This window comes from Taudactylus pleione, unplaced genomic scaffold (genome assembly GCF_031769625.1).
Source record: "Taudactylus pleione unplaced genomic scaffold, aTauple2 ptg000218l, whole genome shotgun sequence".
Lineage (NCBI taxonomy): Eukaryota > Metazoa > Chordata > Amphibia > Anura > Myobatrachidae > Taudactylus > Taudactylus pleione.
In genome coordinates this window covers 6,757,676-7,001,468 of record NW_028284620.1, presented here as the reverse complement: position 1 = coordinate 7,001,468, position 243,793 = coordinate 6,757,676, and the positions used below count along the sequence as shown (strand labels likewise).

The 243,793-nt window shown below is 44.4% G+C and overlaps 1 protein-coding gene across 5 annotated transcripts; it reads right to left on the bottom strand.

The window, feature by feature from the left end:
• Positions 1-702: 702 nt before the first annotated feature.
• On the bottom strand, positions 703-130,475 carry SLC7A2 (solute carrier family 7 member 2). Of its 5 annotated transcripts, none has more exons than XM_088478753.1 (13): positions 130,326-130,475; positions 103,397-103,506; positions 57,907-58,302; positions 54,256-54,411; positions 34,557-34,722; positions 28,935-29,071; positions 25,830-26,052; positions 17,139-17,278; positions 10,824-10,926; positions 6,000-6,205; positions 4,795-4,961; positions 4,093-4,201; positions 703-2,669 (listed from the first exon to the last, which is right to left on the bottom strand). In XM_088478753.1, exons 3-13 carry the CDS (start codon positions 58,280-58,282, stop codon positions 2,470-2,472), a joined length of 1,983 nt encoding a protein of 660 aa, XP_088334879.1. In that variant the 5' UTR covers positions 58,283-58,302; positions 103,397-103,506; positions 130,326-130,475; the 3' UTR covers positions 703-2,469. The 5 variants fall into 5 exon arrangements, with proteins under 5 accessions (XP_088334879.1, XP_088334880.1, XP_088334878.1 ...); XM_088478754.1 differs by lacking the exon at positions 103,397-103,506 and adding an exon at positions 77,405-77,575; XM_088478752.1 differs by lacking the exon at positions 103,397-103,506.
• Between the last annotated feature and the right edge of the window lie 113,318 nt (positions 130,476-243,793).

Genomic DNA, 243,793 nt, shown 5'->3' with positions numbered 1-243,793 from the left:
GGTCCTCAAGACCCCCTACCAGTTCAGGTTTTAGAGATATCCATGGTTGAGCACAGGTGGTTAAATCAGATTGACTGAGGTACTAATTAAGTCACCTGTGGTCAACATGGATATCCTTAAAATCTGGACTGTTAGGGTGCCTTGAGGACCGTGTTTGGGAACCTCTGGTCTATAAATGCACTGGCTGTGTAACTTTACTATTTAAATTTTAAAAGAGGAGAAACACAACTGTGTCATTAGTTATTTGGTTTGGTTATAATGGTTGTTATAATTTGGTTGTAGTGGTTGTTTACCATTACCAGTCTCAGATGCACTCAGACTGTATGGCTCATAGGGCAATTCTATCATTCATATAGTAATTATGACCAATTAGTTATCTCCATTTGCTGTAGGTCAATATTAAACATTGAATTTTATATTTTTAATATATCCTACTTATAAAGTAACATAGATGTACTAAGCCTCGGAGAGTGATAAAGTGAGTGGAGATAAAGTACCAACCAATCAGCTCCTAACTATCATTTTTCAAACAGTCTAAAGTGAGTTAGGAGCTGATTGGTTGGTACTTTATCTCTCACCACGGCTTAGTACATCTCCCTCTGAGTCTTTACTACTTTTCTTTAAGGTTCAATACTCCCTGTAAATAAACCAAAAGTAAAAATAAGAAAAGTGAAATAAAGGTGACACTTTCAGAACACCAAATATAACAAAAAAATTTAAATTTATACAAAGATAAAATTTGGCTTTACCAGCACAGAAAGTCACAGCTCTTACAGATTGAGCACATGGTATAAAATACACAATATATTGAAGAGTTATTAACATGACTGAAATATGATAACTATTGCTATAGGCTATTAGTGTAACAGTGTTAGACTATGTATAGATATATAGGTCACTAAATAAAGGTCAGTTACCTCCTCAGCACTGCAGAATGTTATTGGCCAATGTGTGTATATATATATATATATATATATATATATATACACACATATACACATATACACACACACATATATCTTACTTTACTCAAAACAACTATGTTATCGTTACTTTACAAATGCAGTCTAAATAATACTACCTACTGTACAAGGTCATATTAAGAATACTATAGTAGCACAACACAGTATGACAGTGTGAATAAAATGTTACCCTTTGCTACAAAACACTAAAATCAGAGGAATCAATTGCAGTCTATTGCCAAGGGATAGTTACACAACTTCCTGGAAGGTTTATAATAGTTTAAAGGTTCTAAAAGTGTGCTGTTTGCCTTCACATAGTGGAGGTAGCCATATTGTGGGCTGGACTATATCCATAAAACTGTAGTCTATGAATACACTTCCTGCATCCCTAGTGCCTGTTAGCACTGTAGGAACAGAACTGCACACACAGGCCGATAGTGGGCTTCATTTAACCGCATTTACTAACATGTCCGCTGATGACCCTTTGTGATAGGTTCATTATGACAACTGCAATGTTTTGAGGCCATATACATAGTAATATCTGGTAAACTGCATATGTGGTCAGTATAATGTTCATTTAATAATAACATGCAACACATGGCACAAATGTACGGTAAGCCATAACAACCAATAAAATAATAGCTTTGATAAGTCTATGTCAGGTCAGACTTATGAGAAGAGTATTGGTTCTATAGGATATAACACATTGTTCTATTTTCAGTAAGATACTACATATTACTATCTGTTAACATCTCACAGCACTTTCATATAGATAATGAATTCCACAACCATCCACTATAGACAAATACTGCTAAATCCCTCTAAGCAGCTAATTATGTGGGCCGATACAGGACAGTCTTATATCGCTCGTAGATTTGCCCACAGGGTACTTAAAAGGCACAATAGAAATATTTAAATAATATGTATAAAAGCTTCTTATATGTACTGTGTCCAGACAGATGTACTTAGTAATTCAGCTCAAAGAACAAAATACAAAAGGTTTCCTAACACAATGTTAAATTGCACTTTGACAGTTCTGGGCCTATGGGAAACTCTCCTGAGAAATGTCTGCTGACTTTACCATCGCAGACTAGTTATCAAGATAATTAAAAAAAATATAAGCTACATTTCAAAAATATAAGCTAAATTCTATATTTCAGGGGCTTCAGGAATGTGGCCTACTGCCCATTAACAAAAAAAAGCTAACAAAATATTTTCTTTCCTATTTGAGGCTCTGGTCGGCCATACATTTTACCCTATATTTAATCACAGACAAGCAGTTGCAGAGTAAGACATTATAGATACAAAATAAAGCAGTTTAGCAGCAAAACCTCAAAACAACTCTCACTTTTGTTTAGGAGACATGGAAAATCTAGTTAAAAGTAGGTTGTTTTTAGGAGAACACATAGATCCAAAGAACAGAGCTCTGTCCTAGTATGATCTGTGGAAATCCCGGCACTTCTCGCAGCACTGATCAGCTAACATCTTCTCAGGGAGTTGCCTATCACTAGCATTCACTTGTCCTTTCACGCAAAATAAAGTGATCGCTTTCTTTAGCATTTTCCTCCTCATTTTGTTTTCCTGATGTTTTCTCATCAACCCCACTGTTGTCAGAGTCCTCCTCCTCATCTTCCTCTTCTTCTTTAGGTGTTTTAGGTTTCCCTTCAAGGCTATTTCTTATGCCATAAGCAAAGTAAATCAGCATACCTAGAAAACAAGAGTGACATATAAAAAAAAGTTATATTAAAAAAGACAAAGCTCTAAAATATCAGAGTACATACACTAAGGGCCTATTTCACAGACGGACGCGGAGTTGATGTTCCCGCAGTTAAGCTATTTTTTACTACTGCGCATGCGCAAAAAGTCCGGGAATCCCTTACTGCACATGCGCGATCCCAATTGCCATATGCCGTCCACACTTGCGTACAGCATGGCTAACACTTGAGAAGTGGTTTGTGATCCCTGGATGTATCCGGGTGGAGACTGGGATTGCAGAAAGGGGCCATTTCATGACGTGATAGGGGAGTGTCACAGGCGTGTCAGAGAATGCTGCTGTGTTCCCAAACGCACATCCAATGCTTCAGAGGCCATGTTTAGTTGGATTAGAGGAGAGTAGCTAGAGTAGATCTAAGGCTACCACAAATGTCGATGGTGTGACCAATGTTGCTTCAATGTTGGAGTGTTTATAATTTCTACAGCAATTGCAACTGAAAGTGAGTGTCTCAACGTTGGTACACTCCGACAGAGCGTCTGTATTACCAACTACCTCTGAATCAGGCCCTAAGTACTGTATTTATTAGTGCAAAATTATATATACATGGACTGATTTGCTCGCAAGTTATCCGCAGATGAGACTGCATTGCCTGCTCGTAAATAAATGCAGATCATAGCTTGTGTCCAGCGTCACCAGCACCTCTGTGGCCACGCCATTTCTATTCATCTCCGTCATTATTGTCAGCGCATATTTGCATAAGCCCTATACCTGGTGCGGGAGATCCGTCTGAAATCAGACACGTCTGCCTACACTCAACTGTGACCAGTCCGCAATTGTGCCCACGGCAAGTACTCAGAAAACGTAGTCTACGAGGAAATGCCCAGTTGCTATCCAGTTACACCCACTCAGTCGCAACAGGAAATGCAGCCGAGATACAAGTGACCCTGAATCGCCCTGTAGTTGCTCAAAGTTGCGTATGCTCAGTTACTAAATCTGTCAACTTAATGGACGTGCCTACAACTCTGAATGCACCCCGTAGTCAGGAAAATTGCTATGACAAACATTAATAAGTGTTAGTTTTTTTAAGATAAAAAATGTCTACAATTCCATATATATTATGATGCAGTCTTAGTGGATGGAAGACTGGATCAGCTTTATATTGCTGTCCACTAAATGCTGCCATATCACAGATGTCGCTCATCTCTTTCAAGTCATGGACTTTGTTTTACTATGCAAAGTGCCCTATTACAATAGCAACGTCCATATATGTTAATGTGTTTTCCACTCCCTAATGAATACTGCAATTTTGGAAATAGATTCATTTTTCTGGAAAAAAATTATTGAATCTAGTTAGTATCATCAAATGGAAATAATTCTAATGATTACAGCAAGATTCTGAATCCTCCTCTGACTTACCGAGAGCCATCCAAACACTAAATCTTATCCAGGTGTCACCGCTTAGCTGCACCATTAAGTAAACATTTACCAGGACACTAAAAACTGGCAGAAACGGTAGGAATGGAACCTATAGAAAAGGAATAAAACAGGATTACACTCTTTATATAATTGTGCAAAGGAACGGAAATAACAAAATGCATCTAAACATGTCAGTGTACAATGTATATCCTTCCACTGTGTAACTACATGTATCCAGTTCACAGAATTAATGTTTTCTGCATCCCCCATTCCCGAGAGTTATACTGGCTCCAGTCCATTTGGGCACCAGATCATTTGTGCTCTAAGCTAGTATGCCCGTACACCTGATCTTCAGATAACTTGGGATCCCTTTGATTTGGCAACATGTTATTGTTTGGGTTCCAAATCAATTGGTCATCAGGCCATTTTAGCACTAGGTCACATGGTCATTAAATCATTTTAAAGTAAGAATCAGACATTAGAGTCCAGTTTATATTAGTGAGTTGGTTCAGGGACAGGGCCAGTACTGAGATTTAGGCTTGGAAACAAAATTAATTTGGTCCACCTACTGTATTAGTGGGCCAAAATCAATTCTAGATCTCTCCCCACCTAAGTGCCATGGCAAAAACAATAAACGCCCTAACCTAGTGCCGGAGATGGCTGACACATGCACAATCTTAGCTGAACCCAAGTGATGCTTACCATAAAGGCAACTTTATGCTGGTTCTGAGGCTGTCTCCAGATAATTGACACAATGAAGATGATGAGCACGATGAACACTGTGAGAAGGGCAATACTCCAGGCTTCCAGATTATTTATTGCTGGGATAGCATATGTTGTTAGAATGCTTAGGGCACAAATAACTATTGCTGTAAAACAGGGGAGAAATATTATTATCATATTTTTTTTGTAAACAAATTTTCTTTATTGAAGCATGGCTACACAATACGATAAAACCAAATTTGATGTATATAACAAAAGTAGCATATAAGACACAAAAAGTATCAATATGATATAAAAACAAATGACAACATGAAATCAACAATATTCACGTATTGCTAAATACAAAAAATAACTAGTAGACTCGGACTTGCGTATCACAGCCAACCTGGGCTGAAGTTGTATCAATAGCTATTGGGGGGTCCTGGGAGTAGAGGCGCGTTTCGTGCCACATTGTACCTTGGAAACATTTCCAAAGTTGTTCCCTAAGTAATGGGGAGAGAGTGTCAATATAGCTCTCCCATGTGTCAGAGAAGCGTTCCGTTAACTTTTCTTTTTTCAGCGAATCTTCCAGCCAATCCATCCTAAGAACGTAGAATAATTTATCTAAAAAAAGTGGGAATGGTGGGATGCTGGACTGTATCCACACCAGAAGGATACATTTCTTGGCCACCGCAGATATCACTAACAATTTCCGTACCGTACCCCCTGAGCTACTCTTACCCTCCCAAGGCAACATACCAAATATGGCCCATTCAGGTGGTGGATAATTAAACGAAATTCGAGTAACATAACTCCATATTTGAATCCAGAATCGGCGTATCACCAGGCATGTCCAAAGACATTGCAACAGGACCACCACCAAAGACTCACACTTGGGACAGGAGTGATCCTCTGCTAGTCTTATCAAATATATCTTCGATAAGATGAAAGGTACGTCCTTTGGAAGACATTGAGGAAGAGTTCGACATATGACGCTGCATTTGCAGGAATCATTCTTATTGAATTAGCTAACATTCGCAACATAGTCTGAGCAGTCAAGGATGGGAATTGGTCTCTCTACTGAGCAAGTCCAGTAGTTATGTCATAATGTAGCAGGGTGTGTAAGAAATAGTAATTAATAGATATGTCTTTATAAGTAGGGTTTATTAATTATTATTAATATTATTAGAAAGAAGGCTTCTTACCCAGCAGTCCTACTAAGCGGCTGACGGCAGAGGCAGACTGTTCTGTAGGCAGGCTGGCAGGATGCAGGAGAGAATGGAAACGAAATCTCTGTTCCTGTAGGATAATGATTTGTGACTCATTCATCATCGATTCTCTCTCTGATGCAGACAGCATTTCCTTAGCAGGAGCACATTTAGGTTGCTCATAACCTAAGCCAGGCTGGTACCTATATAGAAATTCATATATTTTAACTGAACGTAATAATGGTTGTTCTAAAACTATGTATATGTTTACAGTTTTAAGAAATAAAACAAGAAGATTTATTATTATAGAAACTAATGAAGTACGGTCTGCCAAACATTTTTTTTTATCAGCCTCCAACAAAATATTTTAACTACTGTATAACCTGGCAACAATAGCTATATCTTATGCAACCTTCTAGAATCTACACTTACGGCTGAAGGGGAATAACTGTGTGGTAATGGGGTGTTCGTACATAGGCAAAGTTTGATGAGGGCTTGTGGATGGAATTGCTATGCAGGAGTTGTGTATAGGCATAATTACAACTGTTTTCAGATGGATCTTTTACATCTAGCATGACAGCTATGAAGCCAAGAGTATGTATAGGGGCGGTCTGGACATATAGATGTGTACACATATGGGTGAATATTTGCCTTTAAATTCTTTACGGCAGACTTGCGGCTAACTGCGTCTCCTTAAGATCTGAGATGCATTTTATACATTGTAATATTTTCCAAGAATCTTAGTAGTTCTAATTCATCTAGCGACTGTGTGCCAGAAGTCCAAATCCTGACTTACACACCCAGTGCAGTTAATGTAAGACACGGACAGATGTTGTTTACTCTAAGAACTAGGCAACTAGTTTAGCAAACTTTTTTTTATAGGATATACAGTAGTTACAATTTATTAACTACTGCAGTCTAACTGATGAAAATAAAATATAATACAGTTAAAGAATAAATAAATAATTATGACATTTGATAATAATGAAATATAAAGAAGTATTGGTGCCCAATTAAAGGCAAATGTCAAAATATTATTTATTACATTTTTAAATTAAATGAAATATTCAATATAGCTTAAGAGTTAGTATTTTATTATTCAGGTATTACCTATAGATAAAATCAGGCAATGATGTACTTATTTAGCTGCTGCTGTTATTATGGGAGGCAATCTACTCAGCTCTAGGTAGCCATTATATCAAAACCAGGGATTCCCAAATGCAAAGGTAGGGAGAGACTTAATAGAATTACTTATCTTACAACTTGTATACATGCTCACTGAAAAACAACGCTAATTAAAGCATAGACAAAACCTTCTACAATTCATACTTAAAGAAAAAAAAAATAGCTAGAAGCATATTCCCAAAGCTTCCCATTGTAATGTAGATGTTGATATAGGTGTCAGTGGTGTGTGGTGAAGGTTAGTCCACATAATGAACAACTTAACCAGGTTTTGGTTTTATTAGGCAGACAGAAGAGGTTGCAGAATAACACAGGGTTAATACTGGTATGCAGTAGGTACACAACACAGGCTTACAACAGGTACAACACACCTAAACAGGAACATATTGCTATAGACCAATGGGGTCTGGTACTGTCTCCTGCATACATCAGTGCACTGAGTCACTGAGAGGTCCAGAGCACCACTGTGTAGAGTGTCACAGTAGTGTGTGGACACACAGTACTTAGCTCCCAGATGTAAGGCCCTGATTACCTGCAATTACCGCTGTTGTGACCACTGCTGTGTTACCACTGTGTACCACCGCTGCATTGCCGCAGTTGCTGTTACCTATAAACCCAGTATCCTGGTTAAGGACATCTGTGTGGTTTAACATCCACTTTCACATCCACTGTCAACCTAATGGGGCCACCACAAGGTTCCACCAACAGGTCATATCAATACATATGTGGTTAATGTAGGCAGTGTAACGTAGGCCACACCTATACACATCCTCTTCTATGGAAGACGGAGAAGAGAAGACGCGTGAACAAGGTAAGCATGCGCAGTATCTCATTTCAGCTGGCTGGGTCGGAGGTCGAGTTGTGACATCAGCGTACCTCCATGCATACTCTACATGGAGTTCTGGAGGCTCAGAGGAGACAGCAAGGAGTTCTCTCCTCCAACACATAGTAACGAGTGTTCTATTAGAACTCTATTGTATTTTACAGAGCGTTAATGTGCCAGAACTCCACTCATTCAGAGCCGTTCGCTATTTGCGGTCGTTCGTTTAAAAACAAGGGGTGGCTATTCAAATGATCCGTACGCACATTGTAGTCTGTTCACACCTCTAAGTCTGAACAAGCGAGCAAAACATACGCTCGTTTATTTGTTAAAAACGCCCCCTGGCCGCTCGCATCCTACGTCATGTCCGCTATTTATTAGATTAATCGAGTACATCGACCAGCGTATGAACTGCTCGCTATTCTTGTGGTTGGTGTTTGCTACCACAAATTTGCGAGCAGTTCTGGCTATAAAATAACCCAGTGACGTGAACAATGACGCTGCTGTTTTAAATATACACACCCATAAAACGCCCGTTTTGACCTTTAAGCATGCCTGCGTTCGGATCTCCACTCCCCATTTTCAAGCACCTTCCCCTGTTACCACCCACATACGCCTCATTCTGTCATTCAAAATAGCAGGCACTCGCTATATTGCGTACCAACGATTTTTGGCCGCAATGACTGGTTCGCGCATGCGTACTAAAAACCGTACGCATGCGCAGATGTGCAAACATCGCTCGGAACGAGCGTACTGCCGCTAACGAGCGGCTCTGAATGAGGGCCTTAGTTATTCTGGACTATTAGGGGGCAATTAGATTCAGATCGATTTGCTGCTAAACATCACTGCAATGTCTGGCTGTCTACATTACCCTTTAATACAGTATAACATTTCCACTAATATCCTGCGCACCTCTATGGGGTGTGAGGAAAATAAATGTAAATATTAGTTGCAGAGTGCTTTCTGGCAGCTGCACACCTGAATTAAATTGACTGTATGAAAGTGCAAATCTCAGTTTCTAACTGACTTCTCTTTGTTATATGCAGAATATACCAAATCAGAAAGATAAACATCGATATCAGAGCAGACACTTATTTGTTATATTGCCATGGAAAGAATTGGCCTAAATTAAATCACCTGCAATGTATAAAAGCACTGGGGTCACTGATCTCATTATTTCCACTGTGATCAGCCAAGTGAGTTCTACCTTTAATATAAACATTATGATTTTTAGATCCAGGCCCCCAGTGCCTGATCAACCAATAGGCTAATCAGGCTGCAGTCTAAGGTGTAGGGATATGGGGGGAGCTTTTGGGAGATTGGCTAGTATGATTTCTAAATTATACAAAACAATGATGTAGGGTAGTCACTTGAATGCTCTTTATACTGTATGGCAGTCCCTGGGATGCTCACTGTATTGCATATGTGCCTAAAATGCCTGACATCGGTGTGACTCTGAATGTACTCAATAGCGGTGGCAGGAGAAAGGGTATGGGATGCTTAGAGCAGCTGGCATCCTTAACTAGGCCCTGCAGGCACATCAGTAATAAACTGGTCCAAATCCCCAACCAAAATACGGTAGAGTTCATAAAACGTATATTTTTTTCATCAGGACAAAAAAAATGCTGCTTATTTCTAAATGCAGAAACAAATTAAAGATGGATACATTTATTTAATAAAAGTGAAATTCATAAACCGCCCCTCTTCAGTGTCTGAAGCCCTGATAGTTATGATTCCCAAGGCTGGTGAGGCTCGCCTTTATCAGAAATCCTGTTACCCAATCTGTTTGCAGGCTACAGATGATAAAGCCATGGCAATTAGACACAACCAGGTTAAAAGTCCACAAAGCAGCAAAATTACTGTGAAATCATACTCTAAATAAAATTTAGCAAAAGAAAATAATCACTGAGCTCTGTCAAATCAGATTGATACGTTCCATCTTAGAGATCACTATGAAGGTTCCCAGAGAAGGTCCCCACTAGATACATTAGTTTGCGGATATCCCTTTAAAATGTCAACAATTGCCAGGTGCTGTAATTCAGTTTATGACAAATCATTATACCTGAATCAAACAACCAAAATGCAGCTGCCAGGCTATTAACCAACCAGCCCCGTTCCAGCCACATAACACCCATTCTCTAGTCCCCTTCACGCCTGTAAGATGAAGAATCTATTTCAAGATTGACTTAATGACTGTCGAAGACCTACAGAACCAGGACCCAAGGTACCTGAAGCAGCTTCTGATTCCTTACTGTGATCTATAGATGAAGGACTATTAGCAGTACCTAGAATCTCCCTGAATTCATCTGGGGGTCAAGCTTTTAACTTTGTGGCTCCTACTCTATGGAACTCACTTCCCCGTACAGTTTGAGAGGCTTCCATTCTAGAATTTTTCAAAAACAGACTCAAGACTCGCCACTAATTTCCCTTCACTAATGTCTTTCTTTGCTGTTAATTTTATTTTCTATTTTGTGTTTTAAATGCAAATGTAAAGCACTTTGAGTCCTACTAAGTGAAAAGTGCTATATAAATAAAATTATGATGATGATGATTATTATTATTATTATATAGCAGCTCCAATTCCTGACACTGAATATAACGTGTGTACCTGTTCTACTGAAAACGTACAGAAGTAAAATCCAAAACATCATTTCGTTTCCCTAAAAGGCGTGCATATGCATTTCATATAGAGTTAGAGAAGATGCTGTATGGACAAGTTGAAATATCCATCTGAAAAGAAAGGATGCTGGAATAACGCACTTTGCTGTACAGGAGATAGGAGCATTGGCAAGCTGCAGTTAGAATAGTATGCACTGTACCGGAGGATGAGAACACATGCTGCCACCAGGGAATAGGCCAGGAGCGTTCCAATGGACATCATGTCTACCAGAGCTTTCAGGTCAAACAGAAACGCCATTATAGCTACAAGGAAAACAAATGAAAATTCATTAATATGATCAAATTAAAAACTAAAAACGGACTCCAATCATTAAAATATATTTCGTGTAGCATTTATGAAGTTGCAACAAAATATACAACCAGAACAAAAAAAAGTATTGTTTCCCTTTTGTGATGCCATAACCTGGCTTAGCGCAGCAGCATCGCACCTATATGTATGAAGAATATGAATTAGCAAATCATGATGGCGGCTACTGTAAGGGGGGAAAACGTAGCGGTTATGAATGAATTTGGGCAGTCCTTGCTTAAGGCTTCACTAATCTAGTATAAGGCAATAGCCATAACGGGATGTAGTTATGAGACCGGCGGCCGTGAAGCTGCCAGTCTCAATACCGACAGGGAAATCCTGACGCTGGAACGCCAACACGAATGAGGTAAGTCTGGGGTGCCATTAGCATTAGCCGTGGTGGATGGGAGGGTTAGGTTTAGGGAGCGTAGCGGAGTTAGGTTTTGGTGGTGGAGGATAGGGTTAGGCACCCCTAGGAGGGAGGGTTAGACACCACTGGGGGTGGGGGGATAGGCACTAAGCGGGGAGGGTTAGGTTTAGGCACGAGGGGGTGGAGGGTTAGATTTAGGCACTAAAGGGGAGGGCAGGGTGCGGGTTGGGGAGGGTTGAGCTACAAGAAGGGAGGGTTAGGGGAGGGAAGGGGGGAGAGGAAGTATACTTACCCAACCCCTGTCGGGGAACCAACCATCGGGATGCCACTGTCAGTATTCTGCCAGGAGGCATCATGACAGCCGGAATTACATACCCATTCCGCCAGAGCCACAGGGGTCTCTCCTTGCAGCCATTTTTTATGGATTGCAGCCCCGCTAAAAACCTTAGTGGCTGTGACCGGTAGGACCAATTTTGAAGTACCCTGTGAATGGTTCTCAAGTCCTGTGAACATGCCAACCGCCCTCACTCCAATTCTGCAGATATAGCCGCTGTCGCACACATACTATAGGCATGCCACATATCATTTAATCAGAATAAACTGCCTGCGCGTCCTATTCACATCACTTTGTGAATAAGAGGCATTTTAAGAGAAAAGGTAACACGAAAAGATGCTCAGCGATGTATTGCAATAAGAATAATATTGGAGGAGTGGTAGGAGAATGTACGCCCAGATTCTTAATTTTTATGATATTTTTCACAGAAAGGTGTATTGTTAGTTTTGGATATCATTATAGCTAGAAAGGGAGTAGCTGTGTATGTTGGTTGGGACAGCCACTGAGAAGGCCATTTCCGTTCTGGCCTATTATCTGCTTTCAGCTATCAGGCCTTATACACTTTGGGTTCAATTTACTAAGATGTGTTTATGGTCGATTTGGAGTTTTTCTGTGACATCCCTGTGATTTTGCAAATTGGAGATTTAGCCCATATTGGCGCAGGTTAAACATGACTTAACGCACCAAGTCGGCCCAGAGCACCATTGGACCAAACATCATATCATTAATACTGACTTGCATACAAATCACAGATTTACTAAGAATAGGGTTGTCAACACTAAAATCTCAGCACAAAATAAATAGACCTGCCTGTGAGCTGGGTGTTTGAATGAAAGACTGCCCACAGATGGGTGTGATCCCATATGATTTAATAGCATATAATTTCATTATATTTAATATTTGTTTGTGGTTATTTTAGCTGCTATTCAAAATAGTTTTTGAATATAGGATGCCCTCTAGTGTGCTATTATTTCTATGTGTGCGACAATACTTATTTACCAGGGATTTAGAAATATTAATTCCACATAAGCAAAATCTATTGAATAGGGAATGACAAGTGTTTTTCATAGACACATTGGGGCTGATTCTAATGGTGCTTACGCACGGGTACGATCAGTCAGCGATAACGATATCGCTGACTGATCGTCCTGCACCTTCCCGGTGTGCTGGATGATCGTTATCGTTCATCCAACATACCACCAACCCAACAACGATGGGCCAGCGACCAGTGATCAACGATAGCGGGTCCCTATGTAACCTGGTCGATATCGACCAGGTTGGCCTGCATGCACGGGCGATGGTCGATATCGTTATCGTCTATACGTGCCCTCGCATCGCTGGTCATTGGGCAGCAAAAAATGAACTATCTAAATGATAATGATATGGTCGATATCGTTATCGTTCATATCGTGCACTTTTATCGTACAGTGTGTACACACCATTAGTTGGATGGTTCTCAGTGCACAGATGCAAATATACTGAAGAAATATACTTGTGCGTTTATAGAAATAAAAACCCCTACAATCATGGTGAAACGCTCTTTGCTGTTACCAGAATATCTATTCCCAGTCTCAGATTATTATGCAGGGTGCTGTGAGCTAATTGTGACTGACAATATCAAAATTTAAGATGATCGGCATTTTAGAGCAATCATTTATCATCACCAAAATTCAAACTTGCAGCTCCTGACACCCATTTCCTATATTCTCTTTCCTCTCCAGGGTGCCAACAACTGCTTGTCCTCCAATTATTGACACCATGCAAAATAACTGGCTATGATCCCTGCTGATAGGTAGAGATAGGCACCAGGTACTGGGCACTTTTGTCATTTGCTGGATATTTCATTATGCAGTGGTGAGATCTCAAATTAATTTGCAAAATAAAAGGTGGAATTTTGGCTCATAGCGATAGTCAGTTATAATAACCTTATAACATGGTGGATGTCACGTGTGGCCGTCATGCACCTAGCATAGTTGAAATTCTGTAAACATCATGGAGGAGATGTACTAAGCCTTGGAGAGAGATAAAGTACCAACCAATTGTTATGAATTAAGGTAGTGTCCAAGCGTATAGTTCCACAACCGCCTTGAGGGCAGGTATACCATTGCTTCATGCGGCCGTGTAGCAGCTTAAACAGCTGAAAAGTTTTAGTGACTGAAGCCTGTGAGCTTGTAGGATGTGGTGTGGCATTTGAGCCGTACAGCAGCCTTGAGGGCTTGAAGTGCCTTGGCTGACTGTGGCCTGTAGGCCAGTAAAATGAGATTCAGCCTTTGGGCCGGTAGCAGCCTTGAGGGCTGGAAATGCCTTGGCTGGCTGTGGCCTGTGGTCCAGTAAGATGAGATGTGGCCTTTGGGCCAGTAGCAGCCTCTGGGCTGAGTAGCAGCCTTGAGGGCTGGAAACCTTGGTTTGATGTGGCCTTTGGGCTGAATTACGTCTCTGGGCTGAGTAGCAGCCTTTGGGCTGTTTAGTTGCCTATGGGCAGTATAGCAGCCTTGAGGGCTGATAAACTTGGCCAGATGACGCTGAGATGCACTGAATGCCACCGTGATGACACCAGCGGCAGTACACAAGATTGCGTACACAGGACACCGAGGTGCGCTAAGTGTCGCCGTGATGACACTAGCAGCAGTACACAAGATTGCGTACACAGGACACTGAGGTGCGCGCTAAGTGCCGCCGGGATGACACCAGTGGCAGTACACTAGATTACGTACACAGGACGCTGAGGTGCACTAAGTACCGCCGAGATGACACTAGCGGCAGTACACACAATCCCTTACACTGATGTGAGACCTGTGCTGCCAGGTTGACACAAGCCGCAGGACGCTGAGTAGCGCACTCTGGACTCTGACCATGCCGCCAAGATGACACGAACGGTGGTAATATAAATGCGGACCCGTGCCGCATAGAGGACACAAACGGCAGGAACAACAAAGCAGACAGGTTACTGGGAACTCAACTGGATGCAGGAGAAGACGCCAGAACCGGAAACACAAGAAACGCTATCACCAGCATCGGAGCAGCGTTCACACAAGGAAGAAATAGATGCAGGAGCCAATCCAGATCAATCCCGGCATGATGGACAGGAGGTAGGAGTTTCAGTGAATACTTGCACAGTGTTTGTCTCGCCCTGCATACGCAGTGTGGCGGCTTGTGACACCAATCAGCTCCTGTCAGTTTATACTGGCTGTGTTTGAAAAATGACAGTTGGAAGCTGATTGGTACTTTGAAGTCTATGTACTAAGCCTTGGAGAGAGATAAAGTGAACGGATATAAAGTACCAACCAATCAGCTCCTAACTGGTTTGTTTGTTTTTTAAACAAAGCCTGTAAAGTGACAGTTAGGCGCTAATTGCTTGGTACTGTATCTCCGTCCACTTTATCTCTCTCTAAGACTTAGTACATGGATCCCTGAATCTCTCTCCAAGACTTAGTACATGACCCCCAGGTTTCCTATGCCCTATTTCTGTTTTCTTCTCGAAACCACTATGCTAACTTTATTTAAAGTTAAACATGTTCATAATGTAGAACTACAAAAACTGTTCCTCATTAGATTTATCGTACAATTGCTCTGCATTCCTGACACTCCTCTATTGTCATACTTGTGGAAAGGGTGCGGAAGTTCAGCTGAGCACTTTCGGGAGTGTCTATATAAATTCCATGTTCTTGGCTTCATGAGTTTGAATAAAACCAAAGCTAACACAAACAGAAATGTAAAAAAATGGATTCAATGGAAATTAAAATATTATGCCAGTAGCTTGAACTAACTGTAGGAAGAAAATTTGTTTTTCTTAGTTCACAGGAGATACTCAGTTGAACGCTAAAAAAAAAATCAATTGTGGCATAGGAGAGGAAGTAGTGACAACAAATGTGTTACAGTATACAAGTTTGCGGATAAATGTTAAAGTGTATCTGATGCCTACACACAGGGATTGCAAACATTTTGTGAACAAGTGGCATCATGAAATGTCTTAGAATTTTCAGTCAATTTTAAGTAGGTGACAGGTACACTTTAGTAGTTACCAAGGTGATATTACCTAAAAATTAATTTCAATTATTCATGCACATGTACCAGTTTATTTACAAAAGTAAAACACTAAAGGGGGGTATCCACTAGACGATAAAGTTGAACGATTGAACGATAATGATAAAATCGTTCGATAATCGTTCAAACATCGTTTGCAAATCGTGCAGTTATTGTTTCTACCGATGTACGATGCGCGCTCCCGCTGGTCGTTTGATCGTCTCCTCCATCGACTGAACATGCAGGTCAATTTCACTTGATTGCTTACAAATCGTTTACACATCGTTTACACATTGTTCACGCTGAACAATCAAATGATGAACCACTATCTGCCCACTATAGCTGAAAGCTCTCAATCACAGATTAAAACATAGTTTACTGTTAGATCTTTTGCAAATCGTTTGCAAATCTTTTGCAAATTGTTCAGAGTGGAAGATCATATTTCAAGGGAAACTTCAAGGGAAAATCGTTAAGAGGTTGGACAGGGATAAAATCGTCTAGTGGATGCCCCCCATAAGGGGGAGATGTACCAAAACTTGGAGAGTGATAAAGTACCAACCAATCAGCTCCTGTCATTTTTGAAACACATCCTGCAAAATGGTAGTTAGAAGCTGATTGCTTGGTACTTTCTCTCTCTCCAAGGTTTGATACATATGCCCCTAACTCATAAAGAGTATTTTCAAATTTAAGATTATTATTGATTTTGTATACTTAACAAAACTCAAAAATAAAATTGCAATCATTGATTGTTCTACCTCTATAAAAGGAACATCCCTGGCGTACATGCAGGGAAAGCTACATAGCCGACCCTGTATATAAAACTGCATGCAAGCGTCATGAACCATTTTCAATAAAGCCTCTTTTCTTCACATCTTACCAGAGGTCACACCAGCTGTCAGCGTGGCAGCAACTGGCGACTGCCGTTGACTCACGTTGGAAAGAAATCTAAAGAGTAAACCGTCTCTTGCCATGGCAAACAGAATTCGGGGAAGAGGGAACATAGAGCCCAGCAGGCTAGAATAGAAAAATGATGGATGTTGAAAAGTTGCTTTTAGTGCTAAAGAGCTACATAGGCGTAAAGTCAGCAAAGCAAAGTGAGGAGTCTTGGAAATAAGGTTATAAAACTCATTTACCCTTGAGTCTTAAAATAGGTCATGTCAGTAACTTAGATCTGTTATATGAAAATTGTCAACATTTCAAGTAATTGTGGTTGTCAAGGGTACATGGTTTAAAAATGATTCAATGATAAAAGGATAAAGAAAGTTTTAAAAGTGGATTCAGGATATGAAAGGATTTTAAGTACATGATGTAAAGAAACAGATTTGGGGAACTGAAATAAACATACAAATAAAATGTGATTTCAGCCTAATTTACACAATGTACATGACAATGCTTCTATTTCTTTGTGCCGTCATTACAAGTTTACTCCTGAGTGATCTCACCTGCCACTGCACCAGACGAGAGGGTGGCAATTACAGGCGTCTTCGTCCGCGGACTGATCTGAGCTAGAGATTTGAAAAGCAACCCATCCTCCGCCATAGCATAGATTACACGAGGCATTGGGAAAATGGATCCGAGCAGACTGAATAAGAGTCAAACACATGCAACAAAGCGAAACACCGGTCATGCAGGATTGTGACACAGAAATGAATTGGTAATTACAGTCAATAAGCCACCACCATAGTAAACTAAGCCTCAATATTATAGAGAATTAAAGAAAGTTCTAGTTCTGCACCCAATTAACATTTAGCCAAATGTCTCAAATATATAATTCTCTGTTAACAGTTTAAAGTCAAAGTCATATTGTTAAGTTACAAATTTAACAAAGCATGCAGGGGGCAGTTTGCACCATTGTGCTTGGCTAAGGCAGAATATATCAACTCTGGTCCTCAACTATCCCCAAATATCAGAGATCATTTATAAAGAGCAAAATGTCTGCTGCACAGCACAAAACCAGCTTTGGAACTGGCATATGGTTTCCAGTGGAAGAAGGGTATTCGCACCTGCTTTGTGCTGGCAGTCTTGAGATATTGTGCTATATTTTTTATGCAACCTGTTTCGATTTCCATGTTGTACTTGGTAGAGATTAGCTTTTCCAAGCAATGTAATAAAAAGCCTCGCACACAAAAAATTGCTACATGTAATAAAAATAATATTGATGTCATCTCTCTCTCATGATTAATTCAAGATCTGAATGAAGCTAAACCGAGTAGTATATTAGGAGAAATAAGGGTCAACCATGTCCAGCAATGCAAGACCAAAGCACATTGTGGTCAGCTTCATATATGGCCTCCATCATGTTTTCACTGTTGTATAAGTTAACGTTATACAATAATACTAGTAACAATAATGTTTCCACCTGATAGAACAGAAGAGATAATTACTGGCATAATCAGAGTAAAGGGGTTAGCCAGAAATACTTTTTGTAACCACTCCCAAGAGTAAATTATTTTATTAGAAAATAGTAACCATTGCACCTGGGTTCTTAGCTGAAAAATATTTTACTGACAGCATTTGATAGAATTACTGAAGTCCAGCTTTAAGATTCTATCATGTTATGATAGCACATTGTTGTACAACATACAATACAGATTAAAAGCTTTAGGACACCCCCATTTTCCAGTTTTTAATATTGAAATTTAATTGAAGTAGTTGAAGCCTTGTTCCTTTCCTCGATGGTAGTTCTGACATAACCTGTAGGTATGTTTTGGGTCATTATCTTGCCGTAGGATGTACCCTTGACAAACCTGGCATAGACCAGACGTTACTGCATGGTGCTGCAAAATGCTGTGGTATCCCTTTTGTTTTAGGGTGCCAGTCACTCTGTGCAAGTCGCCAACTCTGGACCGAGCAAAAGAGCCACAGATCATCACGCTTCCTCCTACATATTTGACAGTAGGTGTCACAGGTGTTTATTTACTAAGCAGACTAAGGAACCATCCTTTCGCCTTATTGACGAAGTACAAAAACCTTGCTTGTTGAACCAGATATTGAAAATTTTAAATCATCGGACCATAATACCTTCTTCTAGTCATCAGTAGTCCACTGGCGGTACTTCATGGCCCAGGCAAGACTCTTTTTCATGACTGCAGAACTGCTGTAAATTCTTAACCCATTACTTTTTAATAACTATTTTTATAATTCTGAAATGGACATTATTATTCAGTTTTTGATAACTTTTTTTTAACCTCTAGTTTACCTTTTACCTTTGTAGATGGTTATATATGGAAAAGGTGATTACTTTGAGGAGTCAAAATTTAGATAAGATTTTATTAAACAAAATAATTCTCTGATTTATTTTTTTATCTTCAGTTGTTTATTTGTTTGACGCTTTCATCAGAGTATACTAAGGCATTAAACTGCAAACTTTTCAATAAAAACTAAAACTAGAAAAATGGGGGTGTTCTAAAACTTTGACCAGTAGTGTACTATAGTTTTATATCATAGTATAAACCCGTTATTATAACATTAAAAAATATATATAATTAGTTAAAGCTTGCAGGAGTGCGGATGAAGGGAGACCCCAGACATTCAGTGCAATGCCTAAATATAACAGTCTACAGCCAGGAATATGAGAGCTGTTCTGTATAATAGGAGAGCTGTTCTGTATAATAGGAGAGCTGTTCTGTAGTATAAGAGAGCTGTTCTGTAGTATAAGAGAGCTGTTCTGTAGTATAAGAGAGCTGTTCTGTAGTATAAGAGAGCTGTTCTGTAGTATAGCAGAGCTGTTCTGTAGTATAGCAGAGCTGTTCTGTAGTATAGCAGAGCTGTTCTGTAGTATAGCAGAGCTGTTCTGTAGTATAGCAGAGCTGTTCTGTAGTATAGCAGAGCTGTTCTGTAGTATAGCAGAGCTGTTCTGTAGTATAGGAGAGCTGTTCTGTAGTATAGGAGAGCTGTTCTGTAGAATAGGAGAGCTGTTCTGTAGAATAGGAGAGCTGTTCTGTAGAATAGGAGAGCTGTTCTGTAGTATAAACAGAGCTGTTCTGTAGTATAAACAGAGCTGTTCTGTAGTATAAACAGAGCTGTTCTGTAGTATAAACAGAGCTGTTCTGTAGTATAAACAGAGCTGTTCTGTAGTATAGCAGAGCTGTTCTGTACTATAGCAGAGCTGTTCTGTACTATAGCAGAGCTGTTCTGTACTATAGCAGAGCTGTTCTGTACTATAGCAGAGCTGTTCTGTAGTATAGCAGAGCTGTTCTGTAGTATAGCAGAGCTGTTCTGTAGTATAGCAGAGCTGTTCTGTAGTATAGCAGAGCTGTTCTGTAGTATAGCAGAGCTGTTCTGTAGTATAGCAGAGCTGTTCTGTAGTATAGGAGAGCTGTTCTGTAGAATAGGAGAGCTGTTCTGTAGTATAAACAGAGTTGTTCTGTAGTATAAACAGAGTTGTTCTGTAGTATAGGAGAGCTGTTCTGTAGAATAGGAGAGCTGTTCTGTAGAATAGGAGAGCTGTTCTGTAGAATAGGAGAGCTGTTCTGTAGTATAGGAGAGCTGTTCTGTAGTATAGGAGAGCTGTTCTGTATTATAGGAGAGCTGTTCTGTAGTATAGGAGAGCTGTTCTGTAGTATAAACAGAGTTGTTCTGTAGAATAGGAGAGCTGTTCTGTAGTATAGGAGAGCTGTTCTGTAGTATAGGAGAGCTGTTCTGTAGTATAGGAGAGCTGTTCTGTAGTATAGGAGAGCTGTTCTGTAGTATAGGAGAGCTGTTCTGTAGTATAGGAGAGCTGTTCTGTAGTATAGGAGAGCTGTTCTGTAGTATAGGAGAGCTGTTCTGTAGTATAGGAGAGCTGTTCTGTAGAATAGGAGAGCTGTTCTGTAGTATAGGAGAGCTGTTCTGTAGTATAGGAGAGCTGCTCTGTAGTATAAACAGAGCTGCTCTGTAGTATAGGAGAGCTGTTCTGTAGTATAGGAGAGCTGTTCTGTAGTATAGGAGAGCTGTTCTGTAGTATAGGAGAGCTGTTCTGTAGTATAGGAGAGCTGTTCTGTAGTATAGGAGAGCTGTTCTGTAGTATAGGAGAGCTGTTCTGTAGTATAAGAGAGCTGTTCTGTAGTATAAGAGAGCTGTTCTGTAGTATAGCAGAGCTGTTCTGTAGTATAGCAGAGCTGTTCTGTAGTATAGCAGAGCTGTTCTGTAGTATAAACAGAGCTGTTCTGTAGTATAAACAGAGCTGTTCTGTAGTATAGCAGAGCTGTTCTGTAGTATAGCAGAGCTGTTCTGTAGTATAGCAGAGCTGTTCTGTAGTATAGCAGAGCTGTTCTGTAGTATAGCAGAGCTGTTCTGTAGTATAGGAGAGCTGTTCTGTAGTATAGCAGAGCTGTTCTGTAGTATAGGAGAGCTGTTCTGTAGTATAGGAGAGCTGTTCTGTAGTATAAACAGAGCTGTTCTGTAGTATAAACAGAGCTGTTCTGTAGTATAAACAGAGCTGTTCTGTAGTATAAACAGAGCTGTTCTGTAGTATAAACAGAGTTGTTCTGTAGTATAGGAGAGCTGTTCTGTAATATAGCAGAGCTGTTCTGTAGTATAGCAGAGCTGTTCTGTAGTATAGCAGAGCTGTTCTGTAGTATAGCAGAGCTGTTCTATAGTATAGCAGAGCTGTTCTATAGTATAGCAGAGCTGTTCTGTAGTATAGCAGAGCTGTTCTGTAGTATAGCAGAGCTGTTCTGTAGTATAGGAGAGCTGTTCTGTAGAATAGGAGAGCTGTTCTGTAGTATAAACAGAGTTGTTCTGTAGTATAAACAGAGTTGTTCTGTAGTATAGGAGAGCTGTTCTGTAGAATAGGAGAGCTGTTCTGTAGAATAGGAGAGCTGTTCTGTAGAATAGGAGAGCTGTTCTGTAGAATAGGAGAGCTGTTCTGTAGTATAGGAGAGCTGTTCTGTAGTATAGGAGAGCTGTTCTGTAGTATAGGAGAGCTGTTCTGTAGTATAAACAGAGCTGTTCTGTAGTATAAACAGAGTTGTTCTGTAGAATAGGAGAGCTGTTCTGTAGTATAGGAGAGCTGTTCTGTAGTATAGGAGAGCTGTTCTGTAGTATAGGAGAGCTGTTCTGTAGTATAAACAGAGTTGTTCTGTAGTATAGGAGAGCTGTTCTGTAGTATAGGAGAGCTGTTCTGTAGTATAGGAGAGCTGTTCTGTAGTATAGGAGAGCTGTTCTGTAGTATAGGAGAGCTGTTCTGTAGTATAAGAGAGCTGTTCTGTAGTATAAGAGAGCTGTTCTGTAGTATAGCAGAGCTGTTCTGTAGTATAGCAGAGCTGTTCTGTAGTATAGCAGAGCTGTTCTGTAGTATAAACAGAGCTGTTCTGTAGTATAGGAGAGCTGTTCTGTAGTATAGGAGAGCTGTTCTGTAGAATAGGAGAGCTGTTCTGTAGTATAGGAGAGCTGTTCTGTAGTATAGGAGAGCTGTTCTGTAGTATAGGAGAGCTGTTCTGTAGTATAGGAGAGCTGTTCTGTAGTATAAACAGAGCTGTTCTGTAGTATAAACAGAGCTGCTCTGTAGAATAGGAGAGCTGTTCTGTAGTATAGGAGAGCTGTTCTGTAGTATAGGAGAGCTGTTCTGTAGTATAGGAGAGCTGTTCTGTAGTATAAGAGAGCTGTTCTGTAGTATAGCAGAGCTGTTCTGTAGTATAGCAGAGCTGTTCTGTAGTATAGCAGAGCTGTTCTGTAGTATAGCAGAGCTGTTCTGTAGTATAAACAGAGCTGTTCTGTAGTATAAACAGAGTTGTTCTGTAGTATAGGAGAGCTGTTCTGTAGTATAGGAGAGCTGTTCTGTAGTATAGGAGAGCTGTTCTGTAGAATAGGAGAGCTGTTCTGTAGTATAGGAGAGCTGTTCTGTAGTATAGGAGAGCTGTCCTGTAGTATAGGAGAGCTGTTCTGTAGTATAGGAGAGCTGTTCTGTAGTATAAACAGAGCTGTTCTGTAGTATAAACAGAGCTGCTCTGTAGAATAGGAGAGCTGTTCTGTAGTATAGGAGAGCTGTTCTGTAGTATAGGAGAGCTGTTCTGTAGTATAGCAGAGCTGTTCTGTAGTATAGCAGAGCTGTTCTGTAGTATAGCAGAGCTGTTCTGTAGTATAGCAGAGCTGTTCTGTAGTATAGCAGAGCTGTTCTGTAGTATAGCAGAGCTGTTCTGTAGTATAAACAGAGCTGTTCTGTAGTATAAACAGAGCTGTTCTGTAGTATAAACAGAGTTGTTCTGTAGTATAGGAGAGCTGTTCTGTAGTATAGGAGAGCTGTTCTGTAGTATAGGAGAGCTGTTCTGTAGTATAGGAGAGCTGTTCTGTAGTATAAACAGAGCTGTTCTGTAGTATAAACAGAGCTGCTCTGTAGAATAGGAGAGCTGTTCTGTAGTATAGCAGAGCTGTTCTGTAGTATAGCAGAGCTGTTCTGTAGTATAGCAGAGCTGTTCTGTAGTATAAACAGAGCTGTTCTGTAGTATAAACAGAGTTGTTCTGTAGTATAGGAGAGCTGTTCTGTAGTATAGGAGAGCTGTTCTGTAGTATAGGAGAGCTGTTCTGTAGTATAAACAGAGCTGTTCTGTAGTATAAACAGAGCTGCTCTGTAGAATAGGAGAGCTGTTCTGTAGTATAGGAGAGCTGTTCTGTAGTATAGCAGAGCTGTTCTGTAGTATAGCAGAGCTGTTCTGTAGTATAGCAGAGCTGTTCTGTAGTATAGCAGAGCTGTTCTGTAGTATAGCAGAGCTGTTCGGTAGTATAGCAGAGCTATTCGGTAGTATAGCAGAGCTGTTCGGTAGTATAGCAGAGCTGTTCGGTAGTATAGCAGAGCTGTTCTGTAGTATAGCAGAGCTGTTCTGTAGTATAGGAGAGCTGTTCTGTAGTATAGGAGAGCTGTTCTGTAGTATAGGAGAGCTGTTCTGTAGAATAGGAGAGCTGTTCTGTAGTATAGGAGAGCTGTTCTGTAGTATAAACAGAGCTGTTCTCTAGTATAAGGAGAGCTGTTCTGTAGTATAGGAGAGCTGTTCTGTAGTATAGGAGAGCTGTTCTGTAGTATAGGAGAGCTGTTCTGTAGTATAGGAGAGCTGTTCTGTAGTATAGGAGAGCTGTTCTGTAGTATAAACAGAGCTGCTCTGTAGAATAGGAGAGCTGTTCTGTAGTATAGGAGAGCTGTTCTGTAGAATAGGAGAGCTGTTCTGTAGAATAGGAGAGCTGTTCTGTAGTATAGGAGAGCTGTTCTGTAGTATAAAGAGAGCTGTTCTGTAGTATAAAGAGAGCTGTTCTGTAGTATAATACATTACTTTGTGAATGATTACGGACAGCCTCCCTCAAAAAAAAGAGAGTGGGGTATAGTTGAGGACAAAAGTTGAGAAACTCTGATATAGAGAGCACATGGTAAGAGCAATAACTGGAATGATCTCACAGGTGGCAGAAGCATATTTGGTGAAAAACATCATCAGTCATTGGAATAAATGCAGAACATTGTTTCTCCATTTACTGCTCTTGTTACGGCAGAAGCACATTCAGTGAAGAGCATTATTAGAATTCAAACTGTGTGCAGTATGCAGTGTACAGCAGGCATACAAATGCAGAGAACTTAGGCCTGGGCCTAATGCAGAGTTGAACATGAGTAGGTCGTATGTTGCCCCAGCATTGCACACAACTATATTCTCCCATATGCGGAAATTGTACGCATCATTGCGAGCGGACCGCCCCATACCCGTACGCTTGGTTTACTAGTCATCATCACCAGGGCGCACTTGCACCAGCTGGTACTTGGAGCAAATGGAAACAGACATATTTACTCTGCCATCCAAATCAACATAACACACAGTACCATGGACATGCCCTAATCGAACTTTACCTACATGAGAACGGCCCAGTTACAACAAAGAATTGCTCCCCTACAGTCACAAGGGGAGATGCGCTTGACATGCATATAGCTCTGCATCGCCCATATTTGCATTGGTTTTGGAGCATGTGCAGTGTGAAAACATCCAAGATATGTTCCGCAAACAGGCGCACATTCAACTCTGCATCAGGCCTTTGTTTACAAATAAAATCATTATGTACTATAGTCAAAGGAAGGCACAACCGTATCCTGACTTTGGCGGGAAAAGTGCCACTTTCAGGCACTGTCCCGATTCCCACCATCCCACCCGTGGTCATGTGCACGGCATCTAATCATCAGTGAGAGCCCCCAGAATGACGGAAGCGGGGGGCGTGACTCCCGGGTACGGCACTTCCTGTGAGGCCACGCCCCCTAGTTCCTATTCTCATAGTAGTATTGGTATTAGAGGGCTGCTCCAACTCACATGGTAATTAATTAATCTAAAAATAGTAGTAAGCCTAATACAAAAATGTTCTTGTAAAAAATGTGTTGTAAATAACATAGCAAATTATAATTATCCCATATGTATATAAAAGCTATTCAAGAGGTTACATTTGTGATTATGGGTAGATCTACTTTGGGGGAGATTATTCCTATACACCGCAGATTTCCTGCCAGTAGACCTAAGGAAAGACACTGACGTCAACCCCTTTCGGCCAGTAAATAGCTGAATAAAGAGAACAAAAGCTTGGACTCCACTGCAATGTGACTGTAAATAAACTGCTAGATACAGGATTATTGTGTGTAGGCCCCCAGACAAGAAGTGATATAGTGGCCGATCCGACGGATTTGAACGATATCGCAGTCATATCGTTCCATGTTATTGTCCGCTGAGAGCTCCCGTGGGGTCGTCCGTCGCTCCTCCAGATCTTTCTGCATGCGCAAGAGATCTAGAGAACCGACAAACGATCCCATGCTGGTCTATGTGGGAGGGGGGGGGGAATGGGGGCCAGCATACCGGGCGGACCGGTACCGGATCACTCTGTTTGTGGGGACCGCCCGATATGTCGGCCGTCGGATCCTTGATCACATCACTGGGTACACAATTGTACCTAGCTTTAGACTCAGCCAGTTTGTCATGAAAAACAAAACTACAGTATGCATCATCACCAAATTAAACAGCTGGAAAGGTGGCTGCTTGGTATACAGGACTTTCTCAATTAATAGTGGTTTTCCAGGAAAGTAAAACAGGTCATGGTCTACAGAATGGCCTCACTCAATGGGGTGTAAGCTGTATTTGCACAACACAATTTCTTGATCTGTGTCATAGGCTAAGCACAGTCAGATGTTGGATATTTACCTGGTTGAGAGAGCGCAGAGAGACCCAACAGCTACAACGTATTTAGCGGGTCCCCAGCCAACATACTCAAATGCAACAGGTAGAGGACTTTTCTCATCTAACAAGTAATATGGCATCATTAATGTCAGGGCTGCCGACACACCGAAGTACGCCATAAAGCACACCAACAAGGAGGTCACAATCCCAATGGGTATTGCTCTCTGTGGATTCCGGACTTCCTCTCCTGCAATTAGACAGGTGGGGAGAGAGAAGCAGTGATCAGTCATTAATGTATAATACATTCCAAGGGTAAAACTCTAAAGTGTTTGTTATATAAATAGGCCTATGTTAACTAACTGACATAGAAACAAACAACATCATTTGCTGGAGTAATGCTGTTGGTAAGTATCACTAGAGCACTTCAAGCCATATAGAAAGAGCAGCAGGGAATGGCAGAATATTCTGCAACCACTCAGGGAGGCTGCTGGAAGATGACTGCCTGTATGTCCCATAAGGAGAGGTATGTCTAGTAAAACCTATTACTCTAAATTGGGTGTGCGGGATGGAAAACTTATATCCCATGAAAATAACATTTTCAGGAATATTAGCACAATTCTAACTTAGCAGAAATCCAACATTTGTAGCCGTATATTTTGTTGTGCTGAGATCACATTCTCAGAGGGCCAGATACAGGGATGCCTACATGGAACTAAGAGGATCTTTCCCACTGGATTAAGTGAGTAATATACGGGCAAACAAGGGGTGTGGGGGAGGGTTTATTTAATAAAATGCTTTTTTCTACGGTGTGTGTCTATATATATATATATTTTTTTTACAGATGGCCTACAGGTGCCAGTGGGCCCTTGATGCCTCGACGCTGACACTTGTAGTGCCCTGGCAGCCTTGCTGGGGCCAGTAGTCCACCTGTAAAAAAAAATAGGGGTGTACGGAGAAGAGTCCTAGTGCTACTGGCATTAGGTCTGGGCATAAACAGGAGGAAGACCCCAACACTTAGCAGGCCTAACTCGCCTGGGAAAACGAGCCCTGGTGCCAACTGGCCTAGGGCTGGTGAAATCATAACGGGGGGACTCCCATACCACAAGTCTCCCCTCTATGGTATCATGAGCCATGGATGGTCGTGTCTATTGTTGTAATGGAAATATTGTCCCCCCAATTTTACCAATACTAGTCTAAGTAGAAGCGCCAGTGCTGGTTATGTTTAGAGAGGGGGACACCATACTTTTTCCCATTTAATAATTAGTGTTTCCAGCAAATATTTTGGAATGGCAGCAAGTGTGGCTTCATAACCAGACATTGCCAATGGTTGCAAAGTCATCCTCAAACTCATAACCTAGTACTGTACATCCGACGAGTTTACGCTACAACTTTACAGAAACTCGCATCAGGTTCCAGTGAGTTTAATCTTATCAAAATTTTGCAACCTGTTACATTCCCACCACCGAGATGAACACCAAACAGCTGTAACTGCTCCTGTATTGTGTGCATGGAATTAAGGGCCTGATTCAGACCCACTCGCGAGCGGCTGTCCGCTCGCAAGTGGGTCGATGGTGCACATGCGCCAGACGCGACGAGCGAAGGACATTCCTTCGCTCATTGTGTCTGATCAAAGGGGGCGTGCTGTCGATGTTGATTGACTGCACGCCCCCTTTGGTGGGCGTGCCAGGGGCGTGCCTCCCAGACGGGGGCGTTCCCAAGGGAACGCCTACCGTCAGAAGCCGGCCCACTGACATCACTAGTGATGTCAGTGGGAGTGATTTTGGCTCTGATAGAGCCAAAATCACTCCGGGCCTTGCGGTTGAGAAACCGCAGGCTCCGGCTCGCAGTGGCGATGGTCGCGATGGTCAAGACCATCGCGACCATCAACCTGCATGCTCGTATAGGCTGTGGGTGGTGACCCACAGCTATACGAGCGTCCAGGAGGACGCTCCATTTTTATGGAGGACGGCCCTCATTCAGAGCGTGCGGCTCTGAATGAGGGCCTAAATACGTAATGTAACCTGTATGCAGTGTATTACACATCTCTGAAATGCACCTGTTCTCTTTACATACACTTACACAGGGAAGTGACTGTGCAATACTGTACAACTAATAAGCTAATGCCTGCAGGAGGCACATGCCCCGCCTCCTGCCGGCATCGCAGATCTGAGTGCTGCGTCCTAAGACACAGAATTGGATCACCTGAGTGACCATCAGCAATCTGAGTGACCCTGAGGTTACTCAGATTGGCCCTCGCAGCTCTGTAGCCAAGGCCAGGAATTTTGCGTTGGAAGATGCAGACCCTGGCCTCAGTATTCCCAGAAAACGGGGACGACACGCCCCTGTTTTTGGGAACCCAGGCCAGCCCTGCCCACTCACCACCCCCAAACGGCCGCAGCCTTATTGACAGGGGGCACTACGTGCGAGGACACAGGACTCGATCTGCACATGCGCAGAACAGGTCCTGAGTAAGCGTCCCACCATCGGAGATGTACACAGATCATTAGGTTTGCGTACATCTCTGAAATAGGTCCTTAGTTTGATAGCTGTCATCATGCACTAAGGTACATTTGGTGCAAATGACACACCAGGATACAGGCATATTTACATCCACCTCTGACAAGCCTGCAATTCCGTTGCTCTGCCCTGTCTGAACTTAGCCTAGTTACAGACCAGGTACATTCCTCCAGTCGTGGAGATGCTCTTGAAAATGCGTAGGACTCTGCATCACCAGTACTGGGATACGGTTGGTTCTAGAATTTATGCATTTCAAAAATACACAAATTACGTTCCACAAACAGGAGGACATTTAACTTGGTCTAAGGCCTAAAATCACTACTTATTCCACATAATTTATAATAGTACCTACACAATTAAAAGTCTCGCTCAATTAAAATGAACAAATAACAAACAACTAGCATTATGGAAAAGGCAAACATACATAAATAAAACCTACTACATTACTAGTACATATCCATACACAGATTTATTTTGCTAGCACGCCAGCTTTTCCTTCTAACTCGTGAGAAGTGACTTTGTAGCCTGTGCTTTATTCCAGCAGGCTTCATGCAATAGGCCTATCAAGTCCTCATTTGTCTATTTAAAGGTAGTGTGCACACTAGTTCTTACCGGTTGTTGCAATGCAGTCAAATCCAACGAAGGCATAGAAACAAGTGGCAGCACCAGCCAGCATCCCAGTCATCCCATATGGCATGAAGCCTCCAGCCCCGTGTTTACTTGTCACATTTTCATATGACACAAAGTTACTAAGAGGAAAAAATATGAAAGCATTTATTATACGGCCCTAGATTAGCATACACAATGATTCAAAGCCAAATTCAAATTGTTGACATGCAAATTACTTGCATGTGCTTATATATTTATTTTGATTATATTATTTTAAAATATCTAAATTGCATGAAAATCTGTATCAATACCATATCCCTAATTTATGTGCCTAGTGATGGTATTACTTAAGACGATGTGCTGTATGACCGATATTGTGAAAGATATTGGGTGTACAATGATATCATTAACGATATCGTTCAGTGACGTCATCCTGCCACATCCCTGAACCTACACTTTCTGACGGTATCATCAGATTGGCCTGCGTGTTTGTACAACGGCAAACATCGTTGGTCGTTTGATGCATACACACTGGACGATATGAACGTTATATTGTTGAACGATATCGTTATCGTTCACTTTTATCTTCTAGTGCAGGGGTGGCCAACCAGTCGGCAAAGAGCCAAAAAAGATATGTAGTCAATTGTAAGAGCCAATAGCATGCGCGCGCCGTAGCCACGCGTGCGCAAAAGGGGAAGTGGCCTATTTGTCACAAGGCCACGCCCCATGTCTGTGCGCACGCCTTTGCTATGACATTTGCAGGAGCATGACCTAGTTTTTAGTCACGCTGGGGGCGAGCCCAGGACATTGAAAATAAACATTTTACATAATATTCCCAATATACATGTTTCACTGTTGAAGTGAAAGAAAAAGCCAGAGCAACATAGAAAATATTGAAATAGCCACGTTCACATAAAATACATATTGAAATCCAGAACCACATAAAATACATTGGGAATGCCAGTGCCCATTATGCTGTGCCCTCTGCAGTTGTGCCCCATATGCAGTGCCCTCCTGTAATTGTGCCCATTAAGCAATGCCCCCAGTAGTTGCAGCCCTTATGCAATGTCCCCTGTAGCTGTGTGCATTATGCAATGCCCCCAGTAATTGTGCCCCTTCTGCAATGCCCCTTTAGCTGTGCCCATTATGCAATGCCCCCCAGTAGTTGCCCCTTCTGCAATGCCCCCTGTAGCTGTGCACATTATGCAATGCCCTCTGTAGTTGTGCCCTTTCTGCAATGCCCACTGTAGTTGTGCCCCTTCTGCAATGCCCTCTGTAGTTGTACCCCATATGCAGTGCCCTCCTGTAGTTGTGCCCATTAATTAATGCCCCCAGTAGTTGTGGCCCTTATGCAATGCCCCCTGTAGCTGTGTGCATTATGCAATGCCCCCAGTAATTGTGCCCCTTCTGCAATGCCTCTGTAGCTGTGCCCATTATGCAATGCCCCCCAGTAGTTGCCCCTTCTGCAATGCCCCCTGTAGCTGTGTCCATTAAGCCATGCCGTCCATTAGTTGTGGCCTTTATGCAATGCCTCCTGTAGCTGTGCCCCTTCTGCAATGCCCCTGTAGCTGTACCCATTATGCAATGCCCCCCAGTAGTTGCCCCTTCTGCAATGCCCCCTGTAGTTGTGCCCATTAAGCTATGCCCCCTGTAGCTGTTCCCCTCCTGCAATTTTCCCTGCAGTCGTGCCCCCAGCACTAGCTCCCCTCCCCCCCCCATGAAGAAACTTACCTTCGAGCTGGCACCGCTCGACGACATCAGGGCTCCAGAGTTCTGCCGCGCCGTCGCTGCTTCCGCCGCCTGCTGGATCTAACTGGATCCAGCAGATGCGCGGGCTCCTCACATCGCGGGTGACGTCATGACCCGCACTGCAGTACTGGGAACGCTGGCCTCTGAAGCGATCAGAGGCTTCTTTAGCCTCTGATGGCTTTAGAGACCAGCGTTCTCAGTAACAATGGGGGTCTGCCGAGCCGTGAGCCGGAAGCCGCTTTAGAAGCTTTGAAGAGCCTCATGCGGCTTGAGAGCCGCGGGTTGGCCACCCCTGTTCTAGTGTGTATGCCCCATTATAGTTTGTGCTTAGTACTTTTGTTACTTACATTTTGCGGTTAGTGTTGTTGTTACTTATATTTCCTACTTAACCACCTAGCTGGCGTGGTCGCGTGGGATGTGACTGCAGCTGGCTGAGTTTTGGCTGACATGTTCGTGTCCCATGCGTCCGTGCTGACCTGCTGCATCTCCCAGCTCTTAATAAATGTGCAGAACAGATTTCCTCTGACTCCCTGCCCCCCCCCCAAGCAGTGATGTAGTGGTCAGTGACTGCTGACATCATTGCCGGAATCGCATCCCAAAATGCCGCTTGCACGCTCGCGCTGGGACAAAAGTGCGAGAAGTCCCCCAAGCACTATTTGGCCGATCTCTGCAAGTGCAGGGTGGCTGATGGGCCTCCTCTGTGCTCTGCATGTGGGGGAGGGGATGGGGTAATGCCCCATAGGTTTAGGGAGTAATATTCCCAGTGGGGCATCTGCTTTCACTGGAGAGGGGTGACAATGCCCCATTAAGTAATTTGACATTGGAGGGCCATTCTTAAAAATCTGTTTGTAACTTACTTAAATAAAAAAAATGTCAGTTAAGTGGTTAAAGTTGCTGTTACTTTATTTGGTGCTTAGTATTGTTGTTATTTAGTTATATTTGATGCTCAGTCAGTGTTATTTACAATGATTCGTCGTACTGTTATTATTGATGCTTATTATTGTTGTTACATATTAATGTTGCTTGTTACTAATATTTGGTGCTCTTTATTTTTTTTTGTTCTACTGACATGTACAGTAAGCTTGTGTATTCTAAAAAATAACTCCTACTGTCAATAAAAAGGATATTAGAAGTGACCAGAGAGTTCCTTGAACTGTATTACAGCAATTAGAATGTAGCTTTGTACATTTACATGGTCAATAACACACCGATAACTTTTATTATTGTTTCATAGGGTTGAGTTCGGGATGCTGGTGCTCGAGCTCCCGGTGGCCAGAATCCCGATGCCGGCATCACGACAGGATTAGGATACCGACAGCTGTCAGTCAGTATCCTAACCCTACCCCTAACCCTATCCCTCAGTCCCCGGTAACCCCCCACGCACACCAAAACCTAACCCTCGCCCTTAGTGCCTATCCCTAACCCTCCCCCTAGTGCCTAACCCTCGCCCTAAGCCCAGTACTTACCGTCGGGATGCCGGCACCAGGATTCTAACAGGTGTCGGGATTCCAGTGCCAGCATTCTAAGCGCCGGCATCCCGCACGTTGGGATTTTGACTGGATCCTGTTTCATAATACACAGGTGATGTCAATACATAGATAACCCCTGTATATAATATCTATATAAATAGTGATGTCTGGGGTCATTGCTTATAAATTGGTAAGTTCTGATGTCATCGCTTCAGTTTTCATTGGCAAAACTTGTGTATTACAAGGGATATGCATCCCCTACCCGAGGTGTCTTTTATTTCAGCACAGACTTGTGATTTCATATAGCCATAGAACTCTTTGGCAATATTTAATACTCATATAATTTGCATTAAAGATTGATTTAGTCCATAAATATTATAGTAGTTGAGACTTTACCCATTTGTATATTGTTATTTGTTATGCTGTGATACTATATTTAAAAATTATTAAATCAATAATGTCTAATTACTTTTACTATCAATAGTAGCAAAGGTTACACAACCTTCCAGCTTGAATTGGGTCACAATACAGTGCATGTTTATTTTATTATTTAAACATTCTGTTTTTGAGTGCCTATATGCACAAAGAATTACACTTTATGCTTTTTATTTTTTCCTTTTCTATTTACAAAACTATACACGTGTCAGAGAAAATATAGTATGCTGAACAACTCATGGAACAATAACATTATTATTTTGTATTATCATTGGTACATAGTTATACAAAGTGCCATCCTTCAGACTTTCCAGTTATTGGAAATACACAATCTTTTCTCTACAAAAATCTCCAACTTACTAAGAATTTCAGTTGGTTTCTTCTCAACTTTTTGAGGTAATGGGCCTTAAGGTCACTGAGAACCTTACTGCCTTTGTATAGTAAAACCATCAATGATGAGTACACCAAATGTGGACATTTGGAAACTTGACTTCTGTAAAGCAAGGAGCCATCTGTTCTAGCAAATGGATACAGACATCTTTTCTCTCACAGAAGCAGTGGCTTGTGTTCTGGATTCAGAGCCGGCCCTAGGCATAGACAAACGAAGCAAATGCCTAGGGGCACCCAAGCCCACCTAGGGCCGGCGGAGGTTTGGGACAGGCACAACCGAGGTACCTGCTGCTGGCTGGGCAAAGACTGCTACTGTCACTGTGCAGCATCCATGATCAGATCTCAGCTGACAGCTCCAATTGGGCCTGGCAGCAGCAAACAGTGAGCGGGCAGTGGCGGTTTGTGGTGACAGGGCACCTGGACGACAGCTAGTGGTTAGCGCTGGTGCTGTGCTGGGAGCGGGGTGAAGGTTGCTGTGCTGGGAGAGGGGTGCTGTGCTGGGGCGGGTGCTGGGTGAGGGGTACTGTGCTGTTATCTGTGCTGGGATAAGGGTGCTGTGATGTGTGCTATGCTGTGATCTGTGAGGGGTGCTGGGATCACAGCACAATGGGGAAATGGGCCACAGCACACTGAGACCACACCCCTTTCTGTGAAGCCACACGCTTTTTCTGGATCCCATTGGTGGGGCACCACCCAAAATCTTGCCTAGGGCACTAATTTGGCTAGGGCCGGCTCTGTCTGGATTCATCTGTTTATTTTGTACAGTATACATGTGTCTAATTTCACACTAATTGGGACGCCACTCAGTGGCAAACGCAGGATTTCTAGTGGGGGGTTTCCAAATGCTTGATTTTAGAGTGAGTGTGACCAGTCCATGAAGAGGGTAGAATTAGCACTTCACCAGCTGTAATATGCGTTATACAAAGTGTATTGTGTGTCATAATTCCAGCATGTACAGGACCAGTGATCACAGTAAGCCATTAGATGCGGCAGTAGGGCTATCCTGCCTGAGCTGAATGTTTTTATTTTAGATGTGGGCTCCATTCCAGAGTATTAGAGCAAGTCCAGGAGTCTGGGAGCAGCAGAAGAACCTAGCACTGCCCTGGACATATATGTACATATTGGGCTCTATAGCAGCACATCCCTAATAGTGCATGTTTTCCAGATATCCTAGTTGATGCACAGGTTATTTATTAGAGGCTGCTACATGTTAAAAGATCCACAGGTGGTGCTAATTATTTCATTTGTGATACTGAGAAGAACATGCAGTACTAGTAAAACTATTATACTATTATTTCTATTGTGGTCATGGTGTGGGCTGGGGAGGGGGGTTTCAGGCAGATGGAAACCCCCCCTGAGTTTGCCTATGCCACTGTGACATGAAAGCTGGTTTGTGAACAGACTCACACAGGATCTAGTTGTGAGAGCTCCTATCCAACAGGGAATTGCACAGACTACTCCATTCTCCATTAGCAATGGGAGTTTATGAGGCTGGGGAGGAAGGTTGAGATCATGTATAGGAACTGTGGTTGTCAGCACCAATTATACAGCAGTACATTACAGTGATGGAGGCATGTCTTACCCTGGTGGAGCAGAGATATTCTGGAGAAATGACTCTGTTATCTTCCAGTTTTGAGGATCTCCTTTCACAAATCCAGCAATCATCACAAACAAAAGGACAAGCACATTTACCGCTGTGAACACCTTATTCACCCAGGCAGACTCCTTCACTCCGAATGACAACAAGCCTAGAAAGGGAAAATATACACACGCTCTATTAGACAGCTTGCAGCACAAACCATCACTGTCATTTGTTCTGTGCGATATCCAGGTCCAAATTAGGTGCTTTCTCTGAAAAAGTTATATCTACTAGTACTGCCTAAAAATACTTATATGCTAATTTTTTGTGTTCCATCTAAAGCAAATATAAAAAAAATTATAAATGTTTAAAAATATTTTTACTATACAAGTTTACCAAATTTTTTCTCAGATATTGCTAGTAAACCTCTAGCAAAGGTCACTATTCAGTACAGTTACCATTATTTCCCTTCTATTCCCCATTAGTAGGCACAGATACAACACCTGATTATAGTCTGCACAGAGGGAGACCACAAAACAAAGTGTAGCACATACTATACGTTCCACACAACTAAATAAAGGAAACTGAGGTCACTGCTTTTTTTTCTGTGTCCATTCCGCGTCCTCCCAGCTGCCACCTTATCTTAATGCTTATTCCATTTTTGGCACTGATTAGATTCCAGTGTTTCACTCATACTTTAAGCTATGTGCTCAGTTGCACCTATCCTGTGCAAACATTACTAACCCCCCTCCTTCTCCCAATACGGGATAACACTTCAACCATTACCTATTTTTGGCACACGGCGGCTCTACTTAGCTTGTTTCTAAAATGTCAAAAAAAAGGAGCCAGTAAGACCTGCAGGGTCATTATTACAAACTGAACATTTGCCTTTCAGCATGTTCTGTTTTACACATTTATTTTATGCTTTTATTTTTATTTATTTGACTTTTTTTTTATATGTCTCTACTGTCCTTGCAAATGCTTGTGACATTATAAGTAATAGAGAGATGTAAGCGATAGATTCAACTAGCATTATAATAATTAAAGAGAGATGTAATTACGGTCTCTAAACACGCACAGCACAATGGAGGGGATGCCATGTCTGGGCCCCCCACACTTTCTGAGATGCTTACCTATCCCCCCTGTGATTTTTTTCAATGGCTATTTCTCCTGTCACATCCAGCAAATGTTGAAATTCAGCCGAATATAAATCACTAATCAAATTACAGATCTATTAAAAGTTCTCCCAAAGCTTGCAACATAATTTAAGCTCACAGGAGAATAAGGCCAATCATAGTGTGGGCAACATAAAGCAACAGGGTTCAGGTTGTTTTTTTTTTTCATTGTACAAATTGCCCATATCGCCTCCATATGCCCCTTATTTCACTACTGTAGTAGCAAATCCAAAATCTTCCTGCTCCTGTCATTATTCGTACAGGTGTTCATATACTACTCAGACAATACATGGGGCCAGATGTAATAGGGTCAGAGTTTGTAAAATGTCTGAGTATAGAGCTAAAATCACACATTTTTTACAACTACCCTATGTAATAGATTGCGAGAACATGCTAACTCGCATATTTCACACATCCCCGCAACTCGCAATGGCAAAACACGCATCCAGATGTTTTGCCATTGTGAGCATACAAGTTAGGCAATGTAATAGAGTGCGAGTGTTTAACTGCCTGAAAACTCAGGAAAAAAAGACCAGCTTCAGGCTAGCGAGCCTAGTCTGAGCAGGTCTGAGTTACACAGAAAGATTTACAGATATGTGAGATCCATGCATGTTTGTGTGTAAAAAAAAAGTAAACAGTAAAAAAAAGCGTAGGATTCTCCTGTATTCTATGAACCAGCATAAGACTCTGCTGAGCTAGTCCTCGTTGTGGAAATATAGGGGACAAAATGAGTAGGGGTCCCCTGTAGTTTCCATAACTAGCACCAGACTCTTTCTAGCGGGGGTGTAATGCCACAGCCAGGGAACCCTTTCCCTTGGTCCCCTGACTAAAGCATTACACCAGACCGCTAGTCAGCCCAGGCAGCGGATCCCTGGGGAGGTGGGGAACCACCAATAAAGTGGGGTCCCCCTCTTCAGGTCACCCTAAGCCTGGGCTGACAGCCTGGCACTATCCCCGGCTGGTTGGTGCCGGGTTGCTTTTGACATACCCCTTTTACACTGACATGAAAATCCTGGGTTGTTGCACGTGAACGCGCATCAACCTGGGATTTTTGTCAGTGTAAATGGATCCGCCCAGGTCCAGTGACCCGGGGATCAAACTCGGGTAGCTTGCAGTGTTTGGCATGGGTCGATCCCGTGTCACCCTGCAGTGTAAAAGTCGAAATCCAAGTCACAATGACCCGGGACGTGCCGCATGCTACCCGATTGGCCAGCTTTAGTGGCGCTTAGAGATTACATCATCTCCAAGCGTCCACTGAAATGCTGGAAGACCTGAGTCACTACAGACCCGGCTCCGGTGTGAGCTGTGCTGACCCGGGCATACCCCGGGTTGGTGCCGCAGTGTAAAAAGGTCTGTCCTGGGTCTGATCCGTGTTGGAAACGTGTCCAAATTCCGAGTGAGACCGGGACTTTGTTGTAAAAGGGGTATTAAAGTGTTGTGTAAGAAATAGATTTAATAATATTGTCTTTTGCTGGAGAACTACAGGTCCCAGCAAGCCTCCCCCACATGCTGGTGCTTGGAGAACCACAAGTACCACAATTCGTGGGCATTAAGGGGCCGCTGGTACCTGTAGTTCACCTGCCAAAGATGTATTAAAATAACCACAAGACACAAAGAAAGTAAAGTTTTATTAAAGCATACATGCACACTCACATTCATGCATACTCCCCTATAATCCCTGTAGCTGTTCACATGCCCTTGTCCAGTAGAATCCACGACACCTGTAAAAAAAAATTCCATACTCACCTATTCCTAGCGTAGATCACGTCCTCTTCATTCTATATAGGCATCCACAGAGTTAAAAAAAAAACGGCACGCAAAACCACCCGGACAGGAGAAAGGGTATGTGTTAACATAATGACCGGGACGTGAGCCCTCTCATTGCAGGAGCTGCCAGCCAATCAGCAGGCGCCTCCGTGTGAGCTGCCCGCTGATTCGCTCTAAGCAGTCAGGCTACCTGTCATACTTTTCTTAAAATTAAGTGCAAAACACGCAGATGCTTTATATTTTAGCTCAAACCCATTGTGAAGCGGTGACTTGCAAAAGCTGCTGTATATTTCAATATATCAGATCCCAGTTGTTGTGAAAACGGCATTCAAATTAAGCACAAAACATGCCAGATGCTTTAAATTTTTAGCTCAAACCCATGACTCGCAAAAGCAGCTGCTTCAAAAATACAAGAGAGCCGAGCTATGGTGAAAACCAAGTACATCTAATATTACTGTATTAACTGTCAGCAAGTATTTATTTTGAGGAATATGATAATACAGTGGATGTGGCAATGTGATGATAATCATTAGAAGGATACTGAAGGCAGTGGCGTAACTAGGGCAAGGCCGCCGGCCATGGTACCGACCCGTCCTAGTTAGCCAGTGTAGTGCCGACCGCAGTGAGTGTGGTCAGCACTACATATTTACACAGGATTGGCGCTAGGCTTCCCTGCGTCCAGCGCCGTCCTGTGCTGCACAGCCGCACCCCTTCCCTCCCCCTGAGCGCTTATCCAATAGCACCAGGCGGAGGGTGGGAGGCGGGCTCAGGCTGGTGCATTTTTTACACACAGATCACCGCCAGCGCTGCGGCAATGTGTGAGTTTCAGCAGCCAATGCTGCTGCTGCGCCCACTGCAAGAGCCGAGCTGGAGCTCACTTACGAGCTCCGCCTTCCGGTTCCTGCAGTGGGTAATGGGAGAGACGTCATGATGTCTCTCCCATAAAGCAGAGCGCGCCAGCCTGGGAGGACTGACGTGTGGATGGTGGCGGGAGCAGTAGCCGGAGCGGGGATTCAGGTTAGTTTTTTTTTTCTTTCTTTTTTTACTTGTATGTGTCTGCACTGCAATGGGAGGGGCGGGGGGAGAAACCTCTACTGGAGGCACTAATTGCACTAATTGGGAGGGGGGGAGGGGACTACTACTGGGGGTTACCTCTTCTGGGGGGGGCTACTACTGGGGGCACTACTGGGGGGGAACTACTACTGGAGGCACTGCATCAGGAAGGGGGGACCTCTACTGGGGGCACTATATAAGGGGCTTACTACTGGGGGCACAAGGGTCTCTGCACTACTGGGGGCACTAAATAGGGAGGACCACTACTGGGGGCACTGTATAAGGGGCACTGGGTAGGGTGGATCACTACTGGGGGCACTGCATAGGGGAGGACTACTACTAGGGCCACTATATAAAGGGCACTGCATATGGGGTACCACTACTGGGGGCACTACATAGGGGTGGAGTACTACTGGGGGCACTATATACAGGGCACTGCATAGGGGTACCACTACTGGGGGCACTGCATGGGGGGACTGCTACTGGGGTACTATATAAGGGGCACTGCATAAGGGGGACCACTACTGGGGGCACTGTATAAGGGGCCCTGCATGGGGCACTGCATAGGGGGGACCACTACAATGGGCACTGCATAAGGGGGACCACTACTGGGGTACTGTATAAGGGGCATAACTAGGGTCCAGCATAAGAGGGAGTACTACTGGGGACATTGCATATTGGGGGTACTGTATAAGGGGCACTACTGGGGTTAAGGTGCATATGGAATGGAAAGGAATGTTCAGAGTGACGAGAAAGGTGTGTGTGTCATGTTGACACGCCCCATTTTTAAGTGACCACGTTCCTTGTGACCACATCCATTTTTCACCAAGCGCACACATATGGGGGGGGGGCCCTTCATTTTTAAATTTGCCCTGGGCTCCAAATACCCATTACACCACTGACAGAAGGGTAACATTTACAATACACCATATGCTCAGTGATGTCCAGGTAAGGATGGCAAGTATTGAACATGATCTAGTATGGAAGAAAAAAAGAGACCAAATGTGCTCAATCCAGATAACCATGTACACGGTACAGGTAAAGGGTCAGTGTCAGTAAATGAAGCACAGACAATTAGTGTTGATCCATGCTCATCCAACTTATTTAGAAACAAAAACATGTGGCAAAAGACCAGTTCCATTGCAAAGCAACAAAATGTATGCAGGTCCGACGGCCGATACAGTTGCATCCGAATGCTGTCGCTCCCAGCATGCACTAAGTGTATGCATTTGTCGATGCCGGCACCCCACCGGTTCCGCCGCACTTACTGTAACATCACTAAAATAGAATCTTTCCAGTAATGTGAAGTTGGCTACAAGATCCCAACAAGCAGCAAAGTATGCTGCAATCCGGCAATTCCAGAAGAAATGGGAAAAAAAGTTATTAAAGTATATCAGTCTGGAAAGGGTTAAAAAAAAAAGAGCCATTTCTAATCTCTGGGACTCCAGATAACCACAGTGAGAGCGATTATATCCAAATGGAGAAAACTTGGAACAGTGGTGAATCTTCCCAGGAGTAGCCGACTTACCGACATTGCTCCAAGAAGGCATCACCGGAAGTCATGAAAGAATCTAGACAAACATTTAAGAAGAAATACAGATACAGGTGCCCTGTGATGGGGACAGGGATGGACTAAGTGCATCATTAGGCACCACTCCCTCACGGGCACAATGCAGTGAATGGTATGTATTATGAATAGGGGGTGATGCCAAAATGACACAATTATATTAGTGTAGAATAGTATCACTAGGCCCCGCCCCCTCATCACGGTCCGCAATTCCATGTATTGTTCTCTCCATCCTATCCAATTCACTAGGAAGTGGGTGGGATTCGGGAGGAGCACCCACTCTTCTGGGTGCCCGGGGGACAACCCGAAAAATTGGGAGCCTCCTGCAGGTTCCGAGAGAGTAAATATGCCTCTTACCAACAGTCAAACATGGCGGAGGTAGTGTGATGGTGTGGGGATGCTTTGCTATTTCAGGACCTGGGCAACTTGTCGTAATTGATGAAATCTTGAATTCTGCTCTGTACCAGATTTTTAAAGAAGAATGTCTAGTCATCAGTACACCCTGCACCCATATTATCTAATACTTACCTCTCTGAGGTCCCACATCGGGTGCCTCAGCCCTGCACAAAACACCCGAAAATGGCCGCCGCGGCAATTTTTCCAGCGTTTTGCGCATGCGCAGTAAGGAAATCGCTGGGAAAATGGCGGCCGCACCATTTTCCCAGCGACCTGCACATGAGCAGTAGACTCTGGGCACAGACTAGTGCCCAGAGTCTTCTGATGCTGCGGCCTTTGGCGGTCAGCCTTCAGTCGGCGGGCAGGCGTCGGGGAGAGAGGAGGGGGCCACGGACGGGGAATGCACACGGGCCCACTCCTCTCTTAATACTCCCCTGAGCTCATGCACAATTGGGTTATGTAGCAAGGCAACAATCCAAAGAAGATGAGCAAGTCCACCTCTGAATGGTTCAAAACAAACAAAATTAGGGTTTTGGAGTGGCCTAGTCAAAGTCCAGACATGAATACAATTGAGATACTGTGGCAGGGCCTTAAATAGGCAGTTCATTGCCAAAAACCCTCCAATGTGGCTGAATTAAAGCAATTCTGCAGAGAAGAATGGGCTAAAATTCCTCCACAACGATGTGAAAGACTGATCTCCATTTAAGTGTTTGGTTGCAGTTGTTGATACTTAAGGTGCCACAACCAGTTAAGTCTAGAGGGGCAATACATATTTACATTGGTGGCATAGACATCTTTATTTTTTTTTGAAGATCACAACAATAGATGAAATCAGGAAGGAGCAAAAACGTGTTCACACCACTGTACATAGGGCCTGATTTACCTTTGGGAATAGACTAAGGTATAGCAGAACTGTGAACCTAGACAAACCATGATGCAAGGGTGCAAATACACAAATAAATAGTTATTGGATACTAATTACTTAGTATCCAATATCCTTGCGCTCCGCTATAAGAAATGTTAATTTAAAAAATTTATATTGAATTCTTCCCTAAATGCAGCTAGTCCATCTACCAGTACCAACTGGTCCACTTTAAACATATACTATAACAACATTATTGGACTGCGCTATTCTGGTTGGTAATAGATATATGATGTATAAATAATTGTAACTTTAGTAGCACCTGTCTGAATGAACAAGACAAAATCAAGGCTTCTCTTAAAATGAACAATTTGAAATATAACACAGTAAGATACACATAACCTACTAACATGACATACATTGTTTAAAAATATGCAAAAATTTATAAATTGTATCCAAGTAATAAATCGCTGGTCGATGAATATTAATAACTGTATAATGTATTACTGCTAGGATGCACATCAGAGATATCCAATATCCATAGTCCTTTAATTATGCTTGGTGGGTGTGTTACTTCACTTCAAACTTGTGCAGCAAATGTAATATACAGCCCATATACACAGGCAAGTTCTCTTACCTGTCTGCAAAGCGGTGAGCCCAAATAGATACAAGTAATTATAGTAACTGTAACTCGCCTGGTTAGGTAGCTTCGGAGCTTTACAGCAATCAGATGAAAATAACAGTGTACTGCTAGATATGTCCAATCCGTATTCGGGAAGACCAGGGTGCAGATGATGCAGGGGCCGCCTGCTAGCACCCAGTCAATCCCTCCGTGGCTGCTTGGTCTCCGGCCCGATCACGGGACTCGCTCGATTGCCGAATGTTCGAGTAATAGTAACGGGTTGAGACGAGTTGAATGTCTTTCTTTTCCTAGTGGTATTAACCCTCTCGGTGCAAATACATACACTTTATTTTTGCATGTGGGGTAAATACTGGCCGCTTTTGCATATAGCTCACAAATACTGCACAACTTTAATTTTACACATCAATTTAGATGTCAGTTTAGACACACCCCTCCCAAATCTAAATCTATCTGCACATTTTACATCTGCGCCACCTGCAGCGCAGCATGGTTGTACCAAGATGCACAGTTACTTGCCATTTCTTTTCCCAAAGCTGAATCGCTTTGTGCCAGCTGAGCATTGGGGATATTAGTATATGAATGTCATGCAGTGCCGTGATCCAGGTGTGTGGCCTTTGGCGTCCTCTCGCTTGCTTAATCTTTATAGACTCAACATTTCAAAGACAATCATTCTCCTCATTATCAGGAGATTAAACCAACTGCATTTCCATGGCCAGGCACCTTAATAAGATCATGTGCTACAAACTTTCCTTGAATTTCAATATCATACAGAATGCATAGTTCTGCAAGAGAACATGTCTATCAAACTCTCTGTAATCTTTTTTTTTCAAGTCTTAATGAAGCAAAAAGATACGTTTCTCAGCTACTACAGCTTGAATTTGATAATAAATGTAAACAGAATTATGAGTCTACAATTAAATTGCTAGCACTTCAAAAAAACTAAATATTATTCAGTAATTATAGGGACTGGTGCAGACAACCATAATAATTCCTCCATTATCACACGCACAGAAACAAATGCGTTTACTTGCATGAAGAATCGTACGCATCTCTGCGACCTGAATGCACCTATCTGTACGTTTGGTTTCATCGCAGTCATAAGTATCAGTTCACACTTGCACCAGCCCTATCCCTGGTGCAAAAAATACTTCTGAAAATAGATCATATACACAACTCTGCATAGGCTGCAATTTTATTGTCACTGCTCTCATCTCAGCCTACATACAAACACTCCGTTAGCACCCAGTTATCACTCTTCAGCTGCAAGTGGAGATGTAACCGAATCAGGGGCGGAACTAGCGGCGGCGCAGCCGGTGCCTCGCACCGCGGCCCGCTGTGGTGCAGGGGCCATGGCCACCTGCATCTGACAGCGCCGCTGCCCACCGACCCGATCCCCATTAAGACAAAATGGTTGGAGTTGGAGTGGGCATGCTTTGGCCACTCCGGCTCTAACATGACCTGACCTAAACCCGCCGCGGCCCAGCCCCATGTTATGACACGGCGCGCGTGACGTCATGCGCGCCGTGTCATAACAAGGAGCCTGGATGCTGGAGAGAGAGATCGACTCGAGCCGCGGACCGAGAGGAGCAGCGAGGAAGAAGCAGCCAAGGAAACTAGGTAAGCAAGTGGCGGCGACTGCGGTGGTATTTTTTTTTTAGGGGGCGCAAAGCTGAGACACACGCTGGGGGGGGAGAATGAGGCTGACACGCCGGGGCTGGGGAGGGGATAAGGCTGACATGCTGGACCTGGGCGGGGGGGGGGGGGGGTGAGAATGAGCCTGACATACTGGGGCTGGGGAATGAAGCTGACATGCTGGGGCTGAGGGAGAATGAGGTTGACATGCTGGGGCTGGGGGGGGAGAATGAGGCTGACATGCTGGGGCTGGGGGGGAGGGAGAATGGGGCTGACATGCTGGGGCTGAGGGGGAATGAGGTTGACATGCTGGGGCTGGGGGGGGAGAATGAGGCTGACATGCTGGGGCTGGGGGGGAGTGAGAATGAGGCTGACACACTGGGGCTGGGGGGGAGAATGAGGCTGTGAGGCTGACACACTGGGGCTTGGGGAGAATGAGGCTGACACGCTGGGGCTGGGGGGGGAATGAGGCTGACACCCTGGGGCTGGGTGGGAGAATGAGGCTGACACATTGGGGCTAGAGGGGAGAATGAGACTGGGGCTGGGGGGGAATGAGGCTGACACGCTGGGGCTGGGGGGGTAATGAGGCTGACACGTTGGGGCTGGGTGGGAGAATGAGGCTGACACATTGGGGCTAGAGGGGAGAATGAGACTGGGGCTGGGGGGGGAATGAGGCTGACATGCTGGGGCTGAGGGGGAATGAGGTTGAAATGCTGGGGCTGAGGGGGAATGAGGTTGACATGCTGGGGCTGGGGGGGGAGAATGAGGCTGACATGCTGGGGCTGGGGGGGAGGGAGAATGAGGCTGACACACTGGGGCTGGGGGGGGGAATGAGGCTGTGAGGCTGACACACTGGGGCTTGGGGAGAATGAGGCTGACACACTGGGGCTTGGGGAGAATGAGGCTGACACGCTGGGGCTTGGGGGGAATGAGGCTGACACGTTGGGGCTGGGTGGGAGAATGAGGCTGACACATTGGGGCTAGAGAGGAGAATGAGACTGGGGCTGGGGGGGAATGAGGCTGACACGCTGGAGCTGGGGGTGAGAATGAGGGTGACACGCTGGGGCTGGGGGGGAGAATGAGGCTGACACACTGGGGCTGGGGGGGGAGAATGAGGCTGTGAGGCTGACACACTGGGGCTTGGGGGGAATGAGGCTGACACGCTGGGGCTGGGGCATACTTGCCTACTTTGGAAAACTAGTTTCAGGGAGATTAAAGTCAATGCTGTCGTGGAAGTGTACCATGCTCCGCCCAAATGGCGTGCCTAGCTACACCCATGGGTACGCCCTACAGTGGCAGTCCACTGGCACTAGCCCTATGCGCGCGGTTCTGCGTCTGAGTCCGAAACTACCCCTGCGAGACTCCCACTACACTCCAATAACATGTGAGCCAAGCGTTCACCTATGGTAACTAAATATTGGTGGTGGCTGGAGAATGTATGTTGAGGTACAGAAATAAAGATGATAAAAGGTACCATATACATAACTATAAGACAAGAGTATGAGACAGCACATACATGACTATATAGGACATGACTATGAAACAGCATATACATGACTATAGAAAATACTAACATGACTACAGGAAAGTACATACACGAGTATAGAATAGTCCATTCATGACTATAGAACACTACATACATGACTGAGGACATGACTATACCACAGTACATGCATGCCTATAGGACAGTACAGACATGACTAGAGCACAGCATATAAATGACTAAAGGACAATACATATTTAGTCCTCTATATAATAGAACACACACATAGGACATTTCCCCACACCACTGACCATACCCTCACCAACTTGTGCTGTCCATTCCTGGCTAGCAGCCGACCCCGCCCATATACTGAATGACAGCCAAGAAAGCCAATGAGAGAAGGACCAGCTGTCACATCAACCATCACGCACCCTGCTCTCATGGACCCCGGGAACTGCGGAGCGCTGGGAGCTGGCTCACCCACCTGCTGTAAGTGCAGCCACCTTAACACGAATGGAGGGTCATCTGCCATGTCCGCCCCCGCCGCGGGTGGGGGAAGAGGCGGGTGTGACCGGAGCTGCAGAACTTGCAGGGAGTCCCCGACTGCCTGCCCCAATCCCTGGCTCCTGCTGCTTTGTGACTGGAGGATCCGCCCGGGCAGAACTGCTGCCTGCAGTGCAGTGTGGGGCATTATCAGACGCAGCCCGTGTAATCCCGAGGCCCTTTTTAAGGACCCTAACCCTCTACCTGCGGCACTGCTGTTTATTGAAGTGGCCATCTCCTCTCATCCAGACCCGCCCCCATCACATCCGGATTCGCGCATGCGCAGTCAGGTTTCCCGATAGAGAAATGAGGAATCCGGGGGATTTATTTCATTTTCCGGGGTAGCGGGAGACTCTACAATGAACCAGGAGTGCCCCGCGGAAAGCAGGAGGGTAGGCAACTATGGGCTGGGGGGGAGAATGAGGCTGACACGCTGGGGCTGGGGGGGGGGAATGAGGCTGACACGTTGGGGCTGGGGGGGGGGGGAATGAGGCTGACACGTTGGGGCTGGAGGGGAGAATGAGACTGGGGCGGGAATGAGGCTGACATGCTGGGGGTAAGAATGAGGGTGACACGCTGGGGCTGGGGGTGAGAATGAGGTTGACACACTGGGGGGGAGGATGAGGCTGACACACTGGGGCTGGACAGACTGGATTTAGGGGTCTATTTACTAAGCAGTGTTAGGAGACAGAGTGAAAAGTGATAAGAAAGTGATAAGGTGCCAGCCAATCAGCTCCCAACTGTCATTTTCAAACACAGCCTGTGAGATGACAGTTGGTAGCTGATTGGCTGGCACTTTATCACTTTTTTATCACTTTTCACTCTGTCTCCTAACACTGCTTAGTAAATAGACCCCTAAATGACTGGGTGGGGCAGTGAGGGGTGGTGTAAAAACAAGTCTGGACAGGTGGACAGACACTGGATTTAATTACTGGGGGGCAGTGAGGGGTAGTGGAAATGGGCAGGGGGGGCCCAAGCATATTCTTGCACCTGGGCCCACCACTCTCTAGTTCCGCCACTGAACCGAATTGTATGACTGTGTTGCACAAATGTGCGTATAGATAGCTCCAAAGCGTGCTCAGGGCCTGATTCAGAGCCGGACGCTCTGACCAGAGCGCTCGCTCTGAATCAGTGCCCATCTACCTAAAAATGGAGCGGCCTCCTGGCCACTCGCATAGCTGTGGGTGACCACCCACAGCATACGCGAGCGGCCAAAAAGATGGTCGCGATGGTCAAGACCATCGCGACCATAGGGCTTGCGACGAGACCCTGCGGTAGGGTCTCGGTGACCGCAAGCCCTGGAGTGATTTTGGCTTTATCAGAGCCAAAATCACTCCCACTGACATCACTAGTGATGTCAGTGGGGCCGGACCCAGACGGTAGGCGTTCCCATGGGAACGCCTCCGTCTGGCAGCCATGCCCCGGCACGCCCACCAAAGGCGGCGTGCTGTCAGTCACCATAGACAGCATGCCCCCTTTGGTGCGAGACTCGGGTCGCTGTCGCTGTCCGGGTCTCGCACATGCGCACGACGGAGCTCCCTCCGTCGTGCGCATGCGCAATGGGGTAACATCGACCCGCTTGCGAGCGTCCTGCGCTCGTGAGCGGGTCTGAATGACCCCCTCAGTGCAAAACATGCTATACAGATGTGTCCTGCGATGTTATTGCTGCAGTCGCGTTAAACAGCCCTTCTAGTCGCGCCTAGTCCCATGCATGTTTACTTATGCCGAGCGTATTTACATGAGTGTTTTTCACAGCAAATGTGTCTTATTTGCAATACGATGGTTATAAGACACACAAGCAGATTTTACTGATTAAAATGATATGTGGCATGTGTATCTTCTTTGTGTGACTGCAGCTGTATACATAATGCTACGTTACAGGGTCAGCGACTGTTTTCCACACCACGTTCCATTGTGATGATTTTACAAACTCGATTGCACAGAGGCCTTGATTCAGAGCCGCTCGCAAAAAGTGAGCGCTCGCTCTGAATCAGGGCAGCCGCTTTTCAAAAAATAAAAAAAAACGACCTCCTGGCTGCTCACTAAGCTGTGGGTGACCACCCACAGCTTTTGCGAGTGGCCAGGTGATGGTCGCGATGGTCGCGACCATTGGGCTTGCGACGAGACCCTTGTGGTTAGGTTTCGTCTGCCGCAAGCCCCAGTGAGCTCCCTGCTCTAATAGAGCCGGAAGCTCACTACTGACATCACAGGAACGCCTCCGTTTGTCCAGCCACCCAACCTACAAAACGGGGCGAGCTGTCGATCAACATCGACAGCTGCCCCGTTTGTAGCGAGCCCTGGAGCGAGTGAATTTCTCACTCGCTACGGGGCTTGCGCACGCGCATTGTGCATGCACAACCATCGATCTGCTGCGAGCGCATAACGCTTGCGAGCGGGTCTGAATCAGGCCCAGAGAACATTCGCATGTCGCATATCAGTTTAATCAGCAAAGTCTGCTTGTGCGTCTTATTCACATCGCATTTCGAATAGGACGCCCTGTGTAACGCAACTTATAACGCAGGGAGGATAAACGAGGAAGGACATATCTGCATCCGCAAAACTGCCTCCTGTTCATCCATACAGTGGTCCCATACTGTTTTTCTAATACGTCATTCAGAGATTGATACCTATGACAATTTCATTGACAGTATTGTTGAGTGGAAAATAAGCACAAAGTATAATACATTACAAAGACACAGTGAAGAGTGGGCCTGATTCAGACCCGCTTGCAAAAAGCACTCGCTCCGGGACTCACTACGAAAGGGGCGGGCCGATGTTCTCTGAGGTATTACGGATGTGAGAAGGCAGCAGTGGGCGTCTCTATGCTGGCTGAGAGGTGGCAGACATTAGCATATTTTCTCAGATTCATTGCGTGCGTTTACGCAGCTGCGATCCGTGCTGAATCATGCCCTATGGTTGTAATATACTGTATTATGCGCATGAACAGTTGTATGTATATGGCATATTTAGTAGTTTTCTGAGATCCTTTATTTAAAATAGGATTTTTGGGTACTTACAGTTGAATCCTTTTCTCTGAGTCAGGCTGGGGGACCCTGGACCATGGGTTGTAGGTGGGAAGGCATGGATTTGGCACTAACACTGAAATCTATAACTCCTCCCCTCTGCAACCCCTGACTTCAGTACAACTTCAAAAAGTGCCTGGTAAGGAGAAGCAATACTCAGTGACACTGTCACTCCGAAAAATAAAAATGAAATTGACGGTCATTACGACCCAAAGTCATAACTCATACTCAATACCGCTGTGCGTGAGGGAGGGAACGCAGTGTCCCCCAGCCTGACTCAGAGAAAAGGATTCAACGGTAAGTACCCAAAAATCCTATTTTCTCTTTCATCTGGGCTGGGGGACATTGGACCATGGGATATTCAAAAGCCGCCCCCTTGGGAGGTAACGCTCGGACTGCCCGACCGGAGAACTATACGCCCAAAATGGGCGTTCCTCGGGGACAAAAACATGAAACCTGTAGAACCGCAGAAATGTGTGGACAGAGGACCAGGTAGCTGCGCGACAAACCTGTTCAGCTGAGGCCCCATGACGTGCCGCCCAGGAGGCCGCCACGGCCCTAGTGGAATGAACCAACACCCTAGCTGGTGCCGGGCGCCCCGCCTCTGAGTAAGCCCTTGAAATCACTGAGCTGAGCCATTTTGCAATGGTCTGCTTTGTGGCTGGCAAGCCCAGTTTGTGGGCATCGTAGAGAACCAATAGAGAGTCCGTCTTACGTAAGATCGAAGTTCTGTCTAAATAAATGCGTAGGGCCCAGACAACATCCAACAGTGATAGATCGTCCTGGTCCCCTGAGGACTCTGAAGATGAGAAAACAGGAAAAACAATCTCCTGGTTTAAGTGGAAAGATGAAACCAGTTTCGGTTGAAAAGAAGGAAACGTCCTGAGCACAGTCATATCGTCATGGAAAACAAGAAATGGTGGGCAGGACAAGGCCCCCAACTCAGAGACCCGCCGAGCCGAGGCAATGGCCATCAGAAAAACTAGTTTCCACGTTATGAACTGAAGGTCCATGGATTCCAAAGATTGAAGCCGTAAGCCGACCTCCAGACCGCCCTGCAGAAATGCTAAAAACCTTGGCAGGCGGAACTGGACAGCATGTACTCCCCACTGCTCAATATAGGTTTTCCAAACACTACAGTAGTTCTGCGCGGAAACCTGTTTTTGCGCCCGGAGCACGGTCCTGATGACTGAAGGGGAAAAACCCCTGGCCTTCAAGAGCCCGGTCTCAACAACCAGGCCATTAAAGCCAACTGAGGTAGGCCCTCGTGACAGAATGGCCCCTGTAGCAGAAAATCTGGACGCAGTGGCAGACTCCAACCTGGCCCTGTCGCTAGCCTGAGAACCGTGGTGAACCACAACCGGCGCGGACAGTTTGGAGCCACTAGGATGACTGAATTCTGCTGCTCCCTGACTCAATGGAGTACTCTTGGTAACATGGGAATTGGAGGAAAAATGTAGGCCAGATGGAAGTTCCAGGAAACTGTCATGGCATCCACTGCAAATGCCAAAGGATCTCTGGACCTTGCACAAAATCGGAGGGACCTTGAAATTGTGGTGAGGTGCCAACAGGTCCACCTCTGGCAGCCCCCATCTCTGGACCAGCTGCTGGAAAACCTCCGGGTGGAGAGACCACTCCCATGGCAGGAACGTAGTCATGATGATGTAGTCTGCCACCCAATTCTCCACCCCGGTATGAAGACTGCTGAAATTGCCAGGAGGAATGTCTCCGCCCAAGAGAGAATGAGACTTGCTTCTGCCATGGCAAGTGCGCTTTTGGTTCCGCCCTGTTGGTTTACATATGCCACTGCTGTGGAGTTGTCTAATTGGATCCTCACTGGTCGGCCCGCCAGGAGGGCCTGAGCCCCGCACAGTGCTCGATAAATGGCCCGAGGTCTCTCTCATGACGACCGCTCCCCAACCTCTGAGACTTGCGTCTGTGGTGACAATAATCCAGTTGAGAGTCACCAGGGACCGACCCTGGAGAAGGTGATCAGTAATCAGCCACCAGCGAAGTGACTGACGTGTGCGGTCTGACAGAACTAGCAACTGAGAAGAAAGGTCGTCTGAGCGGCCCGCCCAATTCCGGAGGGAGAATCCATGAATGGAAGCGGCCGTAATGGATGTTCTCGAAGGTAGAGACCATTGTGCCTAGTAACCTCATGCCCAGCCAAACGGATGGTCGAGGGGCAGACGGCACTTTCCTGAATAAGTCCTGAAGGGCCCGGGCTTTGGGCTCGGGAAAGAAACTCCTTTCCAATGCTGTATCGAAGATCACCCCCAAAAACATCAGATGTTGGCATGGCCTGAGGTGACTCTTCTCGAGATTCAGCATCCACCCATGATGCTGTAACACCTGCACTGTGTGATCCAGGTGGAGCTGAAGTTGGCCAGCGGAATCTGCCTTTACTAGCAAATCATCCAAATAGGGAATCACCGTTATCCCCTCGGAATGCAGTAAGCTTGCCATTGCTGCCATGATCTTTGTGAAGACCTGCAGAGCTGTAGCCAAACCGAACGGCAGAGCCTGGAACTGGTAATAGGGCTCTTCCGACTGCGAACCTGAGTAGAGACTGATGCCCCATCCAAATCAGTATGTAGAGATATGCGTCTCTGATGTCGATAGACATCAAAAACTCATTTGCCGACATACCCTGGATCACTGATCAGAGCGACTCCATGCGAAACCGATCCACCCACAGGCTGGCATTCAAAACTCTTAGATTCAAAATCGCACGATAAGTGCCGTTGGGTTTCTGGACTAGGAACAAGTGGAGTAAAACCCCTGTTCCTGTTGAGACTGTGGAACAGGAACTATAACCCCTTCTGAACAGAGGGAACTGATAGCCAGGTTAAGGCCCGTCTCTTCTCCGGCTCCCTGGGTAATGCTGTAGCGAAGAAATGTTGTGGCGGCTGTCCCCTTAGGTCGATCACATAACCTCGGGAGACAATGCCCCTTACCCAGGCATCTACTCCCGAAGCTACCCACCTGTCACGGAAAAGGAGATGGCCCCCTACCTTCCCTGAGACTGGATGGGCTGTGATCCTGTCAGGTACTCGGCTTCTCAGATGCTCTAGCACACGGGCGCCTGAATGTGCCGGAGAATCTACCCCGGGGGGCAGAACCCCTACTGAAAAAAGACTGTCCTTGGGCCCCCTGACCTCTAATCGTTCCCCCTCCTCAAAAGGAGGAATGGAAGACTCGGAAATGTGAGCCCTTTAGCTTCTGGGGCACCACAGGCAGAAAAGTGCTCTTTCCACCTCTCATCTTGGATATAATAGTATCAAGCTCAGAGCTGAACAGGATGCCTCCACAAAAAGGCAGAGACTCTAGAGCGCGTTTAAATTCAGTGCCGTGACTGCCATGGCTGAGACTCTAGAGGAAATCTGCGCTCCATCTTGTGCGGCCTCACACACATAGTCTGCAGCCGCACGTATCCATTCCGCCAGTACCAGTAAGTCCTCTCTGGATGAGTCACCGTCAAGGCCTGCCACTAATTTGTGACCCCATCTCTCCATGGCTCGAAAGACCAATGCAGATGCCAATAATGGGCGAATAACCACTCTGGCGCCCATAAAAATACTCCTAAGGCATCCCTGAAAATATTTTTGGTCCAGCGGATCCTTAAAGGAGGCCGCCCGTTGGACCGGCAGAGCCGTGTGCTTTGCTAAACGAACCACAGCCGCATCCACTCTTGGAGGCAGCTCCCACTTAGCGACCTGCTTCTGTGGAAAGGGATAAAGGGCTGCAAAGTTACGAGGAGTAGCATTCTTTTTATCTGGGATCTTCCAGGCTTCCTCTACCAGATCTGAAAGATCCTGAGACATTGAAAAACAAATGACCCTCTTACGCCTCTGCTTAAATGGCCCTTCCGCCCTAGCTGAGGTGTCGAGGTCCAGACAGTCCAAAGACTGTCGTACTGCCATAATAAGGTCCCCTATGCCCTGACTTGACACAGAGTCTGAATCTTCCTCGTCGGGCAGAACCTCCTCTTGGAGTTCCCCCTCCTCTTCTTCCTCCCCCTCGGGATCTGACTCCAACAAGACACTGGATGGAGGTGGACGCTTATGCGTAGTGCGTAGTTTAGACTCCTCAAAGAAGCTTTCCATAAAGGCCGATACTTTCTCAACCCCTATCGCAGAGCCTTGCATGGTATGGACCCAAGGAGGATCAGAACCCTGGTAACCACCCCTTGCAACAGCTGGCGGTGAGGGCAAAACAGGCGCTGGCGCTGCTTGGGGTAATTCCTCTCTACAGCGGAGCAACGTCACGAGGTCACGAGTGAACAGCTCATAGCCTGAGCCCATGCCAGCTCCTCCGTAAGCAGAGTGGCTCCCCCAGCTGGCTGCGCACACGTGGGCCCCAGCTGACAGTCCATACACAAAGCCCCTGCATCCAGTTGCCTACACGGCAATTTAGCCTGACACTGGGCACATGTAAAAAATATAGCCATAGTAGGGTCCTGGCCCTTTGTGGACTTTTTGTCCGTCAATAGAGCACCCCCCTTCCTGCGCTGCCCTGCCGCAGCTGTCTGCCCGGAAAAGAAAAAAAAATATAACAAGTGGCAATGAATATGCAAACACTCCAAACAAGCACAAAAACAGATTACAGTAATACTGAAAATTACTTAGCTGTACGCTGCAGAGGGAAAGGAGCTTGCTCTGTCCTGCCTCCATGCTGTTCAGGCTTGTGTCCTTTAAAAAGCTGTGATCAAACTTCCTGGGAGCCTGCATTTTGCCACTGGAGAGCGGGGGGAACCAGCAGCCATGGCTCCTCCTCCCTGTCATACTGAAGCGAGCCTCTCTGCTCCTTCCTTCAAGTGTTACTCCCCTCAGTGGGGAAGCACTCGGACTGACCCGCAATTATTTACAGCACCTGGTATTCCCAGGTGGTCTCCCATCCAAGAACTAACCAGGCCCAACACTGTATAGGTTCCAAGAACAGCACGTCCAGTGTGGTGTTGCTGTAGGTCTCACCTGAGGTCACTCTGTAGTCAGCGCTCTCCCCACAGGAGCCGTCGACAAGAAACCCGGCAAGATGGCGCCCGCCATCCAGGACCACGCTGACTGACTGCACCTTTACCAGGTAACAGCAGCGCGCTATCCCCGGGCCCAGACGGCCTCTTCAGAGACCGGAGTGTGTGGAATGGGGGAACACTCCAGCTGTGTGCTGCTATAAGCAGCGCACAGTACCTATAGTAAAAAATAAACATAACATTACAAATAAAGGAAAAAATCTCTAAACTGGGGCTGCAGAGCATCCCTGAAAAAACGTGCCTCTCTCCACAGGAGTTATAGATCTCAGTGTTAGTGCCAAATCCACGTCTTCCCACCTACAACCCATGGTCCAGTGTCCCCCAGCCCAGACAAAAGAGAAATTAGTATTTGTGCTTCTATATAAAAAAAAAAAATGGATGGTCTCTTTACAGGAGCTGAAATAATTTAGTTTAAATATTTTTGTCATTATTAAGTATAAAAATCTTGCTAACAGTACACTATGAGGTGTCATTTGTAATTATTTTATGCACATAGTTAATTTCACATTTTGTATATTCTTACCTGACAAAAGCAGTATAAGACAAACTGCAAAAAAATCAGGGTATTCTGCCAATCCAGTAGAATTCATCCTAAAATATGTTCTAAAAAAGTGACCAATCTGCTTCCCCAGCAGTTCATCAAATGTACCACTCCATGCTCGCGCCACACTGGAAGTGCCTGCAAAGAGACCACATTGGAGTTTTATGGGACGGTTATCATTTTTTATATTTCCAACCAGGGGCGTAACTAGAACTTTTTGGGCCCCATAGCAACATTTTTAAGGGGCCCCCCTAACTTAGGTCTTACACAATAACCATAGTAGTTCCCCTAAAACATTAAATGCCCGCTGTAATGGTGCCCCTTACGCAGTGCCCCCAGTAGTGAGCCCCCTGTAATGAGCCCCCTGTAATGCCCCCAGTAGTGAGCCCCCTGTAGCTGCCATCAGTAGTGAGCCCCCTGTAGCTGCCCCCTGTAATGCCCCCAGTAGTGAGCCCCCTGTAATGCCCCCAGTAGTGAGCCCCCTATAGCTGCCCCCTGTAGTGAGATCCCAGTAGCTGAAACCCCCAACCCCCCTGTCCCCGAGCGCACGCACTAACACACAAAAAAAACACCTTATCTTTATCCCTGCTCCTGTGAAGCGAAGCGACGTCCGCCCCAGCGCCCGCTCCTCGGCACTATGGGAGTGACGTCATGACCACTCCCATAGTGCACTGCGGGACCCGGAAGACGGAGTGAGCTCCGTCCTCCGGCTGCCACCGGAGGTTTGATTAGGAGCCGGGCGTCCGCTGGTAACACAATCTCAGCGAGCGCCCGGCATATGGAGGGTGCAGGGGGTGCGATCGCTGGGCTGGCGGGCCCCTTAAGCCGCCGGGCCCCGTAGCAACCGCACCCCCTGCACCCTCCATAGTTACGCCACTGTTTCCAACCAGTTCTGGTGTTCTCTTTGTGCTAAATAACTGAGGAGGAGATGTATCAAACTTATAGCTAGCAGCTGATTGATTGCTATGGATAATTTATCATTTTGTCCTCTATGGAAGGGTTGATATATCTCCCCCTAAATGTGGATTTGCTTGTGTATCTCATGATGAGGTTGTGTATCTCATAAGTAGGTTTTACACGAGGGAAACACCAAACGAATGAACATGGATATAAAACCTCTGATCACTGCAAAATTGACCTAATGAAATAAACATTCTTTATAAGCCAACCTGCAGCCTGTTTAAAGCTGTATTACCGCTTAAACAAAACATATACTAATGTACTCCTCTCACAAGCCAGAGCTCTGGGGCCTAGCACATGCACCTGATTTTCCTTGGGCTCCTTATTTCCTCTCACAGTAATGGTCGAAAACCATGCGTACATGAGCACAGCCAATAACAAAGGTTTTTCAGCGCACATGGCCAAAGCTTCAGCCTACCTCACATCTTTGTGTGTGACCCTTACAGATAATGGGCCTGATTCATGACGGATCGCTATTGCGATAGCAGCTGCGATTACACACGCAGGTCTGCTGTGAAAATATGCTAATGTCTGCAATCGCAAAGCCATCGCACAGCCAGCATAGAGATGCCCACTACCACTATCTCACATAAGTAATATCTTGCAGCCCTGCATATATATAAGTAACATTGAGTAACATCGGCTGCTCATGCACAATTACAGCAGGTCTGACCTTACTCAGAAATTGGTAACCTCGCTGCACGCAGTGAATACTTAAGCTGCGTATGCTGTCGCAATGGCTGATTTTATGCACGCCCAAGTAACGGAGTTCGTACGGACAGGCATATCTGCGTTACTCCGACCACTCCCCCATCACCACCTCCAAACGCTGATGTCCCGTCACTCACTCTGCGATGGCTTTATATCTGCGTGCGAGATCGCGGTGCTATCACAATGCTAACTCACACACACGCACTCCGGTGCATACGCATGCGCAGTACACACCATCAGCCGATCTGCATACATGTTGCAATTGCGATCAGTGATGAATCAGGCCCAATGTGTCTCTTTATTAACCTCATACTTGTTACTGTAACTTTTAAAAAAAAAATGCTATTTCAATGTTAGCAATACACAGGAATTGTAGTTTCTTCAAAATAATAATAATAAAAAATATACTCAGTGTAGAACTAGTGTCTCTGGGATAGAAGGGGTGAAGGCGTGGCTACCAACATAAATTGTGAGACAAAATAAGCATGACGTCACGTACGCTGACTGAAAAGTTAAAAAAAAACTTTATTGAACGGCCCAGCAAGCGGGCAGGTGGCAGGAGTGGTCGGCGCATTTGATCCCGTCAATCACTGTTTTTGCACAGGCCGCGGGGGTTGTCGTCGCAGCACACTGGTAGAAGCGGGACCCCTTTCACTTTTCATACAAAGGGGTAATAGCGAGCGGTAGGAGTGGACGGCCCCCCCACACACTTTCTGTCGAGTGTCCGGGCCCGGGTCCAGTCTCGGCAGTCCCCCCCTGATGGTGGCCCTCGGTGCAGGAGACAGCTTCACAAGGTCTGTATGGCTCACGCTCACTGAATTATGTGAGAAAGCCCTGTCACACCCCATTTCTGCTACTTTGGTTGTAAGGGTCACTGCCCTGTTTGGTAATAATAGCTAAGCATTGTGCAATAGACACTCAGGGGTATACAGATGTGTCCACACACAGCTATCCACCGTGCGCTACAAGTCACGCTACACATAACGCGGGAGCTCTGTTTGATTCGGTAGCGCTGATTGTCTTTTCGGGCGTCTTTTAACCTTCAAATGTGTCTTATTCGCACAGTGATGTGAATAGATAGCACAAGCAGCTTCTGCTGATTAAAATGATATGCAGCATGCTTATATTCTGTGTGCGACTGTGAGTGTATCTGCATACGAAACGCTACGTTACAGTGTTACAGCTGCTGACACTGTAACGTAGCATTTCACATGCAGATACACCCACAGGCGCTCACAGAACATAGGCATGCTGCATATCATTTTAATCAGCAGAAGCTGCTTGTGCTATCTATTCACATCACTGTGCGAATAAGATGCATTTGAAGGTAAAAATTTGCACGAAAAGAGGCTAGATGTATGAGGACACATCTGTATTTACTAAAGTGCGGGTTTATAGAAGTGGAGTTGTTGCCCATAGCAACCTATTATATTTTACTTATCATTTATCTAGCACCTTCTAGGAAAAAAATAACTGGAATCTGATTGGTTGCTATGGGCAACAACTCCACTTCTAAAAACCTATACTTTAGTAAATATACCCCTTAGTATGTCTACATACAGCTGCTGCTCACCAAAGCAATATTTTAAAGAAAATGGAAAATAAACTCAATATTCTAAAAGGAAAGATTTTTGAGATTTCTAACTAGGCTCCCTATATGTTATTCTCAACATATGTTGCACTAGGCAGCCTCAGCGGCTCCCCCAGATGTCAGAGCCCTAGACTAAGGGTAGCACCGGTCCTGCAGAGAACTGCTCAGTGAATTTTACTATATATATATAATTTAGGGAGTGAATTATAAGCAAACTATGTTAATGTTAAGCAATAATGTACAAGCTAATGAAAAAAATATATACTTTTCAATATATCAGTATCACAAATGACCAGTTAGAAAAATACCTCTAAGGTAACGCAGCAGATAAATGTAAAAATAACCCATTTTACTGTGTGCAAAGTGCTTACCTATGACATATGATAAAATAAGATTCCAGCCGGTGATAAAAGCCCAGAGTTCCCCAACAGTGACATATGTGTACAGGTACGCTGAGCCAGTCTTTGGCACACGGGCTCCAAATTCCGCGTAGCAGAGGCCTGCCATTACAGACGCCAATGCCGCAATAAGGAAAGATATCACAATGCTAGGTCCAGAGTTTGACTTTGCCACTTCTCCAGCAAGAACATAGACCCCAGCTCCAAGGGTACTCCCAACTCCCAGAGCGATCAGGTCCACAGTGGAAAGGCAGCGACATAGCTTGGAATCTTCTAGACTGTCCAATGTTACAATCTTCCTGCGAAGTAAACATCGCGCAAAGGTCAATGCTGGTCCGCAGGGCACCATGATGACACTTGTCTTCTTGTCTGTAAGCAGGACGAAAAGATAAAGCTGCTAAGTGAGGTGTAGTCACTATATATACATACTCTACCTAAGACATTTACCTAGATATAGCGCAATAACCCAAGCTTGCACCGCATGCAATAAAAGGGAGGGCATCACAACAGAACTAAACACTAAACATTTATTCAATGAAAATGTATTGCAACATTTAACTATATTGCAATTAGCAAAAAGCTAAAATGTGTATTTTAATTTTACCTACCACATAAGTATTGTATGGATATGTTGACATGAAGTCAGAATAGTTCTTGATTTCAGAAGAGTTAATTATTATTTTACTTATTTTGCCACTATAAATCAAGCAATCTTTGTGTCAAATGTTGGTTCATTAGTAGCAGGAAATCTATATATGTTTGAATCTCCAAAGCAGTCTGTTGCAGATTAATAAAATAAAATCTACTACTTGTTTTAAGCTGGATACACACTGGGCGATATATCGGCCGTTCAATCGAATGGTCGATATATATCACAAGCACATCGGTGAGTGTGTACCCCCGATATGTCTGTTCACAGACATATCACCAGGGGTGTATCTACAATGGGTGCAGGGTGTGCGGGGAACACGGGCCCCTGGGTCCAGGGGGGCCCCGCACCGCACACTCTGCACCCATAGCACACTTACCTCTCCGGAGTCCCAGGTCCGGCGCTGTAAAACGACTGGAAAATGGCCGCGGCTGGCATTTTACCATCGTCTGCGCATGCGCAGTACAGGGAAAATGGCCGTGGCGGCCATTTTCCCGGTGCCCTGTGCATACACTATAGATTCTGGGCACACTCTAGTGCCCAGAGTCTATAACTCCGGCGCTGGCCGCACACAGCTCAGTGTGCTGCCAGCCGCCGGGCAAAGAGGAGGGGGCCCGTGTCGGAGACTGCACATATCACATTGGCTGTGCAGCACAGCAGATGGCCGATATATCTGCAGATCTATAGGTGCATCTGCTGGTGTGTACGGGTGACCTGTTGATCACCCGTACACATGCTGCAGGGACCTGGCGGTGAATGACAGCTAAACCGGACGGACAAGTTTCAATGCCCACCAAGTTGTGATGTCAGGCCCGACACATCGGACAGACGATTGGTAAATGTACATGCACTTACCAATCGTCAGATAGGTCGGCGGTTTGGCTGACCTGTCGACCTAGTGTGTACCCAGTTTAAGAATCAAATCTCTGTTCTCCACACTAACTTGTTTCAACGTTGACTTGCTGACAGAACTCATGGCCCTGTTAGCATTAGAACTACACTAAATTACACAGCATGTATTGTCTTTGCAAGGGTTTGTCCCTTGAGGAAAAGTACTGATATAAAGCATTTATACAGTCTATCTGTACTGTTTATTACAATTTACAGAAAACAAAAGCATAATCTGCTGAGAACATTTTTACAAATCCTGGAGAGGGCTGAATTGATTATATTCTCAATCTGTTGTGTTAAATGTGCCCATCGTCTAAATACTATACAGTAGATGTAATTTATTGGAGAATACAACCTTCTTGTTGACTAGGAACCAATGATATTACTGCAGATATGATTAACAAGCTCAAGAGTTTTGGATCTGCCTACCAAATGTCTCCTGCCACTGTACGCAAAGCTATAAGATGTGAAAGATCACAATAATGCAGCCTCATTTCTAGTACTAGCCTTAGGTGTATGAGATGACATAAGCACTATAGTGCAAGTAAATAATAACAATTATGTAACAACATGAGCGTAAGTACCATAGGTGCAAGTGGTGCAGCTGCTATGGGCTCAGAGCTGAGGGGGGTGGGGGGGGGGGGCATCTTCCTTGTCAAAGTTACATGTTTTATATACAGTGGTGGCTTCATGGGTGGGGCTTCAACACAGTCCACAATCCAAACAGGGGAGCCACACCAAATGCCACCCCAAACGCTGCCAATCATCACCAGGCTGGACTCACTGGCAGTTGATGTAGCTCCCCTATTTGGACTGTGGACTGCCCTAGAGCCCCACCTCTGGAGCCACCACTGGTTATATACTTTTTCCACCCTTGGAGACCTTACAAACTCTTGCTATGGGCCTTCAAATATCTAGTTACGCCTCTGTGTAACAACATCTGTATAAATCATCAGACTCATGCATTTTAAATGGAATCGGTATGGAATACCGACAGACGGGATCCAGGCGGTCAGAATCCGAACACCTGGATCCCGACAGGGTTAACATACCAGCACTTGGTGGTCGGTATGCTAACCTGCCCCCTCTCCCTACCCTAATCCTAATCCTCCCTCCCTGGCGCCTGAACCTAACCTCCCCCCTAGTGCCTAAACCTACCCTTCCCCTCACGCACCCTAAACACAACCCTCCCCCCTTAGTGTCTAACCCTAATACTCCCCCTAGTTTCTAACTCCTAAACCTGACCCCTTCCCCCCACCCAGCTACATATCTTCGGCATCACGGCGGTCGGGATCCCGACGTCGAGATTCTGACCAGCGTTGGTATTCTGGCGCCAGTAAGGTAAGCATCGGCATCCAGACCGCTGGGATGTTGAATGCATACCATTTTATATAGTGAATGGGAGAAATAGTTGTAGACATGATAGATAATTGTAAACAGTTCCCAGACCATGCAATATATATGCATGCCAGCAACCACAATATACTCATGTCATTATAACAAAAAGGAAGAGTCATACACCACAGAGGTGTAACAGCCTGCAAGGCAGAGGAAACCACCACACCAGGGTCCACTGGACCTTGGTGATGTAGACCATGTGTTGTCTGTGCTTAAATGTGGCCAAATAAGGTATGTGTGGCCCTAAAACACCACTATATATATGTACCTCCCAACAGTCTCTATTGTAAAAGAGGGATAGACCCCACCCCTGAACTACACAAACCAATCTGGCAAGACCACAATATTTCTAGAGAGGTGTCAAAACTGTCCAGCGAAAATCAGGACAGATGGCAGGCATGCATTACTATAAACTATGCTGTATAACCATATACATTAATGAGTAAACAGCGCATCTGTCTTGGAATGATTTAAAGTTAAGTTAAAAATAGGAAAATACTGTGGTGCAGTTCCCCATATAGCCTCCTACAGTAAAGTGGACCATAATAATTTGGGAAGATGCATGTAAGCACAATAGGGCAATGTCATGGGGTGTGGTATGAAAAATTGACATTTAGAATGTCGACACAGTTTTTTTGCTTATTTTAGCCAAACCCTAACCCTAAAAAAAAGCAAATAAACTGTATGTCGACATTATTAACATGTCCTCAATTTTAAACATGTTGACATTTTTGATATATGGACATATTGGTTGTCGATCTGAATCCATATCGACAGTCTGACCGGATCCCATATCATGAGCCCCTTCATTTTCAATGGCACGATCTTTATAAATTATTTCCATGTTCCACAATATGCACGGGTACACCCTGCCTCCGCCTCCTTACTGTGATGTCAGGCCTTTTCTGGTTGGCCAGGGCACCTGTAGACCATGCACTGTTCTAGCAACCCTTTTTTATTCAATTTCTAATGTATTTATGAAATTGTTTTACTAATTAACTATATAGCAGTATTCGTACCCCTCTCACTTTCTGCTAATTTCTCTTCCTTTGCAACCTCCTGTACAACATAACTGACCCATTTGCTTTACTATATTGTCTGACAACCTTTAAGCCACTTGAAATAGTCACTCAGTGATCCCCTTCCACCTCAATATTATTATTGTGTCATTAATACTATATTCAGCGCTTGGAATTTTGAGACGCATTGATGGCCATTTCTCAAATCTACCTAGAACATCAGTCATACAACTCAGGCGTGCCAATCCTGGTACATAATCTGCAACAACAAACCACAACACAATTCCTTCAATGACATTAGAAATGTCACCAGTAAATACGCTAAATAGGGCTGATTACGTACAGATCCAAGGGATACTCTACTAGTAACATTTTTTTACTCTGAATTTATTCCATTTACTACAACTTTCTGGTACATTTCAACTGACATCAAACCCAGTCAGCTGCCATTGAATCCAATTCCAAGTAGTCTAATTTATTTATGTCTTCAATGTGGGGCAAGTGTCATCTCTGCTTTGAGAAGGCATTACTGTAAGTAAGAACATAAGGTTTTTACATTACCATAGACACATCGTACCACACAATCATGCTTTAAGACTGGTTCTCGATGTATAGAGATTACATTGTATAAAGACCTGCACACACCACAAATCAGGTACAGGTAAGGTCACCTATGGACAAAAAAGGAAACTGAACATTGTAAATCTTGTTTTATTGTGCCAAACCCTCTCTGCATACACACAGAACGATATTGTGAACGATAACAATATAGTTATCGTTCACACCGTTCAATATCATTCCGTGTGTATGCAAGACATCGTTAACAATGTGCGCTCCTGTGCATCGTTAACGATTTCATTGGCCGTACTTGCAGGCCAATCTGACGATATCGTCAGATCCTGCAAGTTCGGGGATGCAGCCGGTGACGTCACTGAACGATATCGTTCAGTGTGTATGCTCAATAAAAGTGGTAGTAGCGGATATCTCGGATAGAATGCTATGGGACTGCGATGTGCCAGTATACATCAGTTTCATATTCCAGAGCTTGTTCCCTATTTTGCCTATAGAAGCCTATGGGCTTCTTAATGCAGAGTTTCCCTGAGAGAGGTCCCAAGACCCCCCGACCTGCGCCTTTCAAATGTGCAGGCCAACAGATGTGCAAGCGCAGAAGGACTCCTGGGTCATAAACCAGGAAGTCCTCAAAACACAAGGGGCAGCAGAAGAGCTGTCCTTAGGTTTTTCATTATTCATGCAAACGGTGTTAATAAACATTGCTACTGTATGCATGCAATAAGTGGTGGGATGTATAGCATACGGGGCAGATGTATGAAGCTCTGGGATGATAAATTGGAGAGTGATATAAACGACCAACCAATCAGCTCTCAATTGTAATTTTTCAAATACAGCCTGTAACATGACAGTTGGGAGCTGATTAGCTGGTGGTGTATCACTCTCCACTGTATCACCAGAGATTCAGAGCTTCATTCATCTGCCCCAATTGTATGTGATGCATGAATCATCCCGCCCTAAATGTGAGGTAACTCTGATTCAAGACAATATTTATATAGTATAATACACACATATATAGCATTCCCGCTAGGCTGTTTTAGCGGGGCGTGGCGCCCTGCCCTCCTTCTGGAGGGCAAAAAGCACCCTGCCCTCCAGGAGGAGGGCAAAGAGCGCCCTGCCCTCACAGCCTGCGGGTGCCGTTCTCACCCGCGGGACGCAGTGTCCCGCGGGTGGAGAAACATGCGGTGTCCCGGTCATCTATTCTCCCTTTCTGCAGCGCTTGGGGGCTGCCCGGCATGTCTGTAAGTGCCGGGCACGCCCCAAAGTATGCCGAAAAGGGGACGCGTCTTATAGACACGCCCCCTTTTCATGACCACGCCCCCTTTTTGGGCGCGCGCATAAGGTTGCCCTCTCTAGCTCCGGCGCCCTGCCTGCCGCCGGAGCTAGAGTGAACACTACACATATATATATATCAACTGTGAAGAATTTAGATTTGCTGTGTATAATATAGTAGTTCTCGGTTTAATGATATATCACAAGTAAGTAGTTTTTGTGCCAGAAATGAACGGTGCACTCTTTGCAAACAAGAGCAGTTTCCAAGCGTTACAAAACCTCTTTGACACAATTTGTTTGCTTGTGGACTTCTGGGGGTGGGAGCAGAGAGAGACAGGTGATTGGATGAACCGCGCACTGTAAATAGCTATGACTTTACTGCTCATAAATCATGTATTTGTCTATTAAGTAAATCAAGGCAAATCCAGCTGACACTGCTAGCAACACAAACATCTACTTCTACAGTATTTCAAATCAAAATGTCACCTCTATAAGCCTTACACCAAATAAGTTATGTAAGGTAGGGAGAGTTGTACTATCCTGTAATATCCTGCCTTATCAGAGTATGGGAACAACTCCATTTAAAAACTATTTCAGAAATTGCAGCTACATTTGGCTATTCCTGTAAAAGTTAAACCCATAGCCAGTTTGGATCAATAAATAAACAGCATTAGTAAAAGCAATTCATATATTGTTTCGCTCCACTACAAATCAGATTGCGGGGCTGATAGTCAGTTTAACACAAGCCAGTTTTGTGGATCTTGTATGTTTTCGCAGTGTGCACATCCTGGACTCAAGCATATGCATTTAGGGCACTTGCGGATGAAAGGGCACTACAGGATGTAATATGCCTGGCTTCAGAACCGGGGATGGACTGGCCATCTGGCACTTCTGGGCCGGATCCAGTCTCAGGGGAGGAACTACCAGAGACAAAAGGAGGCGGCCAGCATTGAAGGGGCACCTCCTCCATTGCCCCCATGTCCTCAAAATATTGCCATTCTAGGGGGGAGGGCGGTCCTCCCATCAGTGGTGGACAATGACACCTCAAGGCCCCTGCTCTCCAGCAGCACCGGTGACCCTGCTGTATCTACTCTGCTCCTGGCAGCAGAAGTATTGCAGATGAAATGGGTAATGATGTTGCGACACCACAGTTGCTGTAACAGCAGAGAGAGAAACCAGCCAACTGGAGAGATTCAGAAAAGGAACACATTTAAGAATGGGCAGAGGGTTGAGGGAAGGAAGGGGGGGTGTTGAGGAGCACACGTTCAATAACAGAGTAGGTGGTGGGGGGGAGGGGGATGTGTGCAGCTCATTCAAGAACTTGCAGACAGTGGACTTATTCAGACCCGGTCGCAAAGTTGTGCTCGCTCTGAGCGATTTTCGACCATCTGCGCATGCGTATAATTTGCAGTGCGCGTGCGCAAGCCAGTCTTTGCGATCTGATTTTGGTTGCTCGTAAGCCACAATCAGGTTGCTGCTCTGAGTGACAGATATTGCCGTTTGTGGGTGGTAACAGGGGAAGGTGCTTGTGAACGGAGGAGTCAATGTGCGAACGCAGGCGTGTCAGGCCGCCTAAACGCTGTTTAAAGGGCATGCATAATTAGCAAAGTAGAGTCATTGTACACGTCACCTGCATGTATTTCAGCCAGCACTGATCGCTGTGCTTTCGGCAGGTTAAGGCAACCTCAAGGGCTGCGAGCAGCTCCGATGGCTCACAATGTTACGACTAATCCTACAATTCCCGGAGATGACGTGTGTTGCGAGTGGAAAGGGGGAGTCTTTAAACACTAGCGAGTGTTCATTGCTGTAGATCACTAAGACATAGAGGGCGTCCTTACGCGACGCAGTACGAGTGCTTAATTTAAATATCCGGCCCCTTTTTGCCTGCGAGCGAGCGAACGCAGGTCTGAATGAGCTCCAGTGTGCGGTATACACTTAAGAATTATGCAAAATAAAGAAAACAGACAGGAGAACAATACAGAACTTATTGGGAAGGTGGAAACGATAAAAAAATACATTACATCATTACTTACAGATGGGATTGGATTGGGAGTGTATAAAGCCCAATTAGTATCACCAGGGGTGATAATGAACACAATACAAAAATACAGACAGGGGGGGAACAATAGAGGACATCACGGAGGGCTCAATAAAATATATAAGATGGGTGGAGCATATATATATGGGGCACATATAGACATAGGGAGGTACAGACATACTTTATGTGGGATGCAGTCAGGAAGCTGACAGTCGCAATGCGGTCAATAGCAAATCCACATGCTGATAAATCTGATTGGATCTACTCGCTTTGTTGGGGCATTTGCCCATCATTCCCAAACCCATGAATTTTTGGACCTAACTCATAATCTTTGGGATCCCCCCATTCATGATTTTTTATGTTAAATATTTCATGTTTTCATACGTCTTCACGTGTTTTTTATTATCACATGTTTTCTATTATGATGAATAAATGTCATATTTGTTGCATTTAAAACTGAATACCTCTCATTTGTTCTCATATGGTTTAGAACTGATTAGCGCCTACAGTAGGTAAGACTCATTTTTTTTGCTATTGACTTCAGTTTTCCTACTAAAAAAACTCATTACCTACCAGGCCTGCTTACAATCAGGGAGCGCCCAGGGTCACATACACCCAGGGCCGGATTAACAGGGGGCGACAGGGGCGATCGGGGCGATCGTCCCTGGGCCCCCACACGTTAAGGGCCCCCACACCCATCGGGGTTAAAGTGGTCCGGAGGAGGCGGAACTAGTTCCGCCTCCTCCGGCCAACCTAACCCCGGCGCCGCAGGGAGGCTCCTTTTACCAGGCGCCCGCTGTAAACAACGGGCGCCCCGGCTCCCTCCCCGCAGCGGCAGTCGGAGGCTTGAGCTCACATGAGCTCCAGCTTCCGGCTCACGCAGAGCACTATGGCAGAGATGTCATGACGTCTCTGCCATAGTGTGGAGGAGCAGCCGAGCGGACTGCAGCAGACGTGGGGCTAAGGTTCAGGTAAGTATGAGCTTTATTTTTATTTTTTTTAGTGCAAGCGGCCTACTGGGGGCATTACTGGCGGGGGGGCATTAATAAAGGGGACATTACTCGGGGGGGGGGAGCATTATACCTGGGGCATTACTCGGGGAGAGGGGAGGCATTACTACTGGGGGCATTATTCAGGGGGGAGCATTACTACTAGGGCATTACTCGGGGAGGGGGGAGGCATTACTACTGGGGGCATTATTCAGGGGGGAGCATTACTACTGGGGCATTACTCGGGGAGGGGGGAGGCATTACTACTGGGGGCATTATTCAGGGGGGAGCATTACTACTGGGGCATTACTCGGGGAGGGGGGAGGCATTACTACTGGGGGCATTACTACTGGGGGCATTACTGGGGGGGAATTACTACTGGGAACATTACTCGGGGGGGAAGCATTACTGCTGGGGGCATTAATCAGGGGGCATCTCTATTGGGGGCTCTACTAGAGAGGGAGCATTAGTATTGGGGCACTAATAGAGGGGCATTACTACTGGGGGCATTTCTACAGAGGGCTCTACTAAAGGGGGAATGACTACTGGGGCATTACTATTGGGGGCACAACTACATGGGTATTTCTACTTGGGGATTTATACAGGGGCATTACTACTAGGGCATTACTATTGGGCACACGCCCAATTACTACTGGGGGGCATTACTATTTGGGGCACAACTACAGGGGTATTACTACTGGGGGCATTTATACAGAGGCCATTACTACAGGGGGCACTACTAATGGGAGTATTGCATAGGGGGCACTGCATAAGGGGCACTACTACTGGGTGCACTGCATACGGGGAACTACCACTGTGGGCACTGACACTACTGGGGGCTCTGCATAAGGTCCCCATTGCGCAAACCCCCCGTTTGTCACATTTAATAGGGGCTCCCACATGTTTGTTGCCCAGGGGCCCCCACAGACCTTAATCCGGCCCTGCATACACCCACACTACTATTAGGTCCAGCGGCCATTCATACCAATCCCCTGTATGTAATGTATGTAAGCTAAAGCATCCCTCTCTGGTCCCTGTAAACTGTGTATGCACTGGCCGATGGTCACACATGCGCATTAGGACTCCCGGGTCATAAGCTCTAGATCGGAAGAATTATCCGGGAAGATAAGTATTCATGCATACAGGCATATAAAAATTTAAATATGCTAAAAGGGACTGAAAGTATTGTAAAATATTTGTGACACTTGATAAATACTACCCCTAGGGAGTTAATTAGTGTCTTAATGTACATAGAAATAATATATATATATATATATATATATATATATATATGATTCTGTTGGCGCAAATTAATAATGTGGATTATGTACAGTATGTAATTCTTGTAAATGGGTTAATTATATTAATTGCATGGTGTTGTTACGATGATGCTGAAGTAGCTAATACTGTACTTTTTGAGGATAGGGTTAATTATTGATGAGGGAATATTATTATAAGCTAATCAAAAATACTCTCTGTATTGTATGGCAGTTACACTTCTCCATATTATATGGCATTCGCTAATGCTTTATATATTGTATGGCAGCTGAAGGCACTGATGCTCTCTGTATTTTATAGCGGGCAGTCATGTTTTCTGTATTCTGTGCTTGTCATCGTGATGATCTCTGCATTATATTGCGGTCACCGACATGCTCTATGTATTGTATTGTGGTAACTGTAATGTTTCTTACATTATTTGGCGGTCATAATGGTAGAGGGTCACTACTATCCACTGGGAGGGAAGGGGAGCAAGTGCAGAGATGAGTCTTTGACCCGGGTGGCAGAAAACCTAACTTGATCCCTACTCCTTAATCTTGGTTGGCTCTCCTGGACATTTGGAAAAGTAGGCAAGTAGGGTAGCCACCTGCCGCTGCCACCGCCTACTCCTGGCTGAAATGGGAGGTCCCAGGATGCTTGATGAAAACATTTGTGCTGAATTGCGTCTCCATAGCCCCACCCCCGATTTCTCAGTGCCAGGAATCACTGCTTTGTATAGGTAGTTGGGGAGAGGGGTCATGGTGGTGCCATGCCCCCCACACTGCCCACTTAGCTGCACACCGTTGACCTGGATATCGGCAAAAATGGAGTGTAGGTAAATATGCTCATCCCCATTGGTGACAATTTCTCAGATATGAATAATAATTGGTGATTCCATGCTCAAATGATTTCCCCTCCATCCTGTCTTGTTTGTGCCAAACTGGTTTTTTCTTCTAGATGTGTTTGATGCATAGAAAGCAGTTACAGTAGTTCATCACTAACTGACAATGTAACACAAGTCCACACAGCTAATAGAAGTACGGTCCAGAGTGTACATAAAAGGGCAGCTCTTGTAGGATGTGTACTCAGCGGGAATCGTCAGAGACAGGGGCGGCAGGAAGTAAGGTACTACAAAAAGAATCTGTTTTACTATGAAGAACAAAACAAATGGTTATTTTAATCCTTGCACAGGTAACAGGTTTCTATCATGTGCTATTTACAGAAAATGTATTCAGCTTTTATTTACATTTCTCAAGTACAAGAAAAGAAGAATTATACTGCCGGGAGCAAGACACCCGCTGCAATGTAAACCAGTACTATGTGTAAATGACTACACACTATCTATAGTAGATTAAAAAAAAAAAAAAGCCAGGGTGAAATAATTGCTAAGTTACCTGCATCATCACTTAATTTTCACAAAAGCAGTTATCGGGCCATTCATCAAGAAGATAGAGCAGGAGATATCTTCTACTTACCTTCCTTTTGCGGAATGGCCCGCTGTCCCCATACATTAGTATGGGGACAGAATTCATCAAGCTCCGAATATATATTATTTTCGAAGCTTGACTGCGGGAGCTTTCGCCATCTTCAGATGGCGATTGCTCCAGCTCCAGGCACGCAACCCACTCCTCCTTTATGGGAAGGAGTTCCGGGTTGCGAAGAGGGATCATTTCGGATCCCTCCACCAATGTCCGGCTCCTTCCGCCGGACGTCAGGGATCTTGTGCGCATGTATGACCTGTAGATAACGTATACGCAGTCCCGTCACTGCTCCGAAAGGAGCAGTGAAAAGATACACTGCTCCAAAGAAGAGCAGTGAAGCGGCTCACGGAGACAGCTGATTTTGCATCAGCTGTTACCGCGCTGGAGCTATGATTAATGGCTCCGGCAGCCGCGGTGAGTTAGAATGAATGTTAATTATCGGGGTCCGTTCGAACCCTGATAATTAACCTCATGAATAGGCCCCTTAGTCAGGTGGTAAAACAAATACTTAGTTGGACTAGAAATGAGTTGTCATATGAAAGAAATACAAAAAACACACACATTTTATATTCAGTAATTAAAATAGTATTTACTTCTGAACAATATATTCAAACATCTTTTTTTGTGAAGTCCTTAGTTTTATAATTTTCAATTCACTGGGAGTCCTTTCGTTGTTGTTGTTTTTAATTATGCTGTGCTTTTAACTCCCCCAACCAAAAAATAAAACCTCCCGCATAATAGGATGTTATTAAATTTAGATCACCAATAACAGTGTATGCCAGTACGACACTGCAAAGTCGTACTCATTTCTATTGCATCTACACTTATGACAAAAGAGGCGTAACTGGGCTCAATGGGGCATACTCACGTAAGCAAGGTCCAGTGAGGGCATGCTTATGCAACTGTGGGCTATGCAGAGTTGGACATAAGCCTAAATATGCGTACTATCAGGCGTATCTTTTGTACCTAGTAAAGTGTAAGGTGCAAGTGCTCACTGAGGACGGACGAGTAGCAAACCAGGTGCACACATAGGAGGTGGGTGCATCACAAGATGCGTAAAGCTCTGCGTATGGGCAAATATACACATCTTTTCTGTGCACACAGTTTGGGAGCATTATATGCCCGATTTACAGTACTTCCAACTCTAGGTAAGGTCCAAAATTTGGGTTGTAGTCGATTCAGCGGTTACATCTGTATTCATTTTCATTGAAATTGGGATGCTAATCAAATGTTATAAATGTGATTTCTTGAATGACCCATCTATATGCCTACAATTTACTTTTACTTGTTTTTGCCATTGTTAATTTTATATTAATCCAGAATTTGTCTAGGTGCAGTGGAATGTAAAAGGGAGATGAAACAAACCTACTATCTTATATATAAAATTAATTGGTCTGTTTGTTGTCTATCCGGTTATGCATTTGAACACCCCCTGCACAGATTGGGATGAAACCAACACGTCCAGTTGGATCGTGGTCAGGTTTTAGGGAGGTTAGGGTCCCGGTCGGACCTTCTATTGGTGTACGCTGGGCAGAACTTTGACCTGGGGAGCCTGTTCTGGGCCTTCCACTGGATGAATTTGGGTGAAAACTTCACAGAGAGGTGACAATGGATTCCAGAAGACATACTAAGGGGTTAGGTTCGCGGTCAGACCTCCCGGTAGTGTACGCTGGGCAGAACTTTGAGCCAGGGAGCCTGTACTGGGCCTTCCATTGGATGGATTTGGATGAAAAACTTCACAGAAGGGTGGCAATTAGTCTGGGATGCCTAACTTAATAACTTGAAGATTTAAACCTGGGCAATGCCACGCACTTCAGCTAGTAGAGCGTAAATCGTAGCATCCAATCAGCTTCTAGCTATCATTTTTTAGAATGTAGATAAATGATAGCAAGAAGCTGATTGTTTGATAGAGATACAGATTTCAACAACACATATTCATAGTTAGAAGTGGTAATCCATGAAATGACGAGAATGCTGGCGTCAGTGCTCCTATCACCTACTATTATTTTAAAAACAATTCTAAAAAATCAAATAAAAAGAAAGTATACTGCAAATCGATGATCAGTTAAATATTCCACAATTATATGTAAAATATATACACATGAGCACGCATCACTTTTCTTCATTTGTCCATGTCACATAATACCTATTTCATCTAGTTCTGAAAGGATGTCCTTTCTGTGTTGTACCAGCACACTGCATTGCATTGCTTTAGACCTAGTCACCTTTATAATATGTGCAAAACACCAGAAGTGTGCCAAAAGAAAAAGTGCGCTCTGTTCCCTCTAATTCGTAAAACTGTGGCTGGGAACTGACGACACATGGGTGACACCAGGACAAATTTAAAACAGGACATCTGCCAAAATGTAACCTATAGCAGCTCCTGGAACTCTCCCAAGCTTAGGATGGATTTCAGGCACTCAGCACAAGGTTTTATTTTTGTCCAATACGTTCAAATGATGTGAAAACCATTCATTCGAATCTCAGTCACGTTCCATGAGGTTACAACGTGGAATAACTTCCCAGTAGGTTTTACAATTTATTTTACTCTCCTATGTACTATTATTAAAGCCATGTAATTTTAAAGCACTGCGTGATACAATGATACTATTTAAATAAGATGACAATCATCCATTGCCTATGGAAACATTTAAAATACTGGAGCTAATGTACGGCTTCTTTTGCCGGTCTGGCATATGAACTTCATGCTAACACTATTGTAAGTCCTCCTCTGGTGTACAGCCAAGCCTCTGAATGTGCACTGACTGAAACGCCCACTTTGAGAATCTTTAGATCAGGGCTTGACAGATTTTTCTAAAATCTAGGAGCCAGGATGAAATCGTAGGAGCCAGACCACAGCCCCCCCCAAAAAACATTACAGGAGTGAGTAAGGAGCACAGCTCTGTGTGTTATACACACTATACTAGTCCACAAAATGGTCACAGTTGAATGGATACAGTAAAATGGAAGCCCCCTCACTGCTCCACCCTCCAGTAATAACGGACCACATTTCACATAAAACAATGGTGCCAGAAAGTACAACATAAACCCCCACCCCTCATGTATCCCTCTGAAGCTGCTCCGCAATCCCTGGCCATGCATAGACCCTACTACCGTAGAGCTCAATGCAGCCGGAGATAGGAGACAGTAGACAGTTGGGACATACAGGAGGATCAGCGTAGACTGGGACAGACAGCAGGGATCAGAGAAGGCCAGAATGGAGAGGAGTCATCAGTGCAGGCCGGGACGGACACAGGCACAGCAGTCACCACAAGTGACACTCAGCACATGCACTCCAGTGCATGATATGAACACCGCAATACTATAGGCGTGAAACTCTGCCAGAGCTGATGAGGATCTGCTTCCTCCCTCTCTGCAAAATCTGGTAGCCAAGCAGCAAAATCTGGTAGCCATGGCGACCTGGTCCCCGGGATTTTTCGAGCCCTGCTTTAGATGCTCCAATCCCGTTGGTGAATCTTTAGATGCAACCATTGGTTGCACCATCAAAACCAGTCCCAATCAAAGTAAAGCCATGTGAGCGATTAATCGTCTGAGTTCGCAACCAGTTCAGCAACACGTCTGCTTCACTGTTCATGCATCTAAATAGCCACTGTCATGGTTTTAGTATTCTGTAGATCCAGAGACCTTTGAGTAGGACTGAAGTGCATACAGATGCGCCCATATGCTACGGTACGCTATGGCACGCACTGAGATCGCACCATGCATTCCTATGGAGGCGCATATGCAGTGCGCGTATCTGCTTGCAAGCATGCATCTCGTGCTATGCGTGGTGCAATTTGCCGTGCCAGCGGCAAGGATATAGCTGGGCATATCTGTAGGAAACGTAAAAGATTGATAATATAATTGAGTCTTATGTAATCAGGGTAGAGCTTGAGGAAGCTAAAACCCTGATAGTGCTCTGATGCAAGACCTGGAACTGGAACCCAGTGAGGAACTGAGGTACTGAGAGTCAGGATAGATAATACAGCTTACTGGACACCTCAGTGTACAGACCATATACTGCACACTGAACTCTAGCTCTGGAACCCGCACCCGACTCAGAACCAGCCCAAAACAAAAGCACACAGCACAGGGAAACCAATACAAGGTCAGGACAATAGTATAGCCATTTAACCTGAAGTGAACCACAGAGCGTGGAGTTATCAGAATACAGGTAACTTGCATGCACTGTCCCAATGGACAGTAAAGCGGGATCCACAGAGATGATTCAAGCGGTGATACACAGCAGCAGATGGGATGAGCCGCAGATACATACGCCGGCTCAGTAAAGGAGCAGCAAGAGGCGTGGGAGCTGCAGCATTGGTAGGTGATGGTGATACACAGCAGCAGATGAAATGCAGGTAACGGCTCACAAAGAGCGGCTCTGAATAGCTGAGGATGGTAAACAGCGAGTAGCCCACAATGTAACAAATAGTCATTGGAGTTACAATAAAAGGACACAGAGAGTGAGACCTGGAGCCTAGAACTATCCTGGGAAGGAACACGTTGTTCAGGCAATGGGTTGAATCCAGAGGCTGGATTAGATTGGGAGTAGTGAAATGTCATTGGCCTGGCTGATCAGGTGAGTACACAGGTGCAACAGGCAATTACAGGTTCGCCTTTGCGGTGTTCTACTAACCCTCCCTTAGAGGTGCCTAACCCTAACTTCCCCCAGGGGTGCCTAAACCTAACTCCCCCTCCCCGCACCCTAAACCTAACCCTCCCAGGGGGCGCCTGAACCTAGCCTCCCCCCGGGGGTGCCTGACCCTAACCCACCCTTCCCCTAGCCTAACCCTAACCCCATTGGGGGTGGGGGTGCCTAACCTAACCCTCCCCGCAGATATCCGCTCCCCATGCCTGGCTTACCTACGATTGGTATGCAATGTGTTGGGGCTAATGATAGGCGTCGGTATTTAGACACCTATCATTAGTCCCATGCCGGGATTTTACTGTCGGGAAGCCGGCGGTCAAAATGCCATTTCTGACTACATACCATTTTGAACACAGAAATGAATGAGTGTTTCAATCTGTATGGGATGCTAATACCCCGATTTGTTACAGCCACCTCCAAGGGGCCGCCGAATGGGGAAAAAATATATATATTTTTTTTTTACGTGATTCAAAGGGTGGAAAAGAAACATTTAAGAAAGTTATCCCTGTTTAGTAAGGGCCCATTGAGCATTTCTGTTCCTGTAAAAGGTTGAAAATTTTAAACATTTTCCAGAAATCACACAATGTAGAAATATGATTACATACATACATAATATATATCTGGTTAAAGACTCTATACTGTATATAGCAAAATGCAAATCAATAACTACAACTTGTACTTAAAGTAGTACATTGTAATTTATTACCTGCAGCAGCTTTGTGGGAAATTACATAAGAAAAATTTTAATATTTTCCATTAGACAATATTTTCCAATAGTAGAAATGGTGCTTTACTATTCAATAACCAGTATACGTTTTAAACTATTTTACTACAGAACAGGCAAAACTGATGGTGCCTGTATAAAGTTATTGCAAATCCCTAATTAATTAAGCACAATTTAGAATACTGTATAAGTTACTAGCGCTATCCTCAGAATATTAGAGGGCCCATAGTGTCACATGAAAACTGTCACATGAAAGAGAACTGGGAAGCTGTCATTCTGGTTAAAAATTCACCTTTCTTATCATTAAAGGAAAGTAGATGTACCGAAAAAAATTCTAAACAAACTAAACTTGACCCTCAACTCTGTGTAGGATGAGCAGAATATATCAGAGATGACTAAACTCTTTAACTCTTTACAAAAACTGATTTAATTGAGTGGCAGGTGGATTTAAATTTCAACGTCAATGGGTGTGATGCAACAATAATATTAATATTCCTACCAAGCATTCAATTGGCTATGGGGAAGAGATATCTGGAAGGAGAGAGGCATTTTGTGGAAGAAACATGAGGTTGATGCATACAGTAGCTGTTTGCAAAATGGCTGTAAAGAAGACAACAAAAAAAGCGCTCACACAGTTAGTGTATTTCCACCCATATGCAGTGCCATACACATTGCAAGATGTATTCAGCTCAGCATTGGCAGCATGTGATGCCAAGTCGCCATCATCTACTTATCGTTGCACCTGCCCTCTAGCAGGTGTTTCTGCAGGTCTGTAAAAGCCCTATTCTATGTAGTGCCCTTAGCATGCTCAGTCTACATAATCTTGCCTCTTCCGTGTTCCCCATCTCCCGGCATAAGTATTCGTAAGTGCTATATGCGCACAGGACTGCAATCATGTAACTGTGCATATATACGATTTTACAGTTTGCACAGGGAGATTTAATCATTTTGCATCACTCTCACTCTTTGTCAACCCCAAACTATTCAGCTATGATAAATGTAAAGGGGCCTATCCATTAGCAGATAAATTGAACGATATATTGTCAGTCATTCAATTTATCTGCTAATGGATAGGCCCTGAACGATGACAGATGCGCACTCCCACGGCCGATAAATTTTATCTTTCATCTCTCCAACATGTTGGTCAATTATCGCATATTGCTGCCAGATATTAGAAATATCTGGCAGTTTATATGCGGTAAACGACGAACGATATTAACAGCAGCTAAAAAGCACTGGAGAGAAAAAAAATCCACTCCCTGAATGATGTCATGCGATATCGTTCATCTTTTGCAAAAAATCTGTCATGTACATGACGGATATTGTACAGCACAGCCACCGGAATTTTCAATAGATATATTTTGTCTTTCATCGTTCAGAAAAACATCTGCTAATGGATAGGCCCCTTAACACTTGCTTTCAAGCTGTTATAAGTAGTAGTAAGTAGTGATAAGATCAAATGTATAATTTTCTATAACATCTTGCTTTATAAAACTTACATATTTTATTTATTTTACTATTGATGTCAATATAGTTATCAACTATATTACTCTTAAGTCTGAATTCTTATTCTGCTAGGATATGCTGGTAGTGACACATACATTGGATATGGGATAGTTCTGTAGCTACCACAGGTATATACAGTATGCCAATTGTCTCCTGGCTCCAAACAAATGGAACTGAAATGAGAACAATTATGAACTATACATTGAAACAACTTTAAATACAACATTATTTTGTCATAAATAGCACATGATTGAATTGGATGTGGGTGGTGTCACATGGTCATTTTTTATGCCAGCATTATCTTAAATTAAAAAGTTCTCATGACTAATTTTTATAGCCTTATGTTTACCACAGTTGGAAAAATGCGGCAATGTGCCTGGGTCTGCCCACAACTAAGGGGCTCCAACTGCAAAATGTTTTCTTTTATCAAACACTTTGGACAGTTATGAAAAAAGCCGCTACTGGTATTTTAAGTTACCACCCCGGCAATTAAAGCTATATAATGCCTATAAATTAATTATTTTAATTTGAAGTAATTTGAAACTTAAACATGGTCTTTAAAGTGTCATCACACCACCACAAAAGTTATCTTTCTAGAAAAAAAAATTGTACTTTTTATTCTACTTGGATCTAATCACACACATTAAACTTTAGAAATATGGTTATTGCTAATATATATATATATATATATATATATATATATATATATATACATATACTGTATATATAAATTACAGCTCAGTACAGTTATAGCATTTTCCTATTAAAAAAATAAAGGTATTTTATAAACCACTTGCACATTCATCTCACGCTGTACTGTCCAGTTCATCATACTCATCTCTCATATTTACAGTAACAATTATTTAGGCAAACTTCACATTTAAAAAGAGTTAAATCAATGTCAATTGAGTAATAATTAGGAATATAGCAGAAACAAGGTATTACAAATTAAATGCTATTTTGCACTTAAATGCAAATCTACTGCTAAAAAAAAAGGTAAATAGATCTGTAAAAAGTGCTACTCACCTAGAGAGATTATTGTTCCTTTTCGAAACTCAACTGATGATAATTTTAAATGTCTAGATGTGCAATGAGAGGTAGAGAAAGAGCAATGGGAGTTGTATCCCGCTCAGTGAGGTCCTTAGCTCTGTCCCTCTGCAGGATAAATCATGGAGAGTGCGATGTCTCTCTTTGAAACTGTGATTGAAAAAAAAAAATCAGCTCTACTGCACTTCAATGGGAGGTCTCAAGGGAATGATCTGCTGGCCAATACTATGCTGTAGTGTGAGCTATGTAAGGTATTCTAGCTGGGAGACAGTGGAGAGACAGGCTTGCCTGTCATTTTCATTACAGTTTTTTATTTTATCATTTATCCTTATCTTTCTTTGTATACATTTTCATTCACAACCCTATCTAAGTTGGTTAAGTCTGGTAATCAATATGATCCCATTTAGCATGGAATTTGGTTATGCAAAGGAAGGGGTCTGTGTATTCATAGTTAGATAGACAAACGAGTGCCTGAAGTGACGTTACCTAATGCTGGGTACACACTGGCCGATCAATTGATCGGCCAATATATCGTGCCCCCGTCGGCCAGTGTGTACAGACGATATGTCTGTGAATGACGTCGTTCACAGACATATCACATTGACTGTGCTGCACAGCCGATGACCAGATATGTCTGCAGACATATCTGTCCATCGGCAAGTGTGTACGGGCGATCAGCCGATCGCCCGTGTACACACAGCGGCAGCCGCGGGGAGGGGGAGGGGCAGTGGCGTCACAAGGTGGGTGCGGGGGGTGCGGCCCGCACCCGGGTGTCACCCGCCGAGGGGTGACACCAAGGTGCAGGCTCCCCCTCAGTGACGGGAGCCGGGTGCTGCACTATAGCATTAAGTGCAGCGCTCGGCTCCTGTCAGTGAGGGAGCCGGCACTGTCCATGCCCGCACCTCCTGCACCCCCCACGCCATTGATACATAATGTATCATACATTTTTTTTTACCGCGGCCACGGCAGGGTAAGCGCCGTGAGGCCACGCCCCTCCCGAAGGTCCAATATGTGAGGCCACGCCCCGACACACCCCTCCTGAAGACCACGCCCCCATTTCGGCGATTGTGACGTGCAAGGTGCCCCGCACCGGGTGTCACCGCGGGGAGGGACGCCACTGGGGAGGGGACATGCCCCATACCCGCCCCAGGCCAGCCCGACCCGCTGCAGCATGCAGATGATGGTCGTTCAGTGTCTATAAACGACGATCACTCTATCTGCAGATATATTGCTATAGTGTGTACCCACCATTACACAGGCAAAAATCAGACATTTTCAAAGATTTAGGGGTCCATTTATCAAGCGGTGAAAAGTGTAGAGAAGTGGACCAGTGGAGAAGTAGCCCATAGCAACCAATCAGCTCCTACCTATTATTTTATAGACTGTACTTGATAAATGCTACTTGAAAGCTGATTGGTTGCTATGGGCAACTTCTTCACTGGTTCACTTCTCCACACTTTTCACAGCTTGATAAACAGTCCCCTGAGTCCAGTGGTTCCCACACTGTGCGCCGTGGCACCCTGGGGTGTCTCAGGACACCTCTGGTTGGTGGTCCTGCACCAAGTCACATTATTTATGATCAATGTAATGTAAATATGTGGACAAACAGAAGCACAAACCTGTCCACCACCACATAACTGAGCCTAAGGATGACAGGTAACCACAATATACTTCACTTTACTACTTCACTACATTGTTTTCTGAATTTCTCAATCATAAACTTTTGGCTTAGGGGTGCCGTGAAAAAAATTCTGATACACTAGGGCGCCTTGGTTCAAAAAAGTTTGGGAACCACTGCCTTAGTCTAATGCTGGGTACACACTTGGTGATATAACAACGTAGTTCACAGACATATCAGGTCAGCCCTGTTTTGAAGAGTATCGGATAATTTAGTAAATGTCTATCAATTTATAGCCACATTAGATTTAACGAAATTTGCAGCCATTGTTAATGGACAGATTGTAAATATTGATTTTTCCTGGACCAGGAAAACAATAAACGAGGTATCATACAGATAAACCTAACCTCAATACACCAAGTGGCGCGAGAGGCCTGGTGCGAGCGAGCCGCTAGGACCCGTGCAACTCTGCTGGCTCCAAACATCTTTTTTGCATCTTGTTTGCCCGAAAATGCTACACAAAAACACACAATACCCGCACAGACTTAAAAATGTTGACATTTTTAATTTCTTAAGGGGCACATCCACTAGACGATCTACTCCCTGTCCAACCTCTAAACGATTTTCCCTTGATTTTTTCCCTTGAAATTTTATCTTTCAGTCTGAACGATTTGCAAACTATTTGCAAACTATTTTTAATAGATCAAGTGAATTGACCTGCATGTTCAGTCGACTGACGAGACGATCAAACGACCAGCGTTAACGACCAAACACTGCACAATTTATACATACAGATACATTTAGAGATCCACAAGACAGTCATTGAAAATGTGGCATCGATTCGCCGCTACATATACAGTGTGGAATAAACATCACTGGGAAATTAGGCAAACATGTAACACGCTGGCATAGTTTGCCGCGTGTCTCCCTAGGCAAACATGTAACACGCTGGCATAATATACCACGTGTCTCCCTGACGTGCGTTTCGCTTAGTCAGCTTAGTCCAAGCTGACTAATTTTCAATGACTGTCATGTGGATCTCTAAATGTATCTGTTGCGAATGTGAATGAATGAATGAATGTGTCTGGGATTAGACACTGTGATAGTTACAGTCACAGCGCTGCCCATAACGGAATAGATGAATGGGAACTGATGTTCTACAATAAGTGCATCCTGTTTTAATTCAGCATTACTGCTATCACATCAATAAGTATTAGACTGTGGCTCCCCTATATCAAACAAAGGGGACATAGTCCTAATAGCGGTAACAGTGTATCACAATTTATATAACATGATAGCATCATATCACTCCTGGACGACATGATTCATAATCATTACTATAAATATTAATTTGCTGTACCACTGTAAGGGAGATATATGAGCGGAGATAAGTGACTGTGAATATAAGATTCTTATGATAAGAATCAGCTCGATATATGATATTATACTAGTACTCTAAACTTCTAGATGTGTATAATATTCTGAGGACCTAACGATAAGGAAAGATAACCTCAGGGTTAGGTTCAATACAGTGGGACACATGCTATAAGGTAGCAACAGAACCTTTAGATTGAGCCCAATCAGTTCAGTGTCTCAGAATATTGTGCTGTTACAATCATACATGATAATGACACTCTAGGAACAGAAATACTTCAAATAGTTAACCATCTAGTGGAATTATTGAATGTAATGACACACATGAACTTTTTGGAAAGCTATATTGGTCACAATAATTAATGATCATTGTGGATCTATTATCCTAATAAGAGAACCCTCTATAGGAAATATTTCACGTATGACCATAACAGTGTGGCACATTGAACCTAATGACAATTTGTGTCTAGTATATATGGGAATGATTTATACCATAACTATTGGCAATACATTTTCTTTTAAATCATTTTCTTTATTACTGTTTGTGTATGTTAACTGTTTATATTTCGCTTGTAACTTTTAATTGTATTAATAAAAGCTACATTTGAGAAAATTGTTGAATCCCCAAATGATAAATAAACATCATTATTAGATATCAATCTGTGGCTCATGAGCGCCCTGTGTAGGAATACTTTTTTTCTCTTCTTTTCTCAGTTTGCCCGAAAATGCGTCGTAGTTGCAATCACATGCATCAAACTGTATCTTGATATGTGACACTTGTATTTTTGTGTGCATCTTAGTCAGTATACGAAGCACAATGTAATTCGGTGTGAAAAAAAATGGATGGCCGCTGCATCGTAACATTTCGTATACAGATTCAGACTCAGCCGCACACAGATATACAAGGGTAGCATATCAAATTAATCAGTGCAGTCTCTTGAAGCAGTTTGTTACACCTCATTGCGACTAAGACGCATGTTCGGGTAAAAAATACAGGGGCGTATTATATTAAGAGAGGAGGAGGCCCGTGTGCATTCCCCGTTCGGGGCCCCTTCCTCTCTCCCCGGCGGCTGGTAGCAGACTGACGGCTGACCACAGCAGTAGTAGACTCTGGGCACTAGTCTGTACCCAGAGTCTACTGCACATGCGCAGATCGCCGGGAAAATGGCGCAGCCGGCATTTTCCCAGCAATTTCCTCATTGTTCATGCGCAAAACGCAGAGAAAATGGCCGCTGCTCCCATTATAAATATGCGATTGAAAAAAGATGTGAAAAGACCTTCATATGCATCAAACGCACAAGCAGCTTTTTCGTGCGGCTGCATCTGCATGCGAAATGCTGTTACGGTGTCATCGGCTGTGACACTGTAACGTAGCATTTTGCATGAAGATACACCCGCAGTTACACACAGAATATAGACATGTCGCATATAATTTTAATCAGCAGAACCTATTTATGCATCATATTGGCATTGTGAATAAGGTGCGTTTGAAGGTAAAAGGTTGCATGAAAAGACGCTTGGCGCTATCTAGCCATGCTACGGCATGGCGCGACTAGCAGGTCTGTTTAAAGCGCAAGGAACTAAGATGTATGTGGACACATCTGTACAACATACATTAAAAAACTGATTACTGAGTATCTGCCAATGGATTAGTTGGAACAGAGCAAAGTTCTGCAGATCTAAAGAGAGCTTGCTACAATAAATTAATACAATTATTGTTATATAGGGGTCTATTCACTCGGCAGTGCTAATTTAGTATCCAACTCGCTTCACCGTTGCTCTGGTGTGGAGACAGCTGATCCGAACATCAGTTGTCCCCACGATACCTATCACCGTTACTTTTGTAACAGTGGAACTTAGAACTACCAAGCATGCGTGAACTAGTATTTTTGGCGCTTGATGAATTTCGGTCCCTATAGTATTGTATAGGGACGCCAGGCCAGATTGGTACTGAAATGTAAGCAGGATATATCCGTGCTATCTCACAAATTACTTTTATAATGAATAGTCCCAATACTTAAAGGTAAATTTCAAGGTCATTTTAACCTGCTTTTGTAGAAATTAAGGGATAATGACTAGACCCCAAAAAGTTAAACTAGAGAATCAAATAGTTTATGGAAGTTTAAAATTTATAGGATGATAAGTTCTATTGTCTTTTGAAAAATGATTAGTTGACGGAATTCTTGCCATTATTTTACTTTGTTATTTCCCATACCTTCTAGGTGTCAAAATGAACTACTAAACCACTTTCTTTCTACATTTAGCACTGACTCCTGCATAATTATTATTGCAGCTCTTGAGTCTCTGCAGGGATTTTCGGCTCACATTCTCACCCAAGTCTCTTCAATGGTCTAAAAACCATGTTTAAATTTAAGGGTCTAATAAATATTTACAAGCGTTTGAAAGACATCTGTAGACCTGGCCAATGACTCTTGCTGACGCGTATCCAAAGAAATTGCAACACTAATGAAATCTGGGCAAGAAATCAGACTATATAAACAAGATAAAATTTACAAAACTTTTTCGCCATCTTACGTGCAAACCAATCTGACAAACAATGAAGAAAAAATAAAGCATTACGCAATGAAAGGATCATATGAAAAGTAGGGGTGTGCACCGGCCACTTTTCGTGTTTTGTGTTTTGGTTTTGGATCTGGATCTTTCTTCGTGTTTTGGATCTGGATTGGTTTTGCCAAAACCACCCTTCCGTGTTTTGGGTTCTGGGTTTTGTGTTTTGGATCTGTATTTTTTTTTAAAAAAGCATAAAAACAGCTAAAATCACAGAATTTGTAGGTTTTTCTGCTCCTATGCTATTATTAACCTCAATAACCTTAATTTCCACTCATTTCCAGTCTATTCTGAACACCTCACACCTCACAATAGTGTTTTTATGTCCAAAACGTTGCACCGAGGTAGCTGGATGACTATGCTAAGCGACACGAGTGGGCGGCACAAACACGTGACCCATCTAGGCGTGAAACTGCAGTGGCAGACAGGATGGCAGTTTGAAAAACTAGGCCCCAAACTGTACATAATGCAAAGAAAAAAAAGAGGTGCAAGATGGAATTGTCCTTGGGCCCTCCCACCCACCCTTATGTTGTATAAACAGGACATGCACACTTTAACAAACCAATCATTTCAGCGCCAGGGTCTGCCACACAACTGTGGCTGAAATGATTGGTTCGTTTGGGCCCCCACAAAACAAGCTGGCAATTAATGTGTCCCTGCACAAACTGGCTCTATGGAGGCAAGATGTCATCCTCATCCTCCTCATCCACCGATTCCTCACCCTCTTCAGTGTGTACATCCTCATCCTCACAAAGTATTAACTCGTCCCCACTTGAATCCACCACCACAGGTCCCTCTGTACCTTCTGGAGGCTGGTCTCCCTGGAAGAGCTGATAATTCATTTTGATGAACATCATCTTCTCCACATTCTGTGGAAGCAACCTCCTACGCCTTTCGCTGACAAGGTTCCCGGCTGCACTAAACACTCTTTCGGAGTACACACTGGAGGGGGGGCAACTCAGGTAAAATAGAGCCAGTTTGTACAGGGGCCTCCAAATTGCCTCTTTTTCCTGCCAGTACAGGTATGGACTGTCTGCCATGCCTACTTGGATGCTGTCACCGATGTAATCCTCCACCATTCTGTCAATGGTGACAGTATCATATGCAGTGACAGTAGACATGTCAGAAATTGTTGCCAGGTCCTTCAGTCCGGACCAGATGTCCAAACTTGGTCCTGCCTGCCCTGCATCACCGCCAGCGGGTTGCTTAGGATACCTAAGTTTTTTCCTGGCAGCCCCAGTTGCAGGAGAAAATGAAGAAGGAGCCGTTGACGTGTCACGTTCCGCTTCAGCTGACAGTGTGTTCACCAGCAGGTCTTTGCACCTCTGCAGGCTTGTGTCGGCCGGAAAGAGAGACACCACATAGGCTTTAAACCTAGGATCGAGCACGGTGGCCAAAACGTAGTGGTCTGATTTCAACAGATTGACCACCCTGGAATCCTGGCAAAGCGAATGAAGGGCTTCATCCACAAGTCCCACATGCCGAGCGGAATCGCTCCGTCTTAGCTCCTCCTTCACTTTCTCCAGCTGCTTCTGCAAAAGCCTGATGAGGGGAATGACCTGACTCAAGCTGGCAGTGTCTGAACTGACTTCACGTGTGGCAAGTTCGAAGGGCTGGAGAACCTTGCACAACACGGAAATCATTCTCCACTGCGCTTGAGTCAGGTGCATACCCCCTCCTTTGCCTATGTCATAGGTGGATGTATAGGCTTGTATGGCCTTTTGCTGCTCCTCCATCCTCTGAAGCATATAGAGGGTTGAGTTCCACCGCGTCACAACCTCTTGCTTCAGGTGATGGCGGGGCAGGTTCAAGAGTGTTTGCTGGCGCTCCAGTCTTCGGCACGCAGTCGCTGAATGGCGAAAGTGGCCAGAAATTTTTCGGGCCACCCAAAGCGTCTCCTGCACGCCCCTGTCGCTTTTCAGAAAATTCTGCACCACCAAGTTTATTGTGTGAGCAAAACATGGGACGTGCTGGAATTTGCCCAGATGTAATGCCCGCACAATATTGGTGGCGTTGTCAGATATCACAAATCCCCAGGAGAGTCTAAGTGGGGTAAGCCACTGGGCGATGATTTCCCTCAGTTTCTCTAAGAGGTTGTCGGCGGTGTGCCTCTTACTGAAACCGGTGATACACAGCGTAGCCTGCCTTGTAACGAGCTGGCATTTCTGAGATGCTGCTACTGGTGACGCTGCTGCTGTTGCTGCGTAAGGTGATACATCTACCCAGTGGGCTGTCACAGTCATATAGTCCTTAGTCTGCCCTGTTCCACTTGTCCACATGTCCGTGGTTAAGTGGACATTGTGTACAACGGCATTTTTCAGGACACTGAGGACACTTTTTCTGACGTTTCTGTACAGTCTCGGTATCGCCTGCCTAGTGAAGTGGAATCTAGACGGGATTTGGAACCGGGGACACACTACCTCCATCAATTGTCTAAATCCCACTGCACTAATGGCGGATACCGGACGCACGTCTAACACCAACATAGCGGTCAAGGCCTCAGTTATACGTTTTGCTTCAGGATGACTGCTGTCGTACTTCATCCTCCTCGCTAAGGACTGTTGGAGGGTCAATTGTTTAGTAAAAGTAGTGGTGTTCCTACTTCCTCTCTGGGATGATGAACGACTCCCAGCAGCAGCAACAGCAGCAGCGGCAGCAGTAGGCGTAGCAATGCAGGATCCTCCAGAGGAATCCCGGATAGGAGAGTCAGTCATGCCAGTGACATGGCCTGCAGGACTACTTCCGATCCTGACTAAGGAGGAAATTGACGAGGAGGGAGTTGACGGTGTGGTTTGCAGGCGCTTGGATACAACAGGACAACGGGATTTAGGTGTCCCTGGACTGCTTACGGTCTTAGCCAAAGTTTCTGAACTTGACAGTAACTTTTTATGAACGCGCTGCAGGTGCCGTATAAGGGAGGATGTTCCTAGGTGGTTGACGTCCCTACCCCTACTTATTTCACCTTTACATATGGTACATATGGCAAGACAGTTGTTGTCCGGATTTGGATAGAAATATTGCCAGACCAAAGAGGTGGAATGTTTGGTCTTCTGCCCAGGCATGACCGTGATGGGCTTTTTCATCCCACGGACAACAACTGTCTCCCCCGGAGCCTGATTTAAACAAACCACATCACCATCAGAATCCTCCTCGCCAACTTCCTCCTCAGCGCCAGCTACACCAGTATCCTCATCCTGTTGTACTTCAACAGTGACATCTTCAATTTGCATATCAGCAAGTGGACTGTGGGTGCTCCTTTCAGCACTTGCAGGGGGCGTGCAAATGGTGGAAAGAGCCACCTCTTCCCGTCCAGTGCTGGGAAGGTCAGGCATCGCAACCACCACCACACTTGGACTCTCCTTGGGGATTTGTGATATCTTCTTAGAAAGCACAGTTCTTCGCTGTGCTTTTGCCAGCTTAACTCTTTTGATTTTTTTAGTGGGAGGAGGGCTTCCATCGTCATGTGAAGCTGAACCACTAGTCATGAACATACTAGGGATCGACCTTAGCCGTTCCTTGCCACTCCGTGTCGTAAATGGCATATTGGCAAGTTTACGTTTCTCTTCAGCTGATTTAAATGTCTTTTTCAAGGTCATTTTCCTGAACTTTGCCATTTGGGATTGTATGTGCCCTCTACTATGACATTGAGCATCGGCCTTGGCAGACGACGTTGATGGCATGTTATCGTCTATGTCATGACTAGTGGCAGCAGCTTCAGCACTAGGAGGAAGTGGTTCTTGATCTTTCTCTATTTTATTTTTATCGGAGAAAGTTTGGTCCTCCATTTATGTTATATCGATTTGATATATACGTGCGGCTAAACACAGAAAATAATTTTTTTTTTGGTTTGGACTGGAGTGTACTTTGTGGGTTACAGCACCCTTTAACGGTCAAGCCAGCCGGCCCTTTACTTATGACACAGGCGCACGCTTGGCACTACTTTGTTGATGCACGTGCGGCTACTGCGCACACAATTCACAAACACAGAAAATAATTATTTTTTTGGTTTGGACTGGAGTGTACTTTCGGGGGTTACAGCACCCTTAACGGTCAAGCCAGCCGGCCCTTTACTTATGACACAGGCGCACGCTTGGCACTACTTTGTTGATGCACGTGCGGCTACTGCGCACACAATTCACAAACACAGAAAATAATTTTTTTTTTGGTTTGGACTGGAGTGTACTTTCGGGGGTTACAGCACCCTTAACGGTCAAGCCAGCCGGCCCTTTACTTATGACACAGGCGCACGCTTGGCACTACTTTGTTGATGCACGTGCGGCTACTGCGCACACAATTCACAAATACAGAAAATAATTTTTTTTTTGGTTTGGACTGGAGTGTACTTTCGGGGGTTACAGCACCCTTAACGGTCAAGCCAGCCGGCCCTTTACTTATGACACAGGCGCACGCTTGGCACTACTTTGTTGATGCACGTGCGGCTACTGCGCACACAATTCACAAACACAGAAAATAATTTTTTTTTTGGTTTAGACTGGAGTGTACTTTCGGGGGTTACAGCACCCTTAACGGTCAAGCCAGCCGGCCCTTTACTTATGACACAGGCGCACGCTTGGCACTACTTTGTTGATGCACGTGCGGCTACTGCGCACACAATTCACAAACACAGAAAATAATTTTTTTTTTGGTTTGGACTGGAGTGTACTTTCGGGGGTTACAGCACCCTTAACGGTCAAGCCAGCCGGCCCTTTACTTATGACACAGGCGCACGCTTGGCACTACTTTGTTGATGCACGTGCGGCTACTGCGCACACAATTCACAAACACAGGAAATAATTTTTTTGGGGGTTTGGACTGGAGTGTACTTTCGGGGGTTACAGCACCCTTAACGGTCAAGCCAGCCGGCCCTTTACTTATGACACAGGCGCATGCTTGGCACTACTTTGTTGATGCACGTGCGGCTACTGCGCACACAATTCACAAACACAGAAAATAATTTTTTTTTTGGTTTGGACTGGAGTGTACTTTCGGGGGTTACAGCACCCTTAACGGTCAAGCCAGCCGGCCCTTTACTTATGACACAGGCGCACGCTTGGCACTACTTTGTTGATGCACGTGCGGCTACTGCGCACACAATTCACAAACACAGAAAATATATTATTTTTTTAGCACTTGGGGGGAGCACCCCTGATGGACAGAGCACCCCCTGGACAACACTGCAGCACTCCTTTAGGACTGGGACACTGCACAGGACTTTGGAGTGGACACAGCCCCTATGGAGAACTGACTGCACAACACAGTCCAGCCAGCCCCTATGGACTTTGAAGTAGTGGACACAGCCCCTATTAACAACAGCAGCACAGCACAACACAGCCAGCCCCTATGGACTTTGAAGTAGTGGACAACAGCAGCACTACACTACACTACACAGCCCTAACTCCCACCCTCCCTCTTCACTGTCCACAGCCGAGTGAGAAAATGGCGCCGACGTGGGTACCTTATATAGGATCCAAAACCCGCGAGACTCGGAAGGCGGGATGATGACGTTTTGCCTCGATTTCAGATCCGAGTCAGGCGGGAAAAGTCGAGCCTGATTCGGATCGGACTCGGATCGGGGGGGCTCGGGGGGGTTCGGATTTCAGAAATCCGAACCCGCTCACCCCTAATGAAAAGTGAATTTAAACTTTAAAAAAAAAAATATAAATGTTATCAAGATTAGTAAATGTGGAAAATCTGCCTTTTTGGAGGCCTATCTTTTGCAACTAAAATATGGAATCCAATGGACAAAATCTGAAGGGCAAAAAGCTCTACTTTATACATTTGTATCTCCTGCCATACACACATATAATTCTTACATTATAGCTTATATAAGAAAATCCAGCAATCCAAAAGAAGCAAAGCACACTGGACAAGCCTTAGGCATCTGAAAAAATAAAAACCAGCCAGGGAACAAAATAAAGCCCAAATATGCATAGAAGTACTATAAATAGAAAAAATGTCCATTGAGGCAGAAGAAATGAGTGTGTACATACAATATTGTGCCCTCACTTCAACTTTAAAATAACACAGAATATTCCAAACACATCTGATGGCCTGAAGCGGAGGTCACTGGGAGATTAGGCGGTGTATTAAACTGGAAGCGAGTTGGCTACTGCGATTATTTGGATAAATCTTTAGAATGGTTTGGCTCATGAACATGGAACTAATTTGTCTGGATGTCAGCTTTCTATCAGCTTTAGTAGGCCCATATTAGTCTAGACATGTGTAGTGTGGGAAAGGTACAGTATGCCTGTCACTAGTACATAACCTTGCATGTGGACGCAGACCATGTGACCTGATGCCGCCACAGTTTATTCTGCTTGTAGTGACATGGTAGATAAGAACTAGTATACATTTTTTTGCAAAATAAATACATGGAAATCCTATTCTGAAAATCCCTATTCCTCTTGTTTTTAACTTTTATGATATAGCCACATCTTCTCCTAAAAGGAGTACAATAAATGAAATAAAATCTACTGTAGCGATGAGCAAGATGGAATAAGGGAACAACATCAAATAATAGGGATTTCATAGTCTCCATTGTCAATATTGTATTTGCAAGGATGACTAGCAAGTACCAACTGCTGCTGATACAAAGTACTACACTGCTATTGCCTGTTAAAGGGACTACACCTAATCAAATAAATTGTGCTGCCCCATTGTATAAATCAGATATCAGATAGAGGAGACCTGTAACATCTAGTTTCCAGAACAAAACCCAAAAGATTTAAAGTAAATTTTAACACTAAAGATACTAGCATAGAAGATGAATAATTGAACAAATGAAAAAGGGTATAATTGGAATTTGTAATATCCTTTTAGCAATGTCTGGTATTCTAAAATAAAAAGGGAAGTTGGATGATTGGTTGTCCCCAAGATGACCATAGAATTTAAGATGTAACTGCAAATTCTTTAAATAAGAGTGGGAAGCCTCAATTTGGTCCGATACTGGCTTATATCTGAATATATAAGAATTGGAGGGACAGAGTTAGATTATGTCCGCCCTGAAAGTGTAGATATTACCATGCAGCAATGTCACCCATTATATGATGAAAATTATTATTATTATTATTAATGTCATGCACTATTTTGTAGGGAGCACAGCTCCACTACAGTTTATGAATTATAGTTAATTTCAGCTTAGCTAAAATAGAAATATGGCAGCTCATATTCATGCAGAGCAGGAAATAGAACCAGACACTGCAGACCTACAGACGTGCTGAAAGTTTTGCTCAATATTCAATGAAAAATAATGTGAACAGAGTTTATATTTAGGAACAGGACAGATTTTCCATTTAGACTAAGTGGAACTCATTTTCACTTTACAACTTTACATTTATCCCATTTGGCCTGCAAATCCCTAGTTGACCAGAAGATATGTTCCATTAGAGGGCAGTGACATCTTTAAGAAACACAGACCTAAAAAACATGGATAACATTAATTGCAGGGTGTCGAACCAAGTGCCAAGAATATTAAACAGAACAATGGTCTATATCTGCTATTTCCTTCACAACTCTGACATACCAGGTTCATTCTTTAAACAAATTCTTGCACTGGCCGCCTCTGCTGGGAGGCTGGTTAATTAGGACTGCGGCAAAAGAAACAGCGACAAAATGACAGCATGAGTCTTGTGTCTACTATACAGGGAAGCCAAACAGATCCTTTTCCATAGGAAGAAAACATCAAATATTTGGGTAATTCTTTGTGCAGCCGATAAGATCTGGGTCAAAAGGATAACCGGACCTAAAAGTATAAATTTAACCCTCACTGCAGGGGGGGTACAGATGAACCATTTTCCACTTACTGCTATTTATTTATACAGAGATTTTATGTTTGCGTTATGACCTTAGTACAATAGAACAGAGTTTAGAGATTTGGGAATTCTCCAATGTTTATTAGTTTTCATGTAAAAAAAAAAATTAATAATTATGTAACCCCCCTTTTACCTGTCTAAAGGGACACCGGGTTACTAACACCTATCTAGTGTACTGTACCCACCCTTAAACTCTCTCTAAGGGCTCTATTTATTAACATTATTTTTACTAAAATAAAGTGAAAAAGGGTGTTTTCACACCCTTTTCACATTATTTTAGTTTCACCTGTAGTTACTATAGGGCAATTGGAGTAGAATTAATAAAATTCTACTTCAACCCCTAGTATCACTTATTTTAGTAAAACAGATCGCATTTCCCATAATTGTAATGGAAAATGTGATCCGACCATAGTTACTAAAAATAAATTGTAAAAAAATACCGGGGGAAGCCCTGTGATAATAACGCCACCTGGAGGTGGCGTTATCCAGGGTCTCCCCCGGTTACCGGGCTCCCACTCTGCTCTAACGGGGAGAGCAGAGCCGGGAGCCGGTACCAGTAATCAGCTGTGTGGTCTAAATAGACCTCAAGCTGATTGCTGTAAGAAAAAGAAAAAAAAAAATGAAACATTTTTTTTTTACTTATCTGAATCCAGGGACCGGTGATCGGGCCTCCGGTGATGGCTCCTCTCCGGTCAGCTGGTCTCCCACAGTGCACTGCTGCCCGGTCATCAGGTGATCGGGCCCCAGTGCAGTATGGGAGATCACTTGATCGGGAAGCCCAGAGAAGATCACCGGAGGCCAGGAGGATGCAGGTAAGTGTAATGAAGGGAGGGGGGGTCTCGGGGGGGGGGGGGGAGGGGGGTCGCGGGGGTCCGCGATCGTGGGGGGTGGGACTTAGCACCGAGGGCGGGGCTTAGCGCCGGTGGGGGGGCAGCAGCGACGGTGGGTCTGCGCATGCGCGGGCTCTTAGTCACGGTATTTTTTCCGAAAATACAGCGACTAGAGTGCGGATGGGATCCGCAGGGACAGAGCTTTATCGCAAGCTCTGTCCCTGCAAGTGATTTATAGTAAATCCCTGTGATATTACCTGAATTCGCAATTCGAATTCACTCGGTAATATCACACTACAATCCGCATTCAATATGCGGATTGTAGTAAATAGAGCCCTAAGTGGTGTACCTTTTTCCTATCAGTGCTTCCATCCAAGTATTTGTAGTAGGTAGGGGCCTACTAGGGAAAACCCAAATGCTAATAGTGATTAAGTAATGTGGTGTAAATAACACAATATATACTGTATACCCATATTCCTGATCACATACTTTCCTTCTTGGATTTGAGTGTTCTCCAATGACTCTTACCAGTAAGTTGACACCATTCTGTAGTTTAGTTTTGACGCAATTTATACAGATAAGATATTCATGTATATAAAAACATGAACTTCTCTTTTTTACATTACATAACTTATAACATACAGTTTGATACCTAGCAATACATACTGTAGAATATAACTGAATAATACTATAATACTACATCAGAGTAATATATATGTATATATGGATCCATATAATAAAATGATGTAGTCTACAGCGTATCCTTTAATATGAGGGTGCTTGTTTGTAATTATGAGTCCAGATCCCTTATAACTCTTATAGGGGTATTCAATATGGAGCAAAAACTCAGTTTCTGCGATGTTTTCGCTCGGATTACGTCATTTTCGCTGCTTTTACTTTTACACCGTATTCAGGGCCTGATTTAGACCCGCTCGCGAGCACTGAGCGCTCGCAAGCAGGTCGATGTTGCCCAAGTGCGCATTCGCACGACGGAGGCAGCTCCGTTGTGCGCATGCGCGAGACCCGAATAACGACAGCCAAGCCATTGTTATGGGTCTCGCACCAAAGGGGGCGTGCTGTCGATGGTGATTGACAGCATGCCCCCTTTGGTGGGCGTGCCGGGGGCGTGGCTGCCCAGACGGAGGCGTTCCCATGGGAACGCCTACCGTCTGGGGCCGGCCCCACTGACATCACTAGTGATGTCAGTGGGAGTGCTTTTGGCTCTGATAGAGCCAAAAGCACTCCAGGGCTTGCGGCAGCGAGACCCTACCGCAGGGTCTCGTCGCAAGCCCGATGGTCGCGATGGTCTTGACCATCGCGACCATCATTTTGGCCGCTCGCTATAGCTGTGGGTGGTCACCCACAGCTATGCGAGCGCAAAAAGGAGAAGGGACGGCCCCGATTCAGAGCGAGCGCTCTGTCAGAGCGTCCAGCTCTGAATCAGGGCCTCAATTTGAAAACTTTTCGCCGGTGCGAAAAGTATATTGCATTCGACCCTGCGAAAAAGTATCACCAAGAAATGGGTGGCGAAAAAAAGTGCAAAATTGGGGTTTTGGGGTGTAACATTTCAGAAACCACCCAGAAACCTTCAGACAGTCCCCCAAAGGTAAACTCTGTCAAAAATTAAAAAAAAAAAACCTCAGAAGACCCCAAAAAAAGCACTTTCATTTTGGGGGCGAAAAATAACAATGTACAAAGTTAAAAACTAGCGAACTACAATCTAGGGGGTCCCCAAGTATGCCCCAGGTGTTTTTTTCATTGCAGGTGTTTGCAGCAGGTGGATTTTTCAAGTTTTTTAAAACTTCACTTTAGCAACTTTAACATATGCTCACCCCCATTTTCAAGTACCCCAAATTTGTTGGGACTACTTATTTACTGCAAAAAAAACTTATAAATACTATTGTTCACCACCTTCCCAAATCCCCAAAATAGCAGCTATCGAGCTCGTTGAAAGACCCCAAAAACCTTCAGCAGGGCTAATCGGGGGTATCCAGAGTGATCCCCCATGTCAGAGCATCTTTTTGGTGGTGTTAGGGTGATTTCTCCAAAAATCAGCGAGGTCACTTTCGCCGGGTGCCGTTTTCGACGATTTCAAATTGAATACGGGTATAACCGGGGGCGCGCGCAAGACTTTTTCGCCGGCAAAAACTCTGATGTGTGGCGAAAACTTCGACACGCATAGATGGCAAAGTTTACGTTTCATATTGAATACCCCTCTTAGTTATTTGCACTCTGAGCCAACAGCACCAGGTTTCTGTTATAACTAGGGTATTAGGCCAGTATCCTCCTTGGTATAATAAAAGTTGGAGTCTGTATCTGCAGCAGCCGGCTAGTGTATGACTCCAGCTGTCATTAGATACTTTATAGTCTATCACCACTGAAAAAGGATGTTAAACAATTTTGGATACATATGTTCATCTTAATGTCTATAGAGTAGAATCCTTCTCCTGAGTGGTAGATTATATTTTACTTTACCAGTTGCATTAAACATTGATGGCTTATTGTCTGGAAGACAGTACTATGACTTGCTGCTTGAGGATGAATACAGCCCCCAGATCATATAGTCTCTGACTATAATTAAGTAGTGCCCACTTATTCTCTGTAAGTGAGCATGTAAATACTCCCCAGCTCTCTCCTTAGTAGAGTAACTATAACAGCATATTTGTAACTGATGTAAAAAAGGGGGTTTATTTTATAATCCCCTGTATTTGGATGAATTAGTTTGGTAGGGAGCAGGGCCGGATTAAGGTCTGTGGGGGCCCCTGGGCAACAAACTTGTGGGGGCCCCTATATACCACCGTTTCTCGTCACCCTAGGATTTTTTTTCTTTCTATTCACCTTAATGCCCCTCTTGCAATGCCCACAGTAGAAGTGCCCCTTATGCAATGTCCCCAGTAATGGTCCCCCCGTATACAGTGCTCTTTATGCAGTGCCCCTTGTAGTAGCCCCCCTATGCAGTGCCCCCTGTAGCAGTGCCCCCAGGATTGGTCTTCCCTATGCAGTGCCCCTTATATAATGCCCACAGTAGTGGTCCCCTCTATACAGTGACCCCAGTAGTTGTCCCCCCTATGCATTGCCCACAGTAGTAGTCCACCCCTATACAGTGCCCCCAGTAGTAAACCCCCCTATGCAGTGTCCTTTATATAGTGCCCCCAGTAGTATTCCCCCAAAAGCATTGCCCCAGTAGTAGTCCCCCCATGCTCTGCCCCCAGTAGTAGTCCCCCCCATGCTCTGCCCCCAGTAGTAGCCCCCCCTATACAGTGCCCCCAATAGTAGTCCCCCCCATACAGTGCCCCAGTAGTAGTCCCCCATGCTCTGCCCCCAGTAATAGTCCCCACCTATACAGTGCCCCAGTAGTAGCCCCCCCCTATGCATTGCCCTCAGTAGCAAACACCCCCCCCTATACAGTGTCCCCATGAAGTGGCCCCCCTATACAGTGACCCTTGTAGCTCCCCCCCTATGCACACAAAAAAGCTTACCTGAATCCCCGCTCCTGACGCAAGTCCCGGCTCTTCTGTTACACAGATGGGAGAGACGTCAGCGTTATGACCTCTCTCCCATCATCACCAGCTGCGGGGGGGGGGGGGGGGGCGGCCGGCTCCCTTCCTTTGTGCAGCAGCCAATGAGAGTCTGTGTGACTCTCATCGGCTGCTGTTACATATACAGAACTGCCGCCGGCGGCTGTGTGTATGTCACTGTGTAATGTGACCACACTCAATGCGCGGTCTACACTACACTAGCGGAGGGGACACTAGCGGCAGGCGCAGACAGCGCACCGCTGCTAGTGGGGGCCCCTCCATGTGTGGGGGCCCAGGAACGACCGCCCCTGTTGCGCCCCCCACCCCCCTTAATCCGGCCCTGGTAGGGAGTGCTGGTAATCTATGTCTGTTCCCCGCAGCGGTATGTACCTGAGATGCAGCTCCACTTCTGATAGCTACTGCTGTGCTTTTCCTCTGAGCAGCGCTGACCACCTCCATCACTCTGCTGTGTCTCTGTGACCTCTCCCTGCTGCCTGGCCACTACTGTGATGTTAGGTGCTGGTGTGATACAGCTTACCCAACACTTCTGTCCATTGGACAGGGAGACTAGCGTCCGGCTATCACACCACCTCCTTTAGCCTGTATGGCCCTTCAGCTGGTTGCTTCGCCTACCACCTGCTGTCAGTCACTGCCGCTGTGTAATCTGCCACTGACAGCTTCCTGGCAACCAGGCTGTCCATTGCTGCCAGGCACAACCGCTGGCTGCCTTTCCAGCAGGGTGGGTGCTGGCTCCCATTATCTGCACAGCTCCAACTGTGACAGGCTCCCTCACCGGCACCACCCCCCTGTGCCTGGCAGGACACAGGAGGGTGAGCATGAGCAACCAAGGAAGGGAACTCCTGACTCCCTGTCAGCTACTCCTGACAGCTGTTATATACCTCTCTCTAACCGGACCTCTTTTTCTGACAGGAACCAAATCACTTCCAGCCTTATCACTCCACCCCTTTTCTTCCCGTACAGCCAACATACTGTAGCACACCCTCACCACAGAGATAAAAAAGTACCACATAAACGGATATGTTGACACATTAAATACATATATCATGAATTGTAACTACATACATATATATATTTTACCTCATAAACTGTACATTTATAAATATTACATAGATTTATAAGTACAGCTCTTATTTTAACCCTTAACCAGGGTTACAATTATAACTTATTTATTTAAGAACACTATGTGGGTTAAAACGGTTAGATAACTGCTGACATAATACACCTAAACTTATCCCTAATAACTAGACTGTGTAAGTTCAATGGGGGGCAACAGCAATTCAGGATTGGGGAATACAGGTCTTATTTAGCTGTTACAGTAATTTGGCTCATGGGTGTAATTACCATAGGTGCAAGGGGTGTAGCTGCTATGGGGCTCAGAGCTGAGGGGCGCCCATCTTCCTGGTCAAAGTTACATGTGTTATATACATTTTCCACATTAGGTGTAACATAGGGGCCTTTGCAAATGTTTGCTATGAGGCCTTCAAATACGTAGTTACGTCCCTGATCCTGATGTATTCCCTGTTTAGGATGGGAATCTCAGATCAAGCAATAAAAGGTTGTGGATGATAATAGACAGAAGTTGTCAAGGATATATTATAGGTAAGTATAGATCTTTACCCACAAATGTCTTTCCAAATTGAAATATCATAAAGACTGTATAGATAATAGGGTTATTCTCATCTGAAGATGAGACAGATACATTAGCCCTACACTGAAGCGCCCAAAAATGGGTGAAACATCAGCCTGCAGATGAGACTAATATTATACTCTTTTCCACCAAAAACCTTTTCAACCCAGGACACTGAGCATGGACTAAGCCAAGTTTTACCCATTTCACACCGGCGGCTGGACCCGGGTTATTTTCCAGGTCCAGCCATTCACACACACATGGATTTTCCGTGACCTGGGTCTTCCAGTGTTACACTGGACACTTAGAGATTATGTCATCTTCAACCGCACTGTAGCCAGCTAATCCTCTGGTTTGAGACATGGTCTGGGCCATTGTGACCCGGGTTGCGCCGTTTACAATACTCCATTACCCGGGTCCTTCACAGATTCATCCCGGGTCTCGGCCAGGGTAGGATTCCTGGGTCACTCAACCCGGGTTTTTTTCCAAGGACTCTTTTGCACCGAGCCGTGACCCAGGCAGACCCGGCAATAACCCAGGTTATTGCAGCAACGGAAAAGGGGTATTACTCTCAGCACTTACATATGTTAATTAAATATATTGGTTATTTCCATTATGAGTTTCTAAATTGCATATTATCACTTGAGAGTAGCCTAAAATTCTCCCTAACCATTTTCCTTGTTCCAGACATGGATATTAGTATAGGCTTTACAGAAAATAATAGCAACATGGCTTCAAATATAAAGCGTTAAGGTTCATTAGAGCCAAATATGTGTACTATACATAATGACGGTTGAAGGTATAGGTCAAATGTAAATAGTTCATTTATTTTTAAAAGTGGTCTATAATTCTTGTTTAACACAAATATTTTGGGCCAAATGTAATAGGGTGAGAGGTTAGAAAATGAGAGAGTTTACTGCTAAACTCTCACCTATTACTGATAGGTCCTCTTGCATCTTTGCCACTTGTGCACCCGCTAACGGTTACGTGCGCTGTTTTCGCACCCTCCACTCCATAAGATTGCATGGTGCAAATGCAGCGTGCGGCATGGAGTATCGTGGCGCACGCAACTAATCGCTTGGCGCAATGCATGTGTATGATTGCAGTGCAAGCAACAAAGATGCAAGGGGACACATCTGTACATCTGGCCCTTTGTGATTACACGCAGGTAGATTAGCCAAATAAACAAGGCTTATGGTGATACAAATATGCATGTTCTCTGCATAGCATTAGCTAAACATGTGTAGCATTAAATAATGCTTCAATATGACATATTCTCTGGCTGATATGACGGGGCAGTTACGTAGCTTGTTTAGCTACTATTTTAGAAGTAGATGGTGTCACCGGTGTTGAGATGACCCTGGTAGCCAATGTTTTCTAATAATTCTAAAGAACATTGTATACTTCTCAATTAGAGAAGCATTTCCCAGACTCCATCAGGCGTTAGTTCATTTGTCGGAGGCTCCCTTTACTGATGAGGGGCTAGAGTTTTCAATTTATGAGTTCCCGAATACTAAAGTGCCATGGATGGATGGGATGCCCCTCAAAGTTTATAAAATGTTTAGATTTATATTAATAATACAATGATCTGATGGAGACGGGTTGCCTGTCATTATCAGTTTTGGAGGCATTAATTATTTGTTACATAGACCAGGCAAGGACCCCATGCATGCGTCGTTCTACCATTATACAATATCACTATTAACCGCAGATGTGAATATACTTGCCAAGGTCCTTGCTATAAGGCTTAACCCTTATATCACTGAAATAGATCTTTCTGCTCAAACAGCATTTATATCAGACAAGTGGACTGCAATTAATCAATGTTTATTTGCATACAGTACTGTACCTCCAGATGTCCCACAAAGCTGAGAAGGGGCAGTGGTAATGTCCTTGAATACTGCCAAAGCCAATGACTCGGTGGAGTCGGGCTAACTTATGAAGATTTGGCATGGGTCCTAACTGTATCAGCTGGATTCAGTTACTAAACTCCGCACCAGTGGCCAAGGGATCAAGATCAATTCTGTTTGTAGAGGCTTTGGAATGGGATTGAAATACCGGCGGCTGTTCACATCCCAACTGCAGAGGCCCGACAGGAGGAGAACCCGACTGGGGGTGATAAGTATCCTAACCATCCCCTCTCCCTCCCCTAACCCTCCCTTGGTGGTGCCTAAACCTAAAACTCCCCGGGTGGTGCATAACCCCAAGTCCCCCAAGGGGTTTCTATACCTAACCCCCCCTTCCCACACCCTAAACCTAACCCTCCTGGTCTAATAAGTACATCCCGAGGCGCTAGGCAAGGGTGTACATTGCCATCTGTGCTTTTTGCGCTAGCCATATAACCCTGAGCATGCTCACTTCATGATCAACCAAATGTTCATGGCCTTCTGGCGGGAAATATGGTGTCATCAGCACATACTGTACATGTGGATGACATGTTTTTGTTGCTGCTTGATGATGAAGTTCCCTTTGCCACCCTGAATACTGCCGATGCTATTAGTGTTTGTTGGAGCTTAAAATAAACTAGAACAAATCCAGCATATTCCCATGACACAATCCAGCTGGTGAATCAAGTAATCATCCACTGAAGTGGACCTTAAAGTTTAAATACAGTATCTGGTGAGCTGGAAGACTCAAAATGCGTTGGAATATGCCAAGCGTAATGTAGATCCTGTTCCTTTAGACTAAAATCTAAGTGGAAGTAACTATTTTAAAATGATTATTCAGGGGGTCTATTTACTAAGCTGTGTTAGGAGTAGGGGTGAGCGGGTTCGGATTTCTGAAATCCGAACCCCCCCGATCCGAGTCCGATCCGAGTCAGGCTCGACTTTTCCCGCCTGACTCGGATTCTGAAATCGAGGCAAAACGTCATCATCCCGCCTTCGGAGTCTCGCGGGTTTTGGATCCTATATAAGGTACCCGCGTCGGCGCCATTTTCTCACTCGGCTGTGGACAGTGACGAGGGAGGATGGGAGTTAGGGCTGGCTGGGCTGTGTAGTGTAGTGTAGTGTAGTGCAGAGTAGTGTTGTGCTGTGCTGTGCTGCGCTGTGCTGCTGTTGTCCATAGGGGCTGTGTCCACTACTTCAAAGTCCATAGGGGCTGGCTGTGTTGTGCTGTGCTGCTGTTGTTAATAGGGGCTGTGTCCACTACTTCAAAGTCCATAGGGGCTGGCTGGACTGTGTTGTGCAGTCAGTTGTCCATAGGGGCTGTGTCCACTCCAAAGTCCTGTGCAGTGTCCCAGTCCTAAAGGGGTGCTGTAGTGTTGTCCAGGGGGTGCTCTGTCCATCAGGGGTGCTCCCCCCAAGTGCTAAAAAAAAAATATTTTTTCTGTGTTTGTGAATTGTGTGCGCAGTAGCCGCATGTGCATCAACAAAGTAGTGCCAAGCGTGCGCCTGTGTCATAAGTAACGGGCCGGCTGGCTCATTTCTTAAAGGGTGGTGTAACCCACAAAGTGCACTAGTCTCCAACAAAAATAAAAAATAATTTTCTGTGTTTGTGTGCGCCTTAGCCGCACGTATATATCAATATAACATAAATGGAGGACCAAACTTTCTCCGATAAAAATAAAATAGGGAAAGATCAAGAACCACTTCCTCCTAGTGCTGAAGCTGCTGCCACTAGTCATGACATAGACGATAACATGCCATCAACGTCGTCTGCCAAGGCCGATGCCCAATGTCATAGTAGAGGGCACATACAATCCCAAATGACAAAGTTCAGGAAAATGACCTTGAAAAAAACATTTAAATCATCTGAAGAGAAACGTAAACTTGCCAATAAGCCATTTACGACAGGGAGTGGCAAGGAATGGCTAAGGTCTTTCCCTATGTTCATGACTAGTGGTTCAGCTTCACATGACGATGGAAGCCCTCCTCCCGCTAAAAAAATCAAACGAGTTAAGCTGGCAAAAGCACAGCGAAGAACTGTGCGTTCTAAGAAGATATCACAAATCCCCAAGGAGAGTCCAAGTGTGGTGGCGGTTGTGATGCCTGACCTTCCCAGCACTGGACGGGAAGAGGTGGCTCTTTCTACCATTTGCACGCCCCCTGCAAGTGCTGAAAGGAGCACCCACAGTCCACTTGCTGATATGCAAATTGAAGATGTCACTGTTGAAGTACAACAGGATGAGGATACTGGTGTAGCTGGCACTGAGGAGGAAGTTGGCGAGGAGGATTCTGATGGTGATGTGGTTTGTTTAAATCAGGCTCCGGGGGAGACAGTTGTTGTCCGTGGGATGAAAAAGCCCATCACGGTCATGCCTGGGCAGAAGACCAAACATTCCACCTCTTTGGTCTGGCAATATTTCTATCCAAATCCGGACAACAACTGTCTTGCCATATGTACCATATGTAAAGGTGAAATAAGTAGGGGTAGGGACATTAACCACCTAGGAACATCCTCCCTTATACGGCACCTGCAGCACGTTCATAAAAAGTTACTGTCAAGTTCAGAAACTTTGGCTCAGAGCGTAAGCAGTCCAGGGTCACCTAAATCCCTTTTTCCTGTTTTATCCAAGGAATCGGTGGATGAGGAGGATGAGGACGACATCTTGCCTCCGTAGAACCAGTTTGTGCATTTCAGCCACAGTCATGTGGCAGACCCTGGCGCTGAAATGATTGGTTTGTTAAGTGTGCATGTCCTATTTATACAACATAAGGGTGGGTGGGAGGGCCCAAGGACAATTCCATCTTGCACCTCTTTTTTTTCTTTGCAGTATGTACTGTTTGGGGCCTAGTTTTTCAAACTGCCATCCTGTCTGCCACTGCAGTGTCACTCCTAGATGGGCCACGTGTTTGTGCCGCCCACTCGTGTCGCTTAGCATAGTCATCCAGCTACCTCGGTGCAACCTTTTGGCCATAAAAACAATATTGTGAGGTGTGAGGTGTTCAGAATAGACTGGAAATGAGTGGAAATGAAGGTTATTGAGGTTAATAACAGCATAGGAGCAGAAAAACCCACAAATTCTGTGATTTTAGCTGTTTTTATGCTTTTTTAAAAAAAAATACAGATCCAAAACACAAAACCCAGAACCCAAAACACGGAAGGGTGGTTTGGGCAAAATCAATCCAGATCCAAAACACGAAGAAAGATCCAGATCCAAAACCAAAACACAAAACACGAAAAGTGGCCGGTGCACACCCCTAGTTAGGAGACAAAGTGAACGGTGATAAGGTACCAGCCAATCAGCTCCTAACACAGCTTAGCAAATAGACCCCCAAATTTTTATCTATTTTGCAGCACCCCTGTTATACTGTCTGTTGTTACACTCATAAATAGCTCAGGCTCCTCTTTTATTTGGGGAGATAGAATAAAACTTAATAAGTATGCTGGTGCAGGTCAAAGGGTGAGGGAGGCCTGACTCTCCCCACCCATAGACTATATTACCTGGCATCACAACTGGTACATCTTGCGGGATTACTGGGCCTCATAGGTGAGCAGGAAAGGTCTTTTTTTTTTTTTTTAAATGTGACCCAAGCTTTATGGAAGAAAAAAAAAATGAGTCCCCTTGTCCCCAAAATGGTTTGGATATCTTATACTGCACACAATGTAAAAGCAACAACAGAATGGCTTTCATTCACCCTGACATCTTTTAGATCGTCTGCAATGAACACAGACTGTCTTTTCTTATTGCTGGTGTCTTCAGGCCATTCCCTGTGTCTCTATCTCATTGCAGAACAGTTATTTCCTACATTAATGCCAGCTGGTTGCATAATGTACTATGCTATATAGGAATGTGTACAATGGATGTTCGGACTACAAATGTCAATGTGACCCATTTCATCTGGGAGATATTTATCTATTTCTAGAGTTAGCCCCAACCATCTCACTGACTTAACTTAGGTTTAATGTATTATTGATGCAAAAAAAAAAAGTTTATTTAAATTAATAAATTCCTGGTAAAATCTGTCAGAAAGACTAAAGTGCTGAACTAAACAAACATGTCCTAGATTAAATAAGTCTAGTTGACGTCTATGTAACCAAAGGGATCAATGAAGCACGGTACCACTGCCAATCTTACGTAGCTTAGTTGCATAATATCTAATAACTTGAACTTTTGCCGAAATTCAGGTCATAATGAAAACAAAGATATAGATTAAATGAGTTTTGTGTTCTAAAAATCAAGACGACTCTAGAATGATTGCATTCATGGAGCAATATGGCAGTGTGCGTAGAGAGCATATCTGTGTACTGTGTCTGGATGTTGGTGAAGTGTAGAAGCAGGCTGTAAGGTGACCAAGCAAGCTAATCCAGGACTTTCAAAACCTTAATGTGTAAGGACAGGTCAAGTCTCAAGGCACCAATCTTGTTTAAATTAAATTTACAAAATCCTAATAAATTAAAACAGAGATTGAGCTGGGCCGTGAGTGACATGTGGAAAACAGAGCTCCCTGATCAATAGATTTAAAGCAAGTGAGTGAAGAGTAGGGGAATTACTAGGGTACTATTGGGCAAAATAGTAGAACTTCTGCGTGAGCCTTAGTATAGCAATTTCCTCAACTGCAGTAGGCTACATACATGAATCTGGTTTAGTTGGTGAGGTTTAAGCCCTGAATAATGTGGGGATTTAACAATAAGAAGAGTTTCCTGTGGGAATAGAACATACTTGCCAACTCTCGCTGATAGTCAGGGAGTCTCGCTGAAATAGTAGCAATCTCCCAGTCTCCCTGAAGAGTCTAGCAATCTCCCTGATTGCACCTTACCCCCATTATGAAGCTGTAAAAACAGAGATATGTACATTCAAATGGTTAGTATAATTTTATAAGGCACAATGATCCCTATGGCTACATGCATTTTCTGAAAAGTATCAGTGTGTTTTCATCAACAAATAGATCTTACTAACTGTGTCTCATTTACATATAGATGTAAATCAATGTTATGACACACATCTCAGATGTAGCTGTACATGCCCACTTTAGCGCCACGCACATTGGTGCTGCTTTCACAATCTCCCTGAAATGCTTTTTCAAAAGTAGGCAAGTATGGTATAGAAGCTGTAACAAAATTAAGTCAGAGCTCCAACGGGAAAAAGTAGAGGTGAGAAGGAGAAGAAACAGATTTACATAACTGAATTTTACAAACATGTAAATAGACTTGGATAAAGTGGAGGGCATTGTGCAGTTGTAGGGCGTCCATGGGTTGGTCAGAGAGTGGTGGCTACAAGTAGTGCCGCAGTAGGCCCTAGATAGAGCCACCACAGAGAGGCCAGAAGAGTTAGGGAGAAATCCTTAAAAGCATCATGACCTTCTAATTCAGGGATGGGGAACCTCAGGCCCGGGGGCCGTATAAGGCCCCCAGAATCATTTCCTCTGGCCCTCTGAGTTTTTTTTCTGCTAGCCTCATATGGCTAGCAGGGTGCCTAGAATGGCACCCTGCGGCCAGGATCTATGCAGCAGTACCGCCTGGAGCGTCCTTAGGACGCTTCATACGGTCACATCGCTGCCCTTACAGCTCGGGCAGTGCGGTTATCACCGTTGACTGTGGCCCCGCCCCGTGTGACATAACGTGGAGGGGGCGTGGCCTGCACTGGGCCCGCAAATGATGTTATATATATCAAAATGGCCCTCAGCAGAAAAAAGGTTTCCCACCCCTGTTCTAATTCATTAATGAGGATTATAAAGTCTCCAAGAATAATAGCAACTCGGCCAGGCAGGGGTTTTACAAGGAGAAATGACATCCAAATACATATTTAGGCAAATGTTATACTTTCAGTGTGTGATAGGAATGTAGGACAACAGCCATGAATGTACAGCTGTGATGATTAGATCACTGTAATATGCGCTTTCAGCATGAAATCTACAGCAGGAAAGGGAGATAAATTAAAACATATTAATAGAAGTAACATCATTCCATCTGGTGCACTGCAAAAATAAATCCCAATACAGGATTTAAACACATGCAAATTACATGGTTTGTGTCATAAGATTTGCCAGCAGAAGATAAATGTACACTGCATTAATGCTCATAGTACAAACACAATTGTAACAGAATGTTCCTCAAGATTTTACCATGCCAACCAAGTGAAAGCTGGACAATGCTTTTTAATTGAAGGAACAAGAGTGTGAGCTATGGTGAATGGAAAGTGGAAATGCGGCAATCTATTTCCATACTACATAGAACCCTGACAAGACAAAGAACAGCTTAACAGAAAGTCGGGTCACATAGGGGCTGATTCAGAGATGGATGCTGGAGGGAGTCGGTCGTAGCTGTCCTATGTTTTTTTTTTTTTCCAATGCGCCGGATCCGCAGTGCGCATGTGCCATGATACTGCTGCATGAGGGTGAAGCCGCAGCCTGATTAACATGCTGGGGCCATTTGGGGGAGGAGACAGGGAATGTTGCCTCCATCTTGTTCAGGTGCAGAGAGATGTGGCGGACATTCTGAGTGACCTTATGTCTGGCTAATGGTCACGATGGTGATCCGATGCTGTGTCTGCGGCACAGCAGTGGATCACAGAAGCCTGCAGCGGGCATCTTTTTATACAAGATGCCTCCTGAGACTTTTGCATATTTCCGCACAGCCACTTTGTACAAAGATGCAGTAGCGGTCCCAATAGCGTACATCTCTGAATAAGGCCCATAGAACAATATAACCCATGCTCTCTTATGGAACTTTACTGGCTGTCTACCCACTCTCACTCTTTCCCTGTACTGACATCTTCTCACGGTACCGTCTTGTCTTAACTTCCAATCTGTCTCCCATTTTGTGTTTCAAATGTGTTCCAAAATCAGTGACAATAAGATGTGAAGGACACCTCAAATCCGTGGACCCACAGTTAAAACTGTTACATTTACATTTTCAGATAAGAAAAACAAAGGGGTTAGTGATATTAGGCCGACAGTGACCATGTCGACATGAGAATGTCAACATGGTCATAACTTCGACAGAAAGTTTGTTCACCATGTCGACACTGATTAAATATAGACATTGTCACAATTTCTACAAACTAGTTTTGAGGTATCCCTAACCCAAACATCAACAATTTCACTATGTTGACATGTGATATGGGGAAGCAGTTGGGAAGCCGATGGACGAAATCCCGACCGCCTGTCTTATCCCGGCAAGGTACTGACAGGCGTTGAAATCCCGACGCCTGTTATTAGACCTACGCCGGGAGCCTGACACCCGGCATACTTTATTTGAAGGTAAGCAGGGTGCCGGGCGTGGACACCTGCGGGGAGGATGGTTAGGTTTGGGGCTCCGGGGGGTACTTAGGGTTAGAAACCCCCCAGGGAGGGTTTGGGTTAGCATAGGAGAAGGGGGGGTTAGGGTTAGGCACCCCCGGGGGGAGGTTAGGGCTAGCTACTCCCACCCCCCCGGGAGACTTAGGGTTAGGCACTTAGAGGGTGGTTAGGGTTAGGCACTTGGGGGGGAGGTTAGGCTTAGGAGGTAGAATAGGGTTAGTTAATACTTACCTTTACGTTCGGGATCTTCACCCCTGCGGCCGGCGGTAAATCATACCAATTCCATCATATAATGACATTTTGTCCATGACGATATTTTCCAGATGTTGGCATGTTAGATGTGTATATCATAATTGTCAACATTCTGGTGTCAACATAGTAAATATCAACATTATTACTGCATCCCAGAAAAAAAACACAATACAAAAATAACTTAATAGGTTAACAGATACATCCATCATGATTTGGTTCCTTGCTAAATGTGTTAGTAAATAATGTCTAGATGTGCTTCCTGTGACTCTAGAACCTGTTTGTTACAAAATGGACTCTTTATATTAAGTACCAATACAAGCAGTACAATGGATCAGGCAATAGGTGACCACACGTATACGGGATAACACATCAAAGTCTAGTTCCATCTAACTCAAATCTTTTTTTACCTATTTTAAAAAAAAAAAGTTTTTTCTTGGAGTTAACAAAAGCAAAACAGACAGGTATGAATAACATTTTGCAAAGTATGTTATAGCAAATACATAACTCTAATGCTTATTTATATTTTACCTGAAAATTCTTAATACCTATAATAGGATCTGGTCAATATCCCGCCACAGGGGATGCTGGCGCTTAGTATACCGGCGCCGGAATTCCGACACCTGTCAGAATCCCGGCGCTGGCATCCCGAAGGTAAGTAGCGGGGTTAGGGGGAGGGTTAGGCACTAGGGGGAGGGTAATGATTAGGCACTAAGGGGGGAGGGTTAGGTTTAGGGTGCGGGGAGGTGGAGGTTAGGTTTAGGCACTAGGAGGGAGGTTAGGTTTAGGCACCAGGGAGGGTTAAGAAGAGGGGGAGGGTTAGGATACCTACCAACAGGTGTCAGTATCCTAACCCTGTTGGGATGCCATCGTCAGGATTTTGACCGCCGGGATCACAAGCGCCAGAATCCCGTAGCCATCCCCCTATAAACATCTTAGTGATAAGTCATGGCCTGAATTCCTCCAAATGACATGTACCCTCACCTTTCTAGCTTCCCTTCTCGTTTTTACTCACCTTTCTATTTCTCTATTCTTCTTTCTCTATTCCTTTTTGTTGTTTTCCCTCTCTTTTCTCTTTCATCTCTTTTCCTTTTCTTTTTTTAGGCAAAAAAAAGAAATATAAAAAAACTTTTGGGGATAATGGGGGGAATTAAATTAAATGTGATGTTGAATAGCACTGGGAAGGAGTTCCCATAGCTATTTCATTTGCCGGGCTGTTAACCTCAACTAGTGGTTTTCTGTTCGCACCCCCCTGAGGTGCAAGCAGAAATCTGACTAAACTAGTGCCGCGATGCTTGTTTCAGGCTTAGCGCTAACAGCATCATGGCTGGCACTCAAGACGGAGAATGCAGGTTACCGCGACTAAACACTCGGCAATAGGCGCCGTACCCTGCATCTCCTGACTTAAGTGTAGGGCAGGATGGGGACAATTGAATAGCACCTTGAACTAATTTCTGCCACTATTCAACATTTATTGAATCGCCCACTTAGTCTAGTCCAGCCTTGTTAATTTTTCACTAACGTCTTTGATGCTAGACATGTAATGATATGTCTGTTTACTTTGCAAAACTAGTTACATACTCTTTTGTCTAAGTAGAGACCATGTAGTAGTCTCAAATACCTTCATTATCTTTTTATAGCTGGGTTTTTTATTTTCCTATTTCACCACCAACAGTGACACTTAAATCACTTTGTTAGAAAGTAACTTGTACAATCTTTCTCACCTATTGCTCCACTACACCAGCTAACCAATGGCATCAGCTTGCTGTAATGAGAAGTAAAATAGTTGCAGATGACTAGCTTGCTGCTAAGTAGAGTCCATCGGTTATTATTCTCGAGCTCTGCCAGATCACTAAATGAACTTCCAAAATATTCTTCAGTCCTCTGGCACTCACTGTTATCAGTCCATGTGGTGATACTCCCAGCCTCCATCCCTTTCCGTTTTTTTTTTAATTATTTATTTTTTAAATTCCAATCACAGATATTTACTATTCCACACATTACCAAACTGCAGAAGTCATTTCTCTGTGGTTTACTTGTTGGTAAAACATGAGAAACAGAGACAACCTGGACAAATAGACTATGCATGCACCCCAAGAAGCAATCAGAGATTGCTCCATGCATACGCACCTTCACAGAAGATACAGGAGCGGACAATTAGCTCTCTGCATGGCTGGATCACTCTGTCTGTGAAATTAGTGTTTCTGAATGGCAACTGGGCGGTTACATGCGGACACCCAGAACAAATGCATCTCATGGGAGTGTCATGGGACTATAGGGACTAAAGCATGTGGACGGAGATGGGACTCCTGTTTCAGACAGATATTTTACACCCAGTATGTGGTAGGTGCACATGCCGACACTAATGACGGTGACTGCGAGCCAAAATACAGAGGGCCGAACAAATGTGAGTATCCGCCATGAAGATGGCTGGATACTCACATAGATTGATGGAAACTTGCGTTAGCATAAGGTAGTACGAGATTTATCAAAGCTTGGAGAGAGATAAAGTGGAGAGAGAGTAAAGTACCAACCAATCAGCACCTAACATGTTACAGGCTGTGATAAAAAAAAGCCAGTGAGCTGATTGGTTGGTACTTTGGGGTCTATACACAGTCTGTAAAGTGACAGTAATGGTGCGCACACACGGTCAGATTTTCCTTCAGATCTGTACAATAACGATTTTAAAAATCGTTCAGTCGTTCATATCTGAAGGTAAATCTGACATATCTGAAATGTTTGTCAGGTGAATGATGAATGATGCGCGTTCCCGCTTGTCAGATAACGATATCTGACATCTGATGTGTTTGCAGTTAGATTTGGTTGATTTTCATTCATTTTAATACAGTCAAAAATCGTTCGTAGTTCATGAAATCGTTGGTAAAATCGTTCAAATCATTCGTAGTTCATCGTTTATCTGACAGATCTGACCGTGTGTATGCACCATTAGGACTTGATTGGTTGGTACTTTGGGCCAAATGTAATAGGGTGAGAGTTTAGAATATGTGAGAGTTTAGCAGTAATCTCTCACACTGTTAAGAGTTGTATTTTCAAAATGGGAAAACATCTGGTTGAGAGTTTAAATTGTGAGAGTCTTTTGAGTATGAAAAACATGACAGTTAACACATGAAAGTTAGCTTGTTGTTGGACTCTATTACATTGTCGATTTTAAAAGTGTGAGAGTTTACGCTCACATTTTCTAAACTCTCACCCTATTACATTTGGCCCATTATCTCCATCCACTTTATCGCTCTCCAAGGCTTAGTACATAGACCTCCAATGTTTGCAAATCTCCCCCTAAATCTGACAGATGCATCCGACTCAGAATCAAACCCGTAGTCTCAAATTCATGTGCATTAATATTATATCCTAAAATACAGTAGTATATGAAATGGATGTGGCCCGGAGACTTCACTTACATAATGTAGCTCCTGACTGACTTGTGTGCAGCGTCACAGGCTTCTTAACTTTTGTTAGTCAGATTTGTGACCCATTGTTAAGTATAATAATAATAATAATAATAATAATAGTTTTCATTTGTGTTAGTACTATCTACAAACCTGTATGTATACATTATATATTAGTAGTATAGAAACATTTTATACCATAGGCCAGGGACCAACCCTAGAAGCCTTGGTGGTTCAGACAGATAGGTTACAGAGGAACTCCAACCAGTTGTCTGTCTCCCAAGTCTTCACCTGGAACAGATGCAGTCATAGGCAGTTTCAGACTGGAGAGGCCCTTGTGCAGATGTCTGTGGGCCTTCTGTGAATGCGCATATTAGCTTTCTTAAATATGGCGCTGGCGATTACTACAGGAATATGTCCGTACATGTCCACTATAAAGCGCACTCATAGGTGTTGCTTTCACAATCTCCCGGAAATGCTTTTTCAAAAGTAGGCAAGTATGCTCCATGCATGTGTGTGACCCTATGCATGTGAGAGCCTTCTGTCAGTGTGACTCTGCATGTGTGAGTGTGACCAGAGTTGCCTACCCTCCCGAATTTCGCGGGAGTCTCCCGAATAGAGGTGGGAGCTCCCGCTACCCCGTAAAGTAGGTTGAATCCCTCGCATTCCCTCTGCCCTGTCTAAAAATCCAAACTGCGCATGCGCGAGTCCGGAGGAAAAGGGGGCGGGGCCTGAGCTTAAGATGCAGGGGCATACTCACCGGGTGCAGGGAGGCAGGAGTGTGGCTGCTGCTGGCCCGGAGGTCTCCTGGGCATGCCTTCCCCTGCTCACACACTGCTGCTCCCAGTAATCCCTGGCCAGCCTGTGATGACAGAGGACCGCATGGGGGAGGAGCCGACGCCGGAGGACAGTGAAGACAGAGGAGCTGCCTGAGCCTGTGAGTGTTAGAGCTCACTGCAGCTCCTGCCAAATGTATAACTCATGTCAGTGCCGTGGGGGAGGGAGGGGAGATCTATTACTGTGTGTTTGTATGTGTGTGTGTGTGTAGTATTGTGATGTATGTGTGTGTGTGTAGTAATGTGATGTATGTGTGTGTAGTAATGTGATGTATGTGTGTGTGACTGTGTGTGTGTGGGGGTGAAATCTTCATATGATGTGTGTGACTGACTGGGTGTCTGTGTGTGAGAGACTGTGGCCCTCATTCAGAGGCGGTCGTAAGAAGCGATCGCTCTCTCTGAATGAGGGCGGCCACTTCATTTTTGAAGTGCGGCCTCCTGGTCGTTAGTTAAGCTGTGGGTTACCACCCACAGCTTAACGACCGACCAGGTTGATGGTCCCGATGGTGATCACCATCGCGACCATCGGGGCTTACGACCAGACCCTAAGGTTGGGTCTGGGCACTCGTAAGCCCCAGGGAGCTTTCTACTCTGATGGAGCAGGAATCTCCCCACTGACATCACTGATGATGTCAGTGCGGCCGCCCACAAAACGGTAGGCGTTCGTTAAGGAACGCCTCCGTTTTGGAAACCACCCCCCAGGCCCGCCTACCAAACGGGGCTAGCTGTCGATCAACATCGACAGCCGCCCCTTTGGTAACGAGCTCCGGAGCGACAGAGTTGTCTGTCGCTACGGGGCTTGCGCACGCGCAGTGCGGCCGCTGCGAGTGCGCAGGACTAACCATCGAGTCGGCTACTAGCGCATCGGCGCTTGCGACCGACTCTGAAAGAGGTCCTGTGTGTGTGTGAACCTATTCATGGAATGTGTGTGTGAGACTGTCTGTGTGATTGTGTGTATGAATCTATTTATGGGATGTGTGTGAGACCGTGTGTGTGAGACTGTGTGTGTGTGTTTGACTGTGTGTATGAATCTATTCATGGGATGTGTGTGTGAGACTGTGTGTGTGTGACTGTGTGTATGAGTCTATTCACGGGATGTGTGTGTGCGACTATGTGTGTGTGTATGAATCTATTCATGTGATGTGTGTGTGTGAAACTGTCTGTGTGTGTGTGTGTGAATCTGTACATATAAATGAATGTGTGTCTGGGGGGCAATCTATTAATGTCAATATGGCAGGGTAGAGATGTATTAATGTCAGTGGGGGAGCTAGGGCGTCAGCTTATAGGAATATATACGCCCATAGGTGGAGTTAGACACGCCCTTTGGGTGGAGCAGACCACGCCCCCACAATGGCGCGTCGCATTCTGCAGCCATCTACAATCTCCCTCAAAGTCATTTTCAAAAGTAGGCAAGTATGAAGTTTGACCCTATGCATGTGAGAGCCTGCTGTCAGTGTGACTCTGCATGTGTGAGTGTGACCCTATGCATGTGAGAGCCTGCTGTCAGTGTGACTATGCATGTGTGAGTGTGACCCTATGCATGTGAGAGACTGCTGTCAGTGTGACTCTGCATGTGTGAGTGTGACCCTATGCATCTGAGAGCCTGCTGTCAGTGTGACTATGCATGTGTGAGTGTGACCCTATGCATGTGAGAGACTGCTGTCAGTGTGAATCTGCATGTGTGAGTGTGACCCTATGCATGTGAGAGCCTGCTGTCAGTGTGACTCTGCATATGTGAAAGTATGACTCTGCCTGTAAAGTGCCTCCACTGCATTTGGCAATGAAATGGCTCAGTTGGGCATGTCCACAACCACTATGATGCTGTCACACTCCATGGCATGATGTAGACATGCCCCCTGTGGCGCCTAATTTTCCCTTTACTTCTCCTCACTTCAAAACCTGGCTATGCCACTGAGAAGTGAGCTATTTTATGGGCTTTACTAGCAGTGGCGTAGCTAGGGCAGGGCGAGCGGGGTGCGTGCCCTGGGCGCCGTGGGACCGGCGGCGCGGGGGGGCCCCGCCGGCCACGGTACCAGCCCGCCCTAGTTAGCCAGTGTAGTGCCGACCGCAGTGTGTGCGGTCAGCGCTACACATTTACACAGGACCGGCGCTAGGCTTCCAGCGCCGGTCCTGTGCTGCACAGCTGAGCCCCTTCCCTCCCCCTGAGCGCTTGCCCAATAGCGCCAGGAGGAGGGTGGCAGGCGGGCTCAGACTGTGCATAACACACACATCACTGCCAGCACTGGCGGTGATGTGTGTGTTAATCAGCAGCCAATGAGAGTCAGACAGACTCTCATTGGCTGCTGCTACTGCACACACATCAATGCCGAGCGGCAGCGATGTGTGTGTGAATCAGCAACGAATGAGAGTCAGATAGGCTCTCATTGACTGCTGCGCGCCCACTGCAAGAGCCAGCTCCTGCAGTGGTAATGGGAGAAAGAGCCGGCTCCTGCAAGAGCCGGCTCCTGCAGTGGTAATGGGAGAAACGTCATGATGTCATGACGTCTCTCCCATAATGCAGAGCGGCCCGGCCCGTGAGGATGGACGTGCGGACGGCAGCGGGAGCAGGAGCATGGATACAGGTAAGTATTTATTTTGTTTCATTTTAGTGTGTATTTCGGGGGGGCGCTCTATAACTAAGAAGGGGACTACTACTGGGGGCACTACTGGGTGGGGGATACTACTGGGGGCACTGCTTCAGGGGGGGTACTACTGGGTACAACTACTGTGGGCACTGCCTCAGGGGGGGACCACTACTCAGGGGGGATACTACTGTGGGCACTGCATCATGGGGGACCACTACTGGGGACTACCACTGGGGGGGTTACTACTGTGGGCACTGCATTGTGGGGGACCACTGCTGGGGACTACTACAGGGGGCACTGCATCAAGGGGGACTCCTACTGGGGGAACTATATAAAGGGCACTGTATAGGAGGGACTACTACTGGGGGCACTACTGGGGGCACTATATAAGGGGCTCACTACTGGAGGCACTGCACAGGGGGGTCCACTACAGGGGGCACTGAAAAGGGAGAACCACTACAGGAGGCACTGCATAAGGGGAACAACTACTGGGGGCACTGTATATGGGGGATTACTACTGGGGGCCTGCATATGAGGGATCACTACTGGGGGCACTGTATAAGGAGAACTAATGGGGGGCTGCATAAGAGGGACCACTACAGGAGGCACTGTGTAAGGGGCACTGCATATGGGGTACCACTACTGGGGGCCTGTATAAGGGGAACTAATCGGGGCCTGCATAAGGGGGACCATTACTAGGGGCACTGCATAGGGGGGGGACTGTATAAGGGGCACTGCATTAAGGTGGAAAGAAATGTTCCCAGTGACAAGAAAGGGGTGTGTGTCATGTTGACACGCCCCATTTTTCAGTGGCCACACCCATTTCTCGCTGCGCGCGCCTGAGGCGTGCACACATAAGGGGGGGGGGGATTTTCAAATTTGCCCTGGGCTCCAAATACCCTAGTTACGCCACTCTTTACTAGTATCTACAAACATGACACAATGCCCCAATGGCTGTCTTCTCTGTCCAGTCCATGGAAACAATACAGTTAAATATAGACTCCTAGAAAGAGCAATTAAACATGAAGTGAATGTGAATTATAAGCAATTTAGCTGGTATATGAAATGGATGTGGCCGGAGACATCACTTACATAATGTAGCTCCTGATTGACTTGTGTGCAGCGTTGCTAAGTCACATCGCATCTGCCTGGTACATTAAGAGATTTCACTTCACCTATACTGCTGTGGAAAATTGTGCAACATCGACTGTTATTAAGTGCAGATATTGCTCTTTTCTTGTTTGGTTCACTTAACTAAGTGCAAACCATCTGGTATTGTGCAGAAAAATCAACAAAGATAACTTGTCATGTTTAAATAACCCTAAACTGGATGCATCCTACCATATGGACCAATACAAACAGTTTTATCTAACAGGTTTACAACTCAGCCCACATAAACTGTGACAATGAGACAATTAGCTCTGTATTTACACTCTTGACTATAAGTATATATATTTTGGATTATTATGCATTGTAAAAATTAGACTAATAAACAAAACTACATCCAATGCAAGAATAATGAGATAAATTAAGGCTGTTCTGTGAAGCATTGTCACCATTTCCTTAAAGTTATATTTACAGATGTGTCCTCAAACATCTAGCCTCATTACATCACACAGCATGACTTGCCTGGCATGGGTGAGCCGCCAGGTTCTGTGCACCTCTGAAAGTAAATATATAGAAACTTTTAGAGTGGCGCTAAAGCCATGGGTGGATCCACAGAGAAACGTATCAGGTGCATGCCGCTATCATTTCTCTGCTAACCTGTGCCTTTATTGACTGTGGTTCAGCGCCTTGATTGAGGTCCAGCACCCACAGAGTACCATCGACCATCTACAAGCTGTGAGCCAGTGCTGTGAGCTGATGAAGGTAATGGGAATCCTGTTGACCCAGACCTTCCATTTTAGCACTGTGACCGACGCTGATAGTAGAGGAGACTTACGGAGGTACTAGGGGCCTGATTCAGAGCCGAACGCTCTGACCAGATGCTCGCTCTGAATCAGTGCCCTCCTCCCTGAAAATGGAGCGGCCTCCAGGCCGCTCGCATAGCTATGGGTGACCACCCACAGCATATGCGAGCGGCCAAAAAGATGGTCGCGATGGTCAAGACCATCGCGACCATCGGGCTTGCGACGAGACCCTGCGGTAGGGTCTCGCTGCCGCAAGCCCAGGAGTGATTTTGGCTCTATCAGAGCCAAAATCACTCCCACTGACATCATTACTGATGTCAGTGGGGCCGGCTTGAGACGGTAGGCGTTCCCATGGGAACGCCTTCGTCTGGCAGTCACGCACCCGGCACGCCCACCAAAGGGGGCGTGCTGTCAATCAACATCGACAGCACGCCCCCTTTGGTGCGAGACCCGGAGCGACGGAGAGCCCGTCGCTATCCGGGTCTCGCGGATGCGCACGATGGAGCTCCCTCCATCGTGCGCATGCGCAGTGGGGCAACATCGACCCGCTTGCGAGCGTCCTGTACTCGTGAGCGGGTCAGAATGACCCCCTAGGTGTTTTCTATCTACAGCACAGATTGTATGATTCCTATTCTGAAGGGGTTGGGTACAGGATGCTAGCGCTCGGGATCTCGGCGGTCAGAATATCTTAAATAAACTAACCCTACCCCTAACCCTCCCAGCCCGCACCCTAAACCTAACCTGCCCCCAGTGACTAAACCTAACCCTTCCCCCTAGTGCCTAACTCTGACCCTCCCCCTAACCCCACTACTTACCGTCGGGATGCTGGCGGTCGGGATGCCGGCAACAGGATTCTGACTGGTGTCGGTATTCCAGTATCGGCATTCTGAGTGCTGGCATCCCGACAGCCAGGATGTCAACTTCATCATTCTGAAGTACCTCACCACGGATACCAACAATTACTGCTATATAGAACTTCAGCACACAGGCCAGTCATCAAGCATTTACTGGTTCACATTAACACTGCTACTATAATCAAGTACTTCAGCAAAATACTAACACGTTTATTGGATTGGAGACTCTTTCAAAGCAGAGGTCCCTTTGCTAATTCGGACTCCCGCTTGCACTTAACATGGACTTGCTGGTAATGGTGCACCATTCCATACCATGTAATATAGATTGTAAGCTCCACTGGGGCAGGGACTGATGTGAATAGCCAAATATTCTCTCTGTAAAGCGCTGCGGAATATGTGTGCGCTATATAAATAAACTGGTAAAAAATAATAATAAATAAAATGTGTAGTGCAGTGGTTCCCAAACTGTGTGCTGTGCCACCCTTGGGGTGTATAAGGACTCTTGCAGTAATGCCTCAGGTTGGTGGTCCAGCTCCAAATCAAACTATTTATGGTCAATGTAATGTAAATATTTGGACAGAAGCACAAACCTGTCCAATACCACATAACTTACCCTAAGGAGGACAGGTAAGCAAAATTTACTTCACTTTACCACTTTTCTACATTTTCTTCTGCATTTCTCTAAAAAAAAAAAAAAAAAAAAACGGCTTTTGGCTTAGTGCCATGAAAACAATGCTGATACGGGAACCTCTGGTGTAGTGTGTGGATACTTTTATAAAATTTTAATGTTACATTTTTATAGTAAATTGTATCAATACATTGCATTCTCTTGCATAGTTGTTTTTATAATTCATTCAATATTGCTTCCAGGACTGTGTCCTTTTTATATTGCCTGTGCAACTCTGCTAGCGTCGGGCGTCCAGCCCCCGATGATTAAGTTTCCAACTCGCTGCATGGGATACTTATCTCCAGAGCAATTCAGCATTGCTCTGGTGTGGGGACAGCTGCTCCGATAAGCAGCTTTCCCCGTTATTAGTAACACTGCTACTTCAGTAGCTGCATTACTTACCACCCCCATGGCTGGCTTCTGCGCATGTGTGATTTGAGGTCATGCGTGTGCAAAGTTGCTGGGTACGCAGTAAAGAGATGAGCTTGGATCCCTCGTTGTAACCCCGTTTCTGCATGTGTAACGGGACATTTAATTAATAATGTATAGGCCCATAATAGAGAAGACACTTGCTTCATTATTTAGATTATTAACCAAGGTAACCAATTAAATAGGGGGATCTAGTCAAAATCCAGTCAGGATGGTGGCGCTTAGAATTCTGGCGCCGGAATCCCGATACCTGTCCAAAACGCGGCGCTGGGAGGTTAGGTTTAGGCACCAGGGAGGGAACGTTAGGGGTAGGGGTGGGGAGGGTATCCTAACCCTTTAGGATGCTGGCATCGAGATTCTGGCCACCGTGATCCCGAGTAGCGGCATCCCGTACCCAACCCTGAAATAGGCCATATATTCCGAATGGTGAAAGTGGTATAACTAGCAGAAAAAAAAATTCATTGCAAACCAGTATAAACTGTCAGAAACTCACACATCTAGCAACATCTTCCAACAGCGGAGGCAGCCCTTTTGTAGGCAGTACCTACATTTATTAGAATGCAGCAGATAACTTCTCTGGGAACTAGTGACATCACTGAGGCATGACATTTATTGTGGTACCATAATCCAGGTATGTGAACGCTAATCTTGCCTCTTTAAGCATACTGTAGAAAAACAGACATTACCAAAGATATCACATAATATTTGTACCAGGCATATAAGAGCATGATGGTATAAAATGAAAACGACCCAGCAGTGATTATTAAAAAAAAGTTTAAGGGCCTCATATATAAAGTGTAAAAGGGTTAAACTGCAGCACAAAACTTTCTTGTGCATAGATGTTGCAGCAGAGCAAAAGCTTTGCACCAGCCTATAAGAGGATTCAGGAGAGCGAGGGATTTCCTTATGAAGAACGGGGTAGGCGCACAGGTGCAGTTATTTTTGCGGAACACTATAAAAATTAATTTTACATTTGTGCAGAAAGATTACTGAAATGAGATATAGGTTTGGAGACTGTGCTTCTCAAGGCACAGTCCTTAATTTCCTTTTAAATTCTGCAAAATGACTTGATACTGTCAGCAATCAGACATGGAGGAGATCGGGTCTTACGCTATCATTTTATTGGAACTCATTTTGCACCACTTTAGCCAATCTACAGCAAAGCATGAAAAACTGAAATGTTACTTGGAATAAAGGTTGACCAGATGTCTCGCTGTAATGATCAATGTGAACCATAACTGTGGCTAAATATTTAAATAAAAAATAAAAAAGAAGTTTAAAGCACCCTACAAGGGGTCAGCATGCGACCTGGCCCTAACATGCAGCCTGCCATAGGATTGCTCTTGGGCATGGGAAGTCTCACAGGCCTGGGACCTGCAAGACAATCTCTATGGTTAGAAAGTAAATCTTGTGGGACTTTGCTGAGTTTAGGCAAGTAGCATGGGCATAACCACCATAGATGCAAGGAATGCAGCTGCCTAGACAGAAGGAGGGCAATTCTTCTTTGTCAAAGTTAAATTGTTATATACATTTTTCACCTTTGGGGAGGTACATAGGGGCCCTAACAAACTTTTGTTATGGCACCTTCAAATACCTAGTTATGCTCATGGCAAGTAGAGCTATGGGGCAAAAAAAAAAGGGATGCAGAAGAGTAACGTCATGTCCTGTCCTGTCCTGGGAAGGAAGTATAGAGACCTGCGCTTATGTCTCTCTTTCCAGGCAGACCTTTTGTAGGTAAATGTTTTCATTTGGTAAGTGTGTCTTATGTCACCATCTGTGTTGCGGTTAAGGTGAGGAAGCTTTCTACTTGTCCCAGGCTAAGGGAGAATGGTGTCTTGTTTAATCTGAAGGGCATCTCGGAGACCTCGCTTGGACAGCAGTCCTGAAGTTTCCTCAAGTGTCTTAACCCTCCTGTGTGGTTGCCAATGGGAGATGGTATTTGGGCATGGTATCCATGGCAGAATGGAGCATTTAATTGCCATTGAAATACTCATCCCCATAAGTTTGCAGAGTTTGTTAAATTCTTAAATGAAGGCTTCAGCCAAAATTCTTTCCACTGCAAAGTGAGAGTGTGAATCGTGGGGTCTTTTGTTATCAGATTGGACGGGGTTCAATTGGGACACTGGGGAAGGACGCTTCCTCTACTCAGTCATGAAGGAGTTGAAGTGGTAGGATATCATGCTTTAATGTGCCATTTACACTTTTGTACAATGAGCCTTTTCAGCCTTACAAAGGCTTGCTTCCAAGTTATAGAGGCGTCTCCCAAGAATGGGCATGAATTGTGATGTGCATAACATGATCCATCCATTCACACGCTGTCATTCACGTCTGCCCATCCTGTATGTCTTGTGCTGAAATCTGTCTGCCAGAAATTGCATCCATTCATTTTCATTCTGCCTAAGTGTAATTTCCATGTTTGTCATTATTATGCAGACTTTGTATATAAGCTTTACAATTTAGTACTTACTTGCATGCACTCTTTATACTGCTCAAACTGTTTCCCTACCGGTCATATTTGTATTACTCGGTGCTGTGAAGATGATTAATCTGATAGTCAGGTTGAGCACAAAATAAATGTGTTTATCAGGGGCGTTTCTAGAGAGGAGGGGGCCCTTGTGCAGTCTGCAACACAGGCCCCCTCCTCTCTGCCCGGTGGCCGGCAGCAGTGCAGAGTTATAGACTCTGGGCACTAGAGTGCGCCCAGTGTCTATAGACTATGCGCCGGTCCCCGGGAAAATGGTCGCTGCGGCCAATTACCCTGTACTGCGCATACGACTGGAAAATGGCCGCAGCGGCCATTTTCAAGTCATTTTTACAGCACTGGACCCCCGCGTCCACATGGGACTCCGGAGAGGTAAGTAATACTATGGGTGCAGGGTGTGCGGTGCGGTGTGGACCCAGGGGCCCTTGTGCCCCGCACACCCTGCACCCATAATAGATACGCCCCTGGTGTTTATACAGGGGCAACCTTTGCCATGCAATAGTACACTTGTTTATAGATTTTTTAGTAAAATCAGGATTGGACATGAATTAGGAGATTAGTAACCTATATGTTTTATTTTACTTATAATATGCATACAGTAGTTAAGCATTATGGGCCCTATTACCAAAGGAAATTTGCAGGATATCCCCCTTAAACACCTGTTTTCGGGTGATATCTGCAAATTTACAGTATCCTCTGAATGTATCTGGGGGGACCACAGCAAATATCGGATATATCTGCTACAATCCCCCATTTTTTATCACAATAGGACCCCCATAGGTCTTTATGGAGGCTGCTATTTATGGGATTTACCAAGTTCCGCAATACAAAGTGGCAATAAGAAATTATAATTATCGGGTCTACAACCCAATAATTAATAAATATGCTCCTCTGAGACACGCAGGGATTCAGAGGATTAAAGGCCGGACAGATGAGTTATGGCTGATACTGTTTGTGGGTATAACATATTCTGACTTATAGTTAAGAAAACAAAAATCCTTTTCTTGTATATTTGGCAGTCCTATTTTGGTTGTGGCTAAGGGTGATACTTTACCGCAGCAAGGCGTGTATAAAATCTCCTCTTATTTACTGTAAAAGAGGCAAACATTTTAAAAACAGTAAATTACCAATATAGAACAAGTAATCTTTTGCTTTGCATTTTTATTTCTAATGCAAGTAACAACTTGTACATCAGAATTACATTCACATATTTCATCTTTATCAATCAGGAGTGTTATTTGTTATTTGTTATTTGTTATTTATTATTATTATTATTATTATTATTATTATCATTATTATTATTATTTTGGAGGAAGGCAGAGAAGGTGACTTGACTGGACAACAAGTTTCCATGTGTCTGTTCCCTTCATATTCCTCTGTTTGTGACCTATGTATAGGCACAGCTGCACAACATAAATCAATAATGAACTTCATATTACTCCTGGTAGCTGACAACCTCTGCTGAACACCAGTGACTGGTTACTGTGGAACTGTAGTAATGACAAGTGAAAAGACTTCCTGGTAACCCTCCACATCACCTGGTACAAAATGCTCTGTTCCCGATTGGTGGCGCTATTCTAATCAGCAGGGGCTTGCACAGTGGTTGTTGTTATTAGTCACATTAATAATAATAAAATACAGGGGATTAAGAGTCAGAGGGGTATATTTACGGAATTGGTATGAAATACCGTCGGCCGCATGGCCGGCGGTTCGATTCCCATCAGCGGCAGCCCGACAGAAGCAGAGTGCGACGCAGCGGAAGCCCGACAGCGCTGGAAATCCCGATCGTGGATAGGTAAGTATCCACTAACCTAACCTAACCCCCCTAACCCTAACCCTCCTTAGGGGTGCCTAACCCTAACTTCCCCCCCAAGTGCCTAACCCTAATCCCCCCTCTAAGTGCCTAACCCTAACCACCCCCTTCCCCGCTGCCTAAACCTAAGTCCCCCGGGGGGGTGCCTAACCCTGTCCCCCCCGGGGGTGCCTAACCCTAACCCTCCCTCCCCCTAGCCTAACCCTCCCAGGGGGGGTGCCTAACCCTAACTCCCCCCCGGGAGACCTAAACCTAACCCTCCCCCCCGCGGCTGTCCGCTCGCAGCGCCCGGCATCACTACGATCGTGATGCCGGGCGCCGGTCTCCCGGCGTCGGGGAAATGCGGGCGTCTATATCTAGACGCCCGGCATTTCACCCATGCCGGGATAAGGCAGTCGGGAAGCCGGCTGCCGGAATTTAGGCAGTCGGCTTCCAGATTGCCTCCCATATTTACTAAAGTGAGAGTTTTTAGAAGTAGAGATGTTGCCCATAGCAACCAATCAGATTCTACTTAACATTTAACCTTCTAGAAGAGAATAGCTAGAATTTGATTGGTTGCTATGGGCAACATCTCCACTTCTAAAAACGCTCACTTTAGTAAATATATCCCAGAATGTCAGCTTTTGTAACAGTTTTACTTTATCTGTGAGTGTATGCTGGGGCCTCCCACAACATCTCCAAACTATCCGGTTGACAAGAAAACACATGCAAAAACCTTGAGTAAGGAATATGTACCTTGGTAAAATGGGTCACACTGGACGTTTAGTACATTGGAGCACCCCTCAATAACAGACAAGTACTGGAAGGGTGCAAGAACTTCTTGATTTGTCTTACCCACACAAAAGCACTGAGAAGCCATCACCAGCAACAGCCAGGAAAAATCATTTGGTGAAAGGATTTGGAAAAACATTTAAATAACGGTCAAGTTTAATGATCCAAAAGGCAGAATTGCAGGGGGGGGGGGGGGGGAGTAATTCCCCCAAATAAACCTACAAATCTGCTTTTTTGGAGAGATCTGTCAAATTCTGAAAATCAAACTTTTTTTTATTTTAACCTGAAGACATTTCATGACAAAACCTGGAGAATACTATGTGCATAAAAATATGGGCTTGATTCAGACTTGGAAATAGAGAGAGAGATAGCACTTAACTGTACACTTGGACACACCATGTTGCAATGCAAGGGGTGTAAAAAAATACATATTTTTTTTTGCATGTAGGGTAAATACTGGCTGCTTTTGCATGTAGCCAACAAATACTACACAGTTTTATTATTATTACACTGCACTTTAGATGTCAGTTTTGACACCTCCCTCCCAAATTTAAATCTCTCTGCACATTTTAAATCTGCCCCACCTGCAGTGCAGCATGGTTTCACCAAGATGATCAGTTGAGAGAGATATCTCCCAACTCTGAATCAGGCCCAATATCTGGAGTATGGATAAAATATCTGTCCCAGTAACCTAAGAAACATCCAGAACTCGGTATTCATCTACGGAGTACATTCCATAAGGGATTGTGTTCCATTTAAGCTGCTTTACAGTTCTCTAAATGATTAGACGCATTCTTTCTCAGAATAAACTTACAATATATCTTTTACAGCTTGTAGTGCTCTAAAACAAATGAATGAATACATAGTATGGCAAGAGAATGGGTTTAATTAGGCTTTTATTCTTTTAATTACCACAATTTAAGCTGAGGTTAGGTAACCACCAAACATGTACAAAACATGATCATGACTTTCACAGAAAATAAATGTAATTATACATAAGGAGCAAGTGCTTTTGGACATGTACCCCATTTAGGAGAAAACTGTCCATACATTGTACCAAAATGTTCTGGTTCCAAATTCCAGAATAATAAGAATTCTTGTTCATGTAATCTCTCTGAGGATTTCATAAAACCATGATATAGTATTATATTTAACAAACCAGACACATTCTCAATAAGCATTGCAATTATTTAGGTATCAAAACTGGGAGTCTGAACTGTTGTCTGCTGGGGATGGGACGAGGTTTGACAGTTATTAATAATATTATAAGATAATGAGGCCTCTGAAAGTGGTTGTCCACTTTTAGCACACTACCTGCCAGCACCACCCCACTTAAAATTAGCCTGCCCTCCTATCTTTATAGCAAACACCTCTTGTGATCTGAAATGGGTGAAATAGGAGCCATATCATCCTGTGGCCTGCTCATTCATTTACATTGTCTGTAGCTCAAAGTGGAGACCTCCAACCCATCCAGTTCTCTATAGAAGAAATTTATGGAGTTCTACTGAAGAGTACTGAACAGTCTGATAACGTTGGCTTTGTAATCAATCACAACGTGACTTCTCAGCTTGTGGGAGAAGGTAGTGAGAGGGGGAGATGAAGGAGAAGGTAGGTAGAAAGGAGTATGTAATAGAGAAGGTAGTGAAAAAGGGTTATGTAAGGGAGAAGGTAGTGAGAAGGTAGGTATTTAAAGGGCAGGGTCGGATTAAGGCTTTGCGGGGCTGTGACACTTAAGACAGGGGGGCCTGTCTCCATTCCTCCGACCATCCCTCTCTTGTCAGAACCGCCCCCATGTATTATCCAGGCCACTCCCACTCATCATCCACCCAGCCTACACTCATAGTCTAGCCTGCCTCGAGTAGTCATCCAGTCCGTCCCCACTTGTCGTTCGGCCCTTCCAAAATACTTGGGACTGTAGAGTGCAGCAGTGTGCTCCAGCCAGGGGGCCTGAGAGGGAAGACTGTGTCCCTCCTTTTTCTGGCTTAGTATGAGGTAGAACAGGGGTAAATTCGTGAGAAGAGAGGTATGTGAGGGAGAAGAGAGGTATGTGAGAAGAAACTAGTGAGAAAGGTGTGAAGGAGAAGCTAGTGAGTAGAGGTAAGAGAGGAAAAAGCCAATTTGAAGGAGGTTATGTGAGGCAGATGGTACTGAGAAAAAAGGTGTGAGAAGCAAGTAAGAAGAGGGGTAAGCAAGGGAAACGGTAGTAAGAAAGAGGGTATGTGAGGGAGAAGCTAATAAGAAGGAGGTATGTGAGAAAGAATCTAATGAAAAGGGGGTATGTGAGGGAGAAGCTAGCGAGAATAGGGGTGATAAAAAAGCTAGTGTGAAGAGGGTAAAGAGGTATGCAAGGGAGAATTAGGTATTTGAGGGGGAAGCTAGTGATAAGTGAGCTATATGAGAGAGAAGTTAGTGAGAATAGGGGCGAGGAAGAAACTAGTGTGAAGAAGAGTGTACATGAGGGAAAAGCTAGTGAGAAAGGAGTGATTTAGAAGAGAGGTATGTGAGGAAGAAGGAGGGTATGTGATGGGGAAGCTACTGATAAGGGAGCTATATGAGAGAGAAGGTGATATGTGAGGGAGAAGCTGGTGAAAAGAGGGTATGTGAGGGAGAAGTTAGTGAGAAGAGGGTATGTGAGAGAGAAGCTAGTGAGGAGGGTATATGAGGATGATGGTAATGAGAAGCAGGATATGTGTGGGAGAACATATTGAGAAAGAGAGTGTGTGTGGGAGAAGCTAGTGAGAAAGGAGAGCATGTGTGGGAGAAGCTAGTGAGGTGAGGGAGAAGGTAGTGAGAAGGGGGTATGTGGGGGAGAAGCTAAGATATTGCTTTCTGAGGATTTCAACATGGTGTCTAACTACCTATTGACATGTTGAACAGTGTCAACATTATGTCAACAATGTGGTGATGACATTATGAATGTGAACATGGTTACTGTCGACCATCTGACCGAATACCAAAGAAGAAGCAAGTGAGAAGAGGGGTATGTGAGGAAGAAGGTAGTGAGAAGGATGGTATGTGAGGGAGAGGGTAGTGAGAAGGATGGTATGTGAAGGAGAAGCTAGGGAGAAAGAGGGTATGTGAGCGAAAAGCTTGAAGGATTGGCAGCATGTTGGAAGAGCTGGATGGTGGGGGACATCTGAGGTAGAAGCTGGTATTCAGGGAACATGTCTCAGCAAAATTAATAGGCAGGGGGACATTATTATTATTATAATTTATTTATATGGCGCCACAAGTGTTCCGCAGCGCCTTACAAAGTACATAAACAAATAAGTAACCAGCGACTTACAATACAATACAATACACGGACATGGATAATAAACATTGCTATATTAGTGACCTTTACACCCACATAAGCAGCCAAGTGTTAGTTGCCCTAGTGGGGAGTAAGAGATAAATGAAAATACAGTAGGGAGAAGCACAAGAGGGTAGAGGAGGGTAGAGGGCCCTGCTCAAAAGAGTTTACATTCTAAAATGGAGGGGCAGACAAACAGCAAGTTAGGATGAGAGCTGGAAGGCTTTAATGAAGTAGTGGCTCTTAAGAGCTTGTTTGAATGATTGTAGAGAGGTGCAGAGTCTGATGGGGAGAGGGAGACATGCGACAGAGAAGCTAAAGAATTTACAAAATGAATGATGTCAATAGGCTCTTAACTGTATAGGTTGGCAATATGATCAAGTAGTCTCTAGTCTTCAATGCCCAGCCTGCCAAAGCCTTAGTACAAGTGTGCATGTAGTATTGCTACTGTATTACTATGTGTTGCTGTTTTGTACAAAATATTTGCCTGTCAATATATGTGTGTCTTCCTTTGTACCTTTGTTATGCAACTCAAAGCAATGCAGAGAGTACTGTGTCCTATCCATAGTGGTGTGTGACATTGCTGTGGAGTTTGGGGGTGGGGTAGAGGGCAATTGGAGGACGGATTAATTCTTAAGTAGCTGTTGCCACTAGGCACACCTCCTCCATAGACTCACTGTCCATGCCATATCTGATTTCATATTATTTCGCTGTCCACTCAAAAAGTTCCTGCGGATACCCATACTTACACTGTTGTATTTAACTTAAAGGGGCTAAGTCAATTAGGAGCAAGTTTATGAAAGAGTTTGTATCGTGAAATTCACATACATCGAGTGAATACATGCACCTGAGAAATACAAGATTCAATTAGAAATGCCAATTTGCAGTAGTCGCAGCAAGGTTGCGCCACTTTTCTACAAAAAGCGATGTGAGAAAAGTTGGGAAACCATCCCGAATCCCATAAAAGTGGCAACTGAGATAGCAGGACCATATGGAATGTTGTTAGTAGTCATAAGGAAACCACTGGACGTTACAAGGTGTCAAATAACTGATTTTTGCACTTTTTATGGTTGAAAAATGATAGCAAGCAAGTGTTTTTCAGCAAATTAAAGTATTTCCAGTATGTTGTGGTACAGTAAAATCTCTGTATAGTAATTTATCAGTGTTTTATACAAGTTTGTAAAAGGTTGGAATAAAACACTTACCTTTCATCTGCAAGTTCAAAACCCCTCTCCCAACAATACACCACCTCCACCTGTCCCACATCATTTGCACCTCCACATACCTGTCCCACATCATTTACACCTCCATGTACCTGTCCCACATCATTTCCACCTCAACATACCTGCTCCACATCATTTACACCTCCATGTACCTGTCCCACATCATTTACACCACCCGTCCCAAATTACACCTCCATGTACCTGTCCCACATCATTTACACCTCCACCTGTCCCAAATCATTTACACCTCCACACACCTGTCCCACATCATTTACACCTCCATGTACCTGTCCCACATCATTTACACCTCCATGTACCTGTCCCACATCATTTACACCTCCACCTGTCCCAAATCATTTACACCTCCACATACCTGTCCCACATAATTTACACCTCAACATACCTGCCCCACATAATTTACACCTCCATATACCTGTCCCACATCATTTACACCTCCATGTACCCGTCCCACATCATTTACACCTCAACATACCTGTTCCACATCATTTACACCTCCACATACCTGTCCCACATCATTTACACCTCCACGTACCTGTCCCACATCATTTACACCTCCAAGTACCTGTCCCACATCATTTACACCTCAACATACCTGCCCCACATAATTTACACCTCCATGTACCTGTCCCACATCATTTACACCTCCACATACCTGTACCACATCATTTACACCTCCATCTGTCCCAAATAATTTCCAACTCCTCATACCTGTCCCACATAATTTACACCTCAACATACCTGTTCCACATCATTTCCACCTCCACATACCTGTCCCAAATCATTTACACCTCCACATACTTGTCCCACATCATTTACACCTCAACATACCTGTTCCACAGAATTTCCACCTCCACATATCTGTCCCACATCATGTAACCCATTATTGAGCTTTTTAGAGAAATTCACCTGAAAACTAACAAGTCTTTATTGATCAAATTATGCTGTTGAAACCCTTCCAAGTGAATGATTATTCATTGGGAGGGGTGTACTAGAGGTTCTGTACTGTGCACCGACATTTTTACCTAAAATTAAATATTTTCCCTGACTTTTCGCCTACTCAGGAGGGTGCACACAAGAAAATTAATTTCCTCAGAGAAAAAATGTGTGTGTGGAATTGAATTGTAAATGCTTTTTGCAGTGTGAGTATGCGATGAGAATGTATCGCAGGACCCAACTCAAGCACAAATAAATTAAACCTAAACAGTTGGAGTGGAGCTAACTATTGGTACAAGTGATGTCAACAGGTGAGAGCCGACTTCTGCACTAGATTTTTCTAGCCACAAAGTGAACAGGCTGCAATGAGCTGCACTTAGAAGTCCTTGCTGCAGGCTGCGTGACTGGTCTGGATAGCCCTATTAAGCTGCCATCATATAAAACTTGGTTCCAAAATGCAATCACAGATGAACAAGATGAGTAAATCACTGCACAGTTTATAGGTAAATAATAAAAAAGAAATGTCTCATCCACTCGATGTGAATATTTAATATATTATTGTAAAGTTGAGAGATATGTTTCTCATTGTGCTATCATCTGTTCCCAAGAAGCCTTTTTAGATTCTAAAATAATATAAGTAACCGAGTCTGTGACAATATATGTTGATTGAAACAGTGCTAAGTACTAAATAAATATTAACATGGAAAACAATAACTGCATTGCACAGGGTCAGGGTAACTTCATCTGGTCACAAAATATGATGTATTCACCTTTGCAGTATACAAACAAAATATAGTGGGACACTAATGCTTGTGTCTGTAACTTACACAGTTTATTTAATTTTATAAAACATGATCACAGCCAGTCACTAGACAAGATAAGAAAGAAATCTAGCATAATAGAAAAGGTATTTTTTACATTAAAACAAAAACATTTGCAAGTATAGAACTTACAGGTATGCAAGTACTTTTTAACACAGCTATTGAATGTTATGTAACAACAGACCAAGAAAATATTTCCTTTCTATTTGTAATAAAATTTGGCAGATAATCAATTCTCAATGCTCTGTAAAGACCCATAGAACATTATTTTGTTCCAATTCCTTTGCAGAACATGCTGAGAAATTAAGCAGATAGTTTCTGTAACAGAAATAAAGCATTTGGAATTGCTATAGCAACTCTGTTTCTGCAAATAATTTAGTTACCATCATATCTCTACCCAATTATTCTTGCATTGACCACTGAGAAATCCAGTGCACTACAGTAAAGTAGGTGCAAACTAACACAAACTAGTGCATTTGCTGATTGCTTCCCCTGTGGGGTATAATAACACACACTGTAGTTTTACAATGTAAGGGGTCATGCTTTCTGCACATACAAAATATGGTAATACAATAATTAAGTTGTTCACTAAACCATGTAAAATAACTGAACACCTATTAGGAAGCAGGCAAGGTTTGTACTCAGCGAGATGTAAATCCTAATATAGGAACTAGGTATCATTTCTAAAATACCATAACTGTTGACCAACAAGCCACAATGATCTTCAACAAACCAAAATGGAGTAAAAGTGAAGCACCAGGGTAATCAAAGCTATCACTGTATTACACTGCATGATATAGGACATTACTGCAGTATTATTCTGTGATAGGTACCATGACAATGAATAAACCTGACTTGTGCATGCTGATATATTAAAATCTATAAGATTACATATTAAATTGTTCAATATTAAACATAAGTATAAATAAGCTCATATTGTAAAAGTCATAACTGTAAATAATAACATAGTAAAGCACAACAAATATGCCCAAAAAAAGATTTTCTTGTGGCAAAATAATATTTTTCATAATGAATGAAATTTTTTTTGTTGTATGGAAGTGAAACATATGAAAAACTATTATACAACCTAATTATATTTTTGTGTTAAATGGAAATCTGCTGGTGAACAGCTGACCCATTCTTTACAAGACTACCAGTGATACCTGACATTCTAGGTGCTACAGTAGGTAAAAATTCCTGTCATAGGTGAATAAAACATGTATGTTATAAGCCATGTGCATTTCTTGCGTCAGGTAAAAATCCTCACGTTAAATGAATGCAATGTAATGTAAAATGCTGCTTTATTGAAGATGCATCTTTGTGAAAGTAGAATATTAAAAATTAGAAGTAACCACTCTACATCTAAAATGCCCATATAGCCTTAAATATGTGTCACCCCATCACACGTACTACATGCAGATCTATATAACCCAGGTTTAGGATAACTCTGCACCACAATGCAATTATGCCTAATTATAGCTTAGCAAGCAGCTGCAGAACCTCTTTATCCCAAAGTCACAATGACAGCCAATGTGCTGCAAATAATCACTTTTCTCTACCAAGTGTAACTAGGTCAGTCACTCTGAGGCTTATTAAGAGGCTGATTTAATCTGCACTTTCACATTTGTGGACAATATTACAACCTTAATATTTTAATATCATAGGTGACTGTAGGCAAAAGTGTATTGAATAGATACACTGAAATGAAATGTATCTGTATTAGTGTTATATTTTAATAAATTATATTATTATGATGATACTGCAAGAGTTCCCTGTTTGTGTTTCTTGTAGAACAGTTAATCTGTATACTCAGTCTTTTCCCAAGCAATTTACTTGCAGTGCGATGTAACAATTCTAGCTCTCTGAATCAAAGACATCCATGCAGGAGTTGTACACAATCCAAAATACAGCACTATCTATCAGTGCATGTATGTATGCTCCCTGATGGGTTCACCCCATATGCCAGAGGGAACTCCTTCTCTCCAGCACACACCCTCTCCTCTCCATGCCAGGAGGAGTGCATGAGGACATGGTAAGGGACCTGGTGCAATGACTTACAGTTCTGTGCTGCTATGCCCTTCACTCTGTGAAGTCTCTTTCTGGTGCAGGAGATCCGTGCAGGGGACTAGTGATCTGGCCGGGGACACGTTACACGGGGATTGCAGGGTGTCTGACAGCCGGTGGGGGAGAGGGAGGGTGCACTCACTGTGTGAGCATACTCAAGCCAATGGCAGAGAGAGGAATGAGCAACAGAGGGACCCGCCCATACATGGTGTGTGTATTTATTTTCTCTCACTTGGCAGATGCATGTTTGCATGTGTTTCATTGGACTAGGAGTCAGTCCTGTAAGAGAACAGGCGCCTGCTGGAAAAATCTCCATTCCAGCAAGTCAATATCAACAAACTCTTCATAACTGGGCTGAATTTACTCCCGTACATGTAATAACTTGAAAACTAAAATGAGTGATGTCCTGTGTGCTGTGCATTTGTTGCAAGTGTTCTATTGGATACCTCATTATTATTACATTCATATATTTACTGTTATTGAGACACAATGAGTCATGTGTAATAGTCTGCAATAGGGCAGCATGGCTGCAGAGAATGCTATTTTCTTTTTTGTCATGTGCCTATTTTTGTTCAGTCGTGATTCTGGCTTATACCACTTTTCCACTGCCTAAAAAACCCGGGTATTTGCCGTGTCTACCCGGGACTCGGCTCAGTGGAAACGTCTCCAAGGAAAAAATCCCGGGTCTACTGACCAAGGATTTCTTCCCAGGTATCGAGCAAGGTTTTTAGCGGGTAAAACCTGGTAACACTGCAGTGGAAACAGTTCTTACCCTGTATTTTGACTCAGGTAATTGCAAAGGGATGGGTATGAGATCCCAGCAGTTGGGATGCCGCTGGTCAGAATACCGACAGCGGCATCCCGACACCCATAAGGAAATAAGGTAAGACTAACCCCTAACCCTCCCTTCCAGTGCCTAACCCTAACCTCCCCCTCTAGTGCCTAAACCTAACTTCCCCCTCCCCGCACCCTAAACCTAACATTCTCTCCGCGGTACCTAAACCTAACTTCCCCCTTCTCTGCACCCTAAACCTAACACTCTCTCCCCGGTGCCTAAACCTAACCTCCCCAGTGCCTAAACCTAACTTCCCCCTCCCCGCACCCTAAACCTAACATTCTCTCCCCAGTGCCTAAACCTAACTTCCCCCTTCCCTGCACCCTAAACCTAACACTCTCTCCCCAGTGCCTAAACCTAACCTCCCCAGTGCCTAAACCTAACTTCCCCCTTCCCTGCACCCTAAACCTAACACTCTCTCCCCGGTGCCTAAACCTAACCTCCCCAGTGCCTAAACCTAACTTCCCCCTTCCCTGCACCCTAAACCTCACTCTCTCCCCGGTGCCTAAACCTAACCTCCCAGGTGCCTAAACCTAACTTCCCCCTTCCCTGCACCCTAAACCTAACACTCTCTCCCCGGTGCCTAAACCTAACCTCCCCAGTGCCTAAATCTAACCTCCCCAGTGCCTAAACCTAACTTCCCCCTTCCCTGCACCCTAAACCTAACACTCTCTCCCCGCTGCCTAAACCTAACCTCCCCAGTGCCTAAACCTAACTTCCCCCTCCCCGCACCCTAAACCTAACATTCTCTCCCCGGTACCTAAACCTAACTTCCCCCTTCCCTGCACCCTAAACCTAACACTCTCTCCCCGGTGCCTAAACCTAACTTCCCCCTTCCCTGCACCCTAAACCTAACACTCTCTCCCCGGTGCCTAAACATAACCTCCCCAGTGCCTAAACCTAACTTCCCCCTCCCCGCACCCTAAACCTAACATTCTCTCCCCGGTACCTAAACCTAACTTCCCCCTTCCCTGCACCCTAAACCTAACACTCTCTCCCCAGTGCCTAAACCTAACTTTCCCCTTCCCTGCACCCTAAACCTAACACTCTCTTCCCAGTGCCTAAACCTAACTTCCCCCTCCCCGCACCCTAAACCTAACATTCTCTCCCCGGTACCTAAACCTAACTTCCCCCTTCCCTGCACCCTAAACCTAACACTCTCTCCCCGGTGCCTAAACCTAACTTCCCCCTTCCCCGCACCCTAAACCTAACACTCTCTCCCCGGTGCCTAAACCTAACTTCCCCCTTCCCTGCACCCTAAACCTAACACTCTCTCCCCGGTGCCTAAACCTAACCTCCCCAGTGCCTAAACCTAACTTCCCCCTCCCCGCACCCTAAACCTAACATTCTCTCCCCGGTACCTAAACCTAACTTCCCCCTTCCCTGCACCCTAAACCTAACACTCTCTCCCCGGTGCCTAAACCAAACCTCCCCAGTGCCTAAATCTAACCTCCCCAGTGCCTAAACCTAACTTCCCCCTTCCCTGCACCCTAAACCTAACACTCTCTCCCCGGTGCCTAAACCTAACCTCCCCAGTGCCTAAACCTAACTTCCCCCTCCCCGCACCCTAAACCTAACATTCTCTCCCCGGTACCTAAACCTAACTTCCCCCTTCCCTGCACCCTAAACCTAACACTCTCTCCCCAGTGCCTAAACCTAACTTCCCCCTTCCCTGCACCCTAAACCTAACACTCTCTTCCCAGTGCCTAAACCTAACTTCCCCCTCCCCGCACCCTAAACCTAACATTCTCTCCCCGGTACCTAAACCTAACTTCCCCCTTCCCTGCACCCTAAACCTAACACTCTCTCCCCGGTGCCTAAACCTAACTTCCCCCTTCCCCGCACACTAAACCTAACACTCTCTCCCCGGTGCCTAAACCTAACTTCCCCCTTCCCTGCACCCTAAACCTAACACTCTCTCCCCGGTGCCTAAACCTAACCTCCCCCTCCCTGCACCCTAAACTTAGCCCTCCCCACTAGTGCCTAAACCTCCCCCTAAAGCCTAACGCCGCACCCTAACCCTGACCCTCCCCCTCATGCCTGATATTTACCTTCGGAATGCTGGCGGTCGGGATTCTGGTGCTGGAATCCCAACGCTGTATTTCGCCCGTCAGCATCCCAACATCCCATTGCAAAAGCAGCTAATTGGTCCTCCAGGGTGCTAGCTGCTGATGTAAACACCCAGAGACCAGAGGAGACGCCTGAATAAAGGATGTCATTAAATAAATAATAATAATTACATAAATAATAAATAAAATAAATAATATGAATTCAATTAAATAAATAAAAAAATGTAATAATAATAATAAGAAATAATAAAAATGGCATTAAATGTGGATGTCATAAAAAATTACCTGAATAAAGGCCATTTTTAATGACATCCACAGGTTTTGCTGGGCTTACCCGGGTTCAGTGGAAACGGAGGTGACCCGGAAAAAATCCGAGAAGAGGGTGCAGTGGAAATGGGGTCTAAGCCGGGTACGACCCGGGAAAATGCAGGGTAAAAAATCCTGGGTCAGACCCAGGATTTTGGTGGAAAAGGAGTATTAGAGTATCAGGTGGCTACAACTTTATGGGTGCAATGTGAGGATCTGGGAGAACCCTTGCAGACTGCGGGGTTAAATAGCTCTGACTTAAAGTTATTTGGCAGTGCTTGAAGGCTGTCCTGTCAAAGCACTTTCCCCATTTTTACGTCTTTCTCATATCAACTATACGTTACCATTGAGAGAGTAAATTTGAACCCTGGACAAGACTGACACAATAGGCATAGCTCAGTCATCAGTTCAGTCAACAGCCCGACTCCTCGGCTGATGAGCAGGCTGACTTTGTAGCCAAGGCAAGATCCTGGCGATAGAGAGTGACTAGTAAAAGATATAAAACTACAGCAATACCCACAATCAACAACACAAAACCACTCAGTGTACTAATAGTTTCAAAGGAACACAGTGCAAGCAACTTCCAAAACCAAAGGAACTTACTGATAAATGTTTTCTTTTAACACTACACATTATCAGCTTTGCTAACTACATTATGAAAAAGTATACATCTCTTATGAAAAAGAGACCTGGCTATGTAAAGATCCATCACCTCAACAAAAAATGTTAATGTATATACTGCATTGGGGTACCAGTCCTCCACGTTTGAACACATACCTCCCCTCCCTCTTTACAACCCACCCCCCCCCACACACACACCTCCCCTCTTACTCCTAAGCAGTCTGATTTTTTTTTTTTATATTGTATTAATTGGCTATAATACACCCCCCACCCCCACCTCCCCTCTTATGGTGCATACACACGATCAGATTTTTTCTTCAGATATGGACGATAACGATTTAAAAATCGTTCAGTCGTTCATATCTGATGGAAAATCGTTCATATCTGACATGCCTGAACGATGGACGATCAACGATGCGCGTTCCCGTTTGTCAGATAACGATATCTGACATCTGATGGGTTTGCAGTCAGACTTGGACGATTCCATTCATTTTAATGCAGTTAAAAATCGTTCAATCGTTCAAATCGTTCAAATCGTTCAAAACTTTGGTCAAATCGTCCAAATCGTTCAAATCGTTCAATCGTTCATCTGACAAATCTGACAAGTCTGACAAATCTGACCGTGTGTACGCTCCATAAAGGTGCATACACACACAACGATTTTTTGAACGATTATCGTTAAACGATATCGTTTAACGATAATCGTTTGAAAAAATCGTTCACTTTCTGAGTCAAACGATGAACGATTATTGTTCATGCGCGTTCACGTTTGTAGTTTGTAGTTCAGTCAGACTTGTCAACTCGACGATTTTCATTAAGTTAATATGCAAAAATTGTTTGTAGTTCATAAAAATCGTTCATTACATTTAAATGAACATAGTAAATGAACAACTTTAGTAAACGATTTTAGTTCATTTTTTCAAGGGAGAAAATCGTTTACTAAAATCGTTCATTAACTAAATCGTTGTGTGTGTATGCAGCTTTACTCCTAAGCAGTCTGCTTTTTTATTTATATTGTATTAATTGGGTATAATACACACCTTTGAAGCTTTATACGGTAGGTTACGTATTTTGTGTTTATGCCATGGACATATTACCATCGCACACAATGCAACCAAATCATACTAACAAGTACAACATACTGACACAATCCTGCTTGCAAAGCACTGATATTTCCTGGTAATAGATCAAAGATACTTGTTTTTGCATTTTTATTTTATACTGATTACCTATACCAATACAAATAGAAAACACATTTCATCAAAGTAATAAGGAGCAGCGCTGTAACCTAAACCACTTCAACCATTATTAATGTGAAAGGTTTTTCATTCAGATTAACATCTGTTTATTGTCATTTATTAGTTGCATCATTTGTTAGTGTAAAGCTACAGTCTTGCCAATTTCATTGTAACCATCATGACAACTCCCACTGAGGGAAGGCTGAGACTACTGAGCTTATTTTACCCATCTATCATTTGTATTTGTAGATAAAAGATGCATACAGTACTTAGTAAAGATGATCAATTGTTTAGCGGTTTATTCACCTCATTCCACATGTAGGTGCGGAATTTTGCACTATTTTCTTTTCAGAGAAAGAAGATTATGTTATAATAATCAAAACATTCTTACTCTGTCAGTAACTTACACTTCACTGTGATAATAAGTGTGTAGTCATTAGGTCGACATGTACAGCATCGACACCACAATGTCGACAATTACTGAACCTGATTGACAACAGGGCAACTAAATTGATTGTCCATGGGCCCCACACACTTGGGGGCCCCAACCAGGGCCGGATTATAGGGAGGACGACAGGGGCGGTCGTCCTGGGGCCCCCACACATAGGGAGCCCCCTCATCCTGTCCCCAGCCGGTCTGCTACTTTCCCAAGATGAACTTTTTGTTTTTCTTTTATCGGAGCCACCTGTCGCGGCCCGCGATTAAGCTCCGCCCCTCCTGGTATTTGGCCCTGGCCCCTTCTGCTGCTGCTGCCTCTGAAGTAAGCAATGTTCATGTGTATCTGTGTGTCTATATGTATATATGAGTGTGTCATACTGTATATATATATATATATATATATATATATATACACACTATATATATATATATATATATATATATATATATATACTGTGTGTGTGTATGTATATATATTTATATATATATGTAGATGCACACATAAATATATACATATACACACACACACATCAGACAGGCAGCCCGATGTATGTGTGTGTTTTATATATTTATATATATATATATATATATATATTAATATACATATATATATATGTGTTTTTATATATATATATATATATATATATATTTTATTGATAGGGGCCCCAACACATTTGTTGCCCAGGGGCCCCCACAGACCTTAATCCGGCTCTGGCCCCAACATATATATACTTTACCAGTGTGGAGGGCACTGTGGCATACAGTATGCGAACAGGGGTTTCTGTGTGGCATAATGTGCACTGGGGGCACTACAGTGTGTTTAACACATTTGTGGTGCTGGGAATATTAAATTTATTACAATATATTATATTTTTTAATAACATCAGTATATCTTATTGGCGATTTTATTGTTAAAGGGCAACACAAGTTTGTTGCCCTGGGACCCCCACAAACCATAATCCATCCCTAGACAGTTATGATGTTGGGATTGTTAAAATATTGTATTGTGAAGTGGTTCCGGCACTTCCTGTGATCTAATGAAAATCTTCTTTTTGGTAATTTTCTCCAAAAAATATGAAAAAGAAAATATATAGTGTAAAACCGTAACAATGTTTTATAAATCGTGAAAGGTTGATATAAACTCACCCTTTAGAAGTGAGTTGTAGACGTTGGACCCAATTTTCACTGTGGTCCTACTGCGGTTGCAAAATGCAATGCTGGCCTTTAAGGTGAGTTCTTCAATTCCTCCCACACGTAGTGTTGTAAATGGGGAAATAAATACAACAAGCCTCCATGGTACAGATCAATTTACCCAATCCACGATTTTACACAATATGCAGTGTAACCTTGAATGGGATATATTATACGCCTTGTACATTAATTTTCTCATCCCGATGTCCGTCGGTATATTACTATGGGTCCTTATAACTAGTCCAAAAATAATTGTGGATATAGACTAATTTCTTTATAAAACAGTAATTTTATTTCTTAATCTGTATATGAAAGAAAGGTCTTAGCAGTGTGTTGTTAATTTCACCAGACCTCAAAAAACTGACAACAATTTCTGTTTAAATAAAAATGTAAAATATATAAAAATGCAAAAATCAAAAAAATAAATAAATAAAGCAAAGATAATTCCAAATCTTAAAAGTAGAAAAAGGAGAAATGAATGAGCGGAGGAGTCTAATAATGAATACCTAGCAACATGTTTCTCAGATCCTATGTCTGCTTCCTCAAGACCAGCTTGGTATTCATTATTAGAATCCTCCACAATTTCTACAAGTCTGTAGATGTAGTAGTGATAAAGGGAATACATTGAGACAACTAGACCAGATGATTGATAAATTCCTGGAGCGAGGGTATGCTATGAGATAATTACAAGCAGCTAAAAATAAAGCTCTGTTTAGTCCTCGTGATAAATAATTAAGTAAGAAACAGACCAACATTATAAAGAAACAAAAATTCCCTTGGGTGAATGAATATACCACCAAAAGCAGAAAATCTAGCAGCAGCAAACCAGGCACATATGCTGCATGTGCAGTTGCATATCAATATACAGGGCCGTAAGGAGGGGTGTGCAGCCGCACAGGGCAGGATCGCCTGGGGGTGGTACTAGCCGTACCTGCCATTGGCTGCTGCAGTCCGCGGCCTCTTCCAGCTCACAGTTTCTGCACTGTATGGGGAGTTGGCTGCCTATCTTGTCAGTCTCGGGCTCGGTTAGGCGTATTACTCATTACATTTATAGGGTAATGTCCAAAGGTGGCACTGTCCTTAATTATCATTTATAATTTTATATGTACACAGATGTGTTCTTTTAGGTACAATCGTCCAAAGAAAATGTGTATGCAAGAATAGGCAATGTAATTCTACTTTTAGTTTTTCATATATCTCAATATATTTGTTTTTGTCTTACTTGCTTAAAGAGCCGGCCCTAGGCATAGACAAACTAAGAAAATGTCTAGGGCATTTGGAATGCCTAGGGGCATAAAAGCCCACCTATGGCTGGTGGAGGTTTGGTGCAGGCACGGCTGGGGCACCTGCTGCCACCTGGGCAGAGACTCTGACAGCTGCTACTGCTGCCGCACAGCTCAGCTCACAGCTCCGATCGGGCCTGGCAGCAGCAAACAGTGAGCGGGCAGCTGCAGACGGTGGCTAGTGGTTAGTGCTGGGTCGGCTTTGAAGCGTCACTGCACATGGACAGAGGCTAATTCAGGACTTTAAGTAATGGGCACGGGAGGGCTGCTGCACCATGGGCCTTTGCGGAGCTCGGAGTAGTGAGTCACACCTCACGGCTCTGGGCTCCACCTCCAGCAATCATCACACACAGCTGCGGCCTGCGAGTCTGAGACGAGAAAAGCGGGTCTGCCGCCTGCGGCTTGCTGTACCTTGAGTCGAACAACTCTGCAGGCTGTGCTCAAATAAAGTAAGTTTGGAACTGTGCTGTGGTGCTTACTGCTGGGAGAAGGGTACTCTGCTGGGATAGGGGTAGTGAGTGCTGATACTGTGCTGGGATAGGGGGGTGCTGTGCTGGGTGAGGGCCCCTTTTCAGGATCCCACAAGGAAGGGGGCACCACACAAAATCTTGCCTAGGGCACTCATTTGGCTAGGACCGGCTCTGCTTTATTATTAATGTTGCTAAGATCAACATTAAACAAATCCTATTTAGTTAGAAACTAGTGAATCTGGCAGTTAGTGCTGAGATTCTTCTTGTATGCTGCTGGCAAACACATGTACTTCATGATTACTCATGAATTTAGCCTTTTAGATTTCTTGGCTACTATTAAGTAGTTTAGACCAGGATACATGTTTCTATTAGGCTTTTGTGGATATATGTACACACCTAACAAGAATCGTTTCAGTGCACAAATGAGTGCTTGTATTTAGTTTGGGTTCAACCTACAAAGGTGCAGTGGAAAGCCTTAGGGCTTGTACTCCAATTACATTAGACATATACAGTATGCCTATGAGGCAATACCTGGAATCTCAATGTTCTGCTTTACACTTTATATCAAGTTTCAAAAATGATCAACAGCACATTATTTTTTTGCTCCCCTATGGGGTATATTTACTAAAGTGCGGGTTTTTAAAAGTGCAGATGTTGCTCATAGCAACCAATCAGATTCTAGCTATTATCTTCTAGAAGGTGCTAGATAAATGTTACGTAGAATCTTATAGGTTGCTATGGGCAACATCTCCACTTCTAAAAACTCACACTTTAGTAAATATACCCCCTAGAGTTACCAAAACTCCTTGCTTGTCTTTTATTGTATTTTTAATACATTTTTTATTTTATTTCATGCTAATAATAAGTACAGTATTTAAGAGTTACCATATTTATCTATCTAAAATATTAAATATATGTGCATATACTGTATGTTAGTATTAAATAGAGTGCAATTTTACCCTCATATTTACTATTCAGGGGAGATTATTAATTCAGTTTCCTTAGATGTGGTTTGCTTCCATAAAGTTGTTATCATTATTTTAAATGATCAGTGACAGTACTTTATCAGTGACAATGCCAGTACAGAGATAAAGTTCATTGTTGCAGAGTTAAATACTGTTGATGATGAAGACAGTAATGAACAATACGTTTTCAGGAGTCTCACAAGTGACTTTTGCAGAAGATATCGCACTATGAGATCATAGCAACAGCAGGATGTGTATACACAGTCCAAACACTGATTTCACTTACACTACGTAGGACAGTCGAGAAGAGATTGGTCACATACATTAAAATAAATATACAAATTTAAGTCTCAATATAAGAATGTCCACACCATCTGTGTCTAAAATCAGAAGATGAAACTGTGTATTGGTCACTTAAGAAAATCGGTGGGAAAGAATCATCCACCGCCATTCCCCTCTTGCAATCATTCTTACCAGATTTGAAATCACAATAAGGCCTGTCATATGAATACAGGAGTCCTCTAATTTCTTGTCCTTAATAGGCATCATGTTGTGAATGTTCTTTTCTCTATTCTTTTCTTCTTATACTCCTCAACAGCAGAGTATCCAAGTTTTTGGATTTGAGAAAAAGAAGGTAACAAAGTGCACGATAGTTTCATAAGTGCACAAAAATGTATTTAAACAAAATGAGCACTCACATAAAATATCACAAAGCAGCATATAATCAACCATAAAATATGAGTCCCTCCACTGCTATGCCATAAGGCTTAGTGCTGTAGATGCATGCTGGAATATTAGCACATCGAAATACACAAGTCGGGCGGTATATCATCTGTTTATCTGGGATGTAGTCATTAGACCTACGATCGGGATGCCGGCAACCCGTTTATCTATAGGCTGCTGAATCCTGTCATTGACGTGATGTTGCACATCCAACTATTATTCTGAATAGTTGGTAAAATGCAACCACTGTGTAACAGGGTGTTACCGACATCGGAATCCCGACAAGGGACTTAAGATAGGTTTTGAAATACTGACGCCTATCTTAATCCCGATACCGGAATGCAGAAGGACGCCTGCCCGAACCAGGTAAGTCAGGGGAGCCATTAGCGTTAGCCACGGGGGGGAGGGTTAGGTTTAGGGAGCATAGTGGGGTTAGGGTTAGGTTTTGGGGGGGAGGTTAGGGCTAGGCACCCCTAACGGGGGGGTTAGGCACCATTGGGAGGGGTTAGGTTTAGGCATGAAGGGGGAAACAGGTTTAGGCACTAATGGGGAGGGTTCGCCAACCATCGGGATGGTGCTATCGGTATTCTGACAGGAGGCATCCCGATAGCCAGCATTACATACCCATTCCAGTAACAGGCTGTCTTGCTAAATAAACCCTGTGAATGAATCAGCAGTAGGGAACAGAGGACACGAAGGAAATGATTTGTAAATAATTGTTATTATCAACTTGGAAATTTTGGTGAGTAGCGATACCTTTTCTCTTACAAAAAAAAACAAGCACAGACCATACCAATGAGAAGTTTAGTCTGTAGACACTAGTCATGACCATACCTATGAGAAGTTTTGTCTGTACACACTAGTCATGAGAGGTTCCTACGACGTTCTGAACATACCAGTAAGGAGAGGTTCCATATGAGCAATGCAATGAGGTTCTAATTAAATAAACCAGTTATAATCTCATTACAGGTTCTGTATAAAATATCAGGAGACCAACAGACCCAGGACCTTTGTCCAGATTCCCAATAATATTGCCTCATTATTTAATATTTATTTTGATAACCTAGCAATTTCCTTGCTCACCCTGAGACACAATGAGAAACATTGCGCACTCTGTAAATGATTACAGTCAGTGAGGATTAAGCGAACAAATACAAGAACAGAGGGGAACAATAGTTAGATTACTATGGATGGCTACAACTGAAATCTCTCTATGTATACTGTGCACTGATGACATTTGTAGAAGACCATTGCTTGAACACTTTCATGTGACTGTTGTATCTTCAGTGTTTGATCTGTGCACATACCATTGTTTAACAAATCTGCTGGCATCTTTATAACTCTTTTATCATTGTCTAAATTTACTAACATCACCATCAGAAGATTGAATGGCCTTGACCAGTTCCCTCTCTATATTGACACAGGATCCCTAATACTAGACAAGTCAGCACGGTCTCCCATAGTAACAATTCTAGAAAGGACAGGAGGAGTGTTAGGGGAATACCTGTTTCCCCAGATTGTCGTGTGTAAGTGTACCTTGTAGACACTATGCGGTCAAAGCAAGCATGCTTTAGGATTACCACTCTTAGTGGCACTGTAAATGTTTAGGCCATTTCCTTTTTGGCTACACAATATTCCCTTTATAAAGATATGTCTTGCACTGAAGACAACAGTCATTTCTCTACCAATATAGTAACCTACTTATATATGTAGAAAACTAGTGGCCCAGAGCATTACTACAAATAGCTACTCTATATTGGATCACAATGTTTGTATATAGTATTGTTCCACTGTAACAGTATTCATGCACGCACTCAGGGGTGGCAGATAACATCTATCCTTCTGTACTGGGGCAGGTTTACTAAAAGTTGTTTTATTCTATTTATGTATTGATTTGTATTGTAAATTGTTTATATTTTTACCTCTGTTGATATACCAAGAATAAAATATTCAGGAATAAGAATTATGGGCTACCATAGGGCTTTTATTTTATGAACAATATCCAAAACATAAACTTATGGTGATTTGAAGACTAACTAGAAGGTTGTGTTTGACCAACAGCTAATATTGCAATAAATCCCCCTAAGTGGTGGAAATTTCTTCTATTCAGTTAATACTCAAAGTTGTAGCACACCAAAGGTACCCCTTTTCTTCCATTTCTATTTTTAGGTCCTCTACTAGCAGAGGTCCACCTAATTGGTGCAGCTGAACCAGTGTACGCATGATATAAGGGTTCATTTTGTATCTATATATAGTAGTCCTTGTGTAGAACTGGCACTCAAAAAGTGAAATAATCCTGCCGGGTTGCCCTCTGTAATAGTTAGGAAATATAGACAAAGATACAGCGGCACTCCCGGACTTGAGAATTCAAAAATTTAATTTATTGCATGCCCAAATATGCCGACGTTTCAGGGCCATAAAAGACCCTTTTATCAAGGCTGGCGTTGCACAAAAATAGAAATAACAGATAAGAAGAAACAACTAAGTCTCTTACCTTTAAATAGTGTTCTCCATGCTAACAGAGGGAGGCGGTGCCGCGCACGCGGCCTTTCGGTCCTCCAATGATGACATCATGCCGAAGTTTGTGGGTTGTCATAGTAACACAGGTTGGACACACTGTCTCCCCGGCCCACACACAGAGGCTGCAGGACGGAATTGATAGCTACGATTACCATAGGGAGATTTAATCACGAATTTTGCAGCAAATGGGTGGGGGTGGTCAATAAATGCAGCATGGACCGCATGCTGCTCGTCATTGAGGAGGCGGGCAGAGAACTTGCAGTAACTAGGCAAAAGTTAAATTTACTAATGGATTCTTCGAAAGCCATTACCGATCATGAAGGCAACATCGATATGATGCAGAAGTTGCAGAAACAGAGTGACATATACCGTCAGGAACTCATTAAATTTAAACACAACAAAAAAATGATTGTGTCTGAAGATTATGAAAATAATCGGGTCTATAAATGGATCACTGGAGTTGAATCTAAATTTCAATCTCAGAGTACAAGGAGGATAAGACCAAGTTGGAGAACTAGACGTGAGAACAAACAAGGAGATACTAACACATCTAATAGCGACAGCGAATTTGCCATTAGGGATTCAGATGACAACACGGAAGTAGCAGCAGTCCCTTTAGGGGCAGAAGCCATGGCTCCCAACAAAAAAAACAAAAAAGGACGCCCACCCGTCAGGGGGGTCAAAACGAGGAATAAAAAATCAACCCTAACAAAACAAAATTTAGTGTGTAACCTCTCTTCACGGACATTGTCTGAAATTTAAATCAAGGTTCTCAATAAAGGGCTGTCATTTGTTCCTACAAATGTCCATAATGATCTAAAGTGGCAAATTGACTTAAATCGCTTCTCACGAAAACTCAGATTGCAAGAATTTTTTCAAACCCAAGATTCTCCAGATGATACAAATCCATTCAAAAAATTTCTTCAAACACGGAGCCAATCCACCTTCGACCCACAATCATCAAATTCTTCATTAAAAACGTTTAATCGTCTAATGGACGATTCAATTTCCCAGTATACTAAAGCTTCATCTATACAACACTACAACTTAACTATACAGGAAAAGAAGGCACTAAAAGATTTAGGTGCATACCGCGATATAATAATACGCCCCACCGATAAGGGGGGTGCTATCGTGATTTTAAACTTATGTGATTACATGAATGAATTATAACATCAATTATCTGATAGACACACCTATCAAGTCCTATTGAGGGATCCTACCATTGAATACAAAACAGAATTGGATTGTATCCTTTCAGAAGCTTGCCAGGAAGGTATTATCAGTCCCAAAATTAAATCATCATTAACACAGGAATTTCCTGTGGTACCGATTATATACACGGTACCTAAAATCCACAAGAACTTGCAGTCACCTCCGGGCCGCCCGATTATATCGGCGAGAAACTCTCTCTACCAACCGGTTTCAATGTATTTAGATACTATTCTTCAACCTATGATCACATCACAACCAAATTTCATCAAAGATACCACAGCATTCCTTCTAACGCTACAATCTGTTACAAGAATTCCTCCTGGTACCTTGATCTGTGTCATGGACATATCCAGTCTATATACATCGATTCCACATGATCAAGGAATAACAGCAGTAAGATCTTTCCTCGCAGAACAACTACTAACCAACCCTTGTGGACAAAGAGTTTTTTGTTAAACTACTCCAGATGACCTTGACACATAACTATTTTATGTATAATGGGAAATTTTTCCTACAAGTGTCGGGATGCGCAATGGGTAGTAATGTAGCTCCTAGCTACGCTAATATCTACATGTTCAGCGAAGAAAAAGAAATGTTCTTTAAGAACGATGATATCAGCAAAAATATTCTCGTTTATACGAGATATATAGACGATATATTTATGTTATGGACTGGAGGCGAGGAGTCATTTGAGTCCCTAATGTCATACACCAATGAGCGAGAGTCACCGATTAGACTCACATACCAGTTTAGTAAATCTACATTAAATTATCTGGATGTGCAAGTTACGATAAAGGAAGACAAATTAATAACAGAAGTCTATTCGAAACCTACAGATCGTAACACCTTCCTTGCAGCTAGTAGCCATCACCCAAAAGCGTTAGTGAGAGGGCTTCCTAAGTCTCAGATGTTGAGAATAGCAAGGATATCGAGTGATCTTGAAGAGACTAGGAATGAACTTGATAAATTTGTGACCCGAGGCTACGCACTTAATACTTTAAAACAGCAGAGAGATAAAGTTCTAACCATCAAACGTGATGAACTATTAAAACCAAGGATTAAGAATGATCAGGATGTCATACCATGGAAAATGGAGTATCAAACGAGCAGTCCAGTTATACAGAGAGCAACGCGAGCTTTGTGGCCATTAGTAACATCAGATAAAGACTTACCATGTTTTAAAGGCAAACGACCAATGGCCCGCTTTACAAGTGGTAGGAATATTAGAGACTTGGTAGTACATACCGATATTACCTGATTTAATACTAAGAAAGAGAGTCAATTTTTACGGACCAAACCTCCGGGGTGCTATAAGTGTGCTAAATGCACTACGTGTCAACACATGCTTACGGGAGCAACATTTAAACATCCTCATCGGGATCAGATCTATTATATCAAACATGTACTTACCTGTACCTCTTCTTTTGTTGTGTATCTAATTAAATGTCCTTGTAATTATTACTATGTGGGTAAGACCACTAGAACGGTTAGAGAGAGAATGGCCTTACATCGCTCAGCCATTAAAATAGCGCTCACAAAAAAATCAGCAGAACAACCAGTGGCTCGCCACTTCCTAGAGGCCGGACATTCTTTGTCAGGATTGAAACATCTGGTTATAGATCATATTCCGCCTTCAATACGGGGAGGCAATAGAGGAGGTCAATTATTAAAATTGGAGGCCCCTTGGATCCACAGACTGAACACCATTTATCCAGCTGGCTTAAATGAGAAACTTTCTTTAAATGTATTCACGTAGATATAAATGAATAGAAGCTTTAAATATTTTTCCTAATTGATAGTTAATTATTGTTTGAGATATATGTTGCAATTTAGACTTTTGATATAACCTTTATTGATTTTATTTTCTCTGCTAACTGCTAGTATCTCTTTAATAATCACAATGTTGTCTATTCGTATCTATCATTTCCGTCCTGCAGCCTCTGTGTGTGGGCCGGGGAGACAGTGTATCCGACCTGTGGAGTGTTACTATGACAACCCACAAACTTCGACATGATGTCATCATTGGAGGACCGAGAGGCCGCGTGCGCGGCAACGCCTCCCTCTGTCAGCCCTCGCCTGCCACAGCGTGCAGCATGGAGAACACTATTTAAAGGTAAGAGACTTAGTTGTTTCTTCTGTATTTTTATGCAACGCCAGCCTTGATAAAAGGGTCGTTTATGGCCCCGAAACGTCGGCATATTTGGGCATGCAATAAATTACATTTTTGAATTCTCAAGTCCGGGAGTGCCGCTGTCTCTTTGTCTATATATATATATATATATATATATATATATATATATATATATATAAAATGTATGGAAACCCCCCCCTTTAAAATCCTGCAATTGCCCCTGTATATAGTATAACTTCATCACACTGATATGCAGTACAACTCCAATAACACTGTACTAGCATACCAGGGATCTATCATTTGTTAGGAGGGCATGGCCCACTCATGGTCTGCGCTCATGGGCAGGTCATAGGGAAGCTGTCGTAGTTCTCACCTTCACTGCACCTGAAAGCTTGTTAGCCTCTATGAGGTTCTGAAACAATGCAGCTCTGCTGTAGTGAGCAAGATTCCCTGATTAGGTTAAACACACTCACTTTGAATGTGACTTAGATAAAACTGTACTGGATGCAACCTAATGCTGGGGTCTAACCTGTCCATCTGATATATTTCTAGCAGTTGGCGTGAGAAAGTAAAATAGGTGCAAGTCTGCAATTCCCTTGTTGCTAGTGGGGGTACAGACTAATCTGACTGTGGCCAACCCAAGCCCCTGGGTGGCAGATAGTGACCAGGTGTATAACACAAGTGACTTAAAATGCCACTTTATCGGTCCTGCCCAGTCACAATGCTGTGGCAGATGAGATACATGTATAGCGAGCTGGTGTTAAAATTTATCAGCACTCATGTCATTAATAATCACTATTAGGCCCCTTCTCTTTTTATGAGGGAGATGTATCAAGCCTTCGAAAGAGGACAGGCAGCCTCGAGCACAGGATATAGCTGGCATTATATTGCCATGGATGTGCTCATGGTTCTGACATGGGCTGATGGTAGCACTGGTGCCAGTGGTCTAATGTACAACAGTTGTGGTATAGTACTTGCAAGCATACAGCAGGGCACTGTAGGTCTTATCACCCCAGTGCCGACTTCCCCTGACCTCTCGAGCAGTCAGATGTCAGGTGCGGCGGTGAGTGACGCGCTAAGGATTATGCCTAAGGACCACATAGACATTTATGAGCTGCTCCATGTCTTGGTTGCTGCGTTTGCCTTCATGGAAGCAACCATGACAGTCTTCATCACCTGATTACCCTTTACCCTATGGTAGCATGGTGGTTGTCAGCTGACGCTATCCTCCAATGAACTGCTACCTTAGGGTATATAACTAGGCACCAAACAGCAGGAAGTTACCTGTACAACGTTGTTACTACTAGGGCTTGCCGTCACTTCGTTCCAGGTTCCCTTGCTGTTTACTCTCGAGTCATCTCTAGATACTCTCCAGTGCCAGTGGTGCGACTGGATACCTTGCCCGCGTACTCTGTACATACTCCGAGTACCACAGTGTCACTCTCCTGTGCCAGCGGTGTGACTGGATACCTTGCCCGCGTACTCTTACATCCTCCGAGTACAACAGTGTCACTCTCCTGTGCCAGTGGTGTGACTGGATACCTTGCCTGCGTACTCAGTACAATATCCAAATACAAAAATCCTCACTAGTGCCTCTTTCAGAGGTATATTCTCCTGGGCCTCATCGCTGTTATCTCCCTCCATTTCCCACCTGTATAGGAGATCTGACCAAAGGGCCGCGACCTGCTTGCTGGGTGCAGCTCTTAAACCCATATCCTGCTTGGAGGGGTCACTGGTGAACACCTCCCAGCAGGTTAGACTCCGCGTCTTTGGTCAGGTCTCGCCAACATCCGATACTTGTGGATGAGGAGGACATACAACCAGGCCTCTCGCCTCCGATTCCTTCCACAACCTGGGACCTCAGCTTTCAGCTCCTCAGTAAGGAGATTCCCCTGAGCCAGCCGTGACAGACTCTGGGCCTTATTTATCAACGAGTTTATCACTCAAAATGAGTGATGAATGTCACTGTGTATGATAAATGGTGCTCCAGCCAATCCCAACTGTGAACTGTTAGAAAAATGACAGTTAGGAGCTGATTGGCTGGAGCACCATTTATCACACACAGCGACATTTATCACTCGTTTTGAGTGATAAACTTGTTGATAAATAAGGCCCTCAGAGTCTCCTAGTCTGACCTGAGTTAATGGATGCTGGGGAGTAAAGACGTGTGGAGACGCCGCGCACACATAGTAACATTGTTCATTGGTCAGATGTAGCAGTTCCCACACTCCCAAATCAGCGCGTCCCCATTCCTATCTATGTACTTCTTCTTGTTAATGTCAGCTTGATTCATGCGCTTATTGCATTTCTTCACACCACCCTGATTTTCTAATAACAGTTTGCAGTTACTAAAGCTGTGATCACCTTGACTTTGTGTTTGATGTCAGAGAAGCTCTTGCTGCACTGCGACCTGCTCCTCTTGCAATTCCCCACAGCATTCACTGCATCCACTGTTGCCGTCCACAGCTGCTTCTTACGTCTAGTAGACGTTCGTGAAGTCAGATGGACAAAAAGGGCCTCACATTCTCCTCATAGCAAAACCTGACATTACAGACAGATTTTGTTTTGCCTGACTCCTCATTTTCAGAGTCAGACTCCTGCCCCACCTCCTGCGCTGTCTGCTCAAACCTACCATCCCTATCCCCCTCTCTCCACCTACCCCTCTCCCCATCCACCTACATGAAAACAAATAACATAAACACATACATGACAAACAAACACTGAAAAATAAACCTTCACTAACACTCAGCACAAACACACCACAGACACACAAATAAACTGTCAGGACGGAAAATAAAAATGACAATAAGAAAAAAATTTAATTCATCTCTCCTCTCTCCTAAAACAGCATATTACATATTAGCGTACTCTATTACATTTAGCCCCTTGTGTTGCACAAATTCATATGGTATGTTTTGGCCTATAGAAATGCACTAGGAAGTATTGGTCTATTTTTAGTAATTTTTGCCATCGAATTCCATTGGAGATATCAAAACAAACCGGTATCGCTGTCATTGACACTGAAAACCGATGCATAGTAAATACAGATTTTTTTTTTAGACACAAACATGTCGTCTTTATCCATCAGTTTCCTTCGGTTTAAAAATAAAACCAAAACAGATGGTTAGTAAATTTACCCCTTGGATTTTTTTTAGAGTTTAGCATATTTCATATATAGTAAACTTTCTTATAAAGGAGCTTGTAAATATATTTTACTTTTTTTGTTGTTTTCGCAATAATTATTATTTTTTCATTACAAAGCCTCCAGGAGATGGTGAATTAGGAATTATTTGTTCTATAAAAAGGTTACAGCATTAATTTAACATTAATGTAAAGTGCAGTGAATAGTTTTATTATTTCATTTTATTTATTTTGTTTTAATACATACTGGTACAGTGCACAAATGCGTTCAGGCAGGTACAGCAGAGAGTCAAATTACAGGATCTGAACTTTGACAGCAACAATAACATGGAAGTGTAACACCCCCTAACACTGGTTATACGTAAGAATGGGGTTTCTAGCTTCTTTCTTGGGTACAGAGAGGTAAAGAGGTAAGTAGACTGACTTTGGACAAGTACATTAGGTATTTTATTACAATAAAGAGATCATATCATGTCAATTGCCACTTTTACAATGAAAATTACAGGTGCAATTTCTATTACAATTCACAAGAATAACACAACAAATTATATTTTATTGTTCAGGAACACAGCCTCCTTGTAATCGATAAGGACTCCTCTCCTCCTGCTGATTCCAAAAGATTAATGCATGCAATTCTTTTCCAACAACAGTTTATTCTAAATACTTATAAGCAAACAATATAGACAATGCATAACAGTCTCTATTTAGTCCTTCGATATGCTAACTAATTTCCTAAGATTTTCTGGCCAGAAAATAAATAGTTCAAGAATTAATATAACCCTTAAGTCCTGTTGGTGTACACTGTGTTGCCCGGGTTAGTAGATGCTAGCGCTGACTCTAAACTGTCATTAGTAAAGGCCTCTCCAATTACAATAGCTCAAATTGACTAAGCTGAGCGTGCTCCTGTGACAACTGTCTCTCCTTATTAATCCTAGCCAGTGGAGTGGCTCGTTTGGTTATAATTTAAGCAGGGATATGAGCAATCAGCTGCACTTCCAGAAGTTACTTATGTTGCAATTTAATAATTAGTACTTATGTTGCAGGTTGGCACTTGCAGATAGACTTAATTCTTTCTACCTGTCTGCAGTCTCATTTTATCCTGAATTCCACTGTATTTGTTGGCTTAAGTCGGGAAGACTGTGTGTCACTCTGCTTAGCCAATGTAAACAGTAGCCTGCAGTTATGCGCTGCAGGTTTTTTCTAGAAGGCTCTTGAGGGGTGGTGATGCCAATGGGGTGGCTTAGTCCAACTGCCTGCCATTGACTATGGTGGGCAACTGGATCGGGGATATGTGCGGTGCAGTCTCTAACCACCTGGCTCTGCGGCTGATCCTCCCCGTCTCCTCTCTATTTTCTGAAGAGACAGTTACTGCAACCAGCTGTCCAGGACTAGCGGACCTCCGCTGCAGCATCAGGCCGCCAGTCTCTACCCCAGCCGCACTTCCTTTCCCGTCTGCCTTCTGCTTCCTGCTGACAGGTTCTCTCTGCCTCCACAATGTCTGCGGACCGCAACACCGACTCTCAGCACACCCGGATTGACATTCCTGCCCTCCGGATCTAACAGGTAAGCCATGCCTCAGACCTCTCTTCAGCCACCGTTCACTCCAGGAACTTCTACCTCTCTCTCAGCGGCACCGCCACCAACATCCCCTTAGCACAGGAGCTCTGCTCCACTTAACTGCCTCAGGCAATGGCTCCAACTGTCAGTCCTGCAGTCCCTTATATCTCCTTCCTCCGGGTACCCTGCTCCGGCTTCTCTATATTCCCCAATGTCCAACCGGGGTATCTTTTCCCCTATTTACCATCCTTTGGTAGCGTCCTGCTCTTGTGCCCCTGAGTAACACTGGGTCCCTCTATCCAGACCGTACCATAGTTTCTCCTTTTATGGGGACAGTTTATACAGCCATTTTATCAGCAAATTACAGTTTATAACAACATTTTTTACTAAATAACAGTGCATTTGTCTTCTTACATATATAGGGGCACTCCTGACTATTTGTACTGGCACAACTTTATACAGAAATGGGATCCTCTAATTCCGGGGTACCACAGAAGGGTAAAGCAAAAACTTTATTGGGAGGTTGAGGTTGGGAAGGGAGCGGTGGCCCACCTGTGGCTCTTGAGCCACATGCGGCTCTTCCATTGTTCTGATGCGGCTCCCTGACTGACACTGAATGCCTCCTCTGAGGCAATGTGGTGATGTCACGCCGGAAACAGGAGGCTGAACTCAGCTTGTGACTAAACCTGCATCCACGAGGAGGACGCGGTCGCAGACACAGGAGCCTACCAATGTGACAGGCGTTGGAGTGGCCCATGGAGAGGGAGAGAGTGTGGGGGAAGGTGGGAGGGAGTGTGGGGGAAGGTGGCTGGACTGGAGTGACCAGGGGAGAGAGGGGGTGGCTGGAGTGGCACATGAGGGTCTGCAGGAGTGTCATATGGGGGGCTGCTGAAGTGACAAATGGGGGTTTGCTGGAGTGACACATGGGGGTTTGCTAGAGTGACACATGGAGGGACTGCTGTTGTGACACATGAGGGGCTGCTGGAGTAACATGACGGGCTGAAGTGTCACAGGAAAGGCTGCTGAAGTGACACATGAGGGGGGCTGGAGTGACGCATGGAGCGGCTGGAGTGACACCAGGGGGGTTGGATTGTATTATGTGAATCTGGTTTGTTTGTTATTTTTTTTCTATGTATTTTTTGTATATATATGGCTCTTTCAGTGTATTTTAAGTGGATCTAGCTTGCTTTAGTGTATTTTATGTGGAACTGGGTTTTTCAGTTTTTTATATAGTTCTGGCTTTTTTGCATCTGACTGGTTGGCCACCCCTGGAGTAGGCGATGTGCCATAGACGGGATGTGGGGAAGCAGTGCAGGTAAATCTCATTTCTAGGACTTAGCCATCAAATAATTGGCCTCTAAAGGCAAGCTTGGTTGCATGTTTGTTATCTCATCAGGGGGAAAACATAGGAGGAAGGCCGAGGGGTCTTTAATCACAGGACACGCAGGTTGCCTACCAGGAGCATCTAAAGGATACTCCAGTGGCGCTGCAGCAGTGATCCTGACTGCAGGGTGTTGTTCCAGGCACCCTACTAAACAGAAGCAAGGGCCATGGGGTGGTGATGGTGCAGCCCACCGAGCCCTGCCCTCTATGTAGTGTCACCAGCCACACACCACTAGTTACTGCCCTGGATGCCAATCATTTCTGGCCTGTACCCTAGAATGGTGTAATTTTTGGAAGTACACGAAATGTGTATGAACATCAGGGGTGGTTAACAGAAACATAGTGGAGAGCTGATATATGGTGTAAGATGAGCTAGTAGCAACAGGGCCGAGGTCTTTTTCCCATTACCGTGTCTATTTTGAGGCCCCAAGACCTTATCCAGTAGCATTCTGTCTTAATTTTATTATTTCATTAATGGAATCTATGTAAATGAATTAACTGCTAGACCATAACTCTGCACACATGCATTGCAGCACAGGTTACACAACTGACTTGGCCAATGCAGAGTTGAATATGTGTCCGTGCATCTACATACAGTAGTATACAGAGTCCTACGTGACTCAGTCGCATTGCCACTGGAGGGGTGTAACTGGGTAGTAACGGGCGTTCTCATGTAGGGAAAGTTTAACAAGGGCATGTTGAGGGCATATAGATGGAATAGCTTGCTATGTAGGCTTATTCATACTCTGAAATACACCTGTTTTCAGACGTATTTCTCTCACCATGGATAGGGCTGGTGCCAGAGTGCACTGATAATGGTGACATCTATTTAACCACATGTACAGTATAGATATGGAAAGTGCTGTTACCAGGGCCATTAAGGGCTGACACGGGCCTGGGTACTTGGGGCATAGCAAATTCTGGAAGGCATAGACACACCCCCTCCAAAACATTTTTATAAATACTATGTGCAGAGGCGAGAAGTGTGCTGCCAAGAAGGACATTTGTCCCATTCAGCAACTGAAATGGGCACCTGACAATAATCCCAGGCCCAGCTAATCAGTACCCACTCCCTCCCCCTCTCGGTGCCTGTGGTGGCTACATAGAGGTGTACAGTTCTGCATAGGTAATACCCCGCAATGCGAGGTATTACGTATGACACTATGCATTGCGCTATGTCATTAGACAGACAGGCAGACCATAACTCCCAGCAGCCTCTGCAGCTGCTCAAGAGGTCGGGAGCAGGTGACATGAGCAGTGTCAGGTGGTCAGACACGTTGCAGTTGGTGAGGGCAGAGCAGAGGTAACTGCCATAGAGAGCTGAGCTGTGCTGTGAGGAGGCAGATTGAGGACGGCAGGGGCTGATACAGAAATATTAGGCTGGCCTCCCCTCCGTGGCTGACAGTGAAGGAGGCAGGACCTGGAGGTGCGGTTCTCCTAAGCTTGGTAGAGCCAGAGGAGGAACCTGACGGAAAGCAGAGCTGGGAGAATCCCTGTGAGCCTGTGAGGAGAGCGGGTATATAGTGCATCAGGTTGTGGTCCCCACGTTACCCAACTCCTGTCACACTCACAGCTCTTCACAATCCGGGCAAAGTTTAAAGAGGAAGCCATAAAAGGGACAGTGCAGAACCAGTAACCTCTGCAGGCTCCTTTAAGAAAGAAAGAGACAGAACCTACAGTATGCAGATCTAAATACCCAACCCGGACACAATGCAGATACCAGCTACTCAGTGAATTTAGAAGTATAATGCCAAAGTTCTATTGTTACAGTGGAGTCAGTTTAGCTGTCCCAGCTATTATAAAGAAGAAAAGTGTAGCATTTATAGCAAGCCCTTTGTGGAAGAGTCTCAAACTATAACCAGTATGTTATAAAAGCAGGTTCCAGTAGCTTTTTTGGCCCGTACACACGGGACGATCAGACAACGATCAGATATCGTTGTCTGACCGTCCTGCATGTGCTGTATGTTCGATATCGAACATCCAGCAATATGCACCAACCCCTAAACGAGGCAACAACCCGCGATCGTCGGTCACGGGTCCCTATAGCAAACAGGCTAACCTGGTCGATATCGACCTGGTTGGCCTGCATGCACGGGCGATGGCCCATATCGAAATCGACCATCCGTGCCCGCGCATCGACCATCGTTTGGTTGCTTGAGGGGTTAAAAAAAACAACGATATAAACGATCAAACGATAAACGATATCGTTATCGTTTATATCGTTCTTTTAATCTGACCGTGTGTTTGCACCATTATTGATCTAGCCACAGATTTTGCAGAATAAATTAATATAACTAGACTCTCATAGACTAATCTGCTCAGTGCCTGAAGAAAGCAACAATATAGCAACGTCAAACAAGTAGCCTTAGTTGTAATTCATAACTATTACGAAAACCATCTGGAGCTGGCAGCTGTGGTACCAATAAATAAACTCGATGTACACCGTCTATGCTGCAACAAAAGTAAAACTCTGGGGATATTTGAAATTTGGGAATTTAGGCCCTCATTCAGAGCCGTACGCTCTGAGCAGAGCGCACGCTCTGAATGAGGGCCGGCCTCCATGAAAATGGAGCGTCCTCCTGGACGCTCGTATAGCTGTGGGTCACCACCCACAGGCTATACGAGCGTGCATTTTGATGGCCGCGATGGTCGTGACCATCGCGACCATCGAAATTGCGAGCCGGAGCCTGCGGTTGAGGTTTTCAACCGCAAGCTCCGGAGTGATTTTGGCTCTATCAGAGCCAAAATCACTCCCACTGACATCACTAGTGATGTCAGTGGGCCGGCTTCTGACGGGAGGCGTTCCCGTGGGAACGCCCCCGTCAGGGAGGCATGCCCCTGGCACTCCTACCAATGGGGGCGTGCTGTCAATCAACATCGACAGCACGCCCCCTTTGATCAGACACAACGAGCGAAGGACTTTCCTTCGCTCGTCGCGTCTGGCGCATGGGCACGACGGAGCTCCCTCCGTCGTGCGCATGCTCAGTCCATAACATCGACCCACTTGCGAGCGGACAGCCGCTCGCGAGTGGGTCCGAATCAGGCCCTTAGACTGCAGTATAAGAGTAGTAATAGCCAGGATTCATATTGCTGAAAAGTATATAGTACTCTTGGTTGTAAGTTGTTTTCTGGAATCATAAACAGAATTTATGTTTATTAAAATCTAATGCTGGCCATACACTAGTACAATGTAGTACGATGTGATTCATCATACGTTTTCCCTTGAACTCCACGGCAGTCCCGACCGCACGATTTGGTGCTTTTTAACACACACGATCTGCATACGATTACAATAGATATTATGGGTTGCACATCTGATCATACGATATGATAGAACAGCAGCGGGAGCGTGCATCGGATCGTATCCTACATAAATGCTACACGATTTCCACACAATTCATTGTATGACGTGTCTAAAATCGGGCAATTGGCCCAAAACCGCGCAAGTGTATGGCCAGCACCAGAGGTAGTTTTGTGCATATATGTATATACAGTATATATATATATATATATATATATATATATATATATAGTTACACCAGAACAATTGTACCTGATGGTCTAAATTGCTACCTTGGTCTCCAACAGTGGCTAGTTAAATAAAGACAGTTAATTTAAAACCTGCGTGGTTATTAGGACTGGGGTCAGGTTATCTTCACCTCCCTGCCATGGAAGAAAGAGGAAGCACACCTGTTGTGATTGATTGAACCTTCCCAAACCATTGAACACCGAATGTAGGTGTCACACATACAGGCAATTATCCCATTTAATTCTGTGCACACTATGCAAGCGTAATTATGGGCGACTTGTGTGCATCATTCCCAGTTTGTTTGCCTACTTTCGTATTTGTTTTGTACTGTTTAATAATCAAACTAGTAAACAAAATGCATCCTTTATAGCTCAGTTGGATTTATATAACTTTATTTGTTGGGACTAGCTTGCAAATAGCTCTAACAATGGTTCCTTGAAGTCATTAAACAACAAAAGAATGCTTTTATTTAATAAGTAAACACCTTTGTACTGGTTAGTTACCATACTGGTTGTAGATTGTAAACTCCATAGCCACCTAGCTTTATTTATTTATATATTATGAGTTATTTAAAAGCGCTCACATATTCCGCAGCTCTTTAAGCTGGGCACACACTGATAGATATATTGCCCAATCCATTGAATGCCGGGTGTGTACAGCGGATGTGTCTGTGAACAACGTTGTTCACAGACATATCCGATATGTTGTGCAGCACAGCAGATGGCTTATTTATCTGAAAGATATCAGTCATCTGCTGGTGTGTACGGGCGACCTGCCGATCGTCCCTACACATGCTGCGTGGACCCAGCAGTGATTGACATCTCAACTGTACGGGCAGGCGAATAGTTTTTTGGGGTTTTTTTGCAATTTTTCTTTATTGAAGATAACAATGTGACTAACCATGTGATATTTTATTGTACAGTTATATGTACTGACACTATGTACAGGGCTATGTACTGACACTATGGCCCTCATTCAGAGCCACTCGCTATTTGCGGTCGTTCGTTCTAAACTAGGGGTGGCTACTCAAATGAACCGTTCGCTGTTTGCGGTCTGTTCACGCCTCTATGTCTGAACGAGCGAACAAAACTTGCGTTCGTTTTTTGGAAAAATACGCCCCCTGGCCGCTCGCATCCTACGTCATGTCCGCTATTTATTAGATTAATCGAGTACATCGACAAGGGTATGAACTGCTCGCTATTCTTGGGGTTGGTGTTTGCTACCACAATTTTGCGAGCAGTTCTGACTATAAAATAACCCAGTGACGTGGTCCATGACGCTGCTGTTTTAAATATGCACACCCATAAAACGCCCGTTTTGACCTTTAAGCACGCCTGCGTTCTGATTTCCACTCCCCATTTTCAAGCACCTTCCCCTGTTACCACCCACATACGCCTCTTTCTGTCACTCAAAATAGCAGGCATTCGCTATTTTGCGAGCACATGAATTTCGGCCGCACTGACTGGTTAGCGCATGCGTATAACGATCCGTACGCATGCGCAGTTGGGCTAACATCGCTCGGAACGAACGAGTGGCTGCTTACGAGCGGCTCTGAATCAGGCCCTATGTACGGGCTATGTACTGACACTATGTATGGGCTATGTACTGACACTATGTATGGGCTATGTACTGACACTATGTACGGGCTATGTACTGACACTATGTACGGGCTATGTACTGACACTATGTACGGGCTATGTACTGACACTATGTACGGGCTATGTACTGACACTATGTACGGGCTATGTACTGACACTATGTACGGGCTATGTACTGACACTATGTACGGGCTATGTACTGACACTATGTACTGTGATATGTACTGACACTATGTACAGTGATATGTACTGACACTATGTACAGTGATATGTACTGACACTATGTACAGTGATATGTACTGACACTATGTACAGTGATATGTACTGACACTATGTACAGTGATATGTACTGACACTATGTACAGGGCTATGTACTGACACTATGTACAGTGATATGTACTGACGATATGGGCCTGATTCAGAGCCGGACGCTCTGACCAGACGCTCACTCTGAATCAGGGCCCTCCTCCATGAAAATGGAGCGGTCTCCTGGCCGCTCGTATAGCTGTGGGTGACCACCCACAGCATATGCGAGCGGCCAAAAAGATGGTCGCGATGGTCTTGACCATCGCGACCATCGGACTTGCGACGGAGACCCTGCGGTAGGGTCTCCCTGCCACAAGCCCTGAAGTGATTTTGGCTCTATCAGAGCCAAAATCACTCCCACTGACATCACTAGTGATGTCAGTGGGGCCGGCTTCAGACGGTAGGCATTCCCATGGGAACACCTCCGTCTGGCAGGCACGCCCCCGGCACGCCCACCAAAGGGGGCGTGCTGTCAATCAACATCGACAGCACGCCCCCTTTGGTGCGAGACCCGGAGCGATGGAAAGCCCGTCGCTCCCCGGGTCTCGCGCATGCGCACGACGAGCGGGTCTGAATGACCCCCTATGTACAGTGATATGTACTGACACTATTTACAGTGATATGTACTGACACTATGTAAAAAATTATAATAATATCTATGGGTTATCTTTTTCTAAATTTATAATTTCTTATAAAGCGATTTGGAAACTTTATGTTTAGGTCCACCTGAGCTCCATTTTTTTTTTTACCAGCGTACCACAACACAAGATCAAGTTCAAACAGAGGGACTTAATATATTTAAGGCTTAGAATTGATAATAGAAGATTATTGAGCACTGTTATCACAGACTTCAACTAAAAAAAAAACCAACTTAATATTAATCTTACATTCTATTATAACTATTGGCCATCTCCTCTTCATAGAACCATGATCAGGTCTGTGTTATATTAGTAATGTGCCCTTATCAGTGATATTTGTTCTGTAAACATTGTTGATCTACTGCCTATTTTGAAATTAAAAGTTACAATAATAAAAACCAAACAGATAATTGTTAATATAAAGTCGAAATTATAACTCAAAACTGTCATTATAGTTACATCCTGGAGTACTGTCAATGTTTTAGGACTGCGGGAAATGATCCCTACAAGACCTTTTAAAGGATAATTCCTAAACCAACTACATGCAGCATTTTTGCAGCATTTGAGTTTTATGGGTCTAGTTATCATTCATGGTGCAATGGGAATATTATGTATATCGCTGCATATGACAGCCATACAATCAGTGATTTCTCTGCGGTAACCCTGTTATTAAATAGGAGAATGTGGAAGCTCTTGCAAAGGGTTATCATTGCTTGATAAACAGTACCCTTAGGGTCCCATTTATCAAAGTTAATTTGAGGTAAATTCCCCGAAAACACCTGTTTTGGGGGGTTTACCTCAAATACTAAGTATCCCCCGGATGTATGATGGAGGTACCGCAGCACGTATCGGAGATACCTGCTGCGATCCCTCCATTGCCGCCGACAGCCGCCTCCCCCATAGGTTTCTACGGGGGGATGCGATGCTGCCAAATGTATCAATATCAGGAATGCGAAGCATTCCCGATATTGGCCCCAGCAGCTAACGCCATCTGAAGATAGCATTAGCCACTGTAGTTTATAGGCAACCTACCGCATTTTAGCCAGACCCCTCTGCCGGAAATGGTCGCCGCTCATGTGCAGTCCGCGGGACTGCACATGCGCAGAAGCCCCGCATGCACTCTGGCCACATCGCAGGGACGGGCTCCTTTCGGAGCCCGTCTCCCTGCATGTGCCGGTACATACAATCAGCCACTATGATCGCCTTTTGCAATGCGTTACTGGATGCCCTGATCGCATTGCAAAATGCGATCATTAATAAATGGGGCCCTAAGTCTTAGCTCAGGATGTACATGTAGGAATGCTTGTAATGTTGAAATATATTCATTTATTTATTGACCTAAATGCTAGTAAAGTAGTTGAACAAAGTACTTTAATATATGTTTTGAGTACTGTGGGTCTCATTCAGACCCGCTCGCGAGCACAGGACGCTCGCAAGCGGGTCGATGGTACCCAAATGCGCATGCGCACGACTGAGGCTGCTCCATCGTGCGCATGCGCGAGACCCGGCGAGTGACGGGGAAGCCGTCGCTCGGGGTCTCGCACCAAAGGGGGCGTGCTGTCGATGGTGAGTGACAGCATGCCCCCTTTGGTGGGCGTGCTGGGGCGTGGCTACCCAGACGGAGGCGTTCCCATGGGAACGCCTACCGTCTGGGTCCGGCCCCACTGACATCACTAGTGATGTCAGTGCGAGTGATTTTGGCTCTAATAGAGCTTGCCGCAGGGTCTCGTCGCAAGCCCGATGGGCGCAATGGTCTTGACCATCGCGACCATCATCATGGACGCTCTCATAAGCTGTGGGTGGTAACCCACAGCTATGCGAGCGTCCTGGAGGTCGCACCAAAAAAAAAAAACGCCCTGATTCAGAGAGGGCGCTCGTTCAGAGCGTCCGGCTCTGAATCAGGCCCTGTGTTATTTTGTCCAAGCTTTGTCACTAATTCAGAAACATGCACAGATGACATATGTACACCACTAATGGAGCAGCTTTGCTTGGTTATAATAAGTTACACAGAGTAAGGTCCGATGTGCAGGTCATGGTCACAGTGAATGACGATAATGGGAAGTGCATGCTACTGTAGCCTGCTCTATATTTGCCCAGAGGGTAAATAGAAAATTGAATTACCTGGAACTACAAGGCCATTAAACTCAATGATACAAAATCAAAAGTGAGAGATGGGTGCACCAGCAGCTGGACAATGTAGATTCAAATATTTTTTACTGGTTTTATATTGTGAAGGGGGGTTACAGTCTATGGGCCCGATCCAATTATGCGCGATGCACTCGCGGGTGTGAGTCATCGCGACAACGGCCACGCTTGACGGTAGCCTGAATTCACTCAAAACTGTTTGTAGCTCCATAGGGAATTCAGCCTAAAAAGAGGGCCACGAGGGGTGCGAAATGCGGTGCCGTTGGTGAAGTTTGAACACCGTGGCAATGGCAAAACGCATCCGATTCACTCCCCTCGCGGCTATTTGGATTGTCCCCTAAGCTGGGAAAGCAATCTCATATCTGTTTAAAATAAATGCAATTCCTCGAGTCGTTACTGTATAAACACATTTCTTGTACGAGAGTATCCCAATATTTAGGTGTCTTTTGCTTACACTTACTGCAATGATTTCCATTATTACACACTTCCAAACTTAGTCATGTGATATAAGGTCACACTTATTACATATGTAATACAGTAGTTCTCAAGAATTGCACCACCTGCACTCAAACCCTCAAACCTCAAACCCTGTAGCAACTGCACCTGGTAATGCTACCCACAGTTCCATAATATTATCTGTAATTACTATTAAACGCCCTAGTGACAAATGAGACATAGATCATAATGCATTTCAAATTAAACTAACACAGATGAAGAATTAGAGATGTGCAGTGACAAAGGGGCCCCCATACAATTTGTAGGTCAGTGACAATGGCCCCCATACTGTGTATAGGACAGTGACAGATGACAGGGTGCAGTTACATCAGGAGGCCCCAGGGGCAACATGGAGCCGGAGTTTTCCCATTACCAGTAAGTGACAGGTGCAGGGAGGCCGCTGTCTGACCCCAGGCCGAGGTAACATCGTGATGCCCACCATCCTAGTGTCGGTCCAGGCCAGCCGGGAGGTTGTGGGGGGCGGCCGGGACAATGTGCTGCTGCAGCTCAGTGTGGAGGCCGAGAGCATCAGGGATTTCCGCCTGTATTATGCATTTTGTATTGAACTTATTGGTTTTTAAAGAAATCTTGGTTGTTGGTGGCATACAGTAATGCGCATAAAGAAGTTACACACTCCACTGCACAAAGAAACAGGAGCCAAATGCAATGGAGCTAGGGTCTGGGAGTTTGTGGTGAGTTGAATATGTTTGTGGGTCTAAATTTCTGTTCTTTGTCGTCTTTTCACCTGGCAGGATCTGTTGCAGGACAGCCAGGAGCTTGCGGTCCAGCCTAATGGCGGGATTTAAAGGGTCTGGTCTACAAAAAAGAACACAGTAGGCCGGCCTAAAGCAGCAGGGCCGTAGGGTAGTGCGGCCGATGCCATGGCACAGGCACCACAGGTCAGGGGGCGCTGTTTGGGCCTGTCAAATTTCTGTCTATTATCATTCTCACTTGTAGCTTCCTCTTATTTTATCCCCAGCATCTCCTGGCCTCTCCTATCTCTTCCCTGGCCCTTCCCCATGAGGCCATTCCCCTTTTTTGGGTGCATTATGTCCTTTTGAAAAATGAGGGGGGCACCAATGCTCTTTCTAGCACAGGGCACCAAAAAGTCTAGTTACGGCTCTGTAAAGCAGTACTGGCGCAGAGCAGACAGCAAGTACATTGTGAAGAGTGCTTGTGTGTGTTTGTATTATTGTTCTGTTTTTCTTGTCTGTTTTCCAGTGTACGTGTAGGGGGTGTGAGACGGACAACAGCATCCCAATAATCAGCATGATGAGGGGGGCTCTGAAAGTACACTAACCCGCCCCCCTTCACCTCCTAACCCTCCCCATTAGTGCCTAAACCTAATTCTCCCCCCTTAGTGCATAAAACTAACCTTCCCCCTAGTACCTAACCCTAACCCCCCCATGGTGCCTAAATCTAATTTCCTCCCACCCCAGCATAAAACTACACTTTCACGCTGTAACATCGTTGAGGATGCCGGCTGTCGGGATTCAGGCGATGGCAACTCATACCAGGTCTGGATTCTGGCGTCTGTCTTTAGCTGTGGTTCAGGAGACGGGATTTCGACGGCCTGCATCCCGAAAGCGGCCAAATTAACTACATCCGGTTTAGAAGGGTTGTGTAAAAATGTGTTCAAGTTTAGCAATTTAATTTCCTACAAAAGTATTAGAATGACAATTTAGGGTAACTATTCTTTAAAAACTTGTTATATTATAAATAATTTATACCAGGAGGGAGGCAATTGTTGGACCATTTAGTCTTCTCAAGACGACATTGAAAAAACAAAACAGACAGGTATCCCACCAGTGCAAAGTTTATGCACAAATGCATGGTGTAGCAATCTCCCACCCCACAAAACAAAATAATAATAAAAAAAAAAAATTGAAAAACCTGTTCCACTACTTTTGTTCAGATATTTTGTCAATTTAATACATAATTCAAGAAAATTGTGTTTTTTAATTGTTAATTTGTTTTTATTTTGACAGTTTTCGACATCTTAACAAACTAAAGACAATTCTTCACATATGATAATTGGCTGTATCCTGTTATTAAAATCTTCAAAATGATGCTGTTGTCGTCATCTTACTTCAGGATTGTTGCTGGAGTCCCTGCTGACGTACCCAAGTAACTGGTGTTGTTTGATGCAACTAATATCACGTCTGTGAGATACTAAAGGGGTTATTTACTAAGTTGATTTTTTTTAAATTGGAGATCTTGCCTATAGTAACCAATTTCATTGTACTTATCATTTATCTAGCACCTTCTAGAACAGGTACAATCTGATTGGTTACTATGGTCAACATATCCATTTTTAAAAATACGCACTTTAGTATATATGCTCACAAGGGACTAGACTGAGCCTGCAAAACTTCTGCAAAGTCAGGACTAAACTGCTCTTCCAGTCTCACTTAACGATATTTACACAATTCTCCCCTGTGTGACCTAATCCAGCACCTGCAAAGCACTTATATTAAGCTCACTCGAAACTAGGGATTTCTGAAATCCGAACCCCCCCGAGCCCCCCGATCCGAGCCGGGAACCGAGTCCGGCTCGGGTTTTCCCGCCAGACTCGGTTCCCGGAACGAGGCAAAACGTCATCCTCGCGCTGTCGGATTCTCGCGGGTTTTGGACTCTATAAAAGGTCCTAGCGTCGGCGCCATTTTGCAGTCCGGCGGTGGACAGTGAAGAAGGGTGGGGGTTTGCTGTGCTGGTACTGCTGTTGTCCATAGGGGCTGTGTCTAAAGTCCATAGGGGCTGTCTGGGCTGTCTTGTGCAGTGCTGTTGTCCCATAAAGGCTGTGTTGTCCATAGAGGGAGGGTGGGGGTTGCTGTGCTGGTGTTGCTGTTGTCCATAGGGGCTGGCTGGGCTGTGTTGTGCAGTGCTGTTGTCCCATAAAAGCTGTAGTCCTAAAGGGGTGCTGTAGTGTTGTCCAGGGGGTGCTCTGTCCATCAGGGGTGCTCCCCCAAGTGCAAAAAATATATATATTTTTTTCTGTTTGCGAGCGCATTAGCTGCACATGCATCAACAAAGTAGCAGCGCCAAGCGTGCGCCTGTGTCATAAGTCAAGGGCCGGCTGGTCTGTGTAACTCCCAAAGTGCCCCCCAAAAATAAAAAATAAATATTTTTTTGTGTGCTCCATAGCCACATGTGCATCAACAAAGTAGCAGCGCCAAGCGTGTGCCTGTGTCATAAGTCAAGGGCCGGCTGATCTGTTGAAGGGTGGTGTAACTCCCAAAGTGCAAAAAAAAATTTAAACTTTTTCTGTGTTTGTGACTTGTGTGCGCCTTAGCCGCGCGTGCATCAACAAAGTAGCAGCGCCAAAGGTGGATGCCGTCCATCCAAAACACAGAGGCATCAACATTAAGGGGACCTGAAAGCCCAGTAACAAATGAATGTCCCATGAACCAAAGTGGACAAATATCTAAGGGATCCCCCGCAACGGCAAAAGAACTCCCGACCTGCACTGCAAATAAGCAGTCACTTAACCCCCTACTCCACAAGGGCTAACCTATGCCAACCAGTTAAGGAAGAAATATAGGGCCTGATTCAGCAAGCAACGCAAGTGAGAGAACGCACGGTGCGAGCTGATGTTTGCGATCTGCACAGGCGTATGCATCACATTGCACGTGCGCGAACAGGCCACTGAGTACGGTAAGGGCTCTCTCAGAGTACGCAGGGAGCCCCCAGAGACCTTCGATGTTGACTGACAGGACGTGCCGTTGTGGGTGGTGACAGGGTGGTGGCCGGCTGAACACAGTCGTGCATGTGCGTTCGCATGCCGTTACAGGGGCGTACATAAATTAATCTCAGCGGCGCCATACGCAGCCATGTGCCTCTCTGCGTGCAGGAATCTCTTAAGTCCTGTGGCAGGGTCAGGTCTACCCTTCGCTTACACACAGCTTCGATGGCACTCGATGTTCCTGATGTTTACGCTGTTAATCATGGCATAGGTGGGCGGCTTTATGTTTTGTTGGGTGTCTGCTTCTAATCACGGCATAGGTGGGCGGCTTTATGTTTTACTGGGGGTCTGTGTATGCATTGATTTGCATCTTCTCGCAGCGGCTGGGTGCGTGCATCTTCTAGCGTGCATTCCTTGCTGAATCAGGCCCACAGTCAAAGGAGTGATGAAGGAAAGTGGGAGGGGGGGTAATTACTTGGCCCGAGGTAAAAACCTGAAAAACCTGCCAGTAGTAAAATAGTCAATCAGTTTCTATGGTTCAGGGCAAAACAGGGGAAAATCCCTCGAGGCCACTCCGCTAACAGTGATGCACGGCGGAACACTCCCAAGTTAAAATAATTTAGAAAAATGGCAATTAATAAAAACAACAAAGAAACACAGACAGCAACGGGACTAGTGTTAATAAGCAAAGGTCTCCCAGCAACTGGGGCACAGATGACAGAAGCCTGAGGGCCAGAGCAGTCTTGGCAGCCCCAGTGTTGAAGCAGTCAGACACCATAATCTCTAAGGGGTCTATTTACTAAGCTGTGTTAGGAGACAGAGTGAAAAGTGATAAGGTGCCAGCCAGTCAGCTCCCAACTGATATTTTCCAAAAACACAGCCTGTGAGATGGCAGTTGGGAGCTGATTGGCTGGCACCTTATCACTTTTCACTCTGTCTCCTAACACTGCTTAGTAAATAGACCCCTAAGGCACTACCCAATCGACAGAATACAGCACTGGAAGACCCAGCCGAACTAAAAGACCGTGATCGGGGAACCACCAAAATACAGAAACCATGCGCCTTCAACCGGATCACCAGACAATACAGAGGCCTGGGTGTCACGCTACGGACTATTAAAACCACTTTCTTACCGCTCCAGTGCCTGTCCAGGATGGGTCGGAGGTCCACTCATGCTGCGCTTCATTACCGGCTGGTGCTGGGGTCTGTCTGTGCTGCTCCTGCCTCGTCCGCTCGGTGTCCTGTTACTGAGCATATAGATGCTCTCCACAGCCTCTTGCTCACAGCGTGTCTTCCCAGCATTATGGCACACGGGCTGCGTGCCAGTGTTCCCTCCTAAACAAAAGTATTGGCGTGGCCATGTTGGACTCTGTCATTCTTCCTCCACTCAGAGCGCTGCTCCCAGACCAGCTGTTCGCAGCATCCAATCCCTGGGGATCCTCCCCTATAAATTCCATTTACAGACTGGCCTCTGTTGCCAGTACAACGTCAATTGGCTGATTGTTGCTTTCTGCGCATGTGTAATTGCGTATGCATCACAGTGCCCGTGCGTAAGCTGGCCACTGCGATCGGGCCAGCGATCACAGTGACTACACAGACCCATCGCAGAGTGATTGACAGGAAGTGCCATTTGAGGGTGGTGACAGGGGTGTGGTTGGAGAAATGCAGGCTTGCCAGTGCATTTGAACGCTGTTGAAGGGGGGTGCATAAATTACCCACTGCGATGCATTACGCAGCCTGAGGACTCATAGTTTGCGATGAAGTTAGCAATTTCTGAGTAAGGTCTGACCTTGTGTAAGTGTGCTTGAGGCTGCAATTGTACTCGATTGTACCGATGGTTTCACAGTCTTGCTAAACATTATGGATATATGTATGGTACAGTGGGCGTTCTTATGTTGAACTGCAGCGACATAGCGATCGCAATGTATTAGCATACTATCGCAGTTGATCTGCGTGTGTAATCGCTATTGCATTCGCAGTTGCGATCGGTAGTGAATCAGACCCCAGTTCCTATATCTGGTAAACAAGTCTTCTATAGCATCTTGCACACCAATCTGGTTTTTACCACTGAGACTTGTTTTTACAGCCACCATCGGTTCCATCTGATACCTCCAACCAACAGTCTCATTCGATGCTTCCAACATTGGACTCATATTAATTAAGTTCTTCAATTCTAGGAGTGACACTGGGATAGCTTCAGGGAGTCAGCACAGGGATGGAAAAAAAGCCCAACAACCACAGCCCAGCCAGTTAGACTTCAAACGTCGCAACCCGCACACACCGAATTGAACATGATACCTCAGTCAGGTGACATGGCATGCTGGACAACCTGCTCAATAGATTACCACGCTGGAAGACCCAATGTAGCTGAAAGACTGCGACTGGGAAACCATCTAGCTCAGAGGTGGGAAACCTTTTTGCTGCCGAGGGCCATTTTGACATATATAACATTATTCGTAGGCCTGCTGCAGGCCATGCCCCCTCTGTCTGATGTCACACAGGGATGGGGCCACAATCGCCAGTGATTACAGCAATGTCTGGAGTGTCCTCAGGATGCTCCAGGGAGCTGTAAGGGCAGCGGTGTGACAGTCTGAAGCGTCCTAAGAGTGCTCCAGACAGCACTGCTGCATAGATTCTGGCTGCAGGCTGCCATTCTAGGCACCCTGCTAGCCAAATGAGGATAGCAGAAAAATGCTCCAAGGGCCAGACCAAATGACTCCGGGGGCCTTATATGGCCCCTGGGCCTGAGGTTCCCCATCCCTGATCTAGCTGCATCAAGCATGCAACATCAACTAGATAACCAGACAACAAATAGACCTGGGACACTGTGACTGGGCAAATCCAGGAGTCAGCACAGGGACACAGAGGAGCCCACAACACAGCCAGTCATACTTTGAGCGTCGCAACCTGTAAAAACTGAATCAAACATCAGAAGGTGGGACGGCATGCCTGAAAGTGTGGCAACAAGCTCACCAATGTGAAATATGAAAGGCCTGTCAAAGCTGAATAATTGGCTGAGACAAGATCAGTTTAAAATTGAATCGCAGCGACACCATCTTGCGACTGGCCGCAAGACGCCATTTTGCGAAATGGCCGCCTAAGCGCCATTTTAGATAAACTCACACTTTAGTACATGTGGCGATAATACTATTAGCATCATGCGAATGCATCTGTGACCATCGCCATAATTTACGGCAATTCACCAGAAGCCTATTTCATGACTTTACGTATTATAAAGGATATATTTCAGAAATGGCTTTACAATATGTAAAAAAATTGGATTGCATTAGATGAATAGAGCAAATGGCTACGTGACAACTAGCTTGTGTAGATAAGCTTCCTGGACAGTGTCTGCCCTCACTACAGGTGATCTGGCTCGAATACACACCTTACATTAGCAAGCTTCCTGCAATGACATGATTTCAAAGACTAGAGTGTCATCTTAGGTCTGTCTCTTGTAGCTGGGCTATTTGCATTTCACACAAGAGACTGGGAGAATAAAGAGTTTTTTCTTTTGAAGCCTGGGACAGGTGGGGGCTGCTGACAGAGTGGGTATGTGGAACTATCTGGCTCAACATGTCACACTGCTAAGATGTTCACTTAGTGAGAGTTAAGTGCACCCTTCCTCATACACACATTAATACGTCTTTATATCAAACCCCGAATACTCACACATTACATATTCACAAATAAGGTTTAATAAGCTTTAAAGTATTTGATTTAAGTTGGTTCAGTTAGTTTAAATGCTGAGAAATAAAGATATTTGATAACTAAGGTTCTATACATGTTAAGACAGCCGTGTTTGGTTTCGAACTGATGCGTACTCTTTCAACAGAATTCCGGTACTATCGGTGTGGAGATCGCATCATGCATTCCCAACTTATGGACCGCAGAGACTACAAGCAACAAAATGTATATTTTAGGAACAACTGTTAGGATGCAGCATGGGGAGGCGGGAGGGAAAAGACCCTCAGTTGTTAGAGGCTGGGCGAGTCTATTTGAACCAGCCTGTTAAATGCACTGTAACATAAGCTTCTCCCCTGGGAACCAATGGCATAAGCAAGAAACTTCTCTATTGTCCTGTCTATTCTGGGGGGGTATAAACATGTGTGCTCAAACACTGGGTCTTTAGTCTTCTTGCTGAATGCTGATTGACGGAGGTTTTCTTTCTGAATGCCGGGATCTGGTCCAGAGGTGCTGCGTATGTATGTACTTGGGTCTGTATAATTCCTTTGCACCTAAATTGTGTCTGGATCAATTGCGTGTAACTGACTGTACTTTTACTAGAATAATACTTGTGCTTTGGAACCACAGATTCCAGGTCTAAGTCTTTATTTACTGTATGACTGCATATGCAAATTAGCATCATCCTTAGAAGGTATAGGAAGGTGTGTATAGAGGTTCAATTTTAATATCGTCAGGCAGGTCACAAAGGCGAGCTAAAATGAACATTACATATTAAGAAAAACAAGTAAGGGCCAGACTAATAAAAGAAGCACTAACAGGCTAAGGGTAAACCTGAGACTCCCTGGCACTGGTGCCAGCCATGCCCAAACTGTAGTCTCCCACCTACACCATAACCCTTTGCTAAGCTGCGCTACTCATGCCATTGTAAGAAAATGAAAATGCCAGCAAGCTGCTACAACCCCACTGCCTTAGACTTCCCTAAGACATAATACTAATGTGATGCAGGCGCTCACCCCGCTAGCGGCAAAAACCATGCCATAAGTGTGGCGCTTTATGCACAAGCCCAGTGATGACAGCCTCTGCCGAAGCACAACCAGCCCAACGAGGATGAGCACATTTAAGCTGCTTTACCAGTTCCTGTGACAAACAGTAACAGCAAATACAAAACGCACCAGTAAACAAAAGAAATGGAGTAAACACAGAAAGGCAACAGCGCAAATGTGAAGTGACCCCTTAGAACACTATGATAAATCACTGTGTCTTTCTATTAGACTACATTACAATGCGAAACTGAGCATGGAGAGACTGCCATGGGAATGAGCACATCACTGTTGTCTGCACCCCATTACCAGGAAGCTATTGATTGCAATATAACAGCATTTAACATTACTCAAATGGCAAGTACTGTATTTGTGAACAACTGTTCAACATGGACAAATATCAAATATAAAGGTATATAACATATGGGAAGAGTCAACTGTGAAACAGACAACTGAACGGTGTAGTGCACTACTTTGCCCGGGTAAACTGCCAAATCCACACTAAAACCGTGCCTCTGTCTATGACTAATGCTGGGGAACGACAGCATGTTGGTTACGGGTGCACCGAGACCCTGTGCTATCCGATGAGCAACAGCTATCACCCAGTATGGCTGCCAGTTTGCAAAGGACTCACCTGAGGACCCCTGACATATGCCCCAAAGGAGGAGGAGTATACAACACTTCTGCTGGAACACCAAACCAGAGCAGAGGCCCCAATGACTGGAGAGGAAGCAGCGACAGAAAGAATAAGCAGCAGATGAATGACACATATCAACCATAAACCCCACCAAAACATACCTGCACAGTCTGCCAACCTATTACTGCACCATATGGAAGCAAGCAAACAGACAAGGAAACCCAATCATAAGCTGGGGAGGAGCTACAGCCACCGCTGATGAGGACGATGAACATGCCCCACCCCTCACCCCCGGAGCACCACTGTTGGAGCAGCACAGTTGCCTCGAATACTGCCAAGACCCAACAGGACTGGATGAATCACAATCATACAGGCCTAAATCTCCAGGGGGCACAGGGGACAGCAACGCCTCCAAGGGGGCCCTCACATTGTCCTGGGAACCTGGACTGTAACTGGTGCCAAATTCCTAGTTATTAACACTGATATCACCAGGAGCTCTACTTATTAACATTATTTTTACTAAAATAAAGTGAAAAGGGGTGTTTTCACACCCTTTTCACATTATTTTAGTATCACCTACAGTTACTAAATTTTTACCTGATTCCAGGGACTGGAGATCAGGGCTCCGGTGATGTCCTCCCTCCGTTCAGCTGGTCTCCCATCCTGCACTGGGGCCCGGTCTTCACCTGACAAAGTCCCAGTGCAGTATGGGATGTCACCTGACAGGAGCCACAGAGGACATCACTGGAGGCCCGATAACTGCAGGTAAGTGTAATTAAGGGAGGGGGGGTCGCGGGGACGATGAGGAGTGGTCGTGGGGGGCCACGATCGTGGGGGCGGGGCTTAGCACTGAGGGGTAGCATGGGGCACTTGTCACTGTATTTTTTGTGAAAATACCATGATAAGGCTCCGGAGGGGATTCACAGGGACAGAGCTTTATTGCAAGCCCCCTTAAAAAGTGGTCCTGGGTAATTATACTTTAGACGGCAAAGTCAGTACACAATAAGGCACAGTAAAAGGAAGCAAGCAGCTGATATCTCGCAATGTGGCATTAGACAGAGAATAGAAGAGGGTGGCAGTGTACAGTGGGAAAGAGGGAGCTCAGGCATGGATACATATAACCAGTTTATCAGTTTACAAGGAAATATTGACATAGCTAAGGCACTAGATACACAGAGGCCCAAACCCCAGCAACATCTGCAGTTCCAGCACACATGACTATTTGTCCAAGTCATATCTGCCTGCAATGTGACCAGCGGACGGGTGCAGTTTAAATTTGGGAAATTTGGGGTTAATGATATTCTAAAATGACCTCTGACATTAGCATACGAGTATATCACCAATAAAACATGATGAACTACCTTACTCACTCAGATCTTGTAATGTAAGCTTCCCAATCTCCGCAGGCATCAATAACCCCAAAGCTTCTGGAGTGGAGGCCTACTGATTGTTGATCATATGAACGACATCTAAATTGTCACACCAGAAAATGATATTCTGATTTTACTAACCCAAAGCTCAAACACCACGATGATCAGTAAATATTTCCAAAAGCTGTTGGTAAAATCTTTGGCGTGCCAAGAGGCTGGCCAAGGTGCCATGTACCATTCCACATCGAAATAGTCACCAACACCAGAAGTCCCAGCCACATCCACAAACAGTTGCAAAGAGACATTGGGATAGATGACCAAATACTTACCCACTAAGGTAAGAATTTGAGGCGAAAAGCCATTTTCGGGTGTTTTTGGCGGAAACTTTTAGCCTGTTTTGACTTTCCTCCGTATTCAATTTGGAAGACTTTTCGCCTAGACGGAAAGTCAATGCAATGTAATAGGCGGAAAAGTTTCGCCTATGAATAGCAGGCGGAAAAAAGTGCAGAATTGGGGTTTGGGGTTCAACATTGCGGGAACCCCCATGCAGCCTTCAGACAGTCCCCCAAAGGTAAACTGCGTCAAATAAAAATAACAAAAAAAACTTAAGAACACCCCAAAAAATCACTTTGAATTTTGGGGGAAAAAAGAATAAGTTGGGGGACAAAGTTAAAACTAGCGAACTTGACTCTGGAGGGGTCCCCAAGTATGCCCCATGTGTTTTTTTACATTGCAGGGGCTTGTGGCAGGTGGATTTTTCATGATTATTTAAACTTAACTTTACCAACTTTTAAATATGCTGGCCCCCTTTTTCAAGAATCCCAAATTTGCTGGGATAAGTTATTTTCTGCAAAAAATACCCCTGAATACTATTCTGCACCACTTATACAAAAGCGCTATTTAGCAGCTATTGAGCCTGTTTAAAAACACCAAATACCTTCAGCAAGCCAAATCGGGGGTAACCATAGCTAACCCCCATGTCAGAGCATCTTTTGGGGGGTATCAGGCTGATTTCCCCAAATCTGACAGTACTTTCTGCCTGTTCAAGTTTTGCCGGGTCCCTACTTTCAAACTGGATACGGGGATAGGCGGGCACACGCGCGATACTTTTCCACCTGCAAAACAGGCGAAAGTAGGCAAAAAGTCCGGGAGGCAGAAAAGTAACGTGGGTCTGCTCAAATTGAATACAACTCTAAATCCGACAAAAAGCTTGGCCAAATTGTGAGATAATCTTTGAGCTCCTTAGATAACCGGATGTGAAACCCCTGCTGTCATCCTTTCTAATTTCTTATAAAAACAACTCTCCATATGGGGATAATGTGACATGCAAAATTTAATAAACTAATAACGAGTAGAGATATGCACCAGACCATTTTTGTTGGTTTTTGTTCAAATTCATCGTCCGGTTTTGTTTTTTGCAAAACGGACGTGACTTTGTACTTTTTTCTCCAAAAATTGGCAAAATAACATTAATTTCCATTCATTTCCAGTCACTTTTGACCACATCACAGCTCACAATATTGTTTTCATCCAGTTTAGTCCAAAAGGTTGCACCAAGCAAGCTGGCTGACTAAGCTAAGTTACAGTAGTAGGCGGCACAAACACGTGGTAGTTCCACTTCCAACATAGCACATGGCTCACACTGCATGGAGTCACAGGGCTTATATATGCATGTGAACAAAGTGCATTAGGGTAAAGCGCTCCAAACCGTACAAACACTACAAGTAAGAATATCTTTATTTTTCACTCCGGAGCTGAACTCTCACTGCGGCAATTCAAAGGGGTTTTATTTTATTATGTATGTGAATAATAATGCACAGGGGTACAGCGCACACAGGTTGTGAAACTTAAAGTTAAAATAAGCAATTTTTTTAACTTTATTTTACATTTTTTAACTGTAAAAAATATATATTTTTTTACAACTGACAGTGACAATGCACAATGTAGTGCTGCCTGTGAACAGCCACTTTAGATGGACACAGCACAGCCAATTTACAGCAGAGTACAGCGCAGCATACAGCAGCATGCTCCTATACATACTGACTATACAACAGCGTGCTCCTATACACACTGACTATACAGAGCACAGCCACTTGTTAATGAGTCTAGAGTCTGGACACAGCACAACCAATTGAATTTATAGCAGAGTACAGCGCTTTGACTATACAGAGCACAGCTTGTTCGTCTGGACACAGCACAGCCAATACAGCAGAGTACAGCGCAGCATACAGCAGCGTGACCCTATACACATTGACTGTACAGAGCACAGCTTGCGAGTCTGAACACAGCACAACAATACAGCACAATGCAGTGCAGCATACAACAGCATGCCCCTATATACATACTATACAGAGCACAGCCACTTGTGAGTCTGCAGTCTAGACACAGCAAAGCCAATACAGCAGAGTACAGTATAGCATACAGCAGCATGACCCCCCCCCTATACACAATCACTATACAAAGCAGCACAGCCACTTGTGAGTCTGGACACTGCACAGCCTATAGAGCAAAGTACCACGCAGTATACAACAGCGTGCCTGATAGTGAAATGGTGCCAAATCACGGGCGCAGCGCCTTATATAGAATCTATAACCCATGAGAATCCGATGCCGCATTGAATCCGAGTCAGATGGGAAGACTCGAGCTGCCGCTCGGATTGCCTCGGATACAAGGAGTTCGGGTGGGTTCGGATTACAGGTAATCCGACCCGCTCATCTCAAATTCCTGAATTTGACTAACTTGTCAATTTTGTCCAAACATTCACACGTGTCTATCTCAAATCCTAGATAGGACAAACAAGAGGTGAGACTTTCCGTTTTGTCCTCCTCTACAGGAAACCCAAACACTCTAAACAAGGCTAACACAGAAAAAAAGACATCCACACAGACTACACTCCCCCTTTTGCCTATAATGAGAAAATCATCCAGGTAATGTGCTATACCAGGGCGACCAATGCCCATCTGAATGCACCAATACAGATGATAAAATAAGCAAGAAATGGTGCAGCCCATAGGCAATCATTTATCTATATTAAAATGCCCATTTAATTTGAAACCCATATATTGAATGGATCCTGTATGTAGTGGACGGAGACAGGGGCAGAACTATGGGAGACAATGGAGGCGCTTGCTGCCGGGTGCCAGCACTAAAGGGGCACCTCCTCCATTGCCCACAATATATTCACTCCATTTAAGGCTATTCTATATTAGTGTTTTTGTGCTTATGTGATATATACGATAGATAGATAGATAGATAGATAGATAGATAGATAGATAGATAGATAGATGCACCATATTTATTTTCCCTTTTTTTTAAGGGGGCACCAAATTATAACTTGCCTCCGGGCATCTGGGATGAATTTACGCCATTGGACGGAGACGAAATGCAGACTCAATGTCCAACTTTGCCATCAATGTCCCTTTATCGTAGCTGTACATTAAATCAAATGACAATAACAGTCCCTACATAAATAATCAGGGGTAGCATAATTTATAGATCTGCCCTGTGGATAAAACAGATCTATATGAGTCTATACTTTCCTGGCACCTTTATAGGTATTACCCCCCAAAGGTGAACCACACAAATCAGATAAAGGAGCTGACGGAAGTGGGACACTTATGAGCTCTAAATCAACCTCTGCATCAACCTTACATTGTACAATATCAGGCAACTCCTTAGCAGAGTGCAAATTCCTTGCTGATTTAGGCATCAAAAAACAAATTGGAACCAATTTATAAAAATAATTGAGCATTTTCCTGCATGGGATAGTAGCCCAACCACCTCCCCTCATTCATCAGCAACACACCAGCAGCAGCCAGCCAACCCACCTCATCAACTATGGCAGCACCCAGACATCACCTTACCCTCATGCACTACCAACACCCCGGCAACATTCACACAACTCCCCTCCTTCACCACCAATACCCCAGCAGCATTCAGACACTTCTCCCCTATTTAACACCAACACTCCAGTTGCACCCAGATACCCTTCTCTGCTCATTAACCACCAACACCCTAGCAGCCCCCTCATACACTATCAATGCCTCAGCAGCACCCAGAGACCCTCCCGTCATTCAGCATCAACACCCCAGCAGGGTATGCAGTCGGGAAGCCGGTTGACCTAATCCCGACAGCCAGCTTCCCGACTGCTTAATCCTGGCGAGGCTTAAATAACAGGCACGTAAATCTAGATGCCTGTCATTTTACCGATTCAGGGAGACCGGTGCCCGGCATCCTGATCAAAGGGACACCGGGCGCAGAGTGTGGATAGCCGCGGGGGGAGGGGAGGGTTAGACCCCTCCCGGGGGTTAAGTTTAGGCACTTAGAGGGGCTATTAGGGTTAGGCACTGGGGGAAAAAGTTAGGGTTAGGGTGTAGAATTAGGTTACCTTGGACGATCGGGATTTCCTCTGCTAGGATGCCGCTGTCGAGATTCCAACCGCCGGGCATGGGTCCGGCAGTAAATCATACTGATTCCCCCCAGCAGCACCCACAAAGACAACACTCCAGCAGCACCCAGATACCTCTCCCCCCTCATTCATCTCCAACACCCAAGCAGCCCATCCCACACACTATCTACATCCCAGGAGCATCCTGTGACTCTCCCCCCATACACCATCAACACCCCAGCAGCATCCAGGGTAGCGATGGGTATCAATACATGATCTTTTCAAAAGATAAGTCTTTGTATTGTTATTATTATTATTATTATCCTTTATTTATATGGCATCACAAGTGTTCGCAGCACCTTACAAAGTACATAAACAAAATATTTGACAAGCAACTTACAGTACAATATAATATAGGACAAGGACATGGATAATATACATTGCTACATAAGTGACCATAACACCTAGATATGCAACAGAGCGTAATCAACCAAGTGTTAGGTGCCCTAGTGGGGGTTAAGAAGTAGATGAAAGTTAAGTAAGGAGAAGTACAAGAGGGGAGGGCCCTGTTCGTAAGAGCTTACATTATAAAGGGGAGGGGCAGACAAACAGGTGTGACACAGATGGGGTAATCAGGAAGTAAGCAGCATGTTGCAGCAAGTTAGAATGGGAGCTGGAAGGCTTTGATGAAGTAGTGGGTCTTGAGAGCCTGTTTGAGGGCCCCCCAGCTGCAGCATCAGTCCTGACCGCTAGTCAGCCCAGGCCAGGGATCCCTGGGGAGTTGGGGATCCCCCCAATAAAGAGGTCCCCCTCTCCTGGGCAACCCTTGCCTAGACTGATAGCCCGGAGCTATCCCCGCCACCCCTGGGCAGTGGGTGGCGGGTAGTGTATGTGGTGTGTAAAAAATAGAAGTATCAACATTGTCTTTACAGTCAAACTGCAGGTCCCAACAAGCCTCCCCCGCATGCTGGTACCAACAAGCCTCCCCCGCGTGCTGGGACATTAAGGGCCCGCTGGTGCCTGTAGTTCACCTGTAAAGAAATGTCTAATAAAACACAAAACACACACCGTGAAAGTCCAGTTTTATTACATACATATACATACATATACACACACACATATACCCTATTTCAACTATTTACAGGTAGAAACATACACAAATCATAATGATTTGTGTATGTTTCAGCCAAACTCGCAGCTCTGGAGGTGAGTGTTTAAAACTTCAATTTGGCAGAGAGTTTGCAGACATCTTACCCGAGATTGTCATCTCGATTCTTGGTATATTTGCGAGCTTTATCTTTTAGGTGAAAAGTACTTCCGAGTTTGCCCAATGGTGATAAGATTCAAGTTTGCTATATCACCTGAGTTTTACGAGTAAGAAGAAAGCTCTCTCTAACTCACCCGACTTTGCCTTTAGTCAATTTGTGAGTTGAAAATCATGCCTAAACTCTCCTGAGATTGTTATCTCGACCAAACTCGATTCTTAGTAAATTTACCCCTTACTCTGTATTATGGAAAATCAGTCACAGCAGTGATGTGCAGACTTAAGGTGCGTACACACGGGACGATTTGATCCATGAATGGAATCATCCCGTGTGTCCCCGGCAGGAGTGTGCTCAGTGTTGTTAACAACAGTGAGCACAAACACTGAACGAAATCAAGAACAATTTCGTTCAGAGGCGGGCTCCCTCCTCATCCCCGAACATGTTCAACCTGATATTATCGTCAGCTACTACCAGCTGCAAACAGGAGTGCGCATTGGTAGTTTTCATTCATCGTTTTGGGGCAGACACTGAATGATTTTTTGGACGCTCAATAGTCCAAAAAATCGCTATGAGTGTACGCACCTTTAGGGGCATATGTATCAAAGCTTGATGTGCGATAAAATTGTGAGATATATATCACCAACCAATCAGCTTCTAACTTACATTTTGCAGGCTGTGTTTAAGAAATGATAGTTTGGAGCTGATTGGTTGATGATATATATCTCACAATTTTATCTCACATCAAGATTTGATATATATGCCCCTAAATCCCCCTCTTTCTGTCTCACAAATATTCATGTAAAACTTTTGCAGATGTTTGTCTTCAAATTATTTTTTATTTTATTTGACATCGCTCACAGCCTGATTTTTTGTTAAAGTCTGCTCCTCCGTATAGTGCACAGGAAGCACATTAAGCACAATGAGTAATTACTCACATGTGCATAGTGCAGACAAAGACCATTGCCTCACAAGATAAAAGCCAGATCACAGAATGGGATCCCACTGCACTTTTGTATCTTAGAGACTAATTTTTCACACTGTAAACAGCTACCATCACATTCAGAACTATCATAACAATGACAGCCCAAGCCTGCTATTTACAATGATGAGACAGCAGGTACTATAAAAGGCAGTGTACGTTTGCCTGAAACATGTCTTGTGATTAGAGGCATACAGGAGGTGTGTGAGGGGTGTGTGAGGGGTGTGTGAGCATACAAGCAATGACTTTCTCTCAGTGTCAGTGTAAGAATGTAGAGTAACTTGGCAAGGGTATAAATTGTTGGGAAACTGATACGGGCTTTAAAGCCAAGGTTGACAAACCAGATTTAATTTGTGTTTTATGTAAAGTGTCCAATAAAACTGTATTGTATGTTAACAAAGTATATTTAATCATGTGCTCTTAGATATAAGTGTGAACATCATTCAGCAAAAAGGAAAAGAATGTTCTGTAATTCCGCTTTGCTTACATAAAAGAGAGTGACATTGTTTCTTTTCTGCAGTAAGGATTCTTATCTTAGGATATGAGGGGGCCCATGGGCAGGAGAGTAAAGACTATGGCACAGTACGCATTAGTGGGACATGATTGTGGCATTGCAGGGGGTCTACGGCGACCTTGATGTCTGCGCAGCGATCAGCAGCTGGCACTTACTATACTTCTCTACCAGCGCCTGCCTCTAAGTTATTCAGTGGCACACACAGGTGGGTGGGAGACTTTCTAGGTGCCTAGAACTCTCCCAATGACTGGGCAGAATACATAAGTTACTACCCCAGTGCAATTTACAATCTATATTCTCTATTACATGAATACAATAGGTTTAATAGGTTTCATTTTTCTCAGAAAATTAACCTACCAGTATGTTTTTGGAATTTGGGAGGAAACCAATACCAACATGGGAAGTACATAAAAAGCCCTCACAGATACAGTAGTACCATGGTTGGAATGACTCCAGTGCTGTGGAAATAGCAAAGTTAACCATTATGCCACCATGTGCATGAGTAGGGTAATGCATTTATAACTAACTAACAGCACCTCTATATACTATATTTGGCATTTGTTTGCTCGATGTAGAAATACTGCTGTGTTTTCAGTTGGACATATTTTGATATGCAGCATCTGAGAGCAAATAACCACATATGCATACTGATGAGATCATTAGACACCTCAATCAAAATTTGACTGATCCTGAATCATTTTGTTTCTTGCCCACACAGAGAGATGGGTGGCTAATTTAGTACAAAATGGTCATGTTATTGTGTGCAGCTTAATATGAGTACAGTTACACCCATCTCTGGAATACCACAAAATCTTATTTTTTAATATTATATATTTGTTATCTAGACATTGGGGGAGATGTATTAACGGCAACATCGCCATTGCGGTACATCCCCCCCGACTTCGCATACATACAGCGGTTCATTACCACGGAATGTACCAAGGATTTTGCAAAGGACAGTTCTCTCGATGAGAGCTGTCCTTTGCGATGCTGCCGGGCAGAGAGACTTCCGGGTAGAACACCCAGAAGTCCTTCTGCGCATGCGCAGAAGGATGCGGGCCGCGGGGGCTCATGGGAGGGATCCGATCGGATCCCTCCCAGCCCCGAGCGTCGCGCTAAGAAGCCCATAGGCTTCTATTGGGTAACGCCACCTGAAGGTGGCGTTACCTAGCGGTGCGAAGCAGCAGAATGCAGCGCATTGTGCTGCTTAATACATACGGGGAATGCGGTAAAACCCCCGAAAACTGCATTTTCGGGGGTTTTACCGCATTTTGCCGTTAATACATCTCCCCCACAGTCTTCTATCACTTTCTCTGCTACTGCTATAGTACTTGTATAAATGTTAAGGCAGCTTTTTAAACATTGAAACTCATGAAGTTATGGAATGTGTTTACAGGCATCTACTATATGTTTCATGTGGTAAACGCGATCAGTGATATTTGTTATCACAATGATTGTTAATATATATATATATTAGGGATGTGCAGGCTCGGATAGGTTCGTTTGCACGTGGAGTTCGGATTTTTCCCTCCAAAAAAATGGAACTCAGAAAGAGGCAAAACGTCATCTTGCACGGACGAACATCATCATTCCTGGACAAAAGTCCAGGAATGATGATGTTCGTCCGTGCAAGAAGATGTTTTGCCTCTTTCTGAGTTCCGTTTTTTTGGAGGGAAAAATCCGAACTCCACGTGCAAACTCGAACCTATCCGAGCCTGCACATCCCTAATATATATATATATATATATATATATATATATATATATATATATTTATATATATATATATATATATATGGGTTTTTTTAAATCAGGTTTTGTGAGTTTGCTATGCAAATAAATCTACATAAATGCCATAGTCTAGATATACGCATACCTGTATAAGTGTACCACAATTAGGAAATGTGAAGCATATTTGACAGAGAGTATAATATTTCTCTCAGCATTTTTGTACCCACAGGCCATGAAAGCAGGGTTATAGGGCTGGTCACTGGGATAGTTCAGCAGCAGTCAGATTTAGGGGCCCATTTATCAAAGTGCATTTGAGGTAAATTCCCTGAAAACACCTGTTTTCGGGGGTTTACCTCAAATACTAAGTATCCCCCGAATGTATGAAGGAGGGACCGCAGCAGGTATCTCCGATACCTGCTGCGATCCCTCCATTGCCGCCGGCAGCCGCCTCCCCATAGGTTTTTATGGGGGATGCAATGCTGCCAAATGTATCAATATCGGGAATGCGAAGCATTCCCGATATTGGCCCCAGCAGCTAACGCCATCTGAAGATAGCGTTAGCCGCTGTGTCCTATGGGCACTTACCCGCATTTCAGCTGGCGGAGGGATCTTCCAGATCCCTCCGCCGGCAATGGGAGCTGCTCATGTGCAGTCCGCGGGACTGCGCATGCGCAGCAGCCCGGAATGCGCTCCAGCCACATCGCAGGGACGGGCTCTTTTCGGAGCCCGTCTCCCTGCATGTGCCGGGTCATACATTCGGCCGGTATGATCGCATTTTGCAATGCGATCATGGGCGGTACTGCATGCCCTGATCGCATTGCAAAATGCGATCCTTAATAAATGGGCCCCTTAGTCCCCTGCCAGTAATTTTTTTCTCAAATAGGGGTGTGTGATAAGAGGCCCACCAGCTGTTGTAATACTACATATCCCAGCATGTCCTGCCACAGTTTTGCTATTTGGCCATGCTAAAACTGTTGCAAAGCATGCTGGGATATGTAGTTTAACAACAGCTGGAGGGCTGCTTATTGCCCTCCCTTGCTTCTAGTAATTTAGGAGGAGAAGGAGGAGAACTGCCCCCTTTCAACCAGTAAACCTACGGTAAAGTCTAGGGGCCTGATTCAGAGCCGCTCGCTATTTGCGGTCGTTCGTTATAAAACAAGGGGTGGCTATTCAAATGAACTGTTCGCTAATTGCGGTCTGTTCACGCCTCTAAGTCTGAACGAGCGAGCAAAACTTGCGGTTGTAATTTTGAAAAATACGCCCCCTGGCCGCTCGCATCCTACGTCATGTCCGCTATTTATTAGATTAATCGAGCACATCGAACAGCGTATGAACTGCTCGCTATTCTTGTGGCTGTTTTTTTCAACCGCTATTTTGCGAGCAGGTCGGAGTAAAAAAAAACCAAGTGACGTGGTCAATGATGCTGCTGTATTAATTATGCACTCCCTTAAAACGCCCGTTTTGACCTTTAAGCACGCCTGCGATCTAATTCCACACCCCCATTTTCAAGCACCTTCCCCTGTTACCACCCACATACGCCTCCTTCTGTCACTCAAAATAGCAGGCATTCGCTATATAGCGAACAAACGATTTTCGGCCGCACTGACTGGTTCGCGCATGCGTATTAAAATCCGTACGCATGCGCAGATGTGCGAACATTGGTCAGAACGAACGAGCGGCCGCTTACGAGCGGCTCTGAATCAGGCCCTAAATCCTCTTCGCGGAGAGGACTCTGACGTCAGCAGTTACTGTCCAACATCATTCCCTACCATCCAAGTGGGCATAGAGGGGGAATATAACATTGTGGCAAGCCTGAAGCGCGACGAGCGCGACGAGCGCAGCGAGCCCGCGAGGGGACAACTTTCTTCTTTAAGTGGCCTTACTGGGCATGGAACTGTACTTCTGCCCTCACTCAAGTCACTTCCAGGTCCCTAGCATGCCTACTGTAGGTATGGTAGTTTGGTGCTACTGCCAATTTCACAAGCAAGCTCCCCTAGTCTGACCCAGCAATGTATTATATTATAAGATGACTAACCAACTAACATATTGTTTTGAAGTACACAGGTAAGTCACGCTTGGAACAGTAGTACAGTTGCTTTTTAGTATGTTATGGTTATGGGAGAAACAATATTAGACTAGTAGACGACACACACTAAATTCAGATTTACAATCCCCTTTATAGCAGCTACATAAGTATGTGCAAATATAACATTATTACATATTCATTTTTATAATGTGTATATCACTCATATAATGGGGAAAATAAAACCTAGAACCATGTATCTCTATTATAAATATATTGCTTTAGAGGACAGGACAGTATTATTACATAAACAAAATGTGTGTGTGGGTGGGGGGGGAGGTTGAATATATCTTACATTACTCCATGTATCCATACACAAGGAAGGAATTCATGGTGGCTGGGTTGCTAAATGTGACATAATGCTATTTACAGCTTCGCTTCTCACCCAGGCACAGTCCACAGAAGATTCGTTACCTAGGTAAAAAAAAATTAACCTAAGAAATACTACGGCCATGGTAACAGCACAGGCAATGCCTTTCATTTGAACAGTTTTTACATTTTGCTGAAATGTCTAATCTAGTCTTGCTACACATGAAATATTGCACTGCCATTCAGTAACCTTGACCTGGACATAGTATTTACACATGATAGCTAATTTGCAGAGGTAGAAGTTGCTGTCACAGAGAGCAAAGTGCAATTAAAGATTCACAAGTGTAAAATAAATAATTTCTGACATCGGAGAAAACATACTACAAAAAGCAGCACCTAAACAAAGTAACAAAAAATGCGCATAAACAAAGTGTACATAGATAAAATGATATACAAAAGTACTTATATGCTTCTAAATATCTCTTATTACACTACAGAGCAAACAAGAAAATAGAAGAGTTACTTGTTGCCCATACAGAGAGATGGGTGGCTAAGTTGGTACAAATTGGTCAAATTGGCCCAGTGGCGTCCCTCCCCGCAGTGTAACCCAGTGCGAGAAGGGATGCTGTGCGTGGGGCTTCGCCGTGTGCCACCAAAAAGGGGCCTGGCCTCATGCCCAGGGGGCGAGGCTTGAACCCCCGTGGTTCTGTGCTTCTTAGTGGGGGGGCGGGACTGCCCTGTGTGCAGTGCTGGCTCCCTCACTGTGTCAGGAGCCGAGTGCAGCACCCAGCTCCTGTCACTGAGGGGGAGTCTGCACCTTGGTGTCACCCCTCGGGGGGTGACACTCAGGTGCACCCAGCACCCCCCTTGTGATGCCACTGAACTGGCCAACTGTTATTGTCTGCAGCTTAATATGAGTACTGTTACATCCAGAATTCATCAAGCTCCGAAAATACAATATTTTCGGAGCTTGACTGCGGCAGAATTCGCCATCTTCAGATGGCGTTTGCTCCCGCTCGCAGTGCGCACGGATTCCTCCGCCCCTGTCCGGCTCTTTCCGCTGGCCATCGGGGTTCTGTGCACCTGCGTGAACTCAGGGTCATGCAGGCGCACTAGCACTGCCGAGCATGGCCGGTGCAAGGTTTCTTGACACCCTAGGCATAGCTTCAGCCTAGTGCCCGTCATTATTTCCCCCCCTCCCCCCCATCCACACTGCCTGTTCTACCTCTTTGGCGGTAAGGATCTATAGTGCAAATGACTATGCACAGACACATTTGCGCATGCTAGTTTTCTGAGCATACACAATGTAAATTCATATAATACAAAGGAATGTGAACGTCTGCACACATATCATAATAATATTAGTGTTAACCCCATATTTTTTATTTTCATAGATATTATTTCCAATCGAAATCGGGTGCTGCCAATTGACAAAAAAGTATTGGAAAAATCACAGAAGAAGAAAAAGAAAAGATTTGTCTTCCTATATGGCGCACTTGTTGAAACTAATACAATTCAATTCTTTATTAGATATACATTAAAAATTCCAATCGGAATAGATTGCAGCGAAATATAGATCAAAAATGAAAAGAAAAAGTAATTGTGAAACTATTAGTAATAAAAATGTGATAATAAAATCAAAAAGAAGAAACCCGCCGTGTGAATTTATTTCTTATTGATACTATAATAGATGTCAATGCTCTGTTAGAATGAGTATTAGTATTACAGAGCTACTGCACTGATTTAATTAAATATGCACTCTATTCACAGTGAAGGGATATTAATTAGATTCTGTTGTCCCCTCTATTTAATATGCATATAATTAATAAGTAGCAGTGTGTTATGTGCCAGTTAGTTTCAATATAATTCTAATTAAATGCCAATGTACGTGTTAATAATACCCTTTATATAACAATATTGCCATTAACAGGATAGACAAATACTCCAATCATGGTTATTGTCTATTTAAGTATTAAACGTGTTACATGTACTGCTATAAGGCAAACTATTATTTTGACACGGCTAGAACTACATCCTAATTCTTTGATTGGAATATATACTAGGGGTGTGCACCAGCCACTTTTTCGTGTTTTGTGTTTTGGTTTTGGATCTGGATCTTTCTTCGTGTTTTGGATATGGATTGGTTTTGCCAAAACCACCCTTCCGTGTTTTGGGTTCTGGGTTTTGTGTTTTGGATCTGTATTTTTTTTAAAAAAAGCATAAAAACAGCTAAAATCACAGAATGTGTTGGTTTTTCTGCTCCTATGCTATTATTAACCTCAATAACCTTAATTTCCACTAATTTCCAGTCTATTCTGAACACCTCACACCTCACAATAGTGTTTTTATGTCCAAAAGGTTGCACCGAGGAAGCTGGATGACTATGCTAAGCGACACGAGTGGGCGGCACAAACACGTGACCCATCTAGGAGTGATACTGCAGTGGCAGACAGGATGGCAGTTTTAAAAACTAGGCCCCAAACTGTACATAATGCAAAGAAAAAAAAGAGGTGCAAGATGGAATTGTCCTTGGGCCCTCCCACCCACCCTTATGTTGTATAAACAGGACATGCACACTTTAACAAAGCAATCATTTCAGCGCCAGGGTCTGCCACACAACTGTGGCTGAAATGATTGGTTCGTTTGGGCCCCCACAAAACAAGCTGGCAATTAATCTGGCCCTGCACAAACTGGCTCTACGGAGGCAAGATGTTGTCCTCATCCTCCTCATCCACCGATTCCTCACCCTCTTCAGTGTTGTGTACATCCTCATCCTCACAGAGTATTAACTCGTCCCCACTGGAATCCACCACCACAGGTCCCTCTGTACGTTCTAGAGGCTGGTCTCCCTGGAAGAGTTGATAATTCATTTTTATGAACATCATCTTCTCCACATTTTGTGGAAGCAACCTCCTACGCCTTTCGCTGACAAGGTTCCCGGCTGCACTAAACACTCTTTCGGAGTACACACTGGAGGGGGGGCAACTCAGGTAAAATAGAGCCAGTTTGTACAGGGGCCTCCAAATTGCCTCTTTTTTCTGCCAGTACAGGTATGGACTGTCTGACATGCCTACTTGGATGCTGTCACCGATGTAATCCTCCACCATTCTGTCAATGGTGACAGTATCATATGTAGTGACAGTAGACTTGTCAGAAATTGTTGCCAGGTCCTTCAGTCCGGACCAGATGTCCAAACTTGGTCCTGCCTGCCCTGCATCACCGCCAGCGGGTTGCTTAGGATACCTAAGTTTTTTCCTGGCAGCCCCAGGAGCTGTTGACGTGTCACGTTCTGCTTCAGCTGACAGTGTGTTCACCAGCAGGTCTTTGCACCTCTGCAGGCTTGTGTCGGCCGGAAAGAGAGACACCACATAGGCTTTAAACCTAGGAGCGAGCACGGTGGCCAAAATGTAGTGGTCTGATTTCAACAGATTGACCACCCTGGAATCCTGGCAAAGCGAATGAAGGGCTTCATCCACAAGTCCCACATGCCGAGCGGAATCGCTCCGTCTTAGCTCCTCCTTCACTTTCTCCAGCTGCTTCTGCAAAAGCCTGATGAGGGGAATGACCTGACTCAAGCTGGCAGTGTCTGAACTGACTTCATGTGTGGCAAGTTCGAAGGGCTGGAGAACCTTGCACAACAAGGAAATCATTCTCCACTGTGCTTGAGTCTGGTGCATACCCCCTCCTTTGCCTATGTCATAGGTGGATGTATAGGCTTGAATGGCCTTTTGCTGCTCCTCCATCCTCTGAAGCATATAGAGGGTTGAGTTCCACCGCGTCACAACCTCTTGCTTCAGGTGATGGCGGGGCAGGTTCAAGAGTGTTTGCTGGCGCTCCAGTCTTCGGCACGCAGTCGCTGAATAGCGAAAGTGGACAGAAATTTTTCGGGCCACCCAAAGCGTCTCCTGCACGCCCCTGTCGCTTTTCAGAAAATTCTGCACCACCAAGTTTATTGTGTGAGCAAAACATGGGACGTGCTGGAATTTGCCCAGATGTAATGCCCACACAATATTGGTGGCGTTGTCAGATATCACAAATCCCCAGGAGAGTCTAAGTGGGGTAAGCCACTTGGCGATGATTTCCCTCAGTTTCTCTAAGAGGTTGTCGGCGGTGTGCCTCTTACTGAAACTGGTGATACACAGCGTAGCCTGCCTTGGAACGAGCTGGCGTTTCTGAGATGCTGCTACTGGTGATGCTGCTGCTGTTGCTGCGTAAGGTGATACATCTACCCAGTGGGCTGTCACAGTCATATAGTCCTTAGTCTGCCCTGTTCCACTTGTCCACATGTCCGTGGTTAAGTGGACATTGGGTACAACGGCATTTTTCAGGACACTGAGGACACTTTTTCTGACGTTTCTGTACAGTCTTGGTATCGCCTGCCTAGTGAAGTGGAATCTAGATGGGATTTGGAACCGGGGACACACTACCTCCATCAATTGTCTAAATCCCACTGCACCACGTTTGACGTTAAACTTATAATTAGGGGTGTGCACCAGCCACTTTTCATGTTTTGTGTTTTGGTTTTGGATCTGGATCTTTCTTCGTGCTTTGGATCTGGATTGGTTTTGCCAAAACCACCCTTCCGTGTTTTGGGTTCTGGGTTTTGTGTTTTGGATCTGGATTTTTTCTTAAAAAATAAAAAAAAAACGCTAAAATCACATAAAATGGGCCTTTTTTTGTTCCTACGCTATTAATAACCCCAATAACATTAATTTCCACTCATTTCCACTCTATTCTGAACACCTCACAATATTGTTTTTAGGCCAAAAGGTTGCACCGAGGTAGCTGGATGACTATGCTAAGCGACACAAGTGGGCGGCACAAACACGTGGAGGAGTGGCACTGCGGTGGCAGACAGGAAGCCAATCAGCGTTATGGTGCCCATTTGCATGTAGCACGAACCCGGGAGAACCGTGCTACATGCATCTGTGTGATTGGCACAGAGCAATGACAGGTCCGTGAGACCCGTCTGTGCTGCTGTGGTAAAAAAAAAAAAAAACCTGTGTAAAAAAAGAAACAAATGGCGTGCACCCCCCCAAAAAAGAGCAACCAGCCCCGGGCATTAGTAACCCAGTGCTGGGTGTGCTTAAATACAGGGGACAAACGACGTAGGGGTCCATTGTACTTAAGCACAACCAGCACCGGGCTAGTCAGAACCAGCGCTGGTTGCAAAAATACGGGGGACAAACGACGTAGGGGTCCCCCGTATTCTGCGCAACCAGCTCTGGGCTCTGATCCGGTCCTGGTTCTGGAAATACAGGGGAAAAAAATTTGTAGGGTTCCCCTGTATGTTCCAGAACCAGCACTGGACTTTTTCTAGCGGGGCGCTGATGCCACAGCCAGGGGAGCCCTTTCACCGGGCCCCCCAGCCGCAGCATCAGCCCTGACCGCTAGTCAGCCCAGGCCGGGGATACCTGGAGAGCTGGGGACCCCCCCAATAAAGGGGTCACCCTCTCCAGGGCACCCCAGGCCCAGGCTGATAGCCCGGGGCTATCCCCGCCACCCCTGATAGCGGTGGGTGGCGGGTTGATTGTGTGGTGTGGTGTAAATAAAGAATATCAAACATTGTCTTTACAAGTAGAACTGCAAGTCCCAGCTAGCCTGCCCGCATGCTGGTACTTGGAGAACCACAAGTACCAGCATGCAGGGCATTAAGGGCCCACTAGTACCTGTAGTTCACCTGTAAAAAAAATGTTTAAAAAAACACAGGACACACACACCGTGACAGTATAAGTTTATTAAACATACATACACACACACACACACACATGTACACATACTCACCTATGTAACCTGTAGCATCGGTCCACTTGTCCGGTAAAGTATCCCTAGGGGACCTGTGAAAGAAAACATACTCACCATCTCCTATGCGAGGTTCTGTCCTCTTCGTTCCAAAGTAGGCATCCCCGGACTTGGCAAAAAAAAAAACGAAAACGCGATCCACGAACTTAGTACCGTTCTATAGAACGGTACTTCCCGAATGAGAGCTTAGCGGCGGGGTATCACCATGGAAACCCCGCTGCTAAGCATTCATTGGCTGAGAGAGGTCATCTCCCGTCTCTCAGCCAATGAACGGCTCCCTCCATTGTAGTCAATGGTGGGAACCGCAGGGTAAACTTTAATAACCTTGCGGCTGAAGTTATGATCCATCCAATATTCAATGCAACTTCTGTAATAATACTATTCCACATTATGGGCTCTATTTACTACAATCCGCATTGGTAATGCAGATTGTAGTGTGATATTACCAAGTGAATTTGCATTGCCAATTCAGGCAATATCACAGGGAGTTACTACAAATCCCTTGCAGGGACAGAGCTTGCGATAAAGCTCTGTCCCTGCTAATCCCCTTCGGAGCCTTATCACGGTATTTTCGCAAAAAATACTGTGATTAAGTGCCCGCGCATGCGCCGACCGGTCGCCGCTGCTACCCCCCCCTCCGGCACTAAGCCCCGCCCTGGCGCTAAGCCCCGCCCCCTGTGATCGCGGACCCCCCGCAACCCCCCTCTCCCTTACTTACACTTACCTGCATGTTCCGGGCCTCCGGTGATGTTCTCCATTCCTCCGGTCAGGTGATCTCCCATACTGCACTGGGGCCAGATCACCTGATGACCGGGCAGCAGTGCACTGTGGGAGACCAGCTGACTGGAGGGGAGTCATCACCGGAGGCCCGAATACCGGTTCCTGGAGCCAGGTAAGTAATTTTTTTTTTCACTATTTTTTTTTTTTTTTTTTTTACAGTAATCAGCTCGCGGTCTGTTTAGACCACACAGCTGATTACTGGGACTGACTCCCGGCTCTGCTCTCCCCGATAGAGCAGGCCAGGAGTCTGGTAACCAGGGGAGACCCTGGATAACGCCACCTCCAGGTGGCGTTATTATCACAGGGCTTCCCCGATTTTTTTTTCACATTTATTTTTAGTAACTATGGTCAGATCACATTTCCCATTACAATTATGGGAAATACGATCTGCTTTACTAAAAATAAGTGATACTTAGGGCTTGGAGTAGAATTTTACGAATTCTGCTCCAATTGCCCTGTAATAACTATAGGTGATACTAAAATAATGTGAAAAGGGTGTGACAACACCCTTTTTCACATTATTTTAGTAAAAATAATGTTGATAAATAGAGCCCTAAGTGTGAGATGCCCATACTAGTGTATGGGGACGCCGGTTCAAATTGGTGCACAAAGTTTAGCAGGAAATATCTGTGATATCTCCTGTGTTATCTTTATGATGAATACACCGTTCCTTAATTTCTGCAAAGGTAGGTGAAAATATAAATTTTCTTCTACTTTTGTAGAAATTAAGTGATGATGAATATGGCCCTAAAACACTTAGGGGCCTATTCATTATCACTTCATTTCTAGATAGGTGAAAATTAACATTTTCATCTGCAATTGTAGAAATTAAGTTATCGGGCCATTCATCAAGAAGGTAAAGTAGTAGGTATCACAGATATCTCCTGCTTACCTTCCTTTGGCGGAATAGCCCGCTGTCCCCATACACTAGTATCACAGCTATCTCCTACTTACCTTCCTTTGGTGGATTGGCCCACTGTCCCCATACACTAGTATCACATATATCTCCTACTTAACTTCCTTTGGCGGAATGGTCCGCAGTCCCCATACACTAATATCATAGATATCTCCTACTTACCTTCCTTTGGTGGATTGGCCCGCTGTCCCCATACATTAGTATCACAGATATCTCCTACTTACCTTCCTTTGGCAGAATGGCCTGCTGTCCCCATACACTAGTATCACAGCTATCTCCTACTTACTTTCCTTTGGTGGATTGGCCCACTGTCCCCATACACTAGTATCACAGAAATCTCCTACTTACCTTCCTTTGGTGGATTGGCCCGCTGTCCCCATACACTAGTATTGGGACAGAATTCATCATGCTCCAAAAATACAAAAATTTCGGAGCTTGATTGCGGGAGCTTTTTCAGATGGCGAGTGCTCCCGCTGCCCGCTCTTTCCCTATGGGAATGAGTCCCGGGTTGCGAAAAGGCATCCTTTAGGATCCCTTCGTCCCTGTCCGGCTCCTTCCGCTGGACGTCTGGGCTCTTGTGCGCATACGTGACCTGTAGGTCACGCATGCGCACTAGTGTCACTGCTCCGAAACACTTTGGGACTTGGTACACATTAGATGATAGATAGTCTTGAGGCAGATCACAATGATATATCGGGCACATCGTCTAATGTGCACCCACAATTGAGCACCCCCGTGGAGTCTAATGATGGATGGAACAAGGCAATCTTGCAAGGCGGTCACCCACAGCTATAAGAGCGGCCAGGAGGCCGCTCTAAAGATTCAGAAGAACGGCCCTGATTCAGAGCGAGCGCTCTGGCAGAGCGTCTGGCTCTGAATCAGGGCCTGTGTTTGATAAATGACAGCTAGGAGCTAATTGGTTGTTGCTTTATCGCTTACAATTTTATCTCTCTCCAAGCTTTATTAACTCTCCTCTCGTCCGTTTGAACGCCGTTTTATGGGCGTGCATTAATTAGCCACTGCGATTGCATATGAGAGCTCTCTGCATGTGAGTAGACATGCAGTGTCTGCGGCTGGTCAGACTTGTTGTAAATGCTGCATACCTGTGCAATGTGCTTCGATGGTACCGATATTTACACAGAAGAGTCAATTTGGACAGATATGAGGAAGAAGCAGTGGGCGTATTTATGCTGGGTGAACTGTGGCAGGCATTAGCAGATTTTCACAGCCGCATTTCGTACGGGACTGCTACCGCGTTTGCAACTGCATGCACTGCTGAATCAGGCCCTCAGTCTGTTGCATTAAACACTCCCTAACAGCCGAGCAGTGTGAACCCAGCTTGACCCCATGTGAGCCCCCTGCAAGCCCCTTACACACTGTGCTAGAAATATCTCAGTGTGTACGGACTTCTATGGGATTGGGAGGTCGGCCCGATAAATATTAAACAGCACATAAGATGTGACCTCCAGATCCCGGCTATTGCAGGAGCGTTATAAGTCACTTTTCGACTAACACTGCTGCAACGGTCCTGCATACATTACACACCTATACAATCGTCGGCCGAATCACCCGATATCGGGTGACCGGGCCGAGGATTGTGTAAATGTATACCTAGCATAACAAGTACAAACGTATCACATTTTAGATTTAACATATTAAGGTACAGGGCATGGGCGTAACTTCCTTAGGAGTAAGGGGTGCAGCTGCTATGGGGCCCAGAGCTGAGGTTGGCTCATCTTCCTTGTCAAAAGTACAGGTGTTATATACATTTTTCATTTTGCTATGGGGCCTTCAATTACATAGTTACGCCATGGTACAGGGATTGGGATATAATAACAAAACATACAACAAATGACAAGTTAAAATAAATGTACAGTCATAAAGAAAAGAGGTTAAATATTACAGAGGTATAAAACTTATGCAATACAATCTATATGTCAGGAACCAGGTAGACATAATATGGACAGTCCCTCAATTTGAGCAAATCCCCAGAGATGACAAATTGGCAATTTATCCAAAGAGCATTAAACATTTTTCAGTGGGGTGCAGTGTAGAGGCCAAATGTAATAGGGTGTCAGTTTTAGTAACAGTACAATCTCGCAGCTTCTCGCATTTTTTAAAGGTGCGAGTTTGTTCTGTGACTCGCAAATTCAATAGCCTGTGAACTTTTCGGCTCGAGGCTACTGCATTTGCGAGTTTTTCCCTGTGTAAATTGACACCTTTTAATGCGACTAGCATTAAAAGGTGCGAGTTATGCAGAAGCCATCACAGATCAATGAGATCAGTGATGGCTTCTGTGTGTGTTTACGAAAAAAAAATTACGTGCACCCCCTCCCCAAAAGCATAACCAGCCCCGGGCATTATAAAGCCTGTCCTGGTTCTAAAAATACAGCGGCCAAAATGCGTAGGGGGCCCCTGTATGTTAAGAACCAGCACAGGGCTTTGTTGAGCTGGTCCTGGTTCTGGAAAATCAGGGGACAAAACAAGTAGGGGTCCCCTAAAAAGTACAAAACCAGCACCAAACTCTTACTAGCGGGGGGATAATGCCACAACCAAGGAAAACCTTTCACTGGTTTCCCCGGCCAAAGCATTACCCCTGACGCTAGTCAGCCCAGACCGGGGATCCCTGGAGAGGGGGACCTCTTTATTGGGGGGGTGCTATCCCCAGCACCCTAAGACGATGGGTGCCGGGTTGATAGTGTTAGTGTTTTGTGTAAATTAAAGGGTTAAATATTGTCTTTAGATGTAGAACCTGTCAAAGCTGGATAATTGGCTGAGACAGAATCAGTTTAAAATTAGATTGGAACGACGCCATCTTGCAAATGGCCACAAGACACCATCTTAAAAATGAGGTCTGCACGACGCCATTTTGCAAATGGCCGCCCAGCGCCATTTTAGAGAAACTCACACTTAAGTACATACAGCGATGCTATTATTAGCATCATGCGTTCGCATATTCCACCATAACCCATACACACATTAAATACGCACCGTTGCGCTGTTAACACGACGCACATTAGCGAATGCATAATACCCCGCATGCGAACACTGTTTATTAGCTTCATGCGTACGCATCTGCCCCAAGTTAAAAGTCCTCACTACATAAATACAGAAGCGCCCTTTTTCCCAAACCCCTCATACTTACACACTGCACACTTACATAAAAGGTTCCATAGTTTCAAAGTGTATTATTCAAGGTTTATTCAGTAATTATTAATGTTGTGAAATAAAGATTAGTTGATATCTAAGGTTTAGTACATAATAAGTAGATCATGTTTGGTGCCATTCTGATCCGTTGTATATTTGCAGATCTCCGGTACTATCGGTGGGGAAATCCCTACAAGCTTCTGCAAGTTATGAACTATAGGGAATTAGGTGATAGAATGTACAATGTATGAAGTGTTCATTGCTTAGTTATGCGGCAAGAAAAAGTACACAAAGGGCGGAATTCAATTGTTTTTGCGGCCCGCATCTCCCGTCTAAAGTGTCAGGAGATCGCAGACCGCTATGCAACTGTCCCAGATTTTCGTGCTGATCGCGCCCAAAGTGGTCGGGTTTAGCCGCGTAAAGCAGCTAAACCTGACCAACGTGCTGGGCGCGATCGCGAAAAGTGATGTTTGGGCGCCCAAACATGTCACTTTTCGCACATTTCAGCTCTCATCCCCCAGGGGCTGCGAGCTAAAATGTAGCACTGCCAGCAGATCGTGCCCAACAGGAGCAAGAATTTAATAGCTCCGTCGGGCGCGATGGGGGGCAGAAATCAATTGAATTCTGCCCAAAGAGCCACTGGGAGGCTGAACTTCTCAAATACAAACAGACCAATGAACTATGTCGTAACAGAAGACCAGGACCAAGAAAACTGTTGAATGCTAATATGACCCTTATCAAAAGCCAATGAGATTGTGTTTGCCTGTTTGCATTTTGTACAGAGGGTATATCAATATCACCATATAATATAGAATATATTAAAACCTATATATATATTAAAAACAAATCCTTACACAACTAGAATCCAGAGAGGGTCAGGTCCCAGAACAAGTTTACATAGAAACTAGGGGTGGGCGGGTTCGGATTTCAGAAATCCGAACCCCCCCCGAGCCCTCCCGATCCGAGGCCGATCCGAGTCAGGCTTGACTTTTCCCGCCTGACTCAGATCTGAAATCGAGGCAAAACGTCATCATCCCGCCTTCCGGGTCACGCGGGTTTTGGATCCTATATAAAGTATCCGCGTCGGCGCCATTTTCTCACTCGGCTGTGGACAGTGAAGAGGGAGGGTGGGAGTTAGGGCTGGCTGGGCTGTGTAGTGTAGTGTAGTGCAGAGTAGTGTTGTGCTGTGCTGTGCTGCGCTGTGCTGCTGTTGTCCATAGGGGCTGTGTCCACTACTTCAAAGTCCATAGGGGCTGGCTGTGTTGTGCTGTGCTGCTGTTGTCCATAGGGGCTGTGTCCACTACTTCAAAGTCCATAGGGGCTGGCTGGACTGTGTTGTGCAGTCAGTTGTCCATAGGGGCTGTATCCACTCCTAAGTCCTGTGCAGTGTCCCAGTCCTAAAGGGGTGCTGTAGTGTTGTCCAGGGGGTACTTTGTCCGTCAGCTGTGATCCCCCCAAGTGCTAAAAAAAATATATTTTTTCTGTGTTTGTGAATTGTGTGCGCAGTAGCCACACGTGCATCAACAAAGTAGTGCCAAGCGTGCGCCTGTGCCATAAGTAAAGGGCCGGCTGGCTTGACCGTTAAAGGGTGCTGTAACCCCCAAAGTACACTCCAAACCAAATAAAAAAATATTTTCTGTGTTTGTGAATTGTGTGCGCAGTAGCCGCACGTGCATCAACAAAGTAGTGCCAAGCGTGCGCCTGTGTCATAAGTAAAGGGCCGGCTGGCTTGACCGTTAAAGGGTGCTGTAACCCCCAAAGTACACTCCAAACCAAATAAAAAAATATTTTCTGTGTTTGTGAATTGTGTGCGCAGTAGCCGCACGTGCATCAACAAAGTAGTGCCAAGCGTGCGCCTGTGTCATAAGTAAAGGGCCGGCTGGCTTGACCGTTAAAGGGTGCTGTAACCCCCAAAGTACACTCCAAACCAAATAAAAAATTATTTTCTGTGTTTGTGAATTGTGTGCGCAGTAGCCGCACGTGCATCAACAAAGTAGTGCCAAGCATGCGCCTGTGTCATAAGTAAAGGGCCGGCTGGCTTGACCGTTAAAGGGTGCTGTAACCCCCAAAGTACACTCCAAACCAATTAAAAAAATATTTTCTGTGTTTGTGAATTGTGTGTACTGTGGCTGCATGTGCATCAACAAAGGAGCAGCGCCAAGCGTGCGCCTGTGTCCCATAAGTTAAGAGCCGGCTGGCTCATTTCTTAAAGGGTGGTGTAACCCACAAAGTGCACTACTCTCCAGCAAAAATAAAAAAATATTTTCTGTGTTTGTGTGCGCCTTAGCCGCACGTATATATCAATATAACATAAATGGAGGACCAAACTTTCTCCGATAAAAATAAAATAGGGAAAGATCAAGAACCACTTCCTCCTAGTGCTGTTGCTGCTGCTGGGAGTTGTTCATCATCCCAGAGAGGAAGTAGGAACACCACTACTTTTACTAAACAATTGACCCTCCAACAGTCCCTAGCGATGAGGATGAAGTATGACAGCAGTCATCCTGAAGCAAAACGTATAACTGAGGCTTTGACTGCTATGTTGGTGTTAGACGTGCATCCGGTATCCGCCATTAGTGCAGTGGGATTTAGACAATTGATGGAGGTAGTGTGTCCCCGGTTCCAAATCCCGTCTAGATTCCACCTGCATCCTCAAAGCAGCAGCGACAAGCATGCGTCTGTCTGTTAAAGGGTGGTGTAACCCTCAAAGTGCGCTCCACAAACAATAAAAAAATTCTTCTTTTTTTTTCTGTCTTTGTGAATTGTGTGGGCTGTAGCCGCACTTGCATCCTCAAAGCAGCAGCGACAAGCGTGCGTCTGTCTGTTAAAGGGTGGTGTAACCCTCAAAGTGCGCTCCACAAACAATAAAAAAGTTCTTTTTTTTTCTGTCTTTGTGAATTCTGTGGGCTGTAGCCACACTTGCATCCTCAAAACAGCAGCAACAAGCGTGCGTCTGTCTGTTAAAGGGTGGTGTAACCCTCAAAGTGCGCTCCACGAACAAAAAAATTCTTCTTTTTTTTTCTGTCTTTGTGAATTGTGTGGGCTGTAGCCGCACCTGCATCCTTAAAACAGCAGTGACAAGCGTGCGTCTGTCTGTTAAAGGATTACATCGGTGACAGCATCCAAGTAGGCATGTCAGACAGTCCATACCTGTACTGGCAGGAAAAAGAATTGGAGGTCCCTGTACAAACTGGCTCTATTTTACTTGAGTTGCCCCCTCCTCCAGTGTGTACTCCGAAAGAGTGTTTAGTGCAGCCGGGAACCTTGTCAGCGAAAGGCATAGGAGGTTGCTTTCACAAAATGTGGAGAAGATGTTATGTTCATAAAATGAATTATCAACTCTTCCAGGGAGACCAGCCTCCAGAACGTACTGAGGGACCTGTGGTTGTGGATTCCAGCGGGGACGAATTAATACTCTCTGAGGATGAGGATGTACACAACACTGAAGAGGGTGAGGAATCGGTGGATGAGGAGGATGAGGACGACATCTTGCCTCCGTAGAGCCAGTTTGTGCAGGGACAGATTAATTGCCAGCTTGTTTTGTGGGGGCCCAAACGAACCAATCATTTCAGCCACAGTCGTGTGGCAGACCCTGGCGCTGAAATGTTTGGTTTGTTAAAGTGTGCATGTCCTGTTTATACAACATAAGGGTGGGTGGGAGGGCCCAAGGACAATTCCATCTTGCACCTCTTTTTTTTCTTTGCATTATGTACTGTTTGGGGCCTAGTTTTTCAAACTGCCATCCTGTCTGCCACTGCAGTGTCACTCCTAGATGGACCACGTGTTTGTGCCGCCCACTCGTATCTCTTAGCATAGTCATCCAGCTACCTCGGTGCAACCTTTTGGATATAAAAACACTATTGTGAGGTGTGAGGTGTTCAGAATAGACTGGAAATGAGTGGAAATTAAGGTTATTGAGGTTAATAATAGCACAGGAGCAGAAAAACACACAAATTCTGTGATTTTAGCTGTTTTTATGCCCAGAACCCAAAACACGGAAGGGTGGTTTTGGCAAAACCAATCCATATCCAAAACACGAAGAAAGATCCAGATCCAAAACCAAAACACAAAACACGAAAAGTGGCCGGTGCACACCCCTAATAGAAACCAGCATATCAAAAGATGGCTATGAGAAACTACAATCTAATTAGCATTTGTATACCAGTGGCCTGCTCTCACACTGTTGGGATAGGAGTTTCAAGTAGGGGGTTTGGGAGGCCCTTGTATGGAGTATGGCATTCATACTGGGGATACTCCCAGTGAAAATACATGCTGGCAGAGACACTTGGAGTAGTGAACTGAGGGAGTCATTCAGACCCGCTCGCGAGCGCAGGACGCTCGCAAGCGGGTCGATGTTCCTCCAATGCACATGCGCACAACGGAGGGACCTCCGTCGTGCGCATGCGCGAGACTCGGATAGCGACAGCCAAGCTGTCGCTACGGGTCTCGCACCAAAGGGGGTGTGCTGTCGATGGTGACTGACAGCATGCCCCCTTTAGTGGGCGTGCCAGGGGCGTGGTTACCAGACGGAGGCGTTCCCATGGGAACGCCTACCGTCTGAGTCCGGCCCCACTGACATCACTAGTGATGTCAGTGGGAGTGATTTTGGCTCTGATAGAGCCAAAATCACTCCAGGGCTTGCGGCAACGAGACCCTACCACAAGGGTCTCGTCGCAAGCCCGATGGTCTTGACCATCACGACCATCTTTTTGGCCGCTCGCATATGCTGTGGGTGGTCACCCACAGCTATGCGAGCGGCCAGGAGGCCGCTCCATTTTAAGGTAGGAGGGCACTGATTCAGAGCAAGCGCTCTGGTCAGAGCATCCGGCTCTGAATCAGGCCCTGAGAGAGAGAGGTCTTCCTCTCACAAGGCAACCAAAAATGGGACTTTGTACTCCTGGAAGTATATTGTTGTTAAACTGTACAGTAGTTAGTCTATTTGGGTCTCTGTAGCTAGTTGTGTGTTTTTATCTGTAATGTAGCTTATAAAGATTGCATGTAACAAGTTTGTAGTTAAAGGAATTCATAAGTCTGTGTTAGCATACAGTGGATGATATAGTGTGATCTTGCCTGTAAGATTATCATCCACGCTGCAGGGTACAATTGTTTTTTTGTAGTGTGTGAAACAGAACTATGGTATTTGTAATGATCGGTGTTGGTTGATATAATTGTTTGAGATCTGCTGGTGAGCTGTGTTAGGACCTAGAAGCAAGTACTTGATTCATTGGAATGGTGAATTATTAGTAGTGTGATTATGGCAATAAGACTGGCATAGGTTTGGTGTTATTTCAGTGTTATGATAGAATTGTGTATTGTGAGTACTGGTATTTTGGCTACTATATGGTAATTACTATCTGAGTAAGTTTGTATAGTATCATGAATGTAATCATAGGCTGGTATCAGTGTTATATCATGGAACTTTAATTAATAACAGCTTTGAATGGTACAAGTAATAACCGCGTGTAAGGTAGTCTGCAGTTTTGTTAAAGATGGCTGCCAGCAAGTGGGTTAGACAATGGCATTACATGTGATACTCCCCTCCCCCCCCATTGAAACATGTGCTTGATTCATGGAAGTTGTGAATTAATAGTCATGTTATTATAGTTATAATTCTACTCAGTTTTGTTGTTGTATAGTACAAATAGGTTGTTGTAGTTATTATAATTGTGATCATTAATGGATATATGATTTACAGAGATACAACATAATGTGAGTTTTCTTACTTCCAAAATGGAGTGTATTATGTGAGTTTTCAAAATGGAGTTTGTCTAGAGACCATGCGGTTTGGACAATAGGGCATGTGTCATTCTCAACCCCCCACACACACACCCACACACACACCCTCATCAGCTATCTTGAACATTTGCTCTCAGCAGACATGTGCTCTCAGCAGACCTCTCTCTCTCTCTCTCCCCCTCTCTCTCTCTCTCTCTCTCATATTGTATGGTTGTATTTTGAAGTTTAATCACTGTTTTATGCATATGTATATCAACTGTACATAGTCATTGTATAAATATATTTGCGCTTATTGTATTTAGATTACAGCGTGTACCAATCTGTACTTTTCTTGAATAATAACCTTTGTGCGTTGGAAACACATTTCAAAGTCTGAAGGCATTTATTTACTGTATGACTGCGTACGCAAATAGCGACAATTCTAGAAGGTATAGGCAGGATTTAGAAGGTATAGGCAGGTTTTAGAAGATATAGGCAGGAGCGTATAGAGGTTTAAATCCAGTATCGTTAGTTGGTAGCTCGAAGTGTTAATCTCGCAACCGGTCTGTACCACTCGGTATCGAACTCTCAGCAAAAGGGGGGAGGCGCCTGACAGGAGAACGCATTGTGCGTTCGGAATCTGTTACTACCGTTGTAGCTGAGAGTGCGCTACTGGTTACTGTGACTTTAGGAGCGCTGATTAAGAATCCAGGAGCGGGGGAGCAAAAAGTTTGTTTTCCTTCGTTGATAGGTTGTTTTTCCGTTTTATTTTGTGTGTCAAAAAAAGGGGGAAGTCGCATTCTTGCGTACGCAGCTGAGTTGTATTATTTCATATGCAGCGAAGTCGCATTTTTGCGTACGCAGCTAAGTTGTAATATAACTTAAAGTCATAATACGGTTGTGTAGTAGTCACATTATTGTGTATGCGACTAGTCGTACAATAGCGTATGCGTATTTCCATGCCATGTGTTTTAAACAAAGCCGTTGAGATTACATTATCAATTGTTGCCAATATTTGGGTTAACGTGTATTTTTCTGCACAGGAAAAAAGTGTGTAACTGTGAGTATTTGTTTAGGGTGTAACACAGGTCCTAAATGTTAAGGGTATTGTATGATCCTTAAGGGCTAGGTGCAGGAGTTAGCCTAGCTGCTCGGTAGTAGCTACCATTCTATACACATCAGCAGGTGTACATGTTGTCTTTGTCATAGGGACCGACTCTCAGTGTGATTGCAGTGTTTAGTAATTAGGTTGGGTTACTTGAGCATTGTAATTGAGCCGCACTGGAAACTTGTGATTGTAAACTGAGAGATAATACGTGAGTGAGAGCATCTAGAAATTTCTTCCATAGGTGAGTGGGAGTATCTAGAAATTTCTTCCATAGGTGAGTGGGAGCATCTAGAAATTTCTTCCATAGGTGTGTGGGCGCATCCTGTTAATATCGTCCGCAGGTAAGTGAAAGTATCTTGACTGTCTTTCACCAGTTTATCTTTATTGAAAAACTTAGGGTTCTCCCAGGATGGGGGCCAAGCAAACGGTAGAGATGTTAGATGATTTGCTGCTGTTGCAAGCGCCGCTTGGGTCGGCATGACATATTATGCATACTAAGTACGGTGCCAATGCAACCAGGTATTGTGATTTATGGTTTAATATGATGAGGAAGAGTGTTAGGCCATTTCCTAGAATTGGTAACTTTGATAAGGAGATATTGAACAATGTCCGAGCTCACATCTGTTTGGTGCGTTCTCGAGTGAAAAAGATAAAATATAACGAATGTTTAAAATTGTGGCAGCATGAGGGGGATGCGTGGCTTAAAGGTGTGCAAGTGACGCCAACTAGCATTGCGAATGCATTACCAGAGAGAACACCAGCAGCGCTAAATTGCAATGCGTGCAAGCCGCGAAATAGTGCACACGCACAGCAAAGTAGTGCTGTGGAAGGTAATGTCAGTAGTTCACGCGCACCACCACTGCCGTATGCGGATGAGGGTGTAACAAGTAACTTGTACCCTCTCTTTAATAATCACAGGAAAAAAAAATCCCAAGAAGAGAGAGACCCAGAGCGAGAAGCCAATGGCTGACAGTATTCAAGCTCTTGAAACAGTGTCTTCACAGCCACCAGACACCTACTCAGCAGCACAGCTACAAGTCTTCAATACATACCATCCTGCACAGCCACATACTACACAACCCTAACACATATCACATACGGCCGTAAGACACATTCCATACGTAGTCACAACCTCCACATTCAACCCCTCAGCCAGTTCCATTCCACACTCCCCAACAAAAAAGAAAATGTTTTTATTTTATTTTCAGATTGCATTTACATATGGGGGGGTACTATCGAACAGCTGTTCCAATAACAGAACAGACGAAGCTGCAAAAAAAGGGGCAGCAGGTTCAAGAATAAATATGTCATACGGTTGATCAAAGGGTGACTTTTCCAAACTAGTGACATGCAGGAATTAATTGAGATGCAAAATTTGTGTTCCATACAGGAAAAGGTAGTCTGGAAATAAAAGGGATGTGAGCCGGAGTCCTCTGAACTCTGGAGAGATGGACAAGGTAAGCCAGTGGCTCCCAAGGCATATTACCCAAGCTTGGTTGAGGCAGTGCACGGTCTGACTCTGATCGGCTTGAGGAAAAAACGTTGGGAAAACAATGCCACCTGAGCCATCACACATCCCTCCGACGGACTGACCATTTCAGTTAATGCAAATTTAAAGCATCAAATTACTACCCTGCAGGAATCTCAAGTATGTAATAGTGTGCACTGATGTGTTTTCTAATTCACTGCTAAGAAAATTGTTCAGGAGTTTTGTATGCAGACGCGGTATCCCTAGAATTATTTAAAGTGATAGGGGTACCCATTTCACAGGTGTGGTCATCCAGAAGCATGTGTAAGTTGATGAGTAATAATAGCACCAGGACCACCCCAGGCCCCCTCTAAATCTGCCCCCTTTGAAATATTGTTTGGTAGACAACCTCATGTGATTATAAGTCCGCAGGAAGATCTGAAAAGTAACAACGCGGTAACTGTAAGGTATCTTATAACAATGAGTAACAGCTGAAACAGCAACAGCAGAAACTGAAATTGTTGTCACATGATATGCCTGAAACAAACTGTCGTGATGTTGAACCTGGAGAATTTGTTATGATCAGAAATTTCTTACGTTCAGGTTGTCTGACAGATCGGTGGGAAGGTCCGTATCAGGTGTTACTGACGAGTATGACTTAATTGAAGGTGGCGGAGAGAGATACCTGGGTCCATTCCACTCACTGTAAGGAGGTCAACCACCCGGTGGAGAGACAAGGTGGAATCGAAGCAGATAACGCAGACCTGATGATTGCATGCCTGTTCCGGGAAGGTTAAAGGTTACAGTGAGATACCTGAAATTTGTAGATCCTTGTGTTAGAAATGGCTTGGCCTGCTGCGGTTATCTTTCATGTTTTCTCCCAGAGTTCTCATTATCCTGGGTTGTTTCGGGATCTTTGGTTTCTGTGACAGATGACAGAGGACGGAGAGGGGAGCTGATGGTGATATCGATGGAGTGGAGTTGGGAGCCATACAGACACACACGGGCGGTATCTGACCAAACTCAGTACTGTAATTGTTTATGTTATTTGGGAAGAATACTTCCAGATATTACACATGGTGAAATGCTTGGTATCCATAAAAACACACTATCCCCATATCTTTACACACAGTATGATAAAGTGTGGAAAGTAAACAGAGAAATTGAGGATAGTGGTAACTGATAGTAGAATGGATACCAAAGTAAATGTAGAACTGCATTACAACCCTGAACTAGAAGGTACCATCGGATTATGTATAAAATTTAGACATGCATAAAATGTATTATTAAAATGTTATTTTAAACATCTCAAACAATGTAAGTCCCTATTCCCCCTCAAGACTTCCTTTATAGGATTGGTGCATCACCACATCCTTTCCCATGATCTTCCAAGATTCGCGGTGTGCGTATAAGGGTAGTTTTATGTCCCTTCCTAGAGACACATTATTGATGGATTAAGAACCACCTTGTGCCATCCCATAATATAACATTAAAATGATATGTAAGCCTAAATTAAATATAAGATCAGTGTATGATAGCATGTTGGTTGCTATCAAAGGGTGGACTGTCAAAGCTGGATAATTGGCTGAGACAGAATCAGTTTAAAATTAGATTGGAACAACGCCATTTTGCGAATGGCCGCCCAGCGCCATTTTAGAGAAACGCACACTTAAGTACATACAGCGATGCTATTATTAGCATCATGCGATCGCATATTCCACCATAACCCATACACACATTAAATACGTACCGTTGCATTATTAACATAATGCACATTAGCGAATGCATAATACCCCGCATGTGAATGCTGTTTATTAGCTTCATGCGTACGCATCTGCCCCAAGTTAAAAGTCCTCACTACATAAATACAGAAGTGCCCTTTTTCCCAAACCCCTCATACTTACACACTGCACACTTACATAAAAGGTTCCATAGTTTCAAAGTGTATTATTCAAGGTTTATTCAGTAATTATTAATGTTGTGAAATAAAGATTAGTTGATATCTAAGGTTTAGTACATAATAAGTAGATCATGTTTGGTGCCATTCTGATCCGTTGTATATTTGCAGATCTCCGGTACTATCGGTGGGGAAATCGCTACAAGCATCTGCAAGTTATGAACTATAGGGAATTAGGTGATAGAATGTACAATGTATGAAGTAGGGGTGTGCACCAGCCACTTTTCGTGTTTTGGTGTTGGATCTGGATCTTTCTTCATGTTTTGGATCTGGATTGGTTTTGCCCAAACCACCCTTCCGTGTTTTGGGTTCTGGGTTTTGTGTTTTGGATCTGTTTTTTTTTTTAAAAAAAGCATAAAAACAGCTAAAATCACAGAGTTTGTGGGTTTTTCTGCTCCTATGCTATTATTAACCTCAATAACCTTAATTTCCACTCATTTCCAGTCTATTCTGAACACCACACACCTCACAATAGTGTTTTTATGTCCAAAAGGTTGCAACGAGGTAGCTGGATGACTATGCTAAGCGACACGAGTGGGCGGCACAAACACGTGGCCCATCTAGGAGTGACACTGCAGTGGCAGACAGGATGGCAGTTTGAAAAACTAGGCCCCAAACAGTACATAATGCAAAGAAAAAAAAGAGGTGCAAGATGGAATTGTCCTTGGGCCCTCCCACCCACCCTTATGTTGTATAAACAGGACATGCACACTTTAACAAACCAATCATATCAGCGCCAGCGTCTGCCACACGACTGTGGCTGAAATGATTGGTTCGTTTGGGCCCCCACAAAACAAGCTGGCAATTAATCTGCCCCTGCACAAACTGGCTCTACGGAGGCAAGATGTCGTCCTCATCCTCCTCATCCACCGATTCCTCACCCTCTTCAGTGTTGTGTACATCCTCATCCTCACAGAGTATTAATTCGTCCCCGCTGGAATCCACCACCACAAGTCCCTCTGTACGTTCTGGAGGCTGGTCTCCCTGGAAGAGTTGATAATTAATTTTTATGAACATCATCTTCTCTACATTTTGTGGAAGCAACCTCCTACGCCTTTCGCTGACAAGGTTCCCGGCTGCACTAAACACTCTTTCGGAGTACACACTGGAGGAGGGGGCAACTCAAGTAAAATAGAGCCAGTTTGTACAGGGGCCTCCAAATTGCTTCTTTTTCCTGCCAGTACAGGTACGGACTGTCTGACATGCCTACTTGGATGCTGTCACCGATGTAATCCTCCACCATTCTGTCAATGGTGACAGTATCATATGCAGTGACAGTAGACTTGTCAGAAATTGTTGGCACGTCCTTCAGTCCGGACCAGATGTTCAAACCGGCCCTTGACTTATGACACAGGCGCACGCTTGGCGCTGCTGTTGTGTTGATGCACGTGCGGCTACTGTGCATACATTTCGCACACAAACACAGAAAAAAAAGAATTGTGTATTTTTTGTGGAGTGCACTTTGGGGGTTATACCACCCTTTAACAGACTTATGGGACACAGGCGCACGCTTGGCGCTGCTCGTTTGTTGATGCACGTACAGTGCACACAATTCACAAACACAGAAGAAAATGTTTTATTTTTGTTGGAGTGCACTTTGGGGGTTACACCACCCTTTAATAGACAGACGCACGCTTGTCGCTGCTGCTTTGAGGATGCAGGTGCAGCTACAGCCCACACAATTCACAAAGACAGAAAAAAAAAGAATTTTTTATTTTTTGTGGAGCGCACTTTGAGGGCTACACCACCCTTTATCAGACAGACGCATGCTTGTCGCTGCTGCTTTGAGGATGCAGGTGCAGCTACTGCACATACATTTCACACACAATCACAGAAAAAAAGAAGATTATTTTATTTTGGTTGGAGCGCACTTTGGGGGTTACACCACCCTTTAACAGACAGACGCACGCTTGTCACTGCTGCTTTGAGAATGCAGGTGCAGCTACAGCCCACACAATTCACAAAGACAGAAAAAAAAAAGAAGAATTTTTTATTTTTTGGAGTGCACTTTCGGGGTTACAGCACCCTTTAACGGACAAGCCATCCGGCCCTTTACTTATGGGACACAGGCGCACGCTTGGCACTGATGCACGTGCAGCCACAGTGCACACAATTCACAAACACAGAAAATAAGTTTTTATTTTGTTTGGAGAGCACTTTGGGTGTTACAGCACCCTTTAACAGTCAAGGCAGCCGGCCCTTTACTTATGACACAGGCGCACGCTTGGCGTTACTTTGTTGATGGACGTGCGGCTACTGAGCACACAATTCACAAACACAGAAAAAGAAAAAAAAATTTTTGGAGTGCACTTTGGGGGAGCACCCCTGATGCACAGATCACCCCCTGGACAACACTACAGCACCCCTCTAGGACTACAGCCTTTATGGGACACTGCACAACACCGTACAGCCAGCCCCTATAGACTTTGGAGTGGACACAGCCCCTATAGACAACTGACTGCACAACACAGCACAGCCAGCCCCTATGACAGCAGCACAACACAGCCCAGCCAGCCCCTATGGACAACAGCAGCACAACACAGCCCAGCCAGCCCCTATGGACAACAGCAGCACAACACAGCCCAGCCAGCCCCTATGGACAACAGCAGCACAACAGAGCCCAGTCAGCCCCTATGGACTGAGTGGTCACAGCCCCTATGAACAACAGCAGCACAACACAGCCCAGCCAGCCCTAGCTCCCACCCTCCCGCTTCACTGTCCACAGCCGGAGTGAGAAGTGGCGCCGACGCGGGGACCTTTTATAGAATCCAAAACCCGTGAGATCCGGAAAGCGGGATGATGATGTTTTGCCTCGATTTCAGTTCCGAGTCAGGCGGGAAAAGTCGAGCCTGACTCGGATACGACTCGGATCAGGGGGACTCGGGGGGGCGTTCGGATTTCAAAAATCCGAACCCGCTTATCCCTAGTATGAAGTGTTCATTGCTTGGTTATGCGGCAGGAAAAAGTACACAAAGAGCCACTGGGAGGCTGAACTTCTCAAGTACAAACAGACCAATGAACTATGGCCCTCATTCAGAGCCGTTCGCTATTTGCGTTCGTTCGTTCAAAAACAAGGGGTGGCTATGCAAATGATCCGTTCGCACATTGCAGTCTGTTCACACCTCTAAGTCTGAACGAGCGAGCAAAACATACGCTCTTTTATTTCTGAAAAACGCCCCCTGGCCGCTCGCACCATACGTCATGTCTGCTATTTATTAGATTAATCGAGTACATCGAACAGGATATGAACTGCTCGCTATTCTTGTGGTTGGTTTTTTCAACCGCTATTTTGCGAGCAGTTCTGAGTTAAAAAAAACCAAATGACGTGGTCATTGACGCTGCTATATTAATTATGCACACCCATAAAACGCCCGTTTTGACCTTTAAGCACGTCTGCGATCGGATCTCCACTCCCCGTTTTCAAGCACCTTCCCCTGTTACCACCCACATACGCCTCATTCTGTCACTCAAAATAGCAGGCACTCGCTATATTGCGTACAAATGATTTTCGGCCGCACTGACTGGTTCGCGCATGCGTACTAAAAACCGTACGCATGCGCAGATGTGCAAACATCGCTCGGAACGAGCATACTGCCGATAGCGAGTGGCTCTGAATGAGGGCCTATGTTGTAACAGAAGACCAGGACCAAGAAAACTATTGAATGCTACTATGACCCTTATCAAAAGCCAATGAGATTGTGTTTGCCTGTTTGCATTTTGTACAGAGGGTATATCAATATCACCATATAATATAGAATATATTAAAACCTATATATATATATATTAAAAACAAATCCTTACACAACTAGAATCCAGAGAGGGTCAAGTCCCAGAACAAGTTTACATAGAAACCAGCATATCAAAAGATGGCTAAGAGAAACTACAATCTAATTAGCATTTGTATACCAGTGGCCTGCTCTCACACTGTTGGGATAGGAGTTTCAAGATGGGGGTTTGGGAGGCTCTTTTTATGGAAATGGCCTCACAGGTGAGGGGAGGAGTATGGCATTCACACTGGGGACACTCCCAGAGAAAATAGGCTGAGAACACACATGCTGGCAGAGACACTTGGAGTAGTGAACTGAGAGAGAGAGGTCTTCCTCTCACAAGACAACCAAAAATGGGACTTTGTACCCCTGGAAGTATATTGTTAAACTGTACAGTAGTCTGTTTGAGTCTCTGTAGCTAGTTGTGTGTATTTATCTGTAATGTAGCTTATAAAGATTGTATGTAACAAGTTTGTAGTTAAAGGAATTCATAAGTCTGTGTTAGCATACAGTGGATGATATAGTGTGATCTAGCCTGTAAGATTATCATCCACGCTGCAGGGTACAATTGTTTTTTTGTAGTGTGTGAAACAGAACTATGGTATTTGTAATGATCGGTGTTGGTTGATATAATTGTTTGAGACCCGCTGGTGAGCTGTGTTAGGACCTAGAAGCAAGTGCTTGATTCATTGGAATGGTGAATTATTAGTAGTGTGATTATGGCAATAAGACTGGCATAGGTTTGGTGTTATTTCAGTGTTATGATAGAATTGTGTATTGTGAGTACTGGTATTTTGGCTACTATATGGTAATTACTATCTGAATAAGTTTGTATAGTATTATGAATGTAATCATAGGCTGGTATCAGTGTTATATCATGGAAGTTTAATTAATAACAGCTTTGAATGGTATAAGTAATAATCGTGTGTAAGATAGACACTGCAGTTTTTGTTAAAGATGGCTACCAGCACGTGGGTTAGACAATGGCATTACATGTGATACTCCCCTCCCCCCCCCATTGAAACATGTGCTTGATTCATGGAAGTTGTGAATTAATAGTCTTGTTATTATAGTTATAATTCTACTCAGTTTTGTTGTTGTATAGTACAAATAGGTTATTGTAGTTATTATAATTGTGATCATTAATGGATATATGATTTACAGAGTTACAACATAATGTGAGTTTTCTTACTTCCAAAATGGAGTGTATTATGTGAGTTTTCAAAATGGAGTTTGTCTAGAGACCATGCGGTTTGGACAATAGGGCATGTGTAATTCTCAACCCCCCACACACACACCCACACACACCCCCTCATCAGCCATCTTGAACATGTGCTCTCAGCAGACATGTGCTCTCAGCAGACCTCTCTCTCTCTCTCTCTCATATTGTATGGTTGTATTTTGACGTTTAATCACTGTTTTATGCATATGTATATCAACTGTACCTAGTCATTGTATAAATTTATTTGTGCTTATTGTATTTAGATCACAGCGTGTACCTATCTGTACTTTTCTTGAATAATAAACTTTGTGCGTTGGAAACACATTTCAAAGTCTGAAGGCATTTATTTACTGTATGACTGCGTACACAAATAGCGACAATTCTAGAAGGTATAGGCAGGATTTAGAAGGTATAGGCAGGTTTTAGTAGGTATAGGCAGGAGCGTATAGAGGTTTAAATCCAGTATCGTTAAACCACACGTACCAGCAAGCCTCCCCCGCATGCTGGTATTTGGAGAACCACAAATACCAGCATGTGGGGCATTACGGGCCTGCTGGCACTTGTTTGTACTGTTACTAAAACTGACACCCTATTACATTTGGCCCTATAACTTCTGATACTTCACAGAAATGTAACTTCACAATCAATAACCACCAGCACATCGTTATATAAAAAGAATCACATATTTCTAGGGATAAACGTCAGCTCAGAAGATAAGCAATCGCTGTATGTTCCCTAATTATCAGTTCGTTATAATTCATACCCTTTATGTCATTGTTTTGAAACCTAACTTCTGAAATATGAAGAAACTTGATATGATGGTTCATATAATTTTTAATAACTGAACAAGACGACTGAGTTTTATGTACTCACAAAGCTCAGCCAAAGCAACCACTACACCACCATAGGGAGGAAATTATTTGATATTTGCTGGTAGTCTAGTGAGCCTCGGTGAGTTTGCAGCTGGAGAGGCCCCAGCGTCTTAGAAGAACCTCTGTCTAAAGGTGCGTACACACTAGACGATGTGCTCTCGATGCGATATTGTTAGCTATTTTCCTTGAACTCTCCCCGGAAGTCCAGGACACGATATGGTGCTAAAAAATGTCCTATCTGACTTAAGATCTATCATGCACAAACTCTATCTATTACACAAAATCGTGTATGAGATTGGCAAATCTTGCCTGCAGTAGGCAAGATCTGAAGATGCGATGTACAACCAGCGGGTATGCGCATTGGCATCGTGATCGTCAGTGGACACTCACAATTTGGACATATTTTACAAGATTTGTCATTCTGATGCGTCGAAATCAGGCGAATCGTGTAAAATATCGTCTAGTGTGTAGGCACCATAAGTCAGCCTAGGCTTACTGAAACGTTCGATGTGCGATCAATGTTTTTGATGTTTCTGCTTTTGTATGTAAGTGGAGGATGTGATACGCCGAGGTGGGTGTCTCAGTGCACAAGATATCAAGTCCACTGCATATGGAAACTAGAGATGTGCGCCGACCCCTCGTGTTTTGGTTTTGGCTCTCCCCTGGTTTTGGATCTGAATCTGGTTTTGGATTTTTTTCCTTGGTGTTTTGTTTTTAGGTTTTGGTTTTGGATCTGTATTTTCTCCAAAAAATGATATAAACAGCTAAAACCACATAATTTGGGCCTGTTTTTGTTCCTACAGTATTATTAACCTTAATAACAATCATTTTCAGGTATTTCTAGGCATTTTTAACCACCTCACAGCTCACAATATTGATTTTACTATTTTTCACCAATATAGGCCAAAAGCTGCAGAGAGCTGGCTGGCTAAAGTAAGCAACAGAACAGCAGCAAAAACGCATGGCAGTTTAAAAAAAATATAGGACATCTATGAAACATTACCACACAGCAGTGGCAGACAGGATGGCAGTTTAATAAACTATAATAATGTCAGTCGGCAATGCCCCAAATTGTGCCAAATGTAAAGGAAAGAGGTGCAAGATGGAATTGGCGTTCCCACCCACTCTTATTTGGGATATTAAAAAGGACATGTACAGTTTAATAAACCAAGCACTTTAGCGACTAATAATTGATAATAACCCTTAACAATTACCTACCAGTTAAATATAAATAAAAATTTTATATTTAAATACTTTTTATTAAAAACTCACACCCCTTAGAGGTGGTGAGAAATTACAGGTGATAAAGTGAAAAATAGGTCGACCAATATTTTATATCAAGCCTAATTTCCAACAATTGACTAGCCCTGGCCATGTTACAGATAGGCTGAAATTTAGGCGTGATAAACCACAATTATCACGACCAAAAAAAATTTCAGTTGAATAGCAACTAAATTTAAGCACACCTAAACACATGTTTATCACGGGTAAAAACACAGTGATAAAATAATTGAATTCCCCCCAGTGGCAGTCCGACTCTTCCTACATGTGACAAGCAGCAGAACGGTAAGCAGCACACAGTGATCCCTGTGGCAGATGCACTCACGGACACATACAGTAACAGCAGCCCGGCAGTCTCCCCTATGCAATCCGGGTCACCTGCTACTATAACATGGCCCTAGAGCTCGATATGGAGGGAGGTAAGGAACTACTGTCCATCCTGCTGTGACCAGGCCTCAACTGGATATGCTGGAACTTGTAGTGTCATTACAGCTAGAGAGGCCCTGATAAGTATATTACATTACTAAAATAGTAAAAAGTAGAATTATTATATATATATATATATATATATATATATATATATATATAATTTTCAAAAGGCAGGCACTCACAGACTGAATAAACTGTGGAAAAAACTAATGCTTTATTGCATTAGCGCATCTACGTTTCGGGGTACATTCCCCGTCATCAGGACACAAAACGGGGAATGTACCCCGAAACCCCGGGGAATGTACCCCGAAATGTAGATGCGCTAATGCAATAAAGCATTAGTTTTTTTCCACAGTTTATTCAGTCTGTGAGTGCCTGCCTTTTGAAAATTATACATACGGGGGACATCCATCCTCAGGGAGAGCACCGCAGCAAGGAAATCTTTTGCTCATACTACAGGAGTGCCTGTAATTTGGACTGGGTATATATATATATATATATATATATATATATATATACATATACAGTATATAGTATAGGAAACCCAAAAACAACAAGGTGAACAAATTGCCTTGGGTGACTCAGTATATTGTCCTTTCTTCAGACATTAATCAGATATCAAAGCAACTATGGCGATTGATTAAATCTGACTCAGAATTAGGTTTATATAGTATGAACCTGATGCCATGCTATTCTAGGGGTCGGTATCTCCGTGACATGTTAGTAAAAGCCAACTTTAACTCTAAGGATCTATTGGGTCCTAAACATCTTCTGGGAACCAAACAGCTAGGTTGCTTCCAATGCTCATGCGTAACGTGTAGGTTCTTATTAACAGGGAATTCTTTCAATCATCCCCATACTGGGAAAAAATGTATGATCCGTCATCACTGCACATGCAATAGCTGTTTCGTAATATACCAATTGCTATGCCCTTGTGGTTTATCATATGTGGGCAAAACGCAGAGAAAATTTAAAGAGAGGATGGCGGTGCATCAATCATCTATTAGAAGTGCATTAGCAAATGGTGTAAGCGATCAACCTGTGTCCCAACATATTCTGGAATATAAACACACACTGGCCTCACTTAAATATAGGATGATGAATCATGTCCCCCCGCTCCCTTGGGGTGGGGATCGCGGTAAGGCTCTGCTTAAACGTGAAGCTGTGCAGTGGCGTAACTTTAAATTTTGCTCCCCCATGCCAAAAAAGTTTCAGGCGCCCCCCCCCACCCAAAGATCAAACACGCCCAAAGACTACGTTTAAGGTGTGTGGTTACATGATACAGCAACGTGCCTTACACATTATGACACACTAAGTAATGCCGCTTATTATAACACAGTGTGCCACACCGGAATGCCCCTTACAACACATTATGCCACACCGGAGTGCCCCTTACAACACATTATGCCACACAGCAATGCCCCTTACACATCCCACACAATAATGCCACATATAACACATAATGACATATAGTAAAGCGCTTATAACAAATTTCTGCCATGCTGTAATGCTCCTATTTCACATTATGCCACACTGTAATGCCACATACAACACATTATGCCACACAGTAATGCCCCTTACACATTATGCCACACAGTAATGCCCCTAATAGCACATTGTGCACACAGTAATGCCAAATACACATTATGCCAAACAGTAATGCCCATTACATCCCACCCTGACAGATCTACTTCACCAACCCTCCTTTCTGCTCCTGCCAGTCAGTCACCTCAGCTCAAGACAGGTTGCACAGTTTTTATGTCCGTGTAGAACCAGATTATTGGGAACATAGTTTATAACCTGTAAACTGTGTATCAAATTAGTGCCCCTTATACAGTGCCCTCTGTAGTTGTGCCCCAAAATGCAATGCCCCCTATACTAGTGCCCCTTATGCAGTGCCCCTTATGCAATGTCCCCTGTAGTAGTGCCCATTATGCAATGCCCCCTGTAGTAGTGCCCATTATGCAATGTCCCCTGTAGTAGTGCCCCTTATGCAATGTCCCCTGTAGTAGTGCCCATTATGCAATGTCCCCTGTAGTAGTGCCCCTTATGCAATGTCCCCTGTAGTAGTGCCCCTTATGCAATGTCCCCTGTAGTTGTGCCCCAAAATGCAATGCCCCCTATACTAGTGCCCCTTATGCAATGCCCCCTGTAGTAGTGCCCCTTATGCAATGTCCCCTGTAGTAGTGCCCATTATGCAATGCCCCCTGTAGTAGTGCCCCTTATGCAATGTCCCCTGTAGTAGTGCTCCTTATGCAATATCCCCTGTAGTAGTGCCCATTATGCAATGCCCCTTGTAGTAGTGCCCCTTATGCAATGCCCCCTGTAGTAGTGCCCCTTATGCAATGCCCCCTGTAGTAGTGCCCCTTATGCAATGTCCCCTGTAGTAGTGCCCATTATGCAATGCCCCCTGTAGTAGTGCCCCTTATGCAATGTCCCCTGTAGTAGTGCCCCTTATGCAATGTCCCCTGTAGTAGTGCCCATTATGCAATGCCCCCTATAGTAGTGCCCCTTATGCAATGCCCCCTGTAGTAGTGCCCATTATGCAATGCCCCCTGTAGTAGTGCCCCTTATGCAATGTCCCCTGTAGTAGTGCCCATTATGCAGGGCCCCCTGTAGTAGTGCCCATTATGCAGGGCCCCCTGTAGTGCCCCTTCTAGTAGTTAGCCCCCTGTAGTGCCCCTTCTAGTAGTAAGCCGCCTGTAGTTAGCCCCCTGTAGTTAGCCACCTGTAGTTAGCCTCCTGTAGTTAGCCGCCTGTAGTTAGCCCCTGTAGTTAGCTGCTTGTAGTTAGCCCCCTGTAGTTAGCCCCCTGTAGTTAGCCCCATATAGTTAGCCTCCTGTAGTTAGCCGCCTGTAGTTAGCTGCCTGTAGTTAGCCGCCTGTAGTTAGCCCCCTGTAGTTAGCCGCCTGTAGTTAGCCGCCTGTTGTTAGCTGCCTGTAGTTAGCCCCCTGTAGTTAGCCCCCTGTAGTTAGCCGCCTGTAGTTAGCCTCCTGTAGCTAGCCCCCTGTAGTTAGCCACCTGTAGTTAGCTGCCTGTAGTGCCCCTTCTAGTAGTTAGCCCCCTGTAGTTAGCCCCCTGTAGTTAGCCGCCTGTAGTTAGCCTCCTGTAGTTAGCCTCCTGTAGTTAGCCGCCTGTAGCTAGCCCCCTGTAGCTAGCCTCCTGTAGTTAGCCCCCTGTAGTTAGCCGCCTGTAGTTAGCCACCTGTAGTTAACCCCCTGTAGTTAGCCCCCTGTAGTTAGCCTCCTGTAGTTAGCCCCCTGTAGTGCCCCTTCTAGTAGTTAGCCCCCTGTAGTGCCCCTTCTAGTAGTAAGCCGCCTGTAGTTAGCCCCCTGTAGTTAGCCTCCTGTAGTTAGCCGCCTGTAGTTAGCCCCCTGTAGTTAGCTGCCTGTAGTTAGCCCCCTGTAGTTAGCCCCCTGTAGTTAGCCCCATATAGTTAGCCTCCTGTAGTTAGCCGCCTGTAGTTAGCCGCCTGTAGTTAGCCCCCTGTAGTTAGCCCCCTGTAGTTAGCCCCCTGTAGTTAGCCGCCTGTAGTTAGCCGCCTGTAGTTAGCCCCCTGTAGTTAGCCGCCTGTAGTTAGCCCCCTGTAGTTAGCTTCCTGTAGTTAGCCCCCTGTAGTTAGCCGCCTGTTGTTAGCCCCCTGTAGTTAGCCTCCTGTAGTTAGCCCCCTGTAGTTAGCCGCCTGTAGTTAGCCTCCTGTAGTTAGCCCCCTGTAGTTAGCCGCCTGTAGTTAGCCGCCTGTAGTGCCCCTTCTAGTAGTTATCCCCCTGTAGTTAGCCCCCTGTAGTTAGCCCCCTGTAGTTAGCCCCCTGTAGTTAGCCTCCTGTAGTTAGCCGCCTGTAGCTAGCCCCCTGTAGTTAGCCTCCTATAGTTAGCCCCCTGTAGTTAGCCGCCTGTAGTTAGCCGCCTGTAGTTAGCCCCCTGTAGTTAGACCCCTGTAGTTAGCCTCCTGTAGTTAGCCGCCTGTAGTGCCCCTTCTAGTAATTAGCCCCCTGTAGTTAGCCGCCTGTAGTTAGCCCCCTGTAGTTAGCCCCCTGTAGTTAGCCCCCTGTAGTTAGCTGCCTGTAGTTAGCCCCCTGTAGTTAGCCCCCTGTAGTTAGCCCCCTGTAGTTGCTCCCCCCCTCCGCGCGCACACAAACAAACACACACAAAAGAAAAAAACACAAACACTTACCTTTATCCCCGCTCCAGTGCTGCTGCCATCCATACCTCGGCGTCCGCTCCTCGGCACTATGGGAGTGACGTCATTACGTCACTCCCATAGTGCTCTGCGGGACCCAGAAGACGGAGCTCACTCCTGAGCTCCGTCCCCGGCGTCCGCTCCTCGGCACTATGGGAGTGACGTCATTACGTCACTCCCATAGTGCCCTGCGGGACCCGGAAGACGGAGGGAGCTCCGTCCTCCGGCTGCCGCCGGGGGTTTGAATAGGAGCCGGGCACCCGCTGGTAACACACTCAGCGGGTGCCCGGCAGATGGAGGGTGCAGGGGGTGCGACCACACCCCCTGCACCCTCCGTAGTTACTACTACTGCCCCTGTTGCCCCCAAGCTACCCAGCGCCTCCAAGCCACCGCGGGGGCTGCGGGGGCAGTAGTTACGCCACTGAAGCTGTGGATCATTAGACTGGATGTAATACATCCTAAAGGTCTGAATGATGACATTACATATTCAAGCTTTTTATAGACTGGGTGGGATGTGCCATGATGTGACTGAGGTTAGCTAGGCAGACCTGAGTTCTCTCCGGATACCTGGTATCTACACCACCTACCCATTGATTACATTATTAGATTTGCCTCCAGTCATATGTGTATCATCTACATACCTATATTTTTGCATGTGTCGATATTTATATTTATTTTTATCTTTATCTTTAGTGGGTAGTTTTTTATGTTTTGATAAACAATGTCCAGCTTATTTATTTTTTGTTTTGCGTTTATGATTAAGATTCATGATTTTTCATTGTATGATACAGCCAAAATAGGCAGACTGTATTGTGAGGTCTGATGATTTTTGGATTGTAATAATGTATTACTATTGGTTAATATCATTTCACTGAAAAATTAGATTTTCCATATGTTTATGTTCATGGGTGAATGGTCTAATTTATCAATTTGGTTTTATGTCAATATTGTCGGACTTCTTTCTATCCTATCGTGCTCGTTATGACATCATCGCATCGATGTGGCTCAATACATGTCTATTCCCATTTTTTTGTTGTCGGCTATGCTGTGTTTATTGTGACAACATTAGCAGGAGATATATATATGTATGTAATTAGATTACATGTAGGCATTTTATGAGTGTAACATACATTGATGAGTGAATATGATGGCTACTGTTGGGGTCTATTATTACTTTGAAGGCGTGGATTTGTATACTGTTGCTAGGTGATGGGTGCGTTTGTCTCACTGGTGTGGGCCGATGACGTCATCCTCCACTGCCGCTGTACGCTGGTGGGGAAATCAAAACGCCGGGATCTACACATGGCGATGGTGATGAGTTATATATAGGTGAGTGACTATGCTATTTCTGTATCCTGAAGACAGTTTTTCCATAAACTGAAACGTTGATAGCATGATACCTGCTTTGCATCTTATTGTTTACATCTGAGTGCAGTATATGTAAAAAAATTGGAAGCACTCACCAATGAAAGCAGCTTAGATTGTATTTATTTGCTCACAGTAAAGCAGTGACGTTTCGGTTGGCCTCACCAACCAAAAAGTACAAATAAATGTCAATGGTAGTTAATGTTCCAACATATATAAGGTCTGGTGTATTGGAAAAGTTATAAACTGGTTTCGTCAAATCGGAACAAAAATAAAAAATCTGTCTCTCTCCCTCTGGAGAAATGACCGGAGGCCCGCAGTAGTTTTGCAGCCACTCACCAATCGGAGTAGTGTCAATCCTGGGCAAGGACCGGTCACAGATAGTAAATGCAGCTAGCTGTTAATTTTGTCAGTGAGATTGGCAGACAGCCGGGAATGAAGCAGCCGGAAGGAGAGCCGCAGTCACTGAACTCGGCAGGTGACTGCAGTGGTAGTATGCTAATGACCGCAAAGGGCAGACAGCCCAGGCTCCCCACCTCGGCTGGTTTGCAATAAGCTCCAGTGAATGAAGACGAGCAGCAGGGTGATCCAAGCGCCGCACTCGGCGTGCACACACTCCAGCATACAACGTGCCCAGAAGGCAGCCCTCCGCAACAAGGCAAAGTAGTAACCAGTATTACCGGTGTTCCAAGGAATATCAGCAGTTCTTAAAGATGAGCTGAACGCCTTGACGCGTTTCTCCTCAATCACAGAGGTTTTTTCAAAAGGCAGGAATACATGTCTAATGTAGAGTTCCTCACTATTATATTGAGTAATGAAGGGCACAAATTCCTTATCCTTCTTGTTCTGATGTTTCTCTCCTTTTTGGGTTAGTAGTGCTTCCCTATTCAAGTTGGCTCCTTTCTGTTTTGGATCACTATCCCTCCTCCCTTGTCTGCTGCTCTGATAACCAGGTCTTTGTTATTTTTTAGTTCTTTGAGGGCGTGTTTTTCTGCGTTGGTCAGATTTTGTTTTTTGGTATCTGCATTCTCTGTGTCCAATAGGTCTGTTTTAACCGTATCGTAGAAAATATTCAAGTGATGACCTTTGGACTCCAATGGATAAAACTTGGAACAATGTTTTAGGTTAGATTTGGAGGAACTATAACTGGTGATAGCAGCGTTTTCATTCTTAGCAAAATGTTGTTTTAATGTCAGTCTCTGTACAAACTTATTCAGATCAATGTACATTTGAAATTTGTTTAATTTTTGTGTTGGAGCATATGTCAAACCTTTACTTAGTACTAACACTTCAGGTTTTGTTAGAGTGTGTGAAGACAGATTGATAATGCCTTGATCTCTGGGGTCTTTGTCTATTGATCATGTATTCTTTTGTTGGGATTTCTTCCCCCTACCTCCTCTCTTTCCTCTTCGTCTGGCAGTCTTCTTTTTAGCGGAAATGCATATTGTACGTTTTCCTGTGCTAGATATTTCTGATGTCTTGTCAGTTACGGTTTTGTTAGGACGGGTGATAAAAAAAAAGCTCCTCGTTGATTGAATTGTTCCTGCTGAGTACGGACAATCTATTCGTAGTAGCCACCGGATTTTTTCTTGGTATGTGAACCTGTTTCTCTGTTCTGAATCTATTAACTGTACGTGTCTTTGGATTTGATGGTTTGGATTCCCGGTATTGGATACTGCTGTCTCTGGGTGGAGGTCGGAACCTCGACCAATTTTTCACGCGGTTATTATCATAATCTTGTTTGATGAAATATGTATATATATTTTTAGATATATATATATATATATATATATAATTTTTTTTATTTTCTTTCCTCGCGTGGTCCGGCACTCATTCACAACAGCCACAGCTTGCCAGGGTGCTCCTTCTCAAGGGAATCAGTATGAATGACATGCAACGTGGCATGGAGGTGACTGAGCGAAAATGGGAAGCAGGAATGTCTACAGCCAGGATACCTCCATTTATATTCTGATACCTTCTGATCTTTATACCTCATCAGAGGTGCTGGTAAATAAACCAACATCAATTACCGTTATTTACACAATTTAAGCATAATCTAGATCGATAGTCTATGGGGGCGATTGTTTTTTTGGGCGTGCTAATTAATGAGCGCCCAGTTTGCTATTCAAATGTTCTGGGCACTCATTAATTATCGCCGTCTTCGCCGACTAAAAGACGAGGTTTAGCCATCTTAATTTCTGGTTAGGGCGCGCTATCTGCTGTTAGCACGCCCTAACCAGGGTGTTTCAGTCACATTTCTGCTCGCGCACTCCTGAGTGCGTGCAGAAATGCCGGCGGCTATTGCGCCCCGAGAGAGCAACAATTGAATTCAAAACAATTCAATATCCCCCTATATGTCTTTAATACTATTCTGACTATTTATTACATAAATGAGACTTGAATAACTATTTTTGTATAATATTAAATGGACTAAAGTGATAGTCGGTAAAACCTTTATACTACATTAATACCTTTTATACTGCATTAATACCTTTTATAGTACATTAACACCTTTTATACTGCATTAATACCTTTTATACTACTATACTACATTAATACCTTTTCCACCACTCATATCCCCATCTTGGCACCAATCCCACAAAAGATTGTGAAAAGTATCTGCGAAGGCACTGCCCAAAGGCAGAAAGTGGGCACCTATAAACGTGCGTGGGTGACAGTGGTGTACATATATAATGGATGCATGGTACGCTGTTCACACGGGCCCCCTTAAATGCCCAGATGCATGATAATTTTCCCCAAAGACACATTACTTCCCAGGATTACAAAGACAGGGCCGTTCCTGTCCCATTAATATTGTACTGTCTCTTGCAAGTGGATTTTCCCCATAGAATGACCTCCTGGCCTTCTTCCTCTCTGTACATTATGCTTCCATCTGCTCTTTGATGAAATATGTATTCATAAAGGGTCCTGCATGTATTAAAGTTAGCCTTTGGAGAATACAAAAAGCAAGTTTCCCAAAATATCTTTCCTAATTGTAAGCTTTATAAATACTTAGCAAAAACATAAAACACTCCCAAATTATCATGGACATCTGTTCCAGTGGCATGTGTGTCACAGCAAATCCAAATCTTGCATAGGAAATGTTCCGTTCTCACAGACTGTGCCAACATCTAAAAGCATAACAAAATTAGGGGGGTTATTAACTCAGATACATGTGTGATTACTTACAAATATGCTTTAACAGGAACTTTGTAGTCGTGGTCAGATCATGCAGCCAGCTCTAGAAAGTCAGATGCTGCATTTACTTTAAAAAGAATAAAAATAGCTTGGCATTTTTAATAAATCCATTTTTTTCTTCTATATGCTGAGACAAGCAGCTAGGCACATATACATTACACATCTTGAGAACACAAAATAAAACTATTTCAGGATACAAACATGCAGTATGATAACTTCTATAGGGTTTATTTATCAATCAGCGTCATTTCAGCGTTTTGCTATGAGATTTAAAGTGGTTGTTATTATTATTCATTTTTTTTAAAAGGCAATACATATTGCCTGGTATTCCAGCCCTGGGCTGACCAGTTTGGGGCTGGTTGCTGTTATGGCAAGGGGACCTCACACTGTGCATCCACCTGCTACAGCGCCAGCCCCCGCGGCTAGTTCAGCCTGGGGCTGGCTATTGGAAAAGAGGGGGAACCCCTCTTTTCCAATACCAATACCGACCTGTGTTTATGCAGAGTTGCCTAGTAGCTGTGGCAGGTGACTCTGAATAAACACAACTATCTCTGGCTCCGCCCCCCATCATGATGGATGTTAAACCTGGTCCTGAAGCTGAAGCCTCCGGGATCCAACAGGTAGCCCCAACCTCTCCGTACACACAAATTGTCTCCTACAACCCCATCTCCCCTGCTGGTACTGCTACATAAAAAAAGGATCAGCAGCTGTTCTGAAGCAAGTAATAGTGGGATGGGACAGCCAATAATGTTGTGCCTAGGGATGGCTAACTCTTATATCTGTAAGTGTAACAACTGTCACAAGATAGGTCACAAAGCATTTGAGTGCAAACAAAAGAGAATAAATCCTATGTAAAGCAAGAAGAACAATGGTTAAGGTGAGTTAGCCCTGAGTATTACAGATAACTGCAGAAAGGATTGCTGGTATATAGATTCAGGTGCAACAAGGTATTTCAGGTGCAATGAAGAATGTTTCACCAAGTTCGTCGCATGTGACCCTTTCACAATCAAAGGCATTGGCAAGTGCTTACAGCTACAAAGGTTGGAACAATTAAAGTCTGCCTGAAAGTTTTGACAAGAATTAAAGTCACAGAATATACCAGAAATTGGATCAAATCTTATAGCTATAAGTGTCCTAGAACATAAAGGTCACAGAGTTCACTTCACTAAAGGAAAGTGCATTGTGCACAACAGAAAAGAGACAGCAATAGCTACAGGCACATGGTGTCAGCAGTTGTACATCCTTGATATACAGCACTATTATGCAATGATGACAACTGAGTCACAGTCACTGGAACTTTGGCATAGAAGAGTTGGTAACCTTGATATGACAGTGTTTAAAAGCTACAAAATGGGATGGTAACAGGAATATCAGTGAGTGATGCAGAGAACCCTGTATGTGAGGTCTGCATAGCAGGAAAACAGTCATCAGCCATTTTCCAAATCAACAAACAGAGCTATAGTACAACTTGAGATAGCACATTCAGATGTATGTGGTCCAATGGAAGTAAAGTCAGTAAGTGGATACAGATACTTTGTGATATTCATAGATGACTTCACATGGATGACACATGTATACTTCATCAGAGAGAAATCTGAAGTAGCAAAGAAAATTAGACTACAAAAGACTTGTAGAGAATCAAACTGGTTACAGACTTAAGACACTGAGATATTATAATGGTGGAGACAGGGGAGTAACTGGAACTTTTTGGGCCCCATTGCTTTGTAAGGGCCCCCCTCCCTCACTGGCACCGAGAGGTAAAAAAAAAAACACATTTGACCTCACATCATACTTACCTACTTTGCTGGGCAGCTTTCTGGGAGCAGCAGGAGGGGACCTGCTGCTCTCCTCTTTGGGGGCGGGGCCAGACGATAGACGGGATTAGGCCCTGCCCCCTTTACAGGAAACCCCCAGGGCTAAATGACGCGATTTGCCTAATTTAGCCCCGCCCCTTCCCGACGGACCCGACAATTTCAGGTAAAATCTCCCCATCCTGCCCACTTCACTAGGAAGTGGGCGGGATGCGGGAGATATGCCTACTCTTCCGGGATCGCAGGGGGTTACCCGAAAAATTGGGAGCCTCCCGCGATTCCCGGGAGAGTAGGCATGTATGCCTCACATGATAAAAGCACATTGGCCCCCACATGAAAATAAAAACATACCCAGCACTGCAGACATATAGAGAGACAGACAGATATATATATGAAAAGAAATAAGCCTGCGCTCGATTTTAGCGATATTATACATGGTACCAGCAGCATGGCAATACTAATGCCATAAATGTGTACAAAACAGAAAACTTTTGCTATCGATGCTAACAATAATATACTGCAAATCTATGTGTTTGCAGCAAATAAAGGGGTTTTTGTCATGATTTGACCAAAGCACATAAGCCTGCAGCCTAGCGTCAAGGGACCCCTTCTTTTTCTGCAGGTCCCTACTCTAGCATATATGCCCAGCACACCATTACATTGCAGTTAAATGTACTCACCTCCCAGATACAGAGGGACATATCTATACAGGGGCTGGCTGTGAGCCACACCCAACTAGGCCTTTTATAGCCTTAATTGAAAGCTGCCATGATAGCACAAGGCAAAATTTTGAAACAAAACAGCAAAATAAAAAATATTTATATTGTGGCAGTGAGGCCACAGTGCCACAAGACAGAGGCAATACTCACCACTTGATTACCTGGGTATAGGCTGGTTGTCAGGTCCACTCCAAGTTTTGCAGTGTGCTGGGATTTCCAACCAGGCAATCAGCATCACCTGTGAGCTGGGCTTAAGGCTTTGCTGGAAGCAAAGCACAGGGCTCCTGATGCCGGACAAGCTGGCCAGGCCATAGGCCAGGGGTGGTAGTTAGCATTAGGGTGCCAGGACCTGGATGGTCAACAGATATTGTTTATGCTGTCTGTAAGCCAGAGTGTCAAACCTGACTTGATGTTGGCTATGAAGTGACTGCTAAGCTGCAGTGAATAAAGAGTACACTGTTTTACCATACTACTGGATATGTTTCTTCCCATCTTGTGACAATATATATATATATATATATATATACACACACACATATATATATCTCTCTACTACACTATCGGCCTGATTCACTACCAATCGCAAATGCAATTACACATGCAATTGGCTAATTTGTTGTGATCTGCGCATACATATGCAACGCAGTGTGCGTGCGCGAACCAGCCACTGTGATCGGGACTGCGGTCACAGAGACTACGAGGACCCATCGCAGAGTGATTGACAGGAAGTGCCATTTGTGGGTGATGATGGGGGGATGGTCGGCGAAACACAGGCGTGCCAGTGCGTTTGGCGCCGTTGCATGGGCATGCATAAATTATCCACTACATTGCCATATGCAGCTTGTGTACTCATAGCGTGCGATGAACTTAGCAAGGTCAGAGCTTGTGCAAGTGTGCGTGAGGCTGCCATTGTACTCAATGTTGCTGATGGTTTTGCAGTCTTGCTAAACATTACGGATGTGTGTAAGGTAAGATGGGTGTCCCTGTGTAGTGCTGCGATGGCATAGCATTGCAATGGATTAGCATACTTTCGCAGTGAGACTGCGTGCGTAATCATTATTGTATTCGCAGTTGTGATCCATACTGAATCTGGACCTATATACATATATATATATATATATATATATATATATATATTAGGGATGTGCAGGCTCATATATATATATATATATATATACACATATATATATATACATATATGTACAGTGTATACTGTATATAAGTACATACATATTACTGTATATAATATTAATAGGCATATTATATTTATAAAGAAATTATAAATTAGCTTCATGAGCAGGCTGTCAGCAGCACATACAATAAAAATCGGTATAATCTAAGTGCGCAAGTTAAAGCTACATATGTCCTTCAAATGAAAAGTGGAGACACTCACCTGCCCCCAAAATCGTTTCTATGCAAAATGGTATCAAATGCGGACAACAGCGCTTATACAGGAATATTGTATAGAATCTACCACCTAAGAAATGGAGGTTTATCAGGGATGCCCCCTTTTTATAGCACTCACAGATCAATTATATAAATCAATCCCTTCAAGTGTATCTATTACACCTGGTCACCTGGAAGATTCTTCACCCTTAGGTCCCGTTTATGGCCCTTCTCGCTTACACTAATACCATGTGAAGGAAACAGATCCTGGAGAAGAAATCCATAGAGTAAAATGTTTTAATTTTCCAAACACTTAAATACAAATCGATAATAAAAACAACGCTGAACATGTAGAAGGGACTCCTTCCAGATAAATGAGGTCAATGTAGCAGTGGGATACGGAATGGGGCCCTTCCTCTGTCCACAAATTCCTTCATCCACTGGCTCCAGTCACCTCCTGTCAGCAATGGACTGTCCCCACCAACGCATTTTGATCCGATCCTGGATCTTTGTCAAGGTGTAGGTTTAGGGGAAGTCCATTGCCCACTCCTTATATACCTTAATAATTGAGTAACCCACTACAGGTGTATATCATAACCCATCAAACCCCTGTCAAAGCATATATTACATCCATTCCGTTCAGTAGTTATGCTGATGTATAATACATCCATGTTCCCCTGTTGGGGTCCGTTACTGCACTTCTGGTTACCCGACCAAGTGTGGTGCAATCCTAGAGTGCGGCCTGAACATCCCATCCCTATCTTCGTCCCGGGTGGTCGATATCCTAGCGGAAATGACGTGATGGACATGCTGTTACGTCCCCGCGTCTCTGCCATTTTGGTGTTCTCCTGGTTGATGGCAGCACAGTTTGTTTAACTCACTCCTTTAAACACCTGCGCCACTCCAAAGCTGCTGCCTGCTGTGCCACACGATCTCCCACTACCAGTCCATGCCTGCTGCCCAAAGAAGAGAGAAACTCACTAGATGTTGATGTCATCATCTCGCAAGACCAGTAGCTTTGCGTGTCGAGTGGAAGCCAGACAGTGTCAGAGAGTCTGGCATTTGCCCTTGGGCCCCTTAAGTCTCTGGGCCCCATAGCCAGTGTACCCCCTGAATCCCCTATAGTTACGCCACTGGGTGGAGAATACCTAACCAGAGAGGTGGAATCTTCCCTGAGAAAATATGGAATAGAGCAGCAGTGGCCAACCTGTGGCTCTGGAGCCACAAGCGGCTCTTCCATTGTTCTGATGTGGCTCTCCTGACTGACACTGACAACTGTTCAGAGGAGGCTCATCCTTTGTTGCAGCAGTCTTCTCCGCTCCGGAGGCATGTATGGGCAATGTGGTGATGCCGTGCCGCAAACAGGAGGCAGAGCTCAACTTGTGACTGAACCTGCAGCCACGAGGACGTGGTTAGAGACGCCAGAGCCTACCTATTTTTTCATTTTAGTTGTGACATGTGGGGGGCTGGAGTGGCCCATGGAGTGGGAGGGAGTGTGGGGGAAGCTGGCTGGACTGGAGTGGCTCATGGAGAGAGCGGGGGTCTGGAGTGGCACATGTAGGGGTTGCTGTTGTGACACAAGGGGCTGCTGCAGTGACCAATGGGGGGCTGAAGTGACACATGTGAGGCTGCTGAAGTTACACATGAGGGGGACTGGAGTGACACCAGGGGGGTTTGGATTGTATTATGTGAATGTTTTGGGGGTTTTTTCAATATATTTTTTGTGGACTTGGCTTTTTCAGTGTGTTATTTGTGTATGTGGCTTTTTTAGTGTATTTTATTTGGATCTGTTTTTTTTCAATTTTTTTTATACTGTTCTGGCTTGTTATTTCCCTTTAATAATTACCTCCATGAAGATTGTGTGCATGCGCTTTTACATGCTCCTACAAAAATCATACCAGGGGCGTGGCATAGCTGGCCATGCCCCTTTTTGCACATGCGCCTTCGGCGCACGGATGATCTCGGCTCTTTGACATACATGCAGATGTTTTGGGTCTCTTTGCCTCTGACTGTTTGGCCACCCCTGGAATAAAGCATCAATTGACCATTGCCTATACTCCTGGGCAAAACGGTGTGAGTGAATGAACAAATAAACCATGTACACAAGTGAAGAAAACAAGATGAATGCTGAAGGACAGAGCCGTTACTGGACATTTTGGTGACCTGAGGGAGAAAGAGCATCGGTGCCCACCCCCCCCCCTCCCCAAGCCTCTTTATTGTGTATGCGCTGCAGCACTAGAACAGCGCCACTGATAATGGCTGCCGGGGATCAAACACTCCACACTGACACACATCTGCTTGATGCCGACGCCGGACCTGGAAGTCATTGGGGACCTACTACAGTGCTGGATGCCGCGCCGCTGATGCCTACTACGCACTTGACCCAACAGCTCCTCAACCTAAGAACTTTGCTAGAAGAGATGTCATGATGTCTCTCCTGTCCCAACAGAATTTGCGGTACTGGGTCGGGAGACAGAGAGTGCATGATGAGTGCCATGCAGGGGTGAGGCTGCCATTTCAGTGTAAGAGCCGGGGTGCATTGTTAATATATTGTTAACCATTGTTAACCATTGTTAATATATATAGCAGCGGATGCATGGCGGATAGAGATTGTGGTGGACTGGCCGGTTTTGCCCCCAGGGCTGTTGTGCTCCGTGTGGCGGCACTGGGTGCACCACCCTAGTTACGGTCCTGAGTCTCAGGGTGATTACCTCCTAGTACCCATTATAGTAATACTATATAGCACATACACTGTACAGCCACATGCACACACTGTACAGCTATACTGTACAGCACATACACAAACTGTATAACTTTACTGTACAGAACATGCACACACTGTACTGCACATACAAATTGTATTCACACATTATACTATATAAAGCACACACAGTATAACTACACAGCACACACTGTATAATACACACTGCATAACACATATACACACACTATATAACACTTAAACTCACTGTATAATACATACACAAACACACACATTGTGTAACTACAGAGTATAGCACACATTGTATACAACAACACACATATTATCCTGTGAAATGAACTGCTGACACACGGGAGATCATAAGCACATGGCTCCCCTTACCACTAGATAGCACCTATGTGTCTGTGACCAGCAGCTGCCGTTCTCATCCTATTATCTCTCTGCTTCTGCAGAGAAATCAGTCAGTGTGGGCGGAGCCTAGGACGAGGACGCTTCATATGGGAAATGCGATCTGACCAAAGTTACTAAAAATAATTGTGAAAAAATACCGGGGAAAGCCCTGTGATAATAACGCCACCTGGAGGTGGCATTATCCAGGGTCTTCCCCGGTTACCGGACTCGTGCTCCGCTATAACGGGCAGAACAGAGCCCAAAGCCTCCCCAGTAATCAGCTGTGTGGTCTAAACAGACCACACATTGATACACTGTAAAAAAAAAGTAAAAAAAAAACTTACCTATGTCCAGGGACCGGAGTTCGGGGATCCGGTGATGTCCTCCCTCCGGTCAGCTGGTCTCCCATGCTGCACTGGGGCCTGGTCGTCACCTGACAGGGTCCCAGTGCAGTATGGGATGTCAGCTGACCGGAGCGACAGAGGAAATCACCGGAGACCCGATAACTGCAGGTAAATGTAATTAAGGGAGGGGGGGTCACGGGGGGTCCGCGATCGCGGGGGGCGGGGCTTAGCAACGGCCGGTCGGTGCATGCGCGGGGCACTTGTCACTGTATTTTTTGCGAAAATACCGTGATAAGGCTCCGGAAGGGATTCGCAGGGACAGCGCTTTCTCGCAAGCTCTGTCCCTGCAAGGGATTTGTAGTAAATCCCTGTGATATTCGCAATGCGAATTCAGTCGGTAATATCACACTACAATCTGCATTACAAATGCGGATTGTAGTAAATAGAGCCCTTAAGGAGTTGTATTTGAGAATCGATATTAGAAGTAAAGAATATTGGTTTATTTCAATCGATGTTTTGTACAGAAGCCGGATACTTGTAAGTTTTTTGTTTGCCCCCTTGATTATATACTTACAGTTGTAAGTTATTACAGTAATTGTTTATGTGAGAAGTAGTTCTCTTATAAACATTGGCCAGGAGATCACCTAGCCTTTGTTTTTCCGACTCCAGGGAAACCGCGGTCACGTGTTTTAAATAACTTTATTGCGACACAGACAAAATACAAAATGGCACCAGTTTGTTTACACCGCATGGTGAACACATACTTAAATGTCACGCAGTTTGGTTTTCATACTGTGGTCCACTACACAAGTACTCTTGTGAGTGGTACATGCAGTCTAATTTCATACTATACAGAGTTAGAGAGGAAGTGTGACGGACTTGCACTTCCGGTTGATTACTTCTGGATGGGGGTATATAAACCCCAGACGTTTTAATGGAGAAAGATACACCTTGTGTCGAAGCTTGTCGGAGGAGTGACAAGGGTGATAGCAACTACTACAATCCAGCAGATCATGAACTTTTGCAGCATTAGAAGTACCCGGGCTCTGGTGCTGTTTATGGTAATATCGGTCATTATTCCATCATCTGGTATGAAGTAACCCTTACCCTGTTTTAATATTTTGAAATGTATTAAAGTTACTTTTGGAAAATCTGCACCATGAGCAGTTGTCATATGTTTATTTATATGGTTTTGTAAAAGTGATTCCCTGTACAATGCCTCCCTTACTTCTGCTCTTGACTCTGTTGCTCCGGCAATAACTACTCACCCTCACAGATTCACACCACTAACCTGTCATTCCAAATGCACCAGATACCTGCAAAGTGTTCACGAATTGCCGAGCGTCAGTGGAGGAAATCACACTCTAAGGCAGACTTCCTCCATTATTCTCTCATCCTACAGTACTGCGCTGTCCTTCTCCAAACAATCTTATATCAAGAACCTCATCTCCTCCCAGTCCTCAAACCCCAGTGTCTCTTTGCCACTTTCAACTCCCTCCTCTGCCCTTCCCCTCCTCACCTCCCCTCCTTGCCTCCCTTCCTTGCTCTCTGCCCTTGACTTTGCCACCTACTTTACATCTAAAATTTACTCCATACGTGAGGACATCATATCCCATCAGACCCTCAGCACTCCTGCCCCTCCTTTCCTTGACCACCCCTCCCCATCTGTCTCACCAGCTATGACATCCTTCTCCCCTGTTTCTGGAAATTAAGTCATGGCCCTCATCCAGTCCTCCCCTCCTTCCACCTTGCCCACCTCCTCAATCTTTCCCTATCATCTGGCACTGTCCCTTCTGCATTCAAACATGCCCTTGTCTCTCCCATTCTTATAAAACCTACCCTTGATCCTAACATACTCTCCAACTACCGACCCATCTCTCTTCTCCCTTTTTCTTCCAAACTCCTTGAGCGTATTGTTTACAACCACCTTACCACCTTTCTTTCCTCCCACTCCCTCCCTGACTCATTTCAATCTGGCTTTCGTCCTCTCCACTCCAATGAAACTGCCCTCACAAAAGTATGCAATGACCTCCTTATTGCCAAATCCAAGGGCCACTACTCTCTGATCATTCTCCTTGACCTCTCTGCTGCATATGACACTGTAGATCACCCTCTCCTCCTGCAAATGCTCCACTCTCTTGGTTTACGTGGCACTGCCCTCTCCTGACTGTCCTCCTACCTCTCTGATCGTTCCTTCTCTATCTCCTCTCATGACTTCTCTCCCCCCCACTTCCACTAACAGCAGGAGTTCTCCAAGGTTCTGTTCTTGGACCTCCCCTATTCTCCCTATATGAATCCTCTTTAGGTGAAATCATCAACTCTTTTGACCTCTAATATCATCTGTATGCTAATGATACTCAGATCTACCTTTCCACCCCTGACCTCTCCCCCTCGCTCCTTACCCATATCTCCAACTGCCTCTCTGCTATCTCTTCATGGATGTCCCAGCGCTTTCTTAAACTTAACATGTCTAAGAATGAGCTGATCATCTTCCCACCCTCTTCCATTACCTCACTTCCCACAATTTCATTATCTATTGATGGCACAACTATCTCCTCTAGTTCCAAAGTTCGCTGTCTTGGAGTTATCCTAGACTCTTCCCTCTCCTTTAAACCACACATTCAGCACCTCACGCAGTCCTGTCGTTTCCACCTAAAAAATATTTCCAGGATTAGACCCTTCCTCACCCAGGATGCTACTAAAACCCTCATCCACTCACTGGTCATCTCAGATTAGATTACTGTAACCTTCTCCTAACTGGCCTCCCAGTCTCCCACCTCTCTCCACTACAAGCGGTCCTCAATGCTGCTGCTCGGCTCATCATCCTCTCCAGATGTTCTACATCTGCTTCCCCTCTCCTTCAAGCCCTACACTGGCTCCCCTTCCTCTTCAGATGCCAATTCAAGGTTCTTACACTTGCCTACAAAGCCCTCACCAAATCCTCTCCCACTTACATCTCTTACCTTCTGTCCCTTCACACTCCTGCCTGTCCACTTCGCTCAACAAATGCATGCCGCCTCTTTTGCCAACTGATTACTTCCTCCCACTCCTGTCTCCAAGATTTTGCCCGCGCTGCTCCCTATCTTTGGAATTCTCTCCCTCTCCTTATCAGACTCTCCACCTCTCTACAAATCTTCAAACGAGCTCTCAAGACCCACTACTTCATCAAGGCCTTTCAGCTTTCATCCTAACCCACTTCATGCTCTTTCCCCCCTATCTACCCCTTCTGTGTCACGCCTGTCTGTCTGACCCTCCCTTTAGAATGTAAGCTCTCATGAGCAGGGACCTCTTCCCTCATGTGCTTCTCTTTACATTTTATTCTACTCCTTACTCCCCACAAGGGCATCTAACACTTGACTGCTAACTCCCTGCTGCTTATTGTGAGTTAGTTAATCGCTATTGCAGCTATGTATATAAACCATGGACCTGATTCAGACCCGCTCGCTAAGGTGAGATCACTCGCTCTGAGCGATTTTCGCCCATCTGCGCATGGGTATAATTTGCAGTTCGCGTGCACAAGCCATTCGTTGCTATCTGATTTTGGTAGCTCGTAAGCCACTATCAGGTTGCTGCTTTGAGTGACAGATAGTGCCATTTGTGGGTGGTAACAGGGGAAGGTGCTTGTGAACAGGGGAGTGGATGTGTGAACGCAGGCGTGTCTGGCCTCCAAAACGCCGGTTAAAGGGCATGCATAATTAGCAAAGTAGTATCATTGTACACGTCACCTGCATGTATTTCAGCCAGTGCTGATCGCTGTGCTTGCGGCAGGCTAAGGCAACGCCAAGGGCTGCGAGCATCGCCGATGGCTCACGATGGTCCCGATTAATCCAACATTTCCCGGAGATGATGTGTGTTGCGAGTGGCAAGGGGGCATCTTCAGACATTTGCGAGCGCACTTTGCCGTAGCTCGCTAAAACATAGCGGTTGTCCTTACGCAATGCAGTGCGAGTGCTTAATTTAAATATCCGGCCCCTTTTTGCCAGCGAGCGATCGCATCTTGCGAGCGGGTCTGAATGAGCTCCCGTGTCCTTGTCCTGCACTGTAAAGTACTGTAAGTTACTGTAAGTGTCTTGTTGACTTATTATTTTATGTAGTCTGTAAGGCAATGCAGAACACTTGTGGTGCCATATAAATAAAGGATAATAATAATAATAATAATAATAATAATAATAATAATAATAATAATAATCATTTTTCTGTGATTAAGGACATATGAAGAGGTCCCAAAGAAACCTTTATAAGAGCACAAGCATATGAATTCATGTAAGACACAGTGTAAATATCCATTATACTGTATGATTTCCAGGGATATAAGGTGATTTACTTGCACAAGATAAAGATACCTTTATAGGAGGATAAGAACACTTTTCTATGTAAGCATAAAGTGAGCATCACCATTCTTTTCCTATGTATGAACCCTTAGAGTGGAAAATGGCTGCCTTTTTCTTTATATATTAAGTGCTCTCGTCATACAGTCTTTTGGATTTCCATCGCTATCAATTAGCTTTAATTGAAGTATATTTACTGATACTATTTTTTGTGTGTTTTTTCCCATATTTACGGTATTTGAGCAACATTGGTCCCATTTAAGAGACACTTACTTGTGGAAGAATATTCTGGACCAGAGATTATAAATATCATTGTGTGGACAATATTGGCGCAAGGATATATCACCTCTGTTTGTTGTTATAATAAATTCCACAGGTTACATAACCCACAGACGAAAGGTACCAGACGAGGCAGCCATTTTGGGCTCGCTACATTCCCTGGGTGGAATAAGCGACGCCTAGAAGAGATGACACAAACTGGGGAAGTTGCAGCGTACTAAAGGTAGAAGCAGATCCCTTACATAACCATCATTTCCAAGTATTTTTAATCCCACCAACAGGCGCACCAGTTGAGGCAGCCATCTTGGGTGATACACACTAAATGAATAGATCAACTTGTTTTTCATCCTGCCCAAGAAAGAGCCATCTGAGGCAGCCATTTGTGGTGTACTGCATAGGTTACCTCTAGCAGGGTGTGCAATCAGTGGATATATAGCATCCAGGGAACAGATTGTGGAATTGCAGTACCAAAGGGCTTGTCAAGACCAGAGATGTTGAATTCAGGGAATCAGTGCATTTTACAGAAAGGCTAGAAGTTGATATACAGAGCAAGTATGTGTCACTGAATAAGCCAGTAGCTGGAGATGTGAACCAGAAGCTACCAGTGTGGAAGTTCAATCACAGAAAAGGTCTTCTGCAAGATCAAATATCGGCAGACCACCTAAGAGGTATGATGAGGAATTTAGAAATATTGCATTCAGTGAGCATCTAGATATCCAGAAGCTAAATTCAAGATCCTGTGTGAGTGGAAATCCAAGATAGGCAAAGAGACTTTGCAAGATCAAGTAGTCACCAGTGTGAAAGAATCAAGAATCGTGACAGTGACAGCAGTTGTGAGTTCTTGAGTCGAGAGACTGTTGTTATGGCCCATGCTGTCAGTGAGAGGACTCTTGCTGATAAATCTACCAAGAAGGCCAAAATAAAGTCATGTACAGATTTGGGGAACTGCAAGTTATCTCGTATGCGCAGTACACGTCCTGTGAATGTGGCGATCTTCTAGCATCGTAGTGGTACGCAAATCATCGGTTTTGCATATTACTCTGAATCATGTCCTGAAAACAGCTGTTCAACACTTAACACCATCGCAAAGCTTACTCAAGGCCAGGAAATGTGCATCCTATGACACAGACCCTGGCATTGACACTACCAGGAAATGGGGGCAACATGCAAGCCACCCCCTCCCAGCTCCCAAATGGCCGCAGCATATCAATCATGCTGCAGCTTGGGGGCACTGCATGTTAACATGCAGGACTTGTTCTGCACATGCGCATAATGGGTACTGCACATACACAGACCCACAAACATGGGATATGTATGTAAACCATCTGGTTTACATGCATAACTGAATCAAGTCCAGTGTCACTAATACAGCCAAAATGGGAGCTGTTACCCATGCTCAGTCACAGCAGCTGCCGACCTATGTGTCACTGCGGACTCTGCGGGAGTGGACCTGACAGGGAGCAGCAGTGCAGTGCCAAAAGTAGGTTTTGAAACTTTACTGAACTTACTGTCTGTAAGTGAATAAATAATTGTCTATGACAAGTACATCCAGAAATGGGTTTAATACTTTAATTCAGCAGATGGGAAAATTAGAAAAATTCTGGGTAGTTAGTAACAAAGCAGGGACATGGTACTGGCATGACATGTTACTTCTCACAAATGCAGAGAAACATTAGTAAAAGCATTAAAGCAATGGATCATAAAACTTACTACAGGTTTTTTCTATTTTCAATCAGGAAAGTTTGGCTGTCAGAATATAATTGCGGCTGTTTGTACCAGTCAGAAATTTGTATTTCTATAAAGGGTCCATTCATCATCTCTTAATGTCCCGTTGCAAATGCTGTAACAAGCCATACATCATCAAGGGTCCGATAGGACCACCTGATATTCAGCAAACTCTGAAAACCTAAAGTTTACTGAGTTTGCTTGGGAGAACAAACGCCATCTTCAGATGGTGCTTGTTATCGGAGCCCCGCTCTTTCCTATGGGAAGGAGTTCCAGGGATGTGAAGAGGGATCCGTGCAGTTCCCTCTGCCACCTCTTCACTGCCACCTTAACGACTTTGTGCATGCGTGACCTCAGGTCACACATGCGCAGAAGCCAGCGATGAGGACAGGTAAGTAACTCTGCTACAGAAGTAGCAGTGTTACTGATCGCAGGGACAGCTGCTTTTTGGATCAGCTATCCCCACACAGAAGCAATGCTAAATTACTCCAGTGATAAGTATCCCCCCGCAGTGAGGTGGATACTTGCATATCGCCCGCAGCGAGGTGAATACTTAATCACAGAAGTGTATTAAGATGTGATCTAGTGTGTCCAATCATGTTGGTGGTATTTCTCTCAATATATCACAACATTTTATAAATATATATAGCATGGATATACTAAGCACCAGTGGCGTAACTATGGAGGGTGCAAGGGGTGCACTTGCTATGGGGCCCGGCGGCTTAGGGGGCCCGGCAGTCCAGCAAGCAACTCCCTGCAGCCTTTCTACCCCCCACTGTTTATTAATACTCTGCGGCGGTAGAGCGGGCGGCCGTTCCAGGGTGGGAGAGGGGGAGGGTTACTCACAAACACTTGGCCCCTCCCCGGGCTTAAAGAAAGGGCCAGTGGGCAGGAGGCTGGGTCAGGGCCGGTGGCCAGGAGGCTGGGTAAGTTCCCCTCGGAGCCCAATAGTCGGCTAGTGGTGATCGGGGGGGAATGAGTACACTCCCAGGGCTTAAAGAAAGGGTCGGCGGGCAGGTGGCATAGAGGGAGCCCTGGCTGGTTCCCCATGGGACAGGTCCCTCCCCTGGACTTATTGACTCACCTCGCCAGATGGGGGATACGGGACTCCCGGCGGCCGCAGGGCCGGCCCGATACTCCAACTGTGGAGCGCCATCCGTCAGAGAGCTGATTAGCTGTCAGTCCCCGCTAGCCCACAGACAGAGAGAGGACCCCCAGCTGTTCCTGAACCCTACCTGCCCCTCCCAACTGGACCCATCAGTGCTGCAATCTGCCTGGCCTGCCACCCAACCACGACCACTCAGGGCTACCCCTACCTCTGCACACCCAGACCCACCAAGGAGTGAGTAAAATATACACATATAGATATATAAGTACTATATATATATATAATTACTGTATGTGTGTGTACATATAAATATATGTATATATGCTGTACACGTGTATATGCATAAATACATGTTTATATATATGTATGTGTGTATATACATACACACATGTATGTATATGTATATATATATGTGAGTATGTTGTTTGCTTATTTATGTCCTGCCGAAAATTCTTTAATTGAATTGAAACGTTAACGGCTCCATGTTATTCTTTGCATATTTACTCCGAGTGCTACCTAATAATTTCTGGAATTATTTTATATATATATATATATATATAGTAAAAAAGGAGCCAGCACATCCATTTAAATGCAACAAAATTTATTAATGTTCAATAGCAGTAAAAAACATGATGAAGTTCACCATAATAGCACATGTACATATAGATGGTCAGGTACCAAACAAAAGAAGCCAGGGTGGTCAAATACACTTGCCAAAGCCGTCATGGTGCATGGGAACATGAACTCAGTTAGCCGTCCTGGTACATGGGAACATGAACTCAGTTAGCCGTCCTGGTACATGGGAACATGAACTCATTTAGCCGTCCTGGTACATGGGAACATGAACTCAGTTAGCCGTCCTGGTACATGGGAACATGAACTCAGTTAGCCGTCCAACAGCTGTTTCGGCGCATCCAATGCCTTCATCAAGGACATCATAACTGACATATGGCGGCAGCATATATACCCAACCTCATATATGACAATCTCACTCACCTGCGGAGAGGCGCGCACCCGCAGCCTTCTCCAAACAACATGCAGTGTGTAAACAACCGGAACACCGGACGTCATATCAGGAAATGACGTCACGGGTGTCATGACAACCAAATACAATAACAACCAGCATTGTTTAAACAAACAATGCATCAGATAATACGCTGCAACAAAAATCACAGCCGCATAAATATTAACCATTGAATGTATTATAACAAACAACGCTCTTCAGTGAGTTAGTCAATGAGTGGGATACAGATGATGCCACGATAAACACATTGTAATATAGACAAACAGACAATCACATAGACAACATAGAACATGAATGTGGCATAACAAATGTGCACATATACAAATAATGATTAAACAACCTGGGAAAAATCTAGAACCATATATCACCGCATAGGTTATTTTAAAGAAAGCAATTCAAGTATTGTCCCTCATTAAGCCCGTTGGGTACAACAGTGTTTAAGTGGTCAATCCAATAGCATTCCTTCTGTAACAATGCCCTATTCCTATCACCCCCATGTCGCAGAGGGGGGATACGGTCAATTGGCATGCATTTAAATTCTCTCAGTGTGTGTCCAAGTGTGGCAAAATGTCTCGCCACTGGTGGTGTATTGAGATCCACCGAGACAAGGGCTTTTTTAATAGAGGACTGATGTATAGCGATCCTCTCCTTAAGTGCGCGAATGGTCTTTCCCACATAGAAAGAGTTGCAGGGACATCTGATCAGGTATACCACAAATCGACTGTTACAGTCAAGATGATGTCGGATTTCATATTTGGTACCAGACTTGGGGTCAAAAAAATGATCACCCAAAATTAAAAATTGCCAATTGACACACCCATGGCATTTAAAGGCTACATTTTTAGCGAGTAACCAATTCCTATTCCTTATGGGCCCTATATCCGACTTGGCAAGCATGTCTTTAAAGTTCTCACTTCTCTTATAGCAAAAGAGAGGTTTATTCATACAATTTTGACCAATAGTTTCATCAGACTGCACAATATGCCAATGACGTAAGATCGTGTGCCGAATATGTCTGGAGGCAATAGAATATGTTGATGAAAAAATCATCCGATCCTTATCATACTTAGATTGTTTGGTTTGGTAAATAGAGATTATGCGGAATTTAAGGTGTATAGTTGGGTGAATAATAGAGGTCCCGATACCAACAGACGTCCGTTCTTCAGATCTAATAAAAAATTCCCTCTTGAAACGGAATCTTCAAGAGGTGCGGCGACATCGAGTGACACAGAATGTGCAGGGAAAACAGCTGCCTCTACCTCACGGAGACCCCCTTTAGGGGTTACCACCAGAAAGAGGGCCGATACGAGCAAAGAGGCTTTACCCATAGAGCAGGCCAGTGGGTGAGGTCGTGGAAGGCGAGTTTACAAAAAGAAGATGCAGTTTATAATTTATCACAAAGAACGCTGACTGTGGCAGAAGTCAATGTTCTGAATAAAGGCCTGTCATTTGTGCCAGATAATATCCCTGATAAATTTCATAACAAAATTGATTTACACAAGTTTAATCGCAGGGTGAGACTGAAAGAGTTTTTTGGGGTTCAGAACAATTCCACTGAAACTACCCCTTCCTTCTACAAAAGTTCGGCTTTCGACTACCCATCAAATAACATGGCCCTAAATATTTCTCCAACTGCATGTATGAATCAATTGAGAAAATGGACTTTAACCGCAGCTCTGTGATCGCAAACTTATCATCAGAGGAGAAGTTAGCATTACGTAACCTGAGCCAGTACACGGATATCATGATACGACCCGCCGACAAAGGAGGGGGTACAGTGGTCCAAGATATTGAGGCATACCGGGCGGAGATTACTCACCAATTGTCTGACCAGTCTACATATGAAGCCTTACAGTGGGACCCCACTCCAATTTTTAAAAAGGAGTTGGATAACATTCTCTCAACAGCAGTGCTAAATTCCATTATTCCAAAAAAGCTTGCAGATATGTTGACGTGTGAGTATCCAATTATCCCAGTACTATACACTATTCCAAAATTGATCAAAAATCCGGTAGTTCCTCCAGGCCACCCGATCATATCGGCGAGAGACTCTTTGTATTACTTTATTTCCCAATACTTGGATTTTCTTTTACAACCAGTTGTCCAAAGTCAACCCACAGTATTAAAGGACACCACATCGTTTATCCTTAAATTACAGGATCTTGGATCTCTTACCAGCGTTCATTCACTCTGTACAGTAGACGTTACAAGCCTCTATACGAGTATCCCGCATGAGAGAGGACTTAATGCCATTTGCAGATTATTGACCAAAAACCCATGCTATACAGGTCTGGATATTAACTTTGTTCTCACCCTACTAAAATTGACACTTGCACGTACCTACTTTTTGTTTGATGGCAAATTCTTCATCCAAAAAACAGGATGTGCAATGGGCTCCTGTACAGCCCCATGCTTCGCCAATTTATTCATGGTGGAGGTGGAAAGAGATCTGTTTTTCCCTGACCCTATACCTTCTAAATATATATCGGGCTACGGCTGCTATATAGATGATATATTCTTTTTGTGGTCTAGTGGCGAAAAGGAATTTACAGATATGATGGAAAAATCAATCTAATGGATCCCGCTATCAAATTTACGTATCAGTACAGCAAGGACAAAATTCACTTTTTGGATGTAGCTGTTTCTCTCAATGAACAGAATAAGCTGCACACATCAGTGTATAAAAAAGAAACTGACAGGAATACTCTGTTACTTTCAGATAGTGCACACCCCCCGGCTCTTAAGCAAGGTTTACCATTCTCCCAATTTTTAAGAGTTCTCCATATATGCAGTGATCCCGTGGACGCCACAAAACAAATGGACATACTGTTACTTCATTTTCTATCCAGGGGGTACTCACCACGCTTGTTAAATAAAGCCAAGGAAAAGGTACTAGCCCTATCTAGATCAGAGTGTTTGAGACCTACCACAAGGGAGAAACCGAGTAACAGGATTATTTGGATTTTGGATTATTCTGCACCAAATCAAAAACTGATGCGAGATGCTAAACAACGATGGCCGATGGTGGCGAATGACCCATTGCTACCCGATCTGCAAAATTCATCTATAATGCCGGCGTACAGACGCAGAAAAAAATATCAAAGACTATGTAGTCCATAATGACATTTCACAGCTAAAAGATCCACATCCGTCTCATTTCCTGACCCGTAAACCAGGTAACTACAAGTGTCTGGGCTACATTCCATGCAGCTCCCTGGAAATAGGGGATACCTTTGCACATCCACATACCAGGAAAAGATTTAAGATCAAATTTCCTTTGACATGTTCCAGCAAATTTGTTGTTTATTTCATTTCAATTTTCATTTCATTTGTTGTTTATTTCATGTCCCTGTGGATTTTTGTATGTGGGCAATTTAAGGAACAAATGGCATTACACAGATCAGCCATTGATGGAAAGGATTCGGACCAGCCGGTGGCCCGTCATTTTCGAGACCACAAACATGGATTGTCGACTATCAAATATAAAATGATAGATCAAATCCAAGTACAACAGCGAGGTGGTGATCGTGGGTGCCTCTTATTACAGAGAGAGGCAAGATGGATCTACACTCTGAATATGGTCCAGCCGCAGCTTTCCTTCTCTTGCTTTGTTTAAACATACTATATATTTTTCCTATTTTCTGCTTATACAGGACATGCCATATTAACATTTAAACAGTAATGCCACTATACTAAATCTTGCTTAACTATCCCTCCCCCACCCTGCCCTTTTCTCCCTTCCCCTTCTTCCCCCCTCCCCTCTCAATTTCCCCCTTTTTATTTCCCCCCTTGTTTCCCTGTTTGTCCCTTTCCTTCATCCCTCCCTTGTTTAATTTCATTTCCATAGGTATTGTGTATTGACCTGAGTTTCACTCTAGAGTCTGTCACGGTGATGCGACTATAGTCTGGGCAATAGAGATCCTGCATGGTTATCACATGTGTATCTATATGATATAGCGTTTCTATATTTTTCAGACAGATAGTGTTAAGCTGGCCACAGACTAGACCAACTTTCATCCAACCATCCAACTAGTTGATTGGTTGGAATGAAAATCTGGTAAGGTATGGGAGTAACTGATGATCAGCAATTTGCTCCTAAATGCCGGAAAACAGATGAAAATGGCCGTCAGACAAGTTTGTTAAATGTTTGATATAAACAATTTGTTCAAACAACAGTTTTTGTCCATTTTCCGGCATTTGGCAGCAAATTACTGATTGTCATTTGCTTTCATCCCTTACCAGATTTTCATTCCAACCAATCACCTAGTCGGCTGGTTGGATGTAAGTTGGTCTTGTGTGTGGCCAGCTTTAGTCTCTGCTGATCTTGTTAATGCAGCTTTGTATTGTATGTTTTTATAGTATCTTTGGTGATGGGTCACATGATCAGCCGGCTTCTCTGAGGGCTGCTGAGATGCTGATTGCTGGGGCGAGGGCGGATGACGTCATCGGGTCTACAGGGAGCCGCACTGACGGAGGTTTGCACAATGGGTGGTGTTTTCTATAAAGGTATGTACTTTGTCTTTATTTCAATGTGTCTTGACAACTCACTGTGCAGTTGAAGTATCTGATTTCTTTCTATGGAAGTTTAAGCCCTGAGTGCCGTCCTATCCCTCCCGTCTTTGCATTACCATTGGGGAAAGGCACCTGGCAACGCTGCTCATTGTACTGTGGAGTGCCGAGCACAGAGAACTTTATATATATATATATATATATATATATATATACAGACAGGTGCATAAATATTGGGACATTGACAGAATTTTCATATTTTGACCTCTATTCACCACCACAATGGCTTTGAAATGAACAAACAAGATGTGCTTTAACTGTAGACTTTCAGGTTTAATTTGAGGGTAATTACATCCAAATCAGGTGAACGGTGTAGGAATTACAACGGTTTCTATATGTGCCTCCCACTTTTTAAGGGGCCAAAAGTAATGGGACTATCAACTCAATAGGTATTTCATGGACAGGTGTGGGCTATTCCCTCATTATTTCATTATCAATTAAGCAGGTAAAAGGTCTGGAGTTGATTCTAAGTGTGACATTTGCATTTGGAATCAGTTGCTGTGGACTCTCTATATGAGATCCAAAGAGCTGTCACTATCAGTGAAGCAAGCCATCATTAGGCTGAAAAATCAAAACAAACCCATCAGAGAGATAGCAAAAACATTAGGTGTGGCCAAATCAACTGTTTGAAACATTCTTAAAAAGAAAGAACACACCAGAGAGCTCAGCAACACCAAAAGACCCAGAAGACCACGGAAAACAACTGTGGTGGATGACAGAATAATTATTTCCCTGGTGAAGAAAAACCCCTTCACAACAGTTGGCCAAATCAAGAACACTCTCCAGGAGGTAGGTGTATATGGGTCAGTCAACAATCAAGAGAAGACTTCACAAGAGTGAATATAGAGGGTTCACCACAAGATGTAAACCATTGGTGAGCCACAAAAACAGGAAGACCAAATTAGAGTTTGCCAAACAACATCAAAAAAAGCCATTACAGTTCTGGAACAACATCCTATGGACAGATAAGACAAAGATCAACTTGTGCCAGAGTGATGGGAAGAGAAGAGTATGGAGAAGGAAAGGAACTGCTCATGATCCAAAACCTACCACCTCATCAGTGAAGCATGGTGGTGGTAGTGTCATGGCGTGGGCATGTATGGCTGCCAATGGAACTAGTTCCCTTGTATTTATTGATGATGTGACTGCTGACAAAAGCAGCAGAATGAATTCTGAAGTGTTTCGGGCAATATTATATGCTCATATTCAGTCAAATGCTTCAGAACTCATTGGACGGCGCTTCACAGTGCAGATGGACAATGACCCGAAGCATACTGCAAAATCAGCCAAAGAGTTTTTTAAGGCTAAAATGTGGAATGTTATGCAATGGCCAAGTCAATCCCCTGACCTGAATCCGATTGAGCATGCATTTCACTTGATGAAGACAAAACTGAAGGGAAAATGCCCCAAGAACAAGCAGGAACTGGAGACATTTGCAGTAGAGGCCTGGCAGAGCATCACCAGGGATGAAACCCAGCGTCTGGTGATGTCCATGCGTTCCAGACTTCAGGCTGTAATTGCCTGCAAAGGATTTGCAACAAAATATTAAAAAGTGAAAGTTAGATTTAGGATTGTTTAGTTTGTCCCATTACTTTTGGCCCCTTAAAAAGTGGGAGGCACATATAGAAACCGTTGTAATTCCTACACCATTCACCTGATTTGGATGTAATTACCCTCAAATTAAATCTGAAAGTCTGCAGTTAAAGCACATCTTGTTTGTTTCATTTCAAATCCATTGTGGTGGTGAATAGAGGGCAAAATATGAAAATTCTGTCAATGTCCCAATATTTATGCACCTGACTGTATATATATAGAAGCAACTTCGGATCGGCACTCAATACAGCCACAGCAGCATGCCCCGGTGCCCTCTTGCATAGGATGAATATCAATGACTTGTAAACAAACAGCGGCACTCGGGGGCTTGTAATGAAAATATAAAATTGTGTATTGCTGTCAATACATAATCCCAATGTTTTCGGGACACACACGTCCCTTAATCAGGGTGTATGGACATACAAACATTTACTAACCTTATAAAGGGAGAAGTCCACACAGCGTGCTCACACCGGAAAAGAACCGGAAGATGGTCACCAATGGACGCCGCGGCCCGTGCTGATGACATCATCACAATAGACGCGCCCGGTCACCAAGGTGATCAGAACGCCGGAAGTAACTATGCATATAAACAAATGAAAATGGAAATGGCCAAGTGTCAGAATAGTACCACGCCACTCACCTAACTTCATGAAAAGGAATCGAGTGACTACATAGACCACAAGCCCAAGGGAAATGGAAACTATAAAATAGAATACAGTAATCAACAATCGATAGGCATTATAAATACATGTACATTAAAGCATATATAGATATATAAGTAGATGATAAGGGCAGCATGAAAGAACCCAGGGTCATTTCACATGTGTCATATAGAGCCAACTGACTTTAAAACAGCATGCATGCTGCTGTGGCTGTATTAAGTGCCGATCCAAAGTTGCTTCTACATACAGGACTTTGGCTTACCCACTTTTTCCTACATGGGATAAGGCACCAATTATTTTATTACACTGATGCATTTCTACAGGTGAAGTCGTTCTCACCCAGTGTGGCTGTCACTGTGTGTTTTTCTATTTAGCTTTTTTCTACTTTTTCATTGTACATTTTTGCTGTTTTTTCAACATGAATGCTGCATCTAACAAAGCAGTGCAGGACAGCACGCCAGGGTACAGCGAGGTACACGCATCCACTGGTGAATTATATGGATTTTCAGAGGAAGATGCGGACAGAGTTCTGTTCAAGGAGAAATTATCCATTACTGTCCAAACAAATGATATTGAGGATGCTTACCACCAATTACTTAAATTGAAACGTCGAGAGGTTGATTTTTTGCTTCATGGCAGTTCCCTATCTGACTACTTTAGAGAAAGAATCATACCAAGGGGTTTCAGAATACGCAACATACCCACGATTGGCAGAATCAATCCTGAGTTTTGCAAAAAATGGGTGGTGACGATATTGAAATGAACCTCTATATACCCCTGCCTGTACCTTCTAAAATCCTACCTATAAACCTCTAAGGATGACGCCAATTTGCGTACGCAGTCATACAGTAAATAAAAGACTCCAGACTTGGAACATGTGGTTCCGAAGCACAAAGTATTATTCAAGTAAAAAGTACAGTCAGTTACACGCTATTGATCCAGACACAAATAGATGCAAAGGAATTATACAGACCCCAAGTACAGTATACATACGCAGCGCATTCTGGTCCAGATGTTAGGCATCAGCAAGAAACCCCTCGTCCCTCAGCATTCAGCAAGAAGACTAAAGACCCAGTGTTTGAGCACACATATTTATACCCCACCAGGATAGA

Bases quoted from the DNA above. Each gene is read 5' to 3' on its own strand.
- SLC7A2 (XM_088478753.1), bottom strand. From the start codon at position 58,282: ATGGTGCCCTGCGGACCAGCATTGACCTTTGCGCGATGTTTACTTCGC. The intron at 29,072-34,556 runs GTAAGACATGCC...TTTTCCTCTTAG, and splicing joins AATATCTCTGCTCCACCAGG to TAACTTTGTGTCATATGAAA. The intron at 6,206-10,823 runs GTACAGTGCATA...ATTTCTATATAG, and splicing joins GCATGTGTTCTCATCCTCCG to GTACCAGCCTGGCTTAGGTT.